Below are 253,273 nucleotides of genomic sequence, written 5' to 3'. Positions count from 1 at the left end.
TAGCTCATGTGGACCAAGTCAATTCCGTTATAACCAGAGAAAATATTTTGTGGAATATCAATACTTTTTCTCCATATAAATCCCCAGGCATGGATGGCATACTGCCAGTTATGCTTCAAAAGTTGCATGATGTGGCAGCTCCATGGCTGAAACAAATTTTTAAAGGATGTCTCCTTCTCAAACATGTGCCCATGTCGTGGAGACAGGTCAAAGTAGTTTTTATCCCGAAATTGGGTAGGCGAGGTCACGAATCCGCGAAGGATTTCAGACCAATAAGCTTAACATCTTTTGTGCTTAAAACCTTGGAGCGCATTCTTGATTACCATATTAGAGAAATCCTAGTTGGACGACCTCTCGAAAGCTCTTAGCATGCTTATCTTAAGGGCAAATCTACGGAGACTGCCCTCCATGAGGTAGTGCGTACTGAAGAACAAACAATCCATTACAAAAAATTTACTCTTGCCATTGCCACCTTCCTAGAATCCATAGAAGAATCGCTCTTTAAGTTCGGTGTAGAAGACTTCATTCGAGAATGGATTATTTCCATGCTCAGTGGTAGGAAGATTAGAGCCACTCTAGGCAATACAATCGCAACAAAACACGTGAGTAGGGGAACACCCCAGGGTGGTGTCCTTTCGCCTCTTCTATGGCTTCTGGTCATGGATACAATTCTCGTTAAATTAGAGAGATGTGGAGTGAAGGCGGTAGCCTACGTGGATGATTTGGTGCTATTGGTGCCAGGAAAGTACACCTCTGTGATAAGTGAAATCACGGAGTCAGCTTTGAAGAAAGTTAGCAACTGGGCCACGAGTTGTGGACTAGAAGTAACAAAGTAAAACTGAACTGTTACTCTTTACCACCAAAACTAAAGTACCGCCCTTCACGCTACCTCGACTCAACGGTCAAATCCTATCCTAATCCTATTGTCTTCCAGTGCAAAATATTTGGGAGTTATACTCGACCCTAAACTAAACTGGAAACTAAATATTGAAGTACGGGTTAAGAAGGCCTGTGTTGCCTTCTACGCCTGCAGCAAAACTTTCGGCAAAAAGTGGGGACTTAAGTCGAAGATGATTTTATGGACGTACACAGCCGTAGTACGTCCAATCTTAACATATGGTTCAATTGTGTGGTGGCTTGCTCTTAGCAAAGCCTATAACATTAATAAGCTAAAGAAGGTTCAGAGAACAACTTCCGTGGGCACCGCAGGGGCCATGCGTACTTGCCCGACGGACGCCTTAAACGTTATTTTGGATCTTCTAACAATCGACCTTTTTATTAAATACATAGTTTCCTGCAGCACTATTAGGCTGAAGGAATCAAATAGCTGGTCGTCAAAACCTTATGGTCACAGCAACACTACGAAATTAATTCCCTCAGATATAATCTCGGTAGACACTGACTACTGCACTCCTACTTTGAACCTTAGTAAGGGTTTTAAGGTTATTTTCCCATCGAGAGAAGATTGGGAGGATGACATCGTGTCGATAGGTTTCGACACAACCATCTTTACTAACGGCTTAAAGATGGAGTGCGGAGTTGGTTCTGGGATCTTTTATGAGTCCCTAAATGTAGCCAAATCCTTAAGGCTTCCTGACTTTGCTAGCGTTTTTCAGGCTTAACTGCTGGCAATAAGGGAGGCATGTAAGATACTTAAACAAAACCAAAATGTGGCTATCTTTACAGACAGTCAGGCAGCTGTCAAAGCCATTAACTCGGCCATATCCTCATCTAAATTGGTCCAGCAATGTCGCGATGAGCTTGCGAACCTGATTATTAACCTCGGTGTTACCCAGATCTGGGTTCCAGATCGTAGTAGTATCGTGGGAAATGAACGGGCTGACGAGCTAGCCAGGCAAGGATCGGCCCTTCATAGCTCACTTGCGGAAATGGTTAACATTCCTCTAGGTAAAGAAAACTGCAGTAGCTAAAGTCAACGTGGCCACTAGGTGCTGCCCGCTACAATGATAGTAGTCTATAGATTTATGAACAAGACTTAAATGTCAGTTCTTCCGTTTAATTACAATTTCCCTTTTTTAACGAGCTCGTTGAGGGCGCTCTAAAAATTTTAAAATGAATCTTTCTCCTTGAACATATCCCATATAATTTGTTCAAAAAAATATTTAACGAATCAAATTTTAGTCATTTCTCAAACCAATCATATTCCTAAACCACAAAAAAACAACCCATCGTCCATGTTGGCACTTAACTATTTTTCTCCTTACCCCATTTGTCAGGTTGTCAGCACTGCAAATCTGACATTTAATCAACTGCTGACATGGAACTATTTTGTGTGTTTTGTGTAAAAATTTGTACATAATATTTTTTGGTAAATTCGCATAAAAATATTTTAATTTTAATCAAAAATTTACCACCACGCAAAACCTTAATTAATTCTACACATTTTTATGTATAAACTTCCTTATATTTCAATGCAAATACTAATTAAAAAACTGTTTTGAAAAATCACTCAAAAATTATTTGTATTTGTGAATAGAATAAAGTTAAAATTTTCCGCTGCAACAGAAAAACTAAAACCTATTAAATTTATTGTTTTCTTCTTATTCATTTCATTTCAGTTTTGTATAAAACTCTATTAGTTATTTTGTTTCCTTATTCTATTTAATATTATTTCTAATGAATTTACAAAACGTGCATTTAAAATAAATTGAAACCAAAAAAGAAAAAAACAAAAACGAAAGTGAAATAACTTTTTGTTTAGAAATTGAAAGGAAAATTCAGAAGAACCCAATAAGAAGGAAATAATAAAATATAGAAATACGAAATGTCTCAGCACGATGCAGAGGAGCACCCCCAACAACAACAACAATCGGATATCACAAGTTTGCAAGAGAATTTCAGCAAACAGCAAGTAAGTAAAAAAGTTAACTGTGTTTTAAAATGTAATTGGAAATTAATTAAAATTAAATTGAACATTTTTATGTTGAGTGTTATTCTTTTGTGTTTTGATAGAAAGTCTCAACAGTTCATATGCACCTACGTGAGACTTTAAACAGAGCAAAGTCTTGGGCATATATAATTAGATAGTTATGACCTCCAAAACATAACAAAGATTTTATTGACTAATTTGGTCTTGGATTGAAATTATTATCAATGACACGTAATATGTACAAATTCGTTTGTTAAGGGTTAACATGGAACGAATTCTTATCACTTGCAAAGTCGGACGAACTTTTCCAGACCTTGGTCTGAATTTTTGTTCATGGGAATGAAAGCGACTAATTTTCATTGTTTTAGTATTTTTGTCTCTCTAATTTACTAACTAACAATTAGTTTGATTTATGAAACAACCATCATAGGTTTCGTCTATAGGAAAAAACTAGCAAAATATTTGTCAAGATATTTCGTTTAGTTGACAGTGAAGAATCTTATTATTATAGGTGATTTAAACATAGATGTTCTAATAAGTAATTCTGTTTCTGATCTTTATAAAGTTCTCATAGCCGAAAATGGACTTACATCTTTCGTAAACGGTGTGACTAGGCCTTGTTCTGCTACTTGCCTTGACCATGTTCTTGGTCGGTTTGATAAGATTCCCTGCAATTTTATTGCTGGAATTAACCTTGAACTTAATATAAATGACCACTGTATGACAGGAATTCTCTTTGAAAGTGTTAGATGTGAAAACAATGAAGGTACCCAACCCCCCTTTATTAGAGTGAACTATCAACTTTTAAATAGTAGATTACTTTATGAAAATTGGAATAGCGTCATGTCTGAAAGTGAAGTATCCATTGCCTATGATTTATTTCTTAAACATTTTAAAGAAAACATAAGTTTATCTACTTGTACTTTAATGCAGAACAATTCAAACAGGAACCTCAAGCCATGGATGAACTCATCACTGATCAACAAAATTAATCAGAAAAATAAATTAAGCAAAAAATGTTTGAAGCTTCCGATGAATTTAAGTCTGAAAACCAGGTATAAGAGGCTGTGTAAAAAAGTAAACGAAGAAATAAGAACAACAAAATATTCGTTTTATCAATCTAAGATCCATACGGCAAAGGGCAACATCATAAAGGAATGGGAAGTCATTAATAGTATTTTAGGTAGGAACATATCGAATAGCAGCAAACCAATTGTACTAAAAAATGGTTCAGTTGCGTCTGTTGGGCATAGTTCTTTTTCTGAAAGTGTACATACTTTGTTTGACTGTTGCTATGAGATTGTTCCTCAAGAAACCAATTCGAACAGTTTCTTTTTTGAGCCAATTACAGGACTTGAAATAACACACATTTTTAACTTAAGCATATACTCTGGAAAGTTTCCTGATAATTTAAAAAAAGGTATGATAGTTCCATTATTCAAAAAAGGATGTAAAACAGATAAAGGAAATTATAGACCAATAACTTTCTTGTCTTCAATATCGAAATTGTTTGAGAAGGTAATTAAAAGAAGAATTTTGTTTTACCTTAATAAAATAAACTTTTTGAGTCCATTCCAATTTGGATTCATGGCTGGGCTTTCTACTGAGGAGGCTCTTCTAGAATTTTGCTGCATTTTACAAGAAGGTCTAGATGCTAAGAAAAAGTGTGCTGGACTATTCGTGGATATTACTAAAGCCTTTGACATGGTGAACCATAACATACTCTTGGATAAACTGTATAAAATTGGTTTTCGTGGATTCATCTGGAAATGGCTAGAGTCTTATCTAGAAATTAGATCACACAATGTAAAAGTTGGGTGCAGCATAAGTTCCTTTAAAAATAGTCTTTTGGGAGTCCCACAGGGATCCGTGCTGGGACCAATTTTATTTTTGGTTTATATTAATTCCCTTTTTTCACTTCCTTTCCGAGGTAAAGTCAGAGCCTTGCCGATGACCTTGGAATTGCATACTGTCCTTTGAATCTAATTTCAGATATTAACTATGACGTTCACTTGCTAAGATTTTGGTTTGCGAAACATGAGTTAATTGTGAGCAACAAAACTAAGTTAATGTTTTTCAGCCTAAGAGGTAGTATCTCTCCCGACATACCAGTAATTTTTCATTCTCACGATTGTCTCAGTCATAAGTTACTTTATGGTGAGTGTAATGGTCATCATACTCAATCATACCATCCCAACGTTAAATGCAGTGGTAGCTGTTTTGAAATTGAAATAGTTGAAGACTTTAAGTACCTCGGCATCTATATTGATCAAAACCTTAACTGGGACAAGCACATTTCTATTTTAAAAAACTATCTTCTCTCATCCACCTGTTGTTTCTACCACCTGAAAAAACATTGCTCTTCAAATTTGTTGAAGATGGTTTATTTTGGCATTTTTCATTCCCAGTTGCAATATGGAATACCCTGTTGGGGCGGTGCATATGTCAATAAACTACTACAACTCACCGTTATTTAAAAATCAGCTATGCGTAACGTTTGTAAAACCCATCGTTTAACACCATCAATGGAACTTTTTAGGTCTTTAAAAATTCTTCCCGTTAAACATTTACATTTCTTTAAAGTTTTAAAAGTTTTTTTTTAAAAGAGCTGGATATTTAAAAAGTCCGATTTCCGACACACGAAGTCTTAGAAGTAATTCCTCCTATATAGTAAATATCCCATATTTTCGTACGACAAGCTACAGGAACTCCTATTCCATTGCTTCCTGCAAACTTTTTAACACGCTTTCTATAGAAGTTCGTAAAATAAGAAATATTGGCGCGTTTTTAAAAGAAATAAAGTTATGGCTTCTTGCTGTAGACCACCAAGAAATTAAACTTATGTAAATAACCAAATACGATTTGTTTGCTGAAACTTAACTTTTAAAAAAGATTTTTTTAATTTTCAAATTTATTTTTGCTAATACTATTTTTATTTTTCTAATTTATAATTTTCAATGTATAATTTATATTAAATTTTTTTCTTCCATTATATTTTTGTAACCCCTCACAAAATAAAATCGATGTGGCATCACCACTATTTTAAAAAAATAATTGTTGTCACTAACTATTTCTATTATATAATGTTATTGTTAACTATGTATTCGAGCGCAATGTAATATATGAATTCATTAATAAGAATAAAGAAATTATCTATCTATCTATCTAAGTCGATATAAAGGGTAATTCATTTTCCGTTTTCGATGAGCATTTTACTTTTTACTCGCATTTTGAGCAGGTTTTTTGTGTAGCTACACAAAAACTTGGATCACATAGACCAATGGATGTCTCCTAAGTGTGACATTCCGCGACCAGCTAATCTGGCGCTTAATAAAGATATGTGTGGTTTTTTGCTGCCTTCTTGTTTGAAGGACACCGTGCAAGTTATGATCTTTAAACTTTCGTCAAAAAGTAGGTGTACAAACGTTAACTATTTTGACTAATGTCAGTTTAAGTAAAAGCCGAGTTTGACAGGTGTCAAGTGTTAGAGGTCTGTTCTTTTTCTTACTATTTTTAAATATTTGGGCAGTCTTTATAGGGGTTTTCAATAAGGGCGTAAAGATGTTGTGTGTAGAAGTCGTGGAGTTTGCTGTGTGGCACTACTGGAACCACATGTCGTCTTAGGTCCATATGGTTCGATTTGGGCCATAAGAAATTGGTTATCATCGTTATGTAGCTCCCGCTGTTGACGATGATCGCCGGACTAAAGTCATTATAAATAAGAACGAACCAATTTCGATTTCACAGCCATTCATTCAAAAATGCGCCTCGTCACTAAAGAATTTGATAGAGTTTGGCACCAAGCCTACTGAAAATTCGTGCTTTTGGTATTGATGAATCTCTTCTTCGTTGGATTAGAAATTACCTTTGTAACCGTTCAATACAAGTTGTATTAGATAGTTTCAAGTCTGAAATTCATAAAATAAATGCTGGTGTCCCCCAGGGCTCCGTTTTGTCTCCGACTCTCTTCCTTATATTCATAAACTATCTTTTGTCTGTCACTTCCAATGCATTAGACTTTTTCGCCGACGATAGTACCCTTAGCTTTTCATATTCTTTTGTAGATTCACATCCTTGTCCTTCGGATGTGGAATTTCAACGGCAGCGTATGATAAGCTCATTAAATTCTGATCTTGACAGCATTGTCCAATGGGGAATCAAAAACCGAGTAGAATTTAATGCTTCGAAAACTCAATGCTGTCTCCTGTCGTTAAAGCGTAACGCACCCCCGATGCCACTATCTATGAGTGGCACTTGCATCCAGGAAACCAATCAACTATCAGTACTCGGTATATGTATTACAGATCACCTCTTATGGAATGTTCACATATTTGATATCGCCAAAAATGCTGCCAGGTGCTTAGGATTTCTCCGCCGATGCAAATAATTTTTCACCCCTTCTGATCCGGGTATAATCTATAAAGCTTTTATCCGTCCAAAGCTTGAATATAATTCGCATATCTGGGCAGCTGCCCCCAAAACAAATTTAAATCTCTTGGATAGAATTAAAAAAAAGGCTTTAAAATTGATAGGCGACAGAACTATAATCGAAACATTTGCATCCCTAGAACACCGTCGCAATGTTTCATGCCTTCCGTTGTTTTATAGATATTTTTACAAACAATGTTCTGTCGAATTTCCCAGTTGCATTCCACACCTTAAACAATTCAGCCGTAATACTCGCACTTCTAGGAATGCTCATCAGTTTACCCTTGAGCTCAATTTCGGGCGTACTGTCAAGTATAGAGATTCTTTCTTAAATCGCACATCGAGAATGTGGAATGCTTTGGCCAACTCTGTTTTTCCCTCCCTTTTTATGTTCAAAACTTTAAGGCCAATGTGCACCGGTGTCTCCTCGCACAGTATATAAATATAAACATATAAAGGGTACTAATAACCCCTTGAGCCACAGCAGCAAACCTGACGTTTTTTTTTATTTTTTAATTTTGTTTTGTATTTTTTTTGTGCCACCATGCCTATTCTACTTAAAACTAAACCCTAAAACTATAAAACAAGTATGTAAGCCGGCCAAGGCTTAAAACCCCATCCCGACTACCCACTATCAAGTGCCGATTGAAGCCACCAAAACTGGTTTTCCTGCTTCACCCAATCAGTTCGGTCGAGTTCGGACACAGGCCTACTGACCTGAAGGAGCTCTGCTCCGCCTTGTGCCATGACGTCCCGATTGTACAGGAGTCGCCTATCCACGGTTCGTCGTCTGACGTGGTAGATTAGCGGAACTGCCAATCAGACCGCATCTATCTAAAAAGAGGAATGCCTCTGGCATTCTCGTCGTTCGGATAGAACGCCCCGAAAATTAAATTGTTTATCGAAGACATAGCTCTTGCAATGTGACCTCGAACGAGTTTTATTACGAAATTGTCAATTCTGTTAATTCGAGCCCCGTTGTATAGGACCTCGTTGGAATAGTAATGCACATAAGAAGATTCGGCTGTTCGATATAAGCCGGTACAGCGTCGTAAGCACTGCCGCTCGAACACCCGAAACTTCTCCATCTGGGAAGGGGCAACGTTGAACCACACAGGACAACCATAAACGATCATTGGCCGTATGAGAGCCATGTAGCAAATTACCTTCACTCTGGGGTCAAGCCGACTGCTAAAAAACAGTCGTTTCGTCATAGCGAAGGCTCCTCTGGCCCTGGTCAAAGCAGCATTTATATGTCTGTCAAAACATAAATACTGATCTAACCAGACAACGAGGTACTTCACTACACTTTTGCTGGCTAATGACTGCCCGTGAAGATCAACGATGACCATCTTGCGCCAATCTTGATCTTCACCACTAAACAAAGTGCGCATCATGGTAAAAGTTAACGAATAAACTATTGCTAACTAAGCAATCGTTCTAGGAAGATAACAGCACCAGAAATATGCGCCAAGATCAATGAAATCAGGGAAGAACCATTATCTGTATCAACGAAACCACTTCTAAAACCCCAAAACAAGATCAAACTGTTGGAATGGGCCAAAACTCATAAGGATTGGACAGATGAAGACTAAAGCAGAGTCTTATGGAGCGATGAGTCGAAGTTTGAGATTTTTGGCTCAAATTGCAGAGTGTATGTCAGGAGCAGTGCTGAACAGAAGATGGCACCAGACTGTTTGGTCCCAACTGTAAAGCATGGATGCGGTACAGTAATGGTGTGGGGTAGTTTTTCCTTCGATGGAGTAGGAGATCTAACAAGAGTGATCGGAAGAAGGGATAAAAAAGTCTATAAAACGATATTGAAAGACCACGTTTTGGTATCTGGACTCCGATTAATAGGTGAAGGTTTTGTATTCCAGCAAGACAATGACCCGAAACACACTTCAAAACTTTGCCGGGGATACCTTAAACAAAAAGAAGAAGGAGCCACCGCAGTCTCCAGATATTAACCCCATTAAGCTCTTATGGGAAAAGCTTGACTGAAATGTCCGGAATCACCACATAACATCGGAATCTGCTCTTTGGGAAACTCTACAAAATTGCTGGAATAATATTCCAGAAAAAATACAAAACCTTGTAAAAAGATTGCCCAGAGTTGTTAAAAAAATTATTGAATTTAAAGGAGGGTTTTTTGATGAAAACTCAATTTAGAGCTTTTATTGGTTTTTTAAATAAATAATTTACGTTTAGTACAAAACTAGTTTATATTTTTCTATCATTTACAATTAGACATGCTCTTCACTTTTTTCACGTATTAACTTTTTTCCAAAAAATTCAGTTTAGGGGTTAAAACTCGATATTTCTCAAATTTCAGAGGTGGTCTCAAACTACCGGTAGTGTATATGAATGCGTTCTTATATAATTTTCACGAAATTTTCCAGTACCAATTATTTCAGAATTTACATTTTTTAAGGTCTAAATTAGTCATAGAAAATGATTAATAACAGTCGCACAAGACTCTTTTTCGAATATGTAAGCTACAATAACAACGTTCGCTTAGAAACCGAATGGAGATACTTCACCAATCACTCCTGAATTTTTCAGGCTCTAATGCTAGATCACATCAAAGTCGTTGGAAAAAATCCACTTAATGAAGCTGAATTCTTTAAAATTATTGTTTCGACAATCCATCTTGTGTTTGTCAACACGCTGTAAAACGTTTGTTGGGAATATAACCCACGACGTCCAACTGTTTATATAAATGTAAACTTTGTAAATTTTGGAAGTAAGTTACTTTTGATCCATTTCGTTATTTTAAACTTTCGCTGAAGATGAACTTTAAATGCTGAACTTTTAAATAAAATAATGTATGAGAAAAAAAATTGTTCTTTTGAATTCAAAATCTTAAAAATGCTAAAAGATAATCATTTCATCAATTTTTCTTTTAGACCAAGGTACAGAAAACAGACTTCTGTGGTACAACCTCTAATTTCAATCTCTAGATCAAATTATTTTACTAAATCAATATTTGCATTCCTTGCATTCTTTCAAAAATAAACTCAAGAAACAAGACTTTAGATTAATCTTTATACTGGCGGTCACTACCCCCAAAAACGCAAAGCTCTTCCGACTAAGTTATTGAGTAAATAGATTAAAATTAAGTAATCACTGACCTTGACATAAAAATTAAAAAAAAAGCTTCCGATTGCGAAAAGATAACATTATTGATAAAATTATCGCACCTGATTTTTGTTTTTATTCTTGTTTAAAAGAAAACAATAATATTGAACATGATTCAATAAATTATAAAGAATTTAAGCGATAAAGTCTCTCGAAAAGATAGGTCAGCATTTATCAGGTGTGTCTACCCCTGATTTTTTTCATTTTTAAAAGTAGCAACAGTTTCCTACTTTTGATTCGTTTTTTATTAAATTAACAAATTTAAGAAAAAAAATATTAAATCACTTTTAAAACATTTCTCTCGAATAGGAAAAAATATCCGCCTTAAAGGAGCTCGTACGAAAATCCGAAGTAGCACATGGGAAATCAACTTCCTCGGCCCAAGAGAAAGTCAAGAATATTGCCCTACGATTAACAAATTTGCAATCGAAAGCACGATCACGTCAGAACCTCGACTCGTCTACCACATCCCTCAACGAATCCCATTATCAATCACAAGAAAACTTACACCATTCACTATCGACGCAATGTAGCACAACAACCGATGCCGGAGGTGGATACTCCTCCGATACTCCCCATCGACCACTGTCGGCTCGCATCGAAACACCAGGCAGTGAGAAAATCCTCCTTTTGCGCAAACAAATGGAAGAGAATAAAGTCAAAATGGCCGAACGCGAGCATAGTAAGCGAGAAATCGAGCATATGGTGACACAATTGAAGGCGAAATTCGACACAACCCAACAGTGCTTGGAGCATTCGTCGGAACTGGGTCGATCTATGGGCGATCTGAGTGCGTTGTCATACAGTTCGGTGGGGAGTAAGGTGAGATCGGCAACAGATTTGGCTTCGGCGCCATTCAATCTCGACAAGGAGCGCATAAAGTTCCTGGATAATCGAGTTCGCTTGCTTGAGAAGCAACTGGAGAAGGAGAAAACTTCTTCAGATGCCTCTAAGCGGGTTAAAGAACTCGAGAATAAGATTCTTGAGCTGGAGGAAGGTCTGAAGGAAAAAAGAACTCACGACTTGGTTGCCCATTTGAATGACCATGACGTGGAGGAAAGTTGGCAGATCGAAAACGATCGCCTGAAGACCGAATTGGAGGAGAAGTCAAAGCGAATAATACACCTCGAAGAAGTGAATGACATCCTTGAAACAGCCAAATGTGATCTGACCGAAAAATCCCAGGAACTCGAAGCTAAACTCCAAGAATCCCAGACCAAGTGTGAGAAACTGGAAGAAGAATTAGAAACATTAAAATCCTTACAGAGTAATACAAACTTTGAAATGCTCACCGACGGAGATATTGATCGTCAAGTCGAACAAGAGCTCCTCAAACAGGTCCACCAACTCGAATCAAAGATACAAAATCTAGAAGAGGAGAACGAAGAGCTGCGTCAGGAGAATGAGAATATCCAAGAGAAGCATAAACCGGAAGGACAAGATAACACGGACAGTTTAGAAGCCACAGTCGAGTCTCAGCGAGAGGACATTATGAATCACATCGAGAGGGTGAGGACTCTTGAAGAGGAGCTCATGGAGAAGACTATCGAGTTGAATGTCCTGAATGCCAATTTCGCCGTTCTCGAGGAGAAACTAAAAGTTCCAAGTCGAAAACCCCTATTTTCGACAATGAGCGACGGTGAAATAACAACTCTCAAAGACGAACTGGCAGAGACAAAGAAAAAGGCCTCAAGTCTTGAGAAACAACTAAATGAATTCAAGAGAATGTCCGATTTGCATGCCTCTGTAGCCGAGCTGACCGACGAAAATGAAGAACTCCAGCAAAAGATCACCGAATTGGAGGACGAGAAGGGACAACTGTTGCTGAAATTGGAGAGCGGAGAGCACACAACAATTGTGACAGAAATAGAAATCGAAAAGAAGATCGAATACCTGGAAGCGACTTGCCAAAACCAAACATCTGCCATTCAACTGCTCGAAGAACAGAAAATGGACATGAGCGAAGATCTGGAATCGACGAAGTCTGAATTGGAGTGCGCCAGAGTGGTCTCGGAAATGGAATCAATTCAACTGGAGGAACAAGTCAATTCCAACAAGCTAAAGATCGAAGAACTCCAAAGGGAAAACGTGGATCTGGTAAAGGAGGTCGAAGAGTTGCGCGAGGAGAAAACTTCGCTATCGAAGAAAATGGAACACTATGTCGCCGAGAACATGGAACTTCTGGACAAGATCGAGAAGCTCAGTAAATCCAGTTCATCAGCTGAATCGATAGAAATTGTTGAGCGACTGACCCAGCAAGATCGTCTTGAGATTGAAGCCTTTAATAAGCATGCAGAGCAGCAAGAGGAATCTCGTCTGTTGACTGAGGGCCCAGCAATAAGTGGCCAACAGCCAATGGATCCCGAACTCACTGATTGTTTGGTGAAACTAAAAGAAGAAAGTTCCGAGTTGATGCACAAAATCGAACTCTTTACAACCGAGCGTAAAGAAGTTCTCGAGAAGATGGAAAGTATTACCGCCGAGAATCAGGAGCATTTGCGAAAAATCGATCGATTGTCGGTTGAGAAGATGGAGCTGGAAAAGTCCAACGCCGAAGCTAACCTCCAAAAAGAAGCCTTACAGAAGAAATTCGATGATGCAAACGCCGAAAAAGAGACAATCCGCAGAGAAATCCGAGAGGTTTCAGCTGAAAAGACCAAAATCACTGCTGAATTGATTAATATGGTTAAGGCAGCTTCCATAAGTGCCCCTAGCGATGGCAAAGATTTGCTGGACAAATGCGAGAAGAGTTTAGCCAAATTGAACACCGAGTTGGAGAACTATCGAAAGGTAAACGACAAGAATGCCAAATCCAACGCGGCCAAAAAGCTCTCCAAGGAAGCAAAGAATACCCATCAGCAATTGACGGAACTGTTGCAGAAGGTTAAATCTGCCACAGCTGAAGCAGCGGCAGTGGTAAGTTCGCCAGTAGACGAAGCCAAAATTGAAGAACTTCAATCAGTCGTTGCTGAGCTTCGGGCAGAGCTTACACACGCGACAACTGCATCCGAAGAGAAGGACACTCTGATCGCACGCCTCAACAAGGAGATAACTTCTCTAAAAGTTATGTCCGAAGAGTTCGATAAGTTGATTAACGACAAAGAAATGGCGCATGAGAAGCAAATAGAGCACCTAACTCGCTTGCGTCATGAACTCGAGGCCAAGATAGAGACGTCCGATGCCGAGATGAAGATCCTCCAGGAGCTGATTGCTGAGCAGAAGCAGCAGTTGATCGAGGCCTACACAGATAGTGAAAACGAAATTGCTAAAAAAGTCGAGGAACTCAATGCTCGTGACGCAGAGGTGTCCAGGCTCAAGGAGGAACTCAGCGCTCTGCAAGAGAACAGCGGTCAAGTTGGTCAACAATTCTCCAACGATCTTCAGCTGGAAGTGGATAAACTGCGTGAAGCCTTGTCTATTAACAAAGGTCTCCTCGCCGAGCAAATTGATGATCTAACCAATAAGCAAGAAACTATTGAAACCCTTAATGCCCAAATAATGGAACTCTACAAGACAATGGAGGAGAATTCTGAGAAGGTGATCGAGAAGGAAGACGAAATTGTCCTGTTACAAGAGCAACTTGAGACAAACAGAGCTAAGATAGAGGAACTAACCAAAGAAAATGAAGAAAATAACTCGGTTGTTGATAAACTGTTGCTTGAGTTGCATTCTCAAAAGAGTAGCTTGGAAAAATTAGCCCAATTGCCGATTTTGGAGGATGATCTAAGTAAGCTCAGGGAAGAAAATCAAACTCTAGAGGAGAATCTCCAGATTGCCGAGCTACGATCAAGTCAGTTGGAGAAAACAGTAAAGGACCTGGAACACAAGAACAAGGAGCAACTTGAAAAACTGAAGAAATATGCCGCTAACTTGAAGAAAAAGGTAACCCAGTGTCAGGAGTTTGAAGCGAAGATAAAGAATCTAGAGAAAGGAGCAATTGATGCTCAAGCCAATGAGAAGAATCCCCTAATTGAAACCTTACAAAATGAACTACAAGCAAAGGCTTCCGAGTTAGAATTGAAGGCCCAGGAGATTCATGCGATTCAAGAAGCCACAAACCAACAGAGGCGATACTACGAAGAGTGTGTGGTCAAGGTACAGGAATCCTTGGATGGAGTACAGCAGGAGATGATGTTATTGCGAGAACAGCTGCAAGAAAAAACAGCACAAATTGAAGAGCTAAAGGTTGCCCAAAACCAAGTAAACAATCCTGATATGGAAAAAATGCATGAACAGCTACGACAATACCACAACCTGATAAATGAGAGGAATGCCAAGATCGATGAACTGAATGACATAATCGAATCCGCAGAACCTTACCACGATGAGCTGCACAACCTCCGAAGGGAGATGAACGAGCTGAAGGAAAAGAATTCAGCACTCCAAAGTCAGATGAGTGCTATTCCTCAGGGTCACATCGAACTTGAAACCATGCAGGAGCAACTCCGACAGTACCATAATCTAGTAAATGAAAGAAACGCAAAGATAGACGAGCTAAATGGTATCATTCGAGAAGCAGAGCCCTATCAAGCAGAGCTACAAGTCCTCCGTGCGCAGTTGAATGAGAAAAACCAAGCAATCAAGGAGCTGAATGAGCAAAATATTGCGCTAGGAAGTACGTCGAAACACTTACAGGATCAAGTAGATTTCCTACACACAACCAAGGCCACCACAAGCTCTCCAAATGATTCTCTCCAGATCCAAGACGAACTCAGAAATCTCCATAACCTGCTGAATGAAAGAAATGCTAAAATCGATGAGCTGAATGACCAAATTCAGTCATCCCAATCATTCCACACGGACGGAGAGGCCTTAAGAAATCTACACAACGAGCTGAATGAGAAGAATGCTAAAATAGACGAGCTGAATGACATAATTCTAGAAGCAGAGCCCTACCATCAAGAGCTGCAGGTGCTGCGTGAGCAGCTAATCGAAAAGAACACAGCAATCAATGAGCTGAATCAACAGAATAACTCCAACAGTCAAATGCTCTCGGAACTCACAATGATCCGAGAGAAACTCAATGCCAAGGAAAAGGAAATCGAGAAGCAAAATAAGATCCTTGACAGCACCGAGGAGCAGCTGAGTTCATTGCAAGAAGAGCTTGATTCGAAGAATAACCAAATTCAGCAGCTGAATGAACAGTTGAAGAATATCGCAGTTCCCAGCGGGCATTCGTTAGATGAGGTACTAGTAAAAGACAACAAAATCGAGGAACTAACGATGCTCTTCAACGCCAAGAGTCTTAAATTTGAGAAGTCCAAGGCGGTGATCAAGGAGAAGAATAAGGAAATTCAGCGTCTGAACCACTTGCTGAGTAAGGAAGTGGAAGAGGGAAATATTGCCCCAACCAAAGCGTCTGCAGTCCTTGCATCGCAACCACCACAATCAGCTACCTCAAATCTCCCAGCTGAATTGGAAGAACTTAAGAAAGAAAACACTCGGTTGCGTGATGAAGCAGCAGCGGAACGAACATCCTTCCAGGAGACCATAAGTCGTCTGGAGACCGTCCACGACGGGATCCAAGCAAAACTCCAAGAGGACATGAGTTACATCGAAACTCTCGAGCAGGAGAACAACAATTTCAAAGAGAAGATCTGTCGCCTGGAAGAGTGTGTGGCAATGTTTGAGGAGCGTCGTTCATCCATGGAGCGACGGGCCAATCTGCTCGACGCCCAACTCCAAACTCGCACCGATGAGCATGCAAAGGTTGAAGACGAATTAGTATATCGACTCAACATGCTTTCCGACCACGATGACATCATTGGTCAGCGTCTATTTGAAGCTCAGGAAGAGAACGAAATGCTAGCGAACCGTCTGGAAACTCTGAAAACAGAGCATTCAGCTCTGGTCGCGAACCATGCCAAATTGGAAAAGGAATATGCCGCCTTCAAAGAACACACCAAAAATAATCTGGAAAGCGAGAATCAATCTTTGAAGAACCACGTAGCAAAAATCGATGAGGAAATGAAGCACTTACGGGAGGTTTATGAATCTCAACTGGTTGCCAAGAACTCCGAGATCGATGAGCTGGAGAATGACCTGAGCGAACAGCTGAGAGTTATAAACGACGAGAAACGAACTCTCACGGAAGAACTAGAGAAGACGAAGGACGAAATAAGCGAACTCAAGGACGAGCGAATGCGTCTGAATGAGACCATGAACTCCCTGGAGCAAGCAAAGTCCGATTTGGAGAGAGAATCCACTTGGATTAAGATGCAAAATGAAAATCTCTCTCAAGATCAGTTTGAATTGCAGGAACTACGTATGCAATCGATGCAGGACAAAACCGAGCTGGAGAACCTCAAACACCAGATAGACACGTTGGTGCAGAATCACGATATCGAATTGAATGCTTTGCGCACCCAAATTGCCGAGCTGGATTCGATGCGAATGCAAGTTGGCCAAAATCAGACAGACGACCAAGTGTTCATTGAGACGGAGAACAAGCGTCTCACCGATTTGCTTGCCGAAAAAGAAGCACTCATCGAGAACTACCAGCGGCAGAATCTTCAGCTGCAAATGAACGCCTTGGCAGCTCGACAACAACCAGTGGATCCATTTGCAAGCCTCACCCAGTCCGATGACAACGCTGAAATGGCACTTTTGCGAGAGAAGTGCGATCGCCTGGAGAGGGAAGTGGCCGAGAAACAAAGGGAACTCGACCAAATGAGAATGGAACAGCATCAAGTTGTTGTTCCTCCACCGTTGGCGTTCTTTGGCGGCGAACAAGCAATGCCGTCTGTTTTTGACGAGATCGTAACCAGTCGTCATGTTGAAAGTCTGCACGGAGCTGTGTCCAGTCGACCAATCGGCGGCCCTTCATTCCCAGAGGAGCCTGCTGGCAACCAGCAAACAATCGAAGATCTGCAGAGAAATGTCTCGGATCTGGAGAAGCATGCTCAAGACTTGGAGAACAAACTTGCCCATCGCACTGCCGCTCACGAGGACAGCTTACGGCAGCTGGAGGAACTAAAACTGACATTTGAAATCCGAATGCGGGAGTATGAAGATCGAATCAGAGACCTTGAACTCAGACAAGACACAAAGGCGATTGATAGTCAAATTATCACCACAGAGCAAGTTCCTTCGTTGGATATGTTCTTCCGGGGAGCTCCAGAGCAATCGCCCTTCGAGAGCATCGTTATTCCTCAAGTTTCAGCCGAGCCCGTTGTGGAAGAAGCGATTGTCCCAGTGAAAGCTTACGCCTGTCAACCAGCTGAGCAACTTGAGCTCGATGAAGGTTGGGGTTGGGGCTCAGAGGAAGCGGCCCTCGAGGCAAAACACTTCGCCACCACAAGTAATACATCACTTCTGCCACCGCAACAGCAGTTGGAATTGAAACTACAAGAACACAACGATCGAATTCAAGAGCTCGAACTCGAGCGTGATCGCTTGGTGCAGCAAAAGCAGGACATGCAGGTCAAATCTGGAAAACTTATGAAAAAACTCAAGGAGTATAAAGCAAAGATCGATGAGTTGTACTCACAGGCCGCATTCCGCAAGTCCTCGTCGGTGGAATCATCCGATCTTGATTTGGCTATTCAAGAAGAGATGAAGTCCCAGCTGAAGCAATTGGAAGAGAAGCTAGCCGAGGCCAAAAAGCTATCCGAAACGCAGTCCCTCGAGAAGGAGAATCTTCTAAAGAGAATCGATGTGCTGTCAGCCGGAAACGAGAGAATGGCAGAGATGAAAGAACGCCAGGACAACGATGTGGCGATGTATAAATCTCGCGTCCGTGAACTAACCGAAAAGGTGAAGAGTCTTGAAGAATGGAGTGCTGCAGCTTCGACTAACGAACCAGCGCAACCAACAACATCAACAACAGATTCTTTGAATGCAGACGCATCTATAGCAACCCACGAACTTCAAAATTCTAATAAACTCCTCGAGAAGAAGGTAGAAGAGCTATTGTCCGAAATTGAAGATATATCTGGCGACCGCACGGAACTCCAAGCACTTCTTGACGAGGAGAAAGCAAATGTCCAACGAGCTGAGCAGACAGTCAAGTCATTGAATGAAAAACTCACCCGTTTGGAGAATTCAGTGAGTTCTGAAAACTCAGATCAGAAGTTCCAATTCAACGAGATCAAACTTGAGAACCAAAACCTCAAATCTCAACTCACCGATGCCCAGGGAGTCATTACGAAGGAGAAAAAAGAACGCCTGGAAGAGTTGAAACGGTTTGAAAAGCAAAATGAAGAACTCACCAGAGAAATTTCTAAGCTTCAGTTGGATTCAACAAAGGCCAAAGAACTAGAAGTCAAGCTAGACCAAGTTGCCAGCGAGAAGCAAAACTTAGTTCAAGAAATCGAAGCTCTTCGAATGGAGATGTCATTCACACCCAAACCAGGTAACGCTTCAGACGAACTTCAAGAGCAAATAGTTCGTCTTACGTGCGATTTCGAATCGGTTGTCATGCAAAATCAAGATTTGGGCAAAGAAGTCGATCGCTTGCGATCTGAAGCTGCCAAGTTAAACGAAACAAATCAACAACTTACGCAAGAAATCAGCTCCCTCGCGCTTCAGCAATCATTCAGCGCTCAAAACGCTGATAAATCCATCGATCTGGAGTCGGATGTTAATCGTCTGCAATTGGAGCTTCAATCATTGAAACAAACAAACCAAGAGCTATCCGATGAAATTAATAGAATCAAGTTGGAGTCCACTTTCAACGTTGGATCAAGTGGCGGATTCCTAGAAACCGAAAAGCTATCAAATGAAATAAATCGTTTGAATGTTGAATTGAGTTCAGTTGTTCACAGAAATGAAGAACTCACCAAAGAAGTTGCCCAATTGCGTGAAGAGTTGTTTGAAAAAGAAACCCTCCAAAGTGAAGTGACAAGACTTACTCAGGAAAACCACTCCCTGAACACTCAAGTCGGCCACTTTAAGTTGGAATCATCTTCGTCCACCCAACACACTGAACTAGAAGAACAGATCCAAGAGAAAGACTCCGAAATAATGCATCTCAAGCAGCGAATCGAAGATCTTATGCGCGAAGACCAAACCGAGAAACTTGTCTTGGAAATTCTAACCAAAAATCAAGAAATCCACATGCTCAAGATGCAAGTGAAGAACCTTGAAGATGACAAACAGGAGTTGGAGCACAACTTAACGATGCAAATTACCCAAGAAATAAAAACAAAACAAGTTGATGATTCGGCGGAAAAAATCCATAAGCTGGAGGAAGAGTTGGAAAATATGCGCATAGAAAAAGGACACATGGAAGAGGAACTTCAAGTTCTCAATAACCATGTTATGACAAGTTTGGAAAATGAAGAGAAAATGAAATCTGTTATTCTGGAACTTGATACGAAGAACATAGAAATCGCTGAGTTAAGAAATTCACTGGGAACGGTGGGAGGAGTACAGAAGCCAATACCAACAGAAACATCCTTAACCAATGCCCAATGGGAGGGTGTAGTGGAGCAACGATGTGCTGAAATAGCAGAAATGTGGCGAGCACATCTGGACAATCGCGAAAAAGAATTCAATGAGATCGAAAACAAACTTAAAAAAGAGTTAGAAGCTCTGAAGACTGGCCAGCCGTCCATTCCAGATGAGAGTAACGTTCGCGGTGATGACAACGAAAACAGTTCTGCCTCTTCATCCAAAGATTCAACTCCCGATCCAGAAGTAATACAAAAGATGCAACAGGCTCTGGAGAATCAAGAAGTTGAAATTGTCACTCTCAAGGAGCAGCTGGCGATCAGAAGTGCCGAATATGCCCGCTTGGCTGCCCAATTTGATCCCTATAAAATGCAATCAACAATGTCTCACAGCAGTGGATTCAGCTCAGATGGACAGAGGCCAACACCAGTGGCCCCAAATGCATCGCAAGTACCAAAATCCGAACTTGATTTGGCTCTGTATATGCTACATCAGAGAGATATGCGTTGCGAAGAGCTCACTCTGGAGCTGGTGCATCTCTTAGAGGAGCGTGATACATTGCAACTGAAATTGTCCAATACATTGCGGCAAATGGAAGCGATTCGATCGCAAAGCGGCTCAGAACGTGAGTAGAGACTTAGAGAATCTGAAACACATGAATTATTTTTTAATTATTTTTCCTTTATTTTAAAGCTTCCCAAGGAGACTTTTCATCGCCAACTGAGAGTCCAGAAAAACCCCAGTTACCACCTACAGTTCCTGCACAACCAGAGTCAGATGAACTGAATCAGAAGTGAGTTGTCTGTTAAACTTAACCAAAGACATATTTAATATTTTTTAATTGAAAAAAAACCTAGGTTATCGCAACTCCATTCGGTGAGTCATTCCAAGCGCTTCCAAGAAGAACGAGACATGCGTCAACGTCAAATGGAGCAAATTCAACAGGACGTCGCAAAGATGCCATCTGAAGCTCTATCCGAATTAGTTGGCAGCGATCTTTGTAAGTTTTCCTTTTCTTAAAAACGATTTTTGAAAATAAAAAAGTAATTTTAATTCCAATTGATTTCCATTTTTAAAGCTCAATCAAGTCAATCACCATCATCTGTACTTCTTAACTGGCTTTGGGGCAGTTCAAGTGGGGGACAAAGTTAATATTTGCGATCGATCTCCCATGTGGATCATGTGGAGAATCAATTACTATCGCAGAGTTCCAACGAAACCACAACCACTAAAAGCCATTACTTATCACAGCAGCAAATGACGCAGCTAAAAACATCTCCTGGCACTCAGTGGTGCTATTAATAAAATTCTAAACAAGATATTATTATTCATATAAATAAGTAAATGTTCTATTTTGATTGTTTTATATTATTATTTTTCTTTTTGCCGTACACCTACAACATAGTTGAAGAAAATGCATCCTTAAAAGGTACCTTAATCTGTTCTTATTTTTGTTTTCTCTTTTCTTTTTAATCTAAGACTTTTGTAAATATATTAACATTGGAGTTCAAAGAATAACAACAAAAATAATAAAGTTATAATTAAAAAAAAATAAAAATATCTAAATAAATAATTGGAATGTTGTCGAAAACAAAAGCATTTGGAAAATAGTTTAAAGCATTTCTTGTGTTGCCCTAGTATACAATAGTCGTAGACGAATAAACGAAAAACAGAAAAATTAACAAAAAATAAAAAAAAATAATAAAATATTTGTGAAATATAGTTAAATAAGAAAAAATGATGTTTTATTTTGTATTTCTAACTTCTACCTTATTTTTGTGGAATAGTCCAGATTTATGAGGAAAACAGGAAGTGTGCTTTCAATGAGAACTCATGTAACAGGCATAGACTATAGACACAATTTAAAAGAACAATTATTTCTTTTTCTAAAACTTAGCTTTTGAGTTGGGCGAATTATATATTGAGGAATAGGACAGATATTGTACACATGAGGCACAATCGACATGTAAGAGTCATGGCCCATTTCTAGTGCAGTTCCACTAAGCTTTTGGAGATGAAGATTTAAATTGATGTCAAATATATGACAAACAAAATAAGAAGTTGTTAATTTTCAAATGGTAGCATGTGCTTATAAACCTGTCAAGACTTAAAGACGTAAGAAGAACCCTTACATTTTTTTTTTGGCTTACACTATTAGAACCTTATTATGAAATTGACTGGAATAACTTTGTATTATAAAAACTTGGGTCTATTTAAAGACCGGCTGTCCACAATCGACCTTAAAGATAATTCAAAACATTAGGTCAATAGTGTTCAAATACAAATGGATAAGGATATAGGTAAACAAATAGAAGGAGCATTTTAAACTCGCCGATTAGTGAAAACTAAACGACCAATCATAAAACTAATGACTATCAGAGATTTATATCATGGAACCATTAGATCTTTATGTATGTGATTTAGGCAGTCCAAAGACGCTCAATATTATTGCCTGGGCGCCTTAGACGATTCAATATTTTATACAATAATTTAGTTGAAAGCTGATACTCATCTCGTCTTCAACATTCTGAGTGATACTTTCTCTATGGATGCTGCTTTGCAACTTGAATGATTCCTCCAAGTTTCTAAGAAACTGCATCCCGTCAAAACTACAACACTATGTCAACTGCACTACTTTTTTCAGAACCCGAATTAAAAAAAAATTCTTTTCCCTAAATGGTACGCAAGGAATTCAATTTCTGTATTACTTGCTTCGGGATCTCTTTCCCTGTATTTTGAAAGTTATTTTTAAGCAACCAAAAATATGTCCTAAAAAACTAGGTTTGAACCCTTAAAAATCAAATATATGCCCTCAAAATATGCTCAATAAAATAATGTAAACTAACATTTCGCTCAAATTTTTGAAAAGGAAGCTTTGTCTGTTTGATTGAAAAACGCTTTTATACATGGAAAAGCTCCGTTCGACGTCAACAGAAGTGATGAGCGCATTTGAATGCTAAAACTTCAGCAAATGTCTTCAACTGCTATTAATTTCTTTCCTGACAAAGCCATTGCAATTATGTACTTTTAGCCAGTATTTTTTTCCATTACATTTTCTTTGAAATTTATGTTACTAGAAACCCATAGCTTGATGCCAACAAAATTAATTCACTTGACTTGATAGTTAGGGAGATTTTTCTTGACTAATTTTCCAGTTGCCAGACATTTTTTTTTTAATTTACAGGCACTCAAGGGGTTATTAGTACCCTTTATATGTTTATATTTAAACACAGTGCGAGCATTAGAAAAAAGTTCTGAACATCAAAATGGGAGGGAAAAACAGAGTTGGCTAAAGCATTCCACTATACTTGACAGTACGCCCGAAATTGAGCTCAAGGGTAAACTGATGAGCATTCCTGAAAGTGCGAGTATTACGGCTGAATCGTTTAAGGGGTGGAATGCGACTGGCTAGTTCGACAGAACATTGTTTGTAAAAATAGCAATAAAAAAACGAAAGGCATGAAACATTGCGACGGTGTTCTAGCGATGTAAATGTTTCGATTATAGTTCTATCGCCTATCATTTTAAAGCTCTTTTTTGTATTCTATCCAAGAGATTTTAACTTGTTTTAGGGGCACCTACCCAGATATGGGAATTATATTCAAGCTTTGGACGGATGAAGGCTTTGTAAATTACAGCCAGATCAGAAGGGGTGACAAATTTCTTGCACCGTCGGAGAAATCCTAAGCACCTGACAGCATTTTTGGCAATATCAAATATATGATCGTTCTGTGATACACAGCCCTGGGGAACACCAGCATTTATTTTATGAATTTCAGACTTGTAACCATCCAATACAACTTGTATTGAACGGTTAGAAAGGTAATTTCTAATCCAACGAAAAAGAGATTCATCAATACCAAAAGCACGCATTTTCGATAAGAGCGCTTGGTGCCAAACTCTATCAAATGCTTTTGAAAAATCAAGTGCAATAATCTTACTTTCTCCAAAACGATGTAAAGATTTGTTCCACTGTTCGGTGAGATAAACCATGAGATCACCAGTGGACCTATTGCTACGAAAACCATACTGTCGATCATTAAGAAGCTTCCGTTCTTCAAGATATTTATTGTACTGATAATTAATCAGCGTTTCCATGACCTTGGAAAGAAGGGACGTGAGTGCTATTGGACGATAGTTAGAGGGAGAGCAGGATTCGCCTTTTTAAGGGACAGGCTGGACAAATGCTATTTTCCATCCGCTCGGAAAGAGACCTGTAGAGTAGGAAAGATGGAAAAGTTTACGCAGTGGTTTTGCCAGCGATGAAGAACACCTCTTCAGAACAATTGGGGAGATACTATCCGGGCCAGCGAATTTGTGTATGTCAAGGTCTTTCAGTACTCTTGCAACTGCACGAGTGCGAAAGAAGATTCGTCCCATAGAATCATTTACGCTCTCAAGAACAGGAGGACTCATGACACTTTCCGGTAGCGTCCAATTAACAGCAAGCAAATTGGCTTTTTCAATCGAGCTTACATGGGGAGTGTTGTTTGACGTGGTGTTTCGTACGTTTTTTACAAATGACCCTTGGGACACTGTAGTATTTTTTAATGTCGTAATGTATTTAAAAATGTCGCTTACGATAAATTGGCGGGAAGGGTTTAATGTCCAATTGTACCCACAGACGATACAATATTTTATTATGTGCAATAAATATCAAAAGGGTTTTGATTTTCTTCAATAATATTGCACAACCGTTTAAACACAAATGCTTCAGTGTGTTTTAAAGGTTTATGGAAGACAGAGTTGATATCTCAAAAACGTAAAATGAAAGAGCGATTTTAAAGTTGAATTCAAACTTAGGCCATCAAAAACCACATTTTTATTGCAGAAGTTACAAAGTCGTGTTGACCAGTGATTATTAATGTGATTTTTTGATTGAAAATTAAAGTTTGTTTTTTTACCGAGAAATTAAAGATTTTCTGTACTTTCAATTATCAATTTAATCGTCGCAATCTGAGAAATTATATATAATTTTTATTTCAGAAGAGCCAATTTCCAGCAGTTATCTGAAGATTTAACCATTTCTGGAATTGCTGATACACTAGCATTTTCTAACATTGACGAAGCAGTTTCAACTTTTTATAGGATCCTTAATTATTGTTTTGAAAAAAAAAAATGTACCGATAAAGAAATCAAGAAAAACAATCTTTAGCCATCCTTGGTACACGAAAGAATTGCGTTTACTGCCTAACAAAAGAAATAAGGCATGGAAAACGTATCTCAAAACTCTGTCTCCAGTCAACTTCTCTTTTTATGTTGAACTCTTTAACCAATTTAAATCTCTTTCTGATTTGTTATATGCTTGTTATGTTACTGATATGGGCACCTCTTTCAAAGAGAATCCAACAAATTTTGTAAACTAAAAGAAAAAAATCAGATGGCTTTCCAGTTAACTTCACTTACAAGAACCTTTCGTTAGATAAAACTTTTGATATCTGTAACGCTTTCGCAACGAATTTCCGTGAGTCATTTGTTAATAGCCCTCAAGAAGTTGATGAAGTATATTTTCATAATCTTCACACCTTTTCGCAAACTAGCTGTAGTCACATACCTGTGCTACAGAGTACGGTCCTTGATCTTTTATCTGCGTTGAATGATGACTGCTCAGCCGGTCCTGATGGTATTCCCCCGATAGTACTAAAAAAGTGTAGTAATGCTTTAGTTGAACCCCTTACATACGGTAACTAGCCGGATATAAGCAACTACAGGCCTATTGCAAAGCTTTCTTGCATTCCTAAAGTTTTTGAACAAGTTGTTTGTGAAAGCGTAGCATCATTTGCGAACAGCAACATTGTTTTGTGAAAAAAAGATCAACCGTTACTAATCTCCTCACGTTCTCAAACATATTTTCAAACGCTTTAGAACAAGGTTATGAAGTTGACTGTGTATACACTGACTTTTCCAAAGCTTTTGACCAACTTTGCCACGGAATTATTTTATTTAAACTTAAGCCTCTTGGTTTTCCACCATTTTTCTTAGCTTGGATTAAGTCATACCTTGAAAACAGATCCTACGATCCTACTGTTAGAATCTTGGAATGCTTTCATTATGTAGGGAGTCGTCAAAACTAAAAAAGTTAGACCATACCTTGCTGGGCAGCAGTGCCCATGAAATGTGTAAATTTAAGGTTAAGATGCACATTGTATTATTTAAATTTTATCAGCCACCTTTATAGAACATTAAAGAACATTTTTAAGCGATAAGTAAAAACTTGTCTGTGTTAAGTGTGTGACCCCCTCTCCCTCTGATTAACAGTCTGCATCCACCCTTGGCCTAAGATTTTTTTATTTGTAAACGAATAATAGTTCCCATGACGTAATGGTTAAAATAAATAAAAATAAATTGGGTGGCGCGACAATCCGTTGAGAACCAAGGCCTAGTGACTTACAACTCTCAACCATTCCTGTGTGCGAGTAATGTTGTCAGGAATGGAGGGGACCTACAGTTTATATGCCGACTCCGAACGGCTAATTTTGAGAAAGCACTTTTTCATGACAATAGTTACTCTTGCAGAATTTGTCAATTCCTCGCAAGAGGCAGTACCCGTGAAAAGACTTTAGATGGCATAGGCAGGGATCGAACCCAAGACCTCTAGCATGACAGTCCAACGCACTAACCATCATGCCACGGGTATACCACTGACGTAATGGTTAGTCTAAAGTTTTTCACGGGTACTGTCTTTTGCGAGGAATTGGAAAATCCTCCAAGAAAAGTGCTTTCTCAAATTAGACGTTCGGATTCGGCTTTAAAACTGTAGGTCCCCTTCATCCCTGAGAACATTACTCGCACACATTGGTTGACAGTTGTAAGTCACTAGGCCTTAGTTCTCAACCGACTTTTTTAAAAATCGTATTGTTTGGAAATAAATAATTTGTAGAAGTGTGATACTGATTTTCCGTCAAAATTTTCAGCGGAAACAGCTGACACCTTCAATATAACCTATGATTTCAAAAGAATCCTGATAACTTATCAAACATTAGTAAATTTTCAAAAAATTAAGGATTTTTGCTTAATCTATTTTAACTTCCATAGGAAGTTATTGTAATGGGTCTGATTTGTCAAATTGAAAATTTTGAAATTTTTCGACGTTTAAAGCTCCCCATAGTCGAAATAAAAGATTTTTAGAAAGATGTCTGTGCGTGCGTGTGTACGTACGAGTACGTTCGTACGTTCGCTACGTTTTATTCGTCGTCCAAAGCTCAAGAACCAGAAGAGATATCGATTTTAAATAAATGTTGTTATACAGATAATAAGGCAGAAAGATGCAGAAAGGACTCTCAAGAAAATTGCGTTGGTGTTTTTTTTTACCATAGCAGTTTGAAAAAAAGGTGAAAATTTCGGTTAACCCTAAATATCTTACGAACAAAAAACGCTACAGACTTGAATTAAATTTAAATTCCAAAATGTTACGACTAAAATATGATTTCATCTCCAAAACAATTTTGTGCAACGAAAAATAATGTTTTTAACATCTGATAAAATGTTGAGAAAAATCGAATTGACAGTTTTTTTTACAAAAAATAAAAACCTAAAAACAAAACCAATAAAAGTTGGTAAAAATTGATTTTCGACTCAAATACCTTCTCAAAACTTTGAGATATTGGCTTTAATTTACTTTTATCTTTCAAAAAATATTGTTGTCAACATTCAGTAAAATTTTGAAAGAAATCGAATTGACAGTTTTTTTTACAAAAAATTAAAAACCGGAAAAAAATTAACAAAAGTTGGTAAAAAATGATTTTTGACTCAAATATCTTTTCAAAAATTTGAAATATTATCTTCAAGGTAATTTTATCTTATAAGATATATTGTTTTCAACATTCGATAAAATTTTGAAAAAAAATCGAATTAACTGTTTTTTTACAAAAAATAAAACTAAAAAAAAATACTAAAACTTGTTAAAAATTTACTTTCGACTCAAGTAGCTTTTCAAAAATCAAAAATATTGGCTTCAAACTAATTTTATTTCACAGAAAAAATTGTTTTCGATATTCAGTAATTTTTATATAAAAATCCAATAGTCCGTTTTTTCATAAAAAATAAAATCTACAAAAAATGATACGCAAATTTGGTAAAAATTGATACGAGTACATATAGACAAACTTTTAAGCAAGACAAATCGACAGACGGGATGGGAAGTTATCAGTGTGGGTCGCATCCCAGCCTCTTTTTTTTTTTATTTGTAGGAAGGTACATATTTAAATAAAAAGTGTAATTTCCGTACTGATCTGATGGTAATAAGAACCACAAACCCCATTTGATGCCTAAGCTTATTTCTTCGAAACTTCACTTCCTATAAGATACAGTTTTAATTCAATAAATTTTCTTTCCTTTAGGGCGTGTAAGGTATCCTTAAGACTTTTTTCTCCATCAATAAATGTGTGTTAAATTATAAGATATTTACCAAAAATACAAAATCTTTCCCCTCTTCCAACACACACACCAACAAAATTGTTGTTCATCGCTCTTTTTTTGTATGATTTTTTGCATACCTTTCTTTCTATCATTCTGTCTTTTACTTCTTGTTCTTCGTTCTCCATTCTCCTTACGATCCACAACACTCAGCAAAAGCAAACCACCAACAAAACAGAAAGAAGAAATAAAAACCAAAACAAAATCCACCACATACATTCCACACTTGTTTTGTCAGCTACGCAGCCCAAAGAAAATCCAACCATAAACAGATTGCCTCTCATTCCGTTCGTTGCTGGTTGGTTGATCGTTCCGTTCGCTCGCTCTGCCCTGTCAGTCACATTCGCCGGCTACCTACAAAGAAAAAAACACAAATTTAAATAAAATAAAAGAATATTTTTATCTTTCTCCATCGAGTTTGAGATCAAATAAAATATTTCTAATCAAATTAAAATTACCTAAACCTTCCTTAATCGAACAAACTCAACGAAACAAAAAGCAAAAATAAAGGATAATACTAATTTTTGCAAATTATCATAAACTAAACATTGAACATAATAAATTAAACATTTTGCATGATAAGTATACAACATTTAAAAATACTTGTTAAAAATAAGCAACAATAAAGTAGTGAGCAACGTTATAAAATAAATAATAAACAGAATCATAAAATACGAAAAATTTAAACATAAGATTTAAAAAACCAAGGATATACAATTTCGAAACTGGAAACTCGTCATTTTTGGTGAATTGGTTGGTAACAGTGCATCGCGAGATTCCTTGAAAATTTGAAGAAAAATTCCTTAAAAAGGAAGTGGGTGCTTCTTTCTGCTCGTTGGTCAAATTACTTTCTCCTTGTGTGCTTTTGATTTGCTTTGAACTGCAACAACAAATTAAGTAATAAAAAGTACCGATATAAGTTCTTTTTTTTTTTTTTTTGAAAATATGCAGAAGCAGATTCCAGCTGTTTTCTGCTGAGTTGTAAGTTTTTTCCTGTTCTGTTTCTGTGCGTTTTTGTTTTTCATCTTCTCGTGAATAATCTCTCGTTTAGTGTGACATCAGTTTTGTTGGTAAAGTTGAAAGGAATCTTTTTTGTTTTTTTAGTGAATACGACTCTCGTCGGGAGTGAGTGTGTTGGCAAATAGAATCAAACAACAACAAAAACAAAATAAAAAGCTTCTTTTTTAACTGTTAATCGTGATTTCGTTCGTTTGCGTCGCTTTGCTCCTACTACCTAACCTACTCCTATCTGCTCACGGACTTAAGAAAGAAGGCAGACCGCAGAGCTAGCTCGATTCCGACTCCGACTCCACATTCCTGTCCCTTGTTGTCATCGTTTTTTAATTCATCAATTCTAAATTTTTCAAGTTTTTTTTTACTTTCGCGTATATAGTGTGTGTAGAAAGGAAACAAGAAGTCTTAAAATATATAAAAAGAGAAATATGGACCTTTTGTGCACGGAAAAAGTCCTTTTAAATGACACCGATGTCTTGTTAAATAGTTACAATGTTCAAACTAACGGTTATGCAGCCTCTGTTACAACAGGTGGAGTTGGTGGCGGTGGCGGTGGAGGCGGTGGTGGTTATGCTAGTGCTGATGCCGGTGATTTAACAACAACAACAACAACTAACTCATACGCATCAGCAGCAGCCAATTACACTCATCAATTGTTGATTAGTAAAAATTTGGAACAAGTTAATACAGCTGTTGAAGATCCGGTATTTTTGAGTGATCGTTGTCTTGAGAATGCCTTGAAGGCCGAAGACAAACATCCAACAGTTTGTTCATATTTTAAAACCGTACAAAAGGATATTACACCGCCAATGAGAAAAATTGTTGCTGAATGGATGATGGAGGTGAGTTTTCTTTTTTTGCTTGAATTTTATATTGTTTCTTTTCTTGTTCCAGATGATTTTAATTTTTATGAGTGTTAAGGTTATGAAGATAATAAAGACAAAATATATACCTATTTATAATTTAAATAAAAATATATGTGTATAGCTGTTCAGCAGCTGTTTTATTTGTTGCTGAATCTGTATGACGTGCTTTGCTTATAAAATGATAGACAAAAAAGAGTGAGTTTGTGTGTGAGAGAGAGAGAGACGAATATTCAGGATTTGTGAGAAATGACAACATTTACGCAATTTTTGTTTGTCGTTTCTTTTTCTGGTGAATACCTTTGCATATACATTAGGGTGGGTCAAATTTATTACTTTTTTAGCCGATTTGGAGAACTTACGAACTTACTTAGGTTATGTGGTCATTGTGAGTTTTTTAACTTTTATTTAAAGTAATAACATTTTTGTTTTGAGTTTTAATTTTTTGTATAATTATTTTAAGTTTATTTTTGAAAAAAAAGAAGATATTTTTAAATTTTTCTTATCAGATTTTATTATCTTAGACAGTGTTTTCCAAAACAAAAGCAACTTTTATTGCCTCGACTATTTTATAATTATAAAACAAAATTTAGGATTTAATTATGGTATATATTTTGTTTTTCAAATTAAAATAAAATAAAATCGTTTTTATTAAATAAAGCACAGTTCAATATTAAGCAGGTGAAAACAAAAGCAACCTTTAAAAAAGTACATTTAGACTTACTCAAATATTACTAGTGTTTTATTAACAAGCCCCTTGCTTTTAATCACTTCAGCACATCTACAAGGCAGGACATCAATTAAATTGCTTATTATGCCGTTTGGGATGCTTTCATTTTCAATTTGATCAAACAGATCGTTTTTGTGTTTGCAATTAATCCCTACAATTCGTTAATCTACAACTTCCCACAGATTTGCAATGTGGTTGAAATCCTGGGACTGTGTTTCATTAAATCACGTCTTTGGGTCGTTGTGCTACTGAAGTATCCATTTCAGGGACAATTGATCTTCACCGTGTGGCAGCGTTATATTTTGCTAAATGTCGGGTTACATAAAACGATGCATATCTATAACTAGTCTGGATGCGGAGGGTTTCAGAGTGATAGCCTATGCGGACGACGTTGCTATAGCAGTTTCAGGAAAGCATCTTAATATCCTAAAAGAACTCTTACGAAAAGCCTTAGACAGACTAATACTTTGGGCTGATCGGAGTGGACTGGGTGTTAACCCACACAAAACCGACCTGGTCTTATTTTGGAGGAGATACAAAATTCCATTTGTCAACCCTCCTTATATTTAAGGAATCCAATTAAAATTCTCAGACGAGGCTAAATACCTAGGTCTTGTCTTAGACAAAAAACTAAATTGGAAACGCAACGTACAGGAAAGAGTCAAAAAAGCTACTGTAGCTCTCTTTTCTTGCAAAAAAGCTATTGGTAATAAATGGGGTTTCCAACCCAGCATCACGCATTGGCTATACACATCGGTAATTAGACCGATTTTAACGTACGGTGTGGCAGTATGGTGGATTGCTTTAGAGAAAGGTATAAACAGGGATAAGCCGTTCAGCCTGCCTATGTATAAACGAATCGCTTCGCACGACCCCGTCTGCGGCACAATTCGACAGAAACTTCCAGATTTCTATACCTACCAGATCTTTTTGGGAGGATAGGACATACTTGGAGGATGAGTCAATCCATTTTTACACAGATGGGTCAAAAACAAAAGAAGGGGTTGGTGGAGGTGTGACTCTGAACGACTGAAATTAAGTCTCTCATTTCGACTTCCCAATCATTGTAGCGTGTTCCAGGCGGAACTTTTGGCGATTAAAGAAGTCTTGTCTTGGCTCAAAGAAATCGTGATATCAACATCTGATATCCGTATTTTCTCTGATAGCCAGGCCGCTATGAAATCTCTGGACTCTGCCTCTACAAACTCTATATAAGTCCATAACTGTCGATCACCTCTAATGGAGATGGCGCAACAGTTAAATATCCACCTTTGCTGGGTGCCGGGCCATAGAGACATTCCAGGTAACTGTAAGGCAGATGAACTCGCCAGGAACGGTACAGTACAGCCCATCCTACCACGTTTGGCAAGTACTGGCATACCAATCGCTACTTGTAAACTGCTGCTATTGCAAGACGCTGTGAGGAGGGCAGGCACCAGGTGGAACAACATCACCACGTGTCAAGTCACAAAAAACATCTGGCCAACACTGGATTTAAAACGTTCAAGGTGCTTGCTCTCTCTAAGCAGATCGCATATAAGCTCGATAATAGGTGTCATAACCGGACACTGTCTAATAGGAAAGCACGCCACGAGACTAGGCGTATTCTCAAATGACTTGCGGAAGCTGAATGGACGAGGAAGAGGAAGAAACGGTTCTTCATCTTCTCTGTGTCCGTTTCCATCTTTGACAGCCACTATAACCTAACCTAACCTTACCATCTATTTGATGAATCCGTCCTATTCCATGCCCGGAAAAACATCTCGACACCATTACGTTACCTCATCCGTGTTTCATAGTAGTTTTGGTGTAACGTGGATTTATTGCCTCTTTGGCTGTTCTGCCAAAACCCGACAGAAATCATCGGAACCCTTGAAATAGAGTACGTTTCTCCATTTTCTAACGGTCCAGCTAATGTGGTCATGAGCAAATTTTAAACTCGCCAGCTTGTTTTTGGTTGAAATAGTAGACTTTTTGAAGCTTTGAAAGCTTTAGTCTACCATCAACAGCTCGTCTCAGAATTGTTCTAGCGCTTAAGTTAAGTTCCAATAGGGTTTTTATTTTTCTAGATGAAATAAAAGTCTTTTCTTATTTGATCTTATCCTCTCGTTTTGTTGTCCTTCTTGGTCTGCCACTTCGATGAACCGTTTCGAATGATTGGATTTTAAAAATTTTATTAACCACTGATTTTGGAATGAAATATTTGTTCAATGTGTAACTATTTTAATTTGACTTATTCCACTTATATTTTTTTCTTTTATGTATTTTTCTTTATTTTTGTATACGTACATACTATGTGTACGTTTTTTGTGTTACCATCCGTAGTGTGATGGTTAGTGCGTTGCCCTGTCAGGCTGAAGGTCTTGGGTTTATACCTAAATTTTTGTCACGGTTACTTGCGAGGATTTAACACATCTTCCAAGAGTAATCCTTGTCATAAAAAGTACTTTTTTGTTTTTGTCATAAAACTGTAGGTCTTCTCCATTCCTAAAATGACTCGCATACACTAATGGTTAAGTGTAATAAGGAACTAGGCTCTTGTTCGCTACCGATTGTAAGAAGAGTTCCAAAATATTATTTTCAATGTAATTTTTGAATTAAAATAATTCTTTGGTGTCAGACAAAATGGTCTTAAGTCATCATTAATCATTTTATCATTGTTAATTTGTTTCTTCGTAGTACCCGTGACTGTCATGGGAGAGGTCTTGGTTTTGATCCCTGCCTATGCCACCTAAAGTTTTTTTTTCACGAGTACTGCCTCTTGCGAGGAATTGACAAATTCTCCAAGAGTAATTCTTGTCATGAAAAGTGCTTTCTCAAATTTGCCGTTCGGATTCGGCTTAAAACTGTTGGTCCCTTCCATCCCTGACAACAGCACTCGCACACAGGAATGGTTGAGAGTTGTCAGTCAATTTATTATTTATTTATTTAATTTGTTTCTTCGTCATACGTATGTGAGCCACCCTAATGTAAACACATGTGTGTGGAAAAGTACGCAGAAATACATATAAACACATTTACATTGTGATCGATTTTGAATTTGCATACATATTTAACTTACCTTATTATACCTACCTACCTAACATAAATGCGTAAGAATTTATTTAATCATTCAAGAAAAAGTATAATTTGTTTGAAGAGTTTATTAAAGTTTGTTAGTTATTTTTTTAACCCATTGGAGTGTCTTTAGATGGAGTTAGATTTTTACCTCTACAGTGTAAATAACTGTTACAAAAAAGCTCTTTATCTGTGCATGTATGAGTCATAACTCTTTTTAGCAGTTTACATGTTTGAAAAAAGCTTTATTTTATAACTTACCTGCTTAGGTTGTGATATTGAGTTTTTTCTCGAAAACTACAAAAACGATTTTATTGAAAAATGAAAGTTTAATAGGAATCTGGAAATAATTTATAAGACTTAAGTTGAAATTTAATAGAATTGTTTTAAGTATAATTGTTTCGTTGTCAAAATGTAACGCTCCTTGGAGTTAGAGCTGATGGCATGTATTTAAAAGACCAATTAGTTACACGCAAATGAAGCAAAATCAAACCCATTTAGCTCTTTGGAGCTTCAAGCTCTCGCTTAAATGCTTCATAGGGTTTCTTTAATTCGTAAGGGCTTCAGGTTCGCTTCAGTGCTTCTTAGAACCAAAGCATCACTTGAATGAAATATTTATCATAGCAGCTTCTATCGAGGCTTTCATATATTTTTGCTCCTTATTATAAAATTATGGTGTTTAAAGTCGAAACCTCTTTTTTGAAATAGTCCAAAAATGGTTTGGGAAGCCAATGCATAATAGAAATCTTAATTGTATGCTTCGTGTTCGCTTCTTGTCTTGTTAAAAGATTTATGTGATTTGGAGATAACTCGTATCGTCTTCAGCAGTTACTGTTGTCCTCTATAAATGTTTTTCAATGAGAGGTTTCATTGTAAAAAGATGGTTGCTTGCTATTTGGTTACCTGCCGTTTTGTTTGTCGATTCCATCATCATAATCATCACCGTGATAACCTAGATTCTGTACTCACTGGTTTCCTTCGACAAGCCACTCCACCCTGTTTCTGTTCGTTAGTCAGAGTGTTCTGTTGACCCATCTGTACCTGTATAGCTCGTTAGTCTCAAGATCCAGAATTTCACCGATATCAACATCTGTCAGAGTTTGCCACCTCATCTCAAAACTATCAAATTCTATTTCACATAATAAAGATCAAACGATTCCTAAGATCAAAACTATGAATTTAAGTGCTAATTGGCTCACCAAACTTGCTTCCACTTCGCATATCGTGGCCGTTAGGAAAACAATTCCCTTCTCTTCACAATCATTTAACCTTACTTAGACTGCAAACTCATTGTAGTGGAAGAAAACCGCTTTATCAAAGGGTTTTCTCTCTTATAACAGTTTTACAAATATTTGAAGTATTCGCACAGTGAAAAAAAGTTTCGTCTAATGTTTATACAGATGTCGGTGGCGCTTGAAATAATACTTAATATTTTGAAAAGAACTTGAATTGAGGACACAAAAGAAGGCCAAATTCGTTCGTAATTGAATTTCAATAAAATATTTAATAATTTGTGGAAAAAAAATCTACATCCTTATCTTTTTTTCTTATGATTGCTACCGATATGAAATTTTTCTTAATTCAACCAGAAATATAGCTTATTGGAAAAGACCCCCCAGATTCATAGCATTAAGTCACATTACCTTTGGTTTCAAATAGTTATGTTCCAGGTACCTTATAGTGCCTAGAAAAATCACATTCTTGTGTTTCTCTGCACAGCTCAAAGCAATTCCAATTAAACTTAACTAAATTAGCAAACAGGAAGAAGAAGAAGAAGTTGAAACCACCAACAAAAGCCGGAAGAAGTTAACTCGCGTCAAAATCCAAAGAAACAACTACCTATTACAAATTCCTTCTACCTATTACGTACCTATGTTCGAGTATACATGTGATTGAATGTCAAGTCAAAAACCCTTTCGATATTTAATTTTACTATGTATCTATAATTGAATAGAAATATGTGAATATGATGTATGATGATGATGCAGCAATACTCAGTATTCCTGAAGTTAGATACTTCGAAAGTCTCAACCCATAAACATGGTGCAATATCTATCTAACTGACTGACCGGATCGTCAAGAAAAGACACTTTTAGCTATAGCATTGATGGTCATCACAGTCAGGCCCGATGTGAAAATTCCAAGAATGTTGTATTTTTTAACCAGTCAGCAAAGTTGCAAAGTATCAAAGTATAAACATTGAAGCAGTGTTTGGATGATCAAGAGACAGTCAAGCATATATAGATACGAGATATGACGATAAATGGATATCGTCATATATTTATGTAGGTTGTAGGTATGTTATGATTATAAGTTGTCTTGTTGATACAGGAGCATGGAATTATTATATCTACTTTACCGAACTTCAAGCTACCTATTTTTAATTCAAATATGACTTTAGCTTTGACTTGGTTAGGTTTTGAGAGATTCTAATGTGCAGGTAGTTTTTATATGGGTTGCTTTGAGTGATTAAAAAAAAAATACGTACAATCGTGGTTTGGTAAAACGAAAAAAATTAGCACTGATGGAAGCAATTACAGGTACTTTCGATAGTGGTGTAATAAACCTAACCTACTAGTCGTCGATTGATGGCGGCGACGAGGACGGGCGGCGCCAACAATACTATAGGCGTCATTAATTTTCTTAGCTAATCCATAGTCATCATATTGTTCTTGGTAAAAATGTGTTTACCTACCTTTATTTGCGGGTAAATACCTAACGAGTTAGGTTACCTACATGCATTTTTGCATATTATTGTTTTTATAATTGCTTTTTTTTCTAGATACTAATTACTGTTTTCTATATTTTATCAATTCATTCCAATTGCACAACTAGTTAAGGTAGGGTAACTACCTTTCTAACCTACCTAGGTACTTTTGGTGTTGTTGTTTTTTTTTTTCAAATAATCAGAAAGGTGTAAAATGATATTTAACAATAATAAGGGTCTATCTACATTCAACTAAACTGAGCTTAATCATTTTATTAGTAATTAACTATTTGTGTATATTTCTACTGTGCCAATTTGATGGGGGGCAATTAAAAGTAAAAATTTTCCATATTCATTCACAGAGTTTATTGAACTGTTTAGATACATTTTTGTGACTATTTTTGTAGGTTCCTTGGTACATTAATTTCCTACCATCTTCAAAAATTGAGAATGGAAAGAATAGCAGTGTTTTTTTCGTAGCAGTCCTGTTTTTAGGTATGATACAATTTAACATTTGTCAGTATAATTTATGTAAGGGGTGGTTAAATTTTAAGGGCCGATGTTGATTTTGAATTAAAACACAATTTATTTAGGAAATTATTGTCATTTCTTTTTATTATGATAATATTGCTATGGTTCACACGGCACACCTCCTTTCGATGCTGAGGCGTAATTGAGGTTTTATGCCGTTAATATATGACGAATTATCACATTCTTTAGCTCTTAAATTGTTTCTGGCTTAATACACCTTTTCCTTCAAATAACCCCAAATAAAGAATTCCAATTTTGTCAAATAACATGCTCTTGGAGAAAAATTGACATCGCCACCACGTACAGCTGTGTTCAAAATAATAGGAGTGCTTTTACAAAATTTGCTCAAGTGTTTTTTTTACCATGTGTATACGGGTAATCAGCCCATTTCTCTACCGGTAAGTATAACGGGACATTAAAGATGATAAAACAATGAACTGGTTTGCAATTCATAACCGTTTACATTTGTAACCAGAGATCAAATGATCTTTACTCTCAATCAGGCTATTCAAAATAATAGGAGTGTGAGTTATATTGTACGTAAAAAAAATCAAAAACTTAAAAAAAAAACAGTAAGTAACTAAATTAAAATAGGAATATAAAAAAATAGTTGGAATATCGAATATATAAACAAGTTTGGTTATTTAGTGGGCCGAGGAAAGCACTGCACCGACGAATAACGGGAAATCATAAAAAAGTTACGAAATGAAGGAAAAACTTATAAGGATATAAAGTTGATGTTGGGGTGCTCTGACCAAATGATCGCCAATGCTGTAAAATATGAAAAAAAAGTCGAAACTCGGGGACGGAAACGAGAAACGAGTGAAAATGACGATCGTCGTATTGTTCGCTACAGCTGAAAGGATCCTTTTGCGTCCTCTAAGATGATCCAGGAAGATCTAGGACTGGCAGTAATTAGCGTAACAATAAGAAGGCGATTGTTGGAACACAATCTTTCCGCTCGCAGTCCACGAAAAGTGCCGATGCTTACGAAAAAACATGTAGCCGCTCGTTTGAAATTTGGAAGAAGCCATGCTAATTGGCCTGCAGAGAAATGGCGAAACATTTTGTGGACTGACGAGACCAAAATTGTTTTATTCGGTGGAACTGGCTCTAGGCAATACGTCCGACGTCCAGAAAATTCCGAGTTTAAGCCTCGGTACACCATTAAAACGGTAAAGCATTTAGCTACTAAAGTGATGGTATGGGGCAGTTTCTCATATGTTGGTGTTGGCCCCATACATCAAATCATTGGCACGATGGACCAGCGCGTTTATGTGGATATAATGTCCAGTGTGATGCTGCCTTATTCGAGTTGGAATATGCCGGCTAAATGGGTATTTCAACAAGACAACGACCCGAAACACACCAGTAAGTCTGCCAAGGAATGGTTTTGGGTCAATGAGGTTGAATTCATGAACTGGCCAGCTCAGTCGCCTGACCTCAATCATATGGAAAATTTATGGGCAGATGTGAAAAAGGGTGTTTCTCGACGAAGACCCTTGAGTTCGAGACAGTTGTGGGACGCAGTCGAGGAAACATGGAACCAAATTCCAGTTGAGAGTTGTCAGGCCCTTGTGAACTCTATGCCACGCAGATGTGTAGCAATTATAAAAAACAAAGGATTTTTCACAAAATACTGACAAAAAAATCTTAATATTGAATATTTTTTTTTAGTTTTTTATACTTTATTTTGTTTACTCCTATTATTTTGAACAATTCGTTTTGGCTTTATTTTGATAAAATTCATGTTTTTACTACCTTATTTGTTTTAAACAAAGTAGTCTTTAAGCATAATAATAAAAGACTGGATTACTTATTTTGTACAAAAGAAAAAATAAATTTAAAAAAATTATACAACTTAAGAGTCACGATTTAATCTAAAAAGAACAGGCACTCCTATTTTTTTGAACACAACTGTAAGAAAAAGGTGTTTTTGTTAAGCTGCGTTCAAACCACATATCGCCCACATCCATATCTTTCAATTTGGGCCATAAAAAGTTCGTTATCATCTCACGATAGACGAAACCATTCACCAGTAACTTTCTGACCGGTCTCATTTTAGAAAAAAAAAGAGGCTGGAATGCGACCCTCACTGATAACTTCCCATCCCGTCTGTCGATTTGTCTTGCTTAAAAGTTTGTCTATATGTACTGGTATCAATTTTTACCAAATTTGCGTACTATTTTTTGTAGATTTTATTTTTATTAATTAAAAGACGGACTGTTGGATTTTCATATAAAAATTACTGAATATCGAAAACAATATTTTCTGTGAAATAAAATAAGTTTGAAGCCAATATTTTTAATTTTTGAAAAGCTATATGAGTCGAAAGTAAATTTTTATCATTTTTTAATTTTCTGTACAAAAACTGTCAATTCGATTTTTTTCAAAATTTTACTAAATGTTAACAACAATATTTTTTGAAAGATAAAAGTAGTTTATAGCCAATATCTACTATTTTTGAAAAGATATTTGAGTCGAAAATCAATTTTTACCAACTTTTATACATACAATTTTTTTTTGGAGGTTTTTATTTTTTGTAAAAAAACTGTCAATTCGATTTTCCTCAAAATGTGTCCTTATGTTGAAAACAATATTTCTTATAAGATCAAATTAGTTAAAAGGCAATATTTCAAATTTTTGAAAAGATATTCGAGTCGAAAATCAATTTTTACCAACTTTTGTTAAATTTTTTTTAGGTTTTTATTTTTTATAAAAAAACCATCAATTCGATTTTTCTCAAAATTTGTCCTAATGTTGAAAACAATATTTCTATAAGATCAAATTAGTTAGAAGCCAATATTTCATATTTTTGAAAAGTTATTTGAGTCGAAAATCAATTTTTACCAACTTTTGTTAAATTTTTTTCAGGTTTTTAATTTTTTGTACAAAAACTGTCAATTCGATTTCTTTAAAAATTTTACTGAATGTTGACAACAATATTTTTTGAAATATAAAAGAACATTAAAGCCAATTTCTCAAAGTTTTGAAAAGATATTTGATACGAAAATCAACTTTTACCAACTTTTACAAATTTTGTTTTTAAGTTTTTATTTTTTTAAAAAAAACTGTCAATTCGATTTTTATCAAAATTTGTCCTTATGTTGAAAACAATCTTTCTTATAAGATCAAAGTAGTTAGAAGCCAATATTTTAAATTTTTGAAAAGATATTTGAGTCGAAAATCAATTTTTACCAACTTTTGTTAAATTTTTTTTAGGTTTTTAATTTTTGTAAAAAAACTGTCAATTCGTTTTCCTCAAAATTTTATCAGATGTCAAAAACATTTTTCTTTGTTGCACAAAATTGTTTTGGAGATGAAATCATATTTTAGTCGTAAAATTTTGGAGGTGACAAATTTTTTTTTCAGTTTTTTTGATTTATAAAAAAAACCGTTAAATTGATTTTTTTCAAAAAATATACTTCTTTGATATCACGTTACAATATATTATATTAAATTTAATTAAAGTCTCTAGCGTTTTTGGTTCTTGAGCTATGGACGACGAAAAAAACGTCGCACGCACAGACATCTTTCTAAAAATCTTTTATTTCGACTCTTTGGGACCTTGAAACGTCGAGAAATGTCAAAATTTTCAATTTGACGAATCGGACTCATTACAATAACTTCCTATCGTCAATTCCGCTTATTGACAAATTCACTGAGGTGAAAAAGTGCATCATCACTGAAGATGATGTTCTTAAAAAATTGATCATCTGCTGTTGCCATTTCTTGCCACCATTCTGACCATGGTTGATTGACAATGCTTGAAATGCTTAAGGGGCTTTAGTTCTTGAATCAATTGCACCTTGTAAGCCTTCAACTCCTTATTCATAATGTTTATCAGGGACGAGCGTGAGAGGTGCAATTTTTTAGGACGACGATGAGTTGAGGTGGAGGCCTCTTCAGCCACACAGACGTTTAAATGGGCAGAAAAATTCACAAAGTGCACGATATGCATTTAACTTTAACTTGTCGCTTGATTGTGTACCTTTTCATGGTTCAAATTGAATTAGTCTGAAATTGAGAAATGACAAATCAAGTGCAGAAAAAAGTTTGACGTTTAGGTGCGGTTTACATTCAACATTTTTTTTACATACTTGTCAAAGTACTTTTTAGATTTTATTCTGAAAGGAATCGTGCACATAATTTTGTAGGACTATACAGAAATTAAAAACGAGGACAACACATACTAGCAAAAACTTATGAAAACAAGTATTACTAAAATTTTACAACTAAAAGACCTTATTTTGGTGCACTAAAACCTGTTGGCTCAGAAGAGACTACACAGCTTTTTATGACACGCAACAAGATACAAAATGCTGCGTTTTGCAAATAAAACATGAAATCTCAAAAAGTGCAGCCAACACTAAAAGGCATAATTTCTTACTGAAAAATAAAACTCTTCGAGCATTCCTTTGAAATACACAAGAGTTATCAATTTTACCAACAAAGATCTTTCAAACAAAATTTTTAGCTTAAGATTCGTTTCCATTTGACATCGTCTTTCAAAACTAACCCAACATAATTTCAACTTCTAATTGAGCTGCAGTCACAAAATTATGATGAATGTTGAAAATTAACAAAAATATTTTAAGACAACAAAAACAAAAGTATCTTAATCAACTCGTGTTTCTGTAGTTTGTTGTGTTTGTACCTATTCATAATAATTATAATATGCAATTCTTCTTCTCAAGTTTATTGAATTGCAGGTTCTTTAATTATTAATATCTATCTATAGATATGCACATACCTCTATAATATATGTATGTATTCAGTATTGTATATAATTCTCGTATTTCGTGATTAATTATAATGAATCTAGTCATTGCTTTATGATTTCTGATTGTCTGCACATTTGTGGTTAGATATTTTAATATTTAAAAAAATGTATACTAAGCTTTTATAAAAAGGGGAAATTTCTGATGAGGCAAGTGGATACTGGAAAGGTTACCTTAACGTACTATATACTTAAGGAATTTTAAATTTATGGTTACATCGATTAAGCTTACTTGTTGATGTTTATAACAAATAAAATATCACAGATGCATTTCAACATGGTTCGTCATAAAATATGTTTTTACATTAACAAATGTACTTGTATAGTCAGACCCTCTCCAGTTGATAATTGCATCATAAAGGGTGATTTTTTTGAGGTTAGGATTTTCATGCATTAGTATTTGACAGATCACGCGGGATTTCAGACATGGTGTCAAAGAGAAAGATGCTCAGTATGCTTTGACACTTCATCATGAATAGACTTACTAACGAGCAACGCTTGCAAATCATTGAATTTTATTACCAAAATCAGTGTTCGGTTCGAAATGTGTTTCGCGCTTTACGTCCTACATAATCGACCAAGTGAGCAAACAATTAATGCGATTGTGACCAAGTTTCGCACTCAGTTTACTTTATTGGACATTAAACCAACCACACGAATGCGTACAGTGCTTACAGAAGAGAATATTGCGTCTGTTTCTCTGAGTGTTGCTGAAGACCGTGAAATGTCGATTCGTCGCCGTTCGCAGCAATTGGGTTTGTGTTATTCGACCACATGGAAGATTTTACGCAAAGATCTTGGTGTAAAACCGTATAAAATACAGCTCGTGCAAGAACTGAAGCCGAACGATCTGCCACAACGTCGAATTTTCTGTGAATGGGCCCTAGAAAAGTTGGCAGAAAATCCGCTTTTTTATCGACAAATTTTGTTCAGCGATGAGGCTCATTTCTGGTTGAATGGCTACGTAAATAAGCAAAATTGCCGCATTTGGAGTGAAGAGCAACCAGAAGCCGTTTAAGAACTGCCCATGCATCCCGAAAAATGCACTGTTTGGTGTGGTTTGTACGCTGGTGGAATCATTGGACCGTATTTTTTCAAAGATGCTGTTGGACGCAACGTTACGGTGAATGGCGATCGCTATCGTTCAATGCTTACAAACTTTTTGTTGCCAAAAATGGAAGAACTGAACTTGGTTGACATGTGGTTTCAACAAGATGGCGCTACATGCCATTTTGAGGGAAAACTTCGGAGAACAATTCATCTCAAGGAATGGACCGGTAAGTTGGCCACCAAGATCATGCGATTTAACGCCTTTAGACTATTTTTTGTGGGGCTACGAAAAGTCTAAAGTCTACAGAAATAAGCCAGCCACTATTTCAGCTTTGGAAGACAACATTTCCGAAGAAATTCGGGCTATTCCGGCCGAAATGCTCGAAAAAGTTACCCAAAATTGGACTTTCCGAATGGGCCACCTAAGACGCAGCCGCGGTCAAAATTTAAATGAAATTATCTTCAAAAAGTAAATGTCATGGACCAATCTAAAGTTTCAAATAAAGAATCGATGAGATTTTAAAAAAGTTCTGAAGCTCTTAAAAAATCACCGTTTAGAATCTCTCGTAAGAATGAAAAAGTTGAAGCTAATTTGATCCTTTGAGGACTCCCTCCCTATTATTAAGTTTCTTCCCAAAATGACGAACAGTCATAATTTGCACATTGTCTTGTCTGTCACAAAACCAAAAATAAAACGTTCAAATGAATTTATTTATGAGAACTTAACTTATTCAACATTCTCAAGCTTTTCTTCATTCTTACTTTTTTTTTATTTAAAAAAAACAACACAACAAAAATAAAATCTAAAAATGCCAATCAAATTCCAAAACATAATCAAGAAGCTGAATGTGATTGTGATTTTGATTCTTATTTTTATTCTGATTCTGAATTTGAATCTGCCACATTCACAAAGAGGAAGAAGAAGAAGAAGATGACTTGGTGATAAATGTCTTGTTTGTAAACATATCAAATCAAAATGTTTATAAATATACAACATCACTTCACTACTTTATTCATCTTCTTAGTGCAAAAATTAAAATCATAACAAAAAATTTACATATATACAAAAATTTTGCAGATCAGTGCTGTCTCGCGTTAAGATGCCACTTTTGCTGCCGGTTGCCATTTCTGTTGCCGGCCGGTGAATCAGCTTGCTATACATTTCTGCTAAACTCCCACTCTATGTCTGAATCTGGAATTGGCTAATTGCATTATTTTTGTTTTATTTTATTAATTTTTGTTTCGCTCCCAAATTGTATCTTTGAACGGTGCTGGGAGCGGTGTGTGTTGAGTGTAATAAGACCAACCAACGGACCGCGCGTTCCTGTCTACTGTCTGATTCAATCTATTTTTATCCGCCCACCCCAATAAAAATAAAAATTTAAATTAAAAAAAAAAAACATCTTCAATTTTTGGAAAAAATGTTTAAATTAACCGAAAAAACGCAATAAAATATTTTTTTTCTTCTATCATATTGTTTATAACAAAAAACAACTAACAGTAATCAAAGTCAAGTAAGCAAAAGACTAACAAAAATATGAAGTTAAAAAGGTTCAAAACTCTTCGAATTTTTGGTGTTATCTTTGGCGACTAGAAGCCCAAAACATTAAACGCGCTATGTAAGGTAATAAAAGTGTCACACGCACTTGAACACCGCGTTATTATGACGATGATGCATATAATTAGATATAACGGTAACCGTAATATTTTTTCTTATTTTAAACAAAAACATTGAAGATAAAAAGGGTGAATAAATTTTGTCCTTTAGGTAATAATTTTTACATGTGACATAGTTTCAAAAATATTCTTGAATTTTTTTTTATGTTTTTCAAAAACTCATAATTTATGTTCAAAATTGTATTTGTCGGTCCTTTTTGTGGATTTCTAGTGTTCTGGGCGGAGCTATTGATACCTGGCAATTGAGTTCTATAGAGATTACATTTTTTAGTTTAGGAGTTCATTTTTTTGTTCGTACACATGGTGGACTCAAATCGATGAATGAAAATCAATATGCATGTTAAAAATCAGTTGTTTTGTAGCATTAAACATTTTTTTAATGAATTTTCTCCACCATTGTACTACTAACGTAGTGTATCGTAGAAGATCAAATTTCAAATACTTGCCAATGAAAAAAAAAGATCTCAGATCGATCCCGGGGTATGTAGAACGATGATGTCACATGCATATTCCATGAATGAGTAATTTTAAGTGAAGTCCTCCTTTTTCAGGGGTGGAGGGGAGCGTGACAAATTTTAAAGATAAAAGCAAATGATATGACAGAGCTTGGTCTGAAAATCTCAATTATGCAGCTTCTATGCAATATTTAAGTTGAAAATGTAACCCTCTAACGTAGGCGCCCCAGAAGCCTTGTGCCGGCCGGGCCCAACGGCCTCAATCCCAAAACATTTCATTCATTTCGTAAAAAAATGTCGATAATTTTAATGTTTCAGATTGGATTTTCCAATAAGTGGTTTCATTTTGAATATTTCACTATTTAGACAAATATTAATTTTAAGGATGTAATGTTTTGACATCTGAGAAGTAAAAAATATGTCATTATTAAAAATAATACGATATAACGCATTGAAATTGAAAATTAAATGCACTTCAAAAATCATCAAAACGGAGAAAATTGCTGTTGCAAGTTTTGACGAAATCATAATATTGTTGATTCCTCGTGGTTCTTTGAAATTAGTAAAGTCTTATTTCTTAGGGCTTCTGAAGTTAAGTTAACACAAGAACTGAACCCAGACGATCACCAGCAATGTAATCGTACCTTCGTTGGTTGATATGGGCCTTGGAATGCAACAAGATAATCTGAATTTTCATTGCAAAATCATCTTCAGTGATTTGACTCATTTTCAATTCGAAGCCAGAATTGGCGTTTTTGGGGTTAGGAATATTAAAAAATAATGTGATTGGACTCGTCCGTTTGACCAGGATGACCATGGAGAAATCACACTGTTCCATAAGGTTAGGTTAGGTTGGAGTGGCTGTCCAAATGTCATTGACGCACGTAGACCTCAAGGGTCCATTGTGATACCACTAATGAGGTTACTCATGGAAGAGTAATGAACTTAAACAAACCATTTCGTACTTTTAATAAAGTTAGAGAGACGTTTTGTGTCAATCGTTGCCAGTTATTCCTTCTAATGGAGAGTGCTGGACATGTACATAGAAGGTGTTGGACTGCTTCCTCTTCCTCCTCGTCCATGCAGCTTTTACAAAAGTCATTTGTGTAGACCCCTAGCCTCAGAGCATGTCTTCCTATTAGGCAGTGTCCAGCTGTTATTACTCCAATTGTAGAGCTTATATTTTGTCTGCTCAGGGATATCAAGCCTTTTGACCGTTTTAAGTCGATGCTTGGCCATATTTGCTTGGTTGCTAGGCAGGTGGTACTTTGTGGCCATCTAGCATTTGTTGATTCTAGAGCATATTGTTTGAGAAGATATTTGCATGTAGCAAGTGGTGTTCCTATGTTCCGTTTTTGGCGAGCTCATCAGCCTTAAAATTTCCCGGAATGTCTCTGTGGCCCGGCACCCAAATGAGGTGAATATTAAACTGTTCCGTCATCTCATTCAGAGATGATCGACAATCGTGGACTATTTAACAATTTGTGAAGACAGACGCGAGAGATTTAAAAGCGGCTTGGCTGTCCGAGAAGATTCGTATATCCTTGCAAGATATTCAGTTGTTCCGAATAGAAACCACTTCCAACTCCGTGATCGGTCTTTGAACCGTCTGTATAGAAGTGTACCGCATCGTCTTCCAGGGGTCTCTCTTCTTCCCAGGATGATCTTGAAAGGATGGACACATGGAATCTTTTACCGAATACTATTTTTGGGATGGTATAGTCTAAGCGATCTGGGATAGATCTGAAACTGTCGGAGGAACTCAGCGTTATGTCAATAGGGCTTTTGTAAGTATTAAGGTAGGGGCGGCAAAAATGGATTTAACGGTTAATGAGGGCAAAATAAAGTACATGCTGTCGTCAAGAAAGGACATACAACACCGACGTCTTGATCAAAACTTCACCATCGACTGACGTAGCTTTGAGGTAGTCAAGGACTTCGTCTACCCAGGCTCCGCTGTAAGCGCAGAAAACAACACCAGCGCTGAGATCAAAAGCACAATAACTCTTGCTAACCGTTGTTTCTTTGGGCTAAGAAACCAATTGAGTGGTAAAGTCCTCTCTCGAGGGACCAAAGTGTTGCTATATAAAACATTTATCATCCCCGTCTCGCTATACGGTGCAGAAGCATGGACTATGACAAAAGCGGATAAAAGCACTTAGGGTCGGTTCGAGAGAAAAGTTCTTCGTGTGATCTACGGTCCCGTAGGCATCGAAGGGAAGTGGAGGAGAAGATGAAACGACGAGCTGTACAGTGACGTAGACTTAGCTAGAAGGGTAAAAGTCCAACGACTAAGATGGCTGGGTCACGTAGAGCGCATGGAAACCAATGCTCCGGCCCGGAAAGTCTTCGAATCCATACCCAAAGAACAGCGCAGTAGAGGAAGACCGCGAATTGGAGCACGAAACTGGAGACATCTGGCTAGGGACCGAGGTAGATGGAGAAGTTTGTTGGGTGAGGCCCTAGTTCACACAAGGACAGTAGCGCCACCTTAAGTAAGTAAGTAAGTGTGATTGGACCTTACTTTATCGAAAATGAGGTTGCGACAAAAGTTAACTACATGGAAAGTTTTGCATTCAAAAAAAAAATTGAGGTCATGACATTACGACGGTAGAAAAGTCGAAAAAGTTGGGTCCCTGATTGCGACGATTGTGTCGATTGAGTTCCAACTTGAAAATTAGGGTCTAAAGCCGATTTGCGTAAAGTTTTTTCGAAAATTCGAAATTTCTCAAAAACGAACCGATATATTTTTATTAAATTTGCTCTGAAAGTTTGTTTTTTTTTCACTTGGCTTTCAACAAAAGCTACAATACAAAAAAACATATTTTTGTATAGATCCAGACGGATACCACCATAGAACCGTTATTTTGTTTTTAAATTTCCTCAGGAACTCATGAACCGATTTTCATAGCTTGTTTTGTTGAATAATATTTGATGACCAAAAATATCAACATTTTTGTTTTGAATTTTTAAAAAATATAATTGTTTTTTTTTTTCAATATATCTCTAAAAGGCGTGAAGATTTTTTTCCAAAATAAAATATAAAATGTATAGAAATATATTATTATTGCATCAGAAAAATATTTTTAAATAAAAATTAATAAAGATTAAGTTTTTTTTGAGACATGAAATGCCATTTAAATTTTTGAAGACAAGCTTATTTCTAGGTATATTTTATAGGAAACATCTTATAGGTTTCAGAATTTGAGCAGGTTTTGTCTGAAACACGTCTTCAATTTTGTGAAAAATGTCAAAGTACATATTCCTAAATAGGTATAGGTGGAACACACCCCTACACTCCTAGTGCCATTATTCGTAGTTTGAATTGTTAGTTATTAAAAAATAACCATTGATTCAGTACATTTTCAAGTTATCAGACTTATCGTATCTCCAATTAATAGTTTTCTTTTCTGTTTGCTGTTGTTGTTGCCGTTTTGTTCGACATCATGTCATAACCGCAAATTATTGCAAAACATATGCCGCCTTATGACGAAAAAAACAACACTCAAAAACCACAACAAAAACCTACTTAAACACAAATGTCACTTTTGGGAGAAGAAACAGACGACACAATTATGCTCTATCATTATGCTCTAGTGACTTTTCAACTACCTTAAAAACCTGGTCGTCATCATTGTCTCCATCATCATCATGATAATCGTCATCATCATCGGTGAAAACTGAAACTCCATTGCACCTGGTGTTTTTATTTTTATTATTCAACTTTTCTTTTTCCCTCAAAAAATAAATTGTGTCAACGGTCGGTGTCCTAAGGACAAAGAAAAAATGCGCATTCAAACGTTTGGCCTTTTGCTCCTACCTTAAAACAAACTTATGTAGAAGCTAGCGGCTAATTACCTTTGCTGTTGCTTTGTGCAGTCAAAAAATTTTGTAAGTGTCATCATAATGATAACCACCACGACGACCAGCGACGATGCCGATGTCGGTAACTTAAACTCTATACACTGCATAACCTACTGCAGTTTGATATGATTATGTTTTTATTTGTTTATAATTTTTATATTTGTTTTTTGTTATTTTTCTTGTGAACTACGGTTTTTTTTATTTTTTTTCTTAAATGATGACCATTTTCACTTTTGTTTTGTGCGGTGTCTTGAAGAAAAGTGGCCCCTAAAAACAAAACAACAACAACAACGCTATAAAACAAAAAAGGCCAAGTTCAATGTCTCGGTTATTCGGCCGGTCACACAGAAATCATTGAAATAAAACAAAACAAAATTATTATTTAAACAATAAAAAGAAAAACTAAAGAAGAAAAAGAAATATTATGCTTTTTCAAGCGAAACTCTATGCCGCACACGTTATTTGCATTTTTTGGTTTTTAGCTTTTGGATAAGTCCAAAGAAACGCCTAAAAGCAATTTGAACTCTTTGAACTTTGTTTTAAACTTTGGCAATGACATCAAAGGTATTTTCTACTTTTTTTTTTCATTTTTGTCAAATGTTTGACAAATTTTTGTATGTCTTTCCTTAAAATGTTTTGAAATAATTTTCTGCATTTTTGTATAAAAATGATATAAGAGAGAAATGTATAAAATATAGATATAGGGTGAGCATTCTTAAACGTTCCTTTTTATTCAAGTTTATAATCGTCATCGTTTAAAGTGATATGTTTATAGATTAATTAAAAGAAGAGGTTGATAGCCCTTTGATATAGAACATCATCATACCAGCTGGTCTCGAGCAAAACTACTTAAATTCCTAAGTATATCCACATTTGGCAAATCATTAGGAGCATTGGTATAGAAGAAGTTTTCTACATGGAGCCTACAACATCTTGGAATATAGAAAGAGAGGATAAGAAATTGTTTATTAACGTACACCAAGCTGCGTTAGGTATGTGACCGGTTATGACAGCTCTATAACGGAAATATAAATAGTGATGATGTGGTGGTTCCATAAAAGGCTCATCCATGCTCTCTAAGTATCGTTTAAGAATTCTTTTGCAAAGAAGAAGAATTCCCTAGTTCAGGATCACTTAAGGACTCTATATTTGTCTTATTGTAAGAAATAGGTACTTAACACTGAAAGAAATGCCGTATTGTGATTTGTTGTGTGGCATCTTTTTGTCATCGCTGTGGTCAGATATTAGAAATATTCTTTTTAAGTTCAGTTAAGAACTTTCTACCTTGGATCTTGTGAATAACAATAAATATTTAGCTTGAGTAGGAGTGAATACAAAATGAGCTTACATTAGAGATACCTTCTAGGTGATAAGGGTTTTCAAATAAGAGGTTAATTTTGGTGTCAAAAAACCGAGTAGTTTAAAAAAAACATCAATTAACAATGCTAATAGACGCAGTTACGAATCCCTTCCATACAACTTTCCATGAGGATTCGCATATTTGAGGCTGCATCATCTCGATTACCTCATGAACTCCATCTTTAAGGTCCTGAATCGATTGAACAGCATTAACAAAGAATTAAATTAATTAAATCACAACATCTCGATCACGACCTTGGAAAATAAAATGATCAGGAAACTCGTCTTGTAAAAATTGGTATTAATTTGTGCCACAATTTTTTTAACTACTATTATCATTATAACTGGTATCGTTCCATTTTTACCACTGGCGAAGTTTTTGATTGTCATATGTCAAACGATAACAGCTTCAAATGTGATAGCTGTCCAAATATTCAAATCTCGTGTCTTATAAAAAGATGAATACAAATTCACGTAAGGGGTGTTTTTTTTTTGTTTCTAATTTGGCAATTCTTTTTCGCAATTGGTCTATTTGACAGCTATTGACAAAAATATTGGATGCAACGATACAATGAGTCGGCGGTTTTTGTGGTGTTGTAAAATCATTGTTGTTTTATCAAGTATTTTAAATTAAAGATCCACTTTAGACCCTGAAATCCCATTTCTGGGATATTCCGAAACAAACATACAATTTTAAGTGTAAGTAATTGGATTTGTAAGTCAAGCAGTTTTAGGAACTCATCACACATAGTTGATTTTTTTAAAGACATATTCGAACCAAATTCCTGGGATATGGGAATAAAATGTGATTTTTTTTCAGATTTTTAGTACTACTTCGAACAAAAAGAAAAACAAAAGCCCTTAAAACTAAAAAATCCTATTTTCAATCCTGTTGTTGAAAACATCAACAAAACATTTAATTTTTCCTAAAAGTCTTACAAAATTTACCAAATCCCATTTTTTTCGAATATCCCGTGGTGAATTTCAATTGATTTTTCAATTAACACAAATTAAAATGTTTTACATTTAAAAACTAAAAAATCGTTGAAAACATCAACAAAAGATCTAATTTTTCTTAAAAGTCTTACAAAAATCTACCAAATCCCACTTTTTTCGAATATCCCGTGATGAATTTCAATTGATTTTTCAAATAACACAAATTAAAATGTTTTACATTTACATTTAAAAACTAAAAAATCCTCTTTTCAATCCTGTTGTTGAAAACATCAGTAAAAGATTTAATTTTTCTTAAAAGTCTTACAAAATCTACTAAATCCCACTTTTTTTTTCGAATATCCCGTGGTGAGTTTCAATTGATTTTTCAATCAACACAAATTTAAATGTTTTACATTTACATTTAAAAACTAAAAAATCCTATTTTCAATCCTGTTGTTCAAACCATCAACAAAAGATTTAATTTTTCTTAAAAGTCTTACAAAAATCTACCAAATGCCACTTTTTTCGAATATCCCGTGGTGAATTTCAATTGATTTTTCAATTAACATAAATTAAAATGTTTTACATTTACATTCAAAAACTAAAAAATCCTATTTTTAATCCTGTTGTTGAAAACATCAAGAAAAGATTTAATTTTTCTTAAAAGTCATACAAAAATTTACCAAATCGCACTTTTTTTTCGAATATCCCGTGGTGAATTTCAATTGATTTTTCAATTAAAACAAATTAAAATGTTTTCATTTACATTTAAAAACTAAAAAATCCTATTTTCAATCCTGTTGTCGAAAACATCAACAAAAGATTTAATTTTTCTTAAAAGTCTTACAAAATTCTACCAAAACCCACTTTTTTCGAATATCCCGTGGTGAATTTCAATTGATTTTTCAATTAACATAAATTAAAATGTTTTACATTTTCAATTAAAAACTAAAAAATCGTTGAAAACATTAACAAAACATTTAATCACATTTTTTTCGAATATCCCGTGGTGAATTTCAATTGATTTTTCAATTAAAAATTAAAAAATCCTATTTTCAATCCTGTTGTTGAAAACATCAACAAAAGATTTAATTTTTCATAAAAGTCTTACAAAAATCTACCAAATCCCACTTTTTTTCGAATATCCCGTGGTGAATTTGAATTGATTTTTCAATTAACACAAATTAAAATGTTTTCATTTACATTTAAAAACTAAAAAATCGTTGAAAACATCAACAAAAGATTTAATTTTTCTTAAAAGTCTTACAAAAATCTACCAAATCCCACTTTTTTCGAATATCCAGTGGTGAATTTCAATTGATTTTTCAATTAACACAAATTAAAATGTTTTACATTTACATTTATAAACTAAAAAATCCTATATTCAATCCTGCTGTTGAAAACATCAACAAAAGATTTAACTTTTCTTAAAAGTCTCACAAAAATCTACCAAATCCCACTTATTTTCGAATATCCCGTGGTGAATTTCAATTGATTTTTCAATTAACACAAATTAAAATGTTTTACATTTACATTTAAAAACTAAAAAATTCTATTTTCAATCCTGTTGTTGCAAACATCAACAAAAGATTTAATTTTTCTTAAAAGTCTTACAAAAATCTACCAAATCACACTTTTTTCGAATATCCCGTGGTGAATTTCAATTGATTTTTCAAATAACACAAATTAAAATGTTTTACATTTACATTTAAAAACTAAAAAATCCTCTTTTCAATTTTGTTGTTGAAAACATCAACAAATGATTTAATTTTTCTTAAAAGTCTTACAAAAATCTACCAAATCACACTTTTTTCGAATATCCCGTGGTGAATTTCAATTGATTTTTCAAATAACACAAATTAAAATGTTTTACATTTACATTTAAAAACTAAAAAATCCTCTTTTCAATTTTGTTGTTGAAAACATCAACAAATGATTTAATTTTTCTTAAAAGTCTTACAAAAATCTACCAAATCACACTTTTTTCGAATATCCCGTGGTGAATTTCAATTGATTTTTCAAATAACACAAATTAAAATGTTTTACATTTACATTTAAAAACTAAAAAATCCTCTTTTCAATTTTGTTGTTGAAAACATCAACAAATGATTTAATTTTTCTTAAAAGTCTTACAAAAATCTACCAAATCCCACTTTTTTTGAATGTCCCGTGGTGAATTTCAATTGATTTTTTACATACAAACAAATTTTTAAAAAAAATAAAAAATAGGATCAAAACTTAGTGTCAACGAACTGTAACTAGATAAAAGCTAAAATAATAATTTCCCATGTTGTATACATAACAAAAATGAGATTTGCTTTCGTTCCACAAGCTTGACCTTGTGAACTTCTATTTCAAAGGTTTTTTCTATACAATACATATACAAACACATGTATATGTACTACATAGTTCATCAATCATGTTAATAGGTATTATATAGCATCTAATGCGAATATTTCCCACTAAATTTTTTAATTTATTTTTCGCCGAAATCATTTTTGTGTTTTTATGACTCAACAATAAAGAAAACGAATTAGCTAAACAGACATTTACAATAATCAAATGTGATTACTTAGTTCATTGACTTGACTCCTTTAACTTTAATCTGAAGAAAAGAATTATCGACACAGGGTGTATTAGATTTATTAGAAATATGTTTGCCTCTTTCCAAAAACTTTATGAACACCAGTTACCAAAATATGGATGAAATACGTCTTCTTTAATTCGCATTAATAGATTGACTAAATCAATCTAGACGTTAGACCAATATGGAGTCAATATTTGATTTCAGTTAGAGGCATACAAAAAAAACTACAGTATTTTAGAAAAAACTCACTTGACACTTTTGTTTTTAAGCCTTTTCTCGAAAAGAAATTCTGAAACCCCCTGTTAAACCTTCATATACAAATTCTTGCTAAACTTTAAGTTACGAAAATTCTCCGAAAAATCAAAATGTTAAATTATTTCATTTTTCATTTCTCTTTTTTTAGTTTCTAATTTAATTCAAAAGAAAAGATTAAAAAACAATATAAAATTGCAGTATGTGATGAACGGTAATGTTTTTATTGTATCAATAACTCTATAGACCATTTGTCTGTCCGCCTTAATATTGTTCCTTATTATCTACCTACATCCATACGTGTGGATTTTATTATTCAGTGTGTCTTTTGGTTGATTTAAAATGTTTGGAGTAATTTTGGATTTGATCCAATTCACTAAAAAATAAAATAAAATTAAAAAAAAACAGCAAATCACAATAAAATAAAATTCTTTTGGATTTTTTGTTGTATTCGAGTCAAGAAACATCCTAAATTGCGTGCTAAAAGATTCTTGACCAAGACGTTTTTTCCGAAATAAATTTGCAAATTTTATTGTTTGTTTGTTTCAAGCAAACAAGAGATGTACGTTTATGATGTAATGTAAAATTTAATAGAAACCTATAAGAGACGAGAAGATGCTTTCAAATCCAGGAAAGTACTTCCTGTCTAGTGTCTACACAGGTTGACAGCTTATATTTATATGTACGATGTATGTATGTTTGATCCCTTGTTTAATTTGCTATTTTTCTGTCTGCATTAAAATTGGGCGAGGGATTCTTGAGATTGTTGTAAAGTAGGACACACAATATTTGATTGACGTCTATATACTTTTATTTTTGTGGAGGTGGATTATTTTTTTGATGGTTGGTTTTAAATTGATTTTTATTTTTAACAAAATGAAGGCCTAGTTTTTGTAAAAATTTATTTTAACATAGAAAATATAGATTCCAAATACCCAGTGGACCTTGTCCCTGAAAAACATATTCAATTTTGAAGAAGAAAACTGTCAAAATAGATCTCCTAGGAGGAGGAAATACTCTTAAATATCAAATCAAACTGGTGACATACAGATTGATGAATAGTACGGGGTTTTCCAATCCAAATCGAATTTTTTTCAATATAAACCGATATCAATTAATCAGTAATTTATACATGATTTCGAATCTTCGCGAATCTAATTTGTTCCAACAGTACATATTTTTTTTCGAGTTTTACTAATGGAGGCCAAGAAGATGCTGATGCTTCATGACTTTATTAAATTTTGAGCATTGTAACTGCAACATTTTCATGTGGACTCGTTTTGTTGTGAATTTTTAAAATTTCGTTTCGTGAAGACATTATTTCATTTTTAGTAATGTTTTATACCTTCGGTAAATTTTAAAATTTCAGTTGTGAAGTTCTATTTTTCGTTATATTGTTGCGTAGTCTTTATTTTTAACTTCCCATAGGAAGTTATTGTAATGGATCCAAATTGTCAAATTGAAAATTTTGACATTTTTCGACGTTTCAAGGTCCCTAGAGTCGAAATAAAGGATTTTTAGAAAGATGTCTGCGCGTGCGACGTTTTTTCGTCGTCCATAGCTCAAGAACCAGAAAAGATATCGACTTGAAATAAGTTTTGTTATATAGATAATAAGGTAGAAAGATGCAGAAAGGGCTCTCAAGAAAATTGCCTGGGTAGTTTTTTTACCATAGCAGTTTGAAAAAAAAGGTGAACATTTTGGTTAACCCTAAATATCTTAAGAATTTTATATAATACATTGTAACTTGATATCAAAGAAAGATATTTTTTTGAAAAAAATCCATTTAACGATTTTTTTATAAATCAAAAACACTGAAAAAAAATGTTGTCACTTCCAAAATTTTACGACTAAAATATGATTTCATCTCCAAAACAATTTTGTGCAACGAAAAATAATGTTTTTGACATCTGATAAAATTGTGAGAAAAATCGAATAGACAGTTTTTTGACAAAAAATAAAAACCTAAACAAAAATGTATAAAAGTTGGTAAAAGTTGATTTTCGACTCAAATATCTTTTCAAAACTTTGAGGTTTTGGCTTTCATTTACTTTAAGCATTAAAAAAATATTGTTGTCAGCATTCAGTAAAATTTTGAAAAAAATTAAACGGAAAGTTTTTTTTTACAAAAAATAAAAACCTAAAAACAAAAATTAACAAAAGTTGGTAAAAAATGATTTTCGACTCAAATATCTTTTCAAAAATTTGAGATAATAGCTTCTTACTAATTTTTACTTATAAGAAATATTGTTTTCAACATTCAGTAAAATTGTGAAAAAAATTTAATAGACAGTTTTTTTTACAAAAAATTAAAAACCTAAACAAAAATGTATAAAAGTTGGTAAAAATTGATTTTCGACTCAAATATCTTTTCAAAAATTTGAGATAATAGCTTCTTACTAATTTTTACTTATAAGAAATATTGTTTTCAACATTAGGACAAATTTTGAAAAAAATTGAATGGACAGTTTTTTTTTTTTTTAATTAAAAACGGAAAATAAATTACCAAAAGTTGATAAAAATTGATTGTCTTTTCAAAACTTTGAAATAGTGGTTTTAAACTAATTTTATCTTTTAAGAAATATTGTTTTCAATTTTCGATAAAATTTTGAAAAAAATCGAATTGACAGTTTTTTTACAAAAAATAAAACTCTAAAAAAAAAAACAATACTAAAACTTGGTAAAAATTTACTTTCGACTCAAATAGCTTTTCAAAAATTTAAAATATTGGCTTCAAACTTATTTTAATTCACAGAAAATATTGTTTTCGATATTCAGTAATTTTTATATACAAATCCAACAGTCCGTTTTTTCATAAAAAATAAAATCTACAAAAAAAATACATATAGACAAACTTTTAAGCAAGACAAATCGACAGACGGGATGGGAAGTTATCAGTGTGGGTCGCATCCCAGACTCTTTTTAATATTTTAAAAGATGACAGCATCAAAAATGACAGCTACACAAATAGCCGTTTATTCAAAATGAAACTGTTTCGAATCTTCTATGAATTTAAAAATTTCAATTCCTGAAGTTTGTGACGTTCTATTTTTAGTCCTATTGTGGCGTAGTTTTTATTTGTCAAATGTCAAAAGATGACAGCTTCAAAAATGACAGCTATCCAAATAGCGAAACTGTTTTGACACATCAGTGAATTGAAAAAAATGTATCTCGTGAAGTTTGCAACGTTTCATTTATATAAAAAGCGTAGATTTTACATTTCAATTTTAAAAATAAGCTGTAAAAAGATGACAGCTCCTCAAATAGCGAGTTTTTCAAAATAAAACTGTTTTGACCCTTCAGTTAATTTAAAAAATTGTATCTCGTGAAGTTTGCAACGTTTCATTTGTATAAAAAGCGTATTTTTTTACTTGTCAATTTAGAAAAGAATCGAAATCTTCAAAAGTGACAGCTACCCAAATAGCATTTTTTTTTAAATTAAACTTTTTAATACTTCAGTACATTTTTAGTGACAGTTTTAGTAACGTCGTAGTTTTCACTTATCAAATGTCAAAAGATAACATCTTCAAAGGTGTGTAAAACCCAAATATCGAAGTTGTTAAAAATGAAAATTTGACACTTCAGTGAATATTCGTGATTTTTCATTAATAGTGTTTGTTTGTTAAAGTCTCAGTTTCAAGGTCTATTAGCTGTGTTTTTAAAGGCGCTACTATGTAAGTCAAAATTCTCCCTAAGGGCGCAGACAAAATTGTGATATATTGTGAAATAAATTAACTTGCATGGCATTTAGTTTCTAAATCTAAATGTTGGTTTTTTAACACGCATCATGTACCTGCCTGCGACAAAACCCTCATCATGATAACGCACCGAAAACACCACCAAAAAAGGGACATTCGTGGGAATCTAATAACTAGACCATTTCACCCTATTTTTTCATCAGTACATAATATTTTAAACCTTTTGATGTGCTCTATTATTTTTGGAGATGCGTGTGTTTTTGGCGTGAAAGTTTTATTTACTGTAAATGAAGACATCAGGTTGATGACAAGTATCAAAACATATTTCTCTTGGGAATAGTGTCAGACATTTACATTGATACTATATAGGGGAACCTTAAAGGAATACAATTATCCAAGGTTAAAGCGGCATAGAAGGTTTGCTTAGGTCAAAAATAACTTCATCTTCCAAAAATACATAACTTTCCAATTCTTTAAACAATTTAGATTTTTTTCTTTTTTAAATCTCTTTTTTAAATTTGAACGGATATCCAGAGTAACTGAAATAGCTTGCCTTATATATTATGCATCCACAACCAAAGTGAGTTTCTTGGAAATGAATGCTAAAAGAGTTCTTTTCCGCTTACGAATTAAGACTCTAGATATTTATATTTCGCGATATCATATAAAGTACAACAACTTTCTTTGCTTGCAATTGTTTATTCAATTCTTTTTATCAGTAAAATATTACATAATTTATTTCGTTTCTTTGAGTTTCTCAAAATTCAATGATCAAGGTCATTCGAGTGTTTGATAAAAAATTTAAAAGAAAAATAAACGTTAACTTTGTATACGTTATAAACCAATTTATTTTATTGTTATTGGTTTATTAAAATTAAGAAAAAAAGGTGAAGAGAAATTTGTAATTTATTTATATGATTATTGTTTTTTTTTTTTAATTTTTCTTTTTATTTATTTTTATACTTTTTTTTATAAATTTTGATTTAAATTTAAATGACCTAATAATATGAAAAAAAGAAGGAATGAAAAATCTGCGATTAAATATTCGCACGACCCGCTTATATTTTTAATATCAAAATTAACTAAAATACGTAATAATACGAAAAATCGGACCAATAAAATTCTCTGACAAGAAATTAATAATTGGTTTTCTTTTCTGCTTTTTATTCTTTCTTTTTTTTATTTGGTAAAATTTGACATTGACATTTATTTCCGCATTTGGCAAGATGCCATCATAAAGGTGATTTTATTTTTGTTTTTGTTTCTGAAGAGAACAAACTTAATTCGGACAGATTTGATGAAAGATTTAAAAAAAAGGTGGTACAATAAAAAAAATTACGGTTGTTTATGATAATCTTAAAATTTTCAAAAAATTATAATATTTATACAAAACTTTGAAAAACTTGTTATCTAAACAAATAGATGCATGAAGTATTTTTTTTTTTAACTTAATTTGTTTTTCAATTCGAAATCAGGATAAGTTGGTTTTTGTTTGGATCTCGAGATCTTAAGAGTCCTAACATTTTTTTAGCAAAAGCTCCCCTATTTTGTCTTCTTGTACATAAATCTTGCAATATTGGTTTAAAAATAGTGATCTTCTTAGTATGTTTGAAGAAATAGTCTATCAATCAGTGCATCAGTCAATCAATCAGTTGAGTGAATTTTTCACTAGGTGAATCAGTTTGTCATTAAGTCAATCAATAAATAAGTCAGTTATAGATACTTCATTTTATTATTCTATATAAATAAATAGTTATCAGAATAAATTTAACACATATCCTTACAACCTGGTTTTGCCGAGCAGACACGTCATGATTAAAAAAAATGTATTTAATATGCGAACTAGACGGTCAGTCAGTGAATTAACCACTCAGTCAGTAAATAAACCAGTGAATCAGTAATTCAGTCAGTCAAAGTGACTGTCATCATTGAATGTCCTTGTTAACAGTCAGTTACTCAGTCAATCAGTCAAAATGGTATTCAATCAGTGGATCAGTCAGTACATCAGTCAGAGAGTTAAATATAAAATCTATAAATGAGTCAGTCAATTAGCCAATGATCCAATCAGTGAGTTAGGAAACACTTATGGTAACTATAAAGACTGAATTGTCATCAGTGAATGCCCTGCTCAATAGTCAGTCAGTCAAAAAGTTATTTAATCATTAAGTCATTAAAAAGGTTGATCAGTCAGTGAGTTAAACATTCAATCAATACATAAGTCAGCCAATCAGCCAATGATTGAGTCAATCAGTGAGTTAAGAAACGCTTATAGTATAGATGAAGATTGATTTGAATAAGCAGTGAGCTAGGAAATGATTATGGTACCGATTAAGATTGAATCAGTCAGTGAGTTAGTTATTCAATCAAAGAATAAGTCAATCAATCAGTGGATCAAGCAGTAAATCAACGAATCAGTCAGTCAGTGATTGAGTCAGTGAATGAAAAAGCCTTTACCACCATACACCAGAAGGAGTGTATGCTGAGATCTTCGCTGAGTTAAACCACCTAACTCAGCTGGTCAACGAGCCCACTCGAATATCGGGCGTGGTGGGTCGAGCAGAAAACACTCTTAACTTGTTTCTTACCTTTGACCCTGGTAAGTACACTATTAGTGTTCTATCTCCTCTAGGCACATCTGACCATTGTGTCATATCAGCCAATTTCTCGTGTAAAAACTCTCCAGTTAAAGAAAGAGCTCCTAAGAGAACCGTTTGGCAATACGAGGAAGCCAACTGGGACGGTCTCAATAATTACTTCAGGATCTTTAACTGGTCACTATGCTTCCTCGATAGTGACGTTGACGCCAGCGCTGATATGATCACAAGTTTGATTTTCCTGGGAATGAGAACTTTTATCCCGAATAGGGTTAAAAGCATCTGACCTAAGGAAAACGCACGGTTCGATGCGAACTGTAAAGAGGTTATTAGGGTCAAGAAGGTAAGTTTCCGTTGTTTTTAAGCCAATCCAACTGAGGAAAACCGGGATAAGTTCTAGCAAGCCAGGAAGACCTGCAACGCCCATATTCGACGGACCAAATTTTTACATGACCAAAAATGACGGCAAAAAATACTGCAATGTCCCAAAGGCAGTACAAATGAGGAATTCTCCCTCTTCCTCGGTTTCTACGCTCGTTGTGAATGACACTTCATTTGTTAGCTCCTTAGAGAAAGCAAATCTCTTTGCTAGGTAGTTCGCCGCAAATTCAACGCTGCCAGGGAGTGTTATGACTCCGCCTGTACTTTAACGAGTTAATGATTCTATGGGGCAAATCTTTTTTCGCACTCGTACTGTAGCGAGTGTCCTAAAAGATCTTAACATACATAAATCTGCTGGTCCGGATGGTATCCCCGCTATTGTTCTGAAGAGTTGTTCTTCATCGCTGGCAAAACCACTGCGTAAGCTTTTTCATCTGTCCTACTCCTCAGGTCTCGTTCCGAGCGGATGGAAAACCGCATTTGTCCTGCCTATTCCCAAAAAGGCGAATCTTCCTCAACGATCATGGAAACGCTGATTAATTATCAGCTCAAGAAATATCTTGCAGAACGGAAGCTTCTTAATGACCGATAGTATGGCTTTCGTAGCAATTGGTCCACTGGTGATCTCATGGTTCATCTCACCGAACAGTGGAACAAATCTTTACATAGTTTTGGAGAAAGTAAGATTATTGCACTAGATATTTCAAAAGCATTTGATAGGGTTTGGCATCGGGCTCTCTTATCGAAAATGCGTGCTTTCGGTTTTCATGAATCCCTCCTTCATTGGATTAGTAATTATATTTCGAATCGTTCAATACAAGTTGTATTCGATGGATTCAAGTCTGAAAACCACAAAATAAATGCTGGTGTGCCCCAGGGCTCTGTTTTATCTCCAACACTCTTTCTCATTTTTATTAATGATCTCCTGTCTGCAACATCTAATCCAATACATTGTTTCGCTGGCGATAGTACTCTTAGCTTTTCATGTTCGTTTTCATATTCACACACCTCTTCTTCGGATGTGGAACTGCAACCACAAAATGTGATGAGCTCATTAGATTCCGACCTAAACAGCATTGTACATTGGGGAATAAGAAACCGCGTGGAATTTAATGCTTCGAAAACGCAATGCTGTCTTGCATCGTTAAAGCGAAATATACCCCCCTGCCATTATCCATAAATTGCACTTGCATCGAGGAAACTGAACATCTCGATATTCTCGGTATGTGTACTACCTTTTGTGGACCGATCACATACGCGATGTCGCCAAAAATGCCGCAAGATGTTTGGGTTTTCTAAGGCGATGCAAGAAGTTTTTCTCCCCTCTTATCTGGCTGTTATTTACAAGACTTATATACGTCCAAAGCTTGAGTATAACTCCCATATCTGGGCTGGTGCTCCTGCAACTTACTTAAGCCTCTTGGACAGTATTGAACGTAGAGCATTTAGACTGATTGGTGATATTACCATCATAAGATCATTTACGTCATTTGCACATCGTCGAAATGTTTCTTGTCTCACCCTCTTTTACCGTTATTTTAATGGTTTATGCTCTAGAGAAATAGCCAGCTGCATTCCTCCCCTTAAACAGTTCAACCGTAATACTCGCGCTTCTAGGAATGCTCATCAATATACCCTCGAACCCAACTTCGGTCGTACTGCCAAGTACAGAGATTCGTTCTTTAGCCGTGCTATGCGAATATGGTATGCCTTGCCACACTCTGTCTTTCCCAGCTATTGCAATATTCAGGAATTCAAAACCAATGTGCACCGACATCACCTTTCAAACCCTCTCTCCCTTTCCTAGTGCTCACACTGTGTCTACATGCCTTTGAGTATGCGCTTGTTATAAAAAATAAATTAGTGACTGTCCTAGTCGAAATTCAGTCATTCATTCAATCAGGCAGTCAGTCACTGAAACAATCAGTAAAAAACATCAATGCGTTTATCACGCAATCAGTGAATAAGTCAGTGAGTGAAGTATCGCTCATAAAATTGGTTAAAAACATTACAAAAACATCAGCATCAGTTAATGCCCTACTGGCGTAGTCAGTCAGACACTCATTTTATCAGTCAATGAGTCAGTCAATGATTATCGAAGAAGAACATTTGGATCATTGTAAAGCACTTTTTCGGATGTCATTAGTGAATTTGAAGGATCAAATTAAGCTGTTCGAACAAGACTGTGATTTAAAGAACTTGAATCGAAGCTGTAAACTTCCTTCAAGAACAACATTAATAACATTGTTGCGCTAATCGATTTTTGAAATAAGGCATTTCATACTTTTTTTATTCAGACTGTCTTAAAGTTTTTTTAAAAACCAGTGATCGTGTATTTTTGCTCGTAAGAAAACATTGTTTACATTAATTAACCATCATTTTATAATCCAAATATGAACTTTTATTGTAAAACTTAACAATGCTATCAAATAAACAAAAGTAGGCCTAATCAAACTAAAACCCATCATTGAAAAGAATTGACTTACATCGTTCAATCATTTATATTTTATACCTAATAGGTGTCTATTTTATAAAGCAACAATGTAACTATCAAGTCTCTATAAATTCTTCAAAGCAAATAAGTTCTTGAAAGTCTCTATAATACAAAAACCTATCAAAGTAGGTTTAGATATATAAAACACTACAATACAGTCTTTTTTTTATCAGGCGGTTTGATGACGGGTTCTTAACTAAAATTGGTGTCACTGATAGCAGCCGCCGTTAAAAGAAAGAGCGAGACTAGATTTTGATCTATCAGCTGTTAACTTTTGTTGTATGGTATATGAATAAAATGTTTGTTGCCATTTCTAACACAAATATTGAAATACTTTTGAATATGTGTATTATACAAAAATACAACAAAAAAGATAACAGAGATAACCCAAAAATATCTACTGAAATGGTCTAAACAGCTACGGAAAGAAAAAAACTTGTTTTATTTGTTGGTTTACCCCGAAATTTAAAAGTTGCCAAATTTCATTTTAGATATAAATAAATTTTAAAAGTCTTGTCTTGATATGGGTTTTATTTTTGTTGTCTAAGAGATTTCTATAGACTTTGAAAAGTATGAAGACTTGAATTCTTTTCTTCAATGTTTTTTTCTTATGTCAAGAAATCAATAAATTGAAAGAAAGTTTTTTTTTTTATTTCTTGAGATCAATAAATGAATAAGAGAGATAATTTTATGAATGGCTTAAAAGAACTGTTGATATTTTATTTATACCTTCATACCTTTTTGTATTGTTTAAATATTCTATGTTTATTTTATTAAATGAGTTCATAATATGAATTTTGACTGTTTCACAAAGTAAAAAGATTGAGATGCTACAACAACAACAACGAAAATATCCAATATTCTTGATTCTTATTCAAGAATCTTAATTATATTTATTGTTTTTGTATGCAAAACAAGAGACACACGACAGACAATTCTTTGTAATAGCTATTATAGATATTAGGTGTATTCTTGGGAAGATGTTCATTAATCAAGTTGGGTTAATGGGAGGTTGACAAGTTTTTTTTTGTTGTTTGATTGTTGTGATTAAATCAATACTTTGTCAAATTGAGATTATCTTATCAGTTAAGATCTAGATTTGTTGGTTCTTTTCAAGATCAAAAGAGAATGTTGGAGTAATAGAAGATTTCTGTCAGCTTTTTGCTGACTGATGAAATTTATTTAAATAAAAGAAATATTAACATTTGCTGTTCTACGAGAAAAAAAATTTTTTTAAATTGTAAGGGCCAATGTTGTTCATCGGATGGTCCAAATGTCCGAAGGCGATAAAGTATAATTGAGGTTCTAATGCGCCGAATTGTCTCACTTTTTCGCTCTTGAATTGTTGCTTTCTTATCGACATACACTTTTTCTTTCAAATAACCTTAAAGAAAGAAGTCCATCGGTGTCAAAGCACATAATGTTGCAGACCAATTGACATCACCACCACTTGAAATAACAAGGCCATTAAATTTGTCTCGCAAAACAACCATTGTTTCTGTTTAGCGTTTAATTAGGTAGTTAGCATGTGGGACCGTCCTGTTAAAACCACATATTGTTCACATCAATATCTTCTAATTTGGGCCATACAAGATCCGTTATCATCTCACGATAGCGAACCACATGCACAGTATGTGCCTCATCACTGAAGATGATTTTCTTCTAAAATTGATCATCCGCTGTTGCTATTTTTGCCACCATTCTGACTATTGACGTTGCGACGAAATCGTCAAGAGGCTGTAGCTATTGAGTCAATTGCACCTTGTAAGCGTGTAAATACATTAGTCGTTCAAATTTAACCACCCTTTATATAGGGTTAGGTTAGGTTATAGTGCCTGTCCAAGATTGAAACGAAAACACTAAGGCCAGTTTAATGGCCCATTGTGATACCACATGAATCTTGAGGCTTCCTCCTAAGCTCAATGGAACCAGCTTGAGTCCCTTACGAAACGTGAGAGGCTGATTATATCGATATGATTTAGATCGTTTAGATCGTTAAAGAAGAATTCTCCTACGTAATTCTTGCGTTTTAGGGCTAGAGCAGGGCATATGCAGAGAAGATGAAGAACCGTTTCTTCCTCTTCCTCGTCCATACAGCTTCTGCAAAAGTCATTTGAGAATACGCCTAGTCTCGTGGCGTGCTTTCCTATTAGACAGTGTCCGGTTATGACACCTATTATAGAGCTTATATGCGATTCGCTTAGAGAGAGCAAGCACCTTGAACGTTTTAAATCCAGTGTTGGCCAGATGTTTTTTGTGGCTTGACACGTGGTGATGTTGTTCCACCTGGTGCCTGCCCTCCTCACAGCGTTTTGCATTAGCAGCAGTTTACAAGTAGCGATTGGTATGCCAGTACTTGCCAAACGTGGTAGGATGGGCTGTACTGTAGCGTTCCTGGCGAGTTCATCTGCCTTACAGTTACCTGGAATGTCTCTATGGCCCGGCACCCAGCAAAGGTGAATATTAAACTGTTGCGCCATCTCTATTAGAGATGATCGACAGTTATGGACTGTTATAGAGTTTGCAGAGACAGAGTCCAGAGATTGGATAGCGGCCTGGCTGTCAGAGAAAATACGGATATCCGATGTTGATACCACTATTTCTTTGAGCCAAGACAAGACTTCTTTAATCGCCAAAAGTTCCGCCTGGAACACGCTACAATGATTGGGAAGGCGGAATGAGAGACTTAATTTCAGTCTTTCAGAGTACACACCACCACCAACCCCTTCTTTGGTCTTTGAGCCATCTGTGTAAAAATGGATTGACTCATCCTCCAAGAATGTCCTATCCTCCCAAATAGATCTGGTAGGTAAGGAAATCTGGAAGTTTCTGTCGAATTTTAGTTGGGGGATGGTGTAGTCTGTGTGCTTTGGAGAAAACTCTCGAGCTAATCTTTGCAGGCAACTTGCACTGTCTTGGAGCCCGAAAAGTATGTTAACCTTTTCTCTATTACTTTGTCTTTTTAGAAAAAAAATTGATACATAATTTTATAAGTTGCGAATAATTTTCTCATAGCTCAACAGAAAAAAATTAAATAAATTGTAAAAGATCATAATTCAATTCAAAATTCTAAACATACAATTTGCAAAATCTCAACCGCAAAATTCTGATAAAATGTTCACACTTATGAAGATATCTATATTTTTTAAGTAACTTGCAACATTTTAAGGGAGATTCAGAGCCTTATCTTTATGATAAGAAAAAATCAAGCAAACTAAGGAAGATAAAACAGCTTTTGCACATACAAATTTTAATAATTTAAAATAAAATTTATTTCGAAAGCGATTAATTACAAAACACAATTTTCTAAAAAAAAATTAAGTAGAATACAAACAATTTTACATGTATTCAAAAATTAAAAATTTGAGCATTTCTTCCAATTTTTTGTCGTCCTATCAAACAGAATTAAGTTATTTTCTTGAGTTTTTTTTTTGAAAGTACAGTTGACTTCCAGGTACATTCAGTTAGCGTTGAAAAAAGGAAGTTTCTCATATCCTTGATGGTCAAATGATATTTAATGACTTACTTTTCTGCCTTTTCGTGATGTAAACATTTGACACATGTAGCTGTGGGGCTTAAAGACAGAAAAACAGAAGTTAAAATAAAAACAAAAATTCAGAAGCATTCTGGGTCAAACTCATTATAAGTTCCATGGCGGTATTTTTCTCTTATAACCAAAACCAAAGCAAAATAACTTTTTTTATTTCTTTAAAAGTCTCCCGTCTCATGAAAATGAAAACCCTTTGGCATTCAAAAATAACAAAACAAAACTCCTGTCGCCATCTGCATGACTTACCAGTAAACCATAAAAACAAAGCAAAAATAAAAAAAAAAAATAAATAAATGAAAAAAAACAATAACAAAGAACAAAAACAAAATAAAAAAAAAACAATAACCGTCATAACAATGATGCAGCTAAATTGAAATGAACAACAAAAAGCTGTTGCTTCAGACACGACAAACTTAAGTCAAGGCGTCCCGACTTGATCTTATTTGTTTCTTCCAATATACTCGTTACATACTCGTACCTATACTGTACCTACTGTTTGGCTGTTTGGATAGCCAAAAGTTTTCAAAAACAAAAAAAAATACCTAAATCCTTAACCAAAACGGCAGATGTAAAGCAACTCTAAAGAAACAAAAAATTCAGTCACAGTCTCGCTTGGTTTCAAAGCCAAAACCAAAGAAACCAAGCTGCATCTCAAAGCCAAGCCATGTAACATGCTCGCTCTATAGGCGTCATCGTTGTTTGTCGTTGTTGTACATTATGAAAGTACAATGTATAGTACCTACCTACAATACTCAAAACTACTTTTAAAGAATATTTATCGAATCGACCACATGTCGTCTCTTATTCGTCAGACTTAAATAATTGAATATTATTTTAAACGAATATTGAAGAAATCCTTTGGAGACATGCAAACATGCATAAAAATACAGGGACGGAGTAAAGTTCATTAGTTTTTGATTATAGATTTCCCTACTGAAAAATTCAGAAAAAAAAAAACAACAGCCGAACACTGAAATAGTTCAATATTCGTGATGTGCGGCTGTAAAAAGAATTATATAACTCCGCATCCTGAACTCCATCCTTGAGGCGCACTTCACATTTTATTTGGCTTCAAAGTAAAAAGTTTAAGTTATTTAATCATAAGATTTTGGTGGTCAATTGTGACAACCCGTTCGACAGTTAGGAAAGCGAGCTGTGACAACCAATTTTTTGTTTTTGGAAAGTTTCAATATTTTAATAACGTAGTTTTTACTTATCACATGTCAAAAGATTAAAGCTTCAAATGTTATATGTACCTAAAAAGCTGGCTATCCAAAAATAAATTTTTTATTGGAAAACTCATGAATTTCGGAAACATTCGTGAAGTACTTCGAAACATAAATTTTCCATTTCATTTTTATAAACCCGAATCCTTATGAGGAAACCTCAAACAGAATTTTGATTAGATTCCAAAATATTGTTAGATTCCAAAATATTGTCAGATTCCACAATATTTTTAGAATCCACAAGATTGTTAGATCAATCAGTTTTCTGACAAAAGCTGTCAAATTTAACCATATTCCCAAGTCTCACAATTTCATGGTCAGTTGATTAACTGATTTGATATTGAACCTCCCCCAAAAGCATGTTTTAAATATGGTAATAAAGAAGTAGTCAGTAATTTTCAAATGTCTTAAAAAATGACACCTAACCATTTAAATTTAAAACGTCATCTGATAAGGCTGCCAATGACATTTCTGTCAATATTTCGGTAAAAGCTCCCTATTAAAAATCTTCATGTAAAAACTACTTTCAATAACTGAACTCCCAGAATTTAAGTAACAATTCGAATATTTTCCAATTTCAAGCTTTAATAATAATTCAGTGCATTTCTGTCATAAAAACAAATTCCAGGGGCTTTTATTGATATCAAATCCAACTCTGTCCTCGTTGTTCAACAAGCAAAAATTTTGTTCACCTCAAGTTGGCTGAAATTTTTGCCCATACAAAAGAGATTACGTGTTGCACCACCATCCACCACCACCAGAGCGTCATCGGTCTTCAATCTTCGTTCTTCGGTCGTCCGTCGTCCGTCGTCGTCGTCGGTCGGCGTCTTCATTGTTGCTCTATACCTTCTTTAAAGTCTACTATAAGAAGACCCTTTAAAACATGTACAGTATATTGCAGCTGCCGTTCTCCATTTTTTTGTATTATCAAAAAGAAAACACAAACACCAATGAAAAAACCAAGGAAATCCACAAGTAACTCATGAGCAACAGACTGTAAGAGTGAGAAAATGAGATAAGAAAGAAAAGGTAAGAAGTTTTCAGGCTTCACCTTTAATCTATCGCACAGGTAAAGGTGCAATCTCATCTACTTTACACAAGGGTAGTTTTTCGAGTTTCTCGATCTATCTAAACAATAATAATAATGCAAGATTCAAAAACACTTTTCCTTCTAGAAGAATTATTTAGTTTCTTTTTTAGGTCTTCTAACAAGAAATGCAAGGAACTATATACAATCAAGGAAGAAAGAATCCAAAACAAAAATATCCTGTTGCTTAAAATGAACAAGCAAAATGCCTGTACATGCTCCTCGTACATACCTATCTACCTACCTAGGGGAAGGTTTTTTCTACCCTAATTTTTGTTTTTTAATTTTCTTTATTCACTTGAGCTAGGTAACATTTTGAACAATGGAGGCTTGTCTGACTTAGGCGACAAAATAAAACAAAATACACATTTCCCTACAATATTTTTATGCAATTTTAAATTTACTTTTGAAGTTAAGAAAGAAAAAAGGGTTTAAGTTGATATGATTTTGGCATATGTTGCATGTTGTAGTAGAGGGTAGTTTTTGTATTTTTAAAATATATGTAAAAGGACGCAGACATTTGGAAATATTTGAATTGTAACTACTTTTTTTTCGAACATAAGGAGAATTGAAAAATAATTATAAGTTTCTGATCCCTATAAATTCATAGATGACATAATGTAGGAAGGAAGACAACCGGAAGAACTTTTCGAACTGGAATGTCAACAGAAATGAATACAACAAATATTTAGTTTTTGCTTGTCCTATTTCTTGGATGTTAGAAGAAGGTTTTTCGGGCACAAACTGTTCTCGTTATTGACAAAAGTGTCCATAGCTCATTTTAAAATATTTTAAAACTTTCGTAGAATTTCATGACGCGAGTTATTCTTAAAAAAAATGATTTGCTATATTTTTCATGTTTCTACATTGTTTTAGATTCTCTTTTATTTAATTTAAGATCTTAAACTTTAATCTTCTTCTTATGCTGAAATAACTGATTTACATTTATCGAAATCGAGTAGAAATCAAGGAAGATTTGATTAAAGTCTTAGTTTATAAAAACAGATGTTTCGAAACTTTAGAAAACCATTTTAAATCTAAATTTGAATCTATAGACATAAAATTCTGATCCAAAAAAGTTTTAAAATGTTCCAATAAAGTTTCGAAACCATAACTTTCGTGATACAATCAACCATAAATTTGAATTCGGTATCGCTTTAAATTCTAACAAGATAGATAGATAGATAGATAGATAGATAGATAGATAGATAGATAGATAGATAGATAGATAGATAGATAGATAGATAGATAGATAGATAGATAGATAGATAGATAGATAGATAGATAGATAGATAGATAGATAGATAGATAGATAGATAGATAGATAGATAGATAGATAGATAGATAGATAGATAGATAGATAGATAGATAGATAGATAGATAGATAGATAGATAGATAGATAGATAGATAGATAGATAGATAGATAGATAGATAGATAGATAGATAGATAGATAGATAGATAGATAGATAGATAGATAGATAGATAGATAGATAGATAGATAGATAGATAGATAGATAGATAGATAGATAGATAGATAGATAGATAGATAGATAGATAGATAGATAGATAGATAGATAGATAGATAGATAGATAGATAGATAGATAGATAGATAGATAGATAGATAGATAGATAGATAGATAGATAGATAGATAGATAGATAGATAGATAGATAGATAGATAGATAGATAGATAGATAGATAGATAGATAGATAGATAGATAGATAGATAGATAGATTGATTGTTTATTTTTCAAATTTAAGTTTACAAAAAAGTATTATTCTTTAATTTTAAGACATGACTATAAAAGTCGTCTGGCCGAGTTTAACAAAAAGTACATGATAAAGTGTTGTAAAAGGTATGTTAAAACTTTTCTTCAACTATAGCTCTTCTATATTTCGATGCTTGTTGACAACAGTTGCGCAATTTTTCCCAGTCAGCGCCATTTAAAATCATTTTCATTTCTGGTTCCTCCAGTTCTAGTTTCCCAAAAAAATGAATCCTGAACTCCTTTAAGAAAGGACATCTTCCCAGGAAGTGATAAATGTTTTCCCTTTCATGCATATTACAAATAGTGCAGAAAATTTGCAAATCTTCTCTGTGGAGTATAAAGTTAAGGTCCATAATATCTCCTCTGTCCTTAAAAACAGTAGATATTGTGTCAGTTGAATATTTTTCATTAAAATAGTTGTTTTCGCAAAGATTATGGTTTAAGCTGGCATATATTTCGCGATGGGTTGAAGTTAGTGCTTTTTCAAAACACGTGAGTAGGGGAACACCCCAGGGTGGTGTTCTTTCGCCTCTTCTATGGCTTCTGGTCATGGATACAATTCTCGTTAAATTAGAAAGATGTGGAGTAAAGGCGGTAGCCTACGCGGATGATTTGGTGCTATTGGTGTCAGGAAAGTACACCTCTGTGATTAGTGAAATCACGGAGTCAGCTTTGAAGAAAGTTAGCAACTGGGCCACTAGTTGTGGACTAGGAGTTAACAAAAGTAAAACTGAACTGTTGTTCTTTACCACCAAAACTAAAGTACCGCCCTTCGATTCAAATATCTTTTCAAAAACTTGAAATTTAGGCTTCAAGCTTATTTTATCTTATAAGAAATATTGTTTTCAACATTCTGAAAAATGTTGAGAAATATCGAATTGAAAGTTCTTTTTATAAAAAATAAAAATCTAAAAAAAAATGTATAGAAGTTGGTAAAAATTGATTTTCGACTTAAATAGCTTTTCAAAACTTTGAGATATTGGCTTTTATTTACTTTTATCTTTCAAAAAATCTTGTTCTCAACATTCAGTTAAAGTTTGAAAAAAATCGAATTAACAGTCTTTTTTTACAAAAAATTAAAAATCGAGAAAAAAAAATTAACAAACGTAGGTAAAAATGATTTTCGACTTAAATATCTTTAAAAAAAACTTTTAGATAATAGCTTCTAACTAATTTTTTCTTATAAGAAATATTGTTTTCAACATTGGAACTAATTTTGAGAAAAATCGAATTGACAGTTTTTTTTACAAAAAATAAAAACCTAAACAAAAATGTATAAAAGTTGGTAAAAATTGATTTTCGACTCAAATATCTTTCCAAAACTTTGAGATATTGGCTTTTATTTGCTTTTATCTTTCAAAAAATCTTGTTGTCAACATTCAGTTAAAGTTTGAAAAAAATCGAATTGACAGTTTTTGTACAAAAAATTAAAAACCGAAAAAAAAATTAACAAAAGTTGGTAAAAAATGATTTTCGACTCAAATACCTTTTAAAAACTTTGAGATAATAGCTTCTAAATGATTTTTTCTTATAAGATATATTGTTTTCAGCATTAGGACAAACTTTGAGAAAAATCGAATTGAAAGTTTTTTTTTACAAAAAATAAAAACCTAAACAAAAATGAATAAAAGTTGGTAAAAATTGATTTTCGACTCAGATATCTTTTTAAAACTTTGAGATAATAGCTTCTAACTAATTTTTTCTTATAAGAAATATTGTTTTCAGCATTAGGACAAATTTTGAGAAAAATCGAATTGACAGTTTTTTTTTTACAAAAAAAAACCTAAAAAAATGTATAAAAGTTGGTAAAAATTGATTTTCGACTAAAATATCTCTTCAAAAATTTTAAATATCGGCTTCAAACTAATTTTATCTCATAAGAAATATAGTTTTCAACATTTGGTAAATTTTTCAAAAAATTCGAATTGACAGTTTTTTTTAGAAAAAATAAAACTCTAAAAAAAGACAATACTAAAACTTGGTAAAAATTTACTTTCGGCTCAAATAGCTTTTCAAAAATTAAAAATATTGGCTTCAAACTTATTTTATTTCACAGAAAATATTGTTTTCAATATTCAGTAATTTTTATATAAAAATGCAACAGTTCGTTTTTTTCATAAAAATAAAATCTACAAAAAATAGCAAGACAAATCGACAGACGGGATGGGAAGTTATCAGTGCGGGTCGCATCCCAGCCTCTTTTTTTGAATTAAATTATATTTGTATTTAAAATTATCTGTCCATTTTTTAATTATTTAATATGGTCCAAATGACTTAATTCAAATTTTTGTGTCCTTAAATTTATACGACTTAACTAATTTAAGAAAATTTCTGTTGAAAATTTTAACAAAATCGTTTCAGTCCTGCCACTGAGATTTTATAAAACTTAAAAATCAGTATAATAATTCGTAGTTTTAAGGTAAGCTTTTGGCAACTTATATGTGGTTTTAAATATTGATACAAATTTTTTATTAAAATCGGTAAAATTGTCATGTTTTTTTGTTCTCCCAGTGTAACTTAAACCACTGTAATTTTCTGTCATGTATGAATTGTCTTGATTTGCTAAAAATTTCTGACCAAATTAAACATGTGACAAATTATATTTATAAGACCTTAACTATCGAAATATTCCCAGCCCTATTATTATAAACATTTCGACCAACAAATCAATCAATGTATCGATTTCTCTTTTATTGTTCTAGGCTTTCTAACCTAGAAAGTTTAATTTACCAACAATTAATACCATCACTATATTGGACTTAATAATACTTGATTTGTTTATTTTGTATTTCTTGCTTTTTTTTTAAATTTTATTTTAAATTCCTTTTGTCGAAATTCTACACGATTTTGATTTCATTCACAAATATCATGTCTATACAATTTAGTCATGCTCTTGTTCTTTTCAAAAATAATAATAACAAAAAAAAAACAACAACAACAAAAACATAGATGAATTGCTTTGATTTTGATATGTCTCATATAAAAAAAATAAAATAGAAAGAAGCTTTAATGAAGCAATTCAGCATATTTAAACCGCCTTTTTGCTTATAAAAGCCGACATCACAAAAGACAAAACTATCCGCATCCATTTCTTCGAAATTTGTTGTATTCAAAGATCTATTCTATTCTTTATTCTATGCAATTTATCTGATAGGTATCCGCTTTATATTTTATTTATTTTTTGAAGCATCCACAAATTGTTTTTGTATCATTTTATTAGATTTTGTGTGGTTTATAAATTTTTCCCACGATTCAAAATAGTCTGGGAGAAGGTGTTCTAACTACTTTTCGGTTTAATCTTTATTTCAAATCAATGGATGATAATTATGTTCGGTCTTATTCGATTTCTAAACTCTTGACCTTAAACCAGTTTAAGGATACTCAATTTTGGTTTGATTTTGTAAAGAACACGTCCCGACTTAATATTCATTTAATTTTCTACTTTTGAAGAGTCAACTATAAAAATCAAACGTGAAACATCTGATTTGAAGTTAACACTAACTCTAAGTCAATGCATAGCTTAAATGTACTATTATTTAAAAAATCGGCCCTAACAACTTTAAAATCAAATTCTAAATAACCAGGTATAAAATTAAGACTAAATAAGAAAGAAAAAAAGAAATAAGAAAAAGCTTTCTAAAATGAAATATTTTAAATATAGACATTTCTTCAGTAAAATGTTTTTTTTTTGTTTCATGTTAGACACTTGTCTAAAGTATAAAGGCAGCCATAATGTTCTTGTCAAAAGCCAACTCTATCTCAGAGACTATAAGCTAATTTTGAAGAAGCAATCTTATCCCATCTCATCCAATCCTAATCTCGAAATATTATCCACCATAAAGGTGTAATTGGTTCGTTTTAATTTTCGATGTTTTTCATTCTGTAAAACATGCACTTTCGTGTACATCTCTACTTTCATCTTAGGTTTCTTAAAATGACATTCTCCTAGCACCTGATTTTTAATTTTTCAACCTATTTAATTCAATTAAGGAATTTCATTCATTCATTAATTCAGTTTCGCACAAATTCAACTTAACACCTGATATTTATCTCATTTTCATAAACCGCATACATATCTTCTATAGCTCGTTTATACCCTTATATAGATACTCAGATACAATTTTAAAGATTGTAGATACTTTAAAGTTGACCGCAGTTCGGGTGCGGTTTTTGTCATCTATATGCATATTTATTTATATGAACCTACACTGAAATGAGTTGATTTTATTCATTATGCGATATTTTTTGATGAACAAAAATTCCTTAAGTATCCCATTACCTTAAAAAGTTCGTACCTACTGATGATAGCAATAAACAAAAAATTAAGGAATTCCTTAAAGTCTAGAACTTAAAATTTCATTCACAGATTTTTGTTGTTCTTGTTATGGATATTTGGAATGCAAATGGTTTTTTTTTGTATAGGGGTGCCAAAAAACCCCATAAAGAAAAAAATGATGGTATTGGAATTTATTGCTGATGAAGGACAATCGTTTTTTTTCTTTTTTCTAACCAAATTCACATGGATACGAAAAAGGTAAAATAAAATCAAAAGTCAAATTCCAATGCAAGTATACATACAAAAAAAAAACAAAAATTGGAAGAATATATTTTTTTGTATTAAAAAGAATGTGTGCAAAATACAAATAAAATAACAAAAATACTTTGTGAGAAATGTGAACAAACCGGAATATTGCTCCGTTGCCAAATTTCTTATTCTTATTCTAATAAAAAAAGGAAAACAAAAATATTTACGCACACCAGCACAGATACAAATTTGAAAACAAAAATTAAAGATATGCCTATATCCAGAGGTGGATTTGTGTCTTATTTGTTTACAGGAAATTTCACTTGAATATTTTGTTGCTAATAACAATTAACAATAAATTAATAATAAAAAAATGTAACACAGTAAAATGTGAACATTAAATTTATATTTATACTCGGATAAAAATATGAACATTTAAATAAAATGAGTTAAAGTAGAATTAAGTAAAAAACAAAGAAATTTTGTTTAATGCAACGAATTAATATTTATTAAATGTATCAAAGTAAAAGACAATAACGCAATGAAAAATAATGATATAAATAAAATAAAATATTGCAAAACAAAGTTGGAGCGGATGGATAACCGCATTTGTCCAGCCTATTCCCAAAAAAGGCGAATCTTCCTCATCGTCTAATTACCGACCGATTGCACTTACGTTCCTTCTTTCCAAGATCATGGAAACGCTGATTAATTATCAGCTCAAAAAATATCTTGAAGATCGGAAGCTTCTTAATGACCGACAGTGTGGCTTTCGTAGCAATAGGTCCACTGGTGATCTCATGGTTCATCTCACTGAACTGTGGAACAAATCTTTACATAGTTTTGGAGAAAGTAAGATTATTGCACTAGATATTTCAAAAGCATTTGATAGGGTTTGGCATCAGGCTCTCTTATCGGAAATGCGTGCTTTCGGTTTTCATGAATCCCTCCTTCATTGGATTAGTAATTACCTTTCGAATCGTTCAATACAAGTTGTATTGGATGGATTCAAGTCTGAAAACCACAAAATAAATGCTGGTGTGCCTCAGGGCTCAGTTTTATCTCCAACACTCTTTCTCATTTTTATTAATGATCTCCTGTCTGCAACATCTAATCCAATACATTGTTTCGCTGGCGATAGTACTCTTAGCTTTTCATATTCGTTTTCAGATTCACACCCCTCTTCTTCGGATGTGGAACTGCAACGACAAAATATGATGAGTTCATTAAATTCTGACCTAAACACCATTGTACAAATTGGAATAAGAAAGCGGGTGGAATTTAATGCTTCGAAAACGCAATGCAGTCTTGTATCCTTAAAGCGAGATAAATCCTCTTTGCCACTATCTATGAGTGGCACTTGCATCAAGGAAACTGAACATATCGATATTCTCGGTATGTGTATCACCAACCACCTTTTGTGGAACGATCACATACGCGATGTCGCCAAAAATGCCGCAAGATGTTTGGGTTTTCTAAGGCGATGCAAGAAGTTTTTCTCCCCCTCTGATCTGGCTGTTATTTATAAGACTTATATACGTCCAAAGCTTGAGTATAACTCCCATATCTGGGCTGGTGTTCCTGCAACTTACTTAAGCCTCTTGGATAGTATTGAACGTAGAGCATTTAGAATAATTGGTGATATTACCATCATAAGATCATTTACGTCACTTGAACATCGTCGAAATGTTTCTTGTCTCACCCTCTTTTACCGTTATTTTAATTGTTTATGCTCTAGAGAAATAGCCAGCTGCATTCCTCCCCTTAAACAGTTCAACCGTAATACTCGCTCTTCTAGGAATGCTCATCAATATACCCTCGAGCCCAACTTCGGTCGTACTGTCAAGTACAGAGATTCGATCTTTAGCCGTACTATGCGAATGTGGAATGCCTTGCCACACTCTGTCTTTCCCAGCTATTGCAATATTCAGCAATTCAAAACCAATGTGCACCGACGGCTCCTTTCAAACCCTCTCTCCCTTTCCTAGTGCTCACACTGTGTCTACATAATAAGGGTAATATATCCTTTTGGAGTGTGCGCTTATTATAAAAAAAAAAATATATTATAATATAAAATATAATATTATGAAATAAAATATAATATTATGAAATAAAATATAATATTATGAAATAAAATATAATATTATGAAATAAAATAAATATGAATATGAATATGAATATGAATATGAATATGAATATGAATATGAATATGAATATGAATATGAATATGAATATGAATAAATCACGGGTACTGCCTCTTGCGAGGAATTGAAAAATTGTCCAAGAGTAATTCTTGTCATGAAAAGTGCTTTCTCAAATTTGCCGTTCGGATTCGGCTTAAAATTGTAGGTCCCTTCCCATCCCTGACAACAGTATTCGCACAGGAATGATTGATAGTTGTAAGTCACTAGGCCCTAGTTCTCAACGGGCTGTTGCGTCACCCAAATTCTTTATTTTATTTTATGTCCAGGTTTTTGATGATAACTTTCTTGAAAATATTTTCATGTGAGGCACACTATGTAAGTAAGTTATGGAGACATTCTTAGCATTCACTATAAGATTTGTCTATTACTTTATAAGAATAATAAAATAGCAAGCAATCGCCCATTCAAATCTGTTTCCTGTTCGAAGATTGCACATCCGACTCACCTCAGGTTTTTCAATACAATTACCACCATAATTAAAAGCTTAATTGATTTTTATTACATACTTCTGTATTCATTCGTGGCTTAAGAACTATTCACAAGCCCCTTTTTTCGATTTAGTATTTTACCCACCAAATCCACTATTGTAACTTTGAGGCAAATGTTGTCGTCTAAAAAAAACCAAATGAATCACTTTTTAAGAAAATAAAAAAACACAACTTTTTAGTCGTTTTTTTTCTCGTCTTATAAAGAGCTGGGTACAAAAGAAGACATCACATCTGAAGAGATCGCCGAAATTTCATCATAAAATTCAATACGCAATAGTTTATCAATTTTGCATATATTTCGTAGGTATCAGTTTACTAGGAAACGTTCTTACATTATCTTGCAAGCCGGAAGCTATCATCAGTTGTGACATGAACATTTAAAGGACCTAAACCCTTAAGGACCTAGTTTCTTTTCCATTTCAATGTCAATCAAAATTATTGTTTTCATTTTTCTTTCTTTAATTTTGTTTATTATGTAGCTTCTCTACACTTTTACAAAGACTTGTTTTTTCATTTTATCATATTTTTTTTCTATCTATATTTAAATACAAAACATATATGATAGATTAGATTGTGTGTTTCTTTGTGTGAGTGTGATTATTTTCTCGAAAAATTCTCCAGCCCATATGATGTGGTTAGATTGTCAAAAAAATACAAGCTAAACATATGAACAAACATAATATACCTAAAATTCAATCAAAACCAAAATCAGCTGATTAAACTTAGCATAACAGATGATAGAGGAAATAAAGCTTGAATCATATGTGTACTACGCACACAAACACAAAATTTTTGTGTATTTTTTAGATATCTAATAATAAATTTAAAGATAGAAAACAGTGGGTGTTTTTTTTTTTTAATAGCATTACAAACTACTGAATTATAGAATATTATTAATCATTGCTCCGTAAATTAGTCATTGTGACGAAATGAACAAAAAAAGTTTAATTGGTTGTCACCTTTGGTTAAAGAGTTTTTTTTTCTTTTATAATGTGATACATATTTGACAAATTGAGATTGGACATATTTTAGGGTGATCTAAATATGAAATGTATATATTAAACTTTTTTTCAAGCGTGAGATAAGTCTTCTGAAAAAAAAACATCTGAGGTTAATAGTTTACTACTCAAAGGTTGAAGTGCAGAAAATTGTGATTTTTGTGTTCTTATTTTGGTAGTTTTATTAAAAACACAATTATTTGATAAAATGCTGATTATGTTAATAAGCCACAACCTAATTAAAGTTTCGATGCTAATGTTGGACGTCATTTAGGCTTATTGTCGTCATCAGTTTGATGGTGGTTGTTATTTATTGAATTTTGTCATAATACGTATAAGCTAAAAAAAGTAAGTATACGCCTTGGTGTATATCTTTTTTTTAATTCCTTATTAGAAAGAATTTGTCAGGGTTGCCATACTGTGCATAACTGCCTTCCCTGTAATTAAAGCTTAATAACTGAAATTTGTAGATTGTTTTGTTTTAATTTAGTAAATTTTATATAAAGGGTGTCCCAAAATTAACGCAAGATTTGAATTAAATAGAAAACGCCGTTTTTAGTCTTTTAATAGTTATATTTTTATTGACTCGTAAAGTACATAGGATAGGGTTATGTATGGAATAACACATCGGACAAATGGCCTCCACGGCTTTGCATGCACATGCGCACTCTTTTGTTGAAATTTTCCATGACCGTTCTGCATAAATGTGGCTGAATTTCGTTGATGCAGCGTTGAATCTCCTCCTTTAATGCACGGGTGGTTGTGGGCTTGTTTACATAGACTTATAATTTCAAATAACCCCATAAAAAGAAGTCTAATGGTGTTAAATCACACGATCTAGGAGGCCAATTTTGATCACCGAAACGAGAGAGTACACGACCTGGAAATGTCTCATGCAGTAATTGAATTGTTTTACGGTCTGTATGACATGTGGCACCGTCTTGTTGAAACCACATATTGGACACATCAATATCATCCAATTTTGGCAGAAAGAACTGTGTAATCATGTCGCGATATCGACCACCAGTAACAGTCACTGCTTGACCAGCATCATTTTCAAAAAAAATATGTCCCAATTATGCCTCCAGCCCAAAATCCACACCATACAGTCACGCGTTGTGGATGCATTTGTTTTTCGACAATCACATGCGACAATTTTGGCCATTGACAAAGCCATCAAGATGAAAATGTGCTTCATCGCTTAGGATGATTTTGCTCGAAAAATCAGGGTCCATTTGTTGATGTTCAATAATCCATTCAACGCACTCTCTTCTCTGTCCATGGTCATTAGGCTTCAATTGTTGTGTTAATTGAATTTTGTAAGCATGAAGACACAGATCTTTGGTGAGTATACGCTGTAGAGAGGTTCTTGAAATTTGCAATTCTTGTCCACGACGTCGAATTGAGGTTCCTGGATTGCAAGCAACACTGTCACGCACTGCTTCGACATTCACATTTGAACGGCTTGTTTTTGGACGACCAGTGTGTTTGGCGTCTCCAACGGATCCAGTCTCCATGAATTTTTCAAATTATCTCTTCACAGTTGACGAAGTTAAAACACTATTCCGACCATATTTTGTATGAAATTTTCGAACTGCAGCCGCCAAGCTTTCACTATTTTTGAAATATTCTTTAATAATGAAGACACGTTGTTCTATCGTGTAACGCTCCATTTTTAATAACCCTATACTGTTAGCTGTCAAATTGCTTTTTTTTCAGGGTTGCCAACACTTCACTGCATAAATGGCGGCAAATTCAAATCTTGCGTTAATTTTGGGACACTCTTTATATTATTTTCTAAAATAGTATGAAATTGTTGCAAGCATTGATTCTTTTGAGGTAATTTTCGATCACCTTTTGACACATAAAATATAAATAAATTGGGTGGCGCAACAGTCCGTTGTGAACCAGGGCCTAGTGACTTACAACTCTCAACCATTCCTGTGTGCGAGTACTGTTGTCAGGAATGGAAGGGACTTGCAATTTTAGGCCGAATTCGAACGGCTAATTTGAGAAAACACTTTTTCATGACAAAAATTACTCTTTGAGGATTTGTCAATTCCGCGCAAGAGGCAGTACCCGTGCAAATTAATTTTTTTAAATAAAGGTGGCACAGGCAGGGATTGAACCCAAGACCCCTTGCATGACAGTCCAACGCACTAACCATCATGCCACGGGTACTACCCTTTTGACACATATTGGGTGGTATTTCAGCTATAACTTGACGAATATTGATTTTTAAGTGCTCAAGAAGTTTATCTGCATAAACACAGTCTATCGAGTAGCCCTATAAAAAAAATCGAGCGGTGTCAAATCGCGTGTTCTTGGTGGCCAGTTAATATCCCCACGACCCGGACAGGAAATGTCTCTTGCAATAAAGCCATATTCACTCGAGTTGGGTGGCATGTAGAACCGTGTTTTTGAAACATATTCTCCAAGTCTTCATCTTGTGGCGCTACAGTCCGGGCGGACCTGGGCCTCAACCAACAAGCGTCTCCAGCCAGCTCGGTCCCTAGCTAGCTGTCTCCAGTTTCGCACGCCAAGTTGGTTGAGGTCCTCTCCCACCTGAGTGCGCCACCTGAGTCGCGGTCTTCCTCTACTGCGCCGTCCCTCGGGATTGGATTCGAAGACCTTCCGGGCTGGAGCGTTGATGTCCATCCGCTCTACATGACCTAGCCATCTAAGCCGTTGGACTTTAATTCTGCTAACTAGGTCAGTGTCGCTGTACAGCGCGTACAGTTCGTCGTTATATCTTCTCCTCCATTCTCCATCTATGCGTACGGGACCAAAAATCACCCGAAGAATTGTTCTCTCGAAGCATCCTAAGACGCTCTCATCTTTCTTTGACAGGGTCCAGGCCTCAGCGCCATAAATGAGAACCGGGATGATGAGTGTCTTATAGATGGTGATTTTACATGCTCGAGAGAGGACTTTACTTCTGAATTGCCTTCTAAGTCCAAAGAAGCAGCGATTTGCAAGAGTTATTCTTCGTTTGATTTCAGCGCTGGTGTCGTTGTCTGTATTAATAGCGGTGCCTAGGTAGACAAAGTCCTTAACTACCTCAAAGTTATAGCTGTCCATGGTGACGTTTTGTCCAAGATTTCGTTGTTTAATGTCGTTTTTTGATGACAGCATATACTTGACTTGGTCTTGCCCTCATTGACCACTAAACCCATCTTCTTCGCTTCTTTCGCAATGCTCAAAAACGCTCCACTGACATCACGCTTTGATCTTCCAATTATGTCAATATCATCTGCGTATCCGAGTAATTGGATGGACCTTTGGAAGATTGTGCCTCTAGTGTTGACGGTTGAGTTTTGCACAATTCTTTCCAGAACGATGTTGAAGAAGTCGCATGACAGTGCATCGCCTTGTCTAAAACCTTTTTCGACATCAAATGGATCGGTAAGATCTTTTCCGACCTTGATAGAGCAGCGTGCATTCTCCATCGTCATTCTGCACAAACGGATAAGTTTGACAGGGATGCCAAGACTAGACATTGCTCGGTAGAGCTCTTCCCTATAGATGCTGTCATACGCGGCTTTAAAATCGATAAAGAGATGGTGGGTATCGTTTTGAAGCTCCTGGGTTTTTTCTAAGATCTGCCGTAGTGTGAATATTTGGTCGATAGTGGACTTTCTTCTCCAAGTATTATTCTTTAATAGCAGGGAAAGAAGGTCGGTTATCATGTGACGCTCCGAATAGACGGTGACAGTCGTTCCAAGAATGTAAGGTCCAATCACACCTCCGTACCAAACAGTGAATTTTTGAGAATGCAATAGCAATTGACAATCTTCAATTATTTGAGGATTGTCAAAACCCCAAAAACTTATTTTGACAGATGTCGAATTTCAGCTCTATACTTTTGAAACCGCAAAATGGATAATGTGTATATATTTTTAACTATATTTACAAATGTTAAATACATTATTATATTTAATTGTTTTTTATTGTTTATAATTATTTTCAAATTAATTATTTTCAAATGTTTTATCATTTATATATTTTTTTTAAATTTACTGTATTTTTCATTAGTTTAGTTTTCGTCAGATTTTTGTATAATTATTTTTAGTTGTGTATTTTTTTTTTTTAAATATTACAACTTCTGTTTTTATTTTATAAATATTGACTTTTTTGTTTTAATACATTGAATTTTTTTAAGTTATCTTTGCAATAGATGAAAATTATTCAAATGTTTTAATTGTTTATTCTTTTTTCATGGTTTATCCATAAAATTTATGCAAGAATCACAAAACAGAAATCAATTTTTGTCATCTTTTCTATTTAATCTATCTTTTATCTTTTCAACAGTTTTGCTTGAGCTTTTAACTTCCAAAAAAGAAAATATTATCTGATAGATTTCAAGCTTCTATTTCCTATTCATATATGTATCTATTTAGACATAAGTACATATCTGTCAAAAAAAGGGGCAATAGCCGAAATTAACAAACAAAAAAAAAACTATTAGCAACAATTACCAATTGCTGTGAACCGTCTAAATAGTCAATCAACCAAAAATAAAACATGCGTGGTTGTTAGGCATACATATATACATGTATTTATAGATAGATACTTTTGTATGTCTCCCTATATATATTGTCACTTTTGAAATATTATAATTTGTCAGTTTTTTTTTGTCTTAAAGTTTAAACGCAATTGTGAACACAAATAGACAAACCATAAAAATAATAAAAAAGATACATTAATGATTAACTATTTATCTATCTATAGAGCGTTATGCTTTTTTATGCTACTTTTGTTGTTAAGTATGTGAGTAGGTATTTTTTTTTTGTTGAGAACCCGTGTGCTGCGGTCAATAACCCGAAGGTGGGAAATACACTCTGCATCACTTGATCTGAGCGTTTTTTAAAATGACTTGTGTGTTTTAAGAAAAACTTTGAACACTTACCTAAATTGAAAAACATTAACATACAAATGTGTTGTTTTATTAAATTAATCTGGAATTTAATTTTACCAGCATAGATACTCGTGGTATGGTGACTAGTGCATAGAACTATCATGCCAGAGGTCTTGAGTTCGATCCGTGCGTGTGCCATCGTAAGTTTTTTCCCTGGTACTGCCTATCGCGAGGACTTATCATCCAAGAGTAATTTTTGGCATGAAGAGTGCTTTCTCAAATTAACCGTTCGGATGCGGCTTAAAACTGTAGGTCCCCTTCATCCTTGGTGTTCGATGTTTTCGAAAGACAACGATTTCGAAATATTGAAAGACTCGGCTTGGTGCAGCAAAAGTGAAATGTTTGAAGTCCCGAACAAATCCCTTCGAAGTTCTTGATGATGGGGACATTTACACTAAGTATAAGTTTGACAGTGTTGTTACCTTGGTTCTTGGTTTAAAAGCTAAACACCAAGTCCGAATTACAAAACATGGGCTAAATTTTTACCGGTACCACAAGTACTTGTATGATTACATTTATTTTGTGGAGAAATTTGATTTACGGCTTAAGTTCGGCAAGAAGTTGTTTGTACTCATGTACAATCAATCTTATAAGTTCAGTTGGGAATTCCAATTAATATTATTATTATTATTATTATAAATTCTTTATTCAAACAAAACTCGAAATACATTTGAAAAATTAAATAAGAACATTAGCATGGCAAAAAATATATTTGCCGTCTGCCTGAAAATTGACATTTATCGAGAATTAACAAAAAAGAAAGTTTAAGATTATAGTAAGTTTATAAAAAGATTATAATTGAATAAATAAATTGAATTTAAATAAGCATAATATCCAAGTTTATAATATATATTTCCTCGGTACATCTTAGATAATGGTACATAAATATAAATATATTAAAAAATTTAAAATTACTCTAAAAAACTGTTTCTGTAATCTAAGGCATGATCAATAAAATTGTAAAGGTCCTTCCAACCCCACTCTCCGTTTAAAATTTGTTTCGCTTCCTGGTGATTGAGAAAGCTTTTTGAAAAATAAAGTCTTCGGAGTTCTTGTAGAATTGGACAAACGGCTAAAAAGTGGTTGACATCTTCGATTTCATTTCGATTGCAGAGGTTACACCTGGGATTATCATTTCTGTGAGGTTTGTAATTCAGATTTAGCATCTCAGTTCTTGCTTTAAACAAAGTACCTATTTGATTTGCAGAAAGATTACTATTAAAATAATTGTTTACAAACAAAGTGTGATTGAGTTGCTTATAGACCAATCTGCTTGGAGAGGTTCGAGCCCTATTCAAGAACTTGAGATACAATGAATCATCAACCAACGCAATACATTCATAAAACCTACCTTTCCAATTGTCAAGAGAAGTTGTACCAAGGTTTAGATTAAATCCGTGCGCATTTGCTATTTCATACCATTCTTTAAACGGCGATAAATTCCTTCGGAATGCGAAATCCATCATTTGTTTATGAAGATTTTCATTTGACCTTTGCATTACTTTTATTATGTAATCGGCATTAAATTTAAGATTTTTTAGAAAAATCGGAGGGATCCCTGATTCCACATGTATAGCGTAAGTTGGTGTATAGTTTGGAAGTTTAAATATACGTTTAAAAAAGAAGCGTTGCACTGTCTCAAATTCATAAAGATCTTGGTAACCAAAAACTTGACTGGCATAGCATAAGCATGAGTTTATAGTAGCTTCAAAAACTCTAAATTTTGCTGAGATGTCTATGTACTTATTGCAGAAGATTTTGTTCCATATAAGGTTTATTGCAGTTTTTGCCGATAAGCATTTTTCCTTAACATGGGGCCTGAAATCTAGATTGCTACAAAATAGAACACCTAAATACTTAAATTGGTTAACCACCTCTATAGGTTCACGATCCAGTGACCATGCTTCTAGCGGGTTTCTCCTTCGACGGGTGCTTTCAAAAATCATAATTTTTGATTTTGAGGTGTTTATATTCAGGTCCCATTTATCACAAAAGTTTTTAAGTCTATTAATTTGTAACTGTAATGTGGTGGGGTTGTCCGACAAAACAACAAGGTCGTCCGCATAAAGTAGTACCTTAATAAGTATATTTCCAAACCTAACACCCCCAGGAAAATCACGGGAGACATCGTCAATGAAAAGGGCGAACATAATCGGGCTTAAGGGGCAACCTTGGGGCACACCGCAATCAGTGTTAAAGAAGCTGGATATGGAACTCCCATTTGACACAGTAGCGCAAGTATTTGTGAGGAGAAGTTTATAGAGTCTTAAAAATTTCGTCGATATACCAAAATTTGATAATATATAAATTAGTGAATTCCGGTTGATAGTATCAAATGCTGCCCTAAAATCAATGAAAAAGACATAAAGTTTTTGTTTGCTATCGATGAAACGTTTTGCTATATTGGAGAGTGCGAAGATTTGATCCACAGTTGAAAGACCAGAGCGGAAACCAGCTTGGAAAGTGCTGAGCAATTTGTTTTCTTCTACCCACCTCATAAGCCTGTAGAATAGAATTCCAATTAATATGTAGGTCCGTTTATATTTATTTTCACGATCTGTCACTGTTTAGACAAGTTCCGATGCCTGTTAGCAAACACAAAAAAATGGTTTACAATTTTGTTGTTCCTATTAAAATGCTGGAGTTTTAGTAAAATTAAATTTGGTTTAGTATTTGAGACTAGCCGACATTTCTAACTTCCCATAGGAAGTGGCATGATGGTTAGTGCGTTGGACTGTCATGCCAGAGGTCTTGGGTTTGATCCCTGCCTATGCCACCAAAAGTCTTTTCACGGATACTGCCTTTTGCGAGGAATTGACAAATTCTCCAAGAGTACCTCTTATCATGAAAAAATGCTTCTCGAATTAGCCGTTCGGATTCGGCATATAAACTGTAGTTCCCCTCCATTTCTGACACACAGGAATGGTTGAGAGTTGTAAGTCACTAGGCCCTAGTTCTCAACGGATTGTTGCTCCACCCAATTTATTTATTTTTATAGAAAGTTATTGTATCGGGTCCGATTTGTCAAATTGAAAATTTTGACATTTCTCGACGTTTCAAGGTCCCTAGAGTCGAAATAAAAGATTTTTAGAAAGATGTCTGTGTGTGCGTGTGTACGTACGTTCGCGACGTTTTTTCGTCGTCCATAGCTCAAGAACCAGGAGAGATATCTATTTTAAATAAATGTAGTTATACAGATAATAAGGCAGAAAGATGCAGAAAGGGCTCTCAAGAAAATTGCGTAGGTGGTTTTCTTTAACCATAGCAGTTTGAATAAAAAGGTGAAAATTTTGTTTAACCCTAAATATCTTACGAACCAAAAACGCTAGAAACTTGAATTAAATTTTACATAATATATTGAAACGTGATATCAAAGAAATTTATATTTTTTGAAAAAAATCCATTTAACGGTTATTTTATGAATCAAAAAATCTGAAAACAAAAATTTGTCACCTCCAAAATTTACGACTAAAATATGATTTTATCTCCAAAACAATTTTGTGCAACGAAGAATAATGTTTTTGACATCCGATAAAATTTTGAGAAAAATCGAATTGACAGTTTTTTTTACAAAAAAATAGTAAAAGTTGGTAAAAATTCATTTTCGACTCATATATCTTTTCAAAACTTTGAGATATTGGCTTTAATTTATTTTTATCTTTAAAAAAATATTGTTGTTAACATTCAGTAAAATTTAGAAAAAATCGAATCGACAGTTTTTGTACAAAAAATTAAAAACCTAAAAAAAATTTAACAAAAGTTGGTAAAAATTGATTTTCTACTCAATATCTTTTCAAAAATTTGAAATATTGGCTTCAAACTAATTTTATCTTATAAGAAATATTGTTTTCAACATTCGATAAAATTTTTAAAAAAATCGAATTGACAGTTTTTTTTTACAAAACAGAAAACTCAAAAAAAAAAAAACAATACTAAACTTGGTAAAAATTTACTTTCGACTCAAAAAGCTTTCCAAAAATTAAAAATATTGGCTTCAAACTTATTTTATTTCACAGAAAATATTGTTTTCAATAGGAATCTTTACCTAGTTTTGATACACGATCGGTTAACGAATTTGTCGTGAAAGTAAACGGAAGTAAAAACACACACAAGGCACACACATCTTTTTAAAAGCGATAGATTTGTACTTAAAAAAAAAACCTTTAAAAATTTCATTTTCAATTGGAAAATGGAAAAAAATACAATAACTTCCATTTACCTAAAACATTGATCTAATAATTTTAGTTCAATAATTTTAAAACTGTTTAACAAAAATCTCGCAAAATGTCAAATTTTCAATTCAAAAACAAAACATAAAAATCGATCTACACGTTTTACTTAAAAATGTTTAAATTATTTAACAAAAATATGTCGAAATGAATTAATCCAAAACCTATTTCCAAAGTCATGGGGTGTATTTTTTTACAATAAAGCTCTAAAGTACTTATTTAGAAGAATAAAAAAAAACAATCTCTCTATGTTACACCCTACACATTAAAGCACTAAAAAGTTGACAAACAAAAATTATACAACCTACTGAACAGAAAAACAGCCTCTAAGCTGTTGTGCCCTGTCGTAGAGTATCATGTATAGGAAGGTAGGTGTCTTCATCTATTCATTCATAATTTCCGATTTCAACTTTACTTTTCTGTTAAAAAAAAACTACAAATATCTTCTGCCATATAAAAGTTAGATATCCATTAGGAGATTATGTATTTCTAATAACTGATGATGGCTTGAAACGACACCATATCTTGTTTGATTTATCATAAAATTAGAGTATTAAACTTGAATGATGTTAAAAGTAAATATCTATTAATGAATTGAAAACCAACTGAATTATTGAGGTGACATATATTAATTTTCAAAGTATCTGAACTTTTTAAACATCAGGTGAAAGAACATAACATGATAATTATTTGAACTTATATCTTTTGTAAGCCTTTTTTGTTAGATTCTTATGGTTATCTTTGTAAGTGTTAAGTCTATTTAAGCTTTGTTTTATAGAAGCTATTGTATGAACCTTTTTTTTTAATAGAAATTCTACAAGCTTATTTGAAGACATATTTTTTGAGCGAAAGATATTTAGATAACATATGTTTTTTTTGTGTGTGTGTGGTTTTGAGTTTTTAAATATGATAAGATAGTAGTAAAGAATGTGGGCGTTCATCATCATCATCAGGTAGAATTTACACATTCTAATTGTGGCCTAATTTTAAACTAATCAAGTTGACAACAATTTTTTTGATGAAAGAAATCATTTTGAAAAAAAAAAGTTACTATTGACAAATGTTTGCAATTTTTATTTCTTGAAAGTTTTGAAAAATGTTCAAGTAGGAAAAAAACCTTCAAAACTTCTTTGTATTTCTTGATGGAAGGTTTTTTGTCCTATCGGAGAAGATCGAAAATTCAGTGCATTTTTGAATTAACTGCACCGATTTTTAGGAGTACCTTTACATTTTTCCTGAGTGAATATTAATTGTTTTCGAGGCATACATCTTTCTCGTTTCAAATAAGGAAATTTGTGTTCAAAAATTTTAAATTTTCATGAGATCAATGCTCCGAAATCATTTCAAGGACAAAACTGGGTTATCATCATAACCTTTTTACTATTAAACTCACGATCCATAGAACTATTAATTAGGTTTGCAAAAAAAATATTAGCGAATTCATATTTTGTATAAGAAGATGTGGGTGAGAAGTATTTACCGTTATACTTAACCTTTTTACCATTAAAAATAATCTCAAAATACACACAACAATTTGGAGAGCTGTTTTTTCGTATGTTGCTGTTGTAATATTGATTAATTGACATTGATTTTTTTCTTTATAATAAAATTTGTTCATTTTAGTTCATTAGTTTTGTCGATCAATCATTTTCTAATATATTTTTATTTTCTAACATGAAATAGTTGAAATAATTTCTATTCTAAGTTCAAAAGGAGAAAAAAGAGTATTGTGCTAATTGTTTCGTAAGTCAAACTCTTTAGCCTTGATGAGGTTATTGATGCTGATGAACTTAATAAGAGAATGAATATAGAAAATTAATAATGACATCAATTACAACTTAAATTAAATTGGGTCCGTTGAGAACTAGGGTCTAGTGAATTACAACTCTCAACCATTCCTGTGTGCGAGTAATGTTGTCAGGAATGGAGGGGACCTACAGTTTATATGCCGAATCCGAACAGCTAATTTAAGAAAGCAGTTTTTATGACAAGTATTACTCTTGGAGAATTTGTCAATTCCTCACAAGAGGCAGTACCCGTGAAAAGACTTTAGATAGCATAGACAGGGATCGAACCCAAGACCTCTGGCATGACAGTCCAACACACAAACCATCGTGCCACGGGTACTGATATCAATTACAACTATTCCTTGATAAAAAAAAGTTGACAGCTTTACACTTAGACTCACTTTTTTGACAAAGTTGGGACATAATGATTACTTCTTGTAGTTGGTTTCAAACTTTCATTTCAAATACAAGTATTTAGTAATTGAATCCATTACAATTACATGTAATTGAAAAAAAAATATACATTTCAATTACTTGTAATTGTAATTACTTGTAATTGTAATTACTTGTAATTGTAATTATGTACTTCTAATTGTAATTACTTGTAATTGTAATGTCATGTTCATTCATTCATGCACTTGAAAATTGTTAAGGCTTTGTTAAAGTTTTTGAGGGAAAGAACCTTTATAAACGGTGGTTTTTTAAGAGCTTGAGAACTTTAAAAAAAAAACGTATAAAATTTGAAAAATCTCATCGATCCTTTATTTGAAACGTTAGATTGGTCCATGACATTTACTTTTTGAAGATAATTTCATTTAAATGTTGACCGCGGCTGCGTCTTAGGTGGTCCATTCGGAAAGTCCAATTTTGGGTAACTTTTTCGAGCATTTCGGCCGGAATAGCCCGAATTTCTTCGGAAATGTTGTCTTCCAAAGCTGGAATAGTTGCTGGCTTATTTGTGTAGACTTTAGACTTGACGTAGCCCCACAAAAAATAGTCTAAAGGCGTCAAATCGCATGATCTTGGTGGCCAACTTACCGGTCCATTCCTTGAGATGAATTGTACTCCGAAGTTTTCCCTCAAAATGGCCATAGAATCGCGAGCTGTGTGGCATGCGCTATCTTGTTGAAATCACATGTCAACCAAGTTCAGTTCTTCCATATTTGGCAACAAAAAGTTTGTTAGCATTGAACGATAGCGATCGCCATTCACCGTAACGTTGCGTCCAACAGCATCTTTGCAAAAATACGGTCCAATGATTTCACCAGCGTACAAACCACACCAAACAGTGCATTTTTCGGGATGTATGGGCAGTTCTTGAACGGCTTCTGGTTGCTCTTCACTCCAAATGCGGCAATTTTGCTTATTTACGTAGCCATTCAACCAGAAATGAGCCTCATCGCTGAACAAAATTTGTCGATAAAAAAGCGGATTTTCTGCCAACTTTTCTAGGGCCCATTCACTGAAAATTCGACGTTGTGTCAGATCGTTCGGCTTCAGTTCTTGCACGAGCTGTATTTTATACGGTTTTACACCAAGATCTTTGCGTAAAATCTTCCATGTGGTCGAATAACACAAACCCAATTGCTGCGAACGGCAACGAATCGACATTTCACGGTCTTCAGCAACACTCTCAGAAACAGACGCAATATTCTCTTCTGTACGCACTGTACGCATTCGTGTGGTTGGTTTAATGTCCAATAATGTAAACTGAGTGCGAAACTTGGTCACAATCGCATTAATTGTTTGCTCACTTGGTCGATTATGTAGACCATAAATCGGACGTAAAGCGCGAAACACATTTCGAACCGAACACTGATTTTGGTAATGAAACATAATGATTTGCAAGCGTTGCTCGTTAGTAAGTCTATTCATGATGAAATGTCAAAGCATACTGAGCATCTTTCTCTTTGACACCATGTCTGAAATCCCGCGTGATCTGTCAAATACTAATGCATGAAAATCCTAACCTCAAAAAAATCACCCTTTATTAGAGTTTAGATAACTTTTGTCGTTATGTTATTATTATGTATTTTTGATCATTATTTTGTTGTCAATTACATTTACGTAATTAAATTGAAAATAATGGACGATTTTCAATTGTGTGTAATTAGTAATTGAATTACATTTTAAAGTAATGGAAAATTGTAGGAGATTTGAATTCACTTGATTGTAATTTAATTTCGTTTGTAATCCTTATTTTCCAACTCTGATCCGATCTAATATTTTTTAAGTCTATTCATCAAAGCTTTTTTGTAGGCCTTTTTGAAAGAATAATCTTTTTGATTAAAGAACATAACTACACAATAAAAGTTTAGCTTTCTCCCCCAAAAAAAACTAAGCTTATAACAACGTGTTAAAGTAGCAAATCTAAAATGAATTCTAATCTAAAAGTCAAACATTTGTTCAGTTTATCTAAAAATTGGGGTCTTTGACTTTTAAGTAGTTTTTCATCTGAGAAATTTAATTCCAAAACATATTAAGCACAAATCATCTCTTATCTGTCAAACAAACTGTCACAAAAAAGCAGCATTGCCAGCAGTTCACACATAAAATAAATAGCACCTGTCATCGATATGGTAGAAGATTTGTTTTTTTTTTTTTTAAAGAAGTGTGATCCAAATAATCATAAGTTGATCAATTTTGAATGACTGTCAAGTTCATTAACTTTTTGCTTAAAGTAAATTTTTTTCAGACCTTACTTAATTTTATGCTAATTGTTACCATATTAAAAAAATAATAAGAATTAGGATTATTTGTTTAAAATTATAAGAAATTAAAAAATCACAAGCTTTAAAATTTTAAACATTATTAAAATTTAATTTTTAATTTGAATGCGCGTTTATTTTGCCCCGAAGCAAAATTTTTCTATAAATTTTATTCTTAACCAGAACAATAAAATGTTTAAAGTTATGAGATAAACTAGACAAAAAATTATTATTATTTTATTCTTAAGCCCATATAGCACAATTCGTGTCGAAAAATTCTTAACATAACCACTAATTGACGAAAGAACAAATCAATTTGAGATTTTTTCAATACTTATTTAAAATTTATATCCATTGAATAATTTCTTATCAGCTTGTGGCTGGCTTGACGTTAGTTAGTCTTGTGTGAAGTATATTAACCCAATAATTAAATAAATTCATTAATTCTTTGGTTTATTGGTAATTCTTGGCTTAGATACATTTTGTTGGTTGCATACACATATGTGAAACAGGTTAATGAGAATCTTTTCAGTTATCTTTCATTCATGAATAAATAATTTTTATTTGACAAATTTAAGCAAAAACTAAAATTCAAAATACAAGAAAAATAAAACCAAAGAAGAATTAAGAATTTAATTTAATGTTAGAACCATTGATTAATTTCCCAATTCGTTTCCCATAAACAACAGTAACAAATTAAACGACAAAAAGAAGAAAGGAAGCACTTACTCAAAGTAGATGCTCCATATCTTAAAAAACTCAGGAAATGTTTTTTTTTGTTCTTTAAATTATGTAATTAAATCAACATTCAAAATTGGGAACATGATCTAGTTTTGATATTTCAAGGCTAACATTGTGTAAAGGGTGTTTTGTATTTAGAAGTCTGGTTTTCAAGAAGAAAGAAACGGTATTCAAAAAATAATGCTATGGCTAAGAATTTAGATTTGTTTTAAAGGTAAAGGTTTGCCATTGCCCTTTTCTGCGTTTACAAACGGCTTCACATAACCCCACAAAAAATAGTCCAGTGTTTTTTAACCGTTCGAGATATTTCGCTCATCAAAAGTTTCTTTCTATAAATTGATTGTTTCGCGTGCTCTATGAAATCGAACCATTATTTTGGTGGTAAATTTCCACAATTTACAAACGTTATTCAATATTAAGTCGATTTATTACGAAAAGTTAACATAACTGAACAGAAATCAAGTGATCAAGTGTGAAAAAGGCTAACGTCCAAAGAAACACCCGTAACCTGGTAACACCACAGAATTTCGAAATTCTAATGATAAAAGAATGTAGGGCTCTTTTAGTACTAATTTAGTTTTCCAGTTTAAACTTAAGTCAAAAATCCCCCTCAAATTTGTGGTGAAACACTACACTTTAAGACTTAAAATCTTAAAAAAGTAATAATGAGGGAATTAAGGGATATTTTTGGGCTCTATTTTTAGTTCAAAAGCCCTTACCCCCTGGGGTTAAGTCAAAACCAAATTTTTTGGAGACTTTCTAAACTGAACAAAATTTTGGAAATCTAGTAATAAGAGATTTTATGGCTCCTTTTGTGGTAATTAATTGCTTTTATTCTGGCTTGGATCTGCCTTACCTTTCAAATTGAAGACTTTTCAAAGCAAATAAAAGTTAAAAATCGAATGAAGTTTGATGATAATTTAAAGCTATTTTTGGGATTAATAAAGGGTATAATCCCGACTTTGTTTTTAAAAAACTTTTTACATATTTGTTAATTTTAATTTTTTTGGAGTTCCACAAATTAGTTACATTATTTTTTTAATCTAAATATTAAATTTTTAAAGATTTGTTTTCTTTTTTTCATTTCAGGTATGTAAACGCAAGACAAGCAAGGACTTTTATTCTTTTCTTAAGATCGATGCAACTTTTGATTTTGCTAAGTATTAAATTTTAAATATTTCATAACCTTTTCATAAGTCTCAAAAAAGTAATTGTAATGTAATGACGTTAATCAATAACACCGTTTTGGATAAATGTAAGTTCGGTCTAACCAGTTCTACGAATAAAAAATTAAAAAAGAAGCTGGGATGCTACCCACACTGATAACTTCCCATCCCTTCTGTCGATTTGTCTTGCTTAAAAGTTTGTCTATATGTACTCGTACCAATTTTTACCAAATTTGCGTACTATTTTTTGTAGATTTTATTTTTTATGAAAAAACGGACTGTTGGAATTTTATATAAAAATTACTGAATATCAACAACAGTATTTTCTGTGAAATAAAATATTTTGAATTTTTGAAAAGCTATTTGAGTCGAAAGTAAATTTTTACCAAGTTTTAGATTTTTTTTTAGAGTTATATTTTTTGTAAAAAAAACTTTCAATTCGATATTTTTTTAAATTTTAACGAATGTTGAAAACAATATTTCTTATAAGATAAAATTAGTTTGAAGCCAATATTTAAAATTTTTGAAAAGATATTTGAGTCGAAAATCAATTTTTACCAACTTTTGTTAATTTTTTTTTAGTTTTTTCATTTTTTGTAAAAAAAACTGTCAATTCGATTTTTTTCAAAATTCTTCTGAATGTTAACAACAATATTTTTTGAAATACAAAAGGAGTTTAAAGCCAATATCTACAATTTTTGATAAGATATTTGAGTCGAAAATCAATTTTTACCAACTTTTATACAATTTTTTTAGGTTTTTTATTTTTTGTAAAAAAACTGTCAATTCGATTTTTTTCAAAATTTGTCCTAATGTTGAAATAAATATTTCTTATAAGTAAAAATAATTAAGAAGCTACTATCTCAAATTTTTGAAAAGATGTTTGTGCCGAAAATCATTTTTTACCAACGTTTGTTAATTTTTTTTTTCGGTTTTTAATTTTATGTAAAAAAACTTTCAATTCGATTTTTTCAAAATATTACTGAATGGTGACAACAATATTTTTTGAAAGATAAAAGTAAATTAAAGCTAATATCTCAAAGTTTTGAAAAGATATTTGAGTCGAAAATGAATTTTTACCAACTTTTATTAATTTTTTTAAGGTTTTTATTTTTTGTAAGAAAACTGTCAATTCGTTTTTTCTCAAAATTTTACTGAATGTTAAAAACAATATTTATTATAAGATAAATTAAGTTTGAAGTCCCAATTTCAAGTTTTTGAAAAATATTTGAATCGATATTCAATTTTTACTAATTTTGTAATGTAATGTTTTTTTTTGATTTTTATATTTTATAAAAAAAACTCTCAATTCGATTTTTCTCAAAATCTTATCAGATGCCAAAAACATTATTCTTCGTGGCACAAAATTGTTTTGGAGATGAAATCATATTTTAGTCTTAAAATTTTTGGAGGTGACAAATTTTGTTTTCAGTTTTTTCGATTTATAAAAAAAACCGTTAAATGGAATTTTTCCAAAAAATACACTTGTTTGGTATCACATTACAATATATTATATAAAATTTAATTCAAGTCTCTAGCGTTTTTGGTTTGTAAGATATTTAGGGTTAACCAAAATTTTTACTCAAACTGCTATGGTAAAAAAACCACCCACCCAATTGTCTTGAAAGCCCTTTCTGCATCTTTCTGTTTTATTATCTGTATAACAAAATTTATTTGAAGTCGATATCTCTTCTGGTTCTTGAGCTATGGAGGACGAAAAAAACGTCGCGAACGTACGGATGTACGTACACACGCACACGCAGACATCTTTCTAAAAATCTGAGAAATGTCAAAATTTTCAATTTGACAAATCGGACCCATTACAATAACTTCCTATGGGAACTTAAAAAAATGGAAACAGGAACATAACAATTTTTGGATAGAAAAGAACTTAAAATTTGCTATTCGAAATTCCTATATTTTTTAAGTCCGTTTTCTTTATTGTTTCTTTTAAATTACTCATGTGTGGCAAATTGGGCACATTAAACTTTTTATCGTTCTTCTTACCCAAAACTCAATGCCCACTCTAACTAGCCCATTGAACCTACATAAGCTCCTCAAGGAGCTGGGAAGTACCCATTTATAGTGTTGTAAAATAGAACACACAGATTTTGATCCATCTCATATTTTTCTATGTAAGATAAAAAAAATAATTAAAAATTAAGAAGAATCATCACTAAAACAAAAAAAAAACAAATAAAACAGACAACAGACTTATAAGTGGGCGAAACAACTCAAGAGAGTCTCTCTCATCCATCTTAATCTACATAAAGATTTAACAACAATTTTCTGAAGTTGACCGTTCTTCATTCATAGATAGAAATATTTTCACACCCTCTTTCTATCTTTTAAGCATATAAAAAGGTCACAACTTTTATAGATAAATGAACAAAAAAAAAAAAGGTCAAGGCGAGATAATCCATCAGTTGACACTCTACTAAAATTTAATTCTTCCAAAAAGAAAACAATTCTAAAAAAGGGGGAAATTAAATTCCAACTAATTATAATCTGACTACACTCAATTAAATAGAACGCCTTGATGCTGCTGCTGAGACCAAAACCAAAACCAAAATCAACACCGAAACGGAGACCGAAACGGTGACGGTGACGGATACGGAGACGGTGACGGTGACGGAGATGGAGACCAGGAGCCATATGCTGCGCTGTATATTGGCCAAACACTATATTAAAACAATGAAACTTTATACTGACCGCAGGCATCAGTCAATTACTTCCAGACATAATAAACCTTTCCTGCCTGCCGGCTTGCCTGCCTATTGCCTGCCTGTTGCCTGCCATCATAGCATATCATAGTCTCGTAGCTGTTGGGTAGGTTTGGTCTGATGGTCGAATGGTTGGTGTGTGGTATGTGGTGCGCGGTGTGTTGAGTGCGCGCCTCCTCGACCAAGTGTGTGACTTCTGTGTCCATTTTCTTCCGGCAACAATAGATACACATAGACTCTCCTCTTCGACTATGACTATGACTCTGACTCTTTTGCTAAAGGCTTCTTAACATTCTATAACGCTTTGACACGCAAACACGAAGTGAAGTATAAGAATTATTATTAGCAAAACAAGCCCACAACCCAACACCATCTCCAGCACCATTATGGCATGCATCGGCTCCAGGGAACGGAACACAATGTGTCATCATCAATTTGCCCATCAGCCCAGCAGTAGAAGCAGAAGCAGCAGTAGCATGAGCAGCAGCAACATCAGCAGCAACACAAGTGTTTCCTCCTTTTCTTATTGTTTTTGTATTTTTTAAACAACGTGGCTTCTTCTAAAAACATTCAACTTATTGCTTCACAATAACAAACATAAACTATTGAAGTACCCTTACCTTCCTGTCTTCGTACCAATTTTATGAGTAGAGCAGAGTCCAGGAGGCTTGAGCTCCCCTTTCTGATTTTATTTCATATTTTTTTTGTACCTATAATGTTGACCACAGCTTAGGTAGGTACCTATAGACCATGGAAGTTGCTTTAGTTTTTAAAATTTTAGTTTAGTTTAGTTTAGGTTGGTTTCATTTCACATTTCATTAAAATCACTAGACTATGTTGAATGGCTTTTTAGATTTGTTCTATGATTAATTAAAAAAAGAGTCGACTGAAAGGTAATCCTATTTATATGGGGGGTTTTTTGAGAAGTGTTGTATATAAAGTTGTTTGGGAATTCATGTTATGCATAGCCCCGCGGAGTAATAACATAAGCACGGGAGTGAACAAAATATAATATTTTTTATAAACTTTTGTTCACGCTTCTTGGTCATTCCATATTTATCAATTAAGTGTGTAACGTCAATGACCTAGAGCAATAAAATATAAGCGCGCACATCATTTATATAGTTTTTAACATTTTTGTTTTGAAAAATAATGAAAATTAAAAAAAGGGGTGTCATATAGAGGTAACTACGAATATATTAGAGGGTTAAGGCCAATCGAAAAGACTAAAAATGTTTAGTTCACGGTTAGATAAGTTTTATATAAATTACCATTTAGTTTTTCTTAAATGATTTCTTATGTTAAATAGATACATAATTAGATTAAGATTTTGAAAAATTATTTTTATCAACATTTGTTTTTATATAAAATGCTTTAAGCTCTGTTTTTAAGAGAAAATAAATAGTTTTAAAACTAGTTGAAAATACTTGAAAGAATTTTGAGCGTTTAAATCAGTTTTAAAAATTCCAATTTGAACGTTTTCTTTGATAACAAGGATTAAATGGAAAACGTAAATTATTAGTTTGACGTTTCAAATGACAGCTTAGTTCGACAGGTGACATATGTCAGCGCTGGCTACTATCCTTGGTTCCTAAATTTAATTTAAACGCTTTCTTCGATTACAAGGCGTGAAGGGAAAACATAAACTAATAGTATGGCATTTCAAATGACAGCTCAGTTTGGTAGGTGTCAAATGTCAGTGCTGACTACTAGCCCTAAATCCTAAATTTAATTCAAATGCTTTCTTCGATTACAAGGCGTGAATGTAAAACATAAACTTACATTAAGACATTTCAAATGACAGATTAGATTGACATCTGCCACATGTCAGTGATGACTTGTAGTCCTTGATCCTAAATTTCTTTTAAACGCTTTTTTCGAAATTAATATTAAGACATTTCCAATGACAGTTGAGTTTGACAGTTGTCAACGGGCAGGGCTACTGACTAATAGTCCTTAACCAAGCATAGGTTAAATTGAACACAAACAAAATTTAAAAAAAACTAAGTCGAAGCGTTGGGAGCGTTATAGGGAAGTACTAGCACAACTGCTTAATCACAACCTTCTTAAAAGCTCCACCAGTAAAGATGAACTAGACCTTTCTGTAAATTATCTCACCGAAGCCTTAAATGAATCAATGAGATCTTCATGCCCTGTAACCATTTTAAAGGGTAAAAAGAAACCTTATTGGTGGCGTAAAGAACTAGAACCATTCAGAAAGAGCTGTCGCAAACTCTTCAACAGATCTAAAACCTTGGAAAGATTGATTGAAATTTATGTCAGACATAATTTAAAACCATGTCTCATTTCCACAGCTCAACATGCTTACTCTAAGGGAAAATCAGTAGAATCAGCACTTCACTCGCTGGTACGTACTATTGAACATTCCCTCGAATACAAAGAATATAACCTGGTAGCGTTCCTAGATATTGACGGAGCTTTCAACAACGTCAGTTACCAGGCGATCACAACAGCAATGGATAAGCTGAAATTAGAGAAGTCACTCATAGATCTTATAAGTCTCATGCTCAAAAGCAGGACAATAATTTCTAACATGAGAAGTTTTACTACCACCAGATCGGTGAATCGAGGCACTCCCCAAGGTGGGGTCCTTTCGCTTTTTTTATCGAACATGGTAGTAAACAACCTACTTACAGCATTGGAAGCAGAGGGTTTTAAGGTGATTGTCTATGCTGACGACGTTGCGATATCCGTATCTGGGAAGCACCCCCAAGTTCTCTCGGAACTCCTACAAAATGCCCTAAACAGGCTAACTAAATGGGCTAAGCAATGTGGATTGGACGTCAACCCACACAAAACAGAATTAATACTCTTCTCGAGAAGATATAAAATTCCTCAGATTAGCCCACCCAAGATTAAAGGAATACCATTAAGCTTTTCCGACCAAGCTAAATATTTGGGCCTCATTTTAGACAAAAAACTAAATTGGAAGGCAAATATTGATGAAAGAGTCAAAAAGGCTACCGTAGCGCTTTTTACTTGTAAAAAGGCCATAGGATCAAAATGGGGCTTCTCCCCAAAAATAACCCACTGGCTATACACATCGGTAATCAGGCCGATACTCATTTATGGAGCCGTCGTATGGTGGACCGCACTAGACAAGCTAGTAAATCTAAATAAGCTCATCACAGTCCAGCGGTCAGCAGGTATGTGCATCACAGGAGCACTTCGCACAACACCAACCGCAGGACTGGAAGTGCTTTTAAACCTAACACCACTTGACATCTTCTCTAAAAGGGTGGCTGCCAACTCATGTGTAAGGCTTAGAGCCACCTCACAATGGACCAGTAACAATACTGGACATACTACTATTCTAGACTATTTCAGATCTATCCCAGATCGCTTAGACTATACCACCCCAAAAATGGTATTTGGTAAAAGATTCCATGTGTCCATCCCTTCAAGATCCTACTGGGAAGAAGAGAGACCCCTGGAAGACGATGCGGTACACTTCTATACAGACGGTTCAAAGACCGATCAATGAGTTGGAAGTGGTATCTTTTCAGAACAACTGAATCTCAGTCTATCCTATAGACTTCCCAATCAATGTAGTGTATTCCAGGCAGAAGTAATGGCGATTAAAGAAGCACTATCCTGGCTCAAAGAAAACGTTATATCTTGTAAGGATATACGAATCCTCTCAGGCAGCCAAGCCGCTCTTAAATCTCTCGCGTCTGTCTCCACAAACTCTCAAACAGTCGACGATTGTCGATCATCTCTGAATGAGATGACGGAACAGTTTAACATTCACCTCATTTGGGTCCCGGGCCACAGAGACATTCTGGGAAATTGTAAAGCCGATGAGCTCGCCAAAAACGGAACACTTCTGCCTTATGTTAGACAAAAACATAACATAGGAACACCACTTGCTACATGCAAATATCTTTTCATGCAATATGCTCTAGAAACAAATATATGGTCACAAAGTACCACCTGCCTGGCAACCAAGCAAATATGGCCAAGTATTGACTTAAAACGGTCAAAAGGCTGATATCAGTGAGCATACAAAGTATAAGCTCTACAAGGAAGTATGGAAAGTAAGGAAGACATGCTCTGAGGCTAGGGTTCTACACAAATGACTTCTGTAGAAGCTGCATGGACGAGGAGGAAGAGGAAACGGTCCAACACCTTCTATGTACATTTCCAGCACTCTCCATTAGAAGGAATAACTTCCTCGGTAATCCCTTCTTCGATAATACCAGTGAACTGGCAACGATTGACACAAAACGTCTCTCTAACTTTATTAAAAGTACGAAATGGTTTGTTTAAGTTCATTACTCTCCCATGAGTTACCTCATTAGTGGTATCACAATGGACCCTTGAGGTCTACGTGCGTCAAAGACATCTGGACAGCCACTCCAACCTAACCTAAGTCGAAGCGTTGATGTTCTAAATCTAATTGCAATATTTTTTTCAATGCTCGCCTTTTAAAAAGGCTACGCAAGTCATCCAAGAGGGATTTCTTTCAAATAAGAACTTTGAAAAAACAGTTTGTCACCTCCATTTCTGTCCTTACTAGATGACCCACATACAGTACATACAGTGTTGGCCAAAATAAAAGCAACCATAATTGACTCGATAATTAAATAATAAAGACACAAATTTAGGATTCAATTATTGTATACTTTTGGTTTTAAAATTTAAATAAATATTAACAGATTCTAAGGAAAAAAATATAATTGTTCATTAAATATATCACAATTAGTTCAATATTGAATTGGTCAAAACAAAAGTAACTTTTATTAGCACATATATTTTTTTCGACTTACTAAAATATTGCTTATAAAAGATAATATTTTTGCTTGATCACCTTATTTTTCACAGTTTAATCAAAAATTGTATAACCTCCATAAATGTGAATTATAACTGATCCTTCCTTGGTCTTACGTTAAAAATAACAACATAATGTCAATTTTGACACAATGATGATTATCTCTTGGATCTTGAGTTTGCTATAAAGTTAGTAAAATTTATCACTTTTTTGTAAGTAATAAAAGAAGAAATACGCACTTAATTCTCTGCAAAAATCTACCCTTTTTTATTACTCAAGTCCAAAATTGAAATGTCGTTATATCCTGCAATAAAAAAGTAGGTAGTTTTAGTTAAAAAATTGCGTAACAACAATAAAAACCAAAATTTAACAAAACTTATCTAAACCTTTACAAAATCTCACTTAGAGAATAATAAAAAAAGACAATTAAAAAACACACCTTCTTAAAATACTTTTTATGACCTTTAGCAAAAAAAAAAAAAAAAAAAATACTGCCTTACGCATGTTTGATATGTTCAAACATACATTTTCATAATATGTGCGTAACTCTTGAGAAAGACCTTGAAAGATTGTTTCGGGTAATGAACAAGTATTTAATTAGTTTTTTTTTTGCACAGAAGATATTTTATGCAAATAAATTAAAACAAATGTTTAAACAAATAGAAGGCAAAACGATTAAATTGCGAAAAACTTTTGGAAAAGATTGCGAATTTTTCAAGAAGCTTTACGAATTTATGGGCACCTACACCTTGTTTGTTTTTTCTATCTACTTCGTTAATTTTAATTCTCTTTTGCTTCTTGTACATTTCTGTGATATTTAACCAAAAAAAGTGCCAATCAAACAATATTTCTAATATTTTTCTTTAATGTAAGGAGTACCTCAAGGTTCCTTCCAAGGTCCTATATTATTTATGTTTTTCTTAATTTATAATTTTTTTCATTGTGGTAGTTTATATTTAATCTTTTTCAAGAACAAAGTTAGTATTCGTGTTAGGTTCGTGTTCACCTTTTGTCCGCGAAGGTATCAATCACATGATGGTATTCGTCATGAAACCTCTAGGAACATATCAGAAAAGTGTCAGTTTTAAGGTTCAACAGCGAAACCACTATAAAAAAGGGTGAAAATGAAAATACCCAATCAAGTTTTTGTGTTTACTGAATTTAAAAAGCTCTAATACCTATGTGAGTCTTAAATCAAAATTCCGTTGATTTTATTTGTGGAATGCTTACTTCCAAAGATCGACGAAGTTGGGTTTTAGTGTACTATACAGGCTTCAGCTTTCGAATCTATTCTTCACAGAATTAATTTGAATTTCACTACTGCTGGGCGAGAAGGTGTTTCACGACGACCTAAAAGTGCCTGCGTTTTGGGAACTTACTAATTAAAGGTAATGCTTCAATCCTCTGTAAACAAGATCTCACTCAACAAACTTTTGGCTCTATCAAACTTAAATTTACAACTTTTTTGTTGAATTTTTTGATTTTTTACAATTTCAATAATTTTTTGAAGCGCGTATCGTTCCATTTTTATTAACTTCCCATAGGAAGTTATTGTAATGGTTCCGATTTGTCAAGTTGAAAATGTTGATATTTCTCGACGTTTCAAGGTCCCTAGAGTCGAAATAAAAGATTTTTAGAAAGATGTCTGCGCGTGCGTGTGTAAGTACGTTCGTACGTCCGCGACGTTTTTTCGTCCTCCATAGCTCAAGAACCAGAAGAGATATCAACTTCAAATAAATTTTGTTATACAGATAATAAGGCAGAAAGATGCAGAAAGGGCTCTCAAGAAAATTTTGGGGGGGTGGTTTTTTTACCATAGCAGTTTGAAAAAAAGGTAAAAATTTTGGTTAACCCTAAATATCTTACGAACCAAAAACGCTAGAGACTTGAATTAAATTTTATATTATATGTTGTAACGTAATACAAAACAGGTAAATATGATTTCATCTCTAAAACAATTTTGTGAAACGAAGAATAATGTTTCTGACATCTGATAAAATTTTGAGGAAAATCGAATTGACAGTTTTGTTTTATAAAAAATAAAAATCTAAAAAAAAACATTACTCAAAGTTGGTAAAAATTGAATATCGATTCAAATATCTTTTCAAAAACTTGAAATTTATTTTTTTAATTTATCTTATAAAAAATATTGTTTTCAATACATATTTTGAAAAATGTTGAGAAAAATCGAATTGACAGTTTTTCTTACAAAAAATTAAAACCTAAAAAAACTTAATAAAAGTTGGTAAAAATTGATTTTCGACTCAAATATCTTTTTAAAGCTTTGAGGTATTGGCTTTAATTTACTTTTATCTTTCAAAAAATCTTGTTATCAACATTCAGTTAAAGTTTGAAAAAAATCGAATCGAAAGTTTTTTTACAAAAAATTAAAAACTGAAAAAAAAATTAACAAAAGTTGGTAAAAAATGATTTTCGATTCAAATATCTTTTAAAAACTTTCAGATAATAGCTTCTAACAAATTTTTTCCTATAAGAAGGACAAATTACATTACATTAGGACAAATTTTGAGAAAAATCGAATTGACAATTTTTTTTACAAAAAATAAGAACCTAAAAAAAATGGATAAAAGTTGGTAAAAGTTGATTTTCGACTCAAATATCTCTTCAAAAATTTTAAATATTGCTTTAAAACTAATTTTATCTTATAAGAAATATTGTTTTTAACATTTGGTAAAATTTTTAAAAAATTCGAATTGACAGTTTTTTTTTACAAAAAATAAAACTCTAAAAAAACCCAATACTGAAACTTGGTAAAAATTTACTTTCGTCTCAAACAGCTTTTCAAAAATTTAAAATATTGGCTTCAAACTTATTTTATTTCACAGGAAATATTGATTTCTATATCTAGTAATTTTTATATAAAAATCCAACTGTCCTTTTTTTTCATAAAAAATAAAATCTACAAAAAATAGTACGCAAATTTGGTAAAAATTGATACTAGTACATATAGAAAAACTTTTAAGCAAGACAAATCGACAGACGGGATGGGAAGTTATCGGTGTGGGTCGCATCCCAGCCTCTTTTTTGTAAAGTAGTTTTTACTTGTCAAATGTCTAAAGATGACAGCTTTTAAAGTGACAGCTACACAATTTTATTTTGACAATTATGATGAAATTGAATAAAATACAAAAATAAAGTCTCACTGTCTACAAAGTCCAGTCTAACTAAGTTTACTAGGACTACGTGACCTTAATACTAATTTCAATGTTAAATTTAATTTTCATGCGCAAACGTAATTCTCATAGATACGAAAACTTTTCTGAATGTCGAATTTCTAAAACAAAATTATAACCATCAATTTGACACCTATTTTCCCTAAAAGTTAAATCTACAAATGAAATTAATTTATAAAGAAAAGTTCGTGCGTTCGTCATTCCATTTCAAATGGCGGAAAACTCACCCCATCATCGCATCGCCTTAATCATCAACGAACTAAGCTTTGCTATGAATCATTACTCACCTTTCACAACTTCTTTTCAAAGCTTGTCTGCAATCATCAATCCACATTCAGATCAATGAACGCCTTTGACAGCTGGTTTGACAGAAATACCATTTAATCCCCATATCAGACATTTTCCCATATTATTCGATTCGATAAATTTATATATAAAAGTTCACTTACATAATTTTCTTTCCAACTTCTTTATTGATGTGTGGCAATGCCGGTCTTGTCATTTTAAATAAATTTTCCCCAAAAAATATGAACCTTAACTCTCAATTATCTAGTTAAATTTTATTTCCGCTTGTTTTGTGATCTTGTGTCTAGAGTCTATAGCATTGGGAAAATGTAGCTTATTCAAATCGTTTAAGTTCACTTTAAAGATGTAATGTTGACGACTGCAAGCATCGAACTCGAACTCTAAACTTAACGGTACATAGTCGTATCTCTTTACAATGGTTATTTATTCAGCTGATAAAATGCCTTTAAATCGATGAATTTCAAGCTTACTCAAGCTGATCATTTTCTTTTATTGATCAAGCTCCAGAGAAGGTAGGAAAATGATATTTTTCTTAAATCATAAACCTCTGAAAAATGGATTTTTATTTCTTTTTATTTCCTTTCCTCTTTTCGTCATCATCATCAATCCATTTTTGTTCGTGTAGTTTTGTTGGTCTTCTGTGTCTTTCTTTGCTTATGTCCATTTGTTTTGTATTTTTGACAATCTCTTTAAGCTTTAACTTTTATTTTTTGAGTACAAGCTGACAAATTTATACCTTTTTTCTTTTTATCTGCTGAATGTGGATCGTATTTTATCTCTCTTCCTGTTTGATTTGTTGTTGTTATTACTATTATTTGAAACTGTTGCATGAAAAAGCTTTCAACTTGGCCGGCTCGGAGCTCTGACGGGCTGGAGCTGTGCGGTGGTGGTCTGTCTCGGTCTTCTGTAGCACGTTTTGCCAAAAATTTTATTATCAATTATGTATATTATACGCACAATACCATCACATTGACATAACTCACTCACACTCACATACTCATGATCGTCGCTCACGCACACCAAAAAACTATAAACTATACACATAGATAACACTTGTGCAAAAAAAAGTTCAACCACCTCTAATGGTTTATGTATCTTTTTATGTTTCCATATGTTCATCGATATTTTTGAAGTTTATGATATCAGATGTTTAAAAATAAACCTTGAATATCTATCTCTATACCCTCGAACATAATTAATAATTATATCAAAATTAGGCATAATAAAACAAAAACTTAAAAAAAAACGCACATTTGGAAGGAAAACCAAAAAAGAAAAATGTATGGGTCTAAAAATTAATTGGTTTCAGTGTGAATCGTTTTGGTGTAAACTATATTTTTGTAGGTATGCGCAAAAAAGAGCCTAATCAGCCGGAAAAAAAGAACTTCAAGGCCAAAATGCGAACGGCCGTAATCGGCTGATGTGAATACAGTGGAATAGTTTGAGCTGGTAGTGGGATTAAAATTCAAAATGTTTACAAGGGACGATAAAGTGAAAGGCAGGTTAGGTTAGGTTGGAGTGGCTGTCCAGATGTCATTGACGCACGTAGACCTCAAGGGTCCATTGTGATACCACTAATGAGGTTACTCATGGGAGAGTAATGAACTTAAACAAACCATTTTGTACTTTTAATAAAGTTAGAGAGACGTTTTGTGTCAATCGTTGCCAGTTCACTGGTGTTATCGAAGAAGGAATTACCGAGGAAGTTATTCCTTCTAATGGAGTGTGCTGGACAATGGACATGTACATAGAAGGTGTTGGACCGTTTCCTCTTCCTCCTCGTCCATGCAGCTTCTACAGAAGTCATTTGTGTCCCGTTATGACTCCAATTGTAGAGCTTATACTTTGTCTGCTCAGTGATATCAAGCTTTTTGACCGTTTTAAGTCGATGATTGGCCATATTTGCTTGGTTGCTAGGCAGGTGGTACTTTGTGACCATCTAGCATTTGTTGATTCTAGAGCATATTGCTTGAGAAGATATTTGCATGTAGCAAGTGGTGTTCCTATGTTATGTTTTTGTCGTAACATGAAGCAGTAGTGTTCCGTTTTTGGCGAGCTCAACGGCTTTGCAATTTCCTGGAATGTCTCTGTGGCCCGAAACCCAAATGAGGTGAATGTTAAACTGTTCCGTCATCTCATTCAGAGATGATCGACAATGGTGGCATGTTTGAGAGTTTGTGGAGACAGACGCGAGAGATTTAAGAGCGGCTTGGCTGTCTGAGAAGATTCGTATATCCTTACAAGATATAACGTTTTCTTTGAGCCAGGATAGTGCTTCTTTAATCGCCATTACTTCTGCCTGGAGTACACTACATTGATTGGGAAGTCTATAGGACTTCAGTTGTTCTGAAAAGATACCACTTACAACTCCATGATCGTTCTTTGAACCGTCTGTATAGAAGTGTACCGCATCGTCTTCCAGGGGTCTCTCTTCTTCCTAGGAGGATCTTGAAGGGATGGACACATGGAATCTTTTACCAAATACCATTTTTGGGGTGGTATAGTCTAAGTGATCTGGGATAGATCTGAAATTGTCTAGAATAGTAGTATGTCCAGTATTGTTACTGGTCCATTGAGAGGTGGCTCTAAGCCTTACACATGAATTGGCATCCACCTTTTTAAATGAATGGCAGAAAAAGATAAAACTTTTTTTTGAAGGTTCATGTATTTTCGGCGGCTTCAGAAGTGAAGCCAGATAAAACATCTAACAATACATTTTTCTTATTGTAAAGATTGAACTTTGATATTGAAAATGCAAAACAATATCATTTAAACGAAATATTTTATAACTACTATTTGACCCATAACTTAAGTATTTGAAGCTTCGTCTCTTGCTCTTGCTTAGTCGCAACAAAAATCTAACAGTGTCAAATCGCTTTGGCATTTTATGAATGAGTTTAACGTAAACTTCGTCTGTTTAGGTGGGCCTACCAACAATTTCAGGATTAGAGAAAAGTGTTCGTCACCACCTCAAGGCAGTACAAGTACTGACCCAGTTCAATTTCGAAGTCATGTCTAAGGCATGAACTGCACTTCTCTCCTGGGAGCAAGGTCTATCTTGCACCATTTGCATTTTAAGGGACATATGTGGAAAACAGAATTTTACCAATATTTTTTATCTGCGCCACAGCCATAGCCTTCACAGTCTCCCATTCAGGAGCCTACCTCTCAGAAAGGCTGAGCCAATTCTACCAGTGTAAGTGAGACACAGGACCCTACAAGAGTCAGCGACTATTGTCTCCCGTTGTACCCTTATATAATTGCAAATCGAGCATTGCAACCATTAAGGTTACTTCCAGATAGGCTCCATCAATCCCAAGGCCTGGCAACCTCTTTATTGACCTTCATGACCACTAGCTGAAATAAGAATTCATCAGACACATCTCACGCAACTTCCAATCATCATCGCTCATCACCCAGTCACCATCCTTCTAAACCACGCTCTTGCACGGTAGGTTCCTTATTTCATCGTATTTACGAGTAGCCATGCCAAAGCTACCGACTTAATGTAAAATAAATATATAACTTAAAAAAAGTCATTTTAAGGTAAAAGGCAACAAAACATAGTTTTTACATTGTAATGAGGAATTTTTTAAGGGAGGTTAAATGGATTTAAAAAAAATTGAAACAACTGTTACTGTTCAAAGTCTCATTTTCTGTATTTTATTGACAAATGTTCCAAAAGTAATTCTAGCCATGAAAATTTCTTTTTCAAATTCGCCACTGAGATTCGGCATTAAACTATAGGTCCCCATCAGCCCTGACATGACGCGCACTAAGTCACTAGATCCTTGTTCTCTGCAGACCGTATCGCCACCTAATTTATTTATTTTCAACCTTAAATACTTCATAATGTGGACGTGAGTATTGGCTAAGACCCTTTAATTGGACTCCAAAAAAATAAGTCCTTAAAGGTGTTACATCGAAAGATCTTGATGACCATTCTTGATCACTCTTCGGATGAATAATACGTTCAGAAAACTTTTTTTTTCAAAATTTTCAAAATTATTGTAAAAATTTCAATGCCTTGGTAAAGCGTTTACGTTTCCATATTTGTCAAACTTCAAAGATGACAGTTTTAAAATTGACAAATGTGTCAAAACAGCAGGCTTTTCAAGGTTATTTTTGTTGGAAGCTTTTAAGGTGTTATTTCATTTAAAAACTAGATTGATCTATTTTAAGTTGTGTATATTACTTAAAGAGTGAGCTTCATTAAGTTGACTTGACCTTCACATTTTTTTTGGCCTTCAAACTTACCTTGAAGGCCCATATAAAAAATTTCAATCATCATCGGTCCAAATTCTAAACTTCTCTATCCCACTGTGGATGGCTGGCGCGGTGGATAAAAGAGAGACGCGACCGATCTGATGGTAAATGGCTAAAGAGGTTTGTTTTATTTTTTGGGAATTTTTTGAGTCTTCTTTAGACTTCCATATGCTTTTTAGGGGACTTTCAGAAACAAAACGAAACCAACAAAAAATAAAAAAAAACTTTTTATTGCGTGCTGGTTAAAAATTTCAGTTCAATTCGAGTACGAATGGACGAGCAGGAAAAATCAGCGCAATATGACACCGACAACAATGAAATACAAATGCAAAAAAAAGCTGACATCCACACACAGATACACACTCACACATTTATAAAAAAAAACTCTTAGATATAAATACAATAAAAAAGTTCACATTAAAATATATTCGGCGGGTTGTGAAACTATTTCGTCTGTCCGCAGCCAAATCTCAAGGTTATATTTTTAATAGAGCGTCTGAATTGTATTGAAAGGCAAAGGTAGGTAGGCTCAGGGGGTCTATCTATTTCTATAAAATAATGAAAAATAAGTAGTATTATGTACTGAGATACTCTATAGGCATAGATTTATATGTTTTGTTTTTTAAGTTAAGATTGAGATTTATTGATTTTTTGTTGTTGTTGTTATAAAATAGTGTGTGTTTGATTGAAGTGTGTTGAAAATAGTTTTCTTGATGTTTTGGAATTTTTAAAGGAGGTGTGGCTCTTGAGGTAGTCAATTTTAAACATTTTTTATTTCTAGTCATGTTGTCTACAAAATATCTTGAACTTATTTTTTAATTTATGAAAAATTAAACTTGTTATAAAAAGATACCTACACATGTGTGTGGCTAAAAATATTTATTTATATTATTTAATAATTTACATTGTTTTTGTTTTTTAAAACTTTTTTAAACTTTTTTTAAACCAAAAAATATGTATTGAAGTTTTATAACTATTTTGTGATAATTTCGTCAAACTAGTATGCAATTAAGTCTCATTTATATTTTTGTATATATATTTATTAGGAAATGTTTGGAATTTTGTATGCTTTTCTACGAACAAGATTTATTTAAGCTTTAACCTTTATAAGTCGCAGAGTAGACAGGTTTTATTTAATTAAAAAGATGAAGTCAATGAACTTATTTTATACTTTTTTCAATGTTTTTATTTTTTCTAGAAAATCTTAGGTATTTTATTTGCAAAGGGAATTGATGTGAAAAATTGATTTTTAATTAAAATTGACAAAGATGAAGTAAATCAGGTTTTTCGAATAAGATTGTGTTTTTATTTATAACATTTTCACACCTCAAGATCATATTGGGAAATACTTTAGCAAGAAACATTCATATGAGTAAAAGTATTTAGACTTTTTTAGATTTAAAAGATCAGGCAGATTAAAGTTCGTTTTAGCTTTGAATCATGATACCGTATAGTTGCTGATATAGACAAGCCTTAAGCAAATCATGGCTTTATTTTGTCCATATCTATATTCAAAAAAATCCATTGCGGTTATTCGATATTTGTCGTGCGATGTTTTCCATGTTTTGAGTTCATAGGAAATTCGCTAGGAAAAACTATGAAAATCATCTGATTTATGATTCACTGAGATGCTTGTTGTTGCTCAGAATGATCCTTTTTAGGTTTATATCAGAAACATAGAAAACATTGCACGTACAAAGATCAGGCAGATTAAAGTTCGTTTTAGCTCTGAATCATGATCCCGTATAGTTGCTGATATAGACAAGCCTTATGCAAATCATGGCTTTATTTTTTCCATGTCTATATTAAAAAAATCCATTGCTGTTATTCGATATTTGTCGTGCGATGTTTTCTATGTTTTGAGTTCATAGGAAGTTCGCTTAGTACACCTATGAAAATCATGTGATTTATGATGCACTGAGATGCTTGTTGTTGCTCAGAATGATCCTTTTTAATTTTATATCAGAAACATAGAAAACATTGCACGGACAAGAATAAATCAGATTAAAGTTTATTTTAGCTTTGAATCATGATACCTTATAGGAGCTGATATAGATAAGCCTTATGTTATTCAACGCTTTTTTTCCCTAAAAACATTAAGCTGCGTGCGATGTTTTCTTCTTTCTGAGGAGCTTGTTGTTGCTCAAAATGATCGTTTTTAAGTTTATATCAGAAACATAGAAAATATTGTACGGTTAAAATAAAAGCTCTCACACGAATTTCGTGTGTTTTCACTTTCTTCTACTTTTTTGTATACAAAATGCAAAGCACAAAACATTCCTGAAATTTGAGGTGGATTGTAAATAAAACTGCTTACAATTAAAATGTAATTCCAGAAACATTGCATAAATATCTACATATGATTGTATATTAACTATTAAAACTAATTTACGAAAAATTAACTAAAATTTATGAATCCACAAGCTGATCTAAGGTTGTGAAGCAACAATAGCTCAACAAAAAAACATAGACAAACATCGAAAGAGAAATTCAAAAGAAAGAAATAAAACTACAATGTATTAGTGAAAGAATTTGTTTCGTTTAATTTATACAAAACAATATATAAAAAACATCGCATTTTAAATTAAAAACATTGAATTTTTCAATTAAGTCAATATAAATTGTTAAGAAACATAGAAAACATCAAAAGAAAAATGTAAGACTCTATCTACTGATTTAAATCAAATGTGCTTCAAATTAATCAAACAATTTAGTTCGTTAACAAAATATTGAAATAAAATAAAAACATAGAAAAAACATCGAATTGTAAATTGGATATTTGCGATAACGTTATTAAAAACTTTAAAATTTGTAAGTATTAAAATTGTATGCTTGTCCATTCTGATATAATTGCACCAATCCTTGAGGCAATTTTTACCAGCTGTCTTTACCTGGTCCATGTTCCCTCGGCATGGAGAGAAGTTAAAGTTGTTTTTATACCTAAAGCAGGTAAATGCTCCCAAGTCAATCCTAAAGATCTACGACCTATAAGTCTATCATCATTCCTTCTTAAGACCTTGGAGAGATTGATTGATATCCATTTAAGGGCACGTATCGATACAAGAATTCTGTCTTCTAGCAGACGATTCGTTAGTAGAGGGACACCGCAAGGTGGTGTTCTATCCCCTCTCCTCTGAAACCTAGTCGTGATTGAAATCCTAACTAGTCTGGATGTGGAGGGTTTCAGAGTGATAGCCTATGCGGACGACGTTGCTATAGCAGTTTCAGGAAAGCATCTTAATATCCTAAAAGAATTCTTACAAAATGCCTTGGACAGACTAATACTTCGGGCTGATCGGTGTGGACTGGGTGTTAACCCCCACAAAACCGATCTGATCTTATTTTCGAGGAGATACAAAATTCCATTTGTCAACCCTCCTTATATTAAAGGAATCCAATTAAAATTCTCAGACGAGGCTAAATACCTAGGTCTTGTCTTACACAAAAAACTAAATTGGAAACGCAACGTACAGGAAAGAGTCAAAAAAGCTACTGTAGCTCACATTTCTTGCAAAAAAGCTATTGGTAAAAAAAGGGGTTTACAACCCAGATTCACGCATTGGCTATACACATCGGTAATCAGACCGATTTTAACGTACGGTGTGGCAGTATGGTGGATTGCTTTAGAGAAAAGTATAAGCTATATAATATAAGCCGGGCCATAGAGACATTCCAGGTAACTGTAAGGCAGATGAACTCGCCAGGAACGGTACAGTACAGCCCATCCTACCACGTTTGGAAAGTACTGGCATACCAACCGCTACTTGTAAACTGTTGCTAACTCAAGACGCTGTTAAGAGGGCAGGCACCAGGTGGAACAACATCTCCACGTGTCAAGCCACAAAAGACATCTGACCAACACTGGATTTAAAACGTTCAAGTTGCTTGCTCTCTCTAAGCAGATCGCATATAAGCTCGATAATAGGTGTCATAACCGGACACTGTCTAATAGGAAAGCACGCCACGAGACTAGGCGTATTCTCAAATGAATTCCAGAAGCTGTATGGACGGTAAGAGGAAGAAACGGTTCTTCATCTTCTCTGCACATGCCCTGCTCTAGCTCGAAAACGCAAGAATAAACTAGGAGAATTCTTCTTGAACGATCTAAACGATCTAAATCATCTCGGTATAATCAGCCTCTCACGTTTCGTAAGGGACTCAAGCTGGTTCCATTGAGCTTAGGAGGAATCCTCACGATTCATGTGGTATCACAATGGGTCATTAAACTGGCCTAAGTGTGTCCGTTTCCATCTTGGACAGCCACTATAACATAACCTAACCTAACCTAACCATCATGATATCAAGTCTAAGATGTCAAAGTACAAAGAAAAAACATCGAATGTAAAATTTGATATAAGACTAATTAAAAATATCTCTGCTCAAAGTATTTGTATCAATAATGTTGTTTTATCTTCATGCTAAAAACATTTTATTGAATTTTTTTATGTTTCTAACCAATTTTGTATTCTGTCGAAGTTTTTTTTAAAATCTTTTCTCAGCTAATGTAGGTCTAAAGTCTTAATCATTTTAAGCATTCTATTAAGTCCTTTTTGGTTCAAGTTGAAATTCTGACGCGTTATGTATGCATTGTACTTATGCACCTGTACAAAGTCAAATTGAGTTTTTTTTAACTTCTATTTTCTCACTTTCCCTAACTAGGTTTCTAGATCAACACACCACAACTTTCAAGTTTTTTATAGCAACTTGAAATTAATTTTTGTTGTTGTCAGAATCTCGTGCCTATAAAAAAATAGATATAGATACTATACAAAATACCTCTTTAAATATATGGGTCATTGATTGATAAGTTTACTTTAAGTTAACCATAATAGTATGTATTTTATTTATATTGTGTACCTATAGTTGAAAAAACAAAACAAAAAAATGAGGTATATCAGGAACATAAACAATAAGAAAGTCAATAAATTATTAAACTTTTACTATATACACCCAAAGCGTAAAATATAGATGCTTGTTAAAAGACTCTTGAAATTGATGTCAATAGCAGCATATCTCAGTTTAAGTATGGATATTAAAATGTATTGAATTCAAAAGCCCATCAAAATAGACAAATTCCAAAACCTGAAACTTTCAGATTACCTGATGAAAAGTTTTATCTCTTTAGGCACAAAATTAAGAGATTAATTAAACAACACTCTCGTTCAAAGAACTTTACAGAACAAAAAGTTGTACTCTTAGGTTTTCATAATAATTTGTAAGTGGTTTTTGGCACTTAATTTAAGTAAAAACATTTGAAAACTTGTTTAACATTTCACCTTTCAAATAAATTTGAACTTAAAAAGTTGAGTTTTTCGTAAACTCTGTTAGCATTTAAATGTATGGCATGAAAGTTACAAGAATCTTAGTAAAACGTTAATGACTTATCACCTGAGTTCTGTATCCATGTAAGTAACATCGAGTTAAAAAGTTAAAAAAAGAAACTAGTAGACAAAACTGAATCCTGCGGCACACCATTCTGATAGTTTAGAAGAAATAGTTTCTTGGAAAAAAACATATCTCGGTCTATTTTAGATATTTTTAAAGATTGTTCTTCAGACTTTTGTAGCTCTAAATTCTATTTTCAAATGGGTTTTAAAGTTAAAGAATGTTATCTTCATTTTGTTGATTTCAGATCGAAAAAGGCTTTATCAAAATTTCAACTTCATCCTAATCGATACCCATATAACTCCAGACAAGGACGACTAAATACAAAAATAAAGTTCCCAATGTTAAAAACTTTCAAGAGTTTCTTAAAAAAATTAAATAAAATAGCACAAAAATTCGCGAAAAAAAAGAAGACAGCAAGAAGAAGAAATCGTATCCAATCATTTATCACAACTGCGCGGATAAATGTACATATCTTGTCTTATGAATCTTTTATGCAGCAGAGCTCCCCAATCCAAGTTCAAAGAACTACACTTAAGGCTACATTTGTATCTTCTGTTTTAATTTTTATGTTTTAAACAAAGCCATAGCGCCTCCTAGTGTGTGTTCTTCTCTTCTTCTCAATCTTTGGATATTTGCGTATTTATATTTATTATTATTATTTTAGTCGTCCTCTTTCTCAGCTGTTTTGATTCTTCTTAATTTTTTATTTCATAAGAATTTATTTTTTGTTCATCAGGAAAATAGCGAGAATGTGAATGAGACAAGATTAATAGTTTATTGACTTCAAAAATTAAGAAAAAAAATCTGCAAACAAAAAAGATTGTATCTATTTTAAGACTTTGCCTTAAGGCTCAGTCGTCTTGTGGTGGGAACTTTCAATATTTTAATTGCCATCAAAATAATATTGGGCCTGTTACTTTGTTATGGCTTTCAATGAAATATGACCAAATCTTTAAAATTAAAGTCTACCTAAAGTTCAAAAATCCTGCCTCGCCCTATTCCACATAAACAATATTTTTGGAACAACTTTTAAGCTTTTTTTCACTTTTAATCATTCGAAACCATGAAATTGTTGATCATTAAACAATTGCGTTTAAATGTTGTATTTTACTAAGGAATATCATATGGTCCTTTACAGACTTCAAAAATGAAGTTTTTTTGAGATAAGAGGTTTAAGATGAAACCTGACCATAAGAACAAGTTCGTACAACTTTATCGTCCATTCATCTGACAGAAATCTTCCCATGATCCCAACTTAACCATAAAGTCCAAGTGATTCACAACTTCTCCAGTCCGGTCGATCGGTTCGTTGGTTGGTCGTATGGTCGGTCGGTGCAATCCAATCACACTATCTCCAGCCATATTCATCATAATTCCTTGGAATACCACCACAAAGCCTGTGTATTTTTCTTATTGTATGTTTTTGCAATTTATTTTCAGCAAGGAATTCATTCCTAGAATTTTATATTTGCTTAGACAGACAAAGACATCACAGACAACAATGGTTATGTACTCTCCACGAGCGACGTTCTTTTAGTATAAAGACATAAAAGCATTTATACCTTTAATGGTTTTAAAGGTCTTTTGGTTTCTTCTTGTTTTTGGTTCTGCTTAAAAAAAAAACGAAAGAAATTCTCTGGCCCTTATGATGGTTGTTGGTCTTTATAATGAACCCTCTAATGTTGCCCTCTAAAAATCGAAATTTCTTTAGAACTTCATTACCTAGTAAAAATATACTCATTCATATAAAAATCATGATCATTAAGATCGTTTACAATGTAGCCATATGTATATGTAATTTTATGTATGTGTGAACCTATGTAATCGGTCTTCTTTTTAGAGTTATACAAAAATAAAAAGACGCGTAAATTCTACGCATACAATTTAAACAAATAGATTAGCACCATAAAATCAAACAGCTACATGATGGCAGCCCACAGCACGACCAACCGACGAACGACCGATGGACGTCGTGGCACAACCAACAACGACCAAGTCCGTCATCACCTTACAGAATCCTCCACCCATAGCCGAAGCTCAAGAGTCTCAATAAGACGCAAAAAAAACCCAAACTTATTAGAATGTTGTTAATATTCCCATGGCGAAGAAGACGCTTATTTATTTTATTTGGATTTTTGCGTTTTGTATTACATGTGCAAATTGCTTTAAAAAAAAAACTCAAAGATTCATTTACATACAGGGTGTTCTAACTTTAAAGTTGACACCAACATTTTATCATCCAAGTGACCTCGAAAAAAAGGACTTCAATTGGCCAATTTCGATAACCTCTTGAGGAAACTCAAACATTTTTAGTTATGTCGTTTTTTTAACTAGTCAAATGTCAAAGATTAACAGATTCAAAAGTGACAGCTGTCAAATAATTTTGACTTCCTCTGGTGGAGGTTTGGGTTTTGAAAGGTTTTAAGTCATATTCCTTCTCGAAAACGTATCTCCTTTAACTCTTTGCTCTCTTCTAAAATCCCTCAAATGCACACTCAGTCGAAAAAAGAACACCCTGTAGGATGTGTTCATCAACAGTATACGAATAGTATGAACATGAAAATATCTTCATACGAAAGGAAGAGGTATTTGGTAGTTTGGAGATATACAACTTCGTCGTCGTTTTCGTTGTCGTCATCGTCTTCGTGGTCGGCTCATATGGTTTGCCATTTGCCAGTTATGCATACAAGCGGACAATTTATAATTATCACTGCTACGAGTATGTTCCATGATGCACTTGTGGCAAGTTCTTTTTTGAACAAGTTGTACGTTCCTACAGTATATGTATAAACTTAAACATGCAAGTCGCAAATCTTTACCACTTATACCAACCAACAGCTAATATAAAAGTCAAAGGAATTGAATTGAAGAAGTTGAAGAGAAGGGTAGGAACTTCTGTTAAGTTGTCTATACCCCTCCTCGAGGTCAAGGTGAGGTGCTGGAGATATGTATAGCTGTCGTAATTATTCATTTTTATTTCATTTTTAAACCCAAGAATATAATAATTGAGGATATTCCTTCATTTAGTATCCAATCAAATATTTTTGATGTCAGCTCATTAATAATATTGAAGACAACATTTTTGAAATAATTAATTTATCAAATGGATTGATTGAATTTAGAAAATGAAAAATTCATATGAATTTTTGGAAAATTTCATTCGAGAAATAAATTCATAAAATTCATTTTCCGCACGTGTCAATGACCTAGTAGTGAAAAAATGTATGTTTTTGAAAATGGAATCGTGATTTTAAAATTTGATTCCAATTACTTTTCTGTTTATGATTTTATGTCAATTTTATAAATATGTATTAAACTTTTTGCATTAAAAAAGAAACGAAATGAAAACCAAAAATTGTTGACCAAATTTTATTTTGAAAATTTATATTTTAACCTTTTTTTAAAGCTATTAATTCTCGTGAAAACAACGATGAATAAAAGAACTTTTCGCGAAAAATCTAGAATTTTTCAGAGGTAATAATTTACTCGAAAATGACGACGAAAAAAATGTTTTCACGGGAAATAGGAACGTTTATTTCACTTTATATTCATATAAATATGTTTTTCTAAACGATTCACAATAATTCTTCCAGACAAGCAACTCCTCTGCCATCATTTGTGTGAGGGTTGTTTTTTTAAGACGTGTGTTTTTCAATCTGGCAACAATTTTTTGGAGTTGGTCGTTTTGACAGCTGTCACTTTATTGATGCTCGGCTTCGTTTGCCATTTTATAATGAAAAAACTTGCTCCTAAAAAATGTATAACCAAAATAATGGTTCTCTTCCATAAAGGAAACTGTGTTGTGGCCTTCAAGATTGTAAAATTTAACACCGCTTAACTATTTTTAATGGTGTTATATGAATTCGCTGAAGTCTACACAGATAAGTCTAAAACGATTGACACCATGAGGTGCAGAATATTTGGCGCGGTATTGCTGACATACGGCCCCATTTGCTGATTAAAAGGGCCTTTCGACTGGTACTTTTTTCGAGTTGGCTACGTTGGTCATTTGCCATCTTTTTTAACTTCCCATAGGAAGTTATTGTAATGGGTCCAATTTGTCAAATTGAAAATTTTGACATTTCTCGACGTTTCAAGGTCCCTAGAGTCGAAATAAAAGATTTTTAGAAAGTTGTCTGGGCGTGCGTGTGTACGTACGTTAGCACGTTCGTACGTTCGTACGTTCGTACGTTCATACGTTCGTACGTCCGTACGTCACGACGTTTTTTTCGTCGTCCATAGCTCAAGAACCAGAAGAGATATCGATTTCAAATAAATTTTGTTCTACAGATAATAAGGCCGAAAGATGCAGAAAGGGCTTTCAAGAAATATTATTTTCCACATTCTGAAAAATGTTGAAAAAAATCGAATTGACAGTTTTTTTTACAAAAAATCAAAACCTAATAAAAATATTAATAAAAGTAGGTAAAAATTGATTTTCGACTCAAATATCTTTTCAAAACTAAAAGATATTGGATTTAATTTACTTTTATCTTTCAAAAAATATTGTTGTCAACATTCAGTAAAATTTTGAAAAAACTCGAATTGATAGTTTTTGGACAAAAAATTAAAAACCTAAACAAAATTTAACAAAAGTTGGTAAAACTTGATTTTCGACTCAAATATCTTTTCAAAAATTTGAAACATTGGCTTCAAGCTAATTTTATCTTATAAGAAATATTGTTTTCAACATGCGATAAAATTTTGAGAAAAATCGAATTGACAGTTTTTTTTACAAAAAATAAAAACCTAAAAACAAAATGTATAAAAGTTGGTAAAAATTGATTTTCGACTCAAATATCTTTTCAAAACTTTGAGATATTGGCTTTAATGTACTTTTATCTTTCAAAAAATATTGTTGTCAACATTCAGTAAAATTTTGAAAAAAATCGAATTGACAGTTTTTGTAAAAAAAATTAAAAACCGGAAAAATTTAACAAAAGTTATTAAAAAATGATTTTCGACTCAAATATCTTTTCAAAAATTTGAGATTATAGCTTCTTACTAAGTTTTACTTATAACAAATATTGTTCTCAACATTATGACAAATTTTGAGAAAAATCGAATTGACAGTTTTTTTTACAAAAAATAAAAACCTAAAAAAATGTGTAAAAGTTGGTAAAAATTGATTTTCGACTCAAATATCTTTTCAAAAATTTTAAATATTCTCTTCAAGCTAATTTTATCTTATAAGCAATATTGTTCTCAACATTTGATAAAATTTTGAGAAAAATCGAATTGACAGTTTTTTTTACAAAAAATAAAACTCTAAAAAAACAATACTAAAACTTGGTAAAAATTTACTTTCGGTTCAAATAGCTTTTCAAAAAGTAAAAATATTGGCTTCAAACTAATTTTATTTCACAGATGTTTTGGATATTCAGTAATTTTTATATAAAAATCCAACAGTCCGTTTTTTCATAAAAAATAAAATCTACAAAAAATACGCAAATTTGGTAAAAATTGATACGAGTACATATAGACAAACTTTTAAGCAAGACAAATCGATAGACGGGATGGGAAGTTGTCAGTGTGGGTCGCATCCCAGCCTCTTGTTTAATGTTGGTTATTTAATGGCTTAAATCACAGTTTGACAGCTACTTTCCGCTCAAAATCTTGACAGAAAGTCCACATTTTACCAAAATGTAAAGAACTGAATTAAATTTATAAAACCCAAAAAATGCTTTGAAAATAATTACCGGAACATTTACATCACTTAAGCATTCCTTTCGTTGTTCTACCAATATTTTTAAAAACAATGTTCTTTTGAATTAAAATGCCTATCAGTATTCTCTCGGCCTTAATTTCGGATGTACTGTCAAGTATAGAGATTATTTTTTTAACCACACATCGAGAATGTACCCAACTCTGTTTTCCCTCTCATTTTGATATTTAAAACTCTAAGACCAATGTGCATCGGTATCACACTATTTTCCTACGGCTCGCACTGTGTTTAAACTTTAAACATGTTAAGGGTATTAAAAACCCTTTGAATTCCTGTTAAAAATACAAAAGTGGTGTCATCATTTAACCATTTTTCTTCGAAAATGAAGATAGGTGGTGAACGATGGGCTTTATCAAACCATGTCAACCATTTTTTTAAACTGCAATTAAAGACCTGAATTAAAACGCACCTAAATCATCTTGTTATCAGTCTTATCTTGGCGATGCCTCCTCTAAACTGCGATTTAACTTATTTTGACTAAACTTATATGTATCTGCCATATCCTTTATTTCATAAAGTTTTCTTTGATTTTTATAAAATTAAAATCAAATTTTTTGTATCAAAAAATCTTTTCTTTTCCTTTATGTTGAAATCGAACTTCACACCAAATAAGGACCTTTTATTTTGCATGTAGCGGAAAAAGTGCTTATTGAAATCATGTGTGGTTATAAAACAACAATACAACATTTGAGAAGCATTATGTAGGTATGCCTTAGCTGGAAGTCTTAACCCCAGATCGTGCTGTAGGTTCCGGGTCAAAATGTTAAACTTTTGAATAGTCATGTTTATTACCTTCTCTATATGAAAGTTGCTTTACTTTTTCCTAGAAAACAGGTGGCGGTGAATAGAGTTAAATAAGACGAAACCATCTTCAACCACCCTCTTAATCAGTTTTTTGTATTTTTCCATTTTTGTTTCTTCTTAACAACTTAACCATATCATGAAGATGCAAACTATCGTGTTTGTTAAATTTTTAAACCACGATCAACATTCCGCAACATTTTTTAGTTTTTTTTTTTTAAACAACTCTCCAACTACCACTTCATCATGATCATCATGCAAAAGATACGTGCGTATGTTTTGTAGAATCATCATCATCATCATCATGATCACCATCATCTTCATGATCATTATATGAAGACCTCGCTCAGGAAAGACCTCACTCAAAAGGAAACGACAACCGCGACAACCAAAAACGACTAAGACGATGAAGGCAACCAAACAAACAAACATCCACGAACACGATCAACATGCAAAAGACAAACTTGTGAATAAAAATTTACAAAAGCAAAATCGAGAAAAAAGAAGAAATATACAAAATCTGAATCAACATGTTTCCCTTCTTCAATTTCGCCGGCCGGCATTTTATGATTTACAAAAGACCACGACGACGACGACGACCGACGTGAAGACGAAGAGCAAGAAGTATTTGGAGAAGTAGCAGTTACAATAAGAAGAAATAATAAAAAAAAATAAACGAAGAAGCAAAGTCTACAACCAGACCACAAATTTGTGCTTCGCCGCTAACGAACTACCAAATAAACTACAAAAACCTAAGCCTAACCGAACCTCAATCTGAATCCGAATCCAAACTCTCAGTGAAGAATATAACACACTGCGAAGCCGCTGCCTCTACGCTCTGCCATTCACATTCTCGGTGGAGTCTCAGCACCAGCCCAGCTAGGCCAGGATACACAACACATATGATGATGATGATAATGATCAACATCATCAATATCATGATCATTATCTTCATCGTCATCACAGTGGCTGCCATAGTGTTCTTCAGCTGATTCTTCAAACTACAGTGGGGTAGAATAAAATGCAACTTGGACTAAAGGTATTAAGCGTGAAAACTATTGCTAAAAGTAAATGCGTGTCCATTCTAGTTATAAATTTAGAGGCGCAACAGTCCATAGAGAACCAAGGCCTGGTGGCTTACAACTCTCAATCATTCCTGTGTTGGAATCATGTCAGGGATGAAAAGGTCTACAGTTTATATACCGAATCCGAACGGCTAATGTGAGAAATCACTTATCATGAGAAGAATTACTCTTGGAGGATTTGTCAATTCCGCGCAAGAGGCAGTACCCAGGAGAAAACTTTAGGTTTCACATGCATGGATTTATTCTTAGACCTCTGGCGTGACAGTTCTGCGCATTAACTAAGTGTTCCGTTTAATATTTCATTAAGTCGACTCGAAGAGAATAACTTTCATCAAAATAAAACCGGCGGATTTCCTGAAGTATAGGCCAGTTGGCTTACGTCTTCATTTTTCCTTCTTTAACAATGATCGTTTGGGCATAAATAGGTTCCTGAAGAGAACTGGTGATCAATGTTCATTTGTGTTCCTAGACCATGTTGTAGTACCCGTGGCATGATGGTTAGTGCTTTGGACTGTCATGCCAGAGGTCTTGGGTTCGATCTCTGCCTATGCCATCTAAAGTCTTTTCACGGGTACTGCGTCTTGCGAGGAATTGAAAAATTCTCCAAGAGTAACTCTTGTCATGAAAAAGTACTTTCTCAGATTAGCCGTTCGGATTCAGCGTATAAACTGTAGGTCCCCTCCATTCCTGACAACATTACTCGCACACAGGAATGGTTGAGAGTTGTAAGTCACTAGGCCCTAGTTTTCATCGGACTGTTGCGCCACTCAATTTATTTATTCTAGACGATGTTGAAAACTTCATAGAAATAGGCTATTTCATTCTAATACTCAAACGAAGAGCATGCAAAAGTTTTGATACTCTTGTGAAGACTTCTTTTCATTGCCCTTATCAAATAATCATAGTTTTATGGATTTTGTATGTACAGATGCATAGCGTTGGCGTTGAATTAGTCACTCTCAATAAGCGTTTGAAGAAATATCTGTCTACCGTTTCAAACACCTCAAAACACACATAACCAACAACCTATGCACCGTAGCACAGAGAACTTAGGCCATGTTAAGCCAAAGCCAGTTTGGCCTCTTTCGGTCTGCCTCTCTTTGTACGCTCTTCGAAGATCATCACCTTTGTCTTGCTCCTATTAATCACTAACCCTCATGTCTCGGTTTATTTTCAACTACAAAGTTAAAATGTTGTCAGTCAATAATACTAAGCCAACATCGTAAAGTAGGACTTTCCTTGTATCCCGGCAATCATCAATTATTAAAGCATAAAGTAACGGACTTAAAATAAAGTTTTGGAGAACCATTGTCGATGTTATTGAGACAATTCTGACAAATTCGTCCCATTCCATACTAATACACTCCATGAAACAAAAAAGTTAAGGTAGATCATCAAGAATTCCGGGTCATTCCCACCGTTTGCTGCTTTGAAGTCGAAGAAACAAGCTTATGATTGGTCTTTTTTTTTAATTGACTTTCGAGCAATATTTGTAAACGCTAATATGTGGTATATCGGCTTGAAACATTATTACAAGGTTTAAGTCTTAAATCCATTTTTCTAGCCTTTTGTAGAATATTGACACAATCTTCTTTAAACTGTTAAGAACAGAAATTTTTCTGGTAGGTTTGCAATTCCGCTTTTGTAATTTATGATTACTAATTTATGCTTATTAAAGTAGCCTGCGATGTGGAAATGGGGACCATCTCTGAAGGTGATATTTTGAAGAAATCTCGTATCGAGTTATTTTAAATGAACTTTAAAAGCCTTATGGTTTTAAGTTCTTATGCAAAATACTGAGTTATTGTCAACACTACAAGCTACAGAAGCAACATTCTCAATTGTTCCCTAGTTTTTCGATTCATCACATCACATCACTTACTCTTTTCCTGACATATCTGAAGTTCTTCACCAGTTCCAATTTACCAGCCTAGATGGTGTGTTCACGGGGACAACCAAAAAGTGCAACAAGTTGTTGTTGATACATATAAGGTTCTATTTTAACATTTTACTTGTCAAATGTTAAAAGATGACATATTAATAATTGACAGCTGCTCAAATACCGAACTTTTCAAAATGAAACTTCCTGTATTTTCAAAAATATCCCAACTATACTGTATAAATTACCCCACTGTAAATATCGTGGTACTTTCTGTGTCTGTTTAACCAGAGAGTCACTTTATGGTATTCTACGCGAAAACATTTTTAAAAAAATTAAAAATAAAACTAACGAATCATCCGCAAAGACCGGATGTGGGGGGTCGTGAACACCACATTTGCAAAAAATATTTTTCTTCTCTTCTTATTTTTATATTATTTATAATTTCTGGCAATTCGCACAGAATTACGACGACCGACGACGATGACGGCGATCTTTAAAAAAATAATAAGAATATTACGACGAGAATCAAAGCCCATCAAGAACTCAAGAACACAACAAACCAAACCATACACAAAAAAACTCGTGAGTAAAGAATGAAAAATTGAGAATCCAGAATATAGTGCCTGTGCCTTGTTGCCTTGCCTGCGCGGCTCTGCCTCTGAATATCTGAATAGCCTGTGGTGTGTGTGGTACTTGGAATTCTTATTTTCTACAGGGTTTTTTTTTTTTTAAATCATTTGTTTCCATATTGATGATGGCGTTTTCCTTTTTTGCGTTTGGTTTTAAAAATCCAACCTCAATGGGTTTTATGAATGTAGATTCGGATTTTGTTGTTTTGGCCTCTTGGTTTTATGAATTCATACTTGTCCTCCATCCTATATCCATCCATCTACAGGGTTATGTGAAGGTCTCTATTTTCGTGTTGATTTTGTTCTGTTTTTGCAGTTTTTATTTTCTAAAGCATCTCTGCTTGAGTTTTTGAGCTAATTCTATCCTTTCATTGATGATTTTGATATGTGCTGGATCTGTAGACCTAAAGAAGGATCTCTCGTCTTTTACATACCTATATAAGTTTGAAATTCAATGAGTCTGTTGGTTGTTCTTTTGTTTTATCATCTTCTTCATAGGATATCGGATATAAATGGAGTTTTTCTTCACCATTGAGCAATTAATCTGCTTAAATAGATTTTATACCACCAGCAGAGGAGTGATGAGGAATGTCTGGTCTTTCGTTTTCTTATTTGTTTTTTTATTAACTAATTTGACTAATTAAAACGCGTGTATGTGCTAAATTTGTACAATAATTATAAAGGAATGTTGTCGAGAAGATATTTTTTTATGATACAAACCCAAAGCTAGTTTAAAGGAGATTTTTATAAAAGTTTGTATTTTAAAAGGCTTTCAATTTAAACTAGATTTGACGAGATTTTAATGTTACGATTTTAAGAGTCCGTCAACTCCAAATACCACATAAGTAGGCTGTGCATAACGGTTTATTTATATCTTGAGAGTATTCTATTTAAGTTAAAAAACCTACAAGTTTAATTTTTAGGTTTTTCAGAAATTACTCGTTTGTCACTTATTCTCTGATTTATTACACCAGACATATTTGCAAGATATGGCTAGTATTTTGGGCTTTAAACTGATCTACTCTCATCCTTTTATCGAACTAAAATGTTCAATTAAGTTATAAGTACTCGTTATGTGCATGTGCAAATATTCGTTTCTTTCTCCTTGCACTATTTTTCTTATACTTATCTTTTTCACTGCTTATTACTGCTATACATTTTTAAATGTATAGTTTTTTACTTGTATTTCTTCACGAATTTCGTTATTGTATTTTTTTGAATTCGCTATTGTGAATCAATCATTTTATTATATTCGTTTCTTAACGTAATTAAGTGGAAATTGTAATTTTAGTTGTTTGTTTTTCCCCCTTTGTTTTTTTTCAATCCAGTTCTTTTTTAAATAACTTTTAAACATAACTTCTCATATTCGTTACTTTGCACAATCGTTACTTCGTTCATTTGATATTTCTTATATTCATTACTTCACGCATTCCTTAGATTTTATGTTCGTAATTTGACTCATTGTTTTTACATAATTATATTCGTGAAGTTTTGTATTATTTTGTTCTCATATTCGCCTTTTTTTCATACTCGGTACTTTTTATATTCGTTATTTCTAAATTCGACACACTTTTCACACTTACTCACATTCGTAAACTCTTATATGAATTTGTTGCTGCTCAAATTTGTTACACCTCACAATTTTTACTTCTCGCTTGACTTTTTCATTGATAAACTTTGCTTTTATGTCTTTAAAGTTTTTTTTACACTTAAGTTGAACATACATTATTTTCGCTCTATTTACTTCTAGTTGGTTAAGTATCAAATTATAAATCTCGGAAATCGATACTTTTTTGCCATTAATTTAATTTTGCTCGTTGATTGAAAAAATCTTTTCATTTCCTTTTACTTTTTACTAGAGTACATTTTAAATATTTTACTCGTTTCTGGGGTTAACTTGGGATAGATCCTTTTGACATTTAACCCTTTATAAAATACTCGGTAGTTACCTCTTTGTTTTTGACGGTCCTTTTTCTAGTTTTCTAGTTTTTTTTTTTTTAATTCTAAACCGTTCCTTTTTTTGTCATGCTTTTAATTTCGCTCGTTAGTTAAAACAATCTTTCGTACAATTGGTTTCATTTCATTTCGCATTTAAATACTTTCACTCAATATTTCATCTCCACAATTTGACTCGTTACTGTGTTATTTTAGATTGACGTTTTAAGCTGATTTGTGATCGTTATACCTTCAATTCGTTTAAAGTGTTTTAATGTATTTCCTAGGTTCTATGGATTCCCATTTCCTCCGATTATTTCAAAATATTTAAGATCTAACGTAGGTAGTTATTTCCTGCAATATTGCAAAAACTAACACAGATCTTAGATCTAAAATTATATACCTATCTATCAACAGCTTAAGCATACAAAAGTTTGCAAAAATGAAGACACTTCTTTAACGAACTCCATTTGCGTAAGCCCTTAATTTGTCAATTAAAAAACCGACGACTGGCCCCTATGCCGTCATCATCATCATCATCATTGTCTGATGGCCCTTCTGCTTAAAGTCTATTGACTGACAATGTGTGTGAATAAAATATAGTACGTATTCCATCTTGCATCTTTCATCAACAATAAAATAAAATAATTGTAAGCCAAGCAACTCACTTGTCTTGTCTCGAACTCGAACTACGACTAATAACTTACATTCCAAGACGTTTGGATCTTTTTTTTTCTTTTCCTTTAGTCGAGTTTTTGTTCGCAAACATTAGTCATTCCACTTAAAGTGTTTTATATGTACAAAAATGTGGCGCCTAAATGCAAACTAACACTTCATGCATGCCACAAATTTGCATTGTTTGTGCCACAGTATGCCAAATGCACTTCTTCTTTCGAAAATAAAGTAACGAAAAAAAAGAATGAACGTTTCATCCTTAGCTTCTAACGAGAGGATGATGTTAGTTTGCATTGGAAACAACAATTTGCATGAAGATCGAGAGGAGACAAAGTATAACAACAACAACTACAAGAAAGAAGCCCCCCATCTTCCATAAGACGTGACAGCGTAAAAATCACATTTGTTACGTGTTTGAGCAGCAGAAGTTTTGCCGACGAAGACGACGGATGAACGAACAACCAACTAACGAACCAAACGAAGGAAGGAACGACCTACCAACCAACAACGTGGCGATATTACTGCTGTCGCTGTCACCATCGCTATCGCTGCGCCTTGCCGCCTTCCTTGACATAACCAACTCGACATTTCCCACTGTCACGACGACGACAACGACGACGCGGACGAACGACAAACAGGAAAGATGGACGAACTGAATCTGAATCTTTGTGAACTCTTTTCCGTTCACTTCTCTCTGTCTGAGGGAAATTGCTTCCGGCCGGCTCTGGTCTCGTTCTCAATCTTAGTCTGGGTCTCAGTCTTTGGTTCTGGTGGTAGTGGTTGTGGCGGTCTTTAAATGACGTCTCCATCTTGAACCTTGGTTCTTTGTCATTTGTGCTAACTTCACTCTCGTTTTATTCATGCTTACTCCCCTCAAGCCCACTCCCTTCAACTACTGAACTTTGCCGCGTCTCTTCGCGGTCGTCGTAGCCGTCGCCGCCGCCGCGCCGTCACTTCGTCTCCTTGAGGTCTGGTTCTTCTTTGCCCAATAAAATGAAGCAATGTGTGAATCCATAAATCTAATTGAACGGACTGCGACGCACTTAAATTGCAATGCGCAATGCTTCTTCCGTTGCCACCATCACCACCGTTACCGTTCTTCGTCGTCGTCTTCGTTGTCATTCAACAGTTCACCAGTTTGACGGTTTCCTTTCGATTTATGACGTCTTGGTCTTCATTTTTCTTTTTCATTTTCATGTTTCCATAAACTAATTTCTGCAATGCACAGGTTTTTATTTTTACTTTGTGGAGCATGAAAAATTGTTGAGAAGATGTTTTTTTTTTGTTAAAGGACTAGTCCCTTGGAGCGTGCGAATTTATCAAAACATTCATCATCAATTTTTTGTTTCTGCGTCGCATGCAACAGATTGTTGCAGAAAACGGAAGTAGGCTAACAGTTCACAAGGGTGATGTTGGAATGTTTTAATAAATGAGTGATGCGATGCAACAAAACGCTTCGACGCGACGACGAACGGAAGGACGGACGATGCAGAAGTAGAAACATGTGTGGAACTTTATCTTCATCAGAGCACATACCTATTTATTTTTTAATAAATGACAAAGTTCTCAGGGTTTAGAAACAAGGTCAATTTAAAGACACGGTATGTTTTGTCTCCATTTTTTTTTTGTTTTTGTTGAAGGGTAGTCCTTTACGAAGAAAATAAGTTCAACTTAAGTATGGGATCATTGCGTAAATTGGGAATAAATCAGAAGGACTATGGAATACTTGAAACGTTTTGTGATCCTTGCTTACGAACAGTCCAACCATCGACCCATTAGTAAAAGCAGACGGTGTCAAAATTCCTTAAAAGCTTATGATGAAGTTTCCGATCTTCTGCTTCTTAAGCATGTTGCTTCTAATCATCTAGATCTAGAGAACAGTTGGAAGTTGAATTTTTTGGTTTTGTTTTTGTGCAGTTTATAAGTTCGAAAATTCTCTTCACTTCTTCCTTCATTTGCAAATATCAGTCGATCTTTCGAAGAATTTTTTTTATTAAAAGTCTTCTGATATTAATAATTAAGGGTAGTCCTTTACGAAGAAAATAAGTTCAACTTAAGTATGGGACGATTGTAAAGTGGGAATAAATCAGAAGGGCGTTACGAACAGTCCAACCATTAACCAATTAGTAAAAGAAGAAGGTGTCAAAATTCCTTAAAAGCCTGTGATGAAGTTTCCTATCTTCTACTTCTTAAGCTTGTTGCTTCTAATCATCTAGATCTAGATATGTATTGGAAGTTGAATTTTTTGGTTTTGTTTTTGTGCAGTTTATAAGTTCGAAAATTCTCTTTACTTCTTCCTTCATTTGCAAATATCAGTCGATCTTTCGAAGAATTGTTCTATCCAAAGTCTTCTAATATTAATACAGCTTTATAGCTTATCGTTCAGCACTCAAAACTATTAAGAAAAGCTGTAAGTATTTATTCGTTATAAGTTACTTAGACCAAGTTTATCGTTATAACTTTTCATAAGACTATATAAGATATTAAATTGAAAGATTCGTTGAAGAATGAGTCCTCAAAAGTTTTCTATTAAATATTGTGACCTTTTTCTTCACTACTAGATTTTAAGGCGATTCAACTAACTTACTTATGATGCCGCTACAGTATTGTGTGAGCAAGGGCGACAGCTAGTTTGGTCTCTATGATGAGAGTTTTTATAACTACATTTTAATTGCTCAAGATATGAGTTAAATACTTTTTTGATTTCCTAGCCTTGCCAAACAGTGGTAAGTTTTGACCAAGACGTGGGTATTGTAGGACATTTCTTGTTGACACTATGTTTTTGGTTTTGCCCTCATTAATTGCTTAACCCATTTTTTGCCGCTTCTGCCTCAATACTTACGAAATGTGTCTGATATCTTCTTGACCCGTTCATTAGTTAAATGTCTGATTCCATAAATCGACAGTTCTTCTCCTCCCCACACCTGAAATTTGTCCAGCAGTTTCCCTATTGTCGGACGAAAAGGCGCTTCATCAAAAACCCAAAAGTGCTTTAGTTTTCTGAACGTTCAATGCAAAATTTTGTACATCTTTTATTTGAATGTTAACAATTTTAATTTAATTTTAGTCCAATGTTAAAAAATTACAACTTCAAAAACGGTCTATTTAAAATGAAACCTTTTACTGGAAAACCATTTATTTGATGTTAAATGAACTAAAACAAATCTTGCAAGTAATTTATTTCTTCCTATTCTCCTCGAGTTTTGAATAACCATCAATTCCAATAAAGCACCAACTTCAAAATCACAAAAATGTGTATCAATTGTATAAACTTCTCTACCTTTCATTTTTACTACCGTAGCCACGAACACTCGTGAGTTATTTATAACTTTTAGGTAAGACATTCTCTAACCGGTTAAAATCAAAAAGATTTCATTTCACTCGTAAGGTCACCATTTTTATGACCTAATCACCATTGAAATGTTAAACCTATAAACTTTAGACTTTGAAAATCTATATCAATTGATTTTATTATATCATCCACATACTGTTAAATAGAACTCTGTTCCTACCTTTCTCCTTTTTTTTTCAAAGCTTATATCTTGAGTTTTTAGTTTTTTGAAGACAAAAACTTGGACGAAATCATGCATCGAGATTCGAGAATTCTATTCCCTTACTTTTCTATTTGATTTGTGTATCTAAATAACTACTGTGCGGCGTAGATACCTTAGACATAAAAGAGATACACAATTGGTCTGGTTGGTTGGGTATAATGGGTATCCCCAACTACAATTATTGCATACAAATAAGTCGTAGGTATCCTATAAAAAGTCTTAAAAGTCAAAATAACTTTAAAGAACAATTTAAATCACGTAACTCTTAAAACATTTTAACTCAATTTCCTGTGGCTATGTCACGTAAGATATAGTATCTTTTCAACTCACTATAACTACTCCCCCCCTTTAGCACCCCCTTTCCCATAGTTAATTCTAAATCTTGATGTCGTCTCTTATTCTTCCTAAGCACTAATACTCATTCTAACTTGGCTGCTGCCTGCTTCTGATTTTTTGCTTTTCAGCTTCTAGCCAGCCTGATGTCTTTGACGCTGGACTTTTGCAATTTAAATTTCCCATCGACTAAAATCACATTTCCCACAGAGTGCGACTTTTGATAGAAATTCACACTACCTTGGTACCCCATCCATAACTTCCTTTAAATCGTCGTCGCTTTCGCTTCGTTGCTAGTTGGTCTGCTGGTTGGTCGTTTCGGTTGTCTTCTTCAAGACTTTTTGAATCAAAAGGCTATTTACACTAAAACCACTTTTATGGATAAAATACTTTATTTCTTCTTCTTCCGAGTTCGGACTTTGGTATAGTGAATTTCTTGATTATGTGGCATCTAGAACCGCAAAACAGAGAACTTTATTCATTTCCTATAAAGTCGTAAGGAACTTATCTCTCTGGCTGTCTTTATGTAAGAATGACTATTGCTTTTGAAGATAGATATAATTGACACGCGGTTTTGGTTGATGATGGTGAAAAAAAGTTACAACAAAAAAGAAATGATCAGCTGATTGGAATCACAGTTTTATTCTTCGATTATTTTTTATTTTTTTTTTAAATATAATTGAGAAGTTTCTTAAATTCGTTCCGCATCGTCTTGTTAAAAAATGTGACATAGCTGACCATGCCGGAAGGTAATTTTATCTTACTTTGTATCTGCATTTTGCACGAATATGCAGGAGCGGATTTAGACATTTTACTATGTTAATTGGTAGGGAAAGGGGGTAAGACTTAAAACTAAATTTAGAATAATCCTGATAAATCTAGATGGGAATAAGTAAAAAAGGATTGAATATTCGTTAGAGCCCACAGAAGGAAAATGGGCACTTAACCCCCCTTTTTAAAAAAACGCAACATAAAAGAATTCTAAAAGGAAGTATACAAAAAGTTAATAAAGAAGAAAGAAATTTTTAATAAAGAAACTGAAAATATTAACATGATTAAATATTCGTAAAAGCGTACAAAACAAAAAGGGGCACTTAACCCTCTTTTGTTAAAATAAAAAAAAAACATAGACAAATTATTGTAGGAAGTTTACAAAAAAGTTAATCAGGAAAAAACAAATTGTTTTTAAAGAAACCGAAAATTTAATATTCGTAAAAACGAACAAAAGAAAAGGGGGTACTAAACTCCCTTTAAAATGCAAGAAACAACATAGGAAGAAATAAATTGTCAAATATAGAAAACAATGTTTTGCAAGTCTTACCCCTTCCCCCACCGCTCCCCACATTTGACGTAGATTTCTTTATTTTTTTCCTTTTTTTTTAATTTATATTGAATAAAATTGTAGTACCCGTGGCATGAAGGTTAGTGCGTTGGACTGTCATGCCAGAGGTCTTGGGTTCGATCCCTGCCTGTGCCACCTAAAGTTTTTTCACGGGTACTGCCTCTTGCGAGGAATTGGCAAATTCTCCAAGAGTAATTCTTGTCATGAAAAGTGCTTTCTCAAATTTGGCGTTCGGATTCGGCTTAAAACTGTAGGTCCCTTCCATTCCTGACAACAGAACTCGCACACAGGAATGGTTAAGAGTTGTTAGTCCCTAGGCCCTGATTCTCAAACGGACTGTTGCGCCACCTAATTTATTTATTGAATAAAACTGTTACCTTTTTTATATTTGAAACTTAATCAATTTCGGAAACGAAATCTCAACATCACCTAATTCTTACATCTCTCCAAAAAAATCTCACACATGCGGAGCGGCAGCGGCGGCGATTCGACCTTAAGTAGGTCAATAAATTGTCTCAACTTCAAAGAACTATGCAGTCATTCCATGAGATGAGCTAAAACGGCTACAATGGCGACTTCGACGACAACGGTGACCGTCATTATTGTTTGTCTTTTTGTCGATGGCAATCAAATTAAATAAATTTTACCCTGAATCTGAGAATTATCTCGTGCTGTGTTTTGTGTGATTTTGAGAGCTGTTTTTTGGTTTAGCAGATCAGTGGGATCATTATCAAAAGTACCGCCCGCTATACTATGTTAACAAAATACAACAACAAAAACAAAATAAGAAAATATTTATATAAACTTGAAGAAGAGGATAATGTTGGTTGAGTTCAATGCCGACCAATCCTCGGTTTTTGAGAGTTACTCTGGTCAGTTATAAGTTTAAATGGAATTTTATTTTAGTTTTTTCGTCTTTTTGCTGTGCGATGTGAAATGAATCTTTTTTTTTTGTACAAAAGGAAACTCTTAATTATTAAATATCTCCCTACCTGATTAAATAAGCAAAGCGCACATCTTTTCTATACAACACATATTGCGAAGGTTGAAAAAGGTCGTTAACAGGCGAAATAAATGTTTTGCTTCAAGAAAATATAGTAGGAGTTCTCTAAGTTGTAGAAGAAAAATTTTCTAATTTTTGGCGAAGAGATACATTCTGACGGAAATAAAAAAAATCATTTTTTGTAATGTTTTCAAGGTGGTATCGCTTGCATTTGACACCTCTCAAACTTAGCTTAATTTGAAGTGTTACTAAAATAAGTGACAGATGATCCAGGATGTAAACGCGACCCTTGCCAGTTTTTATAGCGTAAAATACTTCACGACTTTAGATCTAAATTGAAACTTCCCAAAGACGGAATTTAAGCCATTTAACAACCTTACCAGAGAAGAAAATTCATAGGAAAACCCATCCAAGAGGATACGCATTACGTTGGATCAAAATAGATAGGTTAGGTTGGGTTGGAGTGGCTTTCCAGATGTCATTGACGCACGTAGACCTCAAGAGTCCATTGTGATACCACTAATGAGGTTACTCATGGGAGAGTAATGAATTTAAACAAACCATTTTGTACTTTTAATAAAGTTAGAGAGACGTTTTGTGCCAATCGTTGCCAGTCTTTCTTATGGAGAGTGCTGGACATGTACAAAGAAGGTGTTGGACCGTTTCCTCTTCCTCCTCGTCCATGCAGCTTCTACAGAAGTCATTTGTGTAGAACCCTAGCCTCAGAGCATGTCTTCCTATGAGGCAGTGTCCCGTTATTACTCCAATTGTAGAGCTTATACTTTGTCTGCTTAGTGATATCAAGCCTTTTGGCCGTTTTAAGTCGATACTTGGCCATATTTGCTTGGTTGCTAGGCTGGTGGTACTCTGTGGCCATCTAGCATTTGTTGATTCTAGAGCATATTGTTTGAGAAGATATTTGCATGTAGCGAGTGGTGTTCCTATGTTCCGTTTTTGGCGAGCTCATCGGCTTTACAATTTCCCAGAATGTCTCTGTGGACCGGCACCCAAATGAGGTGAATATTAAACTGTTCCGTCATCTCATTCAGAGATGATCGACAATCGTGGACTGTTTGAGAGTTTGTGGAGACAGACGCGAGAGATTTAAGAGCGGCTTGGCTGTCTGAGAAGATTCGTATATCCTTAAAAGATATAACGTTTTCTTTGAGCCAGAATAGTGCTTCTTTAATCGCCATTACTTCTGCCTGGAATACACTACATTGATTGGGAAGTCTATAGGATAGACTGAGATTCAGTTGTTCTGAATAGATACCACTTCCAACTCCGTGATTGGTCTTTGAACCGTCAGTATAGAAGTGTACCGCATCGTCTTCCAGGGGTCTCTCTTCTTCCCAGGAGGATCTTGAAGGGATGGACACATGGAAGGTTTTACCGAATACCATTTTTGGGGTGGTATAGTCGAAGCGATCTGGGATAGATCTGAAACTGTCTAGAATAGTAGTATGTCCATTTTTGTTACTGTTCCATTAAGAGGTGGCTCTAAGCCCTACACATGAGTTGGCAGCCACCTTTTTGGAGAAGATGTCAAGTGGTTCTAGGTTTAAAAGCACTTTCAGTGCTGCGGTTGGTGTTGAGCGGAGTGCTCCTGTGATGCACATACCTGATGACCGCTGGACTTTGATGAGCTTATTTAGATTTACCAGCTCCATAAATCAGTATAGGTCTAACTACCAAAGTGTATAGCCAGTGGATTATTTTTGGGGAGAAGCCCCATTTTGATCCTATTGCCTTTTTACAAGTAAAAAGCGCTACAGTAGCCTTTTTGACTCTTTCATCAATATTTGCCTTCCAATTTAGTTTTTTGTCTAAAATGAGGCCCAAATATTTAGCTTGGTCGGAAAAGCTTAATGGTATTCCTCTAATCTTGCTTGGGCTAATCTGAGGAATTTTATATCTTCTCGAAAAGAGTATTAATTCAGTTTAGTGTGGGTTGACGTCCAATCCACATTGTTTAGCCTATTTAGTTAGCCTGTTTAGGGCATTTTGTAGGAGTTCCGAGAGAACTTGGGAGTGCTTTCCAGATACGGATATCGCAACGTCGTCAGAATCGGAAATTACCTTGAAACCCTCTGCTTCCAATGCTGTAAGTAAGTCGTTTACTACCATGTTCCATAAAAGGGGAGTGCCTCGATTCACTGATCTGGTGGTAGTAAAACTTCTCATGTTAGAAATTATTGTCCTGCTTTTGAGCATGAGACTTATAAGATCTATGAGTGATGCTATAGATGCTTTTAACGACCTTAAAACTCTTCTAGTTCTTTCGTCTAATTCAATTCTAACAGTAAGTCGAACAGTTGGGCCGGCCCTTTGGTATGTGCTTTCGCATTTTTATGTTCCTTCTTAAGAGAAACTCACATCTAAAGTTCGAATTAGAGTTCATCGACTGTAATTTATAAAAAAAAAATAAACATTTTTAATAAATGCAGAAACGTTACAAATCGCTTAATCCGGAAGGGTAATTTTTAATCCAATTAATTTTTCAATTAATTTTAATACGTGGCAATATTTTTTCAACATTGCTACGATCTTTAATTTGCAAAATATTTCGAATATGTTAAAGTGATCTTTTCCTTCGAAAACGAATTTTATTGTTATGTATTACGAAGTCCGAAATGACCCTGACTTGAAACGACCCATAAGACTTGTAGTTGGTTTATCTGGTTGACATAATCTGACGTTGATAAAAAGGGCCAATATTTCACACACGTTATACCTGGTGATCTTCTTTTTGTTCGCTCGAAACCCATAAACGATGTGAGCAGATCATAATGTTTTGTGTGTTATTAAGCACATAAAACTAGTCATAAATTAGATTTTTTAATCGAGAAGTTTAACTTATTTAAATCTCAAAAAATTCCCTTCTAAGTTCTATAATATCCGAATTTTAATGAATGGTTATTGAATTTTCTTTTTGAGTTTTCTTTTTATTGATTAGTTTTAATTTATTTACTTATTAGCTCCTTATTAAATTTGGAGTTCTGACGTACTGTCAGGTATAGATATTTTTTGTTAACCGCACATTAAGAATGTAAAATGTTTTTCGCTCTCATTTTGATGTTCAAAACTCTAATACCAAGGTTCACTGGTATCTCTTCTTAAATTCTTTCCAATTTATTTTTTTTAAGCTTTAAACTTGTTAAGGGTTTTAATAACCCCTTGTATCTGTCTATTCATAAAATTTCTCTAAATGTTATCCTTTTCTTATTGTCTTTTTCAGGTTTGCGCCGAACAAAAATGCCAAGAAGAAGTCGTTCTACTTGCACTTATTTATATGGACAGATTTTTATCAACAAAATCAGTTTTAAAAAATCACCTACAAATTTTAGCTGCTGCCTGCCTTTTATTAGCATCAAAATTACGTGAACCAAGTTGTCGAGCGTTGACAGCTGATTTATTAGTATACTATACTGATAATAGTATAATTAAACATGATTTAATCGTAAGTACATAATAATTATATTATTTACAAAATAAAAATTTATTATACAACAAATATAATGGAATAAAATTAATGTCAAAAATGACAACTTAATGTCACTGTTAGTTTTTGATCCCGTCAAACACCAAATTCATTTAACCATTTAAATTTCTGACAAGTTTGAACACCTCAGCAATTAAGGGTTGTTATATAGACGTCCCTTTAAGCGCACTGTCTTTTTCTAACTATCAACTTAAACGGAGATAAATATCATTGATGTCAAACATTTTGAAAAGAACCGTAGGTGTCAAATATTAACTTCGGAAAGAATTAAATCCTTTGAACTTTTGATAAATGAAAATCGTGACAGTGACTCGTGACTGAGATAAAATTATTCCAACCGTATTTTAAACACGTACTTTAAATAGTTCCCGAGTCAATAATTGGTGACTTATGTTTTAAGTATTGTGGATGATTCGTAACAGTTGGTCAGCTTTTGAAACTTACAGAGTTTCGAGGATCCAAAGAGATCCAAGTGTGATTTTTTACCTCATACTTAACCTAACCTAGTTCCAAAATTAAGGTGAACTGGATCGTTATCAGAAGTAAACGTACTTAATGATGTTGAGTTTAAGTAGAAAAATTTCTGATGAAAGTTAATTCGTTGATCTTAGTGCGACGTGATTTTTAAAATCTGACGCAATCCCTCGTTGCTTTGGTGGTGGTAGCTTTCAAAATCTGAACAGTCCTTGAGATCGAAATGGGCTTGATTTTTCTGAGAATTATATCCTCGAGCATATTTTTACCTGTTCCATGATTTTTCAATAACATGATGCTAAAACAATGTTAAGCCCTGATTTCACTTTTACTTAATTGCTGATTTCCTTGTATCAGTCCGAGTTGGTTTTAAAAAAAATCTACCGACAAAAACTAAGGAAACTTGATGGATTATTATTAATTTTTCTTTTGTGAACTAATTACAAAAAAGTCTCGTTTGCATCCCAATAAATTAAATCACCATCAGGTAATTTTATATCCGTAAAACAAAAAAGTGAACGCAGGTTACGCCTTTTTCCATATGAGTATTGGTGCTTTAATGAAATCCGCAAGGCAAACCAGTTCATCAGGGAATCGAGGTATAAACGACTTCATTCCTAATTAGACCACAATCCTAATACCTTACCTTTATATACTTCATTTTAACTTAACTGTGTCCGTATGTTTTTCTTTTACATTTCACTGAACATCATGTAACGTATTTTTCTTTTGCAAGTTTTCTTGGAATTTTCTACCTTTTTTGACAAACGTGATGCGGTTTATCTGTTGATATTTTCATATAAAATTCCTACATAATCAATCTACACGATTAAAGATTTATTTAAGTGTTTATTTATTGGTATTAAATAATTGGGAATTACTATCAAATATAACCATAATATAAAATTTATAATTGGTGTATAAATATCACGTACATTGGGTGTTAAAGATCGGTTTTTATTAAAGTTGATAATAAAGTCCAAAACCTATATTCTGACAAAAAAAAAACCGTTAATAAAATATCTCAATCAATTACTTCGCCGCCTTGTCTAGGTTTTTATACGTAACGCGAACAGCACAACCGCCCTGCGCTGCTTCCTCTATAAGCGTTATAGGTGGTAGGTTCTTCGGCGTCTTAAGTCATGAAATGTATAGAAGAGCAGTTAAAAGTAAGCGAGTGTATGTATGCAATTCGTGCTATCTACGGCAGCTAGCAACTATTTCAAATCCGTTCATACTCAATATTGGAAGTATGTTGATGGTGCGTTTTTAAGTGATCTGGCAATAGCAAGTTTCAAGCAGTAATACACTCCCATTTCAGTCCTTAAAAGGATATTAAGAAAATCAACAAAAAAAAGCAAAAAACCAGCGATGTTATATTTTCATTTGCAGAAAAACGGTTCTAAAGGTTAAAATAAAAAAAAATTTCGAACTGTTTTTTATTTTTTGTTGAAACAGACTCTTGAGAAAATTAAAAAATGTTTAAGATTTAATGCTTCAAAGTGCAAGACCAATCTTTAAGCTTAATCGATTATATTATTGTTTTTTCTTGAATGATTTTTTTCTGTCAAAAATAACATATAACATCCCTGGTGACTGGCAGTGATTTTCCTCTTTTTTGTACCTACTTCACCTTCTTGAAATGGTTGAACAACAAAATAATCGCAACCGCAGACAAAAAGACGTTTGCTCGGTTCCCATGATCGTTTAATGCGCGCACGATCACCTCCGCTCTACTCGGTCTGCTGCCGGTCGGTCGTCCCGTTGGCGTTCGCGTCCGCGGCCGTGCATGCCGTGTCGTGGTAAATTCCTTTAAGGAGTTCAGTCTAGTTTTTTTTATGGATCATTTGTGTTTGTTGGTGGTTCTTTAATGCCAGAAGCGCGGAGCGGATCATGCCTCATACTGCATTGCAATTGCACTCTACGGGTCTGTCTATTTACTCATTCATATGTGCATTATAGAATTTGCAAGAAGGAAGCCGACCAACGACGACAACGGGATGTTGAGTCGTCGTTGTTGTTGTTGTTGTTGTTGTAGTCGCGGTCGGAACGACAATGGAAGGCAATGGCCAGCCAAGTCTTGAGATAAATGTATAATGGAGCTTGTGCTGCTGTGATAGAGTCTTGGGGGCATTTTATATTGCATATCCCACCATCCTTGTTCCCCTTTTTGTCCCCTTTTTGCAGACTTTCGACCCTTCTGAAGGAACTGAAGCAGCAGCAGCAGATGAAGCAGCCCCGCTAACAGCATAGACGAGTGCATAGTTTTGCAAGGTCGTTTGTTCATTTTCCAGGTAATCTAGACAAACGATCGTACATGATCGTATAGCAAAGAGTGTCGTTGTGTACGAGTATAGTGCTAGAGGTAGAGGTAGAGCTGGAGCTTGAGCTGGAGCTGCAGCTCGAAATGGTGGTGGTCGTCGACATCGTCGTCGTCGGTTGTGGTCTGTTTTTATTATGAATTTTATTCGATTCTTGATCTCTCTAAAGGAGCTGAACTGATGCGATGGAACGATGGAAGAGATTCATCCCAGACAAGAGAGACTCTGGCTCTGGTTCTTTGTGAAACCAGTCATCATCAAAATAAACTGCCTTGGTGGTGTTATTGTTGTTGTTTTTGTTGTTGGAAATATAGTTTACTTAAGAAGAGGACAAAAGTAAATCAAGTCTTGTACTCTGTTTTTGTTTTTCTTCCATTTTTTTCTTTTGCAAGGACGAGTTGATTGTTTTTTGATGACGGAATTTCGTGATGACAAAAGATTTGCAACCGAAAAAGGAAATTCAGGGTACAAACCTACAACAAACAAACAAACAAGAAAAAATATTACAACAAAAATAAAATCAATTTCAATGAATCGAGATCTGAATTGGAATTTAAATTGGCACGTTTTGACAAGGACATTTTTTTAAACAACATTTACGAGCGGTTCATTGTACATTCACAGTAGTCTGAGAGGTTGGGTTCCCATTTAACAGCTTAACAATAAAATTTTTAAGAAGAAGAAAACAATTGTTTAGAATTAAGAGACTTACAGCCTAGACCAAGTAAGTAAGTATGTAAGAGAAATGAAAATCAAACCAATAAGCACTTTCTTTTTTAGTTAATATTCATCCTAGGTTTTGGCCTTGTCCTGAGTCTGGTAATCATACACATACATATTTATATATTATTATAAAATAACCAAGGTTTAAAAATAACCTGGGCCATTGGTCATAAAATACCTAAAGTTAACCTGAATACAAAATTACCTGAGTTTCAAAATAACAAGTGTTAAGAAATATCAAAGGTTATAAAATAACTTGGTTTTTAAATTACAAGGTATTTACAAAAATATCTAAGGTTAACCCGAATTTTAAAATAACCAAGGTTAAGAAACATCCTGGGTTATAAAATAACCTAGGTTACAAAGTAGCCTTGGTCATAAAATATGTAGGGTTAACCTGAGCTTTAAAATAACCTGGGGTAAGAAATATCCTGGATTATAAAATAACTTCGGTTATTAAATAATCTGGGTTATAAAAAACTGGTTCATTTAGTAACCTGGGTTATAAAATAACTAATGTTACAAAATAGTCTTGTTCATACATAAAGTGTGTTACAAAATAGCCTGGGCTACAACAAAACCTAAGTCATAACTCATAACATATCCAGAGTTTACTTTATTTTCAAGATTCTCTCAACAGTTACTGTAATGGTGATAAATCATTTTCGAGTAACTGACTTGTAAATATCCCAAATAAAGGGTGATTTTTTGAGATTAGGATTTTCATGCATTAGTATTTGACAGATCACGCGGAATTTCAGACATGGTGTCAAAGAGAAAGATGCTCAGTATGCTTTGACATTTCATCATGAATAGACTTACTAACGAGCAACGCTTGCAAATCATTGAATTTTATTACCAAAATCAGTGTTCGGTTCGAAATGTGTTTCGCGCTTTACGTCCGATTTATGGTCTACATAATCGACCAAGTGAGGAAACAATTAATGCGATTGTGACCAAGTTTCGCACTCAGTTTACTTTATTGGACATTAAAGCAACCACACGAATATTGCGTCTGTTTCTGAGAGTGTTGCTGAAGACTTTACGGAAAGATCTTGGTGTAAAACCGTATAAAATACAGCTCGTGCAAGAACTGAAGCCGAACGATCTGCCACAACGTCGAATTTTCTGTGAATGGGCCCTAGAAAAGTTGGCAGAAAATCCGCTTTTTTATCGACAAATTTTGTTCAGCGATGAGGCTCATTTCTGGTTGAATGGCTACGTAAATAAGCAAAATTGCCGCATTTGGAGTGAAGAGCAACCAGAAGCCGTTCAAGAACTGCCCATGCATCCCGAAAAATGCACTGTTTGGTGTGGTTTGTACGCTGGTGGAATCATTGGACCGTATTTTTTCAAAAATGCTGTTGGACGCAACGTTACGGTGAATGGCGATCGCTATCGTTCAATGCTAACAAACTTTTTGTTGCCAAAAATGGAAGAACTGAACTTGGTTGACATGTGGTTTCAACAAGATGGCGCTACATGCCACACAGCTCGCGATTCTATGGCCATTTTGAGGGAAAACTTCGGAGACTATTTTTTGTGGGGCTACGTCAAGTCTAAAGTCTACACAAATAAGCCAGCAACTATTCCAGCTTTGGAAGACAACATTTCCGAAGAAATTCGGGCTATTCCGGCCGAAATGCTCGAAAAAGTTACCCAAAATTGGACTTTCCGAATGGACCACCTAAGACGCAGCCGCGGTCAACATTTAAATGAAATTATCTTCAAAAAGTAAATGTCATGGACCAATCTAACGTTTCAAATAAAGAATCGATGAGATTTTGCAAATTGTATGCGTTTTTTTTAAAAAAAAAAGTTCTCAAGCTCTTAAAAAATCACTATTTATAAGGTGCAAAGGCTAAGTAAGGTTAGGTTAAGGTGTCTGTTGACGGGAAAACCAACAAACTTATACCAATAGTTGGTCCTTTGTTACATCACATGTATCCTAAGATCTACTTAACTCGTTGAACCATTTAAGTCTTGCTAAGAAGCTTTTGAGACAATAGATGTTGGAATTCCTTATATCACTAGGATTTTTTTAGTAAAAGTCTCCCAAGTGAAGTCTTCGTCTTTGCGATATGACAGGACATAAACATAGAAAGTGAGACAATGTCTCCTATTCTTCTTCATTCATGCAGCTTTTGCTAAAATCGTTTGCAGCAGCTCCAAGGCGAAAGGTATGCCTATCCATTGCCTATGCAGTGTCCTGTGAGGACTCCTATATCGAAGCTATTGTGAAATTTAACAAACGAAATAAAGCATTCGCCAAATTGGTTTAGTTGACCTACAAGTGGTTGAATTGTTTGCTTTCCTAGAATCATACCTGTGTTGGATTTGTTGCCCATCACAAATAAAGTTGTTAATTTTTTTCCAATTTCGTCAATAATCTAATATACTCGAGTATATCTATAAACCGGCATCCAAATATGGTCAATTTTAACTGCTCCGACATCTCCACAAGTTTCTGGCGGCTTTTTGTGTGTTTATTGAAACAGGGTCTAATTATTTTATGACAACTTGACTGTCTGAGAAAATGCCAATATCGCGTTTCTCTGAGCCAAAATAGGGCTTCTTTGATGACCAAAAGCTCAGAGTAAAAAACTCTACAGTTCTAAGGATCCAGAGGTATTTTTTTCAGTTTGACAACTATGCTCCTGAAGTATGCAATCCGATTATTATCTTCAACTAATTTAAAAGAGATAAACGTTAAATTTTATTTATTTCATAATTCATCTTAGCCTCATTAAAATAAGAACAAAATTAAGAAGACAGTTTTGAAAAATCCTATTAAACGCAAAACTACTAAACCATACGAAAATTAAATATTCAAATTTCTCGTCTAATTACAACTTTTGAGTTGATAAAACTTCTTATTTATATGTGATATTTGAAAAGGGTGTCCTTTCTTGTAGAACGAACTAGATAACAGCTCTAAAATATACCTACACCAGACAGTGAAATTTTGTATCTGGCCAAATTGCTCAAAAAAAAGTCAAAAGTGAACTCTTTAGGAGTGAGGAATTGTAGGTAATGTCTTGTTGCCAAGAATCAGAATCTAGTATATTTCGTTATGAATTCCTTCTAATTTAATGCAGCTAAATGAAGACTACTCAAAAACCGGCTGAAAACCCTAAAAAATTATATTACCAAAACCTTTATCTTTAACCTTCTTAAAACAAATGTTAAATTGATCTAAAGCCTCGTTTAGAGTATTAACTAAAATATGTACGTGCTATCGTAAGGGATCTTAAAAAATGTGCCTCTAGAAAAAAAAACAAGATTTATAGGAAAACCCCATCTCGTCCTAAGAACTTTTTCTTGTTTTCTTTGAATATTCTCACGGCAATCCTATAAGGGATAACTATGAACTTAAAAAAGGATTTTCGAAAATCCCATTCATTAAACTGATTTGTTCTTCAATCTGATTCAATATTTGCTCATATTTGACAGCCACACAAACAAACATATGTACATATGTTAGGTATCTACTCACATACTCATACCTAACCTAGACCTACATTCCTATACTAGCTTAAAGAATATGCTTGAAAAAAAATAATCCCACTTTTATGATTTTGAAACCAAAAAAAGAAAAGGATATCCAAGTGCCAAAAGGAACAAACAAATTGAGTAATTCAACAATTTAGAAGGCGGTCGGCGGCGGCAGTGGCGGCGCAAGGATGAAAGTAATTTTTTATTTCATACTTTGGGTTTTTGAGATACAAATACCTACTCGTACATATATTTAGAATAAAAACAAACCAAATAGCTGGTCCTTCTAGGAATTTGTGTTGTGTGATTCTGTCGGATGTTATTTATTTTTTCCTCTAGATTCTTTTTGTCATTTGCAGTGAAATATCTAACACAAAAAAATTATCAATTGGTTCTCTTGTTTTTCTTTTTTTTACAAACAGGTATAGTATTTTTTAACTAAATAGCCTTCTAGAAATTTATAAGATAGAGGACAGATTTACCGTTAGTTATGGGTTTGTTTATCATTGATAAAAAAGATTCCAATGAATTTGGTATGGCTCGAAAGAACAAGGAATATCTACAACACTCTCTTTCTCTGTCAAAGATCAAATTATAGTCCTTTTCATTGATGAGATTGACTTCAGCAACATCATCAGAAAATAGTGATAGGTTCCTTTTTTCTATTTATTATTCTGTTATAGTTTCACTTAGGGCATTAAATGATCCGGTAATTGCACTTTTCACTTCAAAATCGACATGTGGACAGGACATTATCTCTTATCTCATTTCAAGACATCGTGCTGTGTATATATATTTAGTATACACAAACACATGAAGATGAGGATATTTATTAAATTGACGAAATGCATTTTTCTTTAAATATTTTTGTTCCCACACACATCTCATCAGGATAACACAATATAATGAGGTTTTTTGTTCCTTTTTCCATTTCATCATCGCAATCATCTTTAGCTCTCACTTGTTGTGTGGCATATCTGTATCTTAAAGTAAATATTATTTAGTTTGTCGGTAAAAGAAAAGAGATGACAATTCTTGGAAAAATCCTTCCAAATAATATAGTGTTTTTTTTTCTTACAAAGGTTTGAAGGATAAAATAAGTAGACATTTCTTGAGGTCTTTCAACACATGATTTGAAGAGAAAACTAATAACAATAAATTGTTAAGATATAGAGAAATGCTATAAAAGACTTTGAAGGTGTTGATATACCAACAGTTTTTATCATGTTAATGTCTGTATTAATTTTGAAGAAGATACTAATAATTTTAAAAAAAGTATGGGATGCGTCCCATCATGATAACTTCCCAATGGTATCCGTCTGTCGATTTGTCTTAAACTTTGACCAAATATTATAAACAATATTTTGGGTTCGATACAAAATTATAAGTCAATCAATATCTTTCTTTTAGCTCCTAAAACTTAAGTCGTGTTTTGTTGACAAAGTTGTCAATTGAATATGATTAAATAAGTTTGATTTCAAAATCTGTTTTTGGTCTCGAGATTTTTAGTCGAAAACCAATTTTTACTAAATTTAGCAGTATTGTTGAATTTTTCTTAAACCATTATCTCTCGTTATCAGTAAAATTTGGCACAAAATGAAATCATTTTGAAGTCACTTCTTTCATTTATTTGCGAGATATTTAGAATTGAACATCATTTTTTATCAATTTTGTGTAGATTTAAATTTTTAAGAAAAAACTGAATTTTGGATTTTAATACAAATTTTGCTGAAATTTTTCATAACATGAAATTAGTTTTGAAACCAACATCATAAATAACCAATTTTTAAAAACTGTCGATTCGATTTTTCTCCAAATTTTAATAAATTTCAAAACGTTATTCTTCGATGCATACAACCATTTTGGTGGTATTATCATTTTAGTTTGTAAAATATTCAAGGGGACAAATGTTTTTTAATTAAAAATTATTTTGAAATAACGTACTTAACAGTTTAATGGAAGCCACTAGCTCTATTGGTTCGTGAAATATTTTGAATGATACTAAATTTTGAGAGTTTTTTCTGCAATTCTTATCTCAAGAACTTATTATCTGTAGAACAAAATTTATTTGAAATCGATATTTTTACTGGTACTTGAGATATGTTCTTTTTTCGAGGTTTTGAAACGATTGTAGAGCATTGGAATATTCATTATTTTATACTTTGCTGCAATGAAAATAGTCTCAAAGTGTTACTTACTTACTTACTTAAGGTAACAAACTTCTCCATCTCGGTCCTTAGCTAGATGTCTCCAGTTTCGCGCTCCAAGTAGGGGGAGGTCACCTTCCACTTGTGCGCGCCACCTGATCCGCGGTCTTTCTCTACTGCGCTGTCCTGTGGTTGCGGATTCGAAGACTTTCCGGGCCGGAGCATTGGTTTCCATGCGCTCTACGTGACCTAGCCATCTTAGTCGTTGGACTTTTACCCTTCTGGCTAAGTCTACGTCGTTGTACAGCCCGTACAGCTCGTCGTTCCATCTTCTCCTGCGCTCCTCTTCGATGCATACGGGACGTGTGATCTACACGAAGAACTTTTCTCTCGAAGCGACCCAAGGTGCTTTCATCCGCTTTTGTCATGATCCATGCTTCTGCACCGTATAGCAGGACGGGGATGATAAGGGTCTTATATAGCAACACTTTGGTCCCTCGAGGGAGGACTTTACCACTCAATTGCTTTGTTAGTCCAAAGAAACAGCAGTTAGCAAGAGTTATTCTGCGTTTGATCTCAGCGCTGGTGTTGTTTTCTGCGTTTATAGCGGAGCCTAGGTAGACGAAGTCCTTGACTACCTCAAAGTTACGTCTGTCGATTGTGACGTTTTGACCAAAACGTCGGTGTTGTATGTCCTTTCTAGAGGACAGCATGTACTTTGTTTTGCCCTCATTAACCGTTAAACCCATTTTTGCCGCCTCTGCCTCAATACTCACAAAAGCCGAATTGACATCACGCTGAGTTCTTCCGATTATGTCAATGTCATCAGCATATGCCAGTAATTGGACAGAATTTTGAAAGATAGTGCCTCTAGTGTTGACGTGTGAGCTCTGCACTTTTCTTTCAAGCACGATGTTAAAAAAATCACATGACATCGCATCACGTTGTCTAAAACCGTTTTTGACATCGAAAAGTTATGTTAAGTTGTTTCCAACCTTTATGGAGCTGCGTGAATTCTTCATGGTCATCCTGCAAAAATGGCGGGGATACCAAAACTAGACATGGATCTATACAGCTCGTCCCTGTAGATGCTGTCATATGCGGCCTTGAAATCAATGAAAAGATGCTGGGTGTCGATTCGGTGTTCTTGGGTTTTTTCCAGGATCTGCCGTAATGTGAATATTTGATCAACTGTGGACTTTCTTGGTCTAAAACCACACTGATAAGGACCTATCAGGTTGTTGACGATGGGTCTTAGACGTTCACATATTACACATTATTTTTACGTTCACATTAGACTTATTCCTCTATAGTTGGTGCAGTTTAGAGGGTCTCCTTTTTTCAGGATCGGGCTAACAATACTGAATTTACATTCATCGGGCATGCTTTCTTCCGACCATATCTTACAAATAAGTTGGTGCATGCTCTTAACCAACTTATCTCCAGCTGCTTTAACTTAGATATGGCAATCTTTACTTCGTCTAAGTCGGGAGGACGGGATTGTTGGCTTTCGTCGTCTATATTGAATGGATCATCCTGCCTGACAGTGGAATTCAGTTCTTCGTCGCCGTTATACAGTCTGCAGAAGTGGTCTTTCCATATCCTCAGCATTGACTGCGGTTCCACTTTCGTCTTTGCAGCCTTCGGTTCTAGGTTTATGTACCTGTGAATTTCGTTTCACCTGTTCATAAAACTTTCGAACCTCATTCCTGCTTTTATACCTCTCAACATCTTCGACCGCACGCTTCTCATGCCCTCTCTTTTTTCTTCTGAGAAGTTGGCGTTCCTCTCGCCTCTTCTGCTCATAGAGCTCACGAGCAGATCTCGTCCTTTTATGCAGCGCCGCTTTTGCGTGCCTGTTGTTTGGCTGCATTTGCTGTCGACATTCCTCAGCAAACCAGGGGTTCCTTGACAATTTCCCAAATAGTGGGTTATTTAACCCCTTGTTGAAAAACTCTTAAGTTTTAATATTTAACCTTTTTTTTCTCAAATTTGCAAATAAATATGTAAGAACTATCTTACTTGCGAAACAGTTCTAATTTCTTTTTTTTTTACAATTGTGTAAACATCATTATTAAATCTATTCTTAACCACGTTAAAGCCTTTAAAGCATAGGGGGTATTACATGTCACCTGGCCATGCAATTGGCTTAAGAAAAATCATCATATTACTGCTAATATTGGTGGATTCCACTTCAAAGTTTTGTTTGTATTTGCAATCCCATTGAAACAGACACGATTAACTATATGATTCTTACCAGAACCACCCACTCAAATATACGAATTGACCTTGAGAATCTTGGAAAGATTCTTTACCATTAAATGACTCGATTTATTATACCACGTATAGCTACCTCGTCATGTGGAATTTTTTATTATGAATTCTAACAAAAAAATATCATACTAATGTGATAAATGTTTTTTTTTTTTCTGTATCAAGAATTTTTAACAAATAACAACACAAAAAAAAATCCCCTTAAATAAATAAATATTATTGATTGATGCAAATCTATAAGTTAACAAGAAATATGATTTAGATTCTCTCTTTTCCAACAAAAATAAGTTTATAATAATTTTTATTTTTAATCTTTCCTTTTTTTGTTATAAGATAAGTATTTTTTTTTCGAACTGGATACAAATTGTTTAAAAAACAAAAAAGGATTGAGAAAAATATAAATTTTATTGTAACATAAATATAAAATTAAAATGATATAAATGTGCAGTAGGTCGATTAAAATATATTAAATTGCCTATAACAATATTGTATAATCGGTATTATTATTTTCTTTTTCAAAAGGCGTACCTACATTAAATGTATTAATTTATGACCGCGGCACAACACTCAGCAACAACAATAATAACAAAATAAAAAAGAATATCATAAAAATTAAATCATTTCATTTATTTGGTTTTTGTTGCGTTAAAATGGGGCGGGCGAATGCAAAAGATACAAAATTTAATTTAATCATTCATTTCCGAAATACAATTTGTGTTTTTTTTTATTTTTGTTATAAATTTCTTTTTGAAGCAATTTCACAGCATTAAATAGCAATAAAAAAATGATGCACTTTGGAATTGTCCAGATGACGTCTTGTTATTGATTTGATTTATATTTAATGGGCCGAGATATCAACGTATGTTATTTATTGCTTTATTTTCTTTTGCAATTCAATTTTTGTTTTTGAATAATTTTATTGATTAGAACATAAAAATTAACATCACAGCTCAAGTGCAACAATTTTTTGTATTTATTTTTAGAATCTAAAGATTAGGATTTGAAGGTCTTTGTATAAAAGGAACATGGGCCGGTGCGCCGCCGGGTTGCTTCACAATACGAAAAATATTGGTATCCGTTCAATTTATAAACAAGACTGAGAGGAGACTTACAAAAGCCCTGTATCACAATGAGATGTCCGATTAAAAAAAAAAAATGTGGGCTCGCCCTAAATTAAATTTTCCTTGAATATGTTTTTGGAGATGTTAGAATTTATCACAAAAACCTCACTTTAAATATTACCTCAAACAATTTTTCACGGTATTAAAGGCAAGAATTCCTTTGTTAATGCATTCGTTCTTTTCTGACTTCAATCAATAGATTGCATTCTTTTAATTCACTTCTTTACTTCACTGAGAATTTAAAATTTACCAGACATTACAAATATTGAAAACATTTTCTCCACCAATTAGTTGACTGCAATCATTTGAGATTTCAGGTATTCACTTCTCACTTGAAGTTTTTTGAATAATGGTTTGAAAAAGAATGCAATGATTGTAAATTCTTCAAATGGATCAAATAAACTCTAAAATAATTGCGATCATTTGATTGCAGTAAAATGATCAGTGAGAAAAATTATCGCAAAACGTTTTAATACGTATGAAACAATTATATCAAAAATATCGCTTTTTTATTCTTAAAAATTTGTACAATAGAAGAGAAATCATTTCCGTCAAAATTTATGTCGAAATGGCAAACCTCTTGGACAGCCTATTAATTATTAGTATCATGTTAAACAATAAAAACTGGGACTTAACTTTCGAATCTTCTTAGAAAAAAAGTGTGACAATGTTGGCAAATAATAAGATAGCCTTGATCAAATGTGTTAACATTTGACAAGATCACCAACGCCGATAGTCGTCACGTTTATTATTCAAACACCTATTATTATCGACACCTTAAATAAAAAAGACACGCACTTTCGCCATAAACTAATATCGGTAACGTCTTAAAACCAATAAAACAAAAAATATACTCTCAAAAAAAAGTGCGTAAATTTTTAATTTCTTGTTTCTTTTATTGAACTATTAAAACAAAGTGTGAATTTGGCTAAATAGATTTTTATGACAGACATATATGTAGCTATAAAAACCATTGGCGAAAAATTCCAAGGAGAAAAGGTGTAGTTAGAGACATTTGGGCGGACGGCGGAACGTACGCACGCACGGTCAATTGAAACAGACAAAAACCTTGAAAAATTTTGGACACCTTAGCAAGGTACGAGCTTATAGCGATGATGGTCGTTCGGTTACGCACTTTATTCATCGCTTAGCAACACAACAGAAACACAAAATGAACAACAGCACATTGTATTTTATGCGTTACTTCTCTTTTTTTTTATTATTATTTATTTATAATTAATTACTTACCGATGAATGAATAATTCATTTAAAAAAATAAAGACGAAAAGAAAACATACAAGTGGCATACTGGTCCGTGCTGAATCTATGTTAAGTTTTCGGTTTTTTGTTGTGTCTTTTGTTAACAAGACTGTTCCGGTGGAAACAAAGGAAATGAATTATGTGACATGATTTGTGTAGATTGCCGCTCCACCTGCCGCAACTAGCTTTACCTATAACTTTAACACCTTTGGCTACAAAATTTATCCACACGCACAATCTAGCGACAATCTTAAAAGTAATGCGGCTGTGTAGCACATATAAAGTTTTTGGAGTCTTTTGTTGCAATTTTAAAGCACATTTTCAAAAAAGAGGTATAATTTGGAATGGCAAGATGTCTTGCCAGTTGAAACCTTAAAATTTGTGTTCTTTTGTCGTTTGACACGTATGAACAACGCAAAACTAAAGCACTTTTGATTCATCGGAAAGCATATTCTTGAGCTGCAATAGTAGAACTGGTAGACACATTTTTGCTGATGAAACAAGTTAGTGACGTGAATAATTGAAACATTGTTTATAGCTGAAGAAGAACTGAGAATATTACTGCTCTAGGCCGTAATATTGACAAATCCTCTATAATTATTCATCCCCAAACGCCATCACACCTTATTTCACATAAAGACTTAAAAATTAAGGATTTAAAATCCATGAAAATGACCCGGATTTTCATCCAAAAATAATTTTTAGTAATGATTTATTTCGCGTTTGAGGCTAGGAACAATCAAGAATGAATTGCTTAAAGTTATTGAAGATATTGATGTGGAGGAGCGACTTTTATTTTCAAAATACAGCGAAACGTATTACATAAGACACGAAAAAGTATTAATTTTAGAAAATAAGTAGCTAAGCCGTGTTTTTCAAGTATGGGAAAACCCTCTTATAGGAAATACATTTTTTTTCTTCCCATTAAAAGTAATTGTAAACTTATAGGAAATGGACAGACGAGATGAGAAGATATCAGCGTGGGTTGCATCTCAGCCTTTTTTTTTAAATATCAAAATGAACACCTTATAGGGCTTCTTCGACATATTCGGAGCCCAGGCCTGTAAGGAGCGGTTTATCCGGCTCCCTTTCCTTGGAGGCTCCTAAGGATCTGAACCTCCAGGTTGGGGGTTGGGGTGACTTCCTGGCCACGTAAAAATACCATAAGTTTCGAAGCACCAACAAGCCTCGGATACGGACGGATTCACTGTTGACAACCCACGCAAACGAAATAAGGACAACGAACTTCGGATATGTACGTAGAATGTTAGGTCCCTTAACAGACCACGTGCAGCCGAACAATTAGCGGAAGCCCTAAACTGCTGCAAGGCAGATACTACCGAAGTCCAAGAAGTGCGATGGGATAGAAACGCAAACTAAAAGACTGCGATATCTACTACGGCGACTGCTACCGAGAACAAAGACAGCGTCTATTTGGGTGTGGATTTGTTGTTGGAACTAGGCTCAGGCAAATAGGCTTGAGTTTCAACAGTGTAAGCGAGCGCATCACGACAATCCGCATCAAGGCTAATTTCGCCAACATAAGCCTAATATGCGCGCATGCCCCAACAGAGGAGAAAGATGAAGACACCAAAGACCTATTCTTCGAGCTCTTGGACAAGACATATGAGCAATGCCCTGGCTATGACATTAAAATTGTCTTAGGAGATTTTAATGCCAAGCTAAGAAGAGAAGACATCTTTGGTGGGATAATCGGGAGGTACAGCCTGCACGACACCACCTCCGACAACGGATTCAGGCTGGTCGATTTCGCTGCGGGGCGAGACGTTCTGGTATGACCACATTGCGATCGACGCACGACACTTCTCCAATATCCAGGATATCCGAACATTCCGAGACGCCAACATTGACTCGGACCACTACCTCGTTGTAGCCAAGGTACGGCTACGGATATCCCGATCGAAGCCAAAACAAGGAAGTACTGTGAGAAGATTCGACGTTAGACGGCTACAATCGCAAGAGACTGCCATGTCCTTTTCCGATCGAGTCTCTAATAACCTCTTAAGAAGTCTAATGCTTCCTGCATTAAGCATGGAAAACCAGTGGCAACATTGCCTTGCAGCCATCAGAGATGCCAAAGGTCCATCCAATTCCTCGGATACGCAGATGATATTGACATAATTGAAAGATCAAAGCGTGATGTCAGTGGAGCGTTTTTGAGCATTGCGACGGAAGCGAAGAAGATGGGTTTAGTGGTCAATGAGGGCAAGACCAAGTATATGCTGTCATCAAAAAAGGACACTGAACGACGACGTCTTGGACAAAACGTCACCATGGACAGCTATAACTTTGAGGTAGTTAAGGACTTTGTCTACCTAGGCACCGCTATTAATGCAGACAACGACACCAGCGCTGAAATCAAACGAAGAATAACTCTTGCAAATCGCTGCTTCTTTGGACTTAGAAAGCAATTGAGAAGTAAAGTCCTCTCTCGAGCATGTAAAATCACCATCTATAAGACACTCATCAACCCGGTTCTCATCTATGGCGCTGAGGTCTGGACCCTGTCAAAGAAAGATGAGGGCGTCTTAGGATCCTTCGAGAGAAAAATTCTTCGGGTGATTTTTGGTCCCGTACGCATAGATGGAGAATGGAGGAGAAGATATAACGACGAACTGTACGGGCTGTACAGTGACACTGACCTAGTTAGCAGAATTAAAGTCCAACGGCTTAGATGGCTAGGTCATGTAGAGCGGATGGACATCAACGCTCCAGCCCGGAAGGACTTCAAATCCAATCCCGAGGGACGGCGCAGTAGGGGAAGACCGCGACTCAGGTGGCGCACCCAGGTGGGAGAGGACCTCAACCAACTTGGCGTACGAAACTGGAGACATCTAGCTAGGGACCGAGCTGGCTGGAGACGCTTGTTGGTTGAGGCCCAGGTCCGCCCGGACTGTAGAGCCACCTATTTAAAGATTTCTTATAATAGGTCAAATTTAAAAAATCATTCCAAATTTGAGTTCACTACAAGAAAAACAAAAAGTGGTATGTTCACTTAGGCGTATACGTACTTTTTGAGGCCATTTAGTAATTTATAATAATTTTTGTTAGCGAAATATTTTTCAAGTTCTATATTTAACATTTTAGACTTCTAACGAATGGTGTTCCCATAGGATCAATAAAGTGACCATTCTTCTGTTAAATTATCTAAAGTTAGGTTAGAATCGAATCAGTTTAAAAGTTTTTAATTGTCTTGGTTTTTGTTTCCCATTTAGCTCACATTTTTGACGATAAGATTTACATCTTCAATCATTGAAATAGATCATAAAACAGGTTAAAGTGCTGCAAAATTGATGAAGAAAAGACTTTAAACACCCTTAGAAAATGATATCTCTAAAATTAGATTAAATTCTTAATTGGTCTTAAACGCTGGCATTTTAATAAAATTTCAACATATACAAAAAATATGAAAAAATGTCTTGAAAGTAATCATACTTAAAAGGGGTCAGAACTCAGTAAACAGAACCTACGAAAAAAAGTTCTTTATTTAGTTCATATGCCAATTAGATGGTTAAACGGTGGCGGCTTAAAAAAGAGCAAAATCAAAAAAACCATCAACTTTAATAATGATGACATATCTTCTTCTGCCAAGAACACAACAAAACACCAATCCATCAAAAAGTGTCAAGATGTTAAGAACTCAAACACAGAACTAAAAAAATATACAAAAATTAAAATATTGTCATCTCCTAATCAAGTTGTCTGGCTCATCAGGCTTTGGACTGGACTTACTTAACACAGTCTTATGGACGAAATCAAAAGTATCTAAGAATGTTTTGTTTTGTTCTGTTTTACTATATCTTATAACTCTTCGGTCTGTGTTTACATAATGACACCATTTTCTACAATAAAATAAAATAAAAATAAAAACGAGACTAGAAAATGATGGTTGATGGTGTGTTGAAGAAGTTGGAACTCAATCATGGTGGTGCACACAACAAATCCTTGCTTATTGTCGGTGTCTCGCGGTGTATATATATTCGTGGCCTCGTCCTCGTCATCATCATCATCATCGTCTTGAATTTATTTACTTAGTGTGCCATTCATAAAATGTTTGGTTTAGGATTACAAATTCTGCATAAGTGAGACCTACATGATGTTCCTCGATTTGATGATGGAATCGAATGCGCAGAGAACCCCAGCCGAGCTATCAAGAACGAGGAGAACATGATGACAGAACGGTTCTTACACTTGGAATAGCACAAACATTATTGTTTGACACATAACACTCGAAATCGGCCACCATGGAGATGAAGATGAAGATGTGATGCAAATGGAATTAATGCAAAGAGCTCTGCAACTCTTCTTCTGATGGCTTCAAGTGATTCTATGTACTTATATATATATATTATATGCCTTCATCATCATCGGCGGTCGCTGGCGGCCGGCGGCGTCGTCGTTGGTTGTTTCGACCGCCAATCGGTATATTGACCACGTTCAGTGACCTTCATCTTAAACTGGGATGAAGCACGATCGCAACTTAGGAGCAAAAGCAACAAATCGCGCACAGTTAAAACACAGAGGGGTGGTGTTCATTAACAGAGAAATTAAAACATTTTACATGCGATCACTGAATAAATATAAAGTAATAAAACGATGATCGTGATGATGATCATTGGGTTAACATTGCATGACCATCATCAGCTCAGAGCGGAGCAGACCAGACCATCGGCATAGCCATTGTGCTATCCCTACATCACTCTTTAAAGTAACGCCATCAATATCCCGTCCAGTGGGTACCTACCTATATCAGACCCAGATCCAGAGCCAGAGCCATCATGAGAGAGCAATCATTGTGATTCAGATCCGCAGAAGATGAAGAGGAAGGAAATAAAAGCCAACGAAAAATGAATAACTAATGTTACAGTGTAGCTGTGGAGTAACTTGAATTTGCCCCTTCTGGGCTAGATGGCTGATGGCTGGCTTTAGAATGGGACTGGAGGAAAAAGAAGCTCTGTGGTCTGTGTGCAGACTGTTGGAGGCAAGAACTTGAAGTTTATAATTTATAAATCCATTTCATGTTGTTGTTTTTCTTTCTTCCTTTCTGTGATATTTTTGCTTTTCTTATGTTCATACTGCTTCTTTGTTGTGTGATGATAATGTTAAACATTTTAAAGACGTTAAAAACGATCTGAATGAGGATCGTGTGTTCGGAAGGTGGCGGCACTTGGGCTGGGTAAGCCTTTAGACTGCATTTTGTAGGGTTGGGCTGGTCTGAGTTGAGTTAAGTTGAGTTGAGCTGAGCAAGCAGTGCGCGGCGGTAACCACACATCAAAACAAAAAAACGCAACCACTTTACTTTTGCAAAACGATAACAAGTTCAAGAGAATGAGGGGTGAAGAGAGGGAGAGAAGAAGACTAAGAAAAAAAATTAAGATAGACGACAATGAATACCAAGAGGACGAAGTCGACGGCGGCTTCGACGACCATGAAAGATGAACCAGCCAGTTTACCAGTCAGCCAAGAGGAATAAGTGAATATTAATCTTGAACATTGAATTTACAATGAAACAAAAAACAAGTATAACCGAACATAATACATAACACACATAAAGCAACCTTATCCAAAACACAACTTTTAAATAAACCACAAACAGGACCTGGACCTTTAAAAAAAAGCAAAGGAATTTATTTCAAAAAAACATCTCCTGTCTGTCTTTGATGTTTGCTTGTTTTTGTTATTGTCTCCTTTTTTTCGAATACAAAAATGTATTTTTATGTACCTTGGTAGTTTGGCCAAGAAGTTTGGTCAAGTGGTGGGAAAATATTTAAGGAATGTCAATTTCATAAAAATAACTTAAATTTTAATTTATGATAAAGCTACAAATTTACTCTACGAAGAAAATGCAACTAACGAATTCAAATATAGAGAACCATGGAACAGATCAAAAGTCCTTGTAGCGTTTCGGTTTTAAAAATTTGGTCTAAAATAAAAATTGATTTAGATCTTCTTGTAGCTCTTTACAATCGTTGATTCAGTTAATAATTCGAAAAATGTTAACATCATCTGCATAGATTAGCAATACAGTGTTATTTAAAACAGCAAGAAAATCATAAATAGATAAAATAAACAGTAATGGACCAAGGTGGTACCCTTGAGGTACACCAGAATTGACTTGAAGGGTTACTCCTGAACATAACGCTCCATTATCTATCTTTACGATAAGACGAAACCCACATAACGAAACTGTCGTCAAGCCCAATATTACTTAATTTTTTAAGTAGAATTTCATGACTTAATGCCTTGCTGAAGAGGCAATCGACTTAAAACCGGGGTTAAGCATTTGTATTTTCAAATATCTAGATACTAAGAACACTTAAGAGAATCGTTGAAAATAAGAAATAATGGATAGATCAATTATCTCGATAAATCATAAATCTTGACTTTTCGTTTCTGTTTTCGGCACCAATAAAATATTGTGCAAGGTTAATTGTTGATGAAACTAGAGAAAAAGTTCAAACCTATGGGTCTCCGTACGAAATTTAAAATAACAATGCAGTTGAACTTTTCTTCATTGGAATTAAATCTACAATTCTGCTCAATCGTTTGTTGCGATTTAACATCATTCTCGTAAGACAATATTAAAACTCTTAACAACTTAATCGGTTGATCAAAATTTAGTCAAATCAGTAAATTTGTGTTACATTATCCGCCATTTTGAATAACACGTTTCCACTATTATCTCGAGGATGGCTCGTTATACGGAAAAGTTCCAAGGATTTTTTTTTTAAAGGAAATGTAATGATTCTTCTTTGAACCAATAATTTTCCAATTAAAGTACCGAAAAGTTTTCGAATTGTAAGAAATATGCGACGTCGAAAAATCTTTTTGAGACTTAAGGTCACTTTAGGAACGAAAAAAAAACTCTATAAAACGTTCTGAGAAACTTCAAAGCGAAAGAGTTGCAGGATTTAGAGTAAAAAAGTACAACATATTCTCACGCGCACAATCGATTACGATTCACCCAATAAAGTCACCGCTCTGAATGCATTGTTTCCACCAAATGCAATTGCCATTAACAATTCTCCAATCGATAGACAATTTCTCAAAATTTATTGTCTTTTAACATTTTCCATTTGCCGACACCGTCTTCGGTCGTCGATCGCTGCCACCACCGCCGCGGCCGTTAATCCTGTTGGCCAGAGCCAGAGAAGAACGAAAGGAAAGAAGATCCTTTCCGATCAGTTGAAGATTCTCAAGACCAATTCAAGAGTCAAATGGACACACACCCAAGCACACAGGTATATAAAAATGTTACCATTCTGAGTTGGCATGTATAAATTATTTCTAATTGGCACATTCCTACGTAGGCCAATTGCCTTTTGGCTGCTGCTGCTCCTGCTGCTGCCTTGACGTGCTGTGCGCAAATCTTGTTCCCAGCTCAGCGCAAAGACTAAAAAAACTAAACTTAAGCAACAAAAAAAGATCGATTGGTTTTGCATTCGATTGGAATCGCGTCTTCTTCTTCTTTTTCTTCCTTAGGGTTCAGCAGGTAAAGAGCAGGAACACCACAGCCCAGAGCCTTGGAAGTCTTCGTCGCGTCGGTTTTTTTTTCTTCTTTTTTTCAAAAAATGTACGTCACTGCGCTGCGCCATGCCATACCATACCATGTAATGGCACTCTCCAAGCCAAGCCAGCTACAAGCTACGACAAACCGGCTGATACACCAGTGATGTATAGTTTCGAGTTCTTAAGCACCTACTATAAGAATGTTTCCTTTTTCTTATTCTTCTTATTCTTTTTCTAAGTAGAATGGTGCCGAAAACAATATTTCCAAAAACAACAGTTAAAAGGAAACACACCACAGAGTATAGGAATATATCTATACCTGGGGTTTAAAGAAAATCCTTGAGATTTGTTGCTGTTTCAACAAAAATGTCTACATCCAGCATTTTGAAATGAATATGCGTTGAATGTTGATAAAAAAGAATGTACAGGGTGTTTTGGTAAAATGAAACAAAATTGTCAAAAAATGTCAAATGGCCTTAAATGAAGGAGAGAAATATCGCTGTGTGCTCGCTTCTGTACTTTCAGCCCGAAGGATGGGAAAATCAATCAGTGTAATTTTCCTCGAATTTTCGCATTTTCTCTTTTATGTCACTTTGACGTTTACCGGTAGCTGTCAAATTTGACATTTTAATATCAAATTTTATTGAATTTGAAATCTTTTGAGGTGAGAAGTTTAAGCGACTGAAAGAGGGTTAGGAAAGGATAGTGGATTTGAAAAAAGCATCCTTTTGATCCTTTGCACCCTGTGAGCTCCACCTTAAAGCATCAAATGGAATTCTTCTTATTGCTCAAAGATGTATGTAGAATTGTACCTTGAGATTGCTCCTTCTTGGGTAGAGTCGGAAGTTTTGTGTATAGCAGATAGAAATACTTTTTCGAGTCTTGACTTGGGACTGACTTTTGCTGCGACTTGAAAGTAGAAGTTTGTGTGGTTCATTCTTGTTTTTTTTTTTTAATTTTTATTTTGGGTGTAATATACTCGTCGCAGATATTTTAATTCAAGAGAGAGAAGCTTGAAGCTTGTTGGTCGTATCGTCTGGGCCACAAGGTTCTATATACTCATATACCATAATCATGCTTCTTGCTGTGGCTGCTGCTGTTGGAGTCGTTATCCCTGTTCTTTTCTGAGTTAGAGTTGGAGTAGAAGTTGAAGTCGTTGTCGTTGTCGGTCGTCGTCGTTGTTATTTGGCGGTGGGAATGTTTTAAACTAAAATCTCACCAAAGCATGTTGTATAAAATGATACAAGAAAAAAAAAGGAGGAGGCATTTTTCAAGGCAGACAGACACCGAGAGAGATAGAGAAAAGGAGAAAGAGATGATGATGATGATCGAATTCCTGGAAACTTACTTGCCTCCAAGAGATATGAAAGATGTGCGGCATTCGTTTTAATGTTTCTTGGGTTGCTTTGGTGAATTTCTGGCTTTCTCATATACAGGAATTTTTCATACTTTAGTTAGCCTTTTTTTTTTTTAGCTTTTTCGCCTTTCCTTAGGAGCCAAGTTAAACGTTAAAGTAAGTAAGAAAAATTAAGAAAATAAGTGAATAAAGTTTAACCATTTGATTATGGGTTCGTCGTATAGAGTGAGTGTAAGCCAACTGCAAAAGTTAAAAAAAAAATATAAAGGATTATTTTTATTTTTTATTCAACTTTGTGGAAAGTGAAGTTAGAAGATGCTAAAGGCTAAAGCTGGATACTGCTGATGATGGGTAAGGTTGTTGGTAGGTTTAGAGAGAATGTAAAGTTGTTTGGTATGCTGTTCAATTTGATTTTAAATGTTGATTTTCTCAAGACAGTTAGGTATGTAGGTAGGTTTTATGTATTGAGGAGATAGTCCAACAGGATATATTTAATTGCTTAACTCTTAGAACCACATTTTTCAACCGACAAGGTAGTTTGAAATTTGCTAGTTTTTTGATATGACCAATGATGTTGGCCAGTATCCATAACATCAATCTCAATTAGAATCATAATTGAAAGTTGGGAGCTTTTGAGCTTGAATTCAATTTTTTTACCAAACTTTCAGCTGTTTGAACGACAAGAAAAATACATTTAAGAGGTTTTCCAATAAGAGGTTTCAATTTGAATTTTTAAACAGTGTGCTATTTCGTCACTTCTAAAAATGTTATCTTTTGACATCTGACTAAACTATTTTGAAAGCCTACGTATTATGTCCAGGAACATTTTGTTTGTTCTTTTTTTTTTACTACAAACTCCACTTTATTAAGGAATTCAGTGGAATTCCTGTCACTTTTAAATACTGCTTTTTATTTTTGTATTGATATTTAAATTTGTCCCACTTTCTATAAATCACCATCACTATCGATCCATATTATGTGTGTTTATCTTTTTATTTAGCTTCCTCTATAAATCAGAGGAATACAGACAAAAATACCCAACAATTTCAAAATCAGTCCAATATTTTCTTTTTTTTTTCTCTTATTGACCCTAAGCAAATAAAATAAACTGCAGCTTGCTTCATACATTTTCATTCAAAAATAACGAACAAATATTCTTGTTCCTGATTTCATTCATTTATTTTCATATTTATATTTGCATTTCAAAAAAAGGAAATATATTTCTCAATGGACTGTCACTGATGTGTGGTCAGAGAGAGGTCGTTGCGTCTTCGTCGTTCTCGTTGTCGTTGTCTTGTATCAATCATGTTATCAAACACCGGCAGCTATTTCTATTTTATTTTTGATAAATCAAAGAAAATACGTCTACCAACGGAGTTTCATCGAATTGCTTTCAATTTTAAGTAAACTCTCCAAATTTTTTGATAGAATTATTATATATAAATCTTTTTGACTTGGGATGTTTTTTTTTACGAAATTTCATTTGTGTGATTACCTTAAGCATATTATCGGAACTTATTGGTACTAATCTTATCAGCAAATGTCTCCATTTTTGGAAACTTTGTATTCCTGGATCGTGTGAACTTTTAACACCTTTAGAAAATATTATACAATACTTCTGAAGAAAATTGATTTAAAAAGTTTTAGTCTCCAATTTTAAAGAAATGAATCTTAAAAAAATGTTATGTTTAGTAAAATAAATTCCTCCTTCTATCATGAGAATTTCTGAAAAAAAGGAGGAGACTATAATTTTATAGACTTGTACTTCTATCATATGACCTCATGAGAACCTAATAACATATTGAAAACTTTAATTATAAGGCGAACCATAACAATCTCCACTTTTGGAGATTATCGTTAGGAATACTTGCTTTCAAATCAAATAAGTAGTCATCTTCATTTTGGGCTTGAAGTACGAATGTTATATAATTTTTCTAACATTGACATAAAAATCAATAAATTTCTTTTTGAGACTTCTTGTTTTGAAACTTTCGTTCTTATGAAATTTTCCTTGTTCTGTTAGTGGAATAACTTTGAATATTATTGAATATTAAATATGAAAAACTTGATCAGTATTGTTCAATGTATCTTTTAGCAGCTTAAATATTTGTTATAAGAGCTATCCAACAAAAGTCTCCCTTTTTGGAGACTTCTTTTTTTAAAACATTTATCAAGAAAATTTATTTGGTTAATTAATGTTGACTTTTTGGTGATGCGAAAAATCAAAATGATAAATGTTGTGTTCTTAAAATTAACTGCTTTATTACAGATTATAAACTCTACTCTTATGTTAAATGGAAAAGATAATCTTTAACGAATCCTCAAGATGTCTTTATTTATGAAAATTTACGTAAGCAATTAAAAAAAAAACTTCCTCAATTGATAAGACAGACAAATGCAAATAATATTGATATTTTATCAAATCAAAGCAACATCCTTAACTTCATAAAAGATAAGACAAGGGATGAGTGTTTTTGTTGTTGTCCAATGTTGTATTAAAAGATTTATAAGTCAATTTTTTTTACTTTGAATTTAGCAAAACAAAATTAAATTATTTCAAATTCTCGAAGTTTTATAATGGTATAAATTTCTTTTTATTTTCTTTTTGGTAAAAAAAATGTGACATGGTGCGATTGCAATTTGTTTTTTTTTTAGGATGTTGTTATCATCAAAAAACGTCAAAATTAATCAAACATTTATTTTTTTTAATTTTGGACACAATTCAAATACATATATGTACTTGATAAGGTGGGGTAAAATATGAGCTATTAAACAGATGTTTATTTTTATTTTTTTGCACGGAAATGTGCTGTTTTTTTTTGTTGAAAGTAATTATTTAAATTTAGGGTCTGTTATCGTTTTTTTGACGCCAAAAAGTTGTTAGATACTGTGGAAGTTTGCATTTTTTGAACTTTTGTTGTTGTGTTGTCTTCATGAAGTTAAAAACACTAGAATTGACCTTGTTCTAAATTTTGACGACCCCAAGTGACTGACTTCATTTATTGTTCTTAATTCTTGTGTTCTTAAGGGGGTCTAGAAAGAAAATTAAAAATCGTCATTTAGAAGATGATTTTGAAATGAGTGAAGTTTGTATTTTATTAATTTATTCCATTATTATTTATACTTATATATTTTTATTTTCACTAGAAGCCTGAGTCTGTATTAACTTCAAGGAAATCGTTTTTGAATCTGGTATCTTTAAGGAGCGTCTCCTGCCTTCATCTTGGTTGTTTTTTTGTCTTCTTTTTGTATTTTCAAGTCTTCTATCGTTTTGATCTTTTGGACCAAGATGGACTCAAACTGCGCCATAGCCCTGCAACTATAAATTGGAAAACCCGCAAGTTTGCATTTTTGTCATACGTATACACAAACACACAAAGGGCCACATGATGCGCCAAGTTAAAAAAAAATGTCTGTGGGGTCTTGTTTGGCGTTGGACCTGAATCAGGACCAGGTTCTTCTTATCCCGCAATCACATGTTCTTTTTGTTTCATCTTTTACTCTTTTTTGCATTCCTCTTTAGCATCATTTTTCTTCGTTTTTTTTTGTTTGCATATATTTTTGTATATTTGTTTTGTATTTTCTTATGTTTCTTTTTTCTTTTAAATTTTAAAGTCGTATACACTGATTGGCGCCTTCTGACGCCTTTACTCATAAAAAAGTTCAGGCTCAGTGGAAGAAGTTGCAGACTCTATAGCTTTAAGACAGCTTCTTCGGCGCACCTCTCTCGACTTACCCATCACAATGTCTTGAATTAACATGTGTCTGCACTTCAGTTCACATTCCTTTGGCAACATGTTTTCTTTTTTTTCTGTTCTGCTTATATATTTTGTTGTTTAATGACCGCAGGGTGCAAGAATGACGCCCTTCCTGTCTTGTTTGTTCTTTTCTTTTCTTCTATTTTTTCTCGTTCTTACTTATCCCATCGAATAAACCCGTGAGATTAACTTTCATTCATAAAACCAAACCAAAGGAAGATGCGATAAAATAAAAATGTTGCTGCAACATTGTAACGTAAGAAAAAGAATTAAAATTCAAATCATTTTTATTTACAGTCTGAACGTTTATCGACTTTTACCTTTGAACTTTAGGCATATTGTTTATGATGGATGCTTAGCTCAGCTTGTGGTCGAGTCGAAAAAAAAGATTTCCAATAGATTTTAAACCGGGATTGAAAAAAGAGAAGACCAGGAAGTTGTTTGCATAAAATGTTGCAAAGAAAAAAAGATAAAACCGGCCATCAACAGCATATCATACAAAGATCCCAGAGTGATTATCAATATTGACTTAAAGCTCTGTCAGAGTCAAGACATCATCTTCGTTGACTATGGTCCATTTCAAGTTGCGGAAATAGAGGGTGCGTTCATACGTATAAGGTTTTTCTTTTTTTTCTTGGACTTGTGTACAATCATAGTCAGTCCGGCAAAACTGGACAACCAAAGGCACTGGTTGGCTCTATCAAGAAAGAGGTCTTAATGGCAGAAGAAAAAAATTGGCGTTTCTATTTTTGTCATTTTTGCCATTAGTGTGGCTTGTTTACAAGAAACAGCGAAAGAGACCGAAAATGATGCGGTGTGATAATGTATATAGGTACTTATGTATCTTTTTATGGCGCTGGCTGTTGATGTTGCTAATGTGGGAAAGAATTTATTTTTTTTGCTTTTGCCAATTATAATGATATGTCTCAGGGTTCATTAGGCAAAGGGTCTTATAGGGGCTTATGATTTTTTTTGGTTTTGCTTTGGTTTTTGAAGAAGAATTTTTTGTTGATGATAAAATTTTGATCTTTGTTTTGATCAAAATGTGTATATACAAAGTTAACTGGCAAAGCGATTGCAATGTTTGTTTATTGTTTGACATGGAGGAAATTATGTTCAAGGTTGTATAAATGCAGAGGCATAGAATTTATAAGGGCACGAAAACGATAACTTGGCTGCCAAGATTTTATGTTGGGTTTTTGTTTAGGTCTAAAACAAGCACTTTTTATTAACTCAATGCCCAACTGACTACTCTAAGTACTTTGGTGTTTATATTCATATCAACGATCTATACAATTCTCTCTACCAAACATATTAAATACAACTCAAGCTAACCTTATCAACGATTCCTAATCCTTCTTTCATTTTGTTAATCACAAAAGAGAGTCGGATAGCTATCCATTCTCCTTGTCTACATACTTCAAGAATTGAAGGCATTCAAAGACATTTCCTTCGATTTTCTTTTCGAGGCCTACCTGATTCGTCTTATTCCACATCAAAAGCGCCTTCAATTAATTAATCAATCAATCAAACATCTGGAAGAGCGCAGATATATCTAAAATCTTATTTTCTCATCGTCTTCTTTCTGGCTCTATTAACTATCCTAATGTGTGGGACTCAATCAGATTAAGTTTATAGTTTAAAGTAAGCCAAATAATTGAAAGCGTTGCCCCTCCAAATTATATGAACTATTTTTAAATATTTATGCCTTACTTACTTACTTAAAGTGGCGCTACAGTCCGGGGCGGACCTGGGCCTCAACCAACAAGCGTCTCCAGCCAGCTCGGTCCCTAGCTAGCTGTTTTCAGTTTCGCACGCTAAGTTGGTTGAGGTCCTCTCCCACCTGGGTGCTGGAGCGTTGATGTCCATTCGCTCTACATGATCTAGCCATCTATGCCGTTGGACTTTAATTCTGCTAACCAGGTCAGTGTCGCTGTACAGCCCGTACAGTTCGTCGTTATATCTTCTCCTCCATTCTCCATCTATGCATGCGGGACCAAAAATCACCCGAAGAATTTTTCTCTCGAAGCATCCTAAGACGCTCTCATCTTTCTTTGACAGGGTCCAGGCCGAGATGATGAGTGTCTTATAGATGGTGATTTTACATGCTCGAGAGAGGACTTTACTTCTCAATTGCTTTCTAAGTCCAAAGAAGCAGCGATTTTCAAGAGTTATTCTTCGTTTGATTCCAGCGCTAGTGTCGTTGTCTGCATTAATAGCGGTGCCTAGGTAGACAAAGTCCTTAACTACCTCAAAGTTATAGCTGTCCATGGTGACGTTTTGGGCAAGACGTCGTCGTTCAGTGTCCTTTTTTGATGACAGCATATACTTGGTCTTGCACTCATTGACCACTAAACCCATCTTCTTCGCTTCCGTCGCAATGCTCAAAAACGCTCCACTAACATCACGCTTTGATCTTCCAATTATGTCAATATCATCTGCGTATCCGAGTAATTGAAATGGACCTTTAGAATATTGTGCCTCTAGTGTTGACGGTTGAGTTTTGTACAATTCTTTCCAGAACGATGTTGAAGAAGTCGCATGACAGTGCGTCGCCTTGTCTAAAAGCTTTTTTGACATCAAATGCATTGATAAGATCTTTTCCGACCTTGATAGAGCAGCGTGCATACTCCATATTCATTCTGCACAAACGGATAAGTTTGACAGGGATGCCAAAACTAGACATTGCTCGGTAGAGCTCTTCCCTATAGATGCTGTCATACGCGGCTTTAAAATCTATAAAGAGATGGTGGGTATCGATTTGAAGCTCCTGGGTTTTTTCCAAGATCTGCCGTAGTGTGAATATTTGGACGAAAGTGGACTTTCCTGGTCTAAAGCCACGCTGTTAAGGACCTATCAAGTTGTTGACGAACGGCTTCAGACGTTCACATAATACGGCAGAGAGGATCTTATACGCAATGTTAAGGAGACTGATGCCTCTGTAGTTGGCGCAGTTTAGAGGGTCTCCTTTCTTATGTATCGGGCACACTAAGCTGAGATTCCACTCATCGGGCATACTTTCTTCCGACCATATTTTGCAGATGATTTGGTGCATGCTCCGTACCAAGTTATCGCCTGCTGCTTTGAATAGTTCGGCAGCGATGCCGTCAGCTCCAGCAGCTTTGTTTGACTTAAGTTTAGATATAGCTATCTTCACTTCGTCAAGGTCGGGTAATTGTTGATCTGCGTCACCGAGGTTGAGTAGTTCTATCTCTATATTATTATGCCTACCGGTATTAAAAAGGTGCCCAAAAAGGCATACACAAATTGTATTTGACAAAAAAGTACGTATACGCCCTAGTGTATTTTTCAATTGCATTATATTACAATAGGCGCTCACCAAATCTGTGATTTTAAGATTGAATTTAAAGGGAGAATGTATAATATGCATATGAATGTATATAAATGTTTTGATTTAAGTGCAACAAGCTATGTGCTTCGCAGACTCATGGATATCAATCTTTTGTATATTTGTTTTAAACTCAGAACAAAATATGAGTAAATTAAACTTAAAAACTCCTCATTTTAAAATCATCAACATAATCTGCTTACACAAATTGAATGCCTTTTGATTAAAAAAAACTACTAGCTTGAAAATTCCAAAATTTAAGCTTTATACAATAACATTTCGCATTAAAGAAGGACATTTGAAATAAATCAAAAACTGCACATGTTTTGCCACTTGCCATAATGAATCTTATAAACAAATGAAGCAAACAAAAATAAATAAAATCTAATTCACTTTGAACTCGTCCTTCACCCATAGCATTACGCGATTATTTTCGAAGGTCAAATGCAAAAGCACATGCGGCAGTATTCTAAAAAAGCTTGTATTCCAAAAAAAAAAAGAATAAAAAATGTATAAAATGCAAAATAAAAAAAATAAAAGTGCTCATCTTATAAATATAAATCCAAAAAGCAAAACAAACTTATGCCATAAGTATAAGTGAACGTGAATTAACACTTTCAAGGCAATTTTATTTTCTTTATTTTTTAGCAATAAATTTCACCAAACAAAAAACTCTTTTGCACTCAATGTTAAGTTTATTATTCAAAAATAAAAAAAAAATTAAAATTATAAACAAAAATATACTCGTATAGGGTGAGTTACCAAAGTTCACACACGTTGCATTATTTTTCTTCCTTATAAAATGGGTGTTTTTGTTTTTGTTGTTTAAACTTACCTATCGCAGGTCATAAACTATAATTTTTGTATTGCAACATTGTAACTAAAAACAAATTGCATGACATAATGTGGCGAGAGAGTAAAAAATATCTATGCTAAAGTGTGTGTGTTTTTTTTTCGACCCAAGAATATATTTTGTCGTTTTGTATACATTCTTCTAGGGGTAGGATTGACAAATTCCTAATAATGTTGTTTTTTTTCCGTTTTCCAAGGAAATCCCTAGATTCCATTCGTAATCAATTTGTAGATAGAATTTTTAAAAAATAGGTAAAAAGCGCACGACTCAATATTTTCTTGTTTTATTTGCTTTTTTCAAGATAAGGTATTCCATGTGGTTCAAATCAAATCAAATGGGGTGGCGCAACAGTCCATTGTGAACCAGGGCCTAGTGACTTACAACTCTCAACCATTCCTGTGTGCGAGTACTGTTGTCAGGAATGGAAGGGACCTACAATTTAAGGCCGAATCCGAACGGCTAGTTTGAGAAAGCACTTTTTCATGACAAGAATTACTCTTGAAGGAATTGTCAATTCCTCGCAAGAGGCAGTACCCGCGAAAATTATTTATTTTTTTTTTTTTTTTTAAATTATGGTGGCACAGGCAGGGATTGAACCCAAGACCTCTTGCATGACAGTCCAACGCACTAACCATCATGCTACGGGTACTACTCCATGTGGTTGTATAGTGTTAAACATTCATAGTATACCTACGTTACGTACGACGAATAGGGGTTGAAGGGTAATTTTTTGTTTTTTGATTTTTTCTCGTTACTTAAAATTCATTGAAATTTCTCAGGCGCCAGCAGGCTTGGGGGTTGTGTTTTTTTTAAGTTTGTGAATCTCTGCTTAGCAATTATTATTGTTATCATAGTTTTAAAATACATAAGTTCTGTGTGAGTCAAGTTATTTTAATCTTATTGAATTCTATTTGTAATAGAATTTAATGCATTAATGAAAGTTTGTAGTCTAAGGGAATGTTAAATATTCCATTGATTGCATTGATGCTTTTAGTTAACAAATATGTACTTTGAACTTCTCATTTTGAAATTAATTTTTTTGTTTACATATGCACGGAATCAATCTTAAATTGTAAGTTCACTTTAAAAGACTAATAAGATGATACTGTCACACTTAAAATTGTCACCCAAAAACTTGGTGACTGGCACATCAAAACTTGGTTACCACCAAAAATTGTCATTTTTCGACCCTTTTATTCAAAAGTTCTCTACCTTTTGAGAGTTTTACATACATTTTTAAATAAAAAGAATGTAAAATAACTTTTGAACGGGTGTTCGAATTTTTTGTTTGTTTGCTGGACGACCATAATTATTAAAATAGGTTAAAAATATATAATGCTTTTTGTTACTAGCTATAAAATTTAAGAGTTCAATAACTTTTGAACTATGCTTCCTTGGATCCCAGTGCAGATATGATTACAAACATAATTCTTTGCGGAATCCGAATAGGGTAAAATCTATCAAACCCAAAGAAAACTCATGGTTTGATTCGAGCTGTAAAGAGGTTATTAGGATCAAAAATGTAAGTTTCCGGAATTAAAAAGGAAAACCGGAATAAGTTCAAACAAGCTAGAAAGACCTGTATCGGACATATACGACTCATTAAATTTTTGTATGACCAGAAATTACGGCAAAAAATACTACAATGTCCCAATGGTAGTAAAAATGTCTGGTCATTTGTAAAAAATGTGCGTAACACTACATCTTCGTCGGTTCCGACGCTTGTTTCCAATGACACTCCCTATGTAAGCTCGATTGATAAAGCCAATTTGCTTGCAGCACAGTTTGCTGTTAATTCGATGCTGCCAGTGAGTAACATGACTCCGCCTGTACTTGAAAGCGTTAACAATTCGATGGGACGAATCTTCTTTCGCACTCGTTTAGTTACTAGAGTACTTACAAATCTTGACATTCACTAATTCGCTGGCCCGGATAGTATCCCAACTAATGTTCTGAAGAGGTGTTCTTCATCGCTGGCAAAACCACTGCGTAAGCTTTTCCATCTGTCCTATTCTACTGGTCTCTTTCCGAATGGATGGAAAACAGCATTTTCCAGCCTGTCCCTAAAAAAGGCGAATCCTCCTCACCATCCAACTTTCATCCAATTTTCAGCTTAGGAAATATCTTGAAGAACGAAAGCTTCTTAATGACCGGCAGTATGGCTTTTGTTGCAATAGGTCCATGGTTTATCTCACCGAACAGTGGAACAAATCTTTACATCGTTTTGGAGAAAGTAAGATTATTGCATTTGCTAGAGTTTGGCATCAAGCTCTCTTATCGAAAATGCGTGCATTTGGTATTGATGAATCCCTTCTTCGTTGGGTTAGAAATTACCTTTCGGACCGTTCAATTCAAGTAGTATTGGACGGGTTCAAATCTGATATTCACAAAATAAACGCTGGTGTGCCCCAGGGCTCCGTTTTGTCTCCGACGCTCTTTCTCATTTTTATAAATGATCTTTTGTCTGAAACTTCTAACCCACTAAATTGTTTCGCGGATGACAGTACCCTCAGCTTTTAACATTCGTTTTTAGATTATCTTGTTCTTCGGATGTGGACTACCAACGGCAGCGTATAATAAGCTCAATGGGGAATCAAAAACCGTGTAGAATTGAACGCTTCGAAAACTCAATGCTGTCTACTTTCGCAAAAGCGTAACCCTCCCCCGAATGCCACTGGCCATGAGTGGTACTTGCATCGAGGAGACTGAACAGCTATCAGTCCTAGGGATGTGCATTACAAACCACTTGTTGTGGAGTGATCACATATTTGACATCGCCAAAAATGCTGCTAAGTGTTTAGATTTTCTCCGACGATGCAAGAAGTTTTTTACCTCTTCTGATCTGGCTATAATTTATAAAGCCTATATTCGTCCAAAACTTGAGTAAAATTCCCATATTTAGACAGGTGCTCCTATAACCCACTTGAGTCTCTTGGGCAGAATTCAAAAGAGAGCTCTAAAAATGATAGGTGACAATTGTCTAACTGAAACTTTTGCATCTCTCGAGCACCGTCGTAAGGTTTCATGTCTCTCATTATTCTATCGCTACTTCCATAAGTAATGCTCTACTGAAATTGCCAGCTGCATTCCTCCCCTCAAACAATTCAACCGTAATACTCGTTCTTTTAGGAATGCCCATCAGTTTACCCTTGAGCCCAATTTCGGTCTTACTGTAAAGATCAGAGATTCTTTTTCTAGTCGCACTACACGAATGTGGAATGCTTTACTAGACTCAATATTTCCCACTCATTACAATGTGCAGGCGTTCAAAACCAATGTGCATCGGTATCTCCTTTCAAATCCTATCCTCCCTTCCTAATTACTCGCACTGTGTATAATCATTATAAGGGTATTCATATCCCCTTGAGTGCGCGTACAATATAAAAAAAAAACTAAGAGTGGACACACGACAGTTTTTGGTCATAATGATATTGGAAGAGTGAATAAACGATTGGAATCACCCCCAATAGTCTTAGTTTATTTTTGAAAGTTTTACACAACTTTGAAATTTTAAATAAGTTGCTATAAAAGAGAATGTTGCATGACTTGAACGAGTGGTCGAAATTTTAATTTGGTTGCTGGAGAGATGTCTCGAGTGGACGAAAGATTGGAATAGGTTTGACGGTTGAAAAAATGTTTGAATATTTGTTGGTAGTTACATGTCATACAAATTTAAAGTTATATATATTTTGAACTAAATGTGGACACATATCAAATTTTAAAGACAATTATAAGGATGCTGTACTTAAAAAGCCGAATTGATCAGATCAGCAGTAATCATCAATTTTGGACGGTAGGCAACTTTTTCCGTTTAATTGAAACATTTATTATAATTTTGTCGCTTGCTTGTATTTAGTGTCGGCAAAAATTAAGAATAGAATATTCGTCTACTGATTCGAAGTAAATATTTTATTTACAAAGTTAACTTTAAGCAATAGTCATATTCACTGTTAATACGATAAACTGGAGACCGGTTGATATGATTTCTAAGAGCAGGTCCCTGTTTTCCTGACTTGACTGTCTTGTCCAGAAATTAAGTTCAGACACATTTTCCCTTTTTTTTATTTTTCTTAAGAAATTCAGTCATTACTTTTTTTCCTGACTAAAATATCTTCAAGGAATTCCTGATATATGAAACTTTTATCAGATTCACATTTGTTATGGCATATTATTATTTGCATTTGGTTTACCTGCTTAAGAATGATGAGGCTGATAAGAACCTGAGACTGCCGGTTTTTTTTTTTTTTCCCTGCCAGACTAAAAGGTGTCAATAAAATATTAAAATTATTTGGCAATATAAAATAATTTAAATGAAATAAAAGTGAAACCTTGAACAAAAGAAATTGTATCTTTTTGTTGCCGGTTTTGCTTTAAGATTCGAGTAAATAAAGTAGGAAATAAATGTGATGCTGGTGATTTTTGAAATTTGTTTCTTTAAACGATTAATAATAATTAAAAATAATATTTCAAGTAGAACACGTTTTGAATTAATGATGATCAAGAAAGGATTGGATTGTTTTGATATTTTTTTTTATATATATTTTTTTAACACTTACTAACCCATCAAACATGTTTAAAGAATTCGATAATGATTTTAAAAATGTGAATTAAAAAGCAAGTATTTAGTAATTTTCTTAATAAATACTTGAGCTTAAGATTTTAAGATTCATGCCATTAAGTTTTTCGGTGTAATAAATTTAAAACGTGGCTTCAATATTATGAAAGGACTTACGGAATTTGCAACCGTTTTTATTATTCCTACAAATAAATTTAAAGACGCTAATGAATTTGAAAAATATCACTTCAAAAACAAAGAAGAAGAAATGTCAAAGTAGAAAGATGTGGCATATTCTTTCTAAACGGAGTTTTTCTGTAAAGATGCACAGGCTTCTACTTTCAACTTTTTTCTTTTACCGGTTGCTTACGTTTGAATGACCACTTTTACGTTTGTTACGTCTGCAGGTGTACCACAGGGATGCATTACGAGTCCTGTTCTGTTCACCTTGTATATTAATGATGGAGCTGATATTTCTAGAGATCCATAAAGGTACTTCTCTATGCAGATGACTTGTTTCTGGTGCAGATAACTCCCTTTAGATTCAGCTTCAGTTTCATTGATTACAAAATTCAAATACCTCGATGCATTGTTATCATCAAACTTAAACTTCGGCAAGCATGCAAAAGAAAAAAGAACTGAAGTTAAATTAGCAGTTAACATGTTGTCGACATTTTTTGGAAGTCCAATTATTGATCTTGCCTCTAAATTTCAAGTCTTTAACGCTACTGTCAAAACGTGTATGGAGTGCAGGTGTTTAGGGTCAGTCTCATTGAAGAATTTGAAGTTTTCAAAGATATTTACTGAACCCTACTTCAACCTTTGATCTGATATATATATAATTTATCAGCAAAACCAGAAAGCGTATTCAAATTAACTAATGAAAATGATGGAATCAAATGAAAATAGTCTTCATAGATCAATCGTTTTAAGATTATTGAGAACCAAAGGTTCCTATTTCAGGGAATGAAACGAAGTGGCTTTATCGCATTACAGGACGATTGGCATTATTTCAATGATCTTAGAAGCATCATTATCAGCTTCTAGATTGTTCTACAAAAGGCTCAACCATGAAATTCCTAATAAAAAAAATATTTTAATAGTAACTACTCATCTTAGGTGATAAACACCATTTTTACAGCAAGGGTTGAGTAGAGCTTCAGGAACCCTGTAATCTATGCAAAAGAAGAGAAACTGAAAATATTTTTAATTTTATGGCAGATTTTCCCATTTAACAAAAATTGGAACGTTAAACTTCCAAAAAAGTTTTCTGAAGTTAAATAATCTCTACGATAGATTAAATGGGTCTCGGGGTCGCTTCATTGTGTTTAATTTTTGCAATCATGCCCTGACCTATCGCAAAAGTTTCTCAGTTATCAGATAATATTTGATGATTTAAAGTTGATAAAATTGATCCGGCAGGAGCCAGATTTTAAGCCTTTCCTTGTCAAAAACTTAAAAACAACTAAAAAATCTCTTTATCAGGTTTTATTTTTCGTAAGAATTCGTATTTCAAGTGATTTTATTTATAAATTAAAGTAATTTAAAAAAACTTCCTTGTAATGGGAAACTTTTACAAGTGGCTTAAATATTAGTTTTTATTTTCATTTTCATTTCCAAGAAAATCCATTATTTATGTTATATGATAAAATTGTTTGTACAGCACATGAGCAATTTAGCAAACAATCTTGCTTGAACCATTGATTGACATGCGACATTAATTTTGTATGTTACGTGGTCACACAAAATGTCCGTAGTGAATGGTTCCATTGATTGAATTTACTATACTTTTTTTTCTCCTTAAAAAACTGATAACTAATTATCGGAAGTTAAAATAATATGGACAAACAAAATGAGCAAAAAAAACTAATAATTCGCTATTTACAAAGTAATAACTTTATACGATTACACTTAAAATTTAAAAAAACATAATTGTCCTTGGACGTACCTGTGTACATAATCGTATATGAATTGAAGTATGAAAAAGTGGGTGAGTTAAAAAAAAGCTTGCGATGAAAAAAAAATAAACGCAAAACACCCATAGACGCAAACCACATTTTCAGGTGTAACTTTCAATCTCTCTTGGTAAGGCATTTGCACCAGGTAAATATTTATCTAATCTTTTTCCCCGCATTAAATTTATGCATTTAACCAGACAGAAACAAAACAAAAAACTAATCAGAAAAAAGTAAAAAATAGTTTTGAAAAAAGATACAAACGCTAATTACAGTGTGCACTTTATGTGCAAGGTGCTCTTTTTTGACCCGAATGCTTTGGATATGGCTCTGGCAGTGGCTGGCTGGTGCTGGCTGGCGGGACGGTTGGTTGGTTAGCTGGCTGGCTTGCTGGCGCTAATAATATTTTAGTGGCGCTAAAAGAGTCATCTCTTATTTAGTGCCGCTGCGGCATAGAATTCCCCTTTTATTGTTCGGTGCAGTGTTATACGAGGTGTAAAGTATGATACTGTGTCGTAATTTCTTGCTTGTAATTTTGTTGTTTGTTGTGTTAGGTATTACCTAAGAAGCTCGTAGTTTTTAAATTCTTAATTGAAATTGTATATTAAAAAAGAGGACAGTTTATCCCATCTGGTAAGCTCCTTATTCGATCATATCCGGAATGTTTAAAACATCTTTATTCAAAAATTTATTACATTTTTTCTAAACCAGGATATTCAAAATATTTGTGGATAATATTGAAATTACTAGGATAACAATAACTTCCAATGTATTCATGTATTTTATATTCTGTTATCCGGATATCCAAATCTCTCAAGATATCCAAATCTGTCCAGTTTTCCAAATGTATCCTGATATCCAAATTTATCCGGATATCAGAATTTGTTCATGTACTCTGTTCTATTGAGATAGCCAAGTCTATCCTAATATCAGAATCTATTTAAATGTTATCCAAATCTATCTTGACATCTTAAACTATCCTGATATCAAAATCTGTTCTGATATCGACATTTATTCAGATATCTGAATCTATCCTGAAATTTGAATCTATTGAGATACCCGAATCTCTGCTGATATCCGAACGTATCCAGATATCCGGATCGGTCATGATATCCAAATCCATCTTGCTTTTCAAACATTTGTAAATATAGAAATTCATCTGGACATTCAAACCCTTTCTGATATCAGAATCTTTCTAGTTATCCGACTGCAAATCTTTCCGGATAAACCGATTTTGAACCGGAATTTAATTTAGTTTTTCTCTTAATCCAATAATAATTCCTTAAATAATTATCCCACATCCCAAGTTAAAATATATTCCACCTTTTTTTATCACACTCTGCACTTTTTGGTTTATGTTTTTGCATTTATGTTTGAGGTTAGACACCGCATGTGAAAATCGTAATTAGTTAGGTTTACTTTTTTTTTTGTTAGTACTTTAATTTTAATTTTTGCGTTTTAGATGCGTGCAGTAATTATACTCTAACATCGTCGTCGTCGTCATACCACAAAGGGGCACCGTGTTTCACATTAAATTGCAGTTAATTTCTACTGTCATTCAGCATATACTTTAACTAACCTCTATACAATTTTATACAGATGAAGTTAGTAGTATAGCAAAAATGTGTGTTCAATTGTAGTTTTAGGTCATAATGATAACAAACAAAACAATGAAGGTATTGTTGATTGTAGTTATAGTAGGTGCAACTAAATATAATGTCAACCAATTGGCGACACCTTTAGCATTTATGATAATAATTCAATTTAATGAAAACACACACTATAGAGAACGCATATATTTGCTCTTAAGTGAGTAATGAAATTAAATGGTATAATCACCGAAAATTCATCCTAATTGTTATGCACTATTTTATTTAGTGTTTTGTTTACGATTTACAATTGTTTTTAATGGGCCTGTTATAGTTTTCAACTTTACATCATACATATCAATTTTCTTAACGGAAACTGGTCGAAACTGGTATAATCAACTGAAATAGAAAATGAAATTTCACTAATTTTTAGTTTCGAGTTATTCTCTTAGTTTAAATCACATTTGTATAGAAAATTCGCAAAATCACAAATTAGTTATTGATCGAATATTATAACATCTACCAATAAGGTAATGTTGAATGATTGATGTAAATGGTATAAATAGTCTTATTCAACGTTAATGAAACTTATCTACTTACAATGTTGATAAAAGTTCCTAATGCTTATTTCTAAATTATTTTTAATGCCCTAATACACTAAAATAAAACAAATTAATTGGTATAAAAGGTGTGTTACTCAATTTTTTTAAAGATAGTGGATATTACGCTGATTATTTGAAAGCGTTCTAAATGTATACTAGATTACAAAAAAAAAGAAATATTCCTTGCATTAAGTATTAAAAGAAATTAATGGAAACAGAATATTCTGGTCTAAATGGTTTCATTCTACTTATCAACCCCAAATTGATTTTGTTAAAATGTTATGTAACTTCTTGAATACAATATTTTTTTTTAATTTTCGTTGGTCCAAATCATAAAGTAAATATATTTTTAATGGTCTTAAACATATCGATCGTGGAAGTTTAGTAATGTTTTTACAGAATGGAAATTTATATTTCATCAGATTTAATAATTTGTTTACAAATCAATTTTCTAATTGGTATAATGTTTCTTGATTTCAATGTCTCTTGATTTATATACTGATTAGTAGAAACATTCCCGGTATTCATCAGATGAATAGAAATTATATCTGGTCTAATTTACAAATTAAATTAAATTGGGTGGCGGAACAGGCCTAGTGACTTACAACTCTCAACCATTCCCGTGTGCGAGTACTGTTGTCAGGAATGCATAGAATGGTAAAAATTTAGAGAAGATTATGAGAAGAAAGAAGGAATAGGTATACAAAAAAATAGTACATACATAAACATTAAATGGTATAAAGAATTATTCATGGAATTTAGTAGTTTTCTTAGAGAATAGACATTCAAATTTTATAATTTTTGTTTCTGCATAGAAATCGAAAATAATTACTTAACTAAACCCTACTTGCTAACTGGTATAAAATTGTAAAATGTATTAATTAGAATTAAAACTGGTATAATTCATACTGTAAATAAATATAAGTCAATGTATACCTTTTGTTTTCATATTTCAACCCTTACAAGTAGAAACTTTCTTAGTTCTTTAGATGAATAAAAATCATAACTGGTCTAATTTACGCAGTTTTAGAAAAATATCAAAATACTTCTTTTTTCCTCTACGAATCCACAACTTATACCTTAGAGGATCTACATAATGTAGTATCTGCTTCCTATTTCATAGGTTCAAAAAATTCTAAAGCAAATACATCTGCACTATTACCTCCTACTTTCATTGCAACACCCTAAGCCGTAAACGAAGGCAATTATTTGCTATTTATTATTATTTTTTATGCGTTTTCAAACATGTTGTGAAAATCGTGCATAAAAAAACTATCTGGTTTTTCCACGCGCTTATACAAAAGAAAAGGAAAGACATTACAATCATATAAGGGGGAACACGTTTAAATATTTACTTAGATGCTAATAACAAATGATGGGTAGGTAGGTTAGGTATAGTTATTGTTTCTGTTCTTTTACTTAGCTTAACTTATTTACTTACTATAACTTTAAGTTGCAAATAACTTTATCTTTTACATGCAAAATAGTTTGAAAAGTTACTACAAAATGTTTACGACTTGTTAGTAAGTGTGTGTTTTTATTTTTAAGTGCGAAATTATATTGAAAACACATTTGTTGTTCTTTTTCATAAGGTTTAAGGTCAAATTGAAGACTTAAAATTACATACTCGTTTTGTCATAAATACTATATGACACAGTAATGTCATAAATATGATGTCAAGAATAAGTTAAGTTTAAACTTAGCTTAATATTGGATATTTTCACAATACAATAACAATTAAGAGTTGTAAGTTCAAAGGATCTGAATGGTCTAAGCTGTTTTTAAATTTCATAAAACAGAATAACATTTTAGTAAAAAACCTCTTTTTTTGTCATTCGAGTACCTGGAGTATAATTGATTGTGAGATTGTCATACTTTTTTTCTTCGGATATATTAAAGTTCCAATAGGGTCTCTAAAGGTCTAACCAAGTCTGATGACTGATGATGAAATTTTTGTATCTTGCGTTTCTTATTTCATGATAAATATAATAATTCTGTCAACACAAATTTGCAATAGAATTGCAACCAACCATTAGACACACAAAAAATCTCTATAGAAAGAAAATATTACTAAGATGCACGCAAGTGATTATGACACTTTAATAGTACCTAGTTTTTTTTATGCATAAGATTGATAATTATTAATAATTATTTCTTTAAATATATAAAAACATATGAGAACATATATTTATATATTTCATCACTAATTTATGCAAAAGAATAGTGTGAAACTTCAAAGTACACATAAAAAACAAAATAGTTTATAAGTAACTATAATTAAATTGCATCACCCTGTTGAACATCACTGATGTACCAGTGTGTTCCTTTTTTTGTGATTTTATCACAGGTAAACAAAATTAATTTCAAGTAAATTATGTCAACAAAACAAAGCAATTGAGGAAAGCGAAAGTTTAATCAAGTTGATTTAATTGTCAAAGAAACTGTCAGAAACTCGAATGATTGCTTTAACAGTCATACAGGGTGGATATTTATTTTCTCCTAGGATATTTTGACACATTGGTTCTTATATTTAAACAAGACTATGTTAAATCCTTTCCATAGTAATATCAATTTATATTATTTTTTTTTAATTTTAATTTTAGCAATGGGAACTGTACGTGTTGAGTCGACTAAAATGGGATCTATCATCAGTGACACCATTAGATTTTCTAGAATTACTATTAATCCGCCTGCCAATTAGAAGTAACAAATGTCCTGATTTAAATGTTGAAAAAGTAAGACAGCATGCCCAAGCATTTATATCATTAGCCGCCAAAGGTAAGTTCATTTAATTATTTTTGACTTTTTTGAATGCATTTAGGATCATTTTTTCAGTCACAGGAGCTAATATCTCCAATTTTATAATTTTTTTTTATCTAAACGTGATTTTGCAGTAGAATGTAGATTCAATCTACCAATTCAGTTTTAAGAATTGGAAAATTAAGTACAATATCTCGATGCCCTAAATTAATATCTCCTTAATGAATTCCATTTTTAACAAATTTAATATAAAGCTGAATAAAGAAAGAAAATAAAATAATACAACAATAAGTTAGTATAATACCTCCTAATACCATAACCGATAGTAAACATAGTCTAACTCCTCATTCTTATATCTCCTGTCAGAAAGTAAGATATTTTTTGAATCATCGTGGTTTTCTAAAACTGTATTATTTTATACAAATTTGTAAGGCATCTTTCTTAAAATAGTCAAAACGAAATATCTCATTTGTCTAGTTAAGCTTCCATACTTTATTTTTGCTCATATCAAAGATCATTCCCTGCAATAGAAGTAAATCCTTCGGAAATCCAGAACTCGGAAGAAAAAAAACTAGAAAAACGATTAATTTGTACAATACCTCTTAAACCATAATTAGAAACAACTTACTTACTTAAGGTGGAGCTACAGTCCTGTGTGAACTAGGGCCTCACCCAACAAACTTCTCCATCTGGCTCGGTCCCTAGCTAGATGTCTCCAGTTTCGCGCTCCAAGTTGGGTGAGGTCACCTTCCACTTGTCCGCGCCACCTGATTCGCGGTCTTCCTCTACTGCGCTGTCCTGTGGGTGTGGATTCGAAGACTTTCCGGGCCAGAGGATTGGTTTCCTGGCTAAGTCTATGTTGCTGTACTACCCGTACAGCTCGTCTTCCCATCTTCTGCTCCACTCCCCTTCGATGCATACGGGACGGTAAATCACACGAAGAACTTTTCTCTCGAACCGACCCAAGGTGCTTTCATCCGCTTTTGTCATAGTCCATGCTTCTGCACCGTATAGCGAGACGAGAATGATAAGGGTCTTATATAGCAACAATTTGGTCACTCGAGAGAGGACTTTACTACTCGATTGCTTTCTTAGTCCAAAGAAACAGCGGTTGGCAAGAGTTATTCTGCGTTTGATCTCAGCGCTGGTGTTGTTTTCTGCGTTTACAGCGGAGCCTAAGTAGACTAAGTCCTTGACTACCTCAAAGTTACGTCTGTCGGTTGTGACGTTTTGACCAAGACGTTGGTGTTGTATGTCCTTTCTTGCAGACAGCATATACTTTGTTTAAACGCATTTTTGCCACCTCTCTCTGCCTCAATACTCACAAAACCTCATTGACATCACGCTGAGTTCTTCCGATTATGTCAATGTCATCAGAATATGCCAGTAATTGGACAGACTTTTAAAAAAATCACAAATATGTAAAGCATCTTTTCTAAAAACGAAATATCAAAGATCAATCCCTACAAAAGAAGTTAATCCTTCATTCAAGTTAAAATTGTGTTATAAATAGTTCAGAACTCGGAAGACAAAAGCTAGAAAAACGATAAATTAGTACAATACCTCTGAACAATAGTTAGAAACAGCAGAAGTGCTTATTTTTTTATCTCCTAACTCGCAACATTTTAAATCCTTTTATCGTAGTTTTGTAATAAAATAGTCTGATAAAATGTATAAATGTAGCAGTACCCGTGGCATGATGGTTAGTGCGTTGGACTGTCATGCAAGGGGTCTTGGGTTCAATCCCTGCCTGTGCCACCTTAATTAAAAAAAAATAATTTTCGCGAGTACTGCCTCTTGCGAGGAATTGACAAATCCTTCAAGAGTAACTCTTGTCATGAAAAAGTGCTTTTTAAAACTAGCCGTTCGGATTCGGCCTAAAATTGTAGGTCCCTTCCATTCCTGACAACAGTACTCGCACATAGGAATGGTTGCGAGTTGTAAGTCACTAGGCCCTGGTTCACAACGGACTGTTGCTCCACCCCATTTGATTTGATTTGATAAAATGTATAAAGCTTTATTTTTTAAATAGTCAAAATAGTATGCGTTTATTTTTTTTTTCAAGCTGTACTTCATTTCTGCAGAAATAGAAAAACCTGCTGCTTTTAAATTATGTCGTTATGGTTCAAATTTCGGAAGAAAAAATTAGCCAAACGACAAATTAGTACAAATCTCCAAAACTAAAATACAGAGACAGAAGAAGTCTTAATCTTATGTCTTTAACCTGATTACTGAGAAGAAGTTCTTTTTTCAATATTGTTTATATTTTTATGTTTTCGTTTTCGAATACAAAATATTCTGGAACTGATAACATTTTCTGAATTGCGCTGCTAAAATAGTCAAAATGAAATATCTCGTTTCGCAAAGAAAGCTTCCCTGCTTTGGAAATCCTCTTGTTCAAAATAATTTCTTCAATGAAGAAATGACTTCTTCGTTTAGATGAAAATTGTGTTATAAAAAGCTAAAAATCTAAAAAAATTATAGCCCAATAATAAATTTGTACAATACCTCCATAGTAATACCAGATAAGCAAGAGAACTTTACATTTTAGTTCCGATCTATAAAATATTTTAATGAATATTGTTATTATTATAACATTGCCATTTTCCTATAAAAAATATTCTGTACCAATTAAAGTTTGCTCTTAAAAAAGAAGCTTGTTTGCTTTCAAAATCCTGTTTTTCAAGACAGTTTCTTCAAAAAAAAATAATTCCTCCTTTTAAATGCAAAAATGTGCCATAAATAGCTAAGAATATAGAAGAAAACACAATGCAACATGATAATATATTACAATACCTCTTTTAATACAACTGAGAGATATTGCAATCGAAATTAAATGATCTTTAAGACTAGCACTACTACAATAAGGATTCTAACAGAATCAAGGACCAATTTATCTGTACAAAAAAATTGTCAGTAATACAATGTGTGTCATTTAGGTAAAGCGAGATATTAGATTTTTTTTTCTAAAAAAAGTAACGTCAATTTCAAAAGAAAAAAATATTTCCTGAAGTATGAAGAAAACCAAATCTAGATAAAGCAAAATTATGTAATTTACACCCTTTTAATAATTATCAACCTTATCTCTACAAATAACTCCTTCAAGATAATCTCAAGAGAACAAATATTCTTCATATTTTTTTGACACGAGTTTTGATAATGACGACATGACATAATAGCAATTAATATGGCTATAAAATATTTTTTTTAAACACCTTTCAACTTCAAGACAAAAGCCTAAACAATAAAATCTTCTATCCAATCTTTGAAAAGCTAACTATGCTGATGGTTATCAAATATCTCAGCTCTATCTACACGCGATGAATGATAGCCCAATAGAAAAAAATTAATTATGTTTTCACCTCAAGACTTATGTCGATCTTTGTATCTAGTGGGGAATTAAAATAACAACAACAACAAACAAAAATGAGCCTTCATACAAAAATACTTGTATTTATTGCTTTCATCAGGAAAGACAGCTTCTTTTTAAGAGATTGAGACTCTACACTTTTATACGGAAAGACATACACACCAAGTCAATTATGTTACATGAATGAAATATTTAATTTGTCACTAATTGATAGAACGAGTTTCATAGTGTATTATAACACGCTAAATTAACTAATTAGTATATTAAATCGCGTAAGCTGGTAACACTTGGTTTGATGGTTGAGCGGATTTCCTTCTTTTTTATGTGTTGTCTCCACTTTATTGGGATTTTAATACAATCTTGTAATGAACAAATGTGAGGTTATTTTAAATTTGTTGGTATTTCAAAAAATTGATGATTATTCAAAAGATTTGGTTTGTCTCTTCATTAATTTAGAAAAAGCTTAAAAGCTTTTCTCATTTCATTGAAGAATCCTGCAATCAGTGGTTTCTTTCTTTGTGGCAATGAAATCACAACAAACGACTTGCCCTTCCCTAATCTATTTTTCTTTTTTGTGATTGTATGAATTCTAAAAATAGTTCAAAGGAGGGTTTTTCGACGACCGAGACGAGACTCTGCGTGATGGTGGACGTGGATCTAGCTTATTTCCATCACAAAAATAAATTTATAATTCGCAATAAAAAACAAAATAAAAACTTCAAGTACTTATTTACCTACAAAGAGTGAGTTAGTAAGTTAGTATGAGCAATGTGAACGTCTACAATTTGCAGGTCATCAGTGCAAGCGTGCACAGCCATCAACAGCAGCAAGAGTAAAGCAGAGCCACCCTCAATTCTCTGCGAATGTCCATGAAATCTATCTGAGGGGCACCTACTAAACTGCAAAAACTGTAAGACGAAAAAAAGAAAATCTCATCATCATCATCTGTGGGCACATCATCATCAGCTGCTGAATCAGTTGGTCTCCCTGCTCCAGCTCCATTTTTATTCCATGCCACTTTATTGAGACTAGTCCAATGGATGATGATGCTGATGCAGATGCTGATGGGGGTTTTATATACAGCCTCTGTGTATGCTTATGGCTTCAGGCTATGTGTAGACTTTAAATTGCGCTTCGGTATGTCAGGGCTTTTTCTGAGTTTTATGTTGTTTTGTTTTCTTAAATCGCTGCCACCGCCGCCACCACCACCATCATCATCAGCATCATCGCCACACCAATAAAACGTAGTTTTCACAGTAGACGACCGCGATCAGAGACTACAACGACGACGGACTCCAAAACAAAAAAAACTGTCTGGAAATGTAGCAACAACGATGTGTGGACGCGACTATGGATCAATGTTTGTCTGGACACGACGCCACCGCAATCGCTGCCGCCACCACTTAAGCTGCTGCTGCTGCTCTTGCTGCCTGCTGATGGTGCGTGCGGTCATGGCAATGTCGTATTTGGATCTCGCTGCTGATGATGCTAGACGACTACGAAGACGACGGTCTTGCTTTATGGATAGTTTTTATTTTAGTACTCGTTATTTTATTTTTTCGGTTGATCACCTTTTTGTTTTGCGTTCTTGTTTTGAAGATCACATAGGGTCATTTACTGGCAAAAGCTTTTTCAATAAAAAAGTTAGAAGACTTTAACTCTGTGTATGTGAATGTCTGTGTTTTTTTTTTTTAAATTTAGTACTTCCTGCCGTGAATCATTTATTCCCGTCTAACCCGTTGACTCGTCTACATCCCCGACCTCCACTGACTATTGACTTAAAGCCATAGGTTATAGACTTTTCTATAGGTTTCTGAGTTCTATGAAGATGCCAGAAGAAATGAATAGATTTTTTTTAATCTGAAGATTTAAAAATAAGGGTCTGGAACCTTTAAACTTTCCACCGGAATTCCTCACCTAAATAAACAAATATGGTGACGTAACAGCTCATGCGGAATCAGAGCTAAGTGATTAAAAGCTTTCAAACATTTCTGTGTGAAATTATTTTCAGGGACCTACTGTTTTATGGCGAATTCTATGGGCTTGTTTATGAAGAACATTTTATGAAATGCACTGAAGGATGTATTCACAACTCAGCCCTGAGTAAGACTCTTTACCCGTTTTATTTGGATCGTGGAATATACAATCTACAAACAAGTCATTGAGGATGGTATTCGTAAAGTTATTAAGCCTGGTTTTTGGTCAAACCTATATCTTTTCTTAAGTCCTTCACATCCCTTCCCCCTCTCAAATTTTGACGCCGTTGTCTTATAAGAATTTAAAAAAAGAACATGCAAATTTATTAACTTTTAAAAACTTCTGCTTAACTCAAATTTCTTAAAATGTATAGTTCTTCATTTTTACCCTCAAAAGCTTCAATTTGTGTTCATACTCAAAATTTTTACTACGATTGAAGTTCAATTGTTACTCCTTCACCCCCTTACCACCTTATTAGTGGATGTATTAGTACCCGTGGCATGATGGTTAGTGCGTTGGACTGTCATGCAAGGGGTCTTGGGTTCAATCCCTGCCTGTGCCACCTTAATTTAAAAAAAAAAAAAAAAAAAATTAATTTTCGCGGGTACTACCTCTTGCGAGGAACTGACAATTCCTTCAAGAGTAATTCTTGTCATGAAAAAGTGCTTTCTCAAACTAGCCGTTCGGATTCGGCATAAAATTGTAGGTCCCCTCCATTCCTGACAACATTACTCGCACACAGGAATGGTTGAGAGTTGTAAGTCACTAGGCCCTGGTTCACAACGGACTGTTGCGCCACCCCATTTGATTTTGATTAAGTTAACACCCTTGTCTTAAAAATGTGAAAAAATAACATGCAAATTTACTAACTTCTAACAACTTCCTTAACATAAGGTCGTCCTTAACGTGGTTCATTATAGACATCCAGTGGTGCATATCATAAGTTATGTTTTAATTTCCATACCAAAGTTTATTAACATTGTGAAATTGAATCCAATTAAATATAAATTACGACCCAATAAAGACGATATATATACGAAGAAGAAGCTAGTTCCTTAGTATAGCTTTAGAGTACCTTTTTAGCTACCTTCAACCCGTGATCAACAAAATAAAAATAAAATCAGAATCAGGTTTCATCGCCAACGAGCTTCATCATCGCGTCGCGTCGTCGGTGGCGGTAGTAGCAGCGGCAGTGGCGTGTTGTCGTATGCTTTCATAGTCGTTGTAGTCATGCCTTTAAGAAAGAGCTTGGCACAATATCTTCAAGGCAGCAACTGAGAGACCAATTTATACGAAAAGAATACACCATTTTGGTCTGCTAACGAAAAAAAAGACTGCCAATTATCAAATTTCAGTGAAAAAATCTCTGCGCGTCCACTACCAAAATATGCAACAACTCAACACTGTCTTAATGGTGGTCTTGATCCCTTTGGACCTCTCTTAGTCATGTTTTTTTTCTTCTTCACTTTTTGTTTCAAATCAGAATAATCGTAAATAACACACAAAACCCTTTTTTTATTTTGTGTCGCCATCTTCAAAAGTTACACATGCAAATTGACGGCATTCTGTCTCATTGGTGATATGATGATGATAGCTTTCGATTCGGAACTTCCCTCCGTTGACTATGGCGGGTATTTAAAATGTGTTACAGTTTTTTGTTTTTAATTTGCGTCCATCGGTTCGAGTTAATTAAGAAATTAAGTCGACAAATTCATGCATTTTATTTCAACGGTAACTTGTTTGAGTCTCTGGTGTTCTTTCTTTTTTCTTGTACTTTTTTGGTAAGGGAATCAGAATACAGGTAAGTAGGGTAAGGGTGCAATAATTTAAATCAATTTTTTTTACTCCATAAGTAAAGAGACATATTAATGGCCAAGAAAATGAAAGCACGATAATGGTGAGGATACTATACAAAGGAAAAAACCTTATCCTGAAGTTTTTGTGAATTGTTCCCACACTTTTGGCTAAATTTATCATACAGTGGGGCAATACAAATGTAAAACTAATTTTCCGAAATTCATGGATCATTTTGATTTTAAAAGTAGCTTCATTCCAAAAAAAATCAAATTTAAAAAATTAAAAAGTACGTATACGCCTAAGTGTACCACCATAAGGAATTACCCCAATAAGAGGTTTCATTTAGATATTTAAAAATAAAGAGTATTTTTTCAGAGATTTTGACAAATTTTTTATTCATTGTAAAGAGGAAGCTATGCTATTAACATTGAAAAACAATAGTAGTCAAAAGGATGCCACATTATTGCGTTTGCAGCACAATATTCATGACCAATTCACATATTTGCGGCTATATTTTCTGTAGAACTTTCTAAATTCCATCTTCAATGATTTGAATCCATTAAAGTAAATTGGCGTGAAATTTGTATTTCTGTTTGAGTATAAGCTGTGACAGTTCATATTGTGTTGATGCATTTCAAAGACCTATTCAGCCAAGACAGCAAGTTTCTGATTAAAGGATGTTAACCATTTTTCTACTAAAATTTAAAAAATGTCAATGCTTTGTTTATCAATGTAAGGTAAAATTTTTATTAATTTTTAAGTTTTAAATTCTCAAATGTCAAAAGATGAGAGCTTCAAAAGTAACACTATCCTATAAAGAGGGTTATTTAAAATGAAACTTCTTATTGAAAATACACAATTTTTCAATACTTTTTGTTGCTTTATTCGACTGTAAGTCAATGAATAGTTTTAAAAGTTTGTCTCTTCTGTTTTTATGCTTAGATTTCTGCTTAAACTTGAAAGAGTTGAAAGTATAACAAAAAAAAGAAGTTCATCTCTTAAAAACGTTTAAACCACATCGAAACCTTTTTGCCACTAATTTTTTTTTCTTCATTTTGTTTCTTTCATCTTTTTTAGGTTGTAGGAATTTTTTCGAACATCACACACATCTCAGGTGTCAATATGATTTAATTATGCGCCCCTAGAAATGTTTTTTTTGTTTTGTCTTTAAATTTCATAAGTTTTAGAGCACAAACAGAAGAACTTTAATTTTAGGTTCTTTATATTTTTTGGGGTTTCTTAGAAATCTGAGATTTTGCAAATTTAGAAAAATAAATGTGTTATGTTAAATTAATTTTTATATTATAATAATATTGAACAAAGATAGCGGTAAGGATAAAAGAATTGATATTTTTTCATGTATAAATCTTTTGAAATTGATTAATGTGCGATGTGAATTCAAGCTTAAAAAAGGGGCTACTTCCTTTTTACAAGTTTGACTATAGTCTCCATTTCATTTGATACTTTTGTTTTCATTTTTAAGATAATAAAATAAGAAATATTTTTGATTTTAATAAAACTTGAGGGTTATCTTTAAAAAAATTAAATATCAGTTTTCCTCTCAAGGCGAAGGAGCTTTTTTGCGAAACCCTTCAAATGATTTATTGGTATGAACAATTAATTTTATCCCTCAACAAGGTTTTAATCTAACAAAATTTATCACTTTACAATAATAGTTTATTAATTTCTCGTCTTTAATTAATTAAACGTTTTCCAAATTCTTTCAGATGCATCTCATAAATATTGTGTGAAAATATATGTGTTGTTGTTGTTGTCTTTGTATAATATACGAATTTATGGGAGATAAATTTGAAATCGGGATTTTTATAGAATTTTAAAGACCAAATAAACCATCTGCGACAGACATGCTCCATCAACCCCTACAAATTGCACTCATAAATAACCCGATTCAATTGAGAGAAATGTGTGAAAATTATGGGATGGTATATCACATATCGTATCGCCATCTTTTATCTTTACTTCAGAAACATTATAATGAAGATGTGGAATGTGATATGCTGCTTCATACTATTGGGATACACAAAGCCGACTCTTGTTAAAGTCGTCACATCAGTCGTCGTTATTCCTTTTTGGCACTAATTAAGACCTCCTCTTTTCATCCCTTAAACTCGTATGTCTATTACGATTAACACTTTTTCCACCAACAGAGACAGAAACACAGACGCAGCAGTAGACGTACAGACACAGATTGCACGCCTCCTTCCGTTTCATTGTTTTCTTTTTTATTAAAAAGGAAAAACTGTGCCTTACAATAACAATAAAAATAATAATAATTGAAGATCACGGATCCGCAGACGCAGATGGCAATGAACTAGAAAATGTGTGATCTCTCCTCTCACAAAAATCATCATCATTCTCATTGTCAGTTTATGAGTACGAGTTAGATTAGGTACCTACATGATAGATATTGTATCTTTCTCTTTAATTTAATTGGAAAAAGGATACACAATTTGATGGTGATGGTGCCTCCTGTTAGGTCTTTAGGGTGCGATCGATTTCAACGAATGGTTATGATTCTATTTTCAACTATTTTTGCGTGAAAGTAGTTTGGAAAGATAAGCATCAGACTTTCACCCACATAAATGTGTGATTTTAAAATGAACATCAGTTTCATAAGAATTATTACTGTTATTATTATTATTGCTATCTATTATTATATTTAGGTTAATTTGGAAAAGAACAACAAGAAGAGAAATGTGCATATTCTTCATTTTGAAAGGATATGCGGGTCCTCTTCTGGATGGCGTTTTCTCCATCTGTTTCCTGTTTTGCTATATAGATAGATTTTGCCAAATAGGCAATAAATGAAATACATTGTACTTTTGAAATTCAAAAGAATCTCTACATTCAGACTTTTTTGGGTTGAGAAACCAAACAAAAAAAGAAGGATCCTTAAAAAAATCTTTAAGTATCTATAAATAGGGGATGTTTTTTTTTGTTTGGAATATAATTCTATTTATTTTGCTATTTCTTTTTGTTTTTTTAATTCTTATTTATTTTGTAGATTATTGTAGTTTTATTTTATATTTTCTTTTAATTATTTTTTCACTCATTTTATTTTATTTGTTTTTTTTTTTCTTTATTTATTTTTAGAGCATTATTTTTCAATTTATTCTGCAAGTACCATTGCTGCATCGAGTATTGCAGCTGCATTAAGTGGCCTTAATTGGCATTTGAGAACTGGAAAGAATCTGCGTTATTTATTAAATCAATTGACAGATTTAACAAGTGTCGAACAGGTAAGAAATTTGTAATTTTAATTAAAACCAAAGATTATCGTTTAATTATTTAAAAACGTTGACGTTATCGCAGTTTGTAAAATTGTCGAATTGTGAAAACAAAATATTTTAATATTTTTTAAAAATAAAAAACAAGAATGTTGACGGTTTTGTATAAAAAATATTTTTAAGATCTTATGCAGAAAAAATGATTGAAATCGGTTAAATCATTCTTGAGAAAATTTCAAAACAAATTAACGGTTCTAGGCCATGTATGTACATAGTTCCTGTATATCCCAAGTAAAAATGGACAACAAAAAAAAAATATCAGGAATAATTTACATTTAACTTGTTTTTATGTTTTTTTATGCTGAGCTATGAAGAAAATCAAAATCAGAAGTAAGATTTGAAAACATCAATTTACAAAAAGACTTAATAAATGTTGAGTTGTCATCTCATTTAAAAACCACCAAACATTAGTTGATATGAATTAAAATGAAATTCAGTCGAAATATCTGATATACAGTTGTGTTCTTAAAAATAGCAGTGCTGGTAACTTTTTATTAGATTGTCAATTATTTAAATAACGGACATTCTTACAAAAAAAATAACATGTTACTTGCATCTAACGGGCTTTCGTTTCCATATTAGAGACTTTTCGCTTGAAGTCATACTCTACTTTTCCCGGTGAACACACTAGTTTCGAACTCTTTGGGTATAGAGTGGTCATAAAAATAGCAGTGCTTTTGATTTAATGAGTATAAAGTGTTAAAACATCATTTTTTTATGTTCCGGTACGTACATATTTTACTATATAAATTTTTAAGTATTTGTTACATACTAGCATATAAAAAATTAATAAATATTAGCTCAAAAATAAACAATGGAACGGTCGAAACACTGCACCGAAGAAATCCGAAAACTTATTAGAAAATTGCGTTTGGAGGGAAAAACCTACCAAAATATTCAAGAAATCCGAGGCTGCCTAGCAAAAATGGTCAGAAACGTCTTAAAATGGCAAAATAAACCGAAAACGTGAGGCCCAAAAAGGATGACTACTGAAAGAACTGAAAAAAAAAAAAAAATATTCAGTTAGCAAAACAGAATCCTTCCATAGGCTCTAGGAAAATAAGAAGTAGACTTAAACTGTCTGTTAGCGCTGTCACAATACGAAGACGTTTTTTAGAAGCGAAGTTATCAGCCCAAAGTCCCTGCAAAGTACCATTCTTGACGAAAAGGCATGTGGCAAAGAGAATGGAGTTTGCCAAAGTGCTTAGAGAATGGGCAAAAGAAAAATGGAGGAATGTTCTGTAGAGCGATGAAAGCAAAGTCGTCCTTTTTGGATCCAAGGATCGTCGAGAATATGTGAGAAGACCCCAAAATGCAGCAAATGATCCTCCGTACACTATAAAAACGGAGAAGCATGGTGGAGAAAAAATTATGATATGGGCTTGCTTTACATACTACGGGGTCTGGCCTATTTATCCCATTGGGGGTATAATTGATGCAACCGAGTGTGTGAAAATTATCGAGGAGGTTATATTACCCTATGCTGAAGAGGAAATGCCGTTGGTTTGGATATACCAACAAGACTATGACCCAAAGCATACGTCAAAAAATGCAAAATCATGGTTTGCACAGAAGAAGTTATCCGTTATAGAGTGGCCCGCTCAATACCACGACCTTAACCCCATCGAAAATTTAAGGGGATGTTAAGAACGCAGTTCATAAAGAAAACCCCAAGAATTCTAAAAAGCAGTGGGTGATTCGTGGAACGCAATACCAATCGAGAGGTTACAAGTTTAAGTAGACTCGATGCCACATAGATGCGAAGCAGTCATAAAAAAACAATGGTTATGCAACAAAGTACTAATTGTAAGCTAACATTATTTGTATACTTTTATATAACTTATTACAGTTTTTCTTACTTCTTACGTAATCGATCCAATACTTTGTCATGCACTGCTATTTTTATGAAAAGCCATATATTTAAAAAACGGTTTTCAATGTGACAAAGCTAACGTCAAAAATCGATAATGCTTATTTTCTGTTATTATGAAAACATATTTTAGTTTGTTATTAGAAGTTTAATGAAATATATTATTACGTTGATATTGAAAGCCTTTTTGTTTTATTTGAAGAGCACTGCTATTTTTTTGAACACAACTGTAGATGGCTTTTCCAAAACAAAAAAAAACAGCTCAATTCGAAGCTTATGCTTTCTCACTAAAGCAAAATTTGTAAATGATCGTGGCCTTATTTTATCAAACACTTTTCACAAACTTTGCAAATTATTAAATTGAAAAGTTTTCCACTTTAAATGAAAAAAAAGCTTCACCAAACTCAAATTTGCAGAGTGCAAATAGATTTCTGAAAAGTGAAAGTTTTTTTTATTTTGCATTTGTTGTTTTTTTTTACAAAACAATAAAATTTGCAAATTATATTAAAAAATTTAATAAGTAATATGCCAAGAGAAAATTTCATTTGAAAATAAGATTTTGTTTTTGAAAAGTTGTTAAAAACTAATAAGAAAATATATGAACCATTTTGAAAATAAGGAAGTAAATAAAAGTTTACAAGAAAATTCACATAGGCTATATTTTTTTTTTTTTTTCAATTTTTGACGAATTTACAAAAGGAATTTTGAATTTAAGGTTAACGAGTTGATTCATCATAATTTCAAAAATGTCTGATTTTGTAGATGTTTTTAAATCCACTGGACTCGAAGCCATTCTTCAATGTAATTTGAAAATTTATAGCTAAAAATCGTTTCTTTTGAAAAGCCGTTGTAAGTAAAACAAAGTTAATACTAAAAGTTAATTATAGTGACCAAAGGAAAGTTAAACTTAGAATTAACTCCGATATCCGATTGTTCCAACAAAAGATATTTCCCAATCGTGTTGTCAAAAATTTGAGATAAAATACAATTGAAAAGCTAATATGTGTTTAAGTCCCTTGCAACAACTTTTGTGTTGAGTGGAGCCCAATATCATCTACGCAATCAATAAGCAAAGCATTCGTCTGCAGAGAAGTTACTCGATTGTCGAATTTTATCATTAATGAATTTCCGCGAACACTTTTCACCAATGAAGATTTCCTTATCTAGCTGGATGTGTTGGCCATGGTATTGATTCACCAAATTTTCCAATGCATATTTGATCTTGATAACACAATCTTAGATTTACTTCCAACTTTTCAAAATACGAATTAATTTCAAATAAAGTATGAAAAATTGAAAAAAATTGTATCACACTCAAACAATTAATCAACAATATTCACAAAAAGTTACTAAGTTTGTATCTTCAAAGTCACAGCCAACTAATTCAAGACACCTTATTCATAGGAAATCTTTAAGTTTACATTTAAGTTTTAAAAATTTTCTATCAAACTCGATTATATTTGACAGTCAAATTAAAAAAAAAATGGAGCTACTATTTTTAGCTAAAACCTATAAATTTTAATCTATCACTCTAGCTGCTGCAAGTAGTACACTATAATAAAAAATTATATGCAAAACATAAAATATGAACAAATCAAAATAATAAAAATCAGCACGTGCCCTGATAATATTTTTTCCACTTTCAGTTCCACTTCCATTAAATTATATTAGGATGGGTGACAATGAAATCATTTATACATACAATTATATTGTTATACATTGTGATGCAATTAAACCATATCATTGTTATTACCAAAACAAAAATCTCTTAATCAGGAGAAGAGACTTTTTCTAAAAGAATCATCAAATTATGTACAAACATTAATACAAAACAGAAACTTCTTTCGAAATTATGATTGAAATAAAAATAAAAGCATATGTTCACAATTTTCTAAATTGCACGCCTCTCAAATTTAAAACATTTTTATTTTATGCAAATTGTATCTTATGTAAAATAAAATCTTCAAAAAATATGTATTTGAATGCCCATGATTCAAAGTTCAATCTATCCCCTTTATCCATTCGATCAATTTTTGGGGTCGAAGTAAAAAAAAAAAAAAACAAAACTCCACTCCAATGGCTCTATTAATTATGATGGGTCCGAAATAAAAAAATTCAAAAACATCACAAAAATGTCGTCTGTCTCGAGAATCAGGAGAATCGTTATGGATTCCATTTAAATTGTCTTGATGATGTCTTTCTTTTTTAACTCTTGACCAAGCGGCAGAATGTAGAATTATCAATGAACTTAAAAAACTATACAAACAACACGCCCCATTTCTAAAGTTGATGGGTTTTAAAATAAAAAAAAAACATAATCAAGTACCACACAAGATCAATTTTATTCGCAGAAAGCTCTGCTTAATGTTTCTGCACAATCAGTTAATTAATCCCATGGAACTAATTTTCATTTTTTCGAAATTTGAATATTTATTTTTTATTTTTGTTTCCATTGTGGTTGTCTCCACATCAGACACATATTTTGAATGTATGCTCAAGCATTTAAGATACTTTTTGTTGAGTTCTGTTTTTCTTTTAATCTTAATTACTCTGTAAACGGCACTGAACCTCACCGACAACAGACGGCAATAAAGTGGTTGTTCGGTGGTGGGGGAGGGAGGGGGTATTCAAAATTTGAATCGGTTTTAAACTCTTGAAACTCGAGGTTAAAACGAAACGAATGTTTGTTTTTTTATTTTTTAAGAAACAGCTGTTTTAAGTGTCAGACAAACAAATTATTGCGACATATTTTCATCAATCTGTCTGTAGAGACAAAATATGCATTCTTTTGTTTTTGTCGGTATCGAAATTGTTTTTTTTTTATATAAATAAATTGATTTCATTAAAGATTTATCCCATTTAAAGATAACTTGATTCCAAAAGAACAAAAAACTATGCCTTTTGTAAAGTTTTTTTAAGAAATATGCAAGCAGTTAATGTTAAAATTCGCTGTACGTTGAGTCCAAAGTCCAATTTGGAAGGCTGACATCTAAGTTGGTTCATTTTATCTATAATATTTCCCTTAAGTCAATTGAAAATGTTACTTTTTCAGTGTTAATAATGCTGATTTCTCCACAGTGGAGATTTCAAGTATGGATTAAACTTATCAGTCGTATCAAATTAAACATTATCCACTGTATTAAACTAGACCAAAAACTACTCAATGAAAACTTATTATGGGCAAAACGTTACTCATTTTATTAAATTTGGAAGAAGAATTAAAATTTTGTCAACAATATTTCAATTTCCATCGAAGTGTTACTTTTTAAAAACAGAAAACTAAGTGATTTCTTACAAAAACGCTTTCTTTTTTCGAGCTTTCGCAGATATTATGATGGTTATTTTTCAGGAAAATACTTGCAGTACTGAATGCAATAACTCCCATAAATCGTTCTTCATGTGTTTCTTTCACGAATTTTAACTGCTGACAGTTAAGCCAATTTATTTTAGTGAAATAAACGTCACAATTAAAATGATATTGTAATCCATTACAACTTCAGTCTGAATTTATTTTATTCTTTTTTAATTTGTTGGGTGTGAAAGTTGAAATGAAAGGAATGAAGTCATTAAGTGTACAACGACACGAAGGCATAGAAGCATTTAAAAATATTGTTCTTCTTTCAAGGTCATGTCAAAACATTTGCCTCGGCAATTTACATTAATTACAAAAAGGGTAAACAAAGCGACCCGACCGACCCGCAACGCTGGAATCAATTTTATTACTTGAAATTAAAATAAAATGAAATTCAAAAAAAAACATAAGCACCCCCACTTTCTAGGGCCCGCTGTTTTAGTTCTTGTTAGCTGCTGAGTCATTCAATTTCCGTCTTATTTTGATGTGAATGTATAATTTTATAAAACACTTTTGGACTTTGTTTTGTATTCCTCATTGGACTGTCACTTGACTGTAGTCCTTCAATTAAGTTGATTTCTTTTTTTTTTTTTTAATAAAGAAATAAAGCAGAAGTAACAAGAATTTGCTTGTAATGCGATGCGGTAGTGAAACGGAACCAATGATGATGGTTGTGCTTAGAGTGAAATTAATGAATCAATAATATTCATACATATCTGTAAAAAATCAAACTTACATAGTTTCTGAGAATTTAATTTGAATGAAGAAATAAATGTTGGACATGGTAAAAAAATTGGTTTGAACACATCAAACATTTTTATCGTTCCTATTTTTGTGAACCTACAAGTTAGAGTTCAACTTCGAGCAAAACTTTTTTTATTTTTGTCCAATAATTTTATGTCACTTGACTCCTGGATTTCTGCTATTTGCCTTCCGTTCTTTTTTTGAAATATGATCAATCAATATCGAAGAACAATGAAGTTTTTATTGTTACTTTCAAACTCTTGCAAGGTTCTTATCTTTTTAAAATGTCATTTTATTTTGAACCCGAATGTTGTTCGCAAAGTTTGTGTCAACGCACTTACAAGTTCATTTAGATACTTTGACTTTTTCCATTTATTCATTTTTCTAAAAATTGTAAGATAGAATGTGGTTAAACACAAATTATTTATTAATATTTCTTTTTATTATGATAACATTAGTATGGTTCAATTATATAGAAAAAAATGTTGGCCAATGCAACCGGCAACACACCTCTATCCGACAGAATTCCGATGACGCATGAGGCATTATTGAGGTTCTATGCTGTTAAAGTGACAAGTTATCTCATCTTGAATGTTTGATTATCTTGTCGGCCAATTAACAACGCCACGACTAAAGATAACACGACCATTGAATTTGTAGCCCAAATTCGCCATTTTTTCATTAGCTGTGTGGCAAGTGGCACCGTCCTGTTGAAACGACTTATCGTTCATATCCGCATCTTTGAATTCGGGCCATACAAATTTTGCCTGAATAATTTTAACGCGTTTTCGATTGTAAATCATTGGTTTACATTGAGTTAGTCGGAAATTCAAAAATGTCAAGAGATATGCAAACAAAAACTTGAACTTTAGGTGTAGTTCACATTGAACATCGGCCCTTCAAATTTAACCAAACTTTATTATCCTACAATAAATTTTGATTATGACTTTTATCGACAGGGTGCAATTCGACAATACATATTATGAGTTCCTAGAGATCGCCAAAATTATAAGCATGCACATGTGACATTGCGTGCTGGCTTAAAACTTGTATGCAATTTATTTCTCAATAAAAAGTCGAACTTTTATTTATCCGTCTGATGACTTTTAAACTCCTTTTCTTGAATTTATTTTCATATTTTAAGCCATTCATATATTAAAACGTTGCTCCCCACAAAGGTCAGAGTTCCTTTTTTCTTATTCATAATAAACGTATGCCCAGATGCCCAGGCCCACTATAAATTTAAATTCTCTCTCATCCCATTTGACACACAGTTTCCTGTAAAAATGGCCTCATTCAACGAAGATGATGATGATGATGATGAACCAAAAAACAAAATAATAATAAAAGCAACGCCGGCCATCGTGTCTTTGACTTCGTTCATTATTGACCCATTGAGAAAAATAAAAATTTCTTTCTTCGTTACTTTCATTTTCAATGAACTCTCACAATGAATGAGTAAGTGAAAAGGAAGGTAGGTGCAGGGAAGGAGGGGGTGGGTGGTGTATTGTCAATTTGAGGGCTGTACATTAAAAGAATTTCTCCAAAGTCGTTATACGCATGATAAGAATAAGAAGACTCAAGGCTCCAATAAATGATGAATAACCGAGCGATTGGAGGCTTTTTTCAAGCTGGTGGAGCCGGGGCCATCGTACAACAACGAAATTGATGACGAAGAAAAACAACATGTGCGTGAAATATGTACCTACATAACCAACGCAAGCACAGTCGTTGATCTTTGTTAACTTAAATTAAAAAAAAAAAAACAATAATAATAATATTTTTTTTCTTAATTTTTTAATGTCATTTTTTGCAATAACGATGCCGACCTTTTTTTTCATCCTTTTTTTCCGTGCGATTAGAATGAGAATGATATCATCTTACAAAAAGGGCTGGACTATGTATTGTTGTCAAAATAAAAAGAAATTGTTTGTAAAAATAAATTAAAATGTACAATTATTAGGTTTAACAGACTTGGTGGCTTTCAATGTTACGCATGTGACACAGATACTCGTGATATAATCATTTGTTTACACAGTAACAATTTTTTTGTTACCATTTTAATTAAGTTACAGGAGGTTTACAGATTACTATTGATTTTTTTTTAATTTTAAGTCATTAAGTCAAAAGTCTCGAATAACTAAAACCTTTAAGATCACATACAATATGTTACTGTTCTTCACTTAAATTCATTTGGAATTGTTAATAATCTCAAAAGTTATTGTTCTCTACACAAAAATTGTATAGGTACTAATTTCTAGCGTCAGTTAATGACGAGAAGAAAAACTTTTGAAATGCTACAAAATGTTATTGGCATAACATAAAAACATTTTATCACATTGACACAATATAAGACAGAAAAATGCCAACAGTGGGAATGCTGGACACATATTACTTGACTTAAAGTTTTAAAATCCAAGATGTACTGGGATTAGGTTATCATCAATTTTCAAGGTGTTACGAATGTGACAAACTTTTTAAACTCTTGAATAAATTCATTCATATTCATAGTTGTTTGATAAGTTCTGATTTTATCTTTGCTAAACTAAACTTCAGTTTATGTTATTCATAGACAATTTAAACCCATTTTAAAACGCTAGCCTGAAGTCTAAAAATAAACACGATGGAACCGATGTTTAAGCTTTTTTTAAATCTATAAAACGTCAAAAATAAACAAACTGATTGTGAAAATAACGTTGCGAGAGCTGCCAAATTCTTTAAGAATAGCAGCTGTGTCTAACCTTGACTCCAGTTGAAATAAACTCGGGTTTAAAATATGACTATGAATATGCACCCATCGCATTTATTTTTGAAGCATGACATTAAAAAGAAATATACACAAAATGTTGGTTTGTTACGAGTGTGACAAGTTGATGTTTCTGAGAGCTATTCGAAGAAAATTTGGAGCAATGGATGAAGGTGTGCATGACGCCGAAATAGTGGCGGTATTTTGTTTCATAAATGATTGAACCAAACCAATATTATGCTTTTCAGTTAGCTAGAGACAATTTTGTTCCAAATTTCTCAAAAACGACTCCAAAGATTTTGATTAAATTTTGTGACAGACACACATTTTGTGAATTAACGCAAATAAAGAATTCTTTTATTTTTACCCTTAAACTATTTTAATATTTATTATAATAATTAAAGTATTTTCTTGTTTTTTTAATTTCAGGACTACCTCCAAGATTGCATGAGTCGAATGGAACAAATCTTCGAGGAGCATAGTCGCAACCTGACACCCTACATCGTTACCATGGATGCTCAACAGCATCAGCATCATCATTCAATGAATGGTAACAATAATAGTTCTTCCATTTTACCTGATTTAACACAAACTTGCAAAATGCAAGCTAATAATCAAAAAGATATTCATGATATAAAATTTTAAAATTTATTTTTCTTAAACAACAACAAAAAAAAAACATAAACAAAAAACCCCAACGCACACATCCATATACCTGCTGAATCAACATAAATTCATAAACAAACAAAAATTTAATTACACTACACCAACATTTTATGTAATATTATATAATAATCTACCTTCAAGAAACTGTAGCAAATGATTATTTCGGAAATGATTTAAAAAACAAAAATCATCGTCTCATATAAAATTATTTTCAAAACAAAAACTAAAGACATAACAAAAACAAAAACGTAAAAAAATTACAAAGTTACAATTGTTAATTTTATATTACTAATTTTTGTTTTATTCGTTGGAAACATAAAACAAAACAAAAAATGAAATCGTTTAAATAGTTTTAACAACAAAAATGAAGCATTTAAGTTTTTCTTATTTTAAATTCTATTTTACACACAAATTGTTTTGTTTATATTGAACATAAAAAGAAAACATATTATAACCACATAATTTTTATTTTTCGAAACTTATGTTAAATTTAAAGTTTATAACGTTTTGTTGGTGCTCAAACTTATATATGTATATTATATATAGATTTTATTTTATACGCGTTTATTAATTATATTGAGAAAAAATATATAAGAAAAAAGTTACAACCTTATTAAAAATGAAATCATTTAACATACAACAAAAAAAAAAGAAAAAAAAATTAACAAACATTTTCCATGTTTTTTTTGGAAAACAAAAACAATAATAACAATATTGAATATATATTTTTTAGAAGTTTTTTCTATATACTTTAAAAAATGTTAAAAAAAATAATAAGAATTTTTACTTAGTTTTATTTTGAATGTATATAAATAATATATATTGTATTTTTATATATACATATCTATAAAATTAAAAAAATAAAAACACAAACATTGTTCTAGTTACTAAAAAAGAATTAGTAACACACGCATAATAAATTGAATTGAAATATTATATATGTTTAAATCCTATAAAGTGTAAAATTTAATAAAAACTTAAAAAATGCGAGAGGTAAAAGTCAACACAAAAACAATTTAATAACTTTGAATTTTCTTTTAATTTTAGTAAAATAATAGAATTATAAGAATTATTTCTTTTATAAAACATTTGTTTGTTTGTTTGTGAAATAAATAAATCATTTAACCAGAAAAACAAAAAACACGAAACAAAATCCAAACGCAACGCAACATTTAAATTTTTATATTAAAATGTGATTTACAGATTTTCTTTTGTTTGATAACTTAAAAAAGAAAAAAAAAAAAACAAAATAATCTTTCGAAAACTTAAAAAAATCATTTGAATTTTAGTTTTGAAAAAAAAAGCAAAAACAATTTACAATTAATAGACTGAAAATTTCACACGCTTACCTATTACTACTATACTACTATCTTCTACCATTTACTACTAAATAATTAAACAACAACAAAAAAATTATATATTTTTTTGATATTTTACGTATTTAAAAATATAAACATATTTTTCTTTCTTTTTGTTTATTAAAAAAAAATTAAATACTATATAAATGTATGTTATTAAAAATGCGGATACAGAGTTTAAATAAAACAATAATTTGTTTTTTGTATGCAAATAAATAAATTAAAAATATGTAACAACCAAAATAAACATAGAGCTAAATAAATAGAATAAAATTACAAAACAACAAAACAATAGACTATCAAAATATATTTATACAAAAATAGTAAACATAAAAAGCAAAACAATAACTTATTTATTTAAGGTACCTACTACATGCATTTAATTGAATTTTTAAATATTATTTTTCTTTATTATTTTACATAAAAACTGCTATACAAAAAATATAAGTGAGTTTAAAAAAAAGTTAAATTTAAAGCTAAAACCAATCTTTTTCATCGTATGTATTTTTGTCAACCGGTTTTGAAACCTTGCACTTGCACATAATTCTGTCTTTTATAATTTTGAACTCTTTTGAACTTCCAACAGTTGTCCGATTTTGGCCAAAATACTTACGAAAAATAATTCTATCGTAATTAAGTTTCCTTTTTATGAATGAAATTTGGCGAATTTATATTTTCATTATTCAATTCTTGAAAAAAAACTTATGAAAAAACAAAAAATAATTCTTGTTCCAACTCTCACTTATTTTTTCTGTTAATGATTCTCTTAAAACAAAAAAACATTACAAAAACATTTTTGAATAATAATATTTTTGCTAAGACCGTACCTTTATTTTTATAAACAAAAAGTTTTGTAAATTATAAAATTTAAAAATATTTGCATGAGAATAAACAAATAAAACAAAAATCATTCATGTATCTGAAAAAACAACAAAAATAAAATGTGTATATTATTTTTTGTCTTTGTATTTAATTTAAATCTAATTGCATGTATATTTAAGTTTTAAGTTTATAATATATTTTCCTGTTGCTTATAATAAAAATAATTATAATTATTATTATTTAATTATTACATTATTTTCCAATTAAGTTTAGTTTGCATGCAATTAGTTAAAAAAAAAAACACAAAAAAAAACATTAAAATCTCAATTAAATAAACAAAAAAAGAAAGAAAAACAAACTTGATATAAAGAATAATAAAAATAAAAAGAAAAATTTATGGAACTTGAATTCCTCGCTAATTAAAAATTAAACAACAAAATAATCTTATATAAAATGACTGCATGAAAGCCCCGATAAAAATGAATTAAAACTAAAAATATTTAAACAACTTTTTAAATATTTAAAATTTAAAAAAAAATTACTTAAAAATAAAATAAAACAAAAATAAATGCAATCCTGTACATCAAGGGGAAGGCATTTCCTTACGCTTTACAAAAATATACAAAAACAAAATAGAGCAAGGGTTTTAAGAAGAAAATTTGAAAATTTACTAACCCTTCTCAAAAACATTTAAGTCACAAAACGTGTTGCATTTGAGTGTTAGATAAAAAAATTATTTAATTTAAAAACTAAAATGAGACTAAAGGATCTGTAAAAGACCTCGCTTTAATTTTTTTTATAATTAATAAATACCAATATTTATTTAAACAAATTTATTGCCTTAAACAGTTTCACTGGTATTTAATTATTGCAAATAACACACTACTACATAGTCATTCCTTAAATAAAAAAAAAAATATAATATAAATCCCAGCAGGAGTTTTGTTGCAAAAAGAAACAAAACCTCTTGCCAATTTTATAAACAAAAACCAAAGAACATCCTTTCTTCTCATAAAAATATATATAAACACACTCAAGTGCAACATTTTTAAGAAATTTTATTTATTGAATTTAACAAAAATAACAAATAAAAATCAGCTCAAATTTTAATGCCAGATTGCTTTTATTTGTTTAAACAATTAAAGAACGAAACGATAAATATTCGAAACCAAGAAAGAATATATGGCTACAAAATTCAAAACGAACTACAATAAATTTGAAAACGAAATATTATTTAATTTTTATGTTTAACACAAAAATATGTCAATGTAAATCAGTAAATAAAAACAAAAATGTGAAACATAAAAAAACTTGTATAGTTGAAAAATTGCATAGTTTTTTTCTTTTTAAATAATTTCAATTAATATGCAACATATCAAATTATTTCCTTAATTAAAAATAACTAAAAGAAATAAATGTAAAATTTAAATAAAAAGAAAACTAATATTGTTAAGATTTTTATTTTATAAGAAATTATTATTCATTTAAATAAATCTTATGATGATGATTTATTTTTTCCTGTAAAAACTTTTAGGTATACACAAAAATGAAAAATAAAAAGAATAAATTAAAAAATATAATTATTCATAATACGCTTATTCTTTACCATCTTAACAAAAAAACATAAAAAAACACACACTTGTACATTAATAAACAAAAAAAAAACGGTAAAAGAAAGTTAAATCATATGAAACAAAATAATAAAAAATAAAATTGTAATAATAAAATATAATACAAAAAAAATATGTGGTTATGTGCGAGAAAAAAAAAATTGAATTGTTAAAAATAACTAAATTGTTTATTTTTCTACTACTACTACTATTATTACATATGTAAAACTATATATTTTTGTTTTATTATAACATTATAATAAATATTATTATAAACTTGTAACATGGATTGTAAAATTATAAATAAATATAAACAAATAATTTTTCTACTTATTATCTAGTTCATAGAATTACAACTATTATTATTATTATTAATATTATTACTATATTATTATTCATTTAATTATTATTATTATTTTTAACGAAGAATGTAAATGCAAAAAAATATAACGAAAAAAGCGAGATGGACGACAGAGAGAATGGAATTAAATGTGTAGAAATCAGTTTAGCATTGCATTGACTATTTTTATTTTCTATTTTTATTTTATATAACTTCAGTTATTATAATTTAGTAAACAATAGTTAACTAAAAACGTAAATATATAAACTACAAACAAAAACAAAAGAAAATGATGAAAAAAATATAAACACAAAAAAAATAGAAACCAACATTTGAATTTTTGTTTTATTGGGAATTTTTTTCTCAGCTTTTATTTCAGGTAGTCAAAGGAGGTAAAATTATTCACGAAGTTTTCTTTGGAGCTCAACGAAACCAGCCTAAGTCCTTTACGAAACGTGAAAGACTGACTATATTTTCTTTTTAGGAGAATTTTCCTAGATAAGTCTTGCGTTTTTGAGCTATGGCAGCTCCTCCTCTTTCTCATCCATACAACTTCTGCGAAAGTAATTTCAGAATACGCCTAGCTACCAACCCCTTTATTAGTGACTGACCCATCTTTTTAAAAGGGGATTGGCTCGCCTTCCAGGGATGCTCTATCCTCCTAGAAACAAAGCTGGAAGTTTCTGTCGAATTGTAATTGAGAAATGTTGTATTCTGTGTGCTTTAAGAACTACGGACGGGTTGATGTTCGTATGTACCCACTGCGATTAAGCTTTTAGGCGAATAGCAGAAGTTGCTGCTATTTATTTGCTAAGCATATCCAGACGTAGGCAAGCTGAACTTTGGACTATTTTGAGTTTGTAGTGGCTTATAGAATTTTCAAAAGCAATCCATCATACTGCCAAACCTTACAGTTAAATCAGTCTGATTTCCGATGTATATAACCAATTCGTAGTACGGGATTGTAAGCCCCATTTATTACCAATGGCTTTTTGGCAGGAGAAGAGAGCTACTGTAGTTTTTTTCACTTTTTCTTGTACGTGACGTTTAGAGTTGTAAAGGAAAATGCAATCAATGAAACCAGAAATAGTCAATGAATGTATGCAATTGGCCTATGTTCCTATTGCTATGCTATTAATTAAAAAAACTGATCGATCTGCAATTCGCAATATTAAGTTTCAAGCTTTTTTTGTTGAATAAAGGAAGATTCATGTATTGATGAAATGGTTTTGAAAACATGTTTATTATCAGCCTATAGTGAGAACGAAGACTACTTTATGATCTTTTCAAGATCTTTTATTGTAAGAATGAAAAAAAAGAGAGTCTAGGTGGCTGCCTTGGGAACAGCCAGAGGGTATGATGGGGCAAATCTACAATTAATGCTATTATATCAGTTTTTAAGGTAAAAGAAAATCTATTTAACAAAAGAGGGTTCAAAGCCAAGAAAAGAGTAAGTCTATGGGAGATTTTGTTACAGCCTTATTGAAATCTGTTGAAATAAAATCGACTTCGTAATCTTTAACTAAGGCAGAGAGGGTGAAAGACACAAACTCAACGAGGTTACTAATTATAGACCTGCATGTAAGAAAACAATGCTTTCTAGGAGATATAATTGTTTTGCAGTGGAAGCTTAAAATTTCATACAAAATACATTCGAAGAGTTTAGGTACATATTTGAAGAAGTTGGCAATGGGTTGAAAATTGTTAACATCTCCTTTGGAGCCCTTTTTGTGTGCTGGGATTATCAATAAGAATATCCAAATTTGGGAAAATCATATTCGATGAAGGGCAGACGATAGACTGCAATTTTTTTGAGACGACACGGAAAATGGAATGACCAAATTCATCATAAAATTGATTTAATTTAATTTGAACGTAATGACGGTTCAAATGCAATTGTTGTAAAAAACTTAAGCAGGAAGAATCAAGAACAAAGAAGTCATCAACGAAAGATTGTTTGAATTGTAATAGTGTTAGGATCGTTTGACGTTTATGTCTCGTAAGAAAATTTTTAAATGCTATTTCCGGACATTCAAGGATTTCCCTACATTGCTTTTACCTTCAAATGTTTAATTTACTTCAAACGATAATACATTTCATGTTTTACAAATTTTGAAAACAAACATCCTCTCGATTTGGAACTGATTCGAATCTGAATCGTCAATAAAACAATATTAGTTTTACTTCCGAAGACATATTCCTTTAATCGACACTTCATAAGTACGTATTTTTTGCTTTTTTATCATTTTCGTATATCCTTGACACACTTAAGATACTTATATACTTTTTAGACTTCCGGTCAAGCGTTCTGTACATTATTTTATCGTGCTTATGAGATTTTGAACTTGAACTTTGTACTGATTAAACGTGTATTTTATGTTAAAAGATAATACCAATTATGTCGTCATTATTTTGCAAGGAAACCATGATTACAAAATAATACGAGTATTATCAGCAGTTACAAATGTATTATGTATTTTGTATTGAGTTTTGAGTCTTCCGATCCACCAGAATAATTTTAAGTATGGATGTATGCATGATTTTAAGGTTTTTATCTTTGATATTTTGAAGGAAGACATTTATAAAATTCTTTAGGCATACCTTAATAAAGATGAATATTGGTGAATCCTTATTTCGTGTATTACTCCTCAAAAATATTCCTGATTCCTATTAAAGCAATAATTACCTAGTACTTCAAAGAAAGTTTTTGTTGTTTTGATCCAAACTAAATTTTTTTTATAAACTAGTAGTTCCCTCATTCGTGTACTTATTTTTTTTTTAATTGTCATTTTTTTAGAAGACTTCAGTGGACATAAACCTAAACAAAACATTTAAAAAGTGTGTTGTATCCTGAAAGTATATCATACAATTTTTGGAAGAATGAATATTGACTATTTTACTATTCTCTAAAGGGTATGTAAATACAAAAAAATCAGTGTGGCTTCAGACCAGGGGAGTCATTCCGTAATTTCCGAAACGGTTATCGTCAAAACGATTATCATTAACGATATCGTCAATAATTTGCTTCACGTAACTTTAAAACTATCTCGTTCAATCGTTTTCAGTACAAGTTCGTTGAGTATATGATACTATGACTGAAATGTCAAAATGAACTCAACGAAAGATAATGCTTGTTCAATAGCTTGAAAATGTTATTAAACTTGTTTTTTCTCTATGAGAAATTTTGAAAATTTGCAAAAAATGTATTGTTAATAAACATTCCACCTGTTTTGTGATGTTTAGTTTATTGTTATTGTCATTTGTTGCCGCCGAAGATAAAACTATGACACCAAAATGTTTGTCCAATGTCTGATATTTTTGTAAATCAGCTGCAGTAATAAACCCAATTTTGTCCAAGGAAGAAAGTGAAGACTTTATTTTTTTATTATTATTTTGAATTATTATTATTTGAATGTATGTCTAGTTTTGGCACCTCTGTCCAACTTGTCCGTTTTTGCAGAATGACGATGGAGAATGCCCGCTGATCTATTAAGGTCAAAAAAGATCTCACCGATGCATTTGGGGTCAAAAAAAGTTTTTAGACAAGGCTAAGTACTGTCATGCGATTTCTTAAACATTATTTTGGAAACAATTGTGCAAATTACAATTGTCAACACTAGAGGCACAATTTTCCAAACGTCCATCGAATTACTCGAATACGCCGATGATATTGACATAACTGACGGAAGCGAACAAATGGGTTTAGTGCTCAATGTGGGCAAGACTAAAGATATTCTGTCATCAAAAAAGGACATTAAACGAGGATAGTAAAGGACTTTGTGTACCTAGACACCGCTATTAACAACAGCGCTGAAATCAAACGGAGAATAATTCATGCAAATCGCTGCTTCTTTATACTTAGAACCAAGTTTCAACTTAAAACTGGACACAGCTGGCTAGCGACCGAGCTTGCTGGAGATGCACCAGGTACGTCCTGGACTGTAGTGCCACCTGAAGTATGTAAGTAAGTAAATTCACAAAAGGTTTATGGGCGTAGACACTCCCATTGATTATGGAATAATCGTCTTTTATTTGCTATCCAGCCATTATGTACTCCAATTTTTCTAAACCTTATTGACAGTTCCGTTCTTTAGTTCAGAAATTTCTTGGTCATATGATTATTTGTCTTCGATGTTAGTTAAGAAGTGACCGAAACATTGTTTTCAGCCTTATTTTCCAAGAAAAATGGAACAATGATGCCACCATTCAAGAAACCTCCCTCTGTCTAAACATAGGCTTTTCGGCAGCAATGTGTAGCTATCTGCTAAGATTTGATTTCGAGCGAGAAACAGCTGTCTGTGTTGAAATAATCTTAATTTAAAAAGAAGCACCTACTTGGCCAACCGTATACATGCCTTTTAGTTTACTAAGCAAACAAATCTTAATTCCCATTTAAAACAATACCAACAACTTAATGTCACACATGATAAATGACCGATAAATTCAATAAGAAAATAATATGTATATTCTATTAAATATACCATATTCCCATAATTATTTATTTAGAACATTATTCGTTCTTAAAAACTTGATTAAATATGGATATTAAATTCGAAACATGTATAAACCAAAACCGATGTATAGATACCTCAATTGTTTTTAGACAAAAGATAAATAATAAAACAGAATAGAAAAAGAAAAACAATAATAAAATTATAATTGTAAATATAAATTTTATGTTGGTAAACAAACTATTTTTTTTGTTAACTTTTTTGTTTCGTTAACAAAAAGTAGCTCAAGCACAAAAGTAGCGGTTACCCAGCAGAGGTGTGCTTATAAAAATGTCCCTATTGCAAATAAGTATAAATTATTTTACATTTAAAATAAAAAGGTTGAATGGTTTTGATGTTCAAAAACATTTAAAAGCATTACACTCCAAGAGGTAAAGTTGTATTGTTCAAACAGTTTTAGGTACTCATTTCGTTAGTTAACTAAGAAACATGATTTTCAAACTAAAAACAATGTTGGTGGTCAAATTATAACTCAAAAGCAAACAAATTGAAAAAAATTGAAGGTTATTTTGTGCATTACGATATAAAGGCGATTTATCTTTCCATTTAGAGGTTTAGTTTTGAATAACCTGCTATTTATATAGCTGTAACTTTTAAAGCTGTCAACTTTTGACATCTGACAACCAAAAAATACTCCATTCCTAAATATGGAACGCTTCAACAAATCATTGTACTTGTCAATACCAAAATGGTTTACATTTTCCAGTCGCAGTCCAGAGAAGTTTTTTTACAGTTTTATTTGTAGAAAATGTGATTTCAATGTAATTTTCTTGGGAGGGATTCTGGTGAAAGATAAGGGTACGCTATGCTTAAGCACCTCAATCAAAGGAAGGACTTTCCTGAAAATATCTAGGATATACATCTGTGCGAATTGCTGGTTGATAAAACTTCGTGAAATGTAAATGAAGCCGTGGCAGGTCTTTAGCTCATCTTGCTTTCCATTGCTGATTGTTAACCTTCCACGAAACAAATATCCAACGATTCGTCTTACAAAAATACTCATTGTTTTATTATCAAATTGAAGCTCCTTATTAGAAAACCCTATATTTTTCATATTTTATGTTGCTATGTCATTTAAACATTTTTAACTGGCTTCATTTTGAAACACAACTTTTCGAACTATATCAAATTGATTGAAACAAAATTTACCTTTTGTACGTATGCGACAACACACGCACGTTAAAAAAATAAATTATGTACAAGTACCTTCATTTTTTAAAATTAGAGTATGACCCATTGCATAAAATAGATTCGCGCGCGCTTATTTTGAAATTGTAATTGTAATGTAAATATGGAATCAGAACAAGCGACCGCGACGTACGCACGCATGGACGAAGCCCTTCAATACTGGCCTGGATTTATTCGTTTGTATTTTGAAAAGAATATCTAGGTTGATTTTGAAATGAAGTCTTTTTTAGTAGATAGTCAGAAGTGTTTGTTATTTTTTGAGAATTGAAACACAAACAAAAACTTTTACATATTTTGGTATGCCTGGGGAAGGTAATGAAGGAACCCGTCAGAATAGGATTATTTTTAGAATTTCGTTGCACTCAATTAATAAGATTTTAATAATTAAATCTTAGAATATATGAGTGGAATTTTTCGATCAGACCTCGAGGTGAAAAACCTGGATTGGTTAAAAGACCAAACTTTATAAACATCTAGACAAACATTCGGCTCTACGGGATTTTCGAAAACGACAATTTTTGTTCAGAGAAAAGACTTTAGATTTGGCTATTTGGGATTAATTAATAATTTACAAGGACTTTGATAACTGAAAGAAATATAACTCAATAACGTAACAGCATTTTTAAAAAAATTGCTTTGTTTAAATCATTTTGTCTATTGTTTTTAACTTTGAGACTTGCAATTATTTGTTTTTAATACTATAAACATAAGCAACAATTTTTGAAAAGTTACTGCAAGAATTGGTTTCTGGCTTTAAGAAAAGTTATTTCTCAGTTCTCAGTGAAGATGTTCGATTTTTTCAAGTTATTAAAAAGTTTACGGACTTAAAATTTTATTTTATATTCGACTTCAACGCAATTCGAGGAAATTTAATCAACTTTTATTTGCTGTTCGGTGGAGGTCTGTATGATGATTTTTGGAAAAAAAAATGTTTATTACTTTGATAAATAATAAAAATTGCAAAACATCCTCTGTAAAACCCTCACATTTTTTTATCCTCAAAGTATCCCTAAAGATTCTCAAGTATCTGTTATTACTGTTCCAAGGAACAAAGCTTTGCTTTGGATATTTAGAAACTAAGAAACATACCTGCAAAAAAGTTACTATTCAAAAATTTAAGTGCCATTTCATTTCTCGAAACAATCTTAATTTTTCGGTGCTTTTTCTAAAAATGTTAGAGCGTTTTTTTTAAATTAATTTTGTAAATATCGAATTTTGGGACAAATTTTTTTTTATAAAAATCCAAAAACAAAAATGTCATAATCAAATATTACTAAAGCGGTCCCTAGACTATCAATATAATTGAACAATATATTGCACAATATTATTGACTGGTACCCCACACTAAACAATATTTCGCACAATAAATCATTTGAGAGTTCTTTATTTGTGCTTCAACATCATGCTCGATGATACGGATAATTGTTGTGTGGCAATTGATCTTACTATTTCATTAAATAAAAAAGAAAAAAACAAACGCAGATGGATGAAGGACTGGTACAAAAAACGAAACGTGTTTACTCATCAAAATTTATTAAATGAGCTGGCTTTGAGCGAACCCAATGATTTTAGAAATTTCCTGAGGATGGACGATGGACGATGGATTTTATAATGAACTGCTTGAAATGATTACGCCTATAATTATAAAGAAAAATACCAAATTGCGAGATGCTATTCCCCCTTCCCAGCGTTTGTCAATTACACTACGATTCCTTGCTACCGGAAATACTTTCGAAGACTTAAAATTTACAAGCGCAATATCCCAGGGAGATGTTTTCACTACGAAAATTCAAAACAAATGACAAAATATTGCGCAAACACATCCACAGACTATACAATAAATTTGGTTGCACAATAAATATCAAAAGGATTTTGATTTCGTACAATATATTGCACAACCCTTCAATATGAGCCCTAGACTCTCAATAATATTGTACAATATCAAAAATTGCACAATAATATTGATAGTCTAGGGACCGCTTAAGACAATATGACAGCTTGTGAATAGAAAAAATATTGAAATCGCTTCATGAGTTCCTGAAAAAATGTATGAACAAAATAACGGTTTTATTGGGGTACCCTTCTGAAATAATACAAAAATATATTTTATCTTCTGAAAGAAACAAATTAGGAAAAAAAATATTTGAGAAAATTTAGTAAAAACCAATTGTTTGGTTTTTGAAACATTTTAAATTTTCGATTTTTAACTAAACATGTTGTATGTGTACAGTGTTATCTTTAGTGTTAACAAAACACCTAACGCGAATCTGCTTAAAACCATAGTTCCCAAGTTTGAGCTCAATTCACCCAATGGTTCGGGTTGTAGGGGCGAGTCCAAAACTTGCCATATAATTACTCTATGTGGCAAGTAAAAACTACAGAAATCTGGTTAGAACTGATTTGCTACTCGAATTAATGATGAATTGTTTTCCAAATTGTTTCATTTTATTCAAAATTATGTTTTTCACTTCAGATGTTTTTCTTCGTTTCGAGAAAAATGTTACTTAAAATTGGATTACGACAAAAATATCTATGGTAGAATGGATAAATTCTCGTATCTCAATATTTTTAAAAATAGCACGAAACCATTTTCCTTTGAGCCTATGTTAGTACATTGGATATATATGCATAACACGAACCGAAACTTACCTCAAACCCTCAAACATAGTCAAAAGTTGGCTTTTGCACAAACAAATTGATGTACTGACCTGGCTAGCTCAAAGTCGTGATCTTAATCCTATAGATCATCTATAGAATGATGTACAGGTACGGCAGGTACAAGATTGGGCAGAAAAATCGAACGATTTTTGGACCGGTACCAAGGAAGCGTGGTATTCTATCTATATGCCAACAATTTGTTGGATGTCAATAACAGTTGAATGTTCACCAAGAAGGTGTCAGATGAAAACTTATAAGTTGTAAGAGGTCCTGTAATAAAAATAAAAATGTTTAAGTTCATAAGTATAAATAAAACAAATATTCATAGAAAACATGATTAGTGTGGTATTTTTTTGCCCATAGCTGTAGTTCCTATATGTTGCAAGAAAAATGTAGCTTTGAGTTTCCTGTTTCAAGCTATAAACTCAACCACACACCGTTTTAGAGTTATTCGAATAAAATTATCCGAAAAATTCTGTTTTCCAACTTTTTGCTTCCCATTAAAAAGACTAGTTCGTTTAAATTTTTATATTCTTCTTCAAGGATCTTCTACCAATATTAATTCCCTTTGATTTGTTGTTCGATGATTTTTTGCAAAAAAGTAGTTCTTACTCCAATAACTTAAAAAATAATCGACTCGCAGCAAATGATGGCACGGAATTTTCAAAACATCTTCCATAGACCCTTGATATGCTTTTTAATGAAAAAGTGATATAATTGAGATAAAATTTTGGCTGTTTAAGGATATTTGAATAACTTTGGTCATGATCGATGAAGAATATTTACATATTCCTAAAAAAACAATATTAAGGTTCATAACCGCTACGATTTTTTTTGTTTTTTATGCTCCAAAATAATCTTCGAAATACTCTCATGAAAAGTAATGAACATTTTTCTTCTAATTACATCAAGGCTTCAACGGCAGATATTTAGAAATAGAAAACTTTTGGCTAGAATTCTGACTTTTGGACAGTCTGTTAAATAAATCCTAAAAACTTGAAATGATATAATATCTCTGATTTTTTGTGATTAGTTTTTGTATATTATCGCCTTTTCATCAACTCAATAACTCACCGAATGAGACCTTCTCTCTAAACTTATCTATCAATGTTTCTTATATCAAACTTGATCAAATTCTCTAACTTTATTTTTGAACCAATTCATAATTTCTCTACAAATTTTAAATAAAATTCCTTAAGTTCCAAAATTCACAAATATTTTTCGAAATTTTAATATTTTTATTGTTATCGTTTGTTTTCAACTACTTATGTCAAGCGTGGCTGTACTTTGTCGATAATCATTTGGCATCATTTTTAAATGCCATGCAACATGCTGCCAAAAAAAACATGGTATAGTAAGGGTACTTGCAAGTTTTAATAGTTTTTATAGTGAGGAACATTTCCAACACCTGTCGCTTGGCTTCACCAAGCCATGATCATTGAGAAGAGCAGAGCAGAGCATACCCTCACTTACGAACAATTTTATGGCAACCAGTTCCTGCATCACTCAGTTCCTTCGTCCTGTTTTGTTTAAATGATGTTTGGTGTGTTTATATACATCGCATCGGTGCATCCTTTGTGCACTTCTTGGGTATATTGAAAACAATGGCAACAATATAAACAAAGGAAATGACAGATGCACCTGTAAAGAAAGAAACAAAACTGCACTAAAGGTACAGTCACACTCATCACTATACTCCTTCCTTATGCCAGGAGCAAAAGTCTCGACTTAATTTATGATTATAAAAGTGAGGTCAACATTTTCAGTGGTGGCGATGACACCGACGACGACGACGACGCGTAGTATTCACTCACTTAAGATCCTACAAGGAACACAAAATTAAGGACTACGGACCCAGAGGTGAAATTAACGCTGGCGATGTTTTATTATGGTGGTGGAAGGAAATGGCATTACAGCAGCACGTGTTATATTCTGCTGAGAAAATTATAAATTCATCGCACCTGGGATTTGTAAGTCCGGACTCCGGGCTTGGTGAAGGGAAATAATGTCCATCTGGTTCGATGGGAAAAATTTATGTATGGAGGTATAAAAAAAGGACGCGTGTTTTGATTTCCTCTTCAACAAGTAGGTTTAGTTTTTTGTTTCATTTATAGCATAAAAATCAATTTAATATTATAGGAGGAAGGGGATGTATGCATTTTATTAACTTTTTAGCTGGATACAAAACAAAACAACCAAAAATAAAACCCACCACCCGCATATAAGGTAAATTAATTTGCCATTAAAATCATTAACAAAATCTATCAAGTTGATAAAGAAGTCTGTGTTCCGCGATACATAGGCTCCCTGCGTTACCTACTGCAATAAATTTTACTTAAGATTAAAACATCAAAATTTGTGATGTTTTTTTTTAATTCATTATTGTTTTTTGACAACATTAATAAATTATTTTATTTCCTTTTTATTGGTGGGGGATTTAGCATAAGCATAAGCATTTAATGCATTTAATTTTTATCACAAAGTTCATAATAAAAATAATAAAGACATATTTCCATTACTTATTCGAATTTGTGCATTATGTGGGTGATTCGGTATTTGGGTAATTTTAGAAATAGTCATAATGCCTTCGACTCACGTAACATATTTTTACACATTTTTAATACATACGAAAGGGCGGGTGTTTTAATTAGAACATTTATTTCAATATCATAGTTAATAACTTTATGTAATCTCAAAATAATTGAGGGTAGTATATTGCAATAAACTTCTTCAGCGATGTTAATAACCATGTTCCGCTGTTGCTGTTAAGATATGAATAACAAAGTTTTATTAAAATTGTTCTGGAAAATATTTGTGTTTACTTACGAGTAATTTTTACATGTAATAAAAACGAGCCACCTTTCAACTTATACTTCCTTTGACAAAAAATAGAAGTATTTTCCAAACTATTTCGGACCAACTCGAGTTACACATAAATAGCAATGTATTTTGAACGCTCTACCCACAACTGCAAACCAAAACATTCTACAAGCTCTGGTTTCGGAAATATTAGTTCAAATTATTCAGAATAGTTTATGTATCAATTACAATTAGAATTGGTTCATATGCTAATCTGTGTTTCAGCAGATTATTTGAATTGAATTTACTGTTATACTGCTGTTGTCACTGCTAAGGCATAACACTACCACTAAGTGAAACCCAAGTAGGTGAGGATTCCGATCCTGCTGAATTTTGTATTCATGGGTATAGCTTGGTGCCTTTATTCTTTTCCCACCATGGCCTCGCCATATACATTAGAAATGATGTTGCTTATCAGCTCTTACCACAATATTGCCTTTGCACCAATTCCTTTTTAATTATATGTGGTTTAAATTCTCCGTAAATAAGCAAATCATTCACTACTGCTTCCTTTATCGAAGCCCAAATTTAGACAGAGTATCAACTTTTCGTGAATTTGATGCTTTGTCTGATTCTGTCCAAAGAATTGTTTCGTCCTATCCTCGCACTGAAATCGTTGTTACTGGCGATTTCAATGTACACAATTCTTCATGGCTTCAACATTCAAGCCAGATAACACCCGATGGAGTGTGTGCAGAAATCTTCGCTGAGTTGAACCACCTAACTCAGCTAGTCAACGAGCCCACCCGAATATCGGACGTTGAAGGTCGAGCAGAAAACACTCTTGTTTCTTACCTCTGACCCTGATAAGTACACTGTTCGTGTTCTATCTCCTCTAGGAACATCTGACCATTGTGTTATATCAGCAAATTATTAGGTTATAAGGGCCAAAGAGGTAAGTTTCCGTTGCTATAAGTAAAAATTTTTGGTCATTTGTAAAAAACATGAAGAATTAATCCTCTTCATCGGTTCCTACGCTCGTTGTCAATGACACTCCTTTTGTTAGCTCTTTAGAGAAAGCTTATCTCTTTGCTAGGCAGTTCGCCGCAAATTCTACGCTGCCAGTGAGTGTCATGACTCCGCCTGTACTTGAGCGAGTAAGTGATTCTATGGGACCAATCCTTTTTCGCACTCATACTGTGGCAAGACTCCTAAGAGATCTAAACAAACATAAATCCGCTGGTCCAGATGGTATCCCCGCTATTGTTCTGAAGAGGTGTTCTTCAACGCTGGCCAAACCACTGCGTAAGCTTTTTCATCTGTCCTACTCCTCAGGTCTCGTTCCGAGCAGATGGAAAACCGCATTTGTCCAGCCTATGTCCAAAAAAGGCGGATCTTGCTCACCCTCTTACTACCGACCGATTGCAGTTACGTCCCTTCTTTCCAAGGTCATGGAAACGCTGATTAATTATCAGCTCAAAAAATATCTTGAAGATCGAAAGCTTCTTAATGACCCGCAATACGGCTTTCGTAGCAATAGGTCAGCTGGTTCATCTCACCGAACAGTAGAGCAAATCTTTACATCGTTTTGGAAAAAGTAAGATTATTGCACTTAATGTTTCAAAAGCATTTGATAGGGTTAAGCATCAGGCTCTCTTATCGAAAATGCGCGCTTTCGGTTTTCAAGAATTCCTGTTTCATTGGATTAGTAATTATATTTCGGATCGTTCATTTTTATTAATGATCTCCTGTCTGCAACATCTTATCCAATACATTGTTTCACTGACGATAGTACTCTTAGCTTTTCATATTCGTTTTCAGATTCACATCCCTCTTCTTCGGATGTGGAACTGCAACTACAAAATATGATAAGCTCATTAAATGGGGATTAAAAAACCGCGTGGAATTTAATGCTTCGAAAACCCAATGCTGTCTTGTATCGTTAAAGCGTGATATACCCCCTTTGCCATTATCCATGGATGGCACTTGCATCAATGAGACTGAACACCTCGATATTCTCGGTATGTGTGTCACCAACCACCTCTTGTGGAATGATCACATACGCGATGTCGCCAAAAATGCCGCAAGGTGTTTGGGTTTCCTTAAGCAATGCAAAAAATATTTCAAACCTTATGATCTGGCTGTTATCTACAAGACTTACATACGTCTAAAGCTTGAGTATAACTCCCATCTCTGGGCTGGTGCTCCTGCAACTTACTTAAGCCTCTTGGATAGTATTGAACGTAGAGCATTTAAATTGATAGATAATAATATCATAATAAGTTCATTTACTTCGCTTGAACATCGTAGTAAGGTCTCTTGTCTGACCCTTTTTTACCGTTATTTTAACGGCTTATGCTCTAGTGAAATAGCCAGTTGCATTCCTCCCCATAAACAGTTCAACAGTAATACTCGCGCTTCTAGGAATGCTCATCAGTATACCCTCGAGCTAAACTTCGGCCGTACTGTCAAATACAGAAATTCGTTCTTTAGCCGTACTACGCGAATGTGGAATGCCTTACCACACTCCGTCTTTCCCAGCTATTGCAATATTCAGGAATTCATAACCAATGTGCACCGACATCTCCTTTTAAACCCTCTCTCCTCTTCCTAGTGCTCACACTGTGCCTCTGCATAATAAGGGTAGTAATATCCCCTTGAGTCAAAGCCTTTAAAAAAGGTGTTGTTTTCACTGAAATACAGAGCATCGGCCCACCTTTCTATTGATGCATAAATCTCAAAAAGATTTTTTAGTCAGTTTTTCCAAAATATCATGGGTTAACCCGTTGCCGAAAAAAAGTAGTATTTTCAAAACTATTTCTGACCCCATCGAGATAAATACCAAAAGAAAGTCAAATATCACTGGAAAATTAATTATGAACTTCAATCATCTATTAAAGACGTACGAAAATGTCAATGTTAAATTAGCCTAACTTAACGAGCCGGAAGAAAAATTTCAATTTATTGGGATTTTTGAACTTGAAATTTTGTTGTTTTGTGTTGTTCTGAGAATTTTAAACCAAAATTTAACGTGTAACAGAAAAAGATCAAGTGTTTTAAGCTATGAATTAAGCCCCTATCTGTCATTGTATCATCATAATGTTCTTCTGTTTTGTTCAATTTCTAGTCAAAAAAAAACTTATGTTATAACGTATGCAAACGGAAACAATTAAAAAATCATTAATAAGATATCTCTAGCATGCAAATAACTATTCCAAATAAATGCAATATATTTTTCAAACTTAAATCCCAGAAATGTTTCATAAAAAAATTCTTTGAAAAGACCGCTCTTTGTCATGCCAAAGGCAACACAATAACTATGCCATATCAAAGGAACTTCATCTTTTGTATAGAGATTTGAAAACAATACTCCAAGTGACAATTTGTATTCAACACTTCTTTCCGATTTATTCACCCATGAACAACGAAATTATTGATGTTTCAGCCCAATCGTCAGCTCCCATCATCCACTCAAAACCACGCAAATCACCAATTCTAATTGCAAACCATTTAAAAACAAATTCCACCAATCACATTTATCAGACTTTTTTATGGTCACATAAATTTTGACCGTTTCGTATATTTGGTCATTCTGATTTCTGAAACAAAATAAAAAAAAACATCCTGTTCTTCTAGAATCTAGAATATAAAATTGGAGTCTTTTATACTCGTGTTTATACAAACCTAACTCGTACATTGGTACCCGCACCATAAAAGCCCCCAGAATTCTCATCACAAAGCGTCATAAATTACAATTCTGTCAGTCAAATTCAAAACGTGCTTAGCTTGATCAAAAAAATCAAAAACAAAACAATACCAAAAAATATCAAATCAAAAAAATAAAAATTATTCAAGAATAATAAAAAATTCCATCGAAAAATTTGTTGATGGACATTAAATTTAGCAATTGCAGGCAGGCTTCTTTTTGGGTTCTTCTTCTGGGTCTTGGTGGATTTTAATTCCAATTCTAACTCAATCCGATATCGCAACGATCAACCTGCGGTCATTGATCAGTTTGCCTGGTCCGCTCCAGTCCGGGCCGACCGCCCGCCATCACAACGCATCGCCAGCATAATCGCAGTATCTGATCGTTATGACAGACATGGCTGGTCTGGCCAGTGGCAGGAGGGCAGTGCCTTGCACTCTGTGTGTGTCTGGCCTGGTCCGCGCTATATAAAGAGAAGGAAGCAGAAACAAAAAGAAACACCTCAAAGAAGAATAAAAAAAAGATAAATGATTGAAAGGATCGCCTGAATGCAAATTGCAGCGATCGAGCGATCGGTACCCGTTTGAAGTGGCCAAAGAAGAGCAATTGAAGTTTTTGCAACACTTTGCGTTGCCCTACTCCAGCCCTTCCGATTCCACCAGAGATGAGGTTCATAATCGATGCTTCAATTTCGAGAGGCGTTGCGTCTGTCGGTCGGTCACTCACTTCACTTTTTCGATCTCGCCCAGACCTAGTGAATATGGTCTCAGATGAGATGATGCAGCACGCAATTTAATAACCAAATCTCTGCAATGAACATAAAAGTGGTTAAGCGTACGAGCACATGGTTTTCGTTTTTTGTACGAGATCGAGCAGCGGGCGGACGCTATATTGGTTATTTCACCCGGCCACCGCCGATCGGTCAGTGCGGCGGATGAACCGCGAAGTGGCATCTCATCATCTCTGGCATTAACTACTACCGTCCCATCATCATTATCGTCGTGATCGTTGCCGTTGCCGTCTTCGCTCGTTGCCATTGCAGTGGCATCAACAGATCGGTTTTGACTTGGGCGGCTTCGTATGTACAACTGGCAATGTCATTAAAACTAAAGCTTACGTTCGTCGGCATCATCGCATATTCACTCCCTTTCACCACCGTACCGTACCTCTATCAACGTTCTTCATTTTTTGTGATATTGCAGCGGACAGTCAGCCAAAACCAGATAATCGAAGGAGCACTATAATTCGCGGAACACCAATGGCAAAGGGTGATGGGCCAACCAAATTTTCGGCTTTCATCCGTCCTCGTCTGCCCGTGCATTGCGTCGTCGTAGTCATTGTGGTCATCGCACACGAAAATTGAGAACGAGCGGCACTTTAATCAGTGACAAGGGAGGCGCCAAACATAAATTTAACTGCTCCAGGGTAAAAATTGCCTTTTATACACGGTTATAAGTGTGATAAATTTTTCGCAACCAAATTGCTGATGTGGTATGGTAATTAGTGAAATGGTTAATAAAATTATAATTTTGGAAAAGTTGAGAATACAAAATAAAATTAAATTATGTACATGATATCATAAAATTCTCACAGTATGAGAAAAATAAAGTCTAGTAAAATAAGGCGACAAAAATGGGGTCAATCTCGGGATAAGAGCTATTGAGCTGGAGATTTGTGTATATTGGTTTGCTAAAAATTTCGTAAAAAGTTTTTCTAAAATCGCCTTTTCATAATTATCTGCGTTTGTATTGCTCCACTTTCGTCTGACACATTTCCTAATATGTTTAACTGTTTCGGATTTCGAGATACAAGGGAAGACAGAGTGCAGTGCTCAACAATTTTATATAAATTAAATTGTTGATGGAAAGTTTTGTTGTTAGTTATTAAAATAGTTTGCTACAATCCATATCTAAAGGCAACACCAAATGCGTATCCACAGAGTATAAGCGGAAGAAGAAGCAGTCAATACGAAATTGGGCGTTAGGTATTTCCGCTCAAAACCATTACCCCCAAATCCTAAAATGTCTTTGAGCCCAAAATTTGTCACGAAGCCTAAAACGTTCATATAACCCAAATCATAAATTGACAAAAGTAGCAAAAAGAGAAACGTCGTGAAAAATATCATTTAGAAATCGTCACTAAGCTCAAATATAATGTCATATCACTCAAAAAAAACTTTCAATGCCGTAACGCCTAAATTTAGAAATATCATAAGGACAATCATTTTGTATTTATTAAACATTTTGGGTGGTTGCAGGTTTTGGGAATTTATTTATGGGAAATAAAGCCAAACACATTTGATAAGCTTTCTTGACGTTCCGAGTTTTTGGTTTAATGTTTTCGTTTGGACGATGAAATTTTAAACAAAATATCAAAACTTTGGACAAAGGTTTGGTCATGGTTTTTGGGCGAAAATAACTTAAGCCAAAAAATTCTTTCAATTTTAAAGTCATGAAGTTGAAGCGGACTTAATTGAAATCCATAAAGTGGTAAGCTTTGAATTTGAAATGAAAAAAAAAATGCTAAACAAAACAGCTGCTGTCAAAACAAATATTTCATTTTTAAATAAATTTGGTTGTGGTAAGTAATATTATTTATACAATTTCCTTATAAAATAAGAATTATTGCTTTTTGTTTTTTATTTACAGAATATGGAAAATTTGCCAACGTCGAGAATAAAAGCCCCGGTGACTATTTGCGGCACTGGCGGTTCTCCAGATTTTCAAACGCTCTTTGTTAACCAAGGAACCGGGATTAACTATGGCTACTGGCGTGAATATTCCAAGGACGAAGAAGACTTGCTCATAGTTCGTAATGACGTTTCCAAGGTATGCGTCTTCTAACTCGTAGCGACAAATATGTTCGACGCTTTCGCTTACTACCTGGAAAAAGACTTTCCGGTAACTTCGTTCAATCACAAGGATCTGGGAGATATTGGAAAGGCGATAAGTTCATTTGTGGAGGAGAATAAGTATGAAAGATAATTTCTGTTGAAGGCTATGTCGCAGCGGGCTAGGACCTACACGAAATCGTTCAGAATTTTCTGAAGGCACATTTGGCCAACGGAAGCCAAAGTCATAAGCAGTATTTTAGATTGAGTTTGATGTGAAAAAAAGAAAATGTTTTAAATAAAATTAATTTTTGTTGTAACAGTTTTGTTTTTAATTGATTTGATCGTATATTTTCTACGAGTCTCTACTTCTTGTTGGTTCATGTCGTGAGCCCATTCCACCCGTCCCCAGAACTTCAGTTGAAACTCTTCTTCGAGACGAGGTAGTGTTACGGCCTTGTCTGCTCTGATATGCTGCTCTATCACGGCACAGGAAAGGATTATCGACTCAAGGGTGTCGACGGCAAAGAAAAATCTTTAGAAGAATGTTTGCACTTCAAGAATTTTCAAAAAATTGAATCTTGAGAGAATACATACCATATGGAACATCTTGACTGATACTGATACTTCAATTTTATCAGCATCCGAGACGGTGGATCGTGATATACTGAGATTTTTTTAGTATGTTCGTATCGAAACGTTTTGTTAAACCACTCAGTGACTGGATTCGTTTTTTTTTTTGAGCCCTTACCTTCCTGAAAATCAACTTGATAAGTACCTTCATAAGGCTAAAGTTTGTATATTGCATTTTAAGATTTTTTAGTTCATTGCAGAGTATATCGAAAGTTCTACGGCTTACTCTAGAATGTTTTTTCCATCAATACAAAATTTGACAGCCGGTGTTAACAAAATTTAAATGAAACGTGTAAATGTTCGGTAAGAACGATTTTCGGGTTTTTTGAAAACTTTTTGCGAAAAACCCGATTTTGGGTTTGGTGTGAAAAGCCTATTAATTGAATGAAAAAAGTGTTCAATAAGATTGGCATTTCGTAGCATGCGAATAATGGTTTTATTTAAGCCGTAAGAGCTGCTGTTTGTGGGAAGATAAAAGGTGAGCATTTCTCAAATTATGTGTTGAGGAAGATGAAGTTATTAAAATTAGGAAAGTTAAGAGACCCAAAAGCAAACGATAAATGAACAAGATGGCAGATGACTATCTAAGTTCTTTCAGAGCCTTGAGATTATTAACTTCCCATAGGAAGTTATTGTAATGGGTCCGATTTGTCAAATTGAAAATTTTGACATTTCTCGACGTTTCAAGGTCCCTAGAGTCGAAATAAAAGATTTTTAAAAAGATGTCTGTGCGTGCGTGTGTACATACGTTTGTACGTCTGTACGTCCGTACGTTCGCGACGTTTTTTTCGTCGTCCATAGCTCAAGAACCAGAAAAGATATCGACTTCAAATAAATTTTGTTATACAGATAATAAGTCAGAAAGATGCAGAAAGGGCTCTCAACAAAATTGCGTGGGTGGTTTTTTACCATAGCAGTTTAAAAAAAAGGTGAAAATTTTGGTTAACCTTAAATATCTTACGAACCAAAAACGCTAGAGGCTTGAATTAAATTTTATATAATATATTGTAACGTGATATCAAACAGGTATATTTTTTGAAAAAAATCAATATAACGGTTTTTTTATAAATCAATAAAACTGAAAAAAAAAATTTGTCACCTCCAAAATTTTACGACTGAAATATGATTTCATCTCTAAAACAATTTTGTGCAACGAAGAATAATGTTTTTGACATCTGATAAAATTTTGAGAAAAATAGAATTGACAGTTTTTTTTACAAAAAATAAAAACCTAAAAAAAAATGTATAAAAGTTGGTAAAATTTGATTTTCGACTTAAATATCTTTTTAAAACTTTGAGATATTGGCTTTAATTTGTTTTTATCGTTCAAAACATCTTGTTGTCAACATTCAGTTAAAGTTTGAAAAAAATCGATTTGACAGTTTTTGTACAAAAAATTAAAAACCGAAAAAAAAATTAACAAAAGTTCGTAAAAAATGATTTTCGACTCAAAAAACTTTTAAAAACTTTGGATAATAGGTTCTAACTAATTTTTGTTTTCAACATTAAGACAAATTTTGAGAAAAATCGAATTGACAGTTTTTTTTACAAAAAATAAAAACCTGAAAAAAAAAAATGTATAAAAGTTGGTAAAAATTGATTTTCGACTCAAATATCTCTTCAAAAATTTTAAATATTGGCTTCAAACTAATTTTATCTTATAGAAATATTGTTTTCAACATTTGGTAAAATTTTTAAAAAATTCGAATTGACAGTTTTTTACAAAAAATAAAACTCTAAAAAAAACAATACCTACTAAAACTTGGTAAAAATTTACTTTCGGCTCAAATAGCTTTTCAAAAATTAAAAATATTGGCTTCAAACTTATTTTATTTCAGAGAAAATATTGTTTTCAATATTCAGTAATTTTTATATAAAATCCAACAGTCCGTTTTTTTCATAAAAAAAAAATCTACAAAAAATAGTGCGCAAAATTGGTAAAAATACATATAGACAAACTTTTAAGGAAAACGGGATGGGGAGTTATCAGTGTGGGTCGCATCCCAGCCTCTTTTTTAATTTAAGACGGTCTAAAATGTAGGAAGGAACATGCCAAGATAGGCCTGGAAGGGCAAATCGATAGAAACGTCTTTGAACGCCTTTAATTCTTGAAATATGTACGTCTTGGTAAAGGGACCATACCTGAGAGTTGTATTCAAGAAAAAGACGAGCAATGGTGATGTGCAGTGATCGGTAGCGTTGGGGTAAGAACATTTCTTTGACTATTATATCCTCTATATAAGCATAGTGAAAGTGGATGGTTCCTGGAAAAAACTATTGACGGTGTGAAATTCATACCCGTGAAAAAGTAAGGTCTAAGCGGTTTTTTCTCACCAGGCTGAGACACTGTCGAGTGTAAGTTGAAAAGGTAAAAATCATACATCGACGTAATGGAGTTGAAACATTTTGTGTCATCATAATAAATACATAACCAACTCCATATATCATTAATGTTGAGTATAATAAGGCGAGGGCCTAAATGTCTACCTTGTGGCACGCAAGAGGTAGCGTAATAAGGGTAGGACGGAGCGTATCTGAGAATAACATTATATACGTGGCTTTCTAGATAAGAAGAAATCCATTGCGACAAAATCGCTTCAACGCCAACATCGAGTAGAAAGCTTAAAGATTCTTAAAGTCTAAGTAATAAGAATCTTTCTCATTGTTTTTGGTCTCAATATTAATGGTTTATAAAAAAAATGTTTACTAAGTATATGGTGTGCCAAGTTGTGGTTTCTTTTTAAACCAGGTTTTAAAGTATATGTCATGTCTTCGCTTTGGACTTACGTTTAAAAAACGTTGGGAAATTTTAAAAACTTTTCCTAAAGCGAATGCTGTGCTGATAAAAATTCCATTTTTTAAAAAGAAGCCTTGGCCCAAATGAAGAAGTACAGATGTGTGCAAAACGTTCGTGAGACTGTTGTGCTATAGTTGAAAACATTCTAAATACACTGCATGTGGTTTATATTGGCTCAAAAAAATTTAAGTACAGTTTAGGTTTTGTAGGTTGGGCCTTAGAAAAGCTTGAACAACAATTTTGGGCCCATTCTTAACTCGGCGACTACGTCAACAAAGAAAATTGTGGCATCTGAGGCTCCTTAGACCAGTAGGTATTCATACTTTCGTGTAGTCGAAGAATGTTGAAAATATTCTTCTTTTTCTAGAAAATAAGGCTGGGAACTACGTTGCAGCCAACGGTAGGCATTACGCAGCAGTTAACCGAGGTTTAGTTTTTTGAATAATATTGGAGACATGGACTTGGACGATTTTGTAAGTTTTTTAGCAGCATTTTCGGACAGCTTTTAAATCTTATTAAAAACATTAAAAATTGTTTTTTTTTCAGAAAACATTATCTTCCTTTTTAACAAAATTTAGCAAAGAATTAAATAATTTTGAAATCAATACACTATTCCCAAAAATTCAAATCAACCATCAGTTTTTACCAATGTTGAGTAGAATATTTTATTGATTCTTATTTTGTATTACAAAACTGGAAGTTGGATTTTTTAAGAATTTTAGTGAATGCTAAAGCAAATTGTTCTTAAAAGATAAAACTTGGTAGAAGGATAATTTTTCAAAAGATATTTGTGTTAAAAACAATTTTTTACCAACTTTTAGTTGTGTGTTTTTTTGGAAAAATATGTTTTGAAACGTTACATTTTCAAATCGTAATATCAGGTACCACTATTCTGGTTTTCAGTGTTTTATATTTCCAACCAATTGATGAGTTGCAATACTCCTTTAGTCAAGTGCCTGAATTCTCAGTGTTTTTCTATTTAAAATACCTTTCCTTTTATTCTATGTACTCAATTCACTTCCACTGCACTTTTATTTAACATAAATTAAAAAAATAATCATTGTAAGGTACATTTTTCGAATGCAGAAATTCAGCTTTTTCTTACAACCGGATGAACACTGAACATAAACATGAAATCTATAAGAATATTATTTGGATTTCATCTTATCGTTGTATATCTCAATTAATAAATCATACCAAGTCATCAATCATTCATATATCAAAAGAATTCTCTGCATAATGTCATAATTTCCCGTATTGTCCATTACTCGTTTAAACTTTAAAAGATGTACCTACTTCTTTGTATACATCTAGATTCCACTTCAACACGATTTTATATTAAACAACAACAAAAACAAAAAATCCAATTTGAAGGTCTTTCCCATCGCTCGACATCCTCGATTGAACATAGGACTTTATCATCATCATTCTCATCCTTCATCACTAAAAGTTCATAAGGAGGAGCGGTGTGAAACATTGCAACGGACAGACGATCCGAAAGACGGACACACTCTCTTCAATTGAATTATCGTTGTCTCAAGAACATTGTCCATCGCACTCCACTCCAATCTATACCCAACCGATCACGATGGAATTCATTCTCTAAGCAAAAAGGAACCTCTTATACCGCATACATCCTTTTCTCATTCCTCTATCCTTTGGATCTTTGTGGTTTTTTGTTGTTGTTGTTGTTTTTGATTGTTTGTTGACGATGATGCTGGGTCACACAATATCACAGAATACAGACAATGGTTCGATCTCCATCATCAGGCGATTACAGTCCGAAAATTCATTACTCAAGTGCATCACCATACACCGTTGCGTCGCATCCGTCGTCGTCGTTCACAACGAGCTGATATGGAGAATAACGCCGAACTAAAAACATCCTTCCCATCCTCGTGCAGCAAAAGCAGCAGCAGCCTCCACCACTGCCGCCGCGCCACAGCAGTCCATTGAGTATTTTTCCTGTGAAGCTTATAACTTGGTTCTTCCATATGGATTTGGATATATCGTGGTTGAGGAATATTTAAGTAAAAGACCGAAGACCTGTAAAGAATTGCCGTCCAATGCCCAAGGAAAACCACATTCACATTCACTCGCTGGAATATCAGTGACTGTGGCGGTGGCGTTGGTGGTGCTGGTTCTGGTGCTGTAGCTGGTATACCAATGGTGGTCATATTGGAGAAGCTTCTTCTTCTTCTGCTCTTATTGTGCGGTCTTTCATTGACCACGACAACAACGTCGAAGACGACGAGGACAATGCTTAGGACAAAGCTCTCAGATTCAAAATATACGGATACAAGAACAACAAGATGAAATAAATAATTTTCGTTATGCCCATATCCGCGATATGCGGCAAATGAATCTTTTTGTTCTCCTCCACATGAATTCCTGGAAGTGACTGACTGCCCAAAAAATAAAACAGGCACCACCGGAATATTTAAAAAACAATTTAAAAAAAGATTACCAACAGATCCAGATCCAAGTTGTCCCAGTAGTGCTGGAAGAAGCATCAAGCATCCTTTCCACAGCAATCGATTGGTGTATAGGTACACACCATAATAATAAGGGATCTTCAGTGGCCCAACATAAATGTAGGTAGGTGCCCAGCGTTACTTTGACACTCCCTTGATGTTGCTCCCCATCCGTATCCAGTGCTCCTCAAATCACATTGCCTTTTGAATTGAAGCTCCTCATGCGCCACCACCACTATGCCTGCGCCGCCACTACCACATCGCGCCGCGCTGGTCGGCAGCCACGCTGAAGTAATGCCGAAGTAACCTGCTGATGACCATGTGAAATTTAACTTGCCTTATAATGGTCCTCCTGATTTTTCTCAATTTCAGGTGAATATAGCCACACGTTGTAAATTTACAGATTTATAAACTTTTAGCTATATATTTTATAAATTGTGGTAAACCAAAAGCTTTCAACGTTCAGAAGTCACTCTTGCATTATTAAAGTAATCAACTTTTTCTACTTTCAGTTAGATTTGTTGGAAGTTTTGGAATTTTTTGAAAAGGGCCAAAATATAAAAATTAAGCTTCTTATTCGTGCTTACCTTCGCAGAAAAAGTTTCCCATAATAACCTAAAATGTTGTTCCTTAAGATCCAGTATTTTAAAAACCCAAAACTCAACGTAAAATTTAGTAGAATACGTGAAAATTTCTTCGATTGCCTTAAAGTCTAACTGAATGTTTTGGATATTTAATCCCCATGGCTCTCTTTTAATAAATCAACTTGAGTACACAATAATTAGATGCACTACAGCTCAGAGATAAACAGGGCCTAGTTACTTTAGGGTTGTTCCAATAGTTACTAAGCAATTAACCACCTAAATACAATGGGTGAAGTGTAAGAAAACGCTTGAAGTAGAAGCTTTCATTAAAAACGTACATTTTGAAGCCAAGCTTGTCCACACAACTAAAGGGTGCCAAGAATTGAATCTTCACAGCATCAAGTCAAAATTTTTTAACTTAACCTCTCAACTATCCATATAAGTCAAAAGTTTACTTTCCCCCAACTTACGTTTCAGCTTCGGCTTCAACTTCGAATTGTAGCTCTGTGTACTGTTTTCGTACTTTTCAACTTTGACAGTACCATAGGAATCAGCTTTATCATTATGTTCAGCCAGTTCAGATTAAAAAATGTTCATGCTTTAGTAAGAATTAAAAAAATACAACAACTTGCTCCTTCAATCAGTTCAAAGCAACATTTCGAACAATCAGAAAAAACTCGGTTTCAAAGTGCAAACAAAAAAATTGGTATCAATTTAAACTAGAAGTAATGTGTTGATTCCAACATTGTCAAGTTCAAATATTTCCAAAGACATCTTTTCATTGTATAAAAATGAAAATTAAGTATGGTTTGTGTGCATTAGTGCCTAACTAGCTACTCCGTCAGATCAGTGAAATCGATTGCCTTGATTCTATTTCTCCAAAATGTATCAAGCTTATACTCAGAATCATAATCAGTTACTTAATTCACATATTCAAATTTGTTCAAGTAGATCGGTGAATTTCTTAATGTGTGGATAAGCTCATGCATTATACCAGTTCTTAAAAAAAGCAAACCCCCCACCTCTCTGATTTCAGACCTTTCAATATTTTGTCGTTTCCCAAATTGAATTAACGTAACATACTCACAAAATGTCAATCTGGTTTTCACAATAATTATAGTTTTGAATATGAGGCTATAAAAATTACATCAGATTTTCCCTTGAATTCGATAGCTTTTGAATTGTTGCTCTTCTAGACTTTTCTTAAGCCTTCGACTGCATTGATCACTCTATCCTACTTTCTAAACTAAAAATTCTATTGTACAACATCCTCATAGACGGAGATCAGCGAATACAAGCTGAGGTTGTTATTTCTCATCCTCTCAGACTCTATTTGAAGTATTTATTCTTGATTGAGTACATTGAGATCTTTCTCAGACTTATTGAAACCCAATATGAAGAAATACCTAATAAAGTCACTGATAATTCTGGACTTCGAGTGTAAACGCGAACTTAATGTTGCTCTTAATACCAATGTATCACATTCAAGACACATTCACTTTGGAATGAATCTGGATGATTACCTAAAGTACAGGCTCTTTTTAATACTCCATTGTTTCATCTACAATAAGTCTGCTATTTACCTAACTGTAATTTAATACATTGATACTCTAAAAGATTTAAATCTTAATGTGTCTATGTAATTATAAAACTGTTCAAATTAAATTAAATGAAAAATGAATATTGAATGGAGGAATGGGGGGGACCTACAATTTGTATGAGAAATCCGAATGCCTCAGTATAGATACATTTTAACATGACGAAAATTACTCTTGAAGGATTTGGTAATTCCTTTTAAGAATCAGTACCCGTAAAAAAAACATCAAATAAGGAATAAACTCAGACTTGTTAGATGACAGACCCTTGAATGCTATACTCCCTCTATTAATGAGATAAAGTAAAAGACTTTTTTACAAATTATTCACATACAATAATTAGTGTAACGAAATGAACGAATCCCACTTACTTTGATTCTATTTGCAACCCCAATATATGGCCCGCAGGGATTTTAGTCAAAGAATTTACTCAAATTCAAAAACAGAGTGTTTCTTTGAAAAACAAATCAAAAAACTTAACAAGCTTGCGCTCTTCTACCAAAAAGTAAGGGGACTTCGTAGGAAGACTACTGACATTTTTCTTAACTCCCAATCATTTCCACACGACGTATTCGTTTTGACAGAAACTTGGCTTAATTCCAGCTTTTTCGACACAGAACTTTTTAGTCAAGAGCTCGAAGTTTACAGAAACGATCGTCATGTTTTTAATGCAAAGGATTTAGGTGGAGGTGTACTCATAGCAGTAAAAAATACATATTTCTCTTCTTCTGTATCTTTACCATTTGTATTATCAATTGAACTGGTATGTGTAAAGATAATGGTGCAGACTATAAGTTTTTTCATTTAAAACGTTTACATTCCTCCAAAAAGTTTGGAGTCTGTTTATAACGACCTCTCCTTGGCATAAGACTATCTTATAAATTTGTCCAGCTCTGACACCGATATCTTACTTCTAGGTGAATTTAATTTAAAACACATTGACTGGATTCCATCCGAACACGAATCCTGCCTTGAAGCCTCTCCTTCTTCTTCACAAATGGAACTATCTTTTCTCGATAAAGTCCTTCTTACTGACTTACAGCAAACAAGCTGTATTAAAAACTCAAAAAATCGAATTCTCGATTTAGTTTTTTCTTCTGACGCTATTAGTACTCTTGTTCTAGAATCTAGATCAGGAATTAATAATAATGACAAATATCACCCCCTTTGGACATTTTTTTTTACTTAAGTAATCACCTTACTAATCACAGTAATTCTTTTGATTGCTTATATAATTTTTATTTCAGAAGAGACAATTTCTGGAATTGCTGATACACTAGCATTTTCTAACATTGACGAAGCAGTTTCAACTTTTTATAGGATCCTTAATTATTGTTTTGAAAAAAATGAACCGGTAAAGAAATGTACCATCCTTGGTACACCAAAGAATTGCGTTTACTGCGTAACTAAAGAAATATGGCATGGAAAACGTACATATCTCAAAACTCTGTCTCCAGTCAACTTCTCTTTTTATGTTGAACTCTTTAAACAATTTAAATCTATTTGTAATTTTTCAATTAACTTCACTTACAAGAACCTTTCGTTAGATAAAACTTTTAATATCTGTAACGCTTTCGCAACGAATTTCCGTGAGTCATTAGTTAATAGCCCTCAAGAAGTTGATGAAGTTTATTTTCATAATCTTCACACTTTTTCGCAAACTAGCTGTAGATTAAGTCATACCTTGAAAATAGATCCTACGAAGTAAAATTTAGAAATTGTCATTCTGAACCTTTTGTTTCTCAATCTGGTGTTCATCCTGTCTATTAACGATGTATCGTCATGTTTACTTTCAAGTGAACTTCTCATTTTTGCTGACGATATAAAGATTTTCAAAATATCGTATTCTTTTACAAGCCGACATTGATAGTTTCACATTTTGGTGTATGAAAAATAGCCTTTTACACAACCCTTTAAAATACCAGACGATAACTTTCACTAAAAAACTGATCAGTAACGTATTTGTGTCTCCACATTTAAAGATTTAGGTGTACATTTCTGTTCCAACTTAGAGTTTACACATCACATTAATTTTATTGTTAATAAGGCAAGTTCTATGATTGGTTTTATTAAACGCCTGGCAAAGGAGTTCAATGATCCCTATGTTATTCTTTCTTTGTATAATTGCCATGTTCGTCCTCATCTTGAATATGCTTCGCAAGTATGGACTCCCTAATTCGAAATTCATAGAAAACGTATTGAATCAATTCAACATAATTTCATTCGCTTTGCCCTAAAAAGTCTTCCTTGGGAAGATCCCTATGATCTGCCTCACTATGAACATCGTATTCTACTTTTTCAAATGCAATCTCTCCATCAAAGGCGTGTTAATAATGACTTAGTATTTTTTCATCAACTCATTAATGGTGAAATTGATGCACCTTATTTGCTATCTTGTGTACATTTGAATTACCGGGGCGGAACTCATCACCTGCACACATTTGATTTTATACATATTTACTTCCATAGAACTAACTATGGGAAGAATGAAGCTTTAAGTCGAATGAGCATTTTATATAACTTAAACTGTTCATCGATAGATTTAAATTTAAATAAGGTGGGATTAAAATCATTGTTTAGAACCAGTGCTCCACCATCGTAAACGTTCTCATTTTATTCTGTAATAGTTAAATGCTAATTTTGTTTTGTATTTTGTGCGTGTGTTAGGCTATATTTGTATTATTTTTTACTAACAACTAACACATGCACTTATGATGAGCCTCTGATCGTAGTTTGACGCTTGCTATAAGCTTACTACTTTATGAAATTCTGAAGTGTAAAAAAAATAATTAAACATTATTAATTTATATTGGTTACTTATTTATTGAATACACTTAAAATTAATCTTATCCAATAGTATTTCCGCATTTTAACTATTTTGACCAATATTTCGCCTACAAACACAACACTTGCCAATGCCAAACCTTTCGCTAAACAATTCCAAGCAAACTGCAATGTATCCAATTTAATAGCAACAGGTTCTGATCCCGGTAATTTCAATCCAGATTTGTGCATACGATATCCAACATTAATAGAATTAATAGTTGTGTCGAAATCCCACTTCTGAATTAATCCAACTTCTTTAATTCGTTCTACCAAATTGACCAAATTCTCCCTAAAAGGTGAATGAAAATCCAATATAAATCCAATGTGATATTTAATATTGGGATATGGAATTGATCGAAATAGAAGTGGCTGGTTGAAATGTTTTTGTAAGCCAAAGAGAAATTCAGTTCTGTCTTCAGCACTTGAATAGCCAAATTTTGTATTATTCATCGAATCAATCTCTTTCATATACAAAGAAAATTCAACCAATTTCACAATTTTCTCAAATCCTGGTGGACTAGCATTGTAGTCGTGCATGTATTTCCAACTGAAATCGGACATCATGATAGGTATATTGTGGTCAATGAGGTCCTGCATTGTTTCCATCTGTTTGATTCTTATAAAAGCTGTTAAAAATGACGTAACGGAAATCATATACATACTTCCTAGGACAAAACAGAAGATAAAAACTTGAATTTTGATCCTATATGCTGTGGTCGAAGATCCTTCAGAAGGTTTCATTAGAAATGCCAGAAATGTTTCACTTAAACTTTTCCTGATATCAGCTTGAGAATTGATCAATTTCTTCATTCCGAAATCTACCACAGCTATGTAAATTCCAGTTAGGCCAATCAGGATCCACACCTCCAATGAAAATGGCCTTTGAAAATATTCATTGGGGTCTATGTAACCAAGAAGAGGTACGATTAATGTCCAGATCAAAGATTTTACTGAGATGTGAAAAACTTCCGGGAATGAGGGAGAAGCGTTCATACTTATGTCGATAGTGTGATTTAAAATTGCATCTAACGTTTCCTGAAAAGAAAACCAATGAGTTGAGTTGAAAATTTGAACTTCTTTTAATGTTGCATTATGCCGACGAAGAAAAGCAAGAACTATTTGCGGAGCAAATCCGCCAAATTGTTCAATTCCTTGTAAATTTCGATATCGGAAACATCTGGGTATGTCATTAGTCATAGCAGTTCGCAGTGTGAAACCATTTAAGTCATTTAGAGCGTTGGGCAGTGATGCTGTACCTCTAGAAAAGCTTTGAATTTTGGTATCAGCATAGGGAAGAAATGCATACGAAACATTGTTTTCAGCGATTCCAAAAATTCTGGTAAATTTCCAAGTGTCGAAGAAGGTAAAATACTTTTGTAGGCAATTGAGTGTTACTCCGTAAATTATGACGAATTTTCGAATTCCTATCCCTTCTATTAGAGGTTGAAGCATCTCAAATTGTTCTATGAATTCATCTTGACCATTAACTATAAGTAGTGAATTGTTAAGGGATATTTCTGGAGAGTAATTTTTGAATGAAGAGAATGTTAAAATTGACATTGTTGAGTTCAATTGATGAAGGTGTTTCACCAAAATATCCTCTGGCTGTCCAATTAAACACAATATTGTTTTCGAGTTGGTTTCCTTGTGAATTTTTTTGATGAGGTTTACAAGGTCAACAATATTTCCCACACATAGTGCAGCAAAAAGAAGCAGCAGAAGAAGAAGTATTAAAACTTTCCCAAGACACATTTCAAAATTTAATTTATTGCTTCTACCGTACTTTTTTATGTATGACTGGTCAAAGAAGGCAATGGAAGGATATCCTGTTGCGTTTGCATGCTAACAAGCCTTAAGCTGATTGAATTGGTTAATATTTAGATAGTACGTAATTTAGTGCAATTAAGTCAAACATTGAGATTTAATTAGTATAGGCGCTTTTCAATTTTCAATCACTATTTTTTTTAATAAGGTTTTATTTAAAAAAAAACGCCCATTAATTTCATAAAATAAAAAATTGAATAGGACACTATATCGGAAACACTATTTTTTTAAAGTATAAGATTCACGCGATTCGAATCAATGTTTAAATATCAAACACGCATTGATTTTAATTACACAACGTAACTCCTTATCTAAATGGTAATCAGCTCATGAAAGGCTTGTTTGCATTTCAAACTTATCATAATGCTTTTTGAAGTCTTCTATCGCTTGTCAGACTTACGCAGAGTTATTGTAAGGTTATCCACTATTACGTTAAAGGTCAGACTGACTAAAGCTGTAATAGATCAATTTTTTGAAATGGGCCATGAGAGAGTTTTAATAATACTTCTTCTTTTGCTTCTGTTTGCGTTATTGTGTGTTGGAAAAATTGAAGAGCTCATAAGCCTCGTTAAAAGAATTAACAAGGAAACCAACTCGAAAACAATATTGTGTTTAATTGGACAGCATGAGGATTTTCTGTTGAAGAGCCTTCATGACATGAACACAACAATGTCAATTTTAATATTTTCTTCATTCAACAATAAAAATTACTCTCGAGAAATATCCTTGAACAATTCACTGCTAATAGTTCATGGCCAGGATCATTACAAAGAACAATTTGAGACCATTCAACCTCTGATAGAATCGATGGAGATTAGAAAATTCGTGATTATCTATGGAGTTAACCTCGATTGTCTACGGGAGTATTTTATCTTCTTCGATATTTGGAAATTTACCAGAATTTTGGGAATCGCTGATAATAACGTTTCGTACGCATTTCTACCATATGCTGACTCAAATATCCAACGTCTTTCACAACATCCAAACCAACTCACCAAGTCACTTCCCAACGCACTAATAGACTTAAATGGTCTTGTAATACCAATGGCAATGAGAAATGAAATCCCCAGGTTTTTTCGCTTTCGAAATTCTCAAGGTATTGAGCAATTTGGAGGATTTTCCGCTGAAATAATCTTGGCATTTCTACGTCGGTATAATGCTACTTTTAAAGAAATTCAAATTTTCAACAAAAATAAACCATCTGTCGACCAATTTAAGAAGGCTTTTCTGGACCATACCATCGATATGAGTATGAACGTATTCCCACCGGTCAAGGATCTTGTACTCATCACAGTAAAACGATTGATTTGGACATTAATGGTACCTTATTTTGGTTACATAGACCCAAATGAATATTTTCAGAGGCCATTTTCTTTGGTGGTCTGGATTTTAATTGGTTTAACTGGAATTTATATAGCATTTGCCGATTTTGCAGTAAAGAAATTGGTCAATTCTAAAGCTGATATTAGGAAAAGTTTAAGTGAAACATTACTGGCGTTTTTATTGAAACCATCTGAAGGCCCTTCAACTACAGCGTATAGTATAAAAATTCAAGTTTTTATCTTCAGTTTTATCCTGGGAAATATATATATAATTTACATTACGTCATTTTTAACAGCTTTTATAAAAATCAAACAATTGAAAACAATTCAGGACCTCATTGACAACAATGTCACCGTTATGGTGCCCGAATATGGTTGGAATTGCGTGAAAAACATGGACGTTTTTCCACCAGGATATGAAAAAATCGCAAAAGTAGTACAATTTTCTACATATCTTCATGAGATCAATTCCATGAACAATACCAAATTTGCTTATTCAAGTGCTGAAGATAGAACTGAATTTCTGTTTGGCTTACAAAAACAGTTCGGCCAACCACTATTTCGAGCAATAAGATTTCCGGATATGAAATATGACATTGGATTTATATTGGATTTTCATTCACCATTTAAGGAAAATTTGGAAAATTTAGTGAAACAAATCAAAGAAGTTGGTTTGATTCAGAAGTGGGATTTGGACACAAGCATTAATTATTTGAAGGTTGGATTTCAAATGCACAAATCTAGATTGATATTTCCGAGATCAGAACCTGTTGCTTTTAAATTTGATACATTGCGGTTTGCATGGAACTGTTTGACGAAAGGTTTGGTATTGGCAAGTGTTGTATTTGTGGGTGAAATATTGTCGAAAACATTAAAAACCCGGAAAATTATTGGATCAAATTAATTTTTAGTTAATTAAATAAAAAAATTTTGGCGATGACAATTATATTAATAAATATATAAAAATAACCCAGTATCTATTATTTTTTGTGTTCACAATTATTGGTATTATAATGAATGTTTAACCTATTTTGACTCACTTTTTTCTTAGGACCCTTTTGATGCTAAAGACACAGTGAGTGCATTTTGAAACCAAGACGGTTTGAAAGAAAATGTTTGAAGCAATTAGGAGAAGGTACTAGGTGCACAAAGAAACGATTTTAAAATATATCATTTTAATGCTCAGAGCTTGTTGCCCAAAATTGATGAGTTCAGATATATATATTTTTTAAGAGTTGATGTGATTTGCGTTTGCGAAACGTGGCTCAACAATAACTTTAATGAAAAAATGTGTGGATTGAATGGGTAAAGATTTTTGTGTGTAGAAATACAAGGACAAAAAAGGGAGGGAGGGCGATATTTGAAAGAGAAACAGACATAAGTATGTCCCCATTTTCCTATTTGATGGACAAAATATCTGAAAACTGTTCTAACATTATTGTGTGTAGTGATTTTAACAGCAATTAATCATAAGAAGCAAAATTAAGTGATGACATGAAAAGTTTCAACATGATTCCAGTAAAAACTAATGTTGCAACACACTTTTTTGATAGTTCACAGTCTATTAGATGTTTTTTTTGAAAGCTAAATTAATAAAGAGAGTTGTAAGTCACTAGGCCATGGTTCTATACGGACTGTTGCGCCACCTAATTAACTTCCCATAGGAAGTTATTGGAATGGGTCCGATTTGTCGAATTGAAAATGTTGACATTTCTCGACGATTCAAGGTCCCTAGATTCGAAATAAAAGATTTTTAGAAATATGTCTGTGCGTGCGACGTTTTTTTCGTCGTCCATAGCTCAAGAATTAGAAGAGATATCGACTTCGAATAAATTTTGTTATACAGATAATAAGGCAAAAAGATGCAGAAAGGGCTCTCAATAAAATTGCGTTAGTGGTTTTTTTACCATAGCAGTTTGAAAAAAAGGTGAAAATTTTGGTTAACCCTAAATATCTCATGAACCAATGACGCTAAAAACTTGAATTAAATTGTATATTATATATTGTAACGTGATACAAAACAAGTATATTTTTTGAAACAAATCCAATTAATGGTTTTTTTATAAATCATTAAAACTGACAAAAAAAATTGTCACCTCCAAAATTTTACGAATAAAATATGATTTCATCTCTAAAAAAATTTCGTGGATAGAAGAATAATGTTGTAGACATCTGATAAAATTTTGAGAAAAATCGAATTGAAAGTTTTTTTTATTATAAAAAATTAAAACTCACAGAAGGGATGGGAAGTTATCAGTGTGGGTCGCATCCCAGCCTCTTTTTTATTGATTTGTTAAGATATTAATAAAGTTCTTTTTCAAGATCAACTTTCCGCAGAAGCTTTTTGAAAGCATGATCTTATACATATGACCTTTGATTTCGATTTGCAGAAATCCGATTTTCAGTACAAATACAGGGACTTTAATTTTATTATTTATCTAATCCCAGTTATCAAATGGCACAAAATTAACAAAAAATTAATTGATCTTGATACGTTCCTCTAAGCACGAAAACCTGTTCAAAAATCATGGTTTTCACTTAAATTTCATTTGCTCATAATTTGAAGAAACAAAGCGTTCAATAACTGGAAACGTTATAGACTTTAGAAATTTCAGCAAAACTATAGAATCCTTCATAATTTTGATGTAAGAAAAATCTGCTAAAGGCTATTTTATAGTGGAAATCTCAACTCATCTGGGAATGGACAAAACCTTTTTAAAAACTTGAAAGAGCTTGTTTCGCAAATTTCGATTCTTTTTTATCATTACAATATGAAAACTTTTCGGTAGATTCATTTAAGTTTTCACCAACAGAGAGTACAGATGTAGTTGAATGTTTCTTGTCTTATAAATTTAATGCCTATTATATAGATGATATACATATGTATCTCCAAAGTTTTTGGAAAGTTTTTTTTTGCACACATGAACACAATTTTAGCAACAGGGATTTATCCCGATGGGAGGAAAATGGCTATGATTTTACTATTCCAAAAATTGAGTATGATTTCAAACCAATTTCAATACTTTACTTCTTATCAAAAGTTTACGAAAAAGTTAAACAAATCCAATTTAAATGTTATTTCTGGAACAAAAATTGTTTTATTAACAAAGCAATCTGAACTTTGACAAAAGCTGTTCTACAGGACATATAAATGTTATAGACATTTTAAACATTTATTGTCCTTCTGGAATTTGGAAAGCCATTGTATGCAGTTGATCTTTTGAATCTCTGCCAAACATAAACGCAACTGTTAACTTTTAAAATCCTGCTGTGATGGTGAACGGTAGGTTATTGATTTTTTTTCAACATGAGGGATCGATTCTTGGTCCCCTTTTATTCTCTTAATACTTAAATGAGTTTCAACTCACAAAAAAACTGCCCTCTCGGATTGATTAAAGATTCTGCCTCAGTCTTGAACGAAGAATTACTAATTCTTTCATTTTTCGGTAAGAAAAATGGCTTGTTCTTAAATCCAATCAAATTTAAATGCATTATCATTTCCAAGAAACAAATCTTTCTCGATGGTCTTGCTATAGAGTATGTAAGAACCGTGAAAAATCTGGGCTTGATATTTAATGGGAAGCTAACTTGGAAAGAACGTCGCAGATATCTATAGAACTATAGGTCTATGGAGTGCTTCGTATTTTATGGGCCGTCCAATTCTATACTCTTCTCAAAACTAGAATATTTTTGAAGGGAGGGATTCTACTGACTAATTCGATTGGGAGTAATTCTTTACAGTAACGGTAAAATGGCGTATAATGTTTTATAACGTTTCCATCTAATCAGAAAGGTTAAACAAAACTTTTGGAATTAAAGAAAATTGGCGAAATTTTTCTTTTTCCAAAAAAACTCTTTCTGGTGGCCGATTGAAAATAAAACTATTAACTTACTTCATGCGCCAGACAAACGAAAGGTATAGAGGTACTATACGCCAATCCATTCGTACCTCTTACGTCCTTAATTTTTTCATTTTTTACTGTCGTCCATGTGCCTTGTTATTCACATTCCAAGATCAAGATTCCAGAATCATTCAAAAGCAGGACCAGTTGATATAGCTAAAGATTCATTTTTCTTTTGCCGTTTTCTTTCTCTTCATCTTACTCAATTCTAGCTTATTCGTCTTTGTGATTTTGTATTTTTTTCTGCTAAACCTCTTCTCGGGTTTGGTATGGTCTGGACTGGTCTGGTCCGCCCTCACCATCTTCATCATCTTGTCCTTTTTAAGACCCGCAATAATGAACGCCCGTAGTGTGTAGGATCTTAAGGCAGAGCCCAACAATCGTGTGAATTATTTTGCAAAGCACTCACTTCAATGATGGAATACAAAATTCCAAGGACTCCTTTTTATTCAGTCTTCTTTTTTGTTATACTCACTACTTATCTTCATTTCGTAAGTATAAGTAAGTAAAGTAAAGTAGAAAAAGCTAAACTGGGGTTTGTTGGACTAAGCGGCACTTGTAGGTTATTATGATGTTTTTGTTCGTCTTATAGGTTTAATTCGAAAAGATTTCAAGAAGGAGCGCGGGTTGATTATGTTCTTTTCTATTTCTAGGACCAACTACGAGCAGCATGTTTAATGAACCTAGAAATAGAGTCATAGGGTTTGTGCTGTTGCTTAAAGGAATGTGTCATCGTATTATGGGTTCGTTCATCAATTCTAGACCGGAATATTTGTTAGGAAGTAGGTACCTAGTTTTGTATAAATAGGAAAGGTAACAATTTTAGAAGAATTTCAAAGGGTGAAGACAAGATAAGTGCGTGTGTACGTTTTTTTTGGGAAAATTAAGTGTAAATGAACTTTTTAATCAGGAAATACAAAATATAGAACTTACTAACATTTGATAGTAATTGAAGTATTTATAGTAGACACAAAATGCTCATTATGCTAAAATATGCTTACATCCCTAATTATGTTACGTTTTTTGAGAAAAAAATGAAAAAGTTGAAGATTTTATTTTAAGAAAGTTAAATTTATTATGAAAGTATAAATATTAATATATTTACTCGTAAAAGAAAATAAGTGTGCATCTTAAATTTATGAATTCGTCAACGAGCAAAACATTTTTCAAAATTCTGACATTTTCATCAGAAAATAGGTATACTTTTAGGAGTATACGCATTAAGATATATAAGATTGAATTTTTCAACTGCTATACAAAGAGTAAATATTTCACTCTTCTGGGGACAGTACACTAACTTCGCTTGATAATAGTCTTTTAAAAAGGTAACCGCATGGTAATTTCTTACATTTAACCCTTAAAAACGTAATTTATAAAGTAAAATTAAACGCTTTTGCGTAAGTATAGTTATAGCTTTTTCTCCCATCAAAGTATACATTTTAAAATCTTATTGTATCTTTATAAAGGAAGGTTAATTTTTAAGGACGGATGTTGAAAGTAACCCCCGCCTAAACGTCAAGTTTTGTTTGCAATGCATTTGACATTTCTCAATTTCAGACGAATTCAATTCAAACCTGAAGACAAACAATCGAGCAAAGCGTTAAAGTTATTCAGGATTAATATACAAAGAGCGTTTAAGTCAAAATGCATATAGTGTGACTCGTTCTGCAGAAAATATTGCTGATGTTCGTGATAGTGTCGCTGAAGAGTTATCCACCTCAACTTGTCAATGCGTCTCGCACAACAATTGCAAATTTCACGCTCGTCGTTGTTGATCATTATGCATAAAGACTTGCATTTACACGCTAACAAGATGTAATTGACTCAAGAATATAAGCCTCTTCACCATTTCAAGTGGCTTGCCTTCAGTGGTCAAAATGTTGGCAAAAATAAATGATTCGGCAATATGCAAAATTGTTGTATTTGTTCAAGTGATAACTCAAGAGAGATTGTCGAAAAACCTTTGCACCCATTATTTCCTATATTTTTCGTGTTTTATTCGAAATGAACATTGGTCCTAATTTAAAAACTCTTTACCACTGAACTACGCATTCAAAAATCTCTTTTTAGAGATATAAAATTTTAAAAATGTGATTTTTTAAGCTGACATGAATCTTGATTTAGTCGAAAAATAATATTTTTCCATGAACCGGCCCGAATGGTGTACTCTAAAAAGTCAATTACGTCAGACTTATCGGCGTAGATAAGCAAGTTCACATATCCACACAGAGAATAGTGATACAGCGGAATTTAATCGAATTGAAGCTTGAGCTGTGTGACATGGTTTGCCATATTTTTGAAACCAGAGCTCCTCAACGTCTTGCTTTAACGAAAAAGTCTACAGGAATCATGAATCTATACCGGTTGGCATTGACAGTAACGATTTGGCCAGTATTGTAATAGAACGGATCAGTTATCGAACTAACATATAAAGCACACCAAACAGTCAGTTTTTTTTTAGATCTAACGGTGCCTTAAACTACACTTGAGGATTATCATTTGTTTAGCAATTTTGTTCATTGGCGTATGAACACATTCATGGTTTTCAACATAAATGTATATTGTATACCTCTAAAAAAACACTCTTTATATGCCAGGGTGGGGTAAAATGCTTTCGGCGTGACAAAGAGATGACGCAACAATGTCCACTTTTGGAGTGGTATCCCACAGTACCATCCCTGTAACTAGCTTGTATAGGTACAGTTTCAGGTTTTAGTTGATTTCGTGAAAATTGGAGAAGCAGAAAATCGTGCGCTGTATTCAAATACTTTTGTTTGAAAGGCTTACAACAACACAAATAAAAGTAGAGAAGGATTTAATATTTAGACTCACCTTTCCATCATATTAAACTATTAAGAAGCGGAAGAATGAGCATCTCTGGAAAGCTACACTCAGAACGGCCCTTTGAGTTTGCAACTGCAGAAGTGATCGAACAAATACATAATATAGTGTTGGAAGACCGCAGATTGAAAGTGCTTAAGATATCTGAGATATAAAAAGCTTTTTTTTTTTTGGATTATTTTACACAACCATCTGCATTTGATTGTAGTATCCGTGGCATGATGGTTAGTGCGTTGGACTGTCATGCCAGGGTCTTGGGTTCAATCCCTGCCTGTGCCACCTTAATTAGACAAAACTGACAAATCCTTCAAGAGTAATTCTTGCCATGAAAAAGTGCTTTCTCAAATTAGCCGTTCGGATTCGGCCTAAAATTGTAGATCCCTTCCATTCCTGACAACAGTACTCGCACACAGGAATGGTTGAGAGTTATAAGTCACTAGGCCCTGGTTCCCAACGGATTGTTGCGCCACCCAATTTAATTTTAATCTATATTTGATAACGTCGACATCCTCCCTGTTCTCTAAACCAAGCTCACAGCGACTATTTTCTGTTTCCCAACCTCAAAAAATGGCGTGGAACTAAGAGATTTAGGAGCAATGAAGAAGTGATCGTATCTGTAAATCAATATTTTGAGGAGCTTGACGAATCAACGTTTAAACTGATAAAAGTAAATGAGAACACCGTTGTGAGAAATGCACAAACTTACTCGTAATTTAAATTGTGTCGAGAAATAAAGCAAACTAAAATTAAAACATCGTTTTTCTTAGCCAGGGGGGAAGCTTTTTACCCCTCCCTCCTATAGTAAAACAATACGAGCGGCTTTTGTAATCATGAACAAAGAAATTGCTTCATTTCTTATTTCTTTTCCATTACCAAAAACTATAACCAATTCCAATCTAATCAAAAAATCAAAGCCTTAAGGACATTTCAACGAAAACATCCGCCATCACAAATTATTCTCAAATAATTCCACGTGTCATTGTGATCTTGATCATTATTTTTTCCTACATATATAATATTTTCGGTGAATCAATTCGATTCAAATAATTTCATTGAAATTGAATAGAGGACCCTTATCATCATGCCCATCAAACTCATCACAGTTTATATTTAGAGTGACCATCTGGGTCCGAAATAAAAAAAAAAAATTTAAAAGAATTTATTGTTTCTATCTTTTTATGTTGAGTTAAGACTCAGAAAGCTTAAGACCAAAAGAAACTCATTATAAAGTTGAAGCCGACTTTGGAACGTCTATGTTAAAGTAGATAACCTGAGTGAATTCTGAAAGCAAATGTTGATGAAACTAATAACATTAAAAATATAGCTGAAGAAGAAGATGAAGCTGAAATAGACCTTAAAATACTAGGTGCTTATTTCATTTTGAATCTTTTTTTTTTTTAAACGCGATAACTGATAACAAGGCAATTGTGATGGCTCAATCTAACATTACAATATTTTTTTAAATATTTAAGTTGAAAATCCATTTTTGTATAATACATAATTCTGAATTAGTGGGCGATAAAAGCAAGAAGTTTAGCTATATTTATTTTATTTGTTACTTAATAAATCATTTGAAAAAACCTCTCTCTAACTCGAATTTTTCTAAAACTTTCTCTTACACGAACTAGTTTTAAATAAAGTTCGACTTAGAGGGAGTCAACTGTATTTACTTCATTGGTTGTGCCTCGAATACTCCGTTAGAAGAAAGAATAATCATCATTTAATAATTGCATAGTTTTAGGAGCTATGCAAATAACTATTGTCTTATCAAATTTTTAAAAATAAAAATTGTAATTTATCATCGACCTTTCCGCGAAAGTTTATAAAATTGTTCATATTTGTTTGAAGTCTTATTAAGTTTCATAAAAAGATGGTAACCCCGTTTATAATCAATGTTTTGGTGATGGTGGCGGCCAGCGGCAACGATAATGGTAACAACTAAACCGAGAGCAACCAACGGACGCACAAAAAAGACCATCAGACCAATCTCTACGTGCAAGTACGCTCACACACTCCATATACGTGCTACTCTTTTATCCTTGGACAAAAAGACATCACCACACAGGAATCTTTGTACCTATCCCCACCCCCATTCCCATCTTTCGCATCTCCACATGCATTGCAAATCATCAGAAAAGCCATATGATAAAGACGCAGATCTTGTAAAAAAAGGCCGGCCTCAAATTACACAAAATAAAAATTCGAAAATGCCCACCACGTTATATACCAACTACAAAAATGCAAGCAACACAACAACAACAAAAAAAAATGCATAAATGAAACTAAAAATATAAATTTAAAAAAACATAAAAAAAAACTTAAATCAAAAAAGTTCTTAACCAACCGCCTCCGATGAAAAGATTTTTTTTGTAAACTTACTTCACAGATTCTGGTGGAATTCTAAGGAATGCTGCTCCATCAAAAATGGAGCGAATGCCTTAACCAGACTTGCTTCACACGGGGGCTTATAAAACTAATTCACGTATATAGGACTATAAGAGCTGTAAGGAAAAAGTGATGATGATGCTGGTAGTTTGATGGCAGGAAGGGGGTGGCAGTACACCCATTTGGCCGTGGCGGTGGCGGTGGTGATGATGATGGTGGTGTCCTGATGATGGCAATAATTAAAATAGCTGGAAAATGTCCTGCGAATAACTATGCCATGCTATTTATGGTATAAACGTTAAATCCATCTTCATTCGCCACCAGCATAATATCATCGCGGTTGGTCCACCATCATTAAAATTACAACCTCGTCCATAGTATCTCATCGTAACGTCTCGTTGACTTATTAAAGTTAATTAAAATTATATCAAGCTAGGCCAGTTAGTTTTTTGTGTGTGAAATTTTACAAAACATTGCGATGATGAAAGGATCCCAAAATTGTTCGGATTCATTCAAGGAGATCGAGCATTTGTGGAGGTCATAAATGTGAACATTTTATTTATGAAAACTTAAAGACATACTTTTTAAAATACTCGTGCTCAAAAGAATTTAAGGGAAATCTAGCTGAATCTAAAAGCATACTCAATGGTAAATGGTAGAAAGTTTGAATGGGATGAAGAAGAAAGAACATTCCTCAGGTGCAAGCAGAGAATGACTACAGTCGAATTTTAAGGTACCAAAAGGTGAATATCACACCTATTATTAATAAAATTGGTGTAGATTAATTATTTAACTTGAGAGGATTAAATTGCGAGTGTTAACAATAGAATCTAAAGAAAACGTTTGTAGAGAGATATCTGTGCGTCGTTTCGGTGCGTTTGGAATATCTTGTCTCATATCAAGATCCGATAGAGATGTCGATTTAAAATATAGAGAGAGGCTAAGATGCGACCCACACTGATAACTTCCCATCCCGTCCGTCGCTTTGTCTTGCTTAAAAGTTTGTCTATATTTATCAATTTTTACCAAATTGGCGTACTATTTCTTGTAGAATTTATTTTTAATGAAAAAACGGACTGTTGGATTTTTATATAGAAATTAATGAATATCGAAAACAATATTTTCTGTGAAATAAAATAAGTTTAAAGCCAATATTTTTAATTTTTTGAAAAGCTATTTGAGGCGAAAGTAAATTTTTACCAAGTTTTAGTATTGTTTTTTTTTTAGAGTTTTATTTTTTGTAAAAAAAACTGTCAATTCGATTTTTTTTCAAAAAGAAAGAAAAAACTAGTTTAAAGCCAAAACCTACAATTTTTGAAAAGATGTTTGAGTCGAAAATCAATTTTAACTAACTTTTATAATTTTTTTAGAGTTTTATTTTTTGTAAGAAAACTGTCAATTAAATTTTTCTCAAAATTTGTCCTAATGTTGAAAACAATCTTTTTTATAAGTAAAAATTAGTTTGAAGCCAATATTTAAAATTTTTGAAAAGATATTTGAGTCGAACATTTTTTTTTATAATTTTTGTTAATATTTTTTCGGTTTTTACTTTTTTGTACAAAAACTGTCAATTCGATTTTTTTTTTCAAAATTTTACTGAATTGTTGACAACAATATTTTTTGAAAGACAAAAGCAATTTTAAACCAATATCTACAAGTTTTGAAAAGATATTTGGGTCGAAAATCAATTTTTACTAAAAAAAAAAAACTGTCAATTCGATTTTTTTTAACATTTTTCAGAATGTTGAAAACAATATTTCTTATAAGATAAAATAAATTTGAAGCCTAAATTTCAAGTGTTTGAAAAGATATTTGAATCGATATTCAGTTTTTACCAACTTTGAGTAATGTTTTTTTAGAGTTTTATTTTTTATAAAAAAACCGTCAATTCGATTTTTCTCAACATTTTATCAGATGTCAAAAACATTATTCTTCGTTGCACAAAATTGATTTGGATATAATTTTGGAGATGACAAATTTTTTTTTCAGTTTTTTTGAATTATAAGAAAAACCGTTAAATGCATTTTTTTTCAAAAAATATACTTCTTTGATATCACATTACATTATATAAAATTTAATTCAAGTCTCTAGCGTTTTTGGTTCGTAAGATATTTAGGGTTAACCAAAATGTTCACCTTTTTTTCAAACTGCTATGGTAAAAAAACCACCCACGCAATTTTGTTGAGAGCCCTTTCTGCATCTTTCTGCCTTATTATATGTATAACAAAATTTATTTGAAAATCGAAAAACGTCGCGAACGTACGGACGTACGAACGTACGTACACACGCACTCAAAGACATCTTTCTAAAAATCTTTTATTTCGACTCTAGGGATCTTGAAACGTCGAGAAATGTCAAAATTTTCAATTTGACAAATCGGACCCATTACAATAACTTCTTATGGGAAGTTAATAACCTCAATACATGTAGAAAAGAATTGATTGGGTGGTTGGTTTTCTAACTACTGCAAATAAAAAAAATAAGTGAAGCAGTTTTTGTATCATTAATAAAAATCTACACAAAATTTGATTTTCAATTCGAAAAGCTTAAAAAGAAATCTAGGTATTAGCCAAAATCTTCAAAATCACTTAAAACTATTCAAAAATGTTTTTCCGCGCAAGTGCCTTAAGAACAAAGAAAGTCGTTACTTTAAAACTTTTTTCAACCAACTAAAAATATTTTTATTAATATTTTATGAAACTTTCAACAACATTGACATACGAGGATGTATGCTATTTATGAGAGAATACACATTTTTAAACTCTTGATTATCTTGAATTTAACCAGATTTCAAAAAGTAGTTTTTTGTTCCTGTTTTTAAATTAATTTCCATTTTATTTTACTTGGATCTTACAAGTTGTTTCATACCAAAAAAAAAAAGCAAGTATTGTCAAAAATGTGTCATGGATCGTTTATTTCATTGCAAAAATGGAGGCGTTTACAATTTGAAATGACAAAATAGCCAAGGCCACCATTCCCACGGTTAACGAAGTACTTTCGTTTTCTCAAATGTTTCACAACTGACTCGTTTTTTTTAATTTCTATAAATAAATAAATTGATAAGAAATCAATCATCACAAATAAATTGGGTGCTGCAACAATCCGTTGATAACTACGGACTAGTGACTTCCTAATCTCAGCCATTCCTTTGTGAGGATAAAGTTGTTAGGGATGGAGGTTACGCTGAATCCGAATGAGTCAACACTTTTCATGGATTTTGGAGGATTTGTCAATTTCTCGAAAGAAGCAGTACCTGTGAAAAATGCTTTCAGATGACACGGGCAGGGATTGAACCCAAGACCTCTGGCTAGACAGTCCCACGTACTAACCATCACGCGATGGATACTACAGCAAAATGATAACTATTTTGAAATTGAATTTTAACAATTTCAATGATTTGTTCAAATTAAATTGCTTGGTGTGGTTTTCACTTGACAGCTGTTAAAAATTGACAAAATCCCAAATATTGGGCGGTTAAAAACAAAAATTCTTTTTAAAAAATCATCAATGTTTGTCGCTTTTTATACCACAGATTAGAAAGATTTTTAAGATATTTTTAAGGCTCCTTCGATTCTGAATTAAAGCTGATTTCTTGCGACATTTTAAATTTAAAAAGTGAATTTCGGTTAACCCAAAATATCTAACAAACGAGTAACCCTAGAGACTTGAATTGAATTTTATATTATATATTGCGATACCAAACTGATGACATTTTGGGAAAAAAAATAATCAACGGTTTTTTATAAAGAAGAAAAACTGAAAAAAGTAATTGATACCTATCGATTATTTTGCGGACAACCAATGATTCTATCTGCAAAACAATATTATGCAACAAGGAATAACGTTTTTGACATCTTGTAAAATTTTGAAAAAAATCTAAATTGGTAAAAATGATTTTAGACTCAAATATCTTTTGAAAAACTTGAGACATTAGCTTCAAACTAATTTCACCTTAAAGAAAATATTGTATTCGACATTCAGTAATTTGTTTATAAAAATCCGACAGTCAGTTTTTTTTCATAAACTTTAGGATCCCGATATCTCGTGAATTAATGAAGGTATTACTTTCAACACGATTTCTTTTCGTTCTAAATTTTCGTATGAAATTCCTATCTGTATTTTTTGACATGGGAAATAAAAACTTTCTTGAAATTTTACGAACATTTGTAGAAATTGGTGTTCGACTGAAAATCTCGTTAGAAAAATTGGTTTTGAAATAAACTGTTTCATCATAAGAAAACTATTCTTGTTAATTTTTACTTAATTTCTTAGAAAAAATCAACTGAACACTTTATTAACAAAAGATGAAGATCTACAAAAGACTGAAAAGAAATGAATTTCGGTTTAAGTATTAAGAGAACAAAGAAAACTATGGGCATCTAATTATTTGTATCACACAAAATATTGCTAGAAACATTTTGTAAAGTTTTAAGCAATACAAATACAAGGATAAGAAGTTATCAGTGTGGGTCGTATCCCAGCTTCTTTTCATCAATCAAATCTGAAATGGTTTTCCAAAACTATAATCCCTCTGCAGCTAAAAATAATTAAAAAACGTGCTGAAGGTCATACAGATTAATCTAAAGCACTCTAATTGCGCTTCAGATAATCTGAGAGTTTTCCTTAAGGAGGAAAACTTCGACATTGGCGTTATCCAGGAACCATGGATAAACGGCCTCAAGGTGCGAGGTCTCCAAGACAACCAATACGACCTCTTTTAAAAAACCGCAGATCAAGTCCAAGGTAATCCCAGACCTTGTATTTTAGCTAAGAAACATTTAAAAGGTTTTTATGTCCAATTATAGCACTCCCGATCTGACAGTTGTCAGATTTGAAGATAAGAATACACAGGGTTTGCTGTTGGCCTCTTTTTACTCTGCCCATAATGAAGCTAACATCAAAAAGGCAAACCTTCTGATCGGAGGCGACGCAAATGCTCGGCATACCCTTTGGGGAAGTTCTGTGATCAACGAACGAGGTGAGTCACTTTTTTATTTTATTATTGAAAATAATATGAATATTTGTAACAGAGGCAATACTCCCACTTTCGTCTTTCCGAGCTCGGAAAATTACGATGGATGGGAGGATGTGCTTGATGTTACTTTAGTAAACAACCGTAATTTATTTGTGGAGAATTGAAGAGTTTATCCTTTGAATTCGTTTTCGGATCACAAGTGGATTGTTTTTCAAATTAATTTCGAGTCGAAAAGACTGCGAATTCGAAACTAAGCAACTTACCGAATCTCACTGAATCGATAGGAGACCTTGAATCAAAGGTGAAAACCTTTGAAACTTCTATAAGTAAAGCTTTAAGAGTCTTTTGCCCAGTTAAATATAGCCGTAAAACCCTTCCTTCTTGGTGGAATGAAGAACTGTCCAGTCTTAGAAAAATGACGAGGACAATTTTCAATATCTGCCACAAACAAAAGTTTTACCAACCGTAGAAAGACTCTGTTAAAATTTACCAGCAAGCCCTGTCATCAGCCAAAAGACAAGGCTGGAGAGAATACTGTCAATCAATCGAAGACATAAAGGACTCCGCAAGGCTCAGCAAAGTTTTATCGAAGGAACATTTAAATCATTCATTTCTAAAAAAGCCTAATGGAACCTGGACAGCTTCTCCAGCCGAATATCTTGAGCTACTGATGAAGATGCACTTTCCGGGTTGCGAGAGTGATAACCCCGAATCGATTGAAACCACAGACCTAAACGTAGCTCATGTGGAGCAAGTCAATTCCGTTATAACCAGGGAAAATATTTTATGGGCCATCAATACTTTTCTCCATATAAATCGCCAGGCATGAATGTCATACTGCTAGTTATGCTTCAAAAGTTGCATTATGTGGCAGCTCCATGGCTGTAACAAATTTTCAAAGGATGTCTCCTTCTCAAACATGTGCCCATGTATGTCGTGGAGACAGGTCAAAGTAGTTTTTATCCCAAAAGTGGGTAGGCGAGTCACGAATCCGCGAAGGATTTCAGACCAATAAGCTTAACATATTTTGTGCTTAAAACCTTGGAGCGCATTCTTGATTACCATATTAGAGAAATCCTAGTTGGACGACCTCTCGAAAGCTCTCAGCATGCTTATCTATGGAGACTGCCCTCCATGAGGTAGTGCGTACTGTAGAACAAACAATCCATTATAAAGAATTTACTCTTGCCACTTTCCTAGACATAGAAGGTGCCTTTTACAACGTCCTTACAAAATCCATAGAAGAATTGCTCGTTTAGTTCGGTATAGAAGACTTCATTCGAGAATGGATTATTTCCATGCTCAGTGGTAGGAAGATTCGAGCCACTCTAGGCAATACAATCGCAACAAAACACGTGAGTAGGGGAACAACCCAGGGTGGTGTCCAATTCTCGTTAAATTAGAGAGATGTGGAGGGAAGGCGCTAGCCTATGCGGATGATTTGGTGCTATTGGTGTCAGGAAAGTACACCTCTGTGATTAGTGAAATCACGGAGTCAGCTTTGAAGAAAGTTAGCAACTGAGCCACGAGTTGTGGACAAGGAGTTAACCAAAGTAAAACTGAACTGTTGCTCTTTACCACCAAAACTAAAGTACCGCCCTTCACGCTACCTCGACTCAACGGTCAAATCCTATCATTGTCTTCCAGTGCAAAATATTTGGGAGTTATACTCGACCCTAAACTAAACTGGAAACTAAATATTGAAGTACGGGTTACCTTCTACGACTGCAGCAATACTTTCGGCAAAAAGTGGGGACTTCAGTCGAAGATGATTTAATGGACAGCCGTAGTACGTCCATTCTTAACATATGGGTCGATTGTGTGGTGGCCTGCTCTTAGCAAAGCCTATAACATTAATAAGCTAAAGAAGGTTCAGAGGAAAGCTTGCGTGGGCACCACACTGGCCATGCGTACCTGCTCAACGGACGCCTTAAACGTTATTTTGGATCTTCTACCAATCGACCTTTTTATTAAATACATAGTTTCCTGCAGCGCTATTAGGCTGAAGGAATCAAATAGCTGGTCGTCAAAACCTTATGGTCACAGCAACACTACGAAATTAATTTCCTTAGATATTATCTCGGTAGACACTGACTACTGCACTCTTACTTTGAACCTTAGTAAGGGTTTTAAGGTTATTTTCCCATCGAGAGAAGATTGGGAGGATGACATCGTGTCGATAGGTTTCGACACAACCATCTTTACTGAGGGCTCAAAGATGGAGTGAGGAGTTGGTTCTGGGATCTTTTCTGAGTCCCTAAATGTAGCCAAATCCTTTAGGCTTCCTGACTTTGCTAGCGTTTTTCAGGCTGAACTGCTGGCAATAAGGGAGCCATGTAAGATACTTAAACAAAACCCAAACCAAAACCGAAATGTGGCTATCTTTACAGACAGTCAGGCAGCTGTCAAAGCCATTAACTCGGCCATATCCTCATCTAAATTGGTCCATCAGCAATGTCGCGATGAGCTTGCGAACCTGAATTTTAACCTCGGTGCCACCCTGATCTGGGTTTCGGGCCATAGTGGTATCGTGGGAAATGAACGGGCTGACGAGCTAGCCAGGCAAGGATCGGCCCTTCATAGCTCACTTGCGGAAATGGTTAACATTCCTCTTGTTGCTATGAAGGATAAAATCTTTTCTATCTACCAAACTGAATCAAACCGAAGGTGGACCAATTTACCCAACTGCATTATATCTAGGAAGATATGGCCTAGCCAGGATTGTTGCGGTTTGTACCGGACATTGGCCTAGGAGTTCATGCATTAAAGTTAGAAATCTCTTACAACACCTTTTGCCGTGAGCTGTAGTGACCAAAGAGAAAGTGAATCGATAATCCATTTAATCTGCAAATGTCCTGCTTTGGCAAACACTAGAATGAAATACTTTGGAAAAGCATTCTTTCAACAACTTGATGAGCTATCTGAGACAAAGATTAGAGACCTAATCTTTTTTCTGAATGCAACAAAATGGCTCTAACATAATCGCTATGAAGCTTCTCTATAAATATATCCCTTTCAATCAAAGGTCAAACGAGTTTTTTGTATCAAAATGGCGCACTACAGCGCTAATTGGATCTCAGGCTAGGTTGCCATGAGATCGCCATTTCTACCTACCTATTAAATTCAAGGTTTACTCAAAACTTCATACAGAGTCAAATAAAGACTCATCACTGATAAGAATTTCAAGAGAATAAGTAAGATTTTAAATTGATTTAAATTGTATCCAGAAGAGAAAGATTTGAACTTTGTACGATCATGATGCAATTCATTGTTAAGAAATATTTGAGTTTTGACTTAGTCTTAAAAAAAAAAACAATTCTGAATTGTTTTTGGGATTCTTAAAACGGTATGTTTTAAAAACCTTTAAAGTTTTGGTATGTTTGTGCTGCCAAAAAACGTTATCTTGGCGAGCAGTGTTATTGTTTGTAATGAAATATAATTCCAGCCTATCAATTATTTATGACCCCAATTTGGGTCAAATAATTAACCGTATCTGTTCCAAACCAAATTA

The 253,273-nt window shown here is 33.5% G+C and overlaps 3 protein-coding genes across 5 annotated transcripts; 2 read left to right on the top strand and 1 right to left on the bottom strand.

Annotated features, from left to right (window-relative positions):
* Positions 1 to 2,261: 2,261 nt before the first annotated feature.
* Positions 2,262 to 21,393, top strand: LOC129948143 (protein lava lamp). Its single transcript, XM_056059003.1, has 6 exons — positions 2,262 to 2,329; positions 2,580 to 2,872; positions 10,769 to 20,477; positions 20,546 to 20,645; positions 20,710 to 20,852; positions 20,931 to 21,393. The coding sequence occupies exons 2-6, from the start codon at positions 2,786 to 2,788 to the stop codon at positions 21,002 to 21,004; spliced, it is 10,113 nt and encodes a 3,370-aa protein (XP_055914978.1). The 5' UTR covers positions 2,262 to 2,329; positions 2,580 to 2,785; the 3' UTR covers positions 21,005 to 21,393.
* A 7,139-nt stretch (positions 21,394 to 28,532) lies between these two features.
* Positions 28,533 to 204,241, top strand: LOC129945098 (G1/S-specific cyclin-D2). Of its 3 annotated transcripts, none has more exons than XM_056054757.1 (6): positions 28,533 to 29,248; positions 29,661 to 30,123; positions 137,566 to 137,787; positions 179,796 to 179,970; positions 190,211 to 190,356; positions 199,546 to 204,241. In XM_056054757.1, exons 2-6 carry the CDS (start codon positions 29,710 to 29,712, stop codon positions 199,759 to 199,761), a joined length of 1,173 nt encoding a protein of 390 aa, XP_055910732.1. In that variant the 5' UTR covers positions 28,533 to 29,248; positions 29,661 to 29,709; the 3' UTR covers positions 199,762 to 204,241. The 3 variants fall into 3 exon arrangements, with proteins under 3 accessions (XP_055910732.1, XP_055910733.1, XP_055910731.1); XM_056054758.1 differs by having other exon boundaries at positions 28,533 to 30,123; positions 199,546 to 199,666; positions 199,924 to 204,241; XM_056054756.1 differs by having other exon boundaries at positions 28,533 to 30,123.
* Positions 204,242 to 232,504: 28,263 nt separating this feature from the next.
* On the bottom strand, positions 232,505 to 234,297 carry LOC129944847 (uncharacterized). Its single transcript, XM_056054509.1, has 2 exons — positions 234,104 to 234,297; positions 232,505 to 234,030 (listed from the first exon to the last, which is right to left on the bottom strand). The coding sequence occupies exon 2, from the start codon at positions 233,963 to 233,965 to the stop codon at positions 232,505 to 232,507; it is 1,461 nt and encodes a 486-aa protein (XP_055910484.1). The 5' UTR covers positions 233,966 to 234,030; positions 234,104 to 234,297.
* Between the last annotated feature and the right edge of the window lie 18,976 nt (positions 234,298 to 253,273).

Source organism: Eupeodes corollae, chromosome 2 (assembly GCF_945859685.1).
Source record: "Eupeodes corollae chromosome 2, idEupCoro1.1, whole genome shotgun sequence".
NCBI lineage: Eukaryota > Metazoa > Arthropoda > Insecta > Diptera > Syrphidae > Eupeodes > Eupeodes corollae.
Note: the sequence above shows the minus strand (reverse complement) of the source record. Positions and strands in the feature narration are given on the sequence as shown.

Bases quoted from the DNA above. Each gene is read 5' to 3' on its own strand.
- LOC129948143 (XM_056059003.1), top strand. From the start codon at position 2,786: ATGTCTCAGCACGATGCAGAGGAGCACCCCCAACAACAACAACAATCG. The intron at 20,478-20,545 runs GTGAGTAGAGAC...TTTATTTTAAAG, and splicing joins ATCGCAAAGCGGCTCAGAAC to CTTCCCAAGGAGACTTTTCA. The intron at 20,853-20,930 runs GTAAGTTTTCCT...CCATTTTTAAAG, and splicing joins ATTAGTTGGCAGCGATCTTT to CTCAATCAAGTCAATCACCA.
- LOC129945098 (XM_056054757.1), top strand. From the start codon at position 29,710: ATGGACCTTTTGTGCACGGAAAAAGTCCTTTTAAATGACACCGATGTC. The intron at 137,788-179,795 runs GTAAGTACATAA...TTTTAATTTTAG, and splicing joins TAATTAAACATGATTTAATC to CAATGGGAACTGTACGTGTT. The intron at 179,971-190,210 runs GTAAGTTCATTT...ATTTATTTTTAG, and splicing joins TATATCATTAGCCGCCAAAG to AGCATTATTTTTCAATTTAT.
- LOC129944847 (XM_056054509.1), bottom strand. From the start codon at position 233,965: ATGCTTCAACCTCTAATAGAAGGGATAGGAATTCGAAAATTCGTCATA.